We start from the raw sequence: 288,358 nt of genomic DNA on the forward strand, positions 1-288,358 counted from the left end.
CCGGGTACATTTAACAAGCTAATCCCCTTGTAGATTTTGTACTCACTCTCACTAGCCTTCCCTTTATATAGGAAAGCAACAGCATTCTTTCAGTCATCAGATGTAATCTTCACGCATACATTAAACAAGTCACATAGCTATTCCATAAGTAGACAACATCCATTTTTTAACATCTCCCCAGTTTCCCTATCTACACCTTCATCTGTACCATTTTTCAACATTCACGCAGCAGTTATGACTTCTTTTTCAACATTTTTCCCCCTGAACACTAGCATCTGTATCACTCTTCTCTATTGTTCCTGTATAAAGTTCTAAAGTTCTCCTTCCAGCCTTCCCTCACCTCAAAATTCCTCCCAAACCATTTTATTACTTTTATCTTTAATTCCATCCACAGTGCTGGAGGCTTCTTGCTTAGCCTTTGTCACCCACTTACAAAACAAATCTGATGTATATCAAAATTGCTCTGCAGTTTCTCTTCTTCCTTCTTCCTCTTTTTGATTAGATGCTCTGCAGCTGTTTAACTCTTTGTATATATTACACAATAACTTTGCAGAAATCATTCTCTCATACAGATTTTCTTTCTCATCTACAGCCCCTTTCACTTCATTATTCTGCTAAACACCCTTTTTCATACTTCTCAGTAGCATAAAACCACCCACTTTGGTGGCAGTCTCTAACATGATTCTTTTCATTATGTTCTAAGCAGCTTCAACATCCTCTTTCCAGGTCTTTTATCCAGGGCTCATATGTTGTCTAACTGCAATTATTCTACTTCCACTCATTCCTTTTATTTCTCCCCTTCCATGCCCACTTTTTCCCAAGTTTCACACTTGACACTATCAAAGACTGGTCTTCCCTACATTTAGGATCTCTCATCACCCCTATTCTTCACTGGTTCAAACTTCCATCATCATAATAAAATAATAATAATTTATTAAATTTATATGCCACCCAACTCCCAGTGACTGTGGGGAGTTACCAAATCAAGCTGTTGGGTTTATATCCATTCCTTTTCCATATTTATGTATAATTAGACTTCTACTTAAACCATGTACAGGTAGTCCCCAGTTAAGAATGAGTTCCATTCCCATGGTCTGTCCTTAAGTCGAATTTGTATGTAAGCTGGAACAGTATTATTGTATGATACTGTATAAGTAGTATTGTGTAATGAACTCAAACCATTGTGTATTTAACATGAATCATTGTGTATTTAACTCAAATTTTGCTACATTAGGCTCCATTCTTAACTATTCCCAACTTAAATTGGGTGTTCTTAACCCGGGGACTCCCTGTATTTTGAAGCAAATGCCCCCCTGTCACCATTCTGATTCATTTTGAGGTCTCCAAATGCCTTATTTGCTGACTTTTTTTAACCCCAATGTTAGAGCCAGACTTCTGTGTGATTTCTTCCAACAAGCTTTAAACAGGAGCAAAAGGGCCAAAGGAAGCTTATAGGATCCCACCATCATCTCAGATCTTTCTACTAGGAATTACTAGAATCATTGGGATGAACAGTTACTGAATCCATATAATGTACTGATGTATGATTCTGACACTTCATCAGAATTAAAGCACATCTACTTACTCTCTGTTGCCCAAGATGAAAAACTCATCTTGCCAGCAAAGGCCAAAAACCAAGTTCTAATATGCCTCTAAAACAGATTTTAACCCACTGTGTCTCAAATCTTCAGTATAATTGCTTCCTCTAAAATTTTTTTTCCAGTATTGGAGGTTGCTAGTTGCCAGATAGGAAGTCTACTTCTAAGTTTTATTGTTGTGATAAGAGATGAATAATTGGAGGCTTCCTTACAACCAAACATTCCTGGGTTAAGTGTTAAACCAGCCAGATGGTCCCCATTGGGATTCATTATTAATAATTAATTCATTAATTATTAATGAATGTGCACAGATTGAAAAGTTTTCTTCACACTGTTAAGATGATCTCTCCAGCAAGAAGAGATGATGAAACAAAATCATTTTCATGAAACAAAATCATGAAGAATTCTTCCTGGATCAGACCAGTGATTCCAATTAACTAGACTTATCTGTCCTTTGGATTCTCCATAATTCTGTGCTTGGAACATTGTGATTTCATGATACCTCACCTGGAAGATTCTTGGGGTCTCTTCAAGATTACATGAAAAACCCAAACAAGGAATGATGTCCATTGTCCAATACATTTAGAATTCCAGGCACCATTACGGGTATCACCCCAATGCTCACCTCTTCTCACTAAACCATTCAAAATATATCTGGACCCTTCACATGTAGTCTTAATCTGGAAAAAGAAGTTGGCAGCCCTAAATAGCTACAATACAATCCAATTTATATCCAAGAACAGCCACTGAATCCATACATTGCCCATCCAGTTACTAATCACTGGTGCCCATTTGCCAACCCTACCACTTTCATTCACAACAGGTCCCCACCTCTACTTTATTCCAGGAGAAGAAAGGGAAAGATCCTCCTGCTTTTTCTTTCTTCTTTCTTTTCTATAGCACCAGATATGCAAGGGAGAAGGAATGTACCAGTATAATGAGAAGATAAGAGTTATTTATTATGTATGTTAACTCTTAAGGAACAAGTTCGGCATTAAAAGGACAATGGGCAAAGGAGAAATGAAATCAGAGCCTTGTGTATACATGTACATACACATACATACACACCCCAGCAAGCTAAAATAGTAAGAAAACACTCAGCTCAATCCATAATATAAATTAACAAAAGAATCCTAATTATATCTAGTTCCACGCTTTTCACAGATGACTAATTTCTCCTGATTCACCAATCCTCGTTCCAGAATTGGGGCAGTTGCTTCCAGCCAGGAGAGGTTCCCTCCCCTCCCAATGGAAGAGAAAGAAAATCAGCTCCTTCCCCCCTTTTGAAAACTGGAAAGAGAAGGAAAAAATTGGGAGAAAGGAGAAATCAGGGTTCCAAAGGATTGGGGTTATTTATTTATTTAGGGGCTGTTCTTGACCAAGGCTGCTCTAACCAGCCTACAAAAGCAATAGCCACAGCCAACACAATAATAACCATCAAATGCCATCACATTCCAGAAAAGCATAATTTATAATTACATTACTCACAATATATAATCAATTCCTCACAGTCACTCATGCCTTAGTCACCTCCTGTCTGGATTACTGCAACCCGCTCTATATGGGGCTGCCCTTGAAGACCATCCAGAAGCTGTAACTGGTCCAGAATGCAGTGGCATGTGCGATTTTGGGTGCTCTGCAGTCCACCCAAGTTACATGACTGCTGCGCAAACTGCACTAGCTCCTAGGTGCTTTCTGGGTGCAATTCAAGGTGCTGGTGACCACCTTTAAAGCCCTACATGGCACAGAGCCAGGTTATTTGCAGGACCCCCTCTCCCTGAGGCTATCTGCCCATCCTACTAGGTTACATAGTGTAATGGTATGTAGGAATGACCTTGGGAGAGAGGAGAAAGAGCCACAGCCAGGAGAACAGTCAGATAAGAGGCAACTTAGCCAGCAGCAGGAATGGGGTGTGGCAAACATCTCAGAAGGGACCCTCCCTAGTTTCTTGGACTGTAAAGGCGAGGGGGGAGAGAGGTATTTTCAGACTTGCAAGCGTCTGTTAATGTAACCTTACAATAAAGTTAGAGCTAGTACTTCTGGGTGTGCTTCTTGTCTGGACTACCTCGCAAGGCTGACAGGGTGGGCACATCCAGGTTCCCTCCCCCCTTAAATGTTGTCACCTGATGGGACCTTGGAGGCACATCTCGGGGGCTACCCCAGTCCTTTGGAATAGTCTCCCACCTGAGATTCAAGGGATCCCTTCCCTTTTAGCCTTCTGGAGGGCTGTGAAGACCTGGCTTTTTCCCCAAGCATTGGACTAAGATGGGGATTGAGCGGCGAGGATGATTGGTCTGGTGCCTGGGGGGAAGGGTACTTTTGCTTTTATGGCTGTTTTTATGGATTGTTGTGAGCTGTCTACAATCATTATATGAGACAGGCAGCCATATAAGTTCTGTAAATAAATAAATAAATGTTCACTTAAAAAATTAACAATTCAAATTACATTCTTGGCACCAGGAGCTTTATGGTACTCCCTCACCAAATCGGCCTTCTGGATTAACCAAGTTTTTAGGAGCTTCCAGCAGCTATGAGGGTGGAAGCCACCCTTGCCTTGGGAGGCCATCTGATGCAGAGGAGGGAAGTCCCCCCAGAGATCCCCCACTTTCAAGCATCTTCCTGCAGCCTCTCTTGCTAAGTGGGGATTGCGAGCAGGCACGCTCTGTGTCCTCGAACTGGACAGGCAGAAGCTCTACAGGGGCTTGAAAGAAGGCAGCCCTGAGCCATATAGGACCTTACAAGTAAGAAGCAGCTTTGGGTGTCATTGCAAGAGGCAAGAGACATGGGGATTCGGGGATCAAGCCCTATGCTTTAATGGAAAAGCCACAGCTCTGAGGCCTTCATTAATCCACTCAAGACCATGCTGTGAGAATGGTTGTGCGATGGTGGGTTGTAGCGGAGAGATGCTTTTCTTCTCTCCAGTAATGCACTGTGTTCTCTTCAGCCCAGACGCCAAAGCAAGCTTGAGATCGTTTTCCCAAAACTATCACAAGCCTGTCACTGAGAGAAGATGCCGGATAGCAGAAGGCCTATATTCTTGGTTCCTCTGCTGGCACCTCCTCCTTAGAAATCACTGTCTGGTGGCTGTGGGATGCAACATGCTGCAACAGAACTGATCTTAGCTTGTCCTTCTCCTTTAGAGGAAATCTGTGCTTGACCCTTGTTTCTAGTGGCTTCCAGCTAAGGTGGAGCAGCCCTTGAAGGCAAGGGGCAGGTCCTACTCCACCTCTCTGCTTAGGGACAGCCTCTTGCTCCCACCCTCCCCACCCACCCCTTGATCTTTTCTCCACCCTTCCAGTCGAAGTAAGCAGCCCGCGCTTATCTTCCGTGGAAGTGCTAACAAGATGTTTCTGGCAGGGAGCCGCACTCTGAGCAGCAAGGCAAACACGCTCATGGAAAGCCAGGCTTAGTAACTGCTTAGGAGCTTGCACTACGCAGCTGCCTCCCTTCACCAACGCTGCTTTCACGGACGGGCTGGGATGGAGAACTTGAGCACCATCTTCAAACAAAAAGCAACCGAGCAGCATCACAGAGCTGAAGTCATGATCGCAGGGGAACAGGTCCGGTACGTTGTGTGGTCAAGGCTCTCTTTCTCTGTTTCTCCCCTCTTCCTCTTGAAAAGGGTCCCATGTCTGGCAGCGTTAAACAAAGGACTTCCCAGGCTTAAAACTCCTTTGTCTCTGTCTTTGAAGCTAAAGAATGAAAAAAATGCAAACTTGCCTAATTTACGTTTGGAAGATGAGTGGTTGTAGATGAAGGGGGAAACCATGTCTCTGGTTTGATGCCACCTTGAGTTGTTCATATTCTAGTAGTTTACAGGAAAAGTCAATTTGCAAGGAATTGGGGGAATGCCAAAGGCAATGTGAAATGGTGAAAATGGGAAGAGGGTCTGCTCTTTTTAAAAGGAACTTTCTTCAAATTGGTGCCCCCCCCCCCCAACTGCATTGGCCAACCTGTCTGGGAATGCTGGAGATTGTATTTCCAACATATTTGGGATCCAACAGACTGGGAAAGGCTTTTAAAGTTTGAAAAGTTCTAAAATACCCAGAGCAGGAGAAAGAAGCAATGTTAGTAGTGTACTTGACCTGGCATTCAGACCCCAAGGTAGATATGCCCTTGATTAAAAAAAAAAAAAAATCTTACCAAAAGCATCCTCTTCACTTATTATTTGACCTAGTAATTTTCTAAGAAAAGTGTGTTTCTATAAGCAATCCTTGGTCATCTGCCATATGACCCACTTGGCTCTTGGTTCAAGCCTCCTGCAGAATAGATAAATCTGGGGACAATGAGAATTGATTAAAGTTCACATGCTGATTGATTTGTTCACCTAAATCTACTTTTCCTAGCTAGGAAAAATGATGAAATTAACATGGGAGGCAAGAAGCACCAGAAGGAGAAACAGAAAGAACAGAGAATGAAGAAAAACTTGGATATTTACTTACCAAAAGATCACATAACAATATTCTGAATCCCTTGTCACTGTTAAACCTAAGTTCTAAGTTTGAGTACAATGCTGGTCTAACAAGAATTGGGCTTAGCCATTAGAATAGTTCCAATTTATTTACTGCCACAATTTTATCATGGAGAATGGTCACATCAAACTGTCACGAAGTTTTCCATGCCAAAAGAGAGAAACATAAAATAAGGGCAGTTCTGGCATGTTTTTTGTGAAGACGGACAAAAATAAAATGTTAGGAAGGATGGTGGAAATCTGCATTATAATATGAGAACCTGCCTGCTAAGTGTCTGCAAATAATGAATTAGTAGGACAATAGCAGGAATTTAGAAGATTATGGAGAACCTCACCCAGTCCTTTCTGCCTTCAAAAATCTTTGCTGTGCCTTGGATTCTTTTTACAGTAGCTGCCTTTTGCTGAAATTCCCATCTTTTATTCTACTACTTTTTATGGAGAATCCATATGACATAGCTGTCCTGTAGGTTTTTTCTGCATTGTCCTTCTGTGTTTTTCAGACTTCTTCTGTGTGTTAATAATAACATGAGAACTCAAGACATCATGAATGATGGAGGTTTTTAGGATTTTTGCCCTTTAATCAAGAGCTTTCTCCTTTTATATTTACCTTATTTTATTGCTGCCCTTCATCAATTCCTCTTCAAAGGAATTTTCCCTGCAAAGAAAAGCAACTTTAATTACAAATTACCGTCCTTCTCTTTGGTTTTATTTTGTTTTGTAGTAAAGTCACCGCTTTACTCTAAAAAACCCTGCCATCTTCTGTCCTGAACACCACTGATAGAAACTAAGGAACGGTTAAGAGGCAATTTGTCATTAATCCTCAAGTCATGCTAAAATGCTGGAACAATAGAAATGATTATTATTTAAAATTCATACACTGGTTGAATAGGACTTTGGAGTCAATATTAGAATAGCATCTTGACCCCAAGAAAGAGCTTTACTATGTATAGTACCTTATCTGTAAGACTTTACCGAGACTGATTTCAAACTAGCCAGAGATTCAAGATCGTAGTTCTGATAAAATACTACAAAAGCTTTTAATAACAAGCTACTACAAGCTCTAGGATTCAGGCCCAAGTTTCGATTCCTATGCCTCTTTTCCCATTGGGACATTATAATGCACTGGAGCTCCTTGCACCTCGGAGGAAGAGGTGGATGTCCACCTTATTTCTTGAGATTGTAATGGACCAGCCTGGTCTCAGATCCTCTGCTTGTAATGGACCTTGTCAGCTCTTGCCTTCACTCTATCATACACTATCTGGAATCTTTAGTTTCCTTCTACTCCTGTTTATTTACTTTCTCTTATTTATCAAATGTGCACGCCACCCAACTCCCAACTATTTAATTTGAGCAAGCAATGCCTCCATAGCAGTTTTGCGTGCACAGTCTCAAAATATATGCATTGAACTTGAGAGTCAAAGGTCTAGCAGCCTGTTTCATGTCTTTAATGAAAGCTCCATTTCAAATTCCAGGCTTCGTGGAATCTGAAACCTACATTTTCAGGATTAGCTGAGAAAGATTCTAGGTTCCAACTCTTCCAAATAAAAATCATGGCCAGAGGCTCAGAGCCTCTCTGCTATGAAACTGTAGAGGAGCACAGAAATGTCCTTGGAGAAAGTATGCGGAGACCATTATCAAAACATGAGCTTGAGACCAGGAGCAAAACATGAACTCAGTCTGGGAAAACAAGAAAGCCTTGAGAGAAAATGAAATTACTGTGCCTTGACTCTCTTTGGTATAAGAGGGAGGGAAGGACCAGCACTGTCAGGGTTTCGAGTTTCTGCTATTATATCCTATTTCAATACAGTTCTAATATTTCTTGTGGTATCTATTTCCTAACCTGGCCTACCTTGCAGGGCCAACCACAATATTATTATGAGCAGGATGGAGTTCTTAAGTGCATGCAAAATGATATTGTGGGCACCTAGGCTGTCAACAGTTATTGCTGTTGAATGGTGCAATAATGACTCATAATTTTGTGGGAAGTAAGAATGCGCCGGGCAGAGTCAATGGAAGCATGCTTAGCACTATTTTAATGATGGTTGGCTCACGCTTTTGACAATGAAAAATGCATTCCATTTGCCAAAGTACTATTCCATTCCTTTTCCTTGGGTAGCAAATATGGAAACATTTTTTCGTTTTGGAAAGAGCTGCTAATATTGATTTCTTCGAAAGCTTCCTCCCAAAGGATGCGAAGCATGGTAAACAATATATTAAGCAGAAACTTGGCTTTCAGATTTAGGATTTCAAACCTTTCAGTTGATTGATCATGTGCCATCAAGGTGGAGTTGACTCTTAGTGGCCGTGTAGATTTTCTCCGTGACAACCCTTTCAAACCAAGTTATTAAAAAGGACTGTCCGCTATCTCAAAATGTTAACCGCAAGGAAGAAAATGGAAGAATAATGTTTGAAAATTTAAAAAAGTTTTTTTTAAAAAAATGGAAAAGGTTGGAACCCTGAGGGGTAGACACGCTTTTAAATGTGGAGTCCTTGGGGTTCTCTGAGCTTGGTTGTTTTCTTGCAAACGTTTCATTACCCAGCTAGGTAACATCTTCAGTGCTAGAATGGAATGGGATCAGAGCAAACCCCACTCCTTTCTGGCACTGAAGATGTTACCTAGCCAGATAACGAAACGTTTGCAAGAAAACAACCAAGCTCAGAGAACCCCCAGGACTCCACAGTTCAACCCTGAGCTACACATATTCTCTTCTGTTGACACTTTTAAATGTTATCAGCAAGAGCTGCATAAGGAAAAAAAATGGCAATCTTGATGCCAACTGACTGGTTGAGGGAATCATTGGGTGCTTGCTCCTGGTCACGGTACAAGCAGAATGAAGCTGTTTCCAGGCATCAGTACTGTACATTTCTAGACATTTCCCGATATTTATTTTCATGTACACAATTCTGTTAATTATTTACAAGAAAATAAAAATCAGAAGTTTATGTCATATATGTCCTCAGGCCTGGGAGGTCCTTGGGAATCAGAGACATTCTTAGATGGCTCCAGTAGGATTGATAGCTCTCTCCCTCTGTGGGCTTTGTATATTTTAAAATTTAAAAAAAATTAAACTTTTTGATATGGTTCTATTTGAATAATCACGTTTTTATCTTTTATCACGGTTGTTTTTATCTATTTGCTATTTTATTTAATTGTTGTACACAACCCAGAGTCACTTGGTGTGAGATGGGCACCTTATCAATGTGATATATAATTAATTAATTAATTAATCAAAAGCAAAAGCAAAAGCAAAACCCAACAACCAAAGTGGGCAACTGGGATGTTCCAGCATTACCTTCATTTCCAGGAATGAGCCCTGTAGGAATTCTTAGAAGGTAAAAATTGAAAGTATCTGCAGTCCAGATTTTGTTCGAAAGTGTGCCTGTCTGCTCACCCCCTTAACAGGAAAAATTAAGCTGTGTCCTGGCAGATTGTAAATGAAGGCCTGGAGTAGTATTTCTCAACCTTACCAGTTTAAGATGTGTGGACTTCAACTCCCAGAATTCCCCAGCCAGCCATGCTGGCTGGGGAATTATGGGAGTTGAAGTCCACACACCTTAAAATGGCCAAGGTTGAGAAACACTGGTCTGGAGGGACAACATGCTAATTGTATCAACAAACGGTCACTATTTTGTGAGCTGCACTGGCTTCCTATCAGCTTCTGGGTGCATTGCAAGGTGTTAGTTATCATCTATAAAGGTCTCCGTGGTACAGGTCCAGGATATTTGTGGGGCAATCTCTGCTGAAGAACATCTGCCTATCTCACTTGTTCTAAGAGCAGGGGCATACTTCAGGTCCTTTCCCTGAAACAGTGCCACTTGATAAGGAGACACACTTTTTCTACAGTGGTACCTGGCCCTTGGAATGATCACCACCCCCACCCCCACTCCCAAAGTTCAGTTGGCCCTGACCCTTTTGGCTATTAGAATGGCTTAAAACCTTGGCTCTTCTCTCAGGTGTTGGGGATGGGATGAGTAAAGTCCCTGTTGGGAGAGGCTATGAATGTGAGCAAGGTCAACTTGATTATTGATTATTATTTCTGTCTTGCATTATTTTCTGGTGTAACTGCATTGTTTGGGTTGGGCGGCCATATACATTATATAAATCCATCCATCGATCTTGTAGTGCAGGGTTCCTCAACCTTGGCAACTTTAAGACGGGTGGATTTCAACTCCCAGAATTCCCCAGCCAGCATGGCTGGCTGGGGAATTCTGGGAGTTGAAGTCCACCCGTCTTAAAGTTGCCAAGGTTGAGGAACCCTGTTGTAGCGGACTATATCTGTTACAGCATGATGGACAAGAAGCTCTTTGTAGAGTTCATTGGTCCCCAAGGCAAAGGACTCCTGAAGTCCAACTTGGCACCACATTTTGAACTGCAGAAGGTGCTGCTATTTCAGATTGCCATGCCCTCTTCCCTGATAATCCATCCCCCTTCCCATCTGGCTTCCCATATTCAGCATTCCACAATCACCCAGTACCTCCCCAAGCCCTAACCTAGTTGAATGGTCTTTGTCCTTGTGGAAGCCTTGGGGTTCTTCCCACCCCTCCTGACATCTCCATTTTGTGGCTGTACAAATCAAAGCACTCGGAAATGGAGGCAATACAATTCTTCTGACCTTAGGAGTTAGTGCAATTTTCATGTCCCATAGTAAAGGTTTCCTGCATGCTTGTATGATTGCCTAGTTTGGAATCTTGTTCCTGTATTACTTTTGAGTTTTCCTAACTGGAAAATAGCCTTCTCATCCAGGTCTGTAGGACCACAGGTCCCTATGTGAACCACCAGCACAGCTAATAATGTTCTCATTGTACCTTCCTTGAACATCTTGTTAGCCATTCAGGCATTCTTTCCCCTGGGGAAAGTCCGGGGTTCAATGTCAGAGCATCTGTTGACCCCAGGTTCAATTTCCAACATAGCCCATGCAGAAATGGAAGAAACATGGAGAACCTAGTCCCTGCTGTTCTCAGTAGTTTGAGGTTCAATGGTTCAGAGGTTCACCTTGGTAGAAGACAGCTTCCTAATTTCCCTTTGAATCTGAAAGGAGCCCATGAACTTATGACAGACTGCCTTATAGAGGCCATATGTGTAATGCAAATATGGGGTACCCCATCCATATGGTTCATGGCCTATGAATTATGGGGTTCCCAAAAGCATCAGGGGACCCACTGTTGATCTTAAGTGCACTGTTCTTTCAGCTGAAGACAAAGCCATAAATAAGCAAGTGGATGGGGAATTAATTCAGATTCTGGTAAGGAGTTACCAGCTATAAAAAGTCACCTCTGGTCTGAGGACAGGTATCTTATCCAAGCTTATCTTCCTGATTGGGACAGGTTGTGAAAAGCGATCCAAGTATTGCTTGCATATGCAGCCAGGGAAAATGAATTTAGCTTACAAATCTTGAGGCTTACCTAGGCAGCAAATCCATATACATACATGGGCCATCTACTGTATATACAGGCTTCATTTCCCCTCCACTCCTTACAATGAAGAATTTTTGCCTGCAGCAAGAACATTACACGTTCGGAAATTCCCAGGGACCATGTAAGTGGGGCCTTCTCTTTGTTTTCCAAAGGGGAACCCTGAGGATAAATGACCTTCTATTTGACATTTCGATCAATATAGCTGAACTCTTTTGGTATACACACTTTTTCTTTTCCTGTTTTGCCTACCCTTTAGTTTGATCTCTGAAAATCTGGGTCTGGGGCTAATTGGGGTTCATTTTAAATTAACAGCCACTTTTGGTTTAAACGGGTTGTTTGAGAGGAAACCAGTTCCTGTCAAACCAGATTTCTTAGCTGGTTGTAGTCGTCCTTTGTAGTTGTACGAAGAACTTCTGTAGTTCCTGGCTGACATTCCATGGAAAGAACCAAGTTGTATCCTGAACCCCAGTGTCCCCACAGCTATTCATTTCCCCCTGCTGCTCTGCCCCCATTCCCAGCTGACTGTCTTTCATATCTCTTTGATGCATCTAGTTGGACTGAAGGCCAGCTTTTGATCATGTGGTATGGGACAGCACAAAGGGGTCAAAAGGACTGCTTCAAATTGGGCAAACCTTTTGACCAGGCACATTTAGTTAACAGCTAGAGGCCTAGAAGACCAAGCTGAAAGCAGTTCATTCTGGAGAAAACCTATCCTAGCGGTTGCTAAGAGTGGACACCAACTTGGTGACATTTGCTCAAACAACTAGTGACCTATTGTCTTAGCAGTGAAATGGTTAGACCCCTGCTTTTCAATAAAAAAAAATGCTTTTAGCATGTTCTGCATAGAAAAATTGGGCAGAAAGTGAACGGAATTGCCCTTCCCCCATTTAAGGATGAATAAAAAAGAGACTACAGTGCAGTTGAGATAGGAACGAAGAGGACCAAGATCTGAAAGCATCTTAGAGTCCTGTCTCTGTATCTCTGGAGATAGAATAACAAGCTGCAGATTTCCTTTGTTAAAATGTTTTCAACTGAGCATTTCCACCTATGCTCAGCTAAGGGCATTTAGAAATGCAAAATTTACAGAAATACCAATAAGCTTCCAACATACTCCTCTAAAGGAAGCAACATCTGAGAAAGCATTCATGGAACTCAGAGAAATGAGAGGAGGATAAAGTGGGGTCACTTGGCAGGGAGACTGAAAAATAAAAAGTGTCTTTCAAAATGGCAAGACCTCGGGTGCATCTGCTAATGGCGACCGGCTTGCAACCTCACCAGTGAATACAACATCAGAACTGAATGCCATAGCAGCTCTAAAGTAGACTAGATCAGATAAAGGCTTGTATACAAATCATAATACTCATTGCTTACTATAGACACCCATCTTTTTTTCTCTTCTCTTCTTTACTTTTCCTTTTCTTCTTTGAAGGACTGTAAAGAAAGAGTGAAATGCTGCCTTACTCCTTCCAGTGGTCAAGAAGTCCAAAGGCAATGGGTACAGAATCTTATTTCTCCTATGGAGAGAATCCTGGAGAATTCAGGCGGTCTTGAAATACCAGTATCCTATAATCTAGATTACTGTTTCTCAACCTTGGCAACTTTAAGTTGCATGGACTTCAACTCCCAGAATTCTCCCAGGCTGGCTAGGGAATTCTGGGAGTTGAAGTCCACACATATTAAAGCTGCCAAGGTTGAGAAACACAGATCTAGAGAGCAAATTTACACAGAGGGCTTATTTTTAGAACACCATTACCAAACCCTAAAAGTAAACAGGAGGCAAAAGATCCATCTCCTTTCACCTATTTCCAGCTGTTCCCATCCAAGCAAAGGAGGATAAATATTTCAGTGAATAAAGAGTGAGTGTGTGGTCTGGAGATGGAGTAGAAGATTAGAATCTGGTCAGAAATATCAAAATCAGACTTTAGCCCACTAGCATAAGAGATGCTTAGGTCTCTGGAGAGTCTTTGTTTAAGCCAAAACAGCATTTGAAATGGCCCTGGAGAGTCTTGTTGGCATCAGATATCGCTTGATTTATTTTTGTTTAATGTTCTGACACAAGGTCAGAGCTGTTCTGTCCTCAGAGAGACCTTGACAAAGCAACACCATCACTTGGGCGTTCTGGGCTTCAGGCCAGCTTTTGGAGAAGGGCCTGTTCCATTGCTTCCAGCTTCCACCCATGATTATGGAGTCATAAAGCTGGAGAATTCCATAGTACGCAGCCTAGTTCAATCTTCTCACAACTTCAGTTGAACTTTCCTTCATCGTGGAATTCCAGAATGCATCAATCCACCAGTAATTGGGCTGATGCATGACCATACGTTCTGGAGCGATACTGTGATGCTATTCTTGGAAAAATTAAAAACCATTTGTGATGTTCCTTCCTTTTTTCCTGGGAACTATAGTTACCTGCTGATTATGTTATTGGCTGGTTGCCTGCTTACAGCAAACACCTCTGGTTCATTTGCTTTGAATTTTCTATTATTATCCTAGAACATCCTCTGGGTGAAAATCCAGAGATGGCATTTCTAAATTGTAGATGGTGTATTGATTGTGCCTTTCATGCCCCCTCTGGCACAGTAAAACATTGACATATTATATGAATGTGCTTTAGGGGCTACAAACTACATTTTAATTATATATGGTATCCAATTGATAGAAGAATATAAAGATAGATACTCTGAGTGGTTGTAATGGTATGTGGGAATGACTTGGGAGATGGGGGAAGAGATACTGCCTAGGGAATAATCAGATAAGAGAGGGCATAGCCCGCAGCTGCATAATGGGACAGAAAGAAACTCAGAAAGGACCCTCCCTAGCTTCTCGGACTGTAAAGGAAACAAAGACTTGCAAGACTGATGTCAGCCTTCCCAGGTAGACCAGACAGAAAATACAACCAGATGAGCTAATTCTACTTTATTGTAAATCTACATTAACAAAATCTTGCAAGTCTGAAAGTACAAATCTCCTGTCATCACCTTTACAGCCTGAAAAGCTAGGGAGGGTCCCTTCTGAACTTCTTTCTCCCTCCATTATGCAGCTGTGGGCTATGCCCTCTCTTATCTGACCATATTCTAGGCAGCATCTGTTCACCCCATAACCCAGGGTCATTCCCACATACCATTACAGTGGTACACATTCATTTCTTATTTGTTTACACTCTCAGACTAGAGAGTTTAGATGTTAATTTCTCTGGGCCTCACACTGCAAGCCTCCAGACCTCCCCCTGCCCTAGGGGTGTATGTATAACTTTGAATTACAGTGGTTGCATTCGCTACTGACCAGCAGGAGCCCTATATATAGAATCATAGGGCTGGGAGGGACCTTGAAAGTCTTCTAGTCCACCAGTGCAGCATAGAATGGTACTAACTTTTTTTATGATCTTGACACTCTACCTCTATTGATGCAGCCCAAAACTGCATTGGCTTTTTTGGCAGCTGCAGCACATTGATGCACAACCAGTTTCATTCTTGTTGGAACCTGTCAGGTGTTAGGTTGCACCCATATGTTAAATCTTATAGATTGTATGTTCAACTCTGTAAACATGATATGGAACATATAGTCTGTAAGTTCTACAGGCAGGCTCAGTAGTGAACATAACCACTATAATACGATACAATACGATGCAATACAAGAATTACTAATTTCTCTAACACAGATGTGGCACAATGCTGGTACCCCATGGGGATTTAGGGCACCTTAAAAAATGTATCATGCCATTTAATTATTTGTTATTCTAGAACATTTCTATGCTGCCCACCCTTTCAACAACTTGGGGTAGTTGACATTTAAACCTAACTGATACATAACCCAAACACTAAAACAGTAGCATTAAAAGGCTTGAAACCCCCCTCCCCACCAGCTGGTTTGCCAGGAGCATGGGGAGTACAATAGATAAGTAACAAAATAAAAATGTCAACTTGTTCCATAATGGAGAAAAACAGAATTGATTCTCCTTAACTTGTCAAACTAGACTTACCCATCCAGATGAAACCATTCCTGGAGATTTCCCCTAGCTTAAAACAATGTGTGCATGTTACACATGTCTGTGCATAGTTCTGTATGTGTGTGCATTTTCAACAGAAACTATACTTTAAAAAAAGAAGAACTGGGCCAGGATTAAAAAAGAGACAACTGAATGAATAATTGTTGGTTATAATTAATTGCCTGTACATTGCCAACCATTCTGTCTCATGGAGAGAAATGCAAAAGTAAACAACTCAGAACACACACCCACAGGAGAAGGAGGAGGTGAAGAAGGAACAGAGAGTTTGCAAAGGTTTGACTGGCGTTCTCCTGTTTTTAAACATAAAGAATTAGAATAGGTATGACCTGCTGAGGTATACTTTTCTACATTCACTTGAGGATATTTGCAGAGAAAGCCATATATACAAGAGTTTCAAATAAAATCAGTAAAGAGAAGTTCTGGATGGGGGTCACCCTAACAGCCTGAATCAGAAAGAGCATGGGCAGGAAGAAAAAAAAAAATTAGCAGTGCAGTGTAGTAAAAGGGAAACGCTCCTTAAGAAAACTGTTCATAATATTCATTTGTTCGGAGCGCTTGATCTTTCTAGGAAGCATCACTCAGCACCCAGATGATTAGTAAAATAAGTGAACCTCAGAAAAACTGTAATAGCAAAGAGCGGTCAGACGTGTTTCCACTCGACTTATACGCGTGATAGTCCAAAGACCCTGCTGCTCAGATTTCAAGGGCATAGGTACTATATGTTACTTGTGTATCTGCCACTGGTTCTCCTGCATTTTATTTTCCATCCTAGGCTTCGTCTTCATGATGGCAAGCTTATAAAGGACCGCCGCTACCATCTTCGCACATACCCAAATTGCTTTGTGGCCAAGGAGCTCATCGACTGGTTGATTGACCACAAAGAAGCCCCAGACCGTGAGACAGGCATCCGGCTGATGCAGAAGCTCATGGACCATGACATTATTCATCACGGTTGGTGAGCTTCTCAATTCTAGTAACCTTTGAGGACTTTTCCCAATGGCATGAAGGTGCTCTATCCAACTGTTCAGGCTGTTCCCTTAAACAGTGGCCCAGAGATCTCACAAAAGGATCTGAGATTCTGTGGATCATGTTCATTCCTTAAACCAAGCTCAGGGACATGCTGCAGCTCTCTGAATGTTGAACTCCAACTTCCATCTTTTTCATCATTGACCAGGCCGGCTAGGACTCCTGGAAGTTTAGCTGTATCTGGAAACTCACAAGTTCAGGCATCTCTGCTTTAAAGCAAGTTCTTGAAGTTGAGTAAAACCCTTCTATTTGAAAAATATGGCTGAAAAGATAATCTAGTTGGGGATCAGTTCCCTATGACGCCAAGGCTGGTCTGGTGCCTTCTCAATGGGTTGCAGACATAAATAATGGAAAAGGAGAGCTTTTAACAAAAAAGGAGGAGTAATCTCAAAGGCCAGTAAAAATATAAAGGGAGGAATATAAAGGTAGGGAATGAGTAATAATATTTACATTACTTAAGTGCCATTGAATCAGGCTCAACTCCTGGAGTTTGAATGGTGTAAACAAAAGAGAGGGAAGAATCCCAAGTTTTTAAAAAAAGTTCTTATTTAGGCCCAAAATGTCCTTTTCCAAGGACACTTCTGAAACATCCATGAACCAACTGATATTCACCAGTCTTTGTACTGTAATTACTTCCTTATAGATGAAATGCAATAGATTATTACAAAAAATTTTGGAGTTTGCATTTCTGATTGCAATAAGCATTCTGTGTAAAGTGTTGATTCAAAGGTTGCTTTATATTTATAATTAACTTGGAACCTCTTTGTGCTCAACAGCTTTGCATGGTACGGCAGTCTTTCTGTTATTTGTTTTCTAAAAAGCATGGCATAAGCAAACGATCTGCATTGGTATCTCATAGGAAGTTGGTGAACTAGTGTAATTAAGGATATGAGTTATGAACCAAGAATAAGCCTGTAAGATAAGAAGGACGACGTTGAAAAATCTTGCTGTTTTGTAAAGGGAGAGTTTTCTTCACAGATAGCTAGAAATTCTTGATGGGGTGTGTGTTTGTTTTTTAAAAGAGAAGGTGATGCTTCAGTTTTTCAACAAACACACCATGAAGGAGCCAATCATTAAGGTGGGAATGGTCACTGGAAGATTTCTTAGGTGTTTCCTGCTTGATGAATATTCCCTTTTCAAGATTATCTGGCAGAGGCCCCACAGTCATCCTCCCCTAGGAGGTGCACAAGGTCTGGGTCTATCTCCATCTCCAAATAGCTTGCAGAATGAGGTGGCTAAAAATCAAAATATACAGGTTGTGGGATATTTCCCCATGACTTTTTGAGGCAGAGCATGAACAGTCAACAAAAGCTTGGAACAGCAGCTCTGTGTATATCTGAGAACTTCATGTGTAAGCCACAGAACAGGGTAAGGAATTTCTACTCCGATGTGGCACGTAGATGTACTGGTGAAAATCCAAGCATGGGGAACTGAAGTCTTCTTTGATGGCTTCTCCTTCAGGGATATAAATCAAACATTCCACAAACACCTATGCATACTTTCATTGCTGTATGCATTTGGCAAACATGACAGTTGGCCTGCTCTGCGGGTGCTTTTTCAGAAATGGTATCTAGGTGAAGACGGAGTCCAACTCTTTGAGTCTGCCTGTCCTGAACAGAGCCTGGTGTTTGGGGTGGAAACCATTGGTCATGCTTTCCCCACCATATTAGGGCTTGGCTACAGCTTTGATCATCTTTTGACAGAGGGCAATTCCGCACTGCAGCTTAAGCTGCTTGCCTCCCATGCTGTTCCCAGCTGTTTCTTAAACCAACTTCAGAAAATTTGAAGTGCCATGGGTTGCAACAGGGCTGGACTGGTGTCCAGGATTATGATTATTACTGCGTGGCTCCTGTGTGGACCAGTCTAACAATGAAGTCCTTGGTGCTCTCTGAGCTTGGTGGTTTGCTTGTAGACGTTTCATTACCTGACTAAGCACTGGTGATGTTACCTAGTTGGGTAATGAAACGTCTGCAAGGAAACAACCAAGCTCAGAGAGCACCAAGGAATCCACAGTTCAACCCTGACCTGCAGATATTCTCTTCTATTGGCAGCCTAACAGTACTTGCCTTTTCCTTTTAGAGATTAATCCCTCCTCACTAGCCTTTCCTATGCTTTCCTAGAGGTTTGCACAAAGGGATACTTTCACTCCTCCCCCTGCCCCCTTTGATGCTAAAGCAGACCCTTTATCTTTTTTCCTTCCTTACTGCAGCATCTTTGATCTGATACTACAATAATCAAAGCAAGAGGGGGACAGGCTTCCTACCTTTCTCTGTAGGTCCATGGAGACTATGTACAGAGGAAGAGCTTCCTAGAAAGAAAGTAGGAAGTTTCCTAGTTACAACTTGAAGACATTTTTAAAAATAAAGGCAAGGGAAGCTTTGCATTATTGCAAGCAAAGGGAATATGGTTCATCAGCCTGCATGGAAACTGAAGGAGTCTCCCCTGGGAGATGTAAGGGTTGAATGGAGGATGAACTTCTGTGGTTCAGGATGGTTCATTGAGAACCGCATGGTTATAAAAAAAATCAATTACTGTCTCCTGGTAGCCCAGGACAAAATGGTTGCCCAGATTGTGTCTTTGTGTGTGTGTGTGTGTGTGCCAGGCACTGCAGCCAATCAGAGCTGGGGATGTGTAATGGTACGTGGGAAAGACCTTGGGAGACGGGACAAAGAGATGCTGCCAAGGGGATGGTCAGATAAGAGACAGAATAGCCCGCAGCTGGATAGTGGGTGGGGCAAGAGGCTCAGAAGTGACCCTCCCTAGTTTCTCAGGCTATAAAAAAGACAGGAGGGAGAATTGTACTTTCAGACTTGCAAGACTGATGTTGGTCTTACAGGAATCACAACCAGATGAGCTAATTCTACTTTATTGTAAAGCTACATTGACAGAATTTTGCAAGTCTGAAAGGAGAATCCTATTTCCCCCCCCCACACACACACACACACACCCCTTTACAGCCTGTCTCTTATCTATCTTGGCAGCGTCTCTTCACCCAGTCTCTCAAGATCTTTCCCACATACTATTACAGGATGCTACCGGAATGGGACAAAGTATTGAAGCCCATCTGCTCTGAAGAGCTTAAGATGTTATACAAGTTGTCCTCACTTACCAACTGCCTTGTACAGTGACCATTTGAAGTTATGACAGTGCTAAAAAATAACTTTGTGATTATATTATATAGCCTCACATTTATGGTATATATCCTCACATTTATTATATTATATAACTTTGTGATTATATTATTATATCCTCACATTTATGACCGTTGCAGTGTCTCACAGTCACGTGATCGCCATTTGCATGCTTTGCAACTGGTGTACATTTTTGCTTGCAACAAGCAGAGTTAATACTCTACAATATGGAAGGCAGAAGTAAATTCATAAGTGGTGGTCACATGATTTTTCACTTAGTGACTGTGTTGCTTCACTTAGCAACCAAAGGGGAACTAAGGTTGTAAGCCCAGTCATGGTCATGTGATTTTCTGTTTAGCAACCTCATTGCTTAGCAACCAAGTTGCTGGTCCCAATTGTGGTTGCTAAGTGAGGACTACCTGTAGGTCAGAAAACAGCAGTTTTCCATCACATCTGGAAAATATGGGCACAGGATGCATTTGTTATGGACTAGAAGTTGGGAGATTGACATCATCCATCTCTGCCCTCAGGAAGTGCAATGGGGCAAGCAGAAAGTGAGGGTCTCCCCAGATATGTTGGGTGTGGGGGTTCAGTGCAATCTAACATGAAGGTGCTAGTCTGGGGATGCTGAATAAGAACAGTCCTGATGGATCAAAGTTTACACTGATAATAGATTTGGTGCTGGAAGAATGGAGCTGAAGAATAATTCAAGTGTCATGAATCAGAGTTTCCCACTCTGATAAACATCTATCCTTGGTCCATTCCTATATAGCTTTTCAACATTTAACCCAGAAGACTTTTCATTTTGGTCTGAATTGGCCAGTTCCCTATTATGGTGGCCACAGGCAGATCCATCAGGATCTCCTATGAAAACCATCCCGTGTATGTTCTGATACAGCACTCGGGTCTGGATCTCATGTAATGTTAGAATGCCTGCTATATACTAAATGGAGGTCAGAACTTATAACACCAATTGTTAGAAACCTTTATTGGTCTTCTGAACAAGAGATCACTGTTTTCCTCCAACTCCAAAGCTCTGAATTTTAAAATTTTTGATAATGTTATTTTAATCATCCCTTTTTATCTTTTTATCATGCTTGTTTTTATCCACTTATTATTTATTTGATTGTTGTATGCCACCCAGAGTCGCTTTGTGTGAGATGGGCAGCTATATAAATGTGACACATAAACAAACAGACAAACAAACAAGATCAAACTTCAGCTATTTCCAGACAGGTTTCTGGATTTCTAACAGTAACCGTAAAAAGTTCTAACAGTAACCGTAGCTTGTAAAAGTGACTGGTGCCTTCCCCACACTGTTAATTGTTTCAGCCTTCCTTGTACACATTAATTGTGTACAATTAATTGCTTCAGCCTTCCTTGTACACATTAATTTTTATTTTTTGTTTGATATACTGTTGCATTATTATGTTTTAAAAAATTGGTCTCAGACAAGAAAGAAAGAAAGAAAGAAAGAAAGAAAGAAAGAAAGAAAGAAAGAAAGAAAGAAAGAAAGAAAGAAAGAAAGAAAGAAAGAAAGGAGGGAGGGAGGGAGGGAGGGAGGGAGGGAGGGAAGGAAGGAAGGAAGGAAGGAAGGAAGGAAGGAAGGAAGGAAGGAAGGAAGGAAGGAAGGAAGGAAGGAAGGAAGGAAGGAAGACAGGTAAAGAATTAGATCAGTTGCTTTGAACTTTGCAGGATCAATTTAAGTAGGATTCCCAATCATGATCATCTCTCCTGATTTGCTGATGTCCTTTTCAGTGTAAATGTCTTTGATGCAGTTTTTTTTTTTTAAAAAAAACAAATTGGTGTATTTTCAAAGTTGTATCTGGCAGAGCAACATCTGAATCACTTTTGCCTGTTATAAAGCCTCTAGCTGCCTTTATCACAATTATTCTTTCATCAGATTCTGGTATGAATATTCTACAGTCTATTGGAACCCCTAATGATAAGGAAAAATAATCTTGTACATGTCCAAGGAGTGAAAAATCACAGGTGTTCAAGATATTTCTGCTAAGCGCTGACGTGAATGTATTGCACACTCTTCCATTTAATAGTGAGGTGGTAGGTAAGAAGAGCAGTGGGGGTGATTCAATATGGGCCACCTGTTCTCCAAAAGAAGAATGTTTGGAGATCTTTGGATTCTGCCTGAATTACCCAGCTTGGTAAACACCAAGTTTCCTACCGTCTGCTGCAGCTGTACCTCGAATTGAATGAAATGCTGTTATGGTGCTCTAATGGAACTGCAATTAGTTTGCGGTTAAAGATTAACACTTAGATCTGACTCCCAACCCCACCTCCCCAAGCTGGTACATATTTTCCACCAGCAAGAGGAAAAGAATCGTAAGACTTTTCCTTAATGAGCACAGCCCTATCAAGGAGGAGGACTTTGGGGGCTGATTTTCCAAGCTGTCTTTCAGCCTGGATAATCCTCGGTAAAACAGACAATCCTGGGTATCGTTTTGGGCTGTGCTTGTCTTTCTTCAGCATCCCTGCAGTCCTGTTCTTTTCATTGCCCAAAGGAAGAAACCGCCTTTTGAACTGATCGGTGAGAAGAAAGTAATCTTCCTATAGGCTTCATTTGACTCTGGACAGTCATTCACACCCTAATCGCCTCATGGCTTGATTGCTGCCATACGCTCTACCTGGGGCTGCCCTTGAAGACCACTCAGAAGCTTCAACTGGTCCAGAAGGCAACAGTGCGGGCAGTGATGGGCAGGCCTCAGGATATGCTGACATGACACTTCTGCTTCGTGAACTTTGTGAGCTACACTGGTTGCCAGGATGCTTCCAGGTGTGATTCAAGATGATGGTCATCACCTTGACCACCACCCTATATAAGGTGTCTGTGTGTGTGTGTGTGTGCACGCGTGAGCATGTGCTTCTGAGTCAGTTTTTGACTCCTGGCAACTGCCTGGATTAGCCCCAGAAGTTTTTTTTTTTGCCAAGGTTTTTCAGAAGTGGTTTGCTATGGCCTCCTCCTTCCGAGGGCTGAGAGAGAGGGACTGGCCCAAGGTCATCCTGCTGGCTTCATGTCTAAAGGCAGGACTAGAACCCATGGACTCCCAGTTTCTAGCCTGGTGCCTTAACCACTATACTACACCACCATAGACTCTCTCCCTATACACCACTGGGCATGGTTATCTACCTCTTGTGGTTTCTGCCCAGCCAGCACAAGCCAACAGGGTTGGCATGCTCCAGGTCCCTTCAATCAAACAGTGTCATCTTTCAGGACCCAGAAAGTGCACCTCTTGCATTTTTCCAGGTTTTTTTTTTTCCTGACTTCCCCTCTAGCCTGGAATCTCCTAATGGCCTCCCCTCCAAGTAGTAACTGGGTCCAATTAAGCTTTTGAAAGATTAAGCTTTCAGGATCAGCTATGGGCTATCACCAGCTGTAACATTTTAATAATATGCAGAATTAAATTATGGGACTAGGATCTGCATGCTAGGTAAAATTCATTTTTCCATGTGTAGATGTGTTGCACAGTAGTGCTGTTGCTGCAGGTTCTATTAAATTAGGCTTAACCCACTTCAATATCATCATCATCATCTTCATCTTCATAATCAACATCACACCTTTAAGTGAAAGCATTTAAACCCCAGGCATTTCTGTAGTTTTATGTTCCATTTGATTTTAAGCATCTCTTCTACACTGGGAAACAGCACATTTCTTATGTTGTTTGCTCTGGTTTTTTAAAATTGTTATACTGGTTCATTGCTTTTATCTGCTTTTTAAAAAACATTTTAAGGTAATACATTATTCAGGTGGAGAACCTTAATTATTGGGTGGATTAGAACTATCATTAATAAAAAGTGTGTTCTTTTTCTAACAAATGTCTTCCAAATGTTCTGGCCCCTGGCTTGCATCACCCCAATCTCTGGCCATAAGGGCAGGGGATTATGGGAGTTGTGATCTAAAAGGACTTCATTCTCTTTGGCAGTTTTGATTTTATGTAACTTCTGTCTGTCACTTGTTTCTGCTTGTCTCAAACTAAAAGCTGACCCAGGTTTTCAGCAAGCTTTTGATCATTAGTGGAGTCACACGTAGCAGTTTGTGATGTTTGATTATAAATGGTTGGAGCCCTTCCTGAATTGGAAATAAAACAAGGGGGGGGGATCAATGTAACCTTGCATTTTTATCTCTGTTGGATGCCAGCCTGCATTTGCGGAAGGCGAAAGTCTACCTTGTATATCAAAGTTTGGAAGGTGCTGAGATGTGTCTCAAACGTCTTTCAGTGTGCGATGAACATTTGGACTACAAGGACGCTAAGCTGCTCTATCGCTTCCGCAAGGATGATGGGACCTTCCCTCTCAACAAGGAAGTCAAGGTGTTCCTGAGAGGGCAAAGCCTCTACGAGACGTACGTAAGCCCTCGCTGTTCGTAGTCTTCAGAGCTCCCACTGGGAACCCACATAGCTATACTTTCTCTGGGCTTTAATTTGGGGGAGATTTGGAAAAAGGAGAGAAATTAGAATTCCTCAAGCCTGCCTGCCTGCCTGCCTGCCTGCCTGCCTGCCTGCCTGCCTGCCTGCCTGCCTGCCTCCCTCCCTCCCTCCCTCCCTCCCTCCCTCCCTCCTTCCTTCCTTCCTTCCTTCCTTCCTTCCTTCCTTCCTTCCTTCCTTCCTTCCTTCCTTCCTTCCTTCCTTCCTTCCTTCCTTCCTTCCTTCCTCTCTCTGTAAAGCATATCTGTCCAATATTGGTGGCAAATGCTCATGCCCTGTCCATGTTTCAGATTTTTGTGTTGGAAACTTCTCACTTTAGGATCCTCACTCACGATCTCCTTGCAATACTGACTTGCAAGGGGAGGGGGGTCAAAAAGGTCAAGATGGCAATTATGGCTGCTATCAAAGCCCCACACTTTTTATCTGCATCACTGATCTTAGTGAGTGAAATCTTACCCTCAGGAAGCTTTTCCTTATACTTCAACGAAATCTAGCTAACTTCAGCTTATACCAGTTATTTCTGGTCCATGTTTCTATGGCTGTGAAAAATAATTCTTGACTATCTTCTCTGTAGCTCCCCTTTAGGTGCCTGAAGAGGGCTGTCATCTCTCCTCTATGCCTTCTTTTCATCAGACTGAACATCCCACTTTCTTCAGACTGAACATCCCATGTTTCTTTACCAAAAGCTGAAGAATCTAGCCGTACTTTCCCCCATAAGTTAATTTATTATTAGGTAATGGGTTGCAGACACCCACCAACCCCAAAGTCTGCTTGCTCATCAATATGCTATTGATGCTCAGTAGACTAATGGCTGTATAATTTGTAATGTTTATTTCCTTTTTCCTTTTTCATATATATAGACCTCAGTTGCCTGTCCCCAGTCAATGGGGATCTCAACTGTTTGATCACTGGGGGGTGGGGGTGGGGAATCAATGTGCCAAAATCAGGTTTCACCATCTAACATTGAATGGAATGACCTCAAAGGGATGTTCCTACATCTCATGTGGAATGCAGAAGTGCAATCTCAGATCCCTATCTGCCAGGCCAAGATTTATTAGTCTCCAAAAATGGGAGGATTCCTTTAATTATAAGGTCACAATCAGCCTTTGTCATCTCCTTACCTGACATTCCTGTTTTTAAGTGCAGGAGGGCCTTTATTGCTTCATCTGGATGCAGAGAGCGAGCTCTGGAAATATTTTAATTAGCAGTTAGGGTCCTTTTTGCTAAAACCCATTTTGGCCAAAGCAACATTTAGACTACCGAGGATATTTCATAGGATTTTAAATCTAGATGGTTCTGCAAAAAGAGAGAGAGAGAGAGAGAGAGAGAGCTAGTGAGTTTTGGCAGATCTGATCCAGTTGTTCCTCCTTATTGATATACAAAGTTGGAGAAAGCTCTCCATATCTAAGAAATTTAACCCTCTTAAACACTACCTATTGGAAGTTTGACCCGGTAATTGGGACGATACAGTGAAAAATAAATTAGTTTTCTTTGTATCCTTGAATCTTAAGGTCTCAGTTAGTAGTTTAGCCCCTTGCATGGTTAGGTAGGAGTTCCCTTGGGAATAATAGGGCTGTTGGTTAGACTGGGAAATCAGAAAACATCCCACAAGGAGGAACTGGTGCCCCAGTTCTATATCATGGCAAAGAAAGCTGGATGGATGGAGTCATTAGGAGCTAAGCTGGATCTGAGAGTATCTTTAACTTTATATTAAACAAGATTTAGTTGACACTGATATAAGATAAATGGGGAAGCAGTATAATTCAGTAATGCTATATTTAGCCCTATTAGCAAGTAGATTAAATTTGCTCGTCCTTAACATGTCTGGCGGTGGAGATCGGGAATTTAATTTTTGGAGAGGGAACAGGACATCAACAGTTTTTTTAAAATTGCTTTATTCAATAAATGGATTCCCAGTTGGCGTCTGTCAGACAGTGATCATCTACCACTAAGCTTATTCATAAAGGAGAGACAGAGGCTGGGGCACAGAAATCTGTATTGTCCCAAATCTATGGGACAATACAGATTTTGTATTTGTATAAGAAGGTTTCCATTTATTTTTGGAAGAGTAGTTTCAGTTCAATTCAAGTTTCCTAATCCAATCTTTTTTTTTTAATGGTGCAAGTTCAGAAGAGAGCAATTAAAATTATGAAAGGGAAATGTAGAGGAGGGTTTTTAAAACTAAACATTAAAGGATTGGGGGCATTTAGTTTAGAAAAATAACAGTGCAAAAGAAGGCTATTAAAAATGATGCAAGCTGTAGAGGAAATCAACAGAGGCCATTTTTTCCTCTTTCATATTACTAAAAGAGCCATCTAAGATGAAATGCAGGAAAATTAGGACAGATAAAAGTAAGTACCTATTTGCACAATGCATTGTTAATTCTTACAGTTTTAGGTTTACATTTCTTTGGGGAGCAAACAAGTTTGAAAAGGTAGGAAGGGAGAGAGAATGATAGGAGTCCCGTAATGCTCTCAATCTATAATGGCTGGAAAAGGAAGACAAAATGGCAAATGTTGCTTCTCAGGTTCCAGAGCTGGCAGTCATTACCAATCCCCAGCGCGTTGCCATTTTTGATGACGCTGGGGATCCACTCAGCCATGCTTCCTTCTGCAAAGAGTTTTGCTTGATTAAGCATGCTGATTGAGACATGGCAGAACCCTTGGTGCAAACTGGTAGGATATTCCTGTGCTTTGTCATAACTTGGCAAACCACTTCTGAAAAACCTTGCCAAGAAAACTGCAGGGACTCATCCCGGCACTTGCCAAGAGTCAACAACTGACCTGAAGGTACAAATAATAACACCAAACAACAATATCTGCCTATTCCAGGTTCTTGGGAAGGACTCGATAAAAATGCCAAATCCAGTCACAGTTGACTGTGCGATCAACCATGATGATAATAAAAAATAGAGAACTAAAGTAGGCTTGGACCGCCCTCCAGTGGTGGTAGATGGATTAGAACCGATCTAAAACTCCTCAAGGAGGACACATTTCTGCTCCCTCATTTTTCATCTGACATGGCTTTGAATTACTGTGGAATGTAAAGGAAGGAGCACCCAAATTGGACTTCAGTTAGAAAATCTTGTTTTGAATGTCCTAAAAACTGAGGTCTGCAATGGGTGTCAATAGGCCCCTGTACAGTTCCCAACTAGGCATTTAGTACCTTCCATATGGTGCCAAATACACTTCCATGTATTATTTTTTTAAATGAGAAGTGGCATGCTGCCAAGGAACTTTCCAGTCACCAGACCCATTTTCATTTTCCAGAATGCTCCAAAATCTCCAAAAAAGACCAATACTCTTTTTAGAATAAAAAGCAGCTCAGAAGGACAAAATAGCAGAAACTGTCTGCTAAACAGGGTACAGATCAGATTCTGGTCAACCAATGTTTTGTAGATATTTTGTGAATGGATAAGCCCACCCAGGCACGATTTTGTGACAGTTCCCACGTGCACTGATTGTTCCAAATGTGCCCACCAGCCCCAAAAGTTTGGGAATGCCTTCTATGGGTGGCATGGTTTCCTCTCATCTGGAAGCTGGGATGAGGGCTCATTTATCCTAAGATCCAGCTTCTGTTTCCAGACTGGTCTGAGCACCAACATTCTGACCATTTTGACTCCCCTTTTCAGGAGGCAAAAACTGGAGGGGGAATTCCATGATTGGAGGTACTGTACAATACTTGAACACCTGTTCTACGCTTTCTCTCTTTTAATTTTGCTGATCCATTTTGGAACAAATGATTACCTCTGGACATGTTTTCACCATGAATGATTGCCATCACTGTAGGAAGTTCTCTACATCATCAGTCATGCACTGATGACAGTATCAGCTGGAGTTAAAAATAAAATAAATACAGGGAAAAATTCAAAGTTGTATCCTTCCTTACCTGTATTCTAAAGTAGCGCTGCCTCATTGAGACAGTATCTTGTTGCATGTCTAGATCAGCTGATGTCCTTGTTTCTTTGTCTTCTCGTTGGTTGACTGTAGGCTGATCAGCATGGACAACTCCATTCTGAAAGTCAGAGAAGAGAACCTGGTAAAATACCAGAGGGCTTTTCTGGGCTGTGAGATGGTTGACTGGCTGGTTGAGGAAGGGGAGGTTGCAAACCGGAAGGAGGCTACAGAACTCTGCCAAACTCTCCTTGAACATGGGATCATCCAACATGGTATGCCAAAGGAAATAACATTGAGAAGTTGGCACACAGAAATTATTAGCTGCCCTGGCAGGGAGAGGTCAAAGGCTTGGGTTTGGATACTTCCTAAGACTGAAGAGCTGTGTGGTATAATGATTTGAATATGTGTACTCTAAGCTGATACTCTGCAACTTGAGCCCAACACATGAGTTGTGGGAAGGAATCAAGGCAAGATTTCAAACCCCTCCTTCTAAATATGGAATGAAAGGCAGGCAGTTGTGGTCAAATTATGCTTTCTCCAGCCAGTGAAATCCCCAAAAATTGCTGAAAGCCAAGGAAGGAGGAATGAAGGAACTAGCCACCAAGGAGAAAGAAGCTATGGAGGAGAACTGGCTAAGTAATCTTAATGAAATAATTGGAGATACAAGACATGAAAGAGAGGCAGATGGAGCTGGTCTAACCTAGTTGGGTTGGGTGAGAACTATCTGAAGGATGACAAAATAATATTTATAGCATCTTTCTCCAAACCTGGGACAAATATGTTGGGTGCCCATAATTTTTAGCCAGCTTTAGCTAGCAAATATGGTGACTCAGACTGAGTTGGTCTGACACAATTAAAGGGTGACAGGATGAAGAAGGCTGATTCATAACTTACTTGAGATAGGGTGAGCTCAAAAGTAAATAGAGAAATTTGGCAATGAGCAATTCTGCATATTTTTTTTAAAATCAATTTCATTCTTCTGCTCAAAGCTTTTTTAAGGGAATGGTTTACAAGCTTATTAAAAGCCAGATGCATTGCAATGAAAATCAAGAATAGTAATATCAGCAAATAAAAGCAACATCAGACTTAGCCACACAATAGCTTGCAATTCTTATAAGATCAGGAACAAGCAAGATTCCCTTGGCATCCAGCCAGTAAGACATTAGACCCCAGAGAAACTTCCCTGGAGAAAGCTTTTCATAACCTGACCAGCATTGTCTCCAAGGAGGTCCTCTTGTTGCCAGTGGTCTCACTTTAGGTGACTGGAGGGAAGACTTCGAAGATAGATAGAGAGATGATAGATAGATTGTATGTATGTATGTATGTATGTATGTATGTATGTATGTATGTAAGATAGATAGATAGATAGATAGATAGATAGATAGATAGATAGATAGATAGATAGATAGATTGATTCAGTGGTACCTCGGTTCACAAACTTAATTCGTTCCGTGACTCTGGTCACGACCTGAACTGGTCGCGACCCGAATCAAATTTTCCCATAAGGTTCAATGTAATTACGGTTAATCCGTTCTGACCCCTCCGAATTTGGTCGCCAACCGATTTTGGTTGCGACCCGAATCAAATTTTCCCATAAGGTTCAATGTAATTATGGTTAATCCGTTCTGAACCACATGTTTTTTTTTTTTAAAACCACAAAAATATGACACAAAGTACAGTTCGAAGAGAGAGAACGCTAACCTTGCTCGACGCGACTTCTGGCGCGGAGGACAGAAACGCGGGTGGGGAGGTGGATATTGCTTGGAGGGAGAGTCCCCCTCCCTACAGGAAGCCTCGACCATGTGTCAGGGCAGGGAAAATAGCCGCGGATCCTGTTCGTCATCCGATCCGGCGCTCGCGAACAGAAGCAAAATTTTGCGAATGGTGCTGTTCGTGACCCGAATTGGTCGTGAACAGAAGCGTTCGTGACCCGAGGTACCACCGATGGTACCTCGGTTCACGAACTTAATTCGTTCCACGATTCTGGTTGTGAACCAAATTGGTTGTGAACTGAATCAAATTTCCCCATAAGGTTCAGTGTAAATAAGGTTAATCCATTCTGAACCATATATATATATATATATATATATATATATATATATTTTAACCACAAAAATATGAAACAAAGTATAAGCAATCTCACCTAGAGGAAGCCACAACCATGTGTCAGAGCAGGGAAGATGGCCGCAGGTTGTGTTCGTCACCTGATGCGGAGTTCGCAAATGGAAGCAAACTTTTGCGAACGCTGCTGTTCATGAACTGAATTGTTTGTGAACAGAAGTGTTCGTGAACCGAGGTATTACTGTACATCAATTTTTGTTGATGGTGGTGGTTTTAATCCTGATATGCTGCCCTGAGTCATTGCTATGAGTTGGGTAGCTACTGTATATGCTACCCAACTCATAGCAATGACTCAGGGCAGCATATCAGGATTAAAACCACCACCATCATCAACAAAAATTAACAGTGTAAATAATAATAAATGTCCAAGATCATAGCAATTATCCCAATTACAGAAGAAAAGAACAGTGAAAATCAATGAACCAGCAGAGCTCGCTCAACCTCCTAGCCCAAATGCCTGGGGGAAGAGCCAGGTCTTTAAAGCCTTATGAAAGGCCAACAGAGCCAGGGCCATTGGGATCTCTGGAGGGATGCTGTTCAACAGGGCAGGGGCTGTAACACAACAGACATGACTCCTGGGCCCTGCAAGATGGCACTGTCTAATACAGTGTTTCTCAACCTTGGAAGCTTGAAGATGTGGGGGCTTCAACTCCCAGAATTCCCCAGCCAGCCATGCTGGCTGGGGAATTTGGAAGTTGAAGTCCACACACCTTCAAGTTGCCAAGGTTGAGTAACATTGTATTAGACAGTGCCATCTTCAAGTTGCCAAGGTTGAGAAACATCTTCAAGTTGCCAAGGTTGAGAAACACTGGTCTAATAGATGGGACCTGGGACAGAGCAACTCTGCCAGTTCTGGTGGGGCAAGCAGAAACAGAGACAGGCAATCCTTCAAATAACCTGGCCTTGTGCCATGGAGGGCTTTATTGGTAAGCACCAGCACTTTGAATCACACCCAGAAACCCAGTGGAAGCCAGTGCAGCTTGTAGAGCATAGCGATTGTTTGAGCATGATGTGGACTGCCAAGAACTGCTCACGCCACTGCATCCCGAATGCTCTTCTAGGGCAGCCCCATGTGGAACGTGTGGGGCAGGATTACATAATAATCTGGTGGGGCAGGATGACACAGAGATAGGCCATCACTAGCTAACTGGGTCCAGTGGACTCAAGGTATACAGTACATTTCACATTAACATCAACACTGAACCACACCAAGGAAAGGGCTAGTTCAGTAAGAGAAGACAAGGTTAAATCATTGCTATTTCCCAGGTTTATATTTCAAGACAAATGTGACCTGTTTCTGTTTCCCTGCAGCCCTCTGGAACAGCATCCCCTCAGAGATATGGATGGTGCCCTCTCTCCTGGGGTTCTGGAACCCCCTTAAGGCCTGGTTCTGGTCCCAGGCCTAGGGTTAATAAGCTGGAATTCTGGGAGTAGAAGTCCACACATCTTCAAGTTGCCACGGTTGGGAAGCACTGGTCTAACAGATGAGACCTGAGGCAGGGCAACTCTGCCAGTTCTGGTGGGGCAAGCAGAAACAGAGACAGGCAGTCCTTCAAATAAACTGGCCTTGTGCCATGGAGGGCTTTATCGGTGAGCACCAGCACTTTGAATCACACCCAGAAGGGGTGGCTGTTGTCTTTTTTGTTACAGTCATGGTTGTTTTAGTCCAGGTTGTCTCTGATGTTGTATGTTGTATGCTTTTAATTGTTTTTATTTGCTCTTTTGGATTTTGTAAGCCCTCTGCTGGAGTGGGTGGCCATAAAAAATGTGGCCATAATAAATGAATAACAATAACAGAGAGACACAGCTGGCTCAAGATGGGGAAAAACACTGCTGTGACTTTTCTCTTTCACTGCTCATTGTTCCCACAGTCTCCGTTCAATACCACTTTTATGACCGGGACCTCCTCTACCAGTTTCGAATCAATTTCCGCCGGAGGAGGCGACTCACAGAACTCCTTAGTGAAAATTTGCTCAGGTCACTTTCGGACAGTCCTGACAGCCCATTCTGTCTCCGCAAGCTTAACCCTGAGCAAAATGCTTCCAGTTTCTTGTCAGGTAACTGCACCTGAAGATACAGTTTGGGGGAGGAGGAAGAAGGAGGTGGAAGGAGAAGGAGGAAGGAAGAAGAGGAGGAGAATGAGGAAGAGGAAGGAGAAACAAGGAGGGAGAAGGAGAAGGAGGAGGAAGAGGAGGAGAAAGGAAAAGGAGGAGGAGGAAGGAAATGGAGGAGGAAGAGGAAGGAAGAAAAAGAAAGAGGAGGAGCATGAGGAAGGAGGAAGGAGAAATGAGGAAAGAGAAGGAGGGAGAAGGAGGAGGAGGAAGGAAGAGGAGGAGGAAGAAGAGGAGAAGAATGAGGGAGGAGGGAGGAGGAGGAGACTGCACAGTTCACCTTTAAAGCCTGGTTGCCTTTCCTCTTTGTAAAGAAGCCCCCTGGAGAATCCATCTGGTAGAACAAAAAGGAGAGAACTTAACTCCTTTTCTCCCCACCAGTTTCTCTCTGCATCATCGTCTTTCCTCCCCATTCAGGGTGGGGAAAAAAAGGCACAAACATGGGTCTACAATGGGGCTTAAGGAGTAGGAAATAGCTAATCATTGGGAATTGCTAAAGAATAAAGGGAAGAGGGAAAGTGAACGCCCTCCGTCTCAGGATGCACATACTGTAAATACCACCATGAAGTCTTCTGGAACCAGACTTGGGGTTTGGTCCCCAGAGCAATCTATGGGAGGATGGATGTTGCCCTCAAGCCAGGTCTGGCTAACATTCATCCTTCCTTCCAAAACAAAAATCTACAGAAACTAGAGGTGGTTGCACTGTTAATTCCACCACCTCCTCCTCCTCCTTAGGATAAGATACCAGCCTGTTCCCTTACCTAGCGCTACGTGTTCATTTCTCCAGCACTCCCTGGAATGACAGGTAGCCATGATTATTGTATGTCCCCCTGAAAAACCAATCTGCTGTAGCGGGCAAACAATAACGCAGATTTTTGAAAAACTGCACATTCCTAATATTCACTCACATTTTCTGCCTTTCAAATCATATTCTCCAGGTTACAGAAAGGCCATCTGCCAAGCCTCGACTTGCATAGTTTCTCCATCTGCAAACCGTAGAAACTATGCATGCTTGTTTCGGCGTGTTTCATCCAAAGTATTCAATTTTGCCCCTACTTTGTAATAATAGACACATGTGGGCCAAACAAATCTCCCTAATATCATATATTTTGTGCAGCTATTCTTCAAGGCATGCATTCCAGTATGCATTTTCATTGAATACATTCATTTTTGTGTCTATTAGAAAAGAACTGTGAACTTCACCAATGCATTCTAAGAAGGACGGCTCTCAGTACAGTGGTACCTCGGTTCACGAACTTAATTCGTTCCACGACTCTGGTCGCGACCCGAATTGGTCGCGAACCGAATCAAATTTTCCCATAAGGTTCAATGTAATTATGGTTAATCCGTTCTGACCCCTACGAATTTGGTCACCAACCAAATTTTGGTCGCGACCCGAATCAAATTTTCCCATAAGGTTCAATGTAATTATGGTTAATCCGTTCTGAACCATGTGTATTTTTTTTTTTAAACCGCAAAAATATGACACAAAGTACAGCACGGAGAGAGAGAACGCTAACCTTGCTCGAGGCGACTTCTGGCGTGGAGGACAGGAAGGCGGGTGGGGAGGCGGTTACTGCTTGGAGGGAGAGTCCCCCCCCTACAGGAAGCCACGACCACGTGTCACGGCAGGGAAAATAGCCACGGATCCTGTTCGTCACCCGATCCGGCGTTCGCGAACGGAGGCAAAATTTTGCGAACGGAGCTGTTCGTGAACCGAATTGGTCGTGAACAGAAGCGTTCGCGACCTGAGGTACCACTGTATCCAGAAGCCTGGTAGTTAAGGAACCACGTTGGGGAGATGTCAATTGAATATATATGTATGAAAATTTGGACTAGGGAAAAATTCTCCTATGACTACAACTTGCCCAAATTTAGAACAGCATGCTATTTATTAATTCGGAACGGCTAACCAAACAAAATTCACTTCACAACATGCTGGAATTTGGGTCAAACTCCACTGTAATACATGGGGTTGATTGGCACAGTTCAGCAGAACGCTGTTTATTTTTCAGTCCAACCGAATAAGGAAATCAAAATTGTCTCGGCTGTCCGAAGAAGTAGTGTCACCTCGCTTGCTGGAGGATCCAGTCCCTATTACAACCTCTCCCCAAACCTGGGACTTGTGCCTGCTGTTGAGTGCAACCCTAAATCTGGTGAGGAATTCTTTTTTATGTTTACCTTTTCTCTTAAATACAGTTGAACATGAAACAAGGGGTGGCATCATGAGTAGTCATGGTTCAACTCTGGTAACGGGGGCCTTGCATTTGCCTCAGGGAGACCCATTTGGCCTTTGTCACTGCAAAGAGGTGACTTCCCTTATTTATTTATCAAACTTGTATAGCTCTTTACTCACAAACTGTTCCTGGCAGTTAACAAGATAAAAACAGAATCAACCAAGTTTATTGAATACAGGTAGTCCTTGACTTACAACCATTCATTTAACAACTGTTCGAAGTTATGACAGTGATGAAAAAAGTGACTTATGATTGGTCCTCACACTTATGACTGTCACAGTGTCTCCACGGTCACATGAACAAAATTCGGGTGCCTGGCAGCTGGCATGTACTTATGATGGTTGCAGTGTCCCAGAGTCCTGTGATCGCCATTTGGGACCTTCCTGGGGGGCTTCTGACAAGCAAAGTCAAAGGGGGAAGCCAGATCTGCTTAACAACCATGATGTTTCACTTAATGACCATGGCAAAAAGGTCATAAAATCAGGTGTGATTCACTTAATGACCGCATCACTTAGTGATGGAAGTTCCAGTCCCAATTGTGGTCGTAAGTCGAGGATTACTTGTAGCAGTAACCATGTCAACAAATAAATTCAAAGAAGCCCTCCGCATTGTCTTGAAAGTTCAACCTGAGGTTCTGATGACTGAAAGAAGCTGCTTCATGTGCAGAAACCTGTTCCAACTATTGAAACAGCTGAAGGACGCCTCCCAAACTTCCTAACTGTATGAGTTGTCAGTCAGTGGAACTGCCTGCTGCCAAAGTGATGAGTTCTTTGTTGGAAGTTTTCAACATAAGTTGGATGGACAGCTATCTGAGGTGGTCTTGGGGATCCTTCAATGAGCAAGGATTGGACTAAGAGACCTCTAGGGTGACTTCCAACATGATGCTTCTGTGAGGCTTCAACATGTGTGTTGGGGGGGTAGTTTTGCTCAGCTCTGTCATGACGACACTCAGGGGCTAGAATAACTGTGTCATTAAAGAACAAAAGAGAAGCTGAGGAAGTATGCTTCAGGTTTTTCTCTTCTTATTCATTTATTCATTGGTCATGGAAAAAGATGCAGAGAAGAAATAGAATTCATCCACAAAATAAAGTGAGCTGGGGTTTAAATTTCATAAAACAATAAAGCCTTCCCCATAGGTGTTTCTGACTTCCCAGTCTGGCCTTCAGCCCTGGGGTTCTTTGGAAGAATTTCATCCAAGTCCAAACCAGTCTGAAGCCTGCTGAACATCTCAGCCCAGCCAAGATCAACCATGGCTTTCTGGTTGAAATACTAGCTTGGGGAAAGTAATTCTGAGCTGAAGAAAACCAGGAAGGAGAAAGGATGAAGTTATTTTTTGTCATGCAGCCTTTCGGCTATATGCACTCTGAAGATTTAGAACAGTGTTTCTCAACCTCAGCAACTTTAAGCTGTGTGGACTTCAACTCCCAGAATTCCCCAGCCAGCCTTGCTGGCTGGGGAATTCTGGGCATTGAAGTCCACACAGCTTAAAGTTGCCAAGTTTGGAAAAAACTGATTTAGTAGTTACCTTTATGTGGTAAGACTGGAAGAGAAAATTGGCAATTTAGACCAGACAGCATGGTAACCAGAACAGCTCTAATGAAGTCCTATGGCTGAGATGACCAGGTGAGTCCTTCATTCCATGAAGGCCTTTTTTTGTTGTGCCTGCTATAATTCCTGGAGCTCTTAAGCTCTCAAAGAACTTCACTTCCTTGCAAGGGATCCATTGCTATTCCTCCAGATCCCTCGCCCATCCTCCTGGCTATTGTGGCCTCTTCCCTACCTCAAGAGAGCAGGCATGATCAAGATGAAGGATCATCAACTTCTCTTTGTTCTGTCCTTCCACACTGTGCTTAGAAGAAAACACCAGGCAAATGAGCAAATAGTGAAATGGGGACCAAAGATTGTCACAACCATAATTTCTACAGCTCTTAAGAACAATCCTTGTCACAATGACCAGGATTCAGATTCCATATTACATATACAGGGCTGCAAGAAAACCATTTGCTAGACTTCCCTGGTGGCCATAAATCCTGATTTTAAGCCCATCCAATTCTCTGTTTGTCCCTTCAGAACTGGGCTGCAATCTTCTGTGTTATCAAAAATGAAATCTGCTTCATTCCAAAGTAATTAAATTAAAATTCAAGAAGTTCAACAGATATGCCGACATGTGCGTACATACCAGACAGATAAATGCCTTCCTTCCAGGATGTCATGCTCTGTCCTTTGCTTTACAAGTTACCTTCATTTCCATGGTGTGTAACACCAAGGGGAGACCACCTTGATTTTCCTTGAATTTTCCTTCCAAAGAATCAGTGGGGTAAAACAAGAAAGTGGTCAAAGTTGTTGCTGAAAGAGGTGGACATCTTTCTAAGTTGTTTTTAATGCTGACTCAGGTATGTTTTGTGTGTGTGCATCAAAGTGCATATTCCTGCCCCCCACCAACCTTTCCATTCACAGGAAATCATCTGGTTAATATTCCTATTTAGGACTATCTGCAGGGTGTAGTTAAAAATGTCAAGAAGGCAGCTGCAATGGTGCGATTGAAGTTCCCCTGGGTTTTTTTTGTCTGTCACTTGTACCATACACAGAAAAAAACAGGTGGAACGTCCATCACACTGTCGCAGCTGCCATTTTGACCTTTTTGACCATACCCTGCAGACATGCCTGCGCCTGTTAATTTCCCCATTCCTTCTGCTCTGCTGCTGTTTGGAGGACTTGCTGGTTGGGAATTCTAGGAACTGCAGGCGCCAGTGTAACTCGACCATCTGCCTGTCATTTTTTTCTCCTTTCCATGCAAGTCTTGAAGAGGCCCGTCACCAATGAAGAGCTTTTGACTCCAGGGGCACCGTATATCAAGAAAACGCTGACCGTGAGTGTATGGGTCATCCAGTTAGCATTGTTGCTGAAATAAATATTTCTGACTGCTTGCTGTAACTCAGAACGTCACAGACAGCCAGTATGTATAGATAAAAGCTTCACATCGGGGTCATTTCCTAGTGAAGTGATGGACACATCCATGACATGTCCTTGAGAATGGAGCGGAAAGTCATCTGCCATTGCCTTTTTCCAGCATACCCTTTTGATTTCTCAGTCTATCCTATGGCTGGTAGTCTCCCATCCAAGTACTAACAATATCTGGGGATACTTTTTTCCTAGCATCAGTCAAGATTGACCTATCAAGTTTCCCATCCTTAACTCTTGCTGAGTTCATGGAAACATCCATGTACTTTTTTTGGCAACAGTGTTGGAGTCATTTGCCATTGCCTTTTTCCAAGATACTTTTTGACTTCCCAATCTACTCTGTGGCTTGGGGTTTCCTGGGGTCTCCTGTCTGAGTCCATCCAGGCCCAACCCTGTTGAGTTTCCAAGCACAGACAAGATCAGTCAGGGGCTGCCACAAGTCTGTAGAAGAATAGGCCAAAAGAAGAATCAAGCAGTAACACCTTTTCTGGATAATATAGGTAAAGCCTGGATCAATCAAACCAAGCTTACTCCTTTCCACATTAGGAAGCCAAATATATCTAGGAAGCCCAACCACCCAACAGATACACTGCTCTGTAACATGGAGTTTCTACAAATGAAATGCAGCAGCATTCATAACAGATAGATCAATTGATGAAAACTGTCACATTGTTGTGCTATAAGCCCCACTCCTTTTATATGTATGTTGTGACATTGCACCCACATCCAGAAAGGGGCAGAGATTTCAGTGCAACGGCACCATGCTGCTTTGATCATTTTGAGACACACATGATAATGGGGTTTCTTTAGTTTTAGCTTAGCATCTTGGACAAACCTGGATAACTGTGGTTTATTTTTTTAAAAAATTAAGCAAACCATGGATTAGTGAAATGCATGAACCTAGTCACTGTTTGCTTGAAATTTGATCTCTTGGATCCTGATTTGGAGACCACAGTCCACTTGCCTATTTTGGGTCACTTAATTGGCTCTTTATCTCATGGATTTGAGAAGGGGAGCCTTCCTCCTCCTCCTCCTCCTCCTCCTCCTCCTCCTCCTCCATTTCTCAACAAAATTAAAATCGTAAGCTACCCGGAATTTTTTGGGGTCAGGTGACTTCATAGATGATGGATGGATGGATGGATGGATGGATGGATGGATGGATGGATGGATGGATGGAAGGAAGGAATATTGGTCAGCTTTCTGCTCTGTGCCAAGGACTGAGGTGTGGGTCCTTTAACTCACAGAGAACTTTTGCAAGCTTGTTGGCAAGCAAATGATAGTCACGGTTTCCCTTTTCATTTGCAGATTGTAGGGGATGCAGTTGGTTGGGGTTTTGTGGTCCGTGGAGGTCAGCCATGCCATATCCAGGCTGTAGATCCAGGAGGACCAGCTGCTGCTGCTGGCATGAAGGTACTAGATTTGAGCCTCATGAATTAAATATGTAGGATCTTCCCATCTGATTACTTTCCCTGCCAAAGGACCCTCCATCCATCAACTGCTCATGCATTGTCAGAGTTGGGAGGTGGGAAAACTTCTTAGCATGGACAGGAAGCTGATATTGTCCTTCCTCTTGGGAGCCATGGCCAGCCAAGTGATTGAGCTGATCAAATGAGTTCAGCACCTGGGAAATTTTTACTACCTAAAGCGGGTGCCCCCAGATGTCTCCAACTCTCCCAGAATCCTCAGCCAAAGGATTGTGTTTACTGGGAATGCTGGGTATTCTGCTAGCTGGGGGAAAACTATCCAAACAGACGAATATCTGTCCAGGGGGTAGTAGCCTATGGCCCCTCCAGATGTTCCTGAGTGACAACTTCCAGCAGTCTCAACCATTACAGCCAATTTTGAGGAATGCTGGGGACCCTTTTGGCAACATCTGGAAGACCACTAGTTGCTCACCTCTGCTTTGAAATCTGCTCCTCCACAGCAGACAGTAGCTTCTCCATCTGCCTTGTTGGATTCTGACCCTCCAAAGCTGTTCAGTCAAGGATGCAGTGAGCAGGAGCATCTGCAGATGGGGGTCAGAAAAGTCAAGATAGTGGTTGTGACTCTGTGATTGAACCTCGCTGCTTTTTATTGTGCTTTGCACATAAAAAAAAGGTGATCCTTCAATTGCAGGGTTGTGACTGTCTTTTTGACTTTTTTGACACAGCCCCCCCCCCCCCATTGGCCATTCTTGATGGTGATTGTCAAAGCTATTCAGGGAGGAGGCCTTCTAGCCCTTGGAAATAGATGGGTGCATTAGTGCTGATGGTGCAAAGAGTGTATCCCTTAATTCAACAAGCTAACCCTCTCAGTCTATTCAAGCATAACAGGAAAAGATGCCACCTGGGATCCGCTGAACCACAGATAAGTGGGTTTTGCACTCGGCTGAGAACAGTTCCTTAAGAATGAAGTTGGGGAAGGGCAGGGAGTTGGGAAAAGGTTTTGCCCCTTGAAGGCTTTAGATGAGGAGGCAGAGAAATTAACTCCAGGGTTAATTTCTTTCTGATTCCATTGACAAATCTTAAAATAGCGAGACTCGCAAGACTGCTTCTTAAAGGATGGGTGGAGGTAAGCCTGTTTCTCTGGCTTACGAAAGCTTCGTTCTCTTTTGAAGGAGGTGGTGATGAGAAATTAAAGGAACTGGATCTGTTTAGCCCTGAGAGGAGAAGATCTAGAGCAGGGTTTCTCAACCTTGCCAACTTTCAGATGGGTGGGCTTCAACTCCCAGAATTCCCCAGCCAGCAAGGGTTAGGGTTAGGGTTAGGGTTAGGATTAGAGTTCGTGGAGTAAAAGGATCTTCTGTCTTTTAAGGGCTTGAAAGCAGAACAAAATGTATTTCTGGAATAAACACCACCCCATCCAAAGCAGGAAAGGAAAACTGGATGTTTATATGAAGCTTAATTTATAGAGTCAAAAGGAGGTATTTAAGCCATTTGCTCCAACCTCCCACTCTTTGCAGCAACCCTGACAGATGGCTGCTGAGTCTTTGTGTGATTCTCCAATGAAGAAAAGCTCACCAACTTCCTGCCTCCTTAGTCCCACTGTCAAGCTATTCTTACTTTTAGGGCCTTTTTACTAACATTCATCCTTATCTTCCTTCCTGGAAGCTGGATCCCTTATTTGTGTCCTTCCCTTTGGGAACAGTGGTGAACAGGTCCTGACCGACATCTGGGCAAGAACCCTTCCAGTTCTTGAAAAATGCAATCGAGTCTTACTCTAGATCAGTATTTCTCAACCATGGCAACTTGAAGATGTGTGGACTTCAACTCCCAGAATTCCCCAGCCAGCAAAGTTGGCTGGGGAATTCTGGGAGTTGAAGTCCACACATCTTCAAGTTGCCATGGTTGAGAAACATTGCTCTAAGCATCTGGAACGGATTCTGTGTGCATTCAGCTGAAATTCCAGCCAAAGGCTCTGCTTCTGTTTGTGTGAATTTTTAAAATTACATTTATGTAAAATGTTTTTTCCCCCCTGAATGGCACCTATTCTCTGTATATTTATAAGAATATAGAGGTTTAAAAAAAAACAAAAAAACTAAGAAGTCCATTGAGAAATTCAGAGACCTGGGCAATGCAGAAGATCACTGTGTTCAAATCTGTAGAGATGGAGAAAACTTGGAAGTGTTTGGGTTTTCCTATCATTTTTTTGTTTTTAATTTTGGGCTGTAGGAAACAACAACACAGAAACTCTGTGAGCTGTCCCCCAGTTTTCCTCATTTGTTTATTACAATCCTCTTTGCACTGTACTGGGAATGAATACAATTTGCATAAAGAGGTAGATGGGGAAAAAAATCGCAGTCAACTTTATCCAACTCTGAAAATGTCAATGAAATGTCAACACGCTATACAGTATCTTCATTCTTTAATTTCTTTAACTCCCCTCTTCAATGTTTTTTTTTTTTTTAACAAGTCTTTCCAGATTTGCGTTGAAATGCACATCAGATAGATTTGGATGGCTTCTTCTGAAAAGTGAGAAAACCCCTCAAGGAATTTTCCCTGTCCATTTTGATTTTTCACCAACCAACCAAAGAGGGTGTCCTCTTGTGGGCTGCCCATAAATTTAACAATAGGTCCCATTTAGTTCTGGGGTGTTTTATTTTTCTCTGTTCCTTCCTTTTCCAGGTCTGCCAGTTTGTGTACTCTGTGAATGGAATGTATGTTTTACATTTGGACTATCAGACTGTGAGCAACCTCATTGTGACAGGACCTCGGACGCTTGTGATGGAAGTCATGGAAGGAGATGAACAAGGGTCATCCCTTCATATCTCCACAACATTTTGAGATCTGCACCCAGTTTGCTAGTTGGAATGATGCAATGTATGTCCCTGAACCCTAAAAAGCATTAGTGTTCCCCCCCCCGCCCCATCCCTACTATCTGATGGAAATGCAACTTGGCAATTCAGAAATGAAGATGTGCTTCTGAAAAGGGGTGGACTTGAGGCAGGCTATTTTTTTAAAGAGGTCTCATAAAAGTCACAGGGGATGACAAGTTCATCCCACCTGTTTCTCACATTCTTTCCACCCACCACAGGGAAATGAGAGAAGAGTAACAATTCTGCAAGATTATTGCACGAGGTTGTAGACCTATTTGGGGTAAAAGATCTGGCAGATGTCATGCAGCTGACAGAAGAGTAAATGGAGGTGAATATGTGTAGCTCAGGGTTGAACTGTGGAGTCCTTGGGGTTCTCTGAGCTTGGTTCTTTTCTTGCAAACGTTTCATTACCTGGCTAGGTAACATCTTCAGTGCTCCTTCAGTGCTCCTGTGCACTGATGTTATCTAGCCGGGTAATGAAACGTTTGCAAGAAAAGAACCAAGCTCAGAGAACCCCAAGGACTCCACAGAAGAGTAAATCTTGTGCTTTGAACAAGATTCTTAAAAAGGGGACAAGTAACAAAATGAGACAACATGAAGAATTCTTGGTCAGTGTGAAAACTTCTGCCTCCTGGAGTTTTCCATTATTTTCTGCAGCAAACACTGAGCATGCCCAATTTTCAATGGGGTGGATATTTTTGTGGGGAGGGACAGGAGGGACAGGCATAGGGAGAGAAGGATATTCTTTTTCCAAAGATTTTTTTTAAAGCTATGCTTGTCACTCCTTGGGTTACCATGTTAAAACTTCTTGTTTTTCAACAACTGTTTTTTGGCTACTGGTCCTACTTCCACCCCTCCGATAAATCAAAGCACTCTTTTTTTTTTCTTGCAGGTGGGGAAATCTAGCAGTGCAGTTTCAAAGCTGTTCCCAGTTTATAAGAGTACATTTCAGCATCGTTTAACTCTCTCTCTCCTAGACCAAACCCGAGTAGGGCTAAACATCACAATACTATTTTTGCATTGCTCAGCTCTTGGGGGAAAACTAGGGCAAAATGGGTGCTTTCGCCCTTGCAGAAGCTTGAGGCACCCATTCCCCCCTTCACATTGTTGAACCTCCTCCCCAAATGTGTCCTGCTTCCACCTTCTTTTGCAACGTGGCTCTCAACTTGCCCTACCAACCTGTTGTACGACTCAAGGCCCCTGCGCAAAGCCTAATTGTCTTAGGCTTGTCCTACAGTTTCACTGCTGTATGAATTTAGTTCTAGTGGCTTGTCAACAGTGGGTGGTTTCTTCACATGTATGAGAGACTTCATGAATGTCACTTCAATTGTTATTTTTGTAAAGATACTGAGAATCTAAGTGCTTCTCCTGTACCATTCTGACTCCAGAAAAGTCATTGCCCCAAATTGTTACTAATTCCCCTATTTATCACTCTATTTATGAAATCATTTTGCCCCCAGTCTTGAGAAGTGGATAGGAATTTGGACCAACATACCATTCTGTACCACTTCAATCCATGGACCATTTTCACCCAGCACAGCATAGTTTCGAAACAGAAAATCACAGGAAACAAAATACAAAATATTGTCCTCCATGCCTTCAGGATCCAATTCTGTATTTCAAGTCTAAACGTTGGCTTGTCTTTCAACTGCCTTCCAAGAGCCAAGGAAAAATTTTGAAAGCACTTTGTAATGTGATATTTCTTTACAGCACTTCAAGATCACAGATCAATAAGCACGAGTGTTTATGACATGATTGTTATTTGAAGTCAAAACACCAGTTCGAGGGTCATCGTACATTTGGAAAGAGGCAATGTGGGGTAGGAAATGGTGACATACAGATTCAATATTGTAAAATAAACTGCTTCTCCCATTATAATTTTTCAGTTTATTCTCTAACCTACCAGTGGAAAATCTACAGCCCTTCCAGATGTTGCTGAAGTATAATTATTTGCAAGCCATCTTGACTGTCCATTTCAGGTTTCCTCAATTTATTATTTTTACAACTATGTTAAGTTTGGTTCTTTAAATGAAGATTTTTTCCCTAAGTTTGCACTAAAATCTGTATCTGTACTGTGCACCTTCAGCTCAATATACACATTTTGGTTTGCAATTTTGCTCTTCATATCAATATCTTTTGTACATTTCTATCATGACTAAATGAATTTGATATAGACTTTTTCCTAAGTTATTTTAAAAAGTGTTGGTGAACTGCATTGCAAAATTCAGAAAAATGTGCCTTAAATTCACTTTTACTTTTTGGGTACAAAAAGGCATCAATAAATAAGTCTGCCATTAAACACAAAAAAACCCCAGTTTCTCCCATTTTTCTAATCTTAGCCAGCTCGGCTATTGTGATGGATGCCAAGAGATGACCTCCAACAACTTCTACAATTTTCCCATCTATTCTCTACTAGCTGTATCCTCCTTCTTTCAGCTGAAACAAACACAGCTTTTAAGAATCAATCAGGGCATTTCACTGTATGCCATTTGCTGTGATTTCATATAACTGCTATTTTTAGAGGGTCAAAAGAATGACACTTTTTTTAGGCTTTTCAGGAGAAACTGGTGGATAGAAGATTAGGGAAGGGGGGTGGTTATTCCAACACACCCACACATGCTTGCACGCGCACCATTCTCAATACTTTCTTTGACCGAATCCTCTACTGTCTTTAGCTGGATCTGTGTGCTTGAATGCCCAGGAATAGAAACTTCCATCCAGCGTTAACAGAGCAACGTTGGTGACCACTTCCTGTCCCCGCGGGTCCTGCTGAATTTTTCATGAAGGGCTTTTCAGAAACTTGAAAGTGGGGTTTAAAAAGAAAAATTCCCTGGATTTCTTCAGCTGGCAAATGGACTAGTTAGCCTCATCACTTCCTGCTTTGAGAAGATCTCCTGATAACTCTCCTACGTGACATTCCTACACAGTGGCAGGAAAACAGAATGCAACAGAGCAAATGCTTGAGGTTGTCCTTTGCCAGGCCCTCTGGCTTCCTCGAGATGCCGTTTACCAACTTTTATCTTGGTTTTAACTTTCTTTTTCTTGAGAGAGGACAGGCAAACTTCCCAACAATGCTGTGAGCTGTTAGCCACCGTTTTTACTTTCTATGATTGCTTACAGAGCAAATTCAGAAGCGAAATTGTGATGACTGATGCCTCTTACGTTAGTTTTAATTCTATTGTTGAAGGGCAATTTTATTGAGTTTTAGTTTTGAATTACATTGCCACGTGGAATTGTTTAGTGTGATTGATTTTAAATGGGCCCCGCTATGAGTTTTGGTGGAGTTTGGCCCTGTACAGATATCGTAGATAAACAAATAACTACCCCAAATCCAGAGGTATTCTGCTAACCAACCATAAGGTGGTTTGCTTATGATCCATTTTTACTTCATTTGGGTTCTGAGAATCCAAAAAGGAGATTAACGTTGTATCTCGTGCTTTCATAGCTAATTTTGTGTCAAGAGACAACATCAGTGTTTCTCAATTTCAGCAACTTTAAGATGAGTACACTTCAACTCCCAGAACTCCCCAGCCAGCACTGGCTGGGGAATTCTGGGAGTTGAAGTTTGCACATCTTGAAGCTGCTGAAATTGAGAAACACTGGATTACATTGTAAAAGCCTTTGCTAAACAGGAAATCAAACGAACAAACTTATCAAGCACCAGAGCAGCAAGACAAAGTGACTTCTGCTGAAAGAAGGCCATTCCAACTCCTTCTCCACGGAAAACAGGCTTATCTACTTGGAATGAAAGCCAGAACTTTGATTCTAAACCTGATATGGTCAGAAGCTTAAAAGCCCCATACAACTCAAGTTGGAGAGACAGTGGTTGGAAAGATGGTGCTGGCTCTTAAAAATTTAGTACAAGTAGTTGCTGACTTATGACCATTCATTTAACAACCATTCAAAGTTATGACGGTGCTGAAAAAAGTGACTTACGACTGGTCCTCACACTTATGACCATAGCAGCATTCCCACGGTCACATGATCAAAATTTGGGGCTTGGCAACTGGCATGTATTTACGACAGTTGCAGTGTCACGTGATCACCACTTGTGACCTTCCCAGGGGACTTCTGACAAACAAAGTCAATGGGGGAAACCAGATTCAGTTAACAACCATGTGACTCACTTAACGACCATGGCAAAAAAGGTGGTAAAATCGGGCATGACTTACTTAACAACCACATCGCTCAGAGACAGAAGTTCCAGTCCCAAATGTGGTTGTAAGTCGAGGACTACCTGTTTCCATATTTATCAAGGAAGTAGGTCTATAATTAGAACGCAACATAAAATCCTTGCCCACTTTAGGAATAACCATGCTATTTTGCACTTTAAAATCTAAAATGTTAGTATTGTTTTAATACCTTGTACAGTGGTACCTCGGTCCACGAACTTAATTCGTTCCGCGACTCTGGTCGCGAACCAAATTGGTCGTGAACCGAATCAAATTTTCCCATAAGGTTCAATGTAAATACGGTTAATCCGTTCTGACCCCTCCGAAGTTGGTCGCGACCTGATTTTTGATCGCGTCCTGAATCAAATTTCCCCATAAGGTTCAATGTAAATGCGGTTAATCCGTTCTGAACCATATCTTTTTTTTTTTTTTAACCGCAAAAATATGACACAAAGTACAGCACGGAGAGAGAGAACGCTAACCTTGCTCAAGGCGACTTCTGGCGTGGAGGACAGGAAGGCGGGTGGGGAGGCGGTTACTGCTTGGAGGGAGAGTCCCCCTCCCTACAGGAAGCCTCGACCATGTGTCAGGGCAGGGAAAATAGCCGCGGATCCTGTTCGTCATCCGATCCGGCGCTCGCGAACGGAAGCAAAATTTTGCGAATGGTGCTGTTCGTGACCCGAATTGGTCGTGAACAGAAGCGTTCGTGACCCGAGGTACCACCGATGGTACCTCGGTTCACGAACTTAATTCGTTCCACGATTCTGGTTGTGAACCAAATTGGTCGTGAACCGAATCAAATTTTCCCATAAGGTTCAATGTAAATACGGTTAATCCGTTCTGACCCCTCCGAAGTTGGTCGCGACCTGATTTTTGATCGCGTCCTGAATCAAATTTCCCCATAAGGTTCAATGTAAATGCGGTTAATCCGTTCTGAACCATATCTTTTTTTTTTTTTTAACCGCAAAAATATGACACAAAGTACAGCACGGAGAGAGAGAACGCTAACCTTGCTCAAGGCGACTTCTGGCGTGGAGGACAGGAAGGCGGGTGGGGAGGCGGTTACTGCTTGGAGGGAGAGTCCCCCTCCCTACAGGAAGCCTCGACCATGTGTCAGGGCAGGGAAAATAGCCGCGGATCCTGTTCGTCATCCGATCCGGCGCTCGCGAACGGAAGCAAAATTTTGCGAATGGTGCTGTTCGTGACCCGAATTGGTCGTGAACAGAAGCGTTCGTGACCCGAGGTACCACCGATGGTACCTCGGTTCACGAACTTAATTCGTTCCACGATTCTGGTTGTGAACCAAATTGGTCGTGAACCGAATCAAATTTTCCCATAAGGTTCAATGTAAATACGGTTAATCCGTTCTGACCCCTCCGAAGTTGGTCGCGACCTGATTTTTGATCGCGTCCTGAATCAAATTTCCCCATAAGGTTCAATGTAAATGCGGTTAATCCGTTCTGAACCATATCTTTTTTTTTTTTTTAACCGCAAAAATATGACACAAAGTACAGCACGGAGAGAGAGAACGCTAACCTTGCTCGACGCGACTTCTGGCGCGGAGGACAGGAAGGCGGGTGGGGAGGCGGTTACTGCTTGGAGGGAGAGTCCCCCTCCCTACAGGGAGCCACGACCACGTGTCACGGCAGGGAAAATGGCCGCGGATCCTGTTCGTCACCCGATGCGGAGTTCGCGAACGGAGGCAAAATTTTGCGACCGGAGCTGTTCGTGAACCGAATTGTTCGTGAACAGAAGTGTCCGTGACCCGAGGTACCACTGTATCCTAAATCGTTGTTCACCACTCAAAGTCCATACAGATGAATACTGTTAAATGAATGAATGAATGGCATTTTTTTTTTTTTTTTAAAAAAAAGCTAATTGAAATTAATTGAAATGGACCTAGCCATCCTGCTCTGTTATTTTTCCCAGCTTGAGACCATCCTATTTTCTTCAAATCGCTTTTCTCCCCACAATTTTTTTTTTTTTTTAAAAATATTAGTTTGGGCCAGGGACATCGGCGGGGGAGAAGTAAAAAAATTAAGATGGTGGTTGTGACTGCATAGTCAGAGCCCTTCCGCCCCAGTCTTTTTAAAATATGTGATGCAACTGTCATCTTTATTTTTTGACACCCCCCTCCCATGGACACTTCTGGTTTGGGCACTGGTTAAAACAGTGTTGCTCAACCTTAACACCTTGAAGATGTGTGGACTTCAATTCCCAGAATTCCCCAGCCAGCCATGCTGGCTGGGGAATTCTGGGAGTTGAAGTCCACACATCTTCAAGTTGCCAAGGTTGAGAAATACCGGGTTAAAAGAAACATTGCCTGATCTATATATCTGTAAATTGGACAGCTGGCAAAGTCTAGGGAGGTCTCTGAAATAAAATTGGCAGACATTAATGTTTGTCTGCCAATTTTCTGAACTGATTTAATCCTGAACTGGGTTGCTAAAGCTGTCCCATGAGAGACTGGGGACCTTTGATCCAATCAGTGTCTAACAGATTCCTATAAATCAATTCAGTTGATTTAGGATCAGTGCTATTTCTCAAGTTTCTTATTACTTTCTTATTTGAAACCTCAGCATTAATACTCATTTTTGACAAGCTCAACGCCTTGTATCTGGTGCTCAGAAAATTTCCTCTTTGCTGTTTTACTCTGCAATCTGCAAGTGTGCACTTTCGCAACGACAACAAGGCTTTGTAGCAGACAGCATCTCTAGGTGCTTTTCAACAGATGTACTTAACTTTGGAATAAATATTCAGGGAGACGCCTATCAAATGTTAATTGTTTAATTCAGAACTTGTAATAACAATAAATACATTTTAATGATGCCTGCTCCAATTTCAGTAACCAACTGCATTTTCTGGTATCATACAAATCTTAATTGACTAATAGCTATATTTTAACCAACATTGTGTCTGATTCTTTTCTCTCTTGTTTTCCTTTGGGAAGAAATCTTGGGAACATAATGTAAAAATGTTCTCTTAGGGCTCACTTTTTAGTCACCTTGAAATATTGACTGGATAAGCCTGCAATGGTTTAGTGGAATGGGAATGTAGCTTTTTGTACTTCTTTTTAAAACTGGAGCAAAACTTATATTTCAGCAGTAGCTGAACATGCTCTCAAGCACACTGGACACAAAATCCTATTTGAAAACACAGAGATACTGGACAACACCAACAGCCACTATACCAGGCTATACCGGGAAGCCATTGAGATTCACAAACACCAGCATAGCTTCAATAAAAAAGAGGAGAGTCTAAAAATCAACAAAACCTGGCTACCAATCCTGAAAAATACAGCCTGCAAAAGGTCAACGAACTCAACTCAACTACCAGGACGTGTGAACAGTTCACACAATGAACTTGCTAATCACCCCCAGCAGCCCCTCTTTAACAATTCAATAGAGGAAAAAAACCCTGCCTAATCCCCAGGAAGATACACACAGATGATGACACCAAAACAAGCAGCCACTCAGTAACCCAACCCCCCCCACACACCCCCAATCCCCCCCTTCCCCCCCCCTCAGATCTCTATAAATACCCACAAAAGGGTCACATCACCCTGGGCACAGAGAGAACTGCTCCTGTCTGTGCTCCTGCCCTCTGAAGATGCCGGTCACAGGTGCTGGCGAAACGTTAGGAAACAAAACTTCAAGACCACGGCCACACAGCCCGGAAGACCCACACCAGCCATCGTATGCCGGCCGTGAAAGCCTTCGACAATACATAAAACTTATATTTGTTCAGATGAGTGCCAGGGTGAATGATGGACTTTTCTAGCTGTAGCAATAAACTGAAATTGAAGTGATAATAACAGCTTTCAAGTTGTACTAATGTTGATGACAATGTTGTTGATGATCCTAGAGGAAATGAAAGAATAAGAAAAAGAAGCTATTTCTCGCTCGCTCTTTGTTGGAGATCCTAGATTATGGTAGCGGTTTCAATTCCAATGACTGTAATGACCAACCTCTGCACATTTCTGGTTGAAGCGTCTTAAGGGGAGAGGAGAGGAAAGTGTGGTGGGAAGGTTGGCAGAAAGCCACCACATCATTGTGGTTCAAGATGTTACAGTAAGAGAAATTTATCAAGAAGAAATCATGCCAAACAAACCTGATTTCCTTTTTTGATGGAGTGACCAGTTTGGTCATGAAATGTAGGAGATATTGTATATTTTGACTTTAGCAAAGCATCTTCTACTAGCGTGAGATTCTAGTAGAGAAGTTGGCAACATTGGGGGGGGGGGAGTGTGCTATGCTTCCACAAGATGGATGCAGAGGTAGCTGGATCATTGTACACAATGTGTGTATGTCAATGGCACCATGTCAAGCTGGAAGGAAGTCTCAGATGTCAAGATGCAGGGCTCCATTATGGCCCAGTGCTGTTCAATGTACTTATAAATGACCTGGATGAGGAGTTACCAATTTTTTTTTTTATCATTATTATTAAATTTATAGGCCACCCATCTCCCCCCGAGGGTGACTCTGGGTGGCTCACAACCCAAAACCAAAACTAAGACAATAAAACAATAACCGATTAAATACCCCCCGATTAAAACACCAATAACACAAACAAATATTCAAAATATGAATATCAGATTTGCAGATGACACACAGATGAGGGAATAGCAAACACCTTCGAGGACAGGATCAAGATTCAGGAGGATCTTGAGAAGTTGGAACAACAGCCCAAACCCAACAGGGTGAATTTCAGCAGGGTTAGATGCAATGTCCTTCATAGAGGAGGGTGGAAGATGATGATGATGATGATGATGATGATGATGATGATGATGATGATGATGATGACGATGATGATGATTTATTGATTTATTACATTTATATGCTTTCTGACTCCCAGTGGCTCTGGGCAGTAACCATACTGGGTTAAGCAATAGCACATGTACAAGAGTCTGAGTGTCTTGGTGCATCAGAAACTAAGCATGACTCCAACACATGCTGTACCTGCAAAAAGAAAAAAAAAATGCAATCCTAGTTTCCATCAACAGGATCAAGAGAATCCTTTGGTCCTCTCTATTTTGAATTCATTCGACCACACCCAGCATACTGGATCCAGTTTTGGGTACTGCATTTTAGGAAAGATACTGACACATTGGAGCATGTTCAGTTAATAAGAAACCTGAAAGGAAACTTTATGAAGAATGGCTGGAGGCGGTGGATATATTTAGCCTGAAGAAGGGAAGGTGGCAGGGGGACACGATAGCTGTCTTCAGGCGTCTGAGGGCTGTCAGGTGGAAGACGGGGCAGAATTATTTGGAGTTCCTCCAGAAGCTAGAAGAAGAAATGCTGGCTTTCAATTATTAGGAAGTACAGCTGAACATCGGGAAAACTTTCCTAATGGCAAGAGCTGTTCAAATGTGGAATGCACCTTCTGAAAAAGGAGTGGATTCTTCTTCACTTGAGGAGTTTAAACAGAGTTTAAGCCTTAAACAGAGGTTGGATGGCCATCTGTTGGGAATGCTGTAGTAGTCGATTCCTCCACCGAGTAGAAGGTTAGATGAGACACCTCTAGGATCCTTTCTAACCCTTCCCTTTAAGGATTCCAAGGTCTCAGCCATGCATATTATTTTGTTTGAAGATCTTTTCTAGAGGTTATTTCTCAAAGTGTTTTGCACTGTGCAGGAGTACCTTTTCCTGGGATCTCATGGCAGCTTTCAAGACCAAATCTGCCTAATATTTTCTCAATGTTCAGAGTGTTTTTACCACTTGAACCTCTGCAGTCAGGAATAATAATGATATTAAATGCATTTTAAAAAAATCCTCCAGGGTAACTACCGCACTCAAGCTCTGTAAATATCAAGGCTATACTTGCTTAAAGCAGCGCCTGCCCGCAGCTCTTCGAAGCAGCTATGTCTTTCCCAAAAATCATGGGAAACGACATAGCCGCTTTAAAGCACTGGAGATATGTGTGACATGAGCCCCTGTGAGCTCCCAAATGCCTTTCTGCCTTTGAATCCAAGCACTGCATAGCTCTAGTAAACGTCATTTTGAAAAGTGCGGTCTGTTTTATTAACCAGACTTTGACGGGAGGGTGAGGTCCTTTGGGCATCGTGGCTAAAAAGCAGTCAACGGATATACATCAAGGGCACAAAAAGTCCCAACAAGTCAGATTCAGAATTTAATTTTGCTTGGAAACCATTTATGGACTGCCATGCTACATACAGACTTGCACCGCATCCAAGTCTCTCTTAATATAAGGCTTTAATATATTTGCTTTTGTTTGATTCATTCAATTCAGGACAGAATGTTCAGCTTAGATTAAAAACCTTCGTTAATTCCTTATTCTCAGCTGTGATTTCTGTTATACAGGCCAATGTTTTTAATTACTGAATATCGACTTGATTTTAATAATGTTCTGAAGACTTAAAATGATCCCTGATACATTAACATGCAACACTAATGTCATTTCACAATTTCACATTGCACTTGTATTGCTTGTAAATCTCTCCCCCCCCCCCTTTTTTTTGTTTGTCTTCTTGATTTTGTCCTTTTTAACATCTCTACTAAAATAAATGAACACTTTGCTTTGGGGGAAGGCCTCCTGTTCCTGTCCCCACCCTCAACTTCTCCAGTCCAAAAAACTGGGCTGAAAATTTTGAACCATACCTGGTGACAGCCCATCCAGAGGATTGGATCGCAATGCTATGCCAGCCATCTTGCAGTTTTTGACCTTGGCCCCAACATCCCTACACAGCCTTCTTTGGCCCTCCAAAACTTTAGGGAATATGTTGTAGCCCCCAGCCGTTCCAACTTACCCCCTACCACCCCCACATTATGACATTTCAGCTCTTCTAGACATTTTCTTTCAGCAAGTGAGATGAAGATCAACAGAGAACAATAACCCTGAAACAAATTTGATCATGGTCCCACGTATTCGACTTTAATGTTTGCGTTTCACGATTCCCAGCTAGGGAAATTTCTGTGCCAAAAATGTGGATTATGATAACTCAGAAGCGTGTTTTCATATAATCTGTTCAAAGCAGCCCCTCTGAGACATGTTGTTGCCTGAACGTGCGTGTCTCTCTGTCTGCTGCAATCTGAAATCGAAATGGAGATTTTGCCGGCCGTTCACCTCTTTTGAAGCCCTAAGCGGTTCCACCAACTAAGGAGAGCAATTGAAGTTAATTAAGTGAATATTTCATTTAAAAAGAGGTATAGGCCTTTGTAGATCAGATTGGGTTGCCATTCACGTTAAGGAATGAACAAGGTTTCAGGGCTGAAGAGAAAAGATATAGGCACCCTTAAGTATGAAACCAAGCCAATTTGGTGTAGTGGTTGTAAAGGTGCTGGTGTCAGAGTCTGCACACTCAATCCCAAAGTTCAGTAAATCCTCTGGAGACAAAAAGTTCCATCAGAGATTTCTTTATTTAGGAGAAGCACACAGCATCATAGTTTGTTGAGTCTGATTCAACATAGCAAAGCCTTGTCTTTTTAAGCCCAACTTCCCCCCCTTCTAGGTTTCTATTCCCGCTTGCAGCTCTTCGTGCCTTGCTCCGGTTCTCACACCTCCTGGCCTTGGATGTCTGGTACAAGATAAAGATAACGGCACCTGGCCTCCTCTTTCCCCCCCTTTTATGGCAGGTCAAGCAAACGGTTAGAATAACATTCCCAACATTTCACTATTGATCTATGGTTAGCAATAAATGCAAAAGTATGGTTAGTAATAATAGCACATTGAAATAATTGAAGATTCTGGTTTGCGTAGATCCTGACAGCTGGACTAGAAGCTGGGAGACCATGAGTTCAAATCCGGCCAGCAGGAAAGCCAGCTGGATAGCTTTGGGCCAGTCCCTCTCTCTCAGCCCTAGGAAGAAGGCAATGGCAAACCATTTCTGAAAATCTGGCCAGGAAAACTGCATTGTCTTGCCCATGTAGTTTCCAGGAGTCAAGACTAACTCCGGGGCACACATTCACACCCAGAGATGCCTAAAACCTGTGTCTTGCTGTGGGGAAGGATCTATGGATTCTTCAATTTCCCATGCTTGAAATCAATCTCAAGGGAAGACCTCATAGGGAAACCCCTTCTAGGAGTTTTTCCAGATTAGGAGTGCTGGCAATCATGGAATAATCTGAGGGACAGGAAGATATGTCACGGAAAACAGCTGCACCCACAGAAACACTCTCTACTACTTCTACCAATAATGTACGTTCAGAAACATCACCGAGAGGAATCAGAAAGAAATTCTCAAGCACCCTGAGAATAAGGCAGCAAAACAGAAGCCTGTTTGAAGCGCAAGGGAAAACCATGAGAAATGGCAAAGCAGAAATTGAGAGAACATGGAATCTCACCTCTGTACAGAGAGCTTCTGTAAATGAAGTGCTCCTAAAAGCACCATCCTGGGTACGCATCAGCCTAGTTTCTTAAACAGTGAAAGAGTTTATAACAAAGTACAAGAAGCAGGAGAAATTGTCTTTTACATTCCCTGCTGTTATAAATTGGGAGGGATGATATTTTAATTGGGAAAGATGAGAATCTCACTGGGAGCCACCCTTTTCCAAGTTCATTATAAGGGGTAACTGTGAAACCATGCAGTCTGTTAATGACAACGACAATCTCTTATTAAACTAGCGAAGAAAAGGAAAGTACAGTTTTGTCTACAGAATTCTAAATCAAACCAATGAAATCAAATTAGCCTGGCTGGTTATTGCTTGCTTGAATTAGAGTCAGATGAAGTTGGCAGCGTCCACTTGAATTAATTAATTAATTAATTAAATGAACTAGCTGGCTAGCTTTTTGGTTTCAGCATATATTCCAAATTCATTGCAGAGAGGGTGGTTGGAAATATATCCTCTAGGTTTCCTATTAGGGTGTTGTTTGGCAGGTCCTTCTTTCCTTATTCCTCATTCTGTTTTATAGAATGTGAAATATCACTGAAAGACTGCATCGTCAGGAAAAGTAATTCTCGCTTTGCCCATTCAAACAAAATGCTGCCTCTCTGATGCCCTGTGTCTAGCCAGCAAATCAGAAATTATCTGGTGGGTTTTGTTCTGGTTGTTGTTGAAAGAAGAAAAGACTGAACTGATGATTTATGGATTTAGGGATTAAAAAGGGTTAAAAGAGGAAGGGGAAAAATTAAGATGGCAATTACTTGATGGAAAGAAGGGCGGAAGTCATCATTCTATGTTTTCTTACTTTTCTTACTTTTCTCATTTTTTTCTTATTTTCCATCTTTTTTTCTTTCATATTCTTTCTCTAATTTTCTATACTTTTATTGTATTGAAACATTTTATACACACACACACAGAGTATGTATGTATGTATGTATGTATGTATGTATGTATGTATGTATGTATGAATGAATAACATTATCTGGAGGCTAACCTCTCCTTGCTAAATATTCTTGGTGTAAAGGGGAAATCTGATTGTCATTGTGTCGCTATATTAATACACTTAAGAGGGACAAGTTTTTGAGACAACTGACAACATAGATTCTGTTTATTTTGGTCTCTTGGTATGAGGTCAATTTACCAGATATTTCAGGGGACATTATTGTGCCATACCAAAGACTACAGGTTAGTCACACCTGGCATCAAACCCATTCAGTCTCTATAACCAAATCTCAAATCTTACGCAGACCTCAAATCCTGCAAGGCAACCCGCATATCTCTGCTGAGCAAGCTTCATTGGGATGTGGGGTGCCACGCTTGCAAAGAAACTGAATCAGTACATCAGTACTGATCTCCTGAAGGCTGGAGAACCCCACTAGTAATTTTGTACAGCAAACCTGGCCAACTCTATTCAAAGGGATCCATACATACAAGAAACCAATGTTGTTCTAAGAGTGGGGTCCAGAGCCAATGAAGCAGAGGCTTTGGCCATAACCTGGCACTCAAACTGTCATGTTCTAGGCAGTCTTCAAGGGTGGCCCCTTGAGAGCATACTGTAGTAATCATCACAAGAACAGACTTTGCCATATCCTGATGCTTCCTGCATTTGTCTGGCATTTCTTCTCCTCTTCGTTCTGAAATAAAGGCATTCTGCCCCCAAAATTACTTTACAAACCATGACACTCTCTCAGCCTCATGATTGCTCTGCAAAATTGACATCTCACTTAGAAGTCTCCCACCCCCACCGCCACCCAAAAAAAAATAAATAAATAACCAGAAAGAAAAAAATCCTCAAAGACAGCAGACGAGTTGCTGGCTTCCGTCCTCAGATTCTCAAGAATGCGCTCAGCTTCTTCACAGCATCCCAGTCAACTGAAAGAACCATGCAGGAATTCAAGGTTTGCGACCGACTCTTGTTCACAAGTTGCAAGGGCTTCAAAATGTGCTTTGCGACGCGGTTCTGTGTTCTGTGTCGACGTGGGTGGGTTTTCTCAGGACGCCTTGTCGATTTTGCTCTGATAGGGTTGAGTCGTGAGCTGTTCTTGGGGTCTCGCTTTATCGCTGTGGGGGTAAAATGATGGAGGTGTAAACTAGGAAATCCCTGATTTGAATGAAACATCTTCTTTGCTTTAAATGTGGCTGATACCTCATGCAAAGGTTTTGGGTTGTTACTTTTTTAGCAAGATGATAAACCTGCCTAGAATGCTTGAAGAATGTGCAAATCTTGGTTTTACTGATCATACTGGAGCAGCAAAAAGACTTCAGAATCTTTAAAGCGTTGTGGTTCTTGACTCGTTCAGGCATTTCTAACTCTTCATGATCCAATGGATGTTTGTTTGCTAGCTCTGTCTGTCAGTAACTGCTGCTTTGAGTTCTTGTAAGCCCTGGCTTGTGTTATTAAAATATCCTCTAAGTCATTTTGGATAAATCTCAATTTCGAAGTGGAACTGTGAGGATAGAAAGATTACCGTTTCTATTTCGATTACCTCTAGGGCGGATGATGGCATGTCGACTTATTCATGGCCATCTTTCTTAAAAGTTGCTGCTACCCTTGAATGTGATTTAAGTGAGTTAAGAAGGGGACTGGTTCTTTGAGAGCCCATTCCCCAGCTTGGCACCTTCCAAGGATGTGAGCAATTCTGGGAGTTGCATTCCCCGCCCCCCCAGAACAACATAGGGGTGTCTGCAGGGGCTGTGTGGGTCAAAGTCTGCAAGAGGGCAGGTCCAGGAGCCTGGTTGGTGCCATGGCTCGCTTGGACATGAGTGCAACCAGGCACATATAAAAGATGCAGAGCTTCAGTTGAGACACTGTGTCTGTCATCTTGCAGATAATGACCCCCACTCCACCCCTGGGGCAACACGTTGGCGAAGCTTGGTGTGATGGATCTAATTTTAACCACGTTTGTTCTATGGAGAATAAAGCATTTCATCTCCTGACTTTTATTCTAGGAAAAAATCCCTACCGTTTCTAATCTCTTCTTTGGAGTTAAAGAGAATCAAAGTCAGTCAGGGTTGGTAAACGAGCATGTTCACCCATTTTCTCTTTTGTGACAGGCCAGTCTTCTCATCTGAGTCCCTAAATAAGTAAAGCTTGCTATGGAGAATCTCTAAAGTCTTTAACACTTAATAATATCCTTAAGATTAGAAACAGACAATCTTTTTTTTGCAGTCAGAAGACAGACGTTGCTGTTAGTTTTGGTTATGCTTTGCTCACGGGGGGGGGGTGTTTGTGCAGTGGGTGGGGTTACAGGGGTACAGAGATATGTGGACTTCAACTCCCAGAATTCCCCAGCCACATGGCTGGGGGATTCTGGGAGTTGATGTCCACACATCTTAAAGGTGCCAAGTTTGAAAAGCACTGTGTAAACTGTGTGGGCAGACTGTGCACATTTTACCCCAATTGAACCCCTCCTCACGATGCCGAGAGACATGATGCATATCTCAGCGGTTCACCAGGAGGAGGTCACAGATAAGCATGGACAAAAAAGGAAAGAAAAATAGGCTGACGTGCTTACATGGTTTCCCCAGCAGGTGGCAGCATCTAGGCCACTTTGGCTGATCTTTGCAAAAGCTTGATAGGACTGGAGCTGCTTAGTGCTTGGATGGGAGACCACTAGTCGATCCCAGGGCTGTAGCTAGACTGGGAAATCGGGGGGGGGGGACCAGAAGATAGACATGAGAAACCCCTTCTATATTGCTGCTAAATCTTCATAGCTCTGTCCATGTAGTCATCAGGAGCTCAGTTTGAGGGGGTTTATATCGTTTTACTTATATAGTTGGCTGGTTAAGTGAATAGATGCATTTGTGTTGTTCTTGTGACTATGACTTCCATTTCTGCGGCCAGCCAGCTTCATTTAAACCAGTATTTTTCAAACCTGGCAACTTTAAGATGTGTGGATTTCAATTCCCAGAATTCCCCAGTCAGCATGGCTGGGGGAATTCTGGGAGACAAAGTCCACACATCTTAAAATTGCCAAGTTTGAAAAACAACGAATTAGACTGTAGATGGCATTGCCCCTTTATATCAAGTGGACTATTGATGCCTGCTATGGGCTAGAATCTGCATTATTTCCGCCAAGAACTTCCTTATCCTTCCATAATGTACCAAAGGCAGGTTGCCATTGCAGTGTGAAAAAGTGAAGCTTCCAGATATAAGACTCCATTCCAGAGAAGCTCCGTCTGTAACCCTGAGCTGTCTATCCATTGGTGCCGACTTACAGTACTGTAGCTGTCCAGCGATAACAAATGGGAAGCTGCTATTAATAATCAGATGTTCTCCAGATGTTGGGGCTACAGCTTCCAGAATTCTGGCTCAGAAGTCCCAACATCTAAGTTGGGGGAGATTGGTTTAAAGATATGCAGTGCTTCATTGCACAAGTGGTTAATCTTGTAACTGTTCAATGCTAAAATTCAAAGAGGTGAATTTAAGACACTTAGTTTTCATCAGAGTGGAGAAGCCACTAGTAAGCAGTGCTGGCTGGGAAGGGAGCGTGTAAGAAAGGTGCAGGATGGAGATTGGGCCAGCGTAGGGGCAGGGCCTTGTACACATACAAAGGGACACATGTGTACACATTCACACATGTTTGTGTATAATGTATGCATACAAATGTACATATACAAAGGGGCATGTGTGTAAACATATAAACATGTACACACACAAAGGGGCAGGGCCTTGCACACATATAAAGGGGCATGTATGTGCACATGTACACATGTACACGTACACATGTACACATACAAATGCACACATGCAAATGGGGCATGTATGTGCACATGTACACATGCACACACACATGCAAAGGGGGCATGTATGTGCACATGTACACATACCAATACACACATGCAAAGGGGGCATTACACACACAAAGGGGCAGGGCCTTGCACACATACAAAAGGGTATGTATGTACACATGTACATGTACACATACAAATGCGCCCAAACAAAGGGGCATGTTCACATGCACACATACAAATGTACACATACAAAGGGGCGGGGCCTTGATCCTGCTGATCCAGCCACCATCTTGCCTCTTTTGACCTCTGGGCCCTCTACAGATCCCAGGGGGCGAAATGAGGGAAGTTGCTCAAACCGGCTCTTCTTTCTCTTCCTCCAGGTTGTCCGGCTGGCCCAGAATTATTTCTGGATTTCTTGCCTTGTGCTTGCGGGCTTCCTCGCCTTACAGGTGTGTGGTCAAGGTAAGCCGCCATCCTGCCTTCCCACATGGGGGTTGGCCGTTGGGTCAAAAGACTGCTATTGCAGCACCGGAAAGATAAATGTAAGGCCCCATTCATTCCATGGATCGAGGACCTGATTGCGCTGGCCACTTATGAGCGAATTGCCTATAGCTGTAGACTTTGTATGGACAGGTATAATGAAATATGGGACTCATTTATACAAAATGCACTGGGTTAAAAGAAAAAAAAACATGATAGTCATATAAATCTATTAGAAATTTATATGTCATTGAATAATATTTATTAGATAAGGTCTAATATCTTTTGGCCATAGTAAGGGCACAGAGAATCCATTTATGTTGCCCTGATGTCAAATTCCATATACTAGGTATATAGTTCAAAAGAATAATAATGTACTGTATTAGATAAGCATATATAGAATTGTAATTGTTTATTGTTACAATGATATACAGTATTAACACTTTTTTTTCCTCTTTGCTTTTTTCACTTTTTTGTTAAAGCACATTTATGTATTTTTCTTCTTCTTTTTGTAATCAAAAATTTAAAAATAAATACATAAATAAAACGTCTAACCCTTTGCTCAGTGGAGGAATGTAAATTACAGCATTCCTGACCAATGGCTTTCTACTGTCTGAGCATATATAATAAAAGTGAGCCCATCACCTTTCTGGGTCATTGATTCTCCTGACCAATTGTTCTTCCCGTTAGGACATTTTCTAACAATCAGAATCTGCTTCCCTATAACTACAGCTTATTATTCCATATCTTGCACCTAGAACCAGAGATCTTCCATATGGCATTTTCCATGTGATCGGTAGAAGGTAGCTCCCTTGTCCCACCTCTAGCACACTGCTGTTGGGAACAAGAATTCCATGAAATGCACTCCATTGAAAACCTAGAACATTAACAAATTCCAGAGAGGGTTAGGCTAGAAACCTCCTTCCTCACCTACAGTATAGACCTGAATGTGCAGGTCACCTCTCTAGCTAGGAGGAGCATTCAACCCAGTAAGCCCCACCTAAAATCTGATGGAGCACAGTGCAGACGAGGCCTACGCCTTTGAAAGGAAAAAGAAGAAGGTAGAAAATAAACTCCACTGTTTGTTTTCTGTGCATGCTCTTTTTATCCATAACATACTTCTTTCTTATGGTTTCCTGCTCTTTGGGGTCTTCTCTTATCGTCTCAGATCAGTCACAGAACAAGGAAATGATCCTACAGTATGATGAAAACACTTCTCAGGAATGGGCTTTTCAGTGGAATGCAGCCCATTTACATTCCAGCTATCAGATTAACCAGTCTCTCAAACTTTGCATTCAGCTGCCAGCATTCTTGTCACTCCATGTTGTGGCTCCTAGAGTGACCACCAAGATCAGGGACGAACAAGTGGACTTGGAAACAACTTCTGGCTTTATGAGCAACATAATCCCCTCTTTGTTCTGCTTGTTCTCCCTGCCTTTGCTCCAGCAATGGGACCCATGAAGCATTCTGCATGAGCATGTTGCGCTTCAAAAGGGAATGGAAGACCCTCCCATTCTGATTTGGTCAGAGCTGCCTCTGAATCTCAGCTTTGTTTTCCCATGCAACATAATTTCCTCCAGGAAGCTAGAAGAATATCTCCCAAAGGTTAAAGGTCACAGATGTGGAACTGAGTCAGTTACTGTGGTCCTTTGGTACCATTGTTTGACTCCAATGGTTGGGTCATCTGATTGCATTTCAGTGGATAACGTTTCTGAGATTTGGAGGCTGTGTTGTGGAGTTGTGGCCAGTCATTTATGTCTGTTGTAAACTAGGAAAGCAATTAGCGCAGCAAATCCTTCAACCAGAATAAAACAAAATAGAGTCATTTCTGTTCCACTTATCTCCCCACATCTTGCTTTCCCTTTGCTGAACTTTGGATTGTAAGCTCCTCCAGATAGGACCTATCTCTTTCTGCTCAATAAAACAAGAAGTTCACCAGTCTTATGCAATCAGCACTTTATGTGTTGAACTTCAGCTTCTGTAACCCTACAATTGGCATGATCTAAAGGACTTGAGAGAGTTGATGCCCAGTGCATCTGGAGAACTTTGGAATGTCAGTAGCTGATACGTATCATGGTACTATGCAAATAAAACCATAGGACTTTAATTCTTTTTTGTCTGGATGGGCTTCCTTTTCTTTCCTCAGCAAACTGGGATTTCTGGATTATTGTTCATAAAGCTAAAAGAAGCTTCCACGGACTTCGGGGGGCATATCTTTCCAATTAGTATGTTGCAATCAGAATCTTTGAACTTTCTGCAGATACTTCAGGAACTTTATTTATATACTAAGGGTATATAAATAAATCTCCTTGCTCACTGAAATCAAGAAGACAGGCTGAACTCAGTGGTTGGATTTGCACAACCAGCTTCAGTGGCTGTATTCATACAACATTTTAAGCTTGGTTAATATTAACCTAGATTAGCCTGGTTGGAACTGAGCTTACTGAGACATTCTTTTGAAACTCAAATCCTGTCCTTCAAAATGTCTGTGTCTGACCTAATTAGCTGAAGATCTTCTTCTGTTTTAAGTAATCTATGTTCTAAGGAAGGATGCAGTCATAATTTATACACAGTTTTGTACTCTTCATCCATGTCAGAGTACACCCCCCCAACATTCCCCCCCCCCCCCAATTTTGAATGGTAAAGATAATGCTGGTTCTCCTGCAGGATCAAACCGTCTGAAGCTGACTGTCCTTTCAGAAGACAGGTTACAAATGAAATGGAAGGAAACAGAAGGAAACACCAACGGGTACAAAGTTCGTGTAAAGCCAATGGCAGGTATATACTAAAGAAATCCAACTGGGCTTCTTCTTGGAAAGACACCAGTTTGAAGGAAGTGATGTCGCTGGTTTGTAATAATTACAAATATGAACTGAACAGGACTCCAGGCCTGGATCCAGCTTTGGATCATCACTTTATTCTTTATTTATTTAAAGGACTCAGTTGGCCTTGGTGACACTCCTGCCTCAGTCTAGTTGCTGCTGGATGGTACCACAGACAGAAGGCAAATCTATTCTCACCCCAGTTCTGGCACTGGCTTCAGATTTATTTCCCATGTGGTCCAGCACTGAAGGTGGGACCCAGGTTCTGGTCCCCCCTCAGCCAGAGAAGCTCCTTGGGGGGACTTTGAGCCCATTCTTCCCCCTCAGCCTAAGAACCAGGGTGACACCCATACAAAAGACGCAATGCTTGTGTAGCACTCACACCAAAGCCCCACTCCTTACTTTGCTGCATGAACAAAAGGGGCGGGGCTTCCATTGCAATGCCACGACTGCCATCGGCTGTCCAAAGAACACGCGAAATACCCAAGAGGGAATGAGAGAAATAGATGTGAAGGTTGAAAAGTGGCACGATTATCCAGCAATGAAATCTGATTTTAATGGGTGAACCCCCAAATGAAGTGAGCGTGCGTAACAAAACCCCTTTCTAGCACACACCTTTATTTCAACAAACGGTTGGACTTCCATTTGGAATGATATCTGCATTCATAGTTTAACTCTTATTTCAGACCTCGGGTTCCACGTTTGACCTTGGATAGCACCTAAACACGTTGCTATCTCTTTTATTTTTAATTCAGATAAATTCAGAAAATATGCAGGGATATCATTCTAGGCCCTTAAGGTAATTACGGGTGTGCAAAATCAGATCTAAACCTACTCTGGTTGTGTCCCTGTGGGTGCCATAGCATTCCTCATGGGTGAAGTAGATTCAATGTGATGTTTAATTCTAGTTGGTTAAACAAACCAATAAAACACCAGAATCTCACAAAGCAGTGAAAGGCATTCATACTTTATACACAAAGCTGAACTGTACAAGGAGAATGAAGATAGTGTACATCCGTTTAATTTAATTCTAAGTCAAATGGTCACTGGGTTCAACTTTTGATTAACTCAGTGTTTCTCAACCTTGGCAACTTTAAGATGGGTGGACTTCAACTTCCAGAATTCTGGGAGTTGAAGTCCACCCATCTTAAAGTTGCCAAGGTTGAGAAACCCTGGACTAACCACAGAGTTTGTGGAACAAGCAATTTCCACTTGACACATACTACCACTTTTGTTAGTTTTCAAATTTGCAGTTGTTTGCAAAATTTGTTCCTCTCCCTGAATCAGGAAACTAGGAAAACAGTAGGTTTTCTCAGTGGCAAAGGAGGTCAAGGAGAGGGAGACCTTGAGGGAGGTCAAGGAGATTGTGGAGATACCAGATGGATTCATGGTGGGAAGAGAGACATGTTAGTCTTCAATAGTCAAAAATCACAAGGAACCTAGTAGTCTCTTTTCCAACTGACAACTTTTATTAAAAGGCATAAGTTTTCATGAACTCATGAAAGGTTATGCCTTTTAATACAATTTGTATTAGTATCAGAAAATATGATACTAGATCCTGATTTTGGGGTGGATTCATAGTATCTACCTATTTTCCAAAAGGTGTGGAGCAGACCCCCGTGCCCAGATTTAGGTTTCCAGAAAGGAAGTTTGACAAACGATGGATTTTGTTGACAAATTAAAAATCACCAGTCGGGGTAGCAAGCATTTCAGAAGCTGAAAATAACTCAAAAGTTAAACTACTGGTTTTCTAACAAGCGATATTTAATAAATTCCAAAGATTATTGTATCTAGCAGTGCACCAGAAATTAGCCAGTTTCATTCATTATTTTAAAAGAGTATAAGATGAGTTATTTACTTTTAATGTCTATTCTAGGAAGGAATGTCTGCAGGGAGGGGGTCAAAAAAGTCAAGATGCTGGCCACAAACACGTGATTGAAGCCCCACTCTTTTTATGTGTGTTTCAATGCACATAATACAGGGGCGGGGCTTTGATCACATGGTTGTGGCCGCCATCTTGACTTCTTTGACCCCTCCCTGCGGACACCCCTGATTCCAAGTAAACGTTGATAAATCCCCAGTTTACTGTCTTTGCCACTTGCAGGTTTTATAACAGTAACTAAGAATTGTACATGTCATTTTCTGTACTTTGTTTGTCTCAAGTAACTGGTCAAGTAAACTTATCTTTCATGGAATATTTTGGATTGTCTGTCAATGAGATGATGGAAGGAAAGATTGGTCTTTAAAATTAGATGGTAGTGTTTAGGGGCATGGATACGATGCACTTTCCTTGGAAAAAATAAAGGACTAACCTGAAAAAGGAGCAAATCTGAAAGAGGTTCATAAGGATAAAAAAGTGAGATGAAAATTCAAGAGCAGAACCAAGAAAGTAATTAAATTAAATAAATCTAAAGGACAGCTTTCTGAAATAAAGGACTGTCCTTTATAATAATCATATCCATATGATGGTCACTGTAGGCATGGACAAGTACTAGGGTAGAATAGGTTGGAGGCCCTCATACATGAAGTACTGTTTTGCAAAATCCTGATGTATGTTTAAGCTACTACTAGGACCATGGTGAGCTCATTTTCCTCTTCCTGTCTTCCACCTATTGTAGGTGACTCTGAACAGGAAGTGATGTTGAAAACCAAGATGGCAAAGGCAACTGTGGGTGGGCTGAGTCCTACCAAAGAATACACTTTGCAGATCTATATCCTTAATGGCTCCCAGGAGGCCCTCTTTGTCAAGAGGAAATTTGTGAGTAAGTGTGGTTTCTGCTTCCTTACTGTCCAAGTATTTCACTTTTGGTCAGACTGGCTTTGTAGTTGCTCAGGGTTTGCTTCGTTGCACCTCTCAGACCAAGGAGAAAGCAAGGATGGAGCGTAGCTGTGTGAGAAGAGAAGGAAAGCTTTGGCTAAATCTGGGTTCCCCAACGTGGTCAATATTGATCCCTAAGGGTTGATGGGACTATCCAAGGGATTATTATGATGATGATTGGTTGCACAGTCAGCCAGATGTTTAGACTGGATTTGGCATTTTTGTCCACCTATTGAGTCCTTCCCAAGGACCTGGGCTAGGCAGATGTTGTTATTTGATGGTGTTAAAGGTCGCAGGATAAAAGCAGTTCCAAGTAAAGCTGCCTTTTGCAATGGACTGGTGGTGATTTTGTCAATGCCGATGGTCTTCAAGTGATGCTCCAGATGTTTTGGGATTGCACCTAGGCACCTATAACTTATTGGTACTTATCTTTGCTTTCTTTGGCCACGGTCATTCTACTTCTATTTGCAGATCCTTGTACTTTGTGATTTTCTCCAGTTCTTTCTCTTCTCTTCTGCTGTCTCCAGGTATTGCAATGCCTGCTATCCAGACTTTTTTGTCTTTCTTATCGACAATGATTCAGTCTGGGGTGTTGTGTGGCAGGTGCTGGTCTGTTTGAATCCTAAAGTCCCAGAGCACTTTCGCTTCTTCGTTTTCTATTACTTTGTCTGTTTCGTGGTCCCACCAGTTCTTCCTTGCAGGCAAATGGTATTTCTTCTTCTTCTTCTTCTTCTTCTTCTTCTTCTTCTTCTTCTTCTTCTTCTTCTTCTTCTTCTTCTTCTTCTTCTTCTTCTTCTTCTTCTTCTTCTTCTTCTTCTTCTTCTTCTTCTTCTTCTTCTTCTCCTCCTCCTCCTCCTCCTCCTCCTCCTCCTCCTCCTCCTCCTCCTCCTCCTCCTCTTTCTTCTGAAATCACAGCTGCCAGTTCTTTAGCTGGTGTTGGCTTCATTTGCATCGAGTTCTTCTCAAGAACCTAGGATGTCATAATGTATCAGCGTAGTCTATGTGGAGATCCAAGCAGGGTGGCTATTTGTAATTGATTGATGGAAATTTTGTCAATGTGCAGATTTTCTAAGTGCTGTCCAAGGATTTTTGGTATGGCACCCAGTGTGCTGATAACTAGTGGGACCACCACGGCTGGTTTATGCCATCTTCTTTCAACTTCAATTTTCAGATGTTGGTACTTTGTGATCTTCTCCAATTCTTTGTTTTCTATTCTACTATCCCCTGGTATTGCCACATCAGTTATCCACTCTTTCTTCTTTTCAGCCACAGTTAAATCTGGTGTGTTATGGGCCAAGACATGACCAGTTTGTATTCGGAAATCCCACAATATTTTAACCTGCTCATTTTTTACTATTTTTTCAACTATATGTTTCCACCAATTTTTCATTACTGGCAAATGATAATTTTTACAGATGTTCCAGTGAATCATTTTGGTGACTGTGTTACGTCATTGTTTATAGTCAGTTTGTGTGATCTTCTTGCATGAGATGAGTACATGATCTACTGTTTCTTCTGCTTTTTTGCACAACTTGCACTTTGAATCATTTGATGATTTTTCAATGCTGGCCTTGACTGCATTAGTTCGAATAGCTTGTTCTTGAGCAGCCAAAATCAAGCCTTCAGTTTCCTTTTTTAATGTTCCAGTTATAAGCCAGTGCCAGCTTTTAGCTTTATTCACTTTATCCTTGATCTTTTGTAGAAACTGACCATGTAATGCTTTTCCTTGCCAACATTCTGCTCTTGTTTTTATTACATTGTTTTCGTTTCCTGTACATTCAGTAAGTTCCAATTTTTAACTTGCATCAGTGCTTGTTCTTGACCGTCTTTTACATAATCAGCCAATGCTTTTCTTCTTTGACAGTTTGTTTGACTTAAAGTAAACCTCTGCCTCCCTTTCTGTGGGGCAGGTATAATCTGTCAATACCACTACAGGGATGTAATGCATAGTGAATAGTCGTGAGTTTTCTTGTTCTTTGATCCAAACTGTCCAGTTCAGCTTGTGTCCAGTTAATAATTCCAGCTGTGTATCGTATCACAGGCATGGCCCAGGTATTGATGGCTTTGATGATGTTGCCACCATTCAATTTTGTCTTTAATAATTTTCTCATTCTTTGGATGTATTCTTATCATCCAAAGAATATCACATTTTTAACTTGTCCGTGCTTGATGTTATCCAACTGTAAAATTCCCAGATATTTGTAGGCTTCATCCTGATGGCTTCTGATGGTTTGGCCATTCGGCATTTCAATTCCATTACTGTTCATTATTTTATTCTGATGTATTGCTAAGATACCACATTTCTGTAGGCCAAATTCCACTGCTATATCTGTGCTAAAATTTTTTACAGTATTTCTCAATGCCTGGATTTCAATTTCTGATTTTCCATAAAGCTTCAGATCATCCATATAAAGTAAATGAGAGATTTTATCAGCATTTTTTTGCTGTTTGGTAGCCAAGATGATGATGATGATGATGATGATGATATGATTTGTAGTACTATTAAAGTAGTATTTATTATTTTTATAGAATAAACGTTTGGAGGTTGATGAACAATCTGAAACTTCACGAAGGGCTTGATGAGCTGAAGAGTTTGCAGAGCCCTGGGCTAAATGAATGAGGTTGCCCTCAAAGAATTCACCACTAGGGAGAGCAGAAAGAATGGAAAGCTGAACTTAAGAATTTAACTTCCTGCAATAAAGGAAGAAATCAAATCCAAGCATTTTTCAGATCACTGGTTGCTCAGAGCACTCCTGAAAATGATTAGGAGAATACTCAGAGCTCATTCATGATGATTCAGGTGGTTTGGGGTTGGGAGGGTGAGGAGCACATCTACCTTGGTTTGGCAGATGTTTGTACTTCAGGATTTATTTATTCATTTTGAGGGACCGTCTAGGCTCTTGTTCCTTTATTGCCTGCCACTAGTGATAAAATGTCACGTCCAAGAAGTTTTTGCCCACCACAGAAATTGAGTACATTCAGCCAAAAATAAATGGACATAATTGATTGGTGCACAAAACTCACTGGTGGACAAAGAAGGAACAACTTTGTATCAGGATCTCCTCATCAAGGTGGGGAATACAGAAACAATGCCCCACTTGCTCGGATGATTTTCAAAGGTGATTGGGTTATCAATTAAGGAAGAATACTCAGTGCAGCATCAGGAATGAATCATGACCCTTACAGCAGGCAAAAATTTTTTCAGGCTTACCTAGCAGACAGGTACTGTGTGCACATAAGGTCCAAAACACTTCTATTGAATCATTTTTGAAGTATGCATAGCCGTAGTAAACACTTGTGGCATGTGGAATTAGCAGCAGGACCATGAAGTAGCTAATTCCAAGTGGATCTGTGGTTTCTTGACCCAGCAAAAATTAGCCTGCGTTTGGGGAAATTCTGGGCTGTAATTTTAAGAGATGTTAGAAGCCCAGTCACCCATGTGCAAACTTCCTTCTTGGCCTTGGGGATCCCAGCCTGTGGAAGAACATGACATGGTTAGGGGTTAGCAATGAAATGTGCTTCCATTTGACTTGCATGATTTCTGGACTGCCTTCAGTTTCATAGCATTTTGGCTGTTACAGTTGAAGAACTGAAAAACCTCTCCCAGGCTAGAAGCCACAAGAAGCAACCGACCAGTATTCCGGAGAAGGGAGGGATCCTAGCAGTTGAAGTCACTTCGCCAGCTCTGGGTGGAACCTCGACTCTGATAGGTATGAACGGGAATCAAGGGGAAATATGAGAAAGTGGGTTGAGGTCATAAGGGTAAAGACCCTCTCAAGTTGAGCTCCTGGTGACTATATCTGTATAGTTTTCAAGAAGTAGTTGGCTTTGGCCTTATTATTTGCTTATTGCCCTAGTATTGTATGTCCTTGGTGGTCTCCCATTCAAGAACTAACGAGATGTGATTCTGCTTAGCTTCCGAAATCATTCCAAGATCAGTTAAGAGCTGCCACCTGCTGAGCGGGTGCAAAAGAGAAGGGGAAATGTTTCTGTTTCTGGCTTTGTTTTAAGAAGACAGATTAATGATTTTTGTAGACAAGGGACAAACCTCACCAGTTCTTTATGCATTTCTTCTTTTAGCCAAAAGGTCAACATTTCCCCTAATGTGACTTCTGGATTCTTCTAATTATGAGGATTGAAGTCCAACACACCTAGAGGACACCTAGTCAGGGAATGTTTGGTGTCTGAAATGAACCCTTTTATGGGGGATGCTTTGGGAAAAACAGAATGATGGGTTTCTAATGAGGAACAGAAAAAGTAGATTCCTGTCAGGTTTTGTGCTAAGGAACATTGGTTGCCCTGGTAGATATTTGTGCTGGAAACTAATGGGAAGTAGGTTCCTGACAGTTCTGCTCAATGTAAGTATGCAAAATCCTTTATGGTCAGAACAGCCCTACCTTGAAATGGCCTCCAATACATCCCATTTGGAGTGTATTGAGTGTGATCAGACCCTAAAATAAGCTCTTTCTTCCAAACTCCATTCTGAGGTCAGAATGAGTGACTCCAAGGTCAGACAACTTCTGATAGAACAGTCCTGTTCTGGGGTCAGCCCCCTTCTGATATGCTTGAAACAGCCCTCTTCTGAGTATGGATCACTTCTGATACATATGGAGTGCCCTGGGTCAAGGCTAAAACAGGATGTTGTTAAGAGGACTAGAAACAGCTTGAGACCACAACAGACCCACTGCAATAACAACGCAAGATGTCGTCTGCACTACCCCTTTGGAAATGAGTGGTTCTCAGTCTTATTGGGGTGCATACGTGAGAAACAGAGATGTAGGGTTTGAACCTGTTGAGATAGAGGTAGAGATATGGTTTGAAGTTTACTGTTAACAGCTGCTGGTTTTGTGCTCTAATTAGGGCTTTTCTAGTCTCTATAATAAAATGATCTTATCAAACACTGTGTCCTTGAATCACTGCTGGCCAGCTTTTAAGCCTGAATAATGGACTGTGTAAAATTCCAGAGGTTGGGATGTTTTGACCGCAGAGTGTTTTCCATGCCTCTACTGCTGGATCGGTCAGTAGCATGCTGTGGGGAAAATGCCCACTTAAACCAGGAACCAAAGTGATTGAAGAGAGGTGAATGGAAGTATCTTTATTGCCAGGCACAAGGACAGTAATCATTGGGTTCCTCACCAAAACAACACAGAAGAGCCCTGAACAAAGCAAGATGGTCATATTTGCTACGTAGAAAAGATTAAGAAAATATTGTAATCTTATGACCTCTATGACTGGAATGCCTCTAATAATGCTATGGGGGTGACCTTTCCATGGTGCCTCTGTATTCTTCTAAACCAGATATGATCCTTGTTTGTAGACACCATCATTATGTACTATGAACAATGGTATTTATTCTGTCCATATACTGCCTCCTTCCACGCTACAGACAGTCCCCTACTTACAAACAGGTTACGTTCCAAGAGGCTGTTCGTAAGTCCGTTTTGTTCGTAAGTCCAACCAAGTAAAAAGTTAAAAAAAAGAGGAGGGGGTTTATTATGTGAACTTTTATTAGATATTAGAGTAAGAGGCGAATATATTTGACATCTATACCTGTACCCAGGAAAGTCAGAAGCTACTCTTTCTTTTTCATGCTCCCCCCCTTTTTTTCTTTTTTCTTTTTCCTTGATTTCTCTGTATTTTAACTTTTTTGAAAACATAATAAAATTTATATTAAAAACAGAAAAGAAAAGAGGAGGAGGCAGGAGGCAGGAGGCAGGAGGCAGGGCAGTGGCCTGGGGAGAGGAGCCCTGTCTTCTGCTGGCAATGCATTGCCAGGTGAGGCAGGAGAGGGGGTGGTAGCGGAGGAGAGGGGAGCAAAGGGCGAGGCGGTGGGGTGCAGCGTGTTCCATTGCCAGGCAAGTCAGGAGGCCTTCACCCCTGTCCCCTGTCCTCTGCCACCACCACCCCCTCTTGCCTCCCCCAGCAACCGAGCACACCACATAAACTAACTCTTTCTGGGAACTCCAACTCCACAGCAAACCTGCAATGCAAACAGAAGGTGGGAGAAGGTGGGAAAGGGTTAGTCTGCAGTGTGCTGGAAACTAACCCTTTCCCACCTTTTCCCGACTTCTGGTTCTGACTTCTGGGTCCATCTTGTTCGTATCAGTGAAAGTTCGCAACGTGGAAGTTTGCAAGTAGGGGACTGTCTGTATTAAGAAAGACGACAGGCTGGTTTTTGTTATCTGTCTCCTTCCCAGAGACACAGTTCTAGTGGGTTGCTTTCACTCCTGATGTGATTCCTCCTCATTTTTATACAGGTTATTAAATCTCCACAAATATGATTTTTATTTTCCAGACCATTTGCAGGAAGGGACTTGAAATGTACAATTTGACCATAGTTTCAAGTTTTTTGGGCAGGGGTGTGGGATTTGGGGGCCGCTGAGAAAGGAATAGAAGGGAGAGCCGGCATAAACAATCAAGAGATGGTGGGTGAATCCGTTGACAACGTATAAACAGCAATTCGGCCCCAGTGGAGAGAGATCTGGGAAGAAGTGTTGCAAAACATTCAAAGATCCACCTGAATTAACTCCCTGTAGATGAGTTTTAGTGCCCACACAACTGGGCAAAATCAAGAATACTGGACCTACACTGATTCCAATAAGAAATCTTGAATGCTACCTGGGGGTAAATACCAAATCATGGATACTCTAAAAGGAATTTCCCAACTTCATTTATAGTGACTTAATTAAGGTGGAATCTCTTTGAATGAGTTTACAGGCTCCGGACTAATGTTTCTTCTCTTGATGATTTGAAATATAGGAAGAGCTGAGCCTGACAAGAAAAGGCAAAGCACTCCCCTTTTGAAACCCGATGAATATATGCTGAACGCTGAGCCAACGTTGATGCTGCCAACTTTACCAAGCTTAATAGAGTTCGAAGGGGATTACCTGGCCCGAAGGAAAACAAGCAGAGATAACTTAAGAAAAGGTGAGATATCTTTCCCAGGGGCACCATGGTGAATCTCTTTCTGCAAAATTTCATAGCCTGTATTTCAGTGTTTCTCAACCTTGACAACTTTAAGATGAGTGGACTTCAACTCCCAGAATTCCCCAGCCAGCATGGGAGTTGGAGTCCACTCATCTTAAAGTTGCCAAGGTTGAGAAACACTGCTCTATATACTGTTTGGTTATCCTCAAAAGAACCTCTGATTCTTCTAATTATCTTATCACTTAATCATATTATATCATAGGTCATTACAATTACCGAATCAGTTGTACAATTTTCATGGCAAAGATTAGGGTTAGAGTAGGAGTAAAAAGCTAATAGTGAGTTTCCCGTGCTGAGTAAGCCTTAAGCACAGATTGGATGGGAAATGATCTACTCGAAGATCATGATGACAGGGAAGTCCTATTTACGTTCTACCGAGGGAAGGAAAGACCATTTTGGCTGAATTAACTAAAGCCCTTGATTCTGTAACTTTTTTTTGGGGGGGGGAGTGCAGTTCACGCAACAGGGGTGTAATATGGGCAAATCTGGGGGTGCCCAACATTGCATGCACCACCGCATGAATTTCCTGTAAATAAATCTCCTTTCTGTGACACAGAACCTGCGTTGCTAATCCTTGCTCAGATTAGTCTATAGAAGAAGCAGTTTATTTATTTAAAACATTTATATAGCCACCCATCTTATATCGAACTCTGGGTGGTTCCCAACCAACACTTAAAACAACATCAATAATAAAACAATGTAATAAATACATATATCTATATTAAAATATATCTATTACATATCTATTATAATAGATATATCACAGATATATATCTAGTATATATAAATGAATAATTATAAATAATATGAATAAATAATATATAAATAAGTAATTATATATTTTATGTATATTATATATAAAAATATATCTATTACAAATATGTCTATTTTTTAAAAAAACCCTCTCTCTTTATTTGCCAAATGTAGGATTCCGTTATAGGGAAGCTATAAAGCATGATTTTCTGTGCAGGAAGAACTACACAGCCAGACTTCCCTTAACACAAATGAGAAAACTCGGACATTATTGGTGGACTAAGTTTTCTCTAAGCATTCTTGGCAGCAAATGTAGAAAACCTGGAATGTGATATATGCTGAGCTTGTTCTGACCTGGGAGATGATCACTTTTTAACCGTCTGTTGGGCACATAAAACTGAGCAAGATCCAAAACAAACTTTTGGGAAGAGGCTGTCACATGGTGGATAATAGATCATATTTTCAGAGATGGATCATATCGTTCTAGTGGCAGGGCTAGACAAGGTGACATTTTCTCTGAGCTCTTCCAGTAAATGCATCTTAATTCTTAGGTATAGGTCCTTATTTTAACCTCATTACATATGACAACTGAAAAAAAAAGACGAATGCCCCAAATTAGAAACAGAGAAATGCACATATTTGAAATGCACGTTTTGTAATGGGATCTGACCTAGAGACTTTACTGAGATATTTTAGCCTGAAGAGGCAGCCAATACATGTTACTTTTGCATGATGCAATGACATATGCTTGTAGAGATAAAGTGGGGTGGAAATGGATTGGAGCAGTGATGGAATCCTGGCAGACAGGCAGGATCATGTTCCGTAACAGGCAACTTGAAACAACAGACATGGCTGCTTTAATGGGTCAAGTTAAAAGGGCAGCTGCTTTAATGAGTCATTTCATTCAAGCAATTGTGTCCTTCTCAGGCTTATCTGAAAGCTTAAAATATTTGTAATTACCCTTCAGAAAAGAAAAATAAATGTTCTTGAGGTCCTCATTTTTCTAGCTACTTTTAGCCAGGGGTTTATACAGAAGGGGAGTCAAAATGGTGGGTGCAACTGGGCAATCAAAGCCCCGCCCCTTTATAATGTCACCCACATTAAAAGGGGTGGGGTTTTGATCACCTGTCACACTCACTATTTTGATGTTGTTGCCCCCCACCCCCGATGCTTCTTCCTTCTTGAAGAGAAGACAGCAGAAATACATAAATGGATCATGTATCAAAGTCAGCAAATTTTTCAGTATTCTGGGCCTGCCATTTGAATGCCCACTAATAATTTCAAAGTTAATAAGTTCTCTCCTTTTAACTCTGTAAAAATTTCAGCTGCATTTTTAAACAGTTAAGTTAGACGTGCAAATACATCTCTTCTTTGGAGTCCTTGGGGTTCTCTGAGCTTGGTTGTTTCCTTGCAGATGTTTCATTACCCGACTAGGTAACGTCTTCAGTGCTAGAAGGGAGAAACTTCCCTCTCCCTTCTAGCACTGAAGACGTTACCTATTCGGGTAATGAAACGTCTGCAAGGAAACATCCAAGCTCAGAGAACCCCAAGGACTCCACAGTTCAACCCTGAGCCACATATATTCTCTTCTATTGGGACATTTCTTCTTCCTGACTCAACCTCTTTTCATAGTTTCTCATTTCCAGTGCGATACATCTGCAATGACTGACATTATCCTGCTGGTGGATGGATCTTGGAGTATCGGGCGCAACAATTTTGGACTGATCAGAGAATTCTTGGTGTCTTTGCTTGTACCTTTCAATATTGCTGAGGATAAGATCAGAATAGGTGAGCGGCTTCTTTTCTCCAGGCTCCAAATTCAAGGACCATGTTTTGGAAAAGGTGATATTTTCTACCAGTCAAAGGATGCAGTAATATGTGTGGTTATGGCAGAAATTCTGTGATATCTTACAATAATTTCTTGTATTGTTTATATTATAGTAGTGACTTCATTGGTAATCCAGTGATTATTGATAAGTATAAAATATAAGGTTTTTTCCTCCTTCTTAGTTTGTATTTTTAGCTTGTATTTTAATTTTTTAAAGTTTTTTTTAAGATTAATTATTGTTTGGTTAGAAAAAATAAAGATATTAAATAAAAAATTAAAACAAATAAAATAAAATGTCTAAAAAAATATTCAGGGATGATACAAACTTAGATAGGGTTTTTCTACAGGGGTTTATTTTCACCAGTCTATAATCTACCAACTTTCTATTCTTTAAACTTTGCAATTCACTATCTGGATAATGCAATACATATTGCAAACTGTCAGAATTAAATAAAAAATATTAGTAACATTTATCTGGGCTATGTAAAGTCCCATAGACGACTATGAATATTTAGCAGTGCAATCTTGATACATGTAGGAAAAAGCAAAACTCATTCAATTCAATGGGATTTATTCCAAAGGTGATCTTATCTGAGATTTCAGTCTTCAATAAAATTAAACATGAAATAGAAACCTTGAAATATAAAAAAAGGATATCAAACTCTAAGTCTCAGGCACTAGAAAATAAGCTCTTAGGAGAAATGAGAGATTCTCAATGGATTGTGTCATCAACTAGCAAAATTAATCTCCTAAATTAGAAGCAGCGATCCCCGATGGCCCAATCTAATATTTACATAAATAAATAAATTACATTTGTGGAGTTCCAAAATATATCATTTATTATGCATCCTGTGAATTGCTCAGATTTCTTCATTGAGAGAGCAGCCTGGAGCACTGGGGGGGGGGGGGGGGAAGGGTGACTCAAAAAGTCAAGATGATGTAACTGAAGCCTCACCCCTTTCTCACACGTGTCACAACACCTGTAAAAAGGGGGCAGGGCCTTGATCATGCCAATGCGACCCCATCCAAGCCCTTGGCTTTTCTTAAACTTTCTTTCAGATGGATATGTGGGGGATGGTGGGGTCAAAAAAGTCAAGATGGTAGCTGCAACTGCAGGATTGAAGCCCCACCATTTTTTTTTTTTTTTACATGCAATTGCCATCTTGACATTTGTTGGATTTAATTGGGTTTGGAGGCAGCTCGCGTCTCAAGAAAAGGATGCAACAATGGAGAAGGTGTAGGGCTGGGAGAAAAGTTTTCAAAGACTTCCAGAACAAATGGAGGGTGGGTGCCATATGCATCTCAGGTGGGATCCTGTTCCAGAGAAGGCTGCTGGTTCTTTTTTTACATTCTCCATGGATGCCCCAACTTCCTTCCTGACTACTTCTCATGGGTGTTTCTTCCAGGCTTGTCCCAGTACAGCAGCGACCCACGGACAGAATGGGACCTCAATACCTATTCCACCTGGGACCAGGTGTCTGAAGCCATTAGGAATTTGCGCTACAAGGGAGGGAACACCTTCACAGGTAAAATGGATTTCCTGAGCTCTCTGAAGGAGTACGTGGACTTTTCCCATGGAAGACTAGTGTGGGGTCGTGTTGAAGGTGCTGGAGTAGGAAGAGGGAGACCTGAGTTTCAGCATGATCTTAGCAACTGAAGCTCCTGGGGGACTTTGGCCAAGTCATTCTCTCCCAACCCAAGAGACAGGATGGTCTAATGGTGACAGTCCTGGTCTAAGAGTGGGAGACCCAGGTTTTTGCCCTCCTTCAGTAACAGAAACTACTTGAGAACTTTGGGCCGGTCCCTCCCTCTCTGTCCAAGAGGCAGCCTGGTCTAGTGGTGAAGGTGCTGGACTAGGAGTGGGGAGACTCAAGTTCTGGTCCTTCCTCCCAGCCACAGAGACTCATGAGGGGCTTTGGGCCATCATTCTCTCCCACCCCAACCTACCTAACAGAGTTGTTGTTCGATTTGGACTAGGGAGACCCAGATTCTAGTCCCCTCTCAGCCACAAATGCTCCCTGGGGGATTTTAGACCAATCAGCCCAACCTACTTTTGCTGTTAGAAAAAAAAAATGGAGGGAAGAATACTATACATGCTTCTGTGAGTACCTGGAGGTATAAATCTAACCAAAGAACCAAAGGTATTAATTTGGACACTGATTTGAAAGCTAGCCCAGCCAATGAGTGGGAACCATCACCCAGGGTACAAGTTTTTGTGTGGCTGTTTTGCAGAAAATCAACCCCTGCTCTCCATAAGATGTGTTGAAATGAAGTCTCCAGGGTTAGGCAAACTTTAATGCAAATTAAAATGTGATGTGGCCAAACCTGGGTAGTAGTTTTGGGAAGTAGGTCTAGAGGCCATATGCAAATGTTGGTAGGGTTGGAGTGGCCCATTATGCATCTCTGCCCTCCCAGATTCCAGGGTGGAGATACATCAGGAGATACTTCAGGAGCTTGAGTTTCTCAGGGCAGAAATGTCAGTTATGTCAACAACCAACCATTATTTAGCTCCAAGGCAGAAACATAATGCAAAATATCTGTTTCACCGTGAAAGAAGCAGGAGAAAGAGTAAAATTTGTATTGCTGCTGGTATAAGAAGCATCCCCACCACATGTGGACAAATGGCCATCGTCAGCATAAAGTGGCATACCTTGCAACATACAATACACTAGATACTAACATACAGTAAAAATCCTTAGCTGTGTCATGTTGAGAACTTTTGCAGAACATGAGCAGGAAAACTGGCTTGTGAGAGTGGAATTAAAAAGGGGATGAGCTGCGAAACAAATACATTTCTAGGCAGGGATCTTGAAATTTCTACCATTACAAACATGAAATGGTCCTTTATCATTGATTGATTGATTGATTGATTGATTGATTGATTGATTAGGTGCCATCAAGTCATTGTCGACTCTTAGCGACCACGTAGATATATTTTCTCCATGATGACCTGTTCCCAGCCGGGTCCTTCAGGTCTTCCAAAGGTGCCATTGCCACCGTAACTGAGTCCATCCGCCTTGTTGATGGTTGTCCTCTTCTCTTTCCTTCCACCTTTCCAAGCATTAGAGCCTTCTCCAGAGAGCGAGGTCTTTGATAATTGGTCCAAATACTATTAGTAGTATATTATATTATATTATTGTTTTTACTTATTAGTATTGTTATTTATTAGTATTCCCCACATTTTAATTGCTTTTCTAAAAATCTCCACTTAAGATTTCCCTTGACTTTTGCCATTCATCAGCCACTGAAATCCCTATAAATTAAGTCTTTTGTGTATACAGACAGTTCTCTACTTATGAACAGGTTACGTTCCAAGAGGCTGTTCATAAGTCCATTTTGTTCATAAGTCCAACCATGGTGCACTGCATATGTGTTGTAAACTTCCAGGACCTTCATTACTGGAGTTGTTGGAGGTTTGTCGTATCAGCGAGAGTTTATAACTCAACAGTTTATAAGTAGAGGACTGTCTGTAATGGATTTTGCTATGATTATAGACAGCCTCCCTTTACAGAAAAGCGGCAGAAGGTGAAAGCCACTTTTGCCCATATTTAGGCAAAGGGAGAAATCGGGGCCTCATTGCATCTCATTCCTCTTCTCTGAACCTTTCTAGCTGTAATTCTTTCTTCCCTTCTTTTCCATCCAAGGATTAGCGCTTACTCATGTCCTCGAGCACAACCTGAAGGCAGAAGCTGGTGCTAGGCCTGAAGCTTCTAAACTGCTCATCCTTTTGACTGATGGCAAGTCTCAGGATGATGCCAACCCACCTGCCCAGACTTTGAAGAATATGGGAATCCAGATATTTGCTGTTGGTGAGTCCTCCAGACCCAAGTCAGCATAGCAACACTTGACATTCTAAACCAGTGTTTTTCAACCTTGGCAGCTTGAAGATGTGTGGACTTCAACTTCCAGAATTCCCCAACCAGCCATGCTGGCTGGGGAATTCTGGGAGTTGAAGTCCACACATCTTCAAGTGGCCAAGGTTGAGAAACACTGTTCTAAACTCTCTCTCATGTCAATACCATGATCTGACCACCAGATGGAGCTGCCTCTCTACTAAAGCTGAAATCTTTTGCATGCTAAGCAATTATTCCATCCCAGCCTTTCCCCAGTGTGCTGCCAAGAATATTTTGGACTACAGGTTCCATTATCCCTGGCTGTGTTGGCCATGATGATTGCTGACTGGACTGATGTGAACTGTAGTCCCTTGTATCTGAAAGGCACCTGGATATGTATAAACATTGAGGGACTTCATATACATCAAATACACTAAATGCCATTGAAGTAGGCTTCGTGCTAGATTATGCTGGACCGAGCTGAAATGGGGCAGGGTGGCTTATGGATATGGGAATCCATCATAGCAGGTTGTTTGACTCAGGCTATCCCATAATGCCATAGAACAGTTTGTTTGTCAGGATGCTATGTGAAGGCAGGAATTGTGCTTTGTTAATCTGGGTTTAATGTGCTGTATGAGAACTGACAGTAAGTCACCAAGATAGTACCACCCTTAACCAAGAGGGACACATCTACACGCTGGGAGAATTCTGTAACACAAAATATCTCCAAGGAAAAGAGCTATAAAGGAGGAAGGGAAAGGAGAAGGAGAAGGAAGGGAGACGGAGACAGAGACGGAGACGGAGAAGGAGAAGGAGAAGGAGAAGGAGAAGGAGAAGGAGAAGGAGAAGGAGAAGGAGAAGGAGAAGGAGAAGGAGAAGGAGAAGGAAGGAAGATGGAGACAGAGAGGGAGAAGGAGAAGGAGAAGAAGGGGAAGGGAGGAAGGAGAAGGAGAAGAAGGGGAAGGGAGGAAGGAGAAGGAGAAGGGGAAGGAGAAGGAGAAGGAGAAGGAAAAGGGCAAGGGAGGAAGGAGAAGGGGAAGGAGAAGGAGAAGGGAGGAGGAGGAGGAGGAGGAGGAATTGAACAAACTAGAATAACAGTTAAACAGATGAGAATGGTATTTTTTGCAAGAAAAAGAAATCTCCAGACTGAGAGAAAATGGGGATAAGATGGAGGAGTATTCTAGTAAGAGCATGGCTGGTGAGTCGGTTGATTGGAACCCCAAATCAGGACATTCCTTACAATAACCATTTGGGGTATTCCTGGTGGATATTATTCTCACCATAGACAGAAAGGTGGTAAGCATGGGGAGGGGGAGGCAAAAAAGGCAAGATGGCAGTTGCAACCACCCTCTTGCCTTTTTGACCTCCCCCACCCCCCACCCTCCCCACAACAGATGCAGCTGGCGGCAAGACTCAATCGTTATTCCAGGAGCTTTTAAATCCATTTGCCTGCTCTCTTAGCCATAGAACTGCACCCCATCAGAATTATCCAACTGGATGGTTTTCTGCAGGCATCACACTTTACTTCCATGTTACCTCCAGATCCTCATGTTCATTTTCTAGGGGTGAAAAATGCAGATGAAGCAGAGCTGCGCCAAGTGGCCTCAGAACCCCTAGAGATGACCGTCTACAATGTGCTGGATTTTCCTCTGCTCCATTCTCTGGTCAGCCGACTCACATGGATCTTATGCGCCTGGATCAAGGAGAAGAACCAGGACAAAAATATAGGTGAGGCTGACACCATTTCTTTAACATCATGTCCTGCCTGAGTTTGGAATTTCCCCCTGTAGACTCACTCATCTGCTCCCAGGGGGCAGGAAAAAAGTCAATATGGTGGTTGTGGCTATGATGTACACAAAAAGGAGTGGGGGGTTCATTATGCAGTTTAACTCCCACCACCACCACCACCCCGGGAATGCCCTGCAGGCATGTTAGTGCACAGAAATTCAATCCATGTATTTTAATGTTGATGGTTTGGGAATGGAAGTGGCTTTTCATAGCATGATCATTTTTCAATAATAACATTCACTTGTCTCAGAAAACTTCATTTCTTGCACCAATATGGAAATCACGTTGCAGTATATGCACAACTCTGTTGCAGTAGATGTGAATCAAATTCTACCATAAGAAAGAAAGAAAGAAAGAAAGAAAGAAAGAAAGAAAGAAAGAAAGAAAGAAAGAAAGAAAGCCAGCCAGCCAGCCAGCCAGCCAGCCAGCCAGCCAGCCAGCCAGCCAGCCAGCCAGCCAGCCAGCCAGCCAGCCAGCCAGCCATAATCTACATTAAGTTGTTTTTCATTTGGAAAAATGATGCCATTCTTAACAAATATTTTAGCCTAACTTCAAGTTGTGAGTAGATATTATTCATAGTCATATCAATAAACAGATATAAATACCTTGCTTTACTCCTTCAATTTTTAAAGTATGTTATATTTTTCCTCCTTCCCATTTTAATCTCTGAATAAGTCCTTAGCTTTGAATAGCCTAATTTGTCATCTAATCAGCTTTATATTAGACATCTCCAAAACATTTTGAATTTGAACCACTTTGAATTAAAAATGCCTTGCACTAAGTGTGAAACCTTTTTTTTTTTTTAATGGATCATTTCAGTCATTTGGGAACTCTATCAAGCTTGAAACAGTTTAAACATTCCCAAAATGGCCCCAGGAATCCACTGCAAATGGAAAATAACAATTTAGAACACAAGATAATTGTTTCAGACTTGAAAAGGTACATTTCAAATTCAAAGAAATATCTTTTGTATTGCTTTTACACTTCCATGGAGTAGAGGAAGATCGGGGCAGTAGATAAGTTGGACAAATTGCACACATAAATGAATGAATCCAGTTTTCCCCAACCCTAAATAAAATGGTGCCTATTGTTTGAATGTTGCAGGTGACACAATGAAAACCATTACAGTGAAATCCGGGGTCCACCTGAGTCCAACCAATCTTCTTTTAAAAGAAGTTACTTCCAGAAGTATGCATCTCATCTGGAACTCACCAGTGATAATACCCCAAAGATATAGAGTGGTCTATTACCCCTCTCGAGGTGGAATTCCCAAAGAGGTATCTCATCTTATTGTTGACATCTTAAGCAGAACCGTCCAAATGGACATTGATTGATTGATTATGTGTGACATAGCTAGATTTCCTCCAGAACTATCTGTCCCCAACCTGGCCCTTCCAGCATTTCTGTAATGGACTTAATCTATCTTGCTGCTGGCCATCCTCTTCTTCTCTTTCCTTCCATTTCCCCCACCATTAGGACTTCTCAAGGGAACCAGGGTTTTGCATAATGTGTCCAAACTATGATAATTGGAGCCTGGTCATTTGTGCCTTGAGTGAGAACTCTGGGTGGATTTGTTCTAGGATCCATTTGTTTGCTTTCTTGACATGGTATTCTTGGGCATCTTCTCCAGCATCAAAGCTATCCAAGCCAGATGATAATTTGTCCCGACCACTATTTTTTGAAACAAGGAGATTTGAGCACTGGGATTTCACTAACAGAGAATAGCCTCCATGGACGGACTGTAATCTTCCTATATATTTTCAGGTTGTTCTGGATGGCACCACCTCTAGTGTACAGCTCCTCAATTTGACACCCCAGACAGAATATCTGGTTTCAGTCTTCCCTATTTACGAGAATGCTGTGGGAGATGGTCTCAGAGGCATCAGTTCAACACGTGAGTCATGAGGTCCCTTCTCCAACGTCTTTACAATATCAAGCACCAGAATGTATTATCTCAGGCTCAAAAGATCTGCTTGCTCCTCAGTGTTGGTATATATTTTTCGTTGTGTGGCATATAGGTTTCAGTGGCCTGGCCTGGCTGCTGTTCTGCTGGCATGAACCAGCCAAGGGACTGAATAAAAGGGGAGAACCTGTTCAGTTCTGGTCTTGAAGGGCAGTGTGCTGTCACAAGGGCTGATGAGCTGACCTGGCTGCTAGCCAGGGCTGGTATGGTGAGACATTGAGACGTAGGTATATAGATATTAGGGACTAGAGCCCTGGGAGGACACTCCTCTCCTCAATTGCTGGGTGACATGCTGGAGAGAGAGGGAAGGAGAGGAGAATGTGAAGGAGAAAGAGAGAAGGAGAGGAGAGAGAAAAAATCTGTGCATGGAGTGAACAGAGTGGCTGGAGAGAAAAGTTGGAGTGAGAAGTTAAGTGTGCAGAGCAGATGTTGGTTCTTGGTCAGGAAGGGAGAAGAAAGGTCCAGGGGTGATTCCCTGGAAGAAGGGAAGGGAAGTCCCAGGGGGACAAGAACTCCACCCAAGACCCAAGAATGGGAAGGAGGGACCTGGCTGGCTGCAGGTGGCAGCTTCATCCAAGACCCCAAAGGGGAGGAGTAGATCGGCTGTTGGTGGAGAAGCCCTGGTCTCTGGAGAAGGACTGGGGAGAAGACCCTGGGAGTTTTTCCCCCAATGGAAAAGCAATAGGTGTTCGGCTGAGCAGATCCAGGAGAAAGTCAAGCTGTCCTGAGCACACTACAGTAAATCCACCCATTCCTTTCTTTTCACTCTCTCTTGATAAGCCCAGAAAGTGGGGAGGAAGCAGGAGAGCAAGAGGGGGACAGTCTCTGGGAGAGAGACTTAGGAGGAAACTAGCAGCTGGGTGAACACTGGGACTGTCTTGTATATACCTGCTGTAAATAACATCTCTGTATATAATAAAAAGCATAAAAGTCTCCATTGTCTTGTTTTTGGGTGTCAGTTGACACCCTTGCAAAACAGAACACACTTCCAGTTCGGAAAGAACCTTTTTATACTGTCACACTTCAGATCACAAAGGTTGGGGATGTCTGCAGGGTACGGTCACACAAATCAATGGCCACGATGGTGTGATTGAAATCCGGCCTGTTTATTATGTGCATTGTGGATCTCTGATCACATCAGCACAGCTGCCATCTTGATTGTTTTGAGAACACCCTGCAGACACCCTGACAAAGGGACAAATTATTCGTCTTTGCTCGTTTTTTCCAAGTAGGATTTCCTTCACAAAGGCCCATTTAAACATACTTCCCTCATCCATCCTGGAGGAGAAATTTCCAAAGCAGCAACCCTTTAGGGCAGTGTTTCTCAGCCTCAGCAACTTTAAGATGTGTGGACTTCAACTCCCAGAATTCTCCAGCCAACATGGCTGGCTGGGGAATTCTGGGAGTTGAAGTCCACACATCTTAAAGTTGCCGAGTTTGGTTAAACAGAAGTATCCATCCCTGTGACTCTGGTGTCTTCAAAACTGTGATAAGTGTTCCTCATAATGGAATCATTTATTGTGATATAAGGCTGGAACTTAGAGATCTACTCCTTTTGAAGTTCTCAGGAAGAAATGAATTGTGTTATGTAACTTACTGTCTTGCCAATATGAACCCAGATACAACCAAAACCATTATTATTAATAATAATGGTGCCTTTACAACAACCATTGATGGTGTAAGTACACTCACTTGGTTAAGCTATTTTTATTTATTTTTAAAATGGTAGTCTGATTGTGGGGTTTATTGTATTACTGATTGGCTAATGGCCATCATAAAAATTCATTACTTCAAGAATTGGTTATTGATTTCTGGTGTGATCATCTTCCAGCTCTACTGGAATATGGAGCCAGCATTCGTTTACTGCATTGGCTTAAAAATACTCTTCATTTTGAGATTTTGCACATGGTGGGTCACACTTTGCTGAATCTGCTGGCCAATTTTTCAAAATACTTCTTGCCCTGTGAAAGAGAATCCTCTTCTCCTCATTGAGTCTTGGGGTGCTTTAGAATTTCTCCATAATTTATTTGAGAGCCTTTTATTTTGGGAGCTTAACTTATTCCTCCAAAGTGGCAGAGAAGGTGTTTCTCTCTTGGCATCCCTTCCCATCCCTCCACAGCCTCTCTGGCTGGCCAAACGTCTTGGGACTGTCCTGGGAAGACCAGGACTCTGCAGTCCAAGGGAGGTTATTCAGAGGTGATGCAGTCCACCCATACCCTGAACTGAAGTGTTGCAGATCTCAAGTGAGAGACAACCCACCCGAGTTGGCGCATTACTTCAAAGGACGCAGTGTCTCCCCTGGCACAGAAGAGCATTGAGAGAAGGTTGTGGCTGCTTTTGTCTGGTAAATAAAAGCACCGCATTCAGATGCACCCCGAAGATCTGGTGCTTTTGTCAAAATGACAAAAGCATCATCGTACGGTCACAACATAAGCTCCACCTCTTTTGTATGGGCACGCAATGTTACAAAGCACACACAAAAGAGATGGAGCTGATGGCACAAGGCTGCTTTGGCGCTCAGCATCCCTTTGAGGTCCCCCCAGGAAACTTTGGCTAGCAGTTTACTTTGCAAATCTGCTTCAATGGGGCGATGCAATTGAATCCTCTTTGCATTCTCTTACCTGCATGGAACCTTGCCCAGCCATAATGGCTTCTGTGGAAAAATGGGAGCATCACATTAGGGTGTGCATATTTTGAAAATGATTCAGAAGAGCGGCTTTGGACCTGCTACAAGCACAGCATCTCTCTTCTTTAAAACAGCCCATTTTTTAAAGACTTCTGCATAACTATAATGGTATGTGTGAATGACCTTGAGAGACAGGAGGCAGAGTTGCAGACGGAACAACCGGCATGTAAAAGACGTCTCAGCGCACAGAAGGAGGGAGGGCGTGGGAGACCTTTCAGAAGGGACCCTCCCTAATCTTCTGGAGAGTAAAAGGAAAGGAGGGGGGAAAGACTTTCAGTCTTGCAAGATTCTGTTAACGTAACCTTACAACAAAGATGGAGCTAGTACTCCTGGTTGTGTGTCTTGTCTGGACTACCTCGCAGGGCTAACAGTGACCCTGTAAAAAGATGCAGCTGCTTTAAGGAGCCGATTAACTACAGTTAATGAGATTCTTAAAGTGGCAATAAAAAGTGAATGCCTTAATGATGACCAGAGAGTGGTGTGGCACTCAGGCAAGTGCGCTTCTTCTAACTCATTTCAAAATGTTCATAGACCTTGTCCACCTCATAAATAAGATTAAATGTAAGAACTCTACATCAAAAAGTCACCCAAATTATTTTCTTTGGGGGGAAAAAACCAAACAAATCCACCCCACCCCCTAAAGAACACTTAGAAGCCATTTCTTTTTCATTAAACTGAATAGGAATGGTGGGAAAAAAGGGTGAAGAATTGAATGAGTTTGAATGAAAAATGCAGAGCAAGCTGGGAATAGCGTATGTCTTTGGGCCATCTGTTCAAAAACATGCTATTCTAACCTATATGTGTATTGTTTTCATGTTGTGTCCTAGTGCCTTTGTCTGCGCCCAGATCCCTCAGAACATCTGAGATCAGCCACAACAGTATCAAACTCGCATGGGAACCAGTTGAAGGAGCCACTCAATATCTTATCCTTTCCTCCTCAACACCCAACGGTGCTGAAGATGATACAAAAGAGGTAAAGAACGAGTGTTTCAGCCATGTTCACACTGTCCCTTGTGGAGTCTTTTCCAGAGACATAAGGTAGAAGGTGTACAAGCACAGTGGGACTTTGATACAGGGCTGGCTTTCAACCCACAGTTTCTATGACGCCATTAGACAGGGCGCAGTCTTATGAAAAGACTGTGCTGGGTGAAGACCAGCAGATGTCTCCCTTTGTCTCACAAGAAGGCATTCTTTAAAAAGGGCAGGTCCATCAAAGTCACAAGGCAAGGCTGAAAAATTGCTCTGCACAGTATTCTCTGAGATGGTGTAGCACTACTATATCCAGGCTGCAAAGATTCATATGACCACAAGATGGCATCAAAGAGATGCAGAAAACTCTGACTTTGCTGCCATCTAGCAGTCATCCAAATGTTTGCAGCCCAGATATGGTTATTCTAAGATTCCAATAGAAGGGAATATAAGTAACTCAGGGTTGAACTCCACGTTACTTTAAGATTGTAAAAGAACCTTGTTTGTACAAACAGCAAATGGAACAATTCTCTAGTCAAATGAGTGAGTTAAACATGGATAAAATACTTTGAGATGGGAATAAAATAGAAATGTCAACGTGCTTCTCTAACCTTCCAGATGTGCTGCCACAAAGACAGTTAAGGCAGTCTGTACAGAACAGTTTGCCGCTGGGGTGCTACTGGGGTAAATTGTAAAATATGCTCAAGGAAGCTAGATTCCCATGGACTTTCTTTAATGAATCTGGAGAGCTAAGCTAAGAACCTTCCAGCCTTCCTTTCTTCATGAATTCATTAAGATGGGGTCTCTCTGAAGCCACAACATCCCTTTTTTTCTCAAAAGTTTGCAGGATGAACTAAGAATCCTTTTATGTGGGGCCTGTAGTGGGATCATTCTTCTGCTCGTGGTTGTGCTAATAAATACTTATTTTTCTTTTTTGACTTCTGGACAATCTCTTACAAGGGCAGGCCCACTTATGACCAGATCCAGCACCCCCAGAAGGGGGGACCTTCCCTCCCTCCCTGACACTTTTCCTCTTTCTTCCTCTTTTTTTCTGTCCAGAGGGCTGTCAAGAAAATGACAAGCAGATCTTATTGTGTCAGAGGACTTTCCTTCTATCTTCCATCATTCCAGCCCTTTCAGCTCCCTCTTTCCCTGTTTCTTATCCCTTATTTCCAATAATTTGTAATTGTCACTATTCCATTCCCTCCTTCCATTGTTTTATGTATTGTGCCCCCCCCTTTCTTCTTCCTACTCTTTCTCTATTTGCCAAGATTTCAGAAGTGGTTTGCCATTGCCTCCTTCCTAAGGCTGAGAGAAGGTGACTGGCCCAAGGTCACCCAGTTGGCTTCATGCCCAATGCAGGACTATAACTCATGGTCTCCCACTTTCTAGCCCAAAGCCTTTAACCACTACACCAAACTGGCTCTCACAGATTTCTCTTGCAGTTTGCATGTTCCCAACTCTAGACTTGAGGTTTTTCTTCCTCAACTTCCTTGCACAATAGCTTAACTTCCATGCCAGGAAAATGGTTCATTAACTTTAAAGTTGTAACGAAGTCAGGTTTCATTTGATTATCTTGGCAACAGTCACCATACATTTTTCTCTGTCTTTTCAGCTGAAAGTAGAACAGCCTGAAGTTTGGATCAGGGGCTTGACTCCCAACACAGAATACTCATTAGCAGTTTATGCAATGTATGGAGAAGATGCTAGCAATCCAGCAAGTATTCAGGAAACTACTTGTAAGTCAAGCATTGTGCTTTTCTAGTTCATAGCTTCTCACGTAAGAATCTAGGGAAATCTGGACTTTGATTGGGTGCTTTCTGGTTAGAAAGAAATTCTAGTAGATGTGTGCAACACTTATGAGTAGTCAGATTCCAACCATCTGTACCTGGATTCATAAAGAGAAAGAACCAACCTAGCCTTATTCAAGAAGTTACCCCTAAATTGGTCTGAAACATGCTTAACAACACACTTAACAAGGCAGGTCATGACACAGCAGATGCGTCTGTAAAAAAATCTGTTAAAAAGTTTAGTATTAACCTTGGTTAGTGTTCTTGTGGTTTTAAGCATTATGCAAACGCAGCCTCGTTGAGTTCTTGATCGTTCATAGAATTGTACAAACCCAGGACCCAGAGTTAATTCAGTAACCAGATTCGGTGGGTTTTGTAAACCCAGCTTAAGGGTAACAACTTGAAAAATGGTAAGAATTTGTATGTATGTGTGAGTGGGTGGCTGCTTCTGGAAAGAGACACGTAGCCCCTCTTCTGAATGATTCCTTATTCACTGATCTTCTTGCATAAGAATCCACTTTAGTTAGATTGGCTTCAGACTCTAGTGTAGATGTGCTAAAAATCATATGCACAATTTCTTCCAGTGGCCCTGCACCCTCCAAGATATTTGCATTTCTCCAACATCAGCCATATGTCTGTCAGTGTCAATTGGGAGCCAGCTTCACAAGCTGTGAAAAGCCATCGAGTTGTGTATTCCTCCAGTAGAGGAAGCAACGGAGGGGAGGTGAGTGACCATCAGAATTAAGGATTGCTCTTACCAACTTGGAGCAAGACCCATGGTCCAACGTGTTGTTTCCAATCCCAGAGGCGTGTTCATAACTTACTTACTTACTTATTAAATGTATATGTCACCCGACTCCCACTGACTGTGGGCAGTTTACAAAATGTTAAAAAAAAATTAAAACAAGAAAACAACATGAAACAAAAAATGGCAAGGTAACTAACCCAGATGAGAACAAAGAAAAAGAAGAGAAGGGTAGCCCATGGTGAGGGCAAGACCACCAAGAAGAGGCCCCTTCACCATGAAACAGGGAACCCATGGAGCATTTCCCTTGGGTGATTTGATTTTGACCCACCATACGTGACTTTTTGTGACTTATAGGAAGGCTGGACCAAGTTATTTTGCTGCCTGAGGCATAAAGCAAGATGGTGCCCACTCCCTTTCCATGTGCAAAGAGTTGCATCGTTCTTCAAAATTGGCAGTGGATATTATTCTAAACGGCACCTAAAGGTGCAAGGCAAGGCTAAGTCAGAGGAAGCACAGATTAGACCAGTGTTTTTCAACCTTGGGTGGACTTCAGCTCCCAAAATTCCCCAGCCAGCATGGGGAGTTCTGTAAGTTGAAGTCCACCTGTCTTAAAGTTGCCAAGGTTGAGAAACACTGGATTAGACAGTGTGACATTCAGATCTCTGTATCAACACTCTGTTATTGGTCAATATTAACCTCCCAATATTAACCCCTGTCTAATGGTAGGGCTGGTGGATGAATCATTTGCTGTTTTGCTCTATCAGACAATGAGAAGACCCATCATTCCCCCAGCTCTCTGGATTTCTGATCATGTACAAAAGTGGGATAAAATTCCCCCCAGGATAATCAGGTAGCCAGTTTAACACATGGTCAGGTGCACTGCTGAAAGTAACCATTTGCATTTCATCATAAACTCAAGTTCAGTGCATCTTTCCTTCTCATTCCTTGGGTGCTTGCTCTGCTGTTTGGGTCCAGCTTCCTACATCCTTAACCACCTGTTCCATTTCAGGTGGAAGTCCCTGGAAATGGCTCATTTGCTGTGCTGAAGCCCCTCGCCTCACTGACTCAATACTTTGTCCGTGTGGTCTCTGTTTATGATGAAGGTGACTCCTTTCCAGTAATGGGCAATTTTACGACATGTAAGTACAGAATGCTAAGATGGTTGCACCATCAATGGTCAAGAGAAGTTTCATACAATTGCTTCAGGATGGTAGCTGAATTGTTGTATAATGCAGAAATATAGAAATATCCTGATGGTCTTTGGAACTTAGAAAATTTGAACATCATAGGTGTTCTTACATCCTTCCAGACCCCTGGTGGGATGAAAGCTGTTGTCTCTGCCTGTATGACCTGAAGAAACTCTCTGTTCTTGTCCTTCCAGTTTTAAGCTTTAGGCTGCACGGAGCTCTGATGGGCCACTGATGTGATGAAGCTTGATCAAAATACCTCTTTGAAACAAAGCACTACATTCATGTATCCCAGCTCTTTGAATGCCAGATAGGAGAAGCTGCCTGTTACAATCCAAATGCTAATAAAAGGATTTTGTGTAGGAACCATATTTACATGAAACACCTTCCCCCAGATGGAAGTAGATAGCCAAATTGAGCTGCTCCATTTCATGGCTCTGATTCAAGTTGTTGGGGTGGTAGTGATGGCTATTATTATTATTATTATTATTATTATTATTATTATTATTATTCTGCCAGATCCACTCAGCTCACAACAACATAACATAGCAATAACTGCAGGATCTCACTGCTTTCATCAGAATGACAAAAGTAGAATTGTGGTATTGGAACACAAACTTCCTCCTTTTGTACGTGCAATAGAGGCTCCCTACAAAAAAGGGGGAGCTTGCATTGATGAAACAGAAACACAATTTAGATGAATCTGATATCCCTTGCCCCCCAGATATCACTGATTAATACAATAAAATAGCTACAATAAATAAAATAACTCCTACCCCCAGTAATAACACAATACAGTCATCTACAACTTACAGTGTAAGGAGTGCAAGAGCCACTATGTAGGACAGACAGGCAGAGGACTAGCAGAGCACATCCATGAACACCAACTAGCAGTCAGAAGACGCCATGAAAACTCCTTAATCTCACAACACATGGACAGACTCAACCACAGTTTCAACTGGGAAACTGTGAGCATCCTAGATCAAGCTAAATTCAAAAACACGAGGGAATTCCTGGAAGCTTGGCACTCAGACACATCAGCCATCAATAGACACATAAACCTAAGCATTCAAAAGAGACAATAAGAAAGCTAAGACGGAAACAAAAAGACCAGAACACATCCTCTCTAGCAGTCTACACCCAGATAAGCAGGGATTAACACCAGACAAACAATTAAGCAGAAAACAATACCCTAATCAATGAACTACCAAGGAAAAAACCACATCCCCACCAAAACTGGCAGGGCAAACTACTTGATATAAATATAAGCAGGGAGCAAATCCCACACTCACTAGCACTAATGATATTACCTAGTTGGGTAATGAAACATCTGCAAGCAAACCGCCAAGCTCAGAGAGCACCAAGGATTCCATAATAAAAACCAAAATAGTAGTTACAGCCTACAACCACAGCTGACTAAGAATGAAATCCACTTCCAGGTGGGGCCCAGTCATCCCGCAGAGTTCTTCCAAGGTCCATTGTCTTTTTGAAGGCCATCCCTGAAGGGATGAGTCAGGCTTTAGAGGATGGCTGTTCCAGAATATTGGTGCCGTAATTGAAAAACAGTATTTTCTGGCTACTGTTTTCCTCACCTTACGAAATAAGAGTACAGGTAGCAGCTTCTTCTTCTTCTTCTTTTCCCTCAAGTTTGGAATGATTCCATTTTCTGAGCTGAGGTGACAGATTATGTTGGTTTGGTGCAGAAAGCCCAACAGTGTCATTTTGCACAGGCTTATTAACCCTCCCCCTTTTTTTAAGGAGGGGCTGCTCTTGAGTAAGCCTTGACTCCGAGTGATGGCCTGGACAAGGCCCTGCAGGGTTTTTTTGGCAAAAATGTTGGAAGTGGTTTGCCATTGTCTTCGTCCTAGGCTGAGAGAGAGGGACTGGCTCAAATTTACCCAACTAGCTTTCCTGATCTCCGTGTTTCTAGCCTAGTGCCTTTAACAACTACAGCAACCGGCTCTCTTATTAACTATAGTCTAACATAGTTAACAGCCTGCATATGAAAATGTCCATCCTGCTGCAATTCTTCTTAAGACTTTGGGGGTCTTTCTTGGAAAGTGCACTCCAAAAAGGGAGCAGGTCAAGACAAAAATGAATTTGATTCCATTTAAATGTAATTAAAACGGCATTGGATTAATTGAAATGGTTATTTGGATCATCCCCCATGTTCTTAATCATTTCCCTCTCTGTCACTTTAATCCATTACAATTTGGTGGCAATTTTTAGAAGAGCAGAAATCTTAATGGCTTTGGATGGCAGGCTGTAGGTTGTGTATCTCCACAGTTAAGGGGCCAGATTTGAGATTTAGACAGCTTTCAAGAGCTAGGAACTTAGAAGTAATCAAGTCACAAGTATGCACAGACCAAGAGGTAAGAGAGAGTAAGTTGAGCAGATAGAAGTGCCTGACACCTAGTTAGCCAAGGAGGGGTTAAGCCACTTCCACATCTGTCTACTAACCTATAGGAAGCCACATCATTCATCAACTGAAGGGGAGAAAACAAGTAACGGGATGTTTCCGATGCTTAACAGACTTGCCATGTATTTTGTTCTTGTTAAACTCTCTTGGGACAGTAGTGTGTGTAGTAAGAAGCAGTCTCCCCTAAAGGTGGAAGATAGAAAGATCCAGGTTGAAATCTGTGCTCAGCTATGGAAGCTCACTGGATGAATTTGGCAAACCATTATCTCTTAGCCCAACCTATTGCACAGAGTTATTGTTATGGGGAAAAGATGGAGGAGGAGGTGCTAGGTGGCCTCCTTGAACGCCTACAAGAAAGGAAAGAATGAATGAATGAATGAATGAATGAATGAATGAATGAATGAATGAATGAATGAGTAAATAAACATTAATAGGATATAAAATGCCCTGGAAAGGTACACATTTTTCAAATAAATAAATAAAGATGAAAAAACAAAACAGGAAAAACCACAACAGTTGCTCTCATGGGACATTGTCAAAATGGATATATTTATAATTCTTCCAACAGTTAGCATGAAAGGATTCAGGCTGGGAATCCCTGCTTATTTCACTAGATGTTGCATTTATACCTCTTTGGAAATGTCACGTGGAGAAAATTTGCCGTAAGCCGGAACTTAGAGATGTACCCTTGACAGTAAATATGTCCATGTTGTAATCAGGGGTGTCCACAAGGCGGAGGTCGAAGAAGTCAAGATGGTGTCCCCAACCATGCAACAGAAGCTGTACCACTTTCTTATGTAGCCTTGGTTGCTATCATTTTTAAGCCCCTTCCTACCACCCTCTCTGGTTGCTCCAGTTGTCATTTCCTAATACTGTAGTGGAAGTATCAACGGTCTTTTGTGGATTTTTAGAGTTGGAGGCAGAGATCAAAGTTCAGTTCTCTCCATTAATCAGAAGGACTGAAACGATGCCAAGAACCAGTATGAACACAAGTTGAGATCATTGTTAGCTTACATCCAGGCCATATTGTGACTTTCATAAAATCATCTCCCAAGAAAGCAAGAGCATTTTAAGAAATGCTCTTTCCTTTGGAAAATTAAAAAAAAAAAATGTTTTCACCACCTTCCTGGACATTTTTGTATGGTTTAGATGGTAATTCTGGAATCTTTAATATATTCAGAGAAGCACGTTTTCCCCCTACTTACTTCTTCCTTGAATGCTTCTCCTGGATGTTCACTTTCTTTGGAAGTGCTAGGTTGAATAGGCCTTGCTGAAAGGAAACAATTAGGCTTTAATTTATGGTTGCACAATATGACATTCCGGGCCTTCCATTCCAGACAAAATAAGCTTTAGTCATTTGGTGTCTGGAGAAGTGAAAGACGGGCTGGTTAAGGACAGCTGCTCAGTTGCCACTGAGACTCCCTCACCATCTGCTCTGCTGCACGGGTGCAAGATGGCGCAGCGTTCTGGTAGCAGAGACACTAGGAGCTAATTCTGAGCAGGTCTTTGCTTGTTCCTCCCTTTCACCCCCCAGTAAAAGTGCCACCACCAAGCCAGCTGAAGGTCTCCGAGCTCTCCAGAAGTGAGGTCCAACTGGAGTGGGAAGGATCTGCAGCTTCCGACGTGGTCCTTTATCAGATCAGATGGAACGTGCTTGGAGAAGACACTGAGCAGGAGGTACGAGGCCACTGGGAGAAAGCTGGAGGAGCGCTTAAGTGTCTTGAGGATTTCGCAGGGCCCATTTTCATTTCTACATGGGGGGGGTTTCATTTGAGCCACCCCCACTGTTTCCTTTTTAAAATGACCCACTAACAGAGCAACTTGAAAAAATCGACAGTGACTTACACCCCCCCCCCATCTTCTGCTTCATGCTTTAGTGCCCTGTCCTTGTCATGATAACAAAATTCAGTAGTACCTTTCTCTTTCTAAGGTCTGATGCATGATTTTAAGATGGCAAACTGCCTGTTTAAAATGGGAGATGCTTTGGAAGGAATGAACTTCCAAATCATTTGCAGACAGAAGCATCTGGTGGGGGCCCCCCAAAAGATCTTTTTATACGATTTTATACATTTTTTTTTTCTCATATTGTTCCATCTGCTTCTTTGTTGTGGTCTCTGGAAAGCCACCAAAGATTGAATGCAGTCTTTAGCAAAACAATCATAGGAAATTATTGGTGAAAGTGGAAGACTCCAATTATTATTGGAGAATTACCTGTTAGAAAAGGTTTGCTTTTCTTTCAGATTTTCCCAATCTAAATTTATACTGCCCCAGGAGGCACAATTAAGACATGATATAGATGTTTTTTAAAATACTTACTAGTACTACTACTACGACTAATAATAATAATAATAATAATGTCGGATTAATAGAATCAGGTGGCAATTCATTTCTAGAAAATTGCAAGGGAGAAAGGAAAAGCAAACTCAGTCTTGCCTAAGTCCTGTTTAAAGTTTGTGAAATTATGAAATGGGCTTTCTGAGTGTTTTGGTCTTCAGACATTCCTATGGGAATTTTGCTTTTACATTCCTCTCGTCCTACAAATCACCTGGTGATGTAGATAACCCGCAATGCAGTTTCTTAAAGAATAATCGTTTTAATTTATTTTTTTAATTTTTAATTTAATTTTTATGATAGCTAGAAATGCAGTGGATACTATTTCTTTCTTCCACAGATATCTGTTGCTGGAAACTTGGCATCTTCTGTTTTGCCCGGTTTGAAAGAAAATACCGAGTACAAGATATCCATTTGGGCATATTACAAAGATGGGGCTCGAAGTGATACCGTATCTGTTTGGCACAGAATCTGTAAGTGGGCAGAGATATACAGTGACTGTAATCTAAAGCAGGGTTCCTCAACCTTGATGACTTGAAGATGTGTGGACTTCAACTCCCAGAATTCCCCAGCCAACCATGCTGGCTGGGGAATTCTGGGAGTTGAAGTCCACGCATCTTCAAGTCACCAAGGTTGAGAAACCCTGATCTAAAGGTCTGGGGCAGGGGGAGGGGGGTGTAAAGTTGTTAGATGCCATAAAACCATGCCATGAAAATACTATTGAAATGAAAGACAGTGCCTATAGTTTGCTGTTATCTTTTCAAGACAAAGCCTTTGGAAAGACTTTGTTTTCCCTCTCTGACAGCTGCTTCCTATGACCCTATAAACCTCCATTTGAGAAATACCTTTGGGGGGTTTGGTTGATTATGTGCCAGTGTAAACTCTTAGCAGCCATGGTGTGTATAGACGAACATTCCCGAGAGCAGGAATCTGCTCTGAGCAAGGACGTGTGAAGCAGATTTTATTTTTTATCATTGAAAGGAGTTTTATTTACAGGAAATACATTACAGAGGTAATTATTTTGGACACATTATGTGAACACCTACCTCTCTTGAAAAATCTGTGATGCTGAGAAAGGTAGAAGGAAACATAAGAAGAGGATGACCAGCAGAAAAGTGAACCAATTCCATTACAGCAGTGATGGGTGCACTGTTGGAAGATCTGAAGGACCAGGTTGGGGAGAGATCATTATGGAGAAAATCTGTGTGGTCGTTAAGAGTTGACACTGACCTGATGGATGTAGAGGAAAGAGGGAATGGCCTTGAGGGACAGGAGGAAGGGTCTGTTTTATGGTCAGATAAAAGGGACCTGAGTCTGGGGCAAGAATGTATATGAACATCTCAGACAAGCCCCTCCCTAATTCACATGAAGATAAAGGGAGGGAGGGGGAAGCACATTCAGACTTGCAAGATTCTGTTACTATAGCTTTACAATAAAAGTAGGACTGACCTACATGGCATTGGTTTCCTAGTCTGATCTACCATGAAGGGCTGACAATGGCACCTAATCAATCAATCAATAATAACAGAATCTTGAAAGCCTGCAGAGTTTCTCTCTGCCTTGTCTTATATCAAACAGAATCAAGATGGAGTTCTTTTTAGTTTCTTTCTCATGCTTTTCCCTTTCCCCAAACTGAGCTGCCATTTCAGCTCCTTTAATGGTTCCTCCATTCCAAGGTCACCTCTACATTCTTTACAACTGGGCAGGAAATTGGACTAGATGATCTCCCAGGTCTCTTCGAACCCTTACACTCTATGGTTCATCCTTTGAGTCTATGAGGATTACCTTCTGTTCACATATGCTTTTGATACAACTTCAGTTTAAAAGCTGCTTTAATTTACTCTACCATCAATCTCTGGAAAAGTAATTGCTCTGAATTATCTTCCATGCTGTGGCAAGATCAAAGTATAGTTCCCCCAGAGAACCTTGAACCTTGGCAGCTTGAAGATGTGTGGACTTCAACTCCCAGGATGTTGGCTGGGGAATTCTGAGAGTTGACATCCACCCGTCTTAAAGTTGCCAAGGTTGAGGAAATGTGGATTAGATGACCTGGAAGATCCCTTCCACTACAGCAGAACCGATGGGAAGCCAAAAAGGTGAAATGTTTCTGTTCAAATGTTCAGGGTTGTAAGGGAAAAAAGTACAAGGGACTTTCCCAAAAGTACAAGGGATTTTTGGAAGAAATCAATTTGTATATCGCCCAGAGTCATGTGATTGGTGTGGTATAAAAATCCTGCAGATATGTAGATAGATGATAGATAAATAGACAGACAGACAGACAGACAGACAGAGATAAAGATAAGATAGATATAAGATAGAGATAGAGGTAGACAGATAGAAAGACAGACAGGCAGGCAGACAGACAGACATCCACCCAAATCCACCTGAAGTTTAAATGATAACAATCCCAAGAAATCTTGCTGAAAGAAAAAGTAAATCAGATTCCTCTTCCTTGGGATGTTTTCAAATGGGAGAAGGATGTTCCCCTGTTGGGAGTGGTTTAGCACAGGGTAGGTGGTTGAACCAGATGACTGATAAAATCCCTTCCAATCCATACCTTCTATGATGTTATGATTCTAGGAAGAGACACCAATGAAATATTTATAAAAGTCAACTTTATATCAACAGTTATCATGATCAAAGCCTTAACTTCAATCACATCCCCATCAAGGACCTCCTTGAAGGTTTTTTTCTTTTTAATCTCTACTATTAAAAGGTGGAACATTTTAATTAAGAGGGAAACCCAGAGCCCAGGGCACTTCTAAAAACAATTTCAATTACTGGTGAAGTCAAATCTTGTTGCTAATGATGTGGAGTACTGTACTGACCACCTTTTGATAGCTGACCTTCAAACATGAGAGAAGAACAATTCCTCAAACACCCAATGTGTAGATCCTAGAGGAATCTAAGGCCACAAAAAAAAAAAAAAAAAATCAAGTTAAGCAAACATATAATAATTTGTATTATTGGGTGGAAAACCTTTGAGGATGCTTCAGAATCTTTGAACTTGGCAGAACATGGCTAGTGTAAACATACTAACCATGTTCTGCCATGTCCAGAGATTCTGAAATGTCCTTAGAAGTTTCCCACCCATGTGCACAATATTCCAGTTGCTAAGTTGCCTATAATTATTAGAATAATAAGCATGGATAGGCAACCTGATTCCCTCTCATAATTCATTACATGAGCTGTGCTGATTGAGGATGATGGGAGCTGAAGTCTACACATCTTAAAGTTGCCAAGGTTGAGAAACACTGGCTTCCATGTTCAGGAATACCCTTGTGGCCTCATGAATTACTAATGTCTATGTTGTAGGAATAATGCCCAAGTCTCTGAACACAAACATTAAGTCTGCAACTCTTAGATGTCAGAAACAACTGAAGCCTTGCCTGTCCTTCCTGAACCTTAGTACCTTGGTTGTTAGGAATTTCCTGGCTTAACTATCTAGACTATGATGGTTATCATATGCAAGACATTTTGGTTTGAAGATCAGGTATGAATGCTTTCTAGTCATGAGCCTTTTCACATAGCTTCTTCTCTTATTGCCTGTTAGGCCCTAAACTGATTTAGTGTTTCATTTCACTGCAGATGCTGGGAGCAAAGGGCTATGTATGGGTAGTAAAGGTTATTTTACTCTGCTAAAGGGTGTAGCTTGCTTCGGTTGAAAGAGAACATTCAACCAACGATAAATTACATCTCTAAATTATTATTTTTTTTCTCCTTTGAAGGGACATCCCAGCAATTCAAACCATACCGCAGAAATCCTATTTCTTCCTTTGTACCCACCATCCAACTAATCTTTTCTTGAGCTGAATGAAATCTTGATTTGCAGCTCTATAATTGCCAGCTCTCATTAAGAGAGTTGGTCATAAGTGATAACATTATCAACTTCAGTTGGGGAAGCATTTGAAAAACGGCAGAGAATCTGTCCAGAACTGGGTGAAAGGTTTTTAAGAGAAATGTTCCAGAAACCTGACACTCAGTAGGAGGCAATGCTCTGATGTTCTGATGTTCTGATTCTCCTACTTTTGTTATCCTTTTTTGGGCAAACTTCTAGTATTTAAAGCTTTAAAGCAAGGATGCCATAGCAACTAGGCATTCTCCAGAACGGATATTCTAATGCCAGTTGTGCAGACAATTATCTCATTTTTGACTACTTCCTATTTATTTTTCATCATGAAATGGTGGTGGCTTGGATTTGCCTACTCTGGAGAAGCCAGCAGAGTTTTGGGGAGGGAAAACCCACATCTAACATGCATCCCTCTGAAATCTAAGGAGGGCATCTATGTTGGAATGAGGATCGTATTTATGTCTGCTCTGACCTGAGCAATACCAGTTTTAGTGTAGCAGGTTGTTTGAAATCTGAGTAGAATCCAAACAGGCAAGAGAGGAGCAAGAGGTTAGCATGAGATCAATCTAGACTGCACTGTATACTCAAACCAGTTTCAAACTATGTCGGCACAAGGATCCGCCTTTGTAAATGCAAGTTGTATACAAAATATAGGAAAAAACACGTCTTCTCATAAATTCAGCATCCAAGACTTATCTACAAACATAATGTTTCCCTTGATGAAGCCCATGGGATAGTATTCTTCTGGCTTTTAGAGAGCCACAGGACTGGCCCAACTATTAGCTCACACACCATAGTAAACTCTAACCCCAGATAACCAAACACAGTTCTCTGTTCACATTGAATGAGGTGGCCAAACAAATATATCACATAGTGGCTTCAGGTGATGGCTTGGTCACTCAGTGTGCTAAGACAAGATCTGGATTCCCACAAGGGGCTAAACCAAATACTATCCAATTCCAGGGCTATCAAATGAGGACAATCAAACTTCAGGTGATTTAGAAGAGTTAGCCCTTGGCTATTTTTTAGTGCTCACCTTTTTAGTGAACTTTTGCAGCCCAGATCTGATAGATCCAACCAACCCCATTTTCACCTATTCTAGTAAATGGATTAAACCCAGTGCTACAATGAAATAGTTGATTCGGGCCCAGGTTAATGTAGGAAGATTTAGAGATTGACGTACTGTGCGGACTGACTTGGAGTCACTGAGATCGCCAGCTGCCTTAAAGCACAGTAGAGGACAAAAATGGTCTTTTATCCATAGGGTGAAGGATAGTGCCATCATGTCCATTACAAAATGGTTGGATCCTGGGAAGCCTTCTGAATATTATCCCATCAAGACAGAGGCATCTCTTTTTTTCTGCCTTCACTGCTGTTTTTCTGCTTGTTGTTGAGCTTTAACATAGTTTTATGAGTATATTTTGCAACCAATTCTTATTAGTAGTTTTGGACTGGATTGCTTTGAAAGCTGTTATGATTGCTAGTAAATATTTCCACCACCTGGGTGGAAATATATGTGATATAAATAAATTAAACCAACCAGAAAACTCCCTGTGGTGGGAGGAGCAGGGGTGGGGGGAGCATTTTGGATTTCTTGAATTAACAAGCAAAACAGACCAGCTCATGAAGGACTCTGCATGTGTGTTTGTGAGAGCTTATTACAGTGGCTAACGAAACCGAAGTACTGACATTTAGAATTATCTTGGGTTCAGATGCGTTCTTCTGAAAAAAAAAAAATGTTTCAGCCACTTTGAGGTGACTGATGGGATGTATGTAATGGGACTTTCAAAGCTTGGGGAAGGGAATGAATGGTTGCAAAACACTGCAGGATAAGAACAGATGAACATTCTATTTTTTTTAATAAAAACTTTATTAAGTTATAAAAAGCATAAAGACAAAAGCAAACAAGAACTAGTAATCAAAGGGAGAAACAGAGAACAAGAGAATTAGAAATAAAGAAAGAATACAAAAGTGATGAAAAGGAAAGAAAAGGAAAGAAAGGAAAAATTGCAAAGAGAGTGACTTCCAACTTCTTATACAGCAGATATAGATAAATCATATAATCACCTCTAACTCGAAAACTACATCTGAACATACATATTTTGTGTAACCTATTTCTTTAACTAATCATCAAATCTGTATATCATAATTTCATTTTTTTCTGTCTCCTGCAAAAAGTCCAAAAGGGGCTTCCAACTGGCATTAAAGTTAGTGTTTTTTCTCTAAGCAAAGTGGTCAATTTTGCCATCTCAGCTATCTCCATCATCTTCACCATCCACTCTTCCATTGTGGGTAATGTCAAGTCTTTCCACCTTTGAGCATATAAAAGTCTAGCTGCAGTTATCATATATACAAACAAAGGTCTATGAGCTTTTTCCAGTTGTTTCTCCATCAGTCCCAAAAGGAAAGTCTCTGGTTTTAACTGGATATTAACCTTCATTCCATTGGGTCTTCTAAATGGGTATACAGTTCCCCTTTAAATCAAAAGAGAGTTAGAAAGAGGATCAAAGTCATCAAGAAGGACTCGCCTTAATGCACTTATTGAGAAAAAGGAAGCTAAATTATATACATAATCCATTTCCAAGACTGAGTAACCCTTTTTCCTTCCAATGAACCTGGCTAACAAGACTTTGTGACAATCTAGCTTCCTTGCTTATTGATAAGGGGATTGACAATATGGAATATTTCTAAGCTTCATATCTGCTGTAGATGCAGGATGAGGCTATGCAGTGTTAAGGAATCAAGTTTGTATATCCCTCTATTTTTTTTTTCACATTTGTTATGGATCAGAGGTTGTCTAGAACAAATAGTTCTTTGCATGGATTAAAGTGCAAAAGGCAATGGACCCACACTGCAAACGCTCCTGCTTCCAAGACACTTTCTTCTTTTAATAGTAACTGTATTAAAGATTACAGTTACAGCAATAAAATCTAATGCAAACTAAAAAAAAAAATAAAAGAATAAAAAGAAAAAAGAAAAGGTGCAGAAGAGAAAGAAAGAAGAAAAAAGAGAAATAGAAATAGAAAAGAAAGAAAAAAGAAGAATATAGTAAAGAAAAAGAAAGGAAATATATAAAGAAGTGACTTCCCCCTTCATCACAACAAATATAAACAATTTTAGCAACTTATCACCTTCTCTTAAAATACAGCAAAGGATCTCTTCTTCCCATATCCCATCACTTATCTATAAACAAATCCTTAAAGCTTTGTCATTTCAGTCCTGATGCCAGCAAAAGTCCATTAAGGGTTACCAGAGATAACATTTTTTAAACCTTGATCAAATAAACCAACCTTATATTCCTTCCTTTTACTTCTAACAATCTTAATCTTTAGTCCCTTCAAATAATGTTGTAGAATTTGATTTCTTTTCATTTTTTCTTTGTCCCTTCTCACAAAGTTCTTCCAGGCTTTAACAAGCCTCTTTTGTAAATGCAGTAAGGGAAAATTATCCAGGTCACTCTCTTGGTTTGTTGTTTGTATATCCCTTTTCATTATTAAGACATCAGCCAATTTCTTTTGTATGTCCAATGTAAGATCTTTTTCCATGTCATTCTTGTAGCCTGTCATTTATAAACCCACTTTCAACTCAGTCTCGATCTTGTCAGGCAGCACTTGTTTAAAATATATTTTAAACACAGTCTATCTATAATGGAAGACACTATTAAAAATTAACTTCTGGGTCCATTGTTCAAAAATATCCTTCAATATGTCCAACGTTAAAATATTTTGCTCTATTCTGTAATTGTAAAGTTTGAGTGTTCTTCTCCTTTAATTATAATCTTTAGTTCCCTCAAGTTCCCTCTAGGGTCTAATTTTTAAAGTCTAATCTTATTTTTTTTTTTAGAAATTAAAAACAAAAGCATTTTTCCATGGGGAGGATTCTTTATTATTAATTCCAAAATCCTATTTCAAATTTATCTGGACCCTTAGTCCATTTGTAAGTTTCTCAAATCAAAGTTTTAATCACCCTTTTGCTGCTGCTGCTATTGTTATTATTATTATTAAGTTCTTAAACTTGTAGTTGAAACTTGTTTCATTAAGGATTGAAGGAAACCCACCCAGTGCTGTCAAACCTGTTGATCCAAAGGTTCCTAATAGCTGAAAAGCAGTTAACAAGCTATTTTCAAATGTGATTAGAAAAGGAAGTATGCGAATTTAGTGTCCTTTCAAAGACACTGACCATGGTTTGAGCAAGATGGCTTTCCCTCATCTCCCAGGGCTCTAAACTCTAAGAGGAATTACAAAGAGCTGGTCTACTCGCTCTATTCCACTGTGGTTCTCAACTCTGCTTTTCACAGAGCTGTCTTCAGTCCACCATTTCTTCCCCGGAAGTCCCCAAGTCACTTTCCTTCTAAGCAAGACACATATACCAGAAGACTGAACAACAGATTCCATATTTATAGAGGAAGGAAGGTTTTTTTCAAAAAGAAAAAGAAAAAGAAACCCTTCCAGGAAACCTGTCAGGATGGAAATAAACATGGCATTAATCTATCCAGAGTCCAAGGAGAAGAAACATTCTCTCTTACCTTCAGCTGTATCCCAGGCTGTCAAGGCAGACTGTGACACAATCTTTGGTTCCTAAAGATAAACTCTTCAGAGAGATAGTCGAATACTGGTTATCACACGTGTTTAGTTATATATTGTTAGAGATCTTTAGGTCAGGGCACTGTGGCTATCTCCAGATATCACTGAACTTCAGTGCTCATCAGGCCCAAGGAACAGAATGATTGGGCAGATCTTATGGGAATTGTAGTTCAACACCAGGAGATCCCCAGGTTTCTTTACCTTAATATCAGCACCTCAGTAAGAGGTCATCTTACTAAGACACAGAAGTCATCCTCTTTCTAACTATTTCTCCTTAATAATGGAAAGTACTTGTTTGTTTCTGATATTCTGGAGACTGGAAATGATCAATGCAGGGATCCAGAATCCTGTGGCAAGGCACCATTGCTCCAAGCAGAGAGACCAGATAGCATGGTTCTTTGGTACATAATATTTACATCTTCTCAGCAACCCTAGTGCAGCACTTAAAGATCATTTTTGCTCCTAGCCACTCTATGTACACGAGAACATGAATATGAGAATAGCCCTGCTGGATCAGACTAGGTCCAGCTGACCAGCAATGGTGGCCCACCAGATGCATCTAGGAAGCCCTCAATAGGAGATCAAAGCAGTCTTCCTCTCCCACTGATGTTTCCATGTATTTGGTATGTAGAAGCGGACTGCCCGGTGTCTGAGGGCTAGTGACCATTAAGAGATCTCTTCTCTGAGAATTGATCTAGTCCCCTTTTGAAGCCACTTACATTAGAAGCCCACACCACATCTTGTGGCAGCATATTCCACAAATTGATTCCATGTTGCATGAAAAATATATTTCCTCCTACCCATTTAAAAACTTTTACTAGTTAGTTGTATTGGTGGCCTCTAGTTCTAGTATTATGGGAAATGAGAAAAATGCTCCCTGTTCACAGTAACTTTGCCATGCATAATGTTATAAACATCAATCATATCTCCTTTAAACAACTTTTCTCTAAGCTAAATAGCCCCAACTGTTACATCCTCTCCTCCTACAGAAGGTGTCCAAGATGTACAAGGATCTGAGTCACTGTCTCCACCTCCACATTTCCCATCTGGGGAAAAAACATATCCATTTTTTGTTTATGTTCCTGAATTTAACAGAAAGAGGGAAGGAACTCAGTTTTTTATTAGCCAGCATGGCATCTAAAATATTCTACCTAATGAGAATGGATATAAAATTCTGGGAAATTCTTTTGCAGAAGGTTACGATTCATACAGAACTTTACAGAGGTTCATGTTTTAGAGATGAAATAAATTCTTGTAAAGAAAAATCTACCCAGAGAATCTGCAAAAAAAGCGGTAGAAATGTTGTGAATGCAGGCACTTGAGCCAAACTCTACTGCTGATATAATTTTTTTGGCCTTCTCTGTGTTAGTAGCAACAACTAGATCAGTTGTACTCCTTGGCCTCTCCTTGCTGGCTTGGAAAACATCCATCACCTAGAGGATCGTAGGATCAATAACCCTTTGGCCTGGCTGCAGTGAAACAGAGACCTTGCAAACAAAAGGGGAGGAATCTGTGAGATTCAACACAACAGTCTAGGGTTACTCCTGGCTCTGCTGAAAACCAAAAAAAGAAACAACAATGTTTCTATTATGGGCAAAAGTTATCTGAGAGAAGTATCTCCCCTTGGGAAGAATGATGGCCTTGTCTGAACTCCAGGTTTATGGCCATCTTTTTCAAAATTAGGCCTCCAAAACATGTTGGTTAATTGTCAGACTGGATGCAGTTCACCACCCAAGTATGGAATTGTACAAATAGACTTGCAATGTAGTTTAATGGTCTTCTGGGGGCAGGAACTTGTTCCTTAAGGAATAATACTCAATTGTTTTTGCTTACTTCCAAATGTGGACTTGGTGTATTGAGCAGGAAGGCCCCATCTTTTCTTTTCTTTTCTTTTCTTTTCTTTTCTTTTCTTTTCTTTTCTTTTCTTTTCTTTTCTTTTCTTTTCTTTTCTTTTCTTTTTCTTTTTCTTTTCTTTTCTTTTCTTTTTCTTTTTCTTTTCTTTTCTTTTTTGAGGATGGTCTTAGATATTTGCCTCAGAGTTGTTCCTGGGCAGCATCCCTGTTGGGTGATTGAGTCAATCATTTTGTTGATAGTTATTTATGAGGTTCAGCTGCTATATATTTTTTTTTAATTTAACATTATGTTTTTTGTTGTTTTTATCTATTTTATTGTAAGCTGCCCAGAGTCACCTATGTGAGATGGGCAGCTACATAAATCAAACAAATGCATACAAACAAACTTTCCATTTTCACCTTAAAAACTGAACTGGTATTCAAGCTACAATATCTGACTTGGGAAATCATCCCCATAGTCCACGTAGAGCTGTACTAATGGCCATTTGGGAAACCAACTGAAGAAACTTGTGAGTGAGAATTCACAGCAACTTCAGGATCCTTTTTTGCGCCCATGTCTGGGTTTGTCCATGCTTGTTTTGCGCCCATGTTTGGGTTTGTCCATGTTTTTCCTTCAGTAGCAGCAAATCCATTAGGTTTATCTCCAAGTTATAAGTTCAGTTCAAGTCCATACAAAGTTAAGCAGATTCACCAGCAGACTATATCTGTACAGTGTGAGAGAGAGACTCTGCAGACAACTGCTCAGGTTTCCAGAACAAGGGTCTCTCTCACTAGCAGTTCCAGGGCAGGAATTAACAACACCTCTACTGATCAGTGTTGCTTCAATAACCTTACTTACTCCAAGTTTCTCCCTAACTACCAGCAGCCTCTGACTCCACCTGAGTACAGCTGGCCCAGATCAAGTCTGGCTTCCTCCAATGGGTAAATCTTAAATTGCTATGTTTGCAGAATAGCCAAACACTTCTATGCCTCTCTTTCCAACTGTAATGGGGCAATTCCAGCTGTAGTGGGACAGTGGGAAGGGTAAAGGGACAACCTCAGGAGGCTTAGGAGAAATGCAGGGCTTGGTTCTCACTTCCAGAAGCTCACTCTCCTGGATTTTATTTCCTTTCAGCTGCCAAGAACCCACCCACAAATCTTTTTGTGGATTCAGAAACCCCCAGCAGCCTTCAGGTCCACTGGACTCCCCCTGATGGAACAGTTCTGCACTATAGAATCAGCTATACTCCAGAACGGGGTCACAACAAACACCAGGAAATGGTACGCAGAACAGACTTCACATCACATGTACTTCAGTGTTTGGAATTTAATGAAATTATCCATTTAGATTTAACATATCTTCAAGCAAAATCATGGAGGACAAGTCTAACAATGAGAGCTAAGCATGGTGGCTTGTTTGATTGATTGATTGATTGATTGACTGATTGATTGATTGATTGATTGATTGATTCATTCATTCATTTGATTTGTGTAGAGTCACATGTGTGACTCTGGGCGGCTCACAACAATTAACACATCAACAAGAACAGCAAAATACAAGTAAAAGGAGCCAAAATATTTAAAAGCATATTAAAACTTTAACATATTCAGTAGCTGAGTTACCAAAAGCATTCACAGCATTCAACATAACCACTGAACGGGCTCTACACCACAACTGGATCTTCAAGCCAGGTGACAAAGCCAGGTCTTCAGAGCTTTCTGGAAGATCAGTAGGATCAGGGCCAATCTAATCTCTATTAAATTTCTGGTACCAGATGCATCCTCAACCTTGAAACTGGACATTTGGATAGCAACTGTTTTCTTGTCAACTGCTTGTAGGTTTTCCTTAGGTATCTGATGGTAAATAGATGCCTGGCTGATCCAGCACAGGTCTATTTATGTTCTCATGAACTTGATTTCTGTTAGATAGAGCTTTGTTGATGTGGATATGGCTCCCTTGTGTATTCATGGCCTTAAGAACACTGTTTCCTCTCCATCTCAATATTCCTTCTGTAAAATGAGAGATAAATTACAATGAAGTTCTGGGTATTTCCAACTACAGTAAATGGATGCCTCACCAAATTTACAATGGTAGCTTTATGATAAAACTCATAAACAGATGTCTGACTTGCAGACCCCAAACCCTGAAAGGAACTGAACACAACTGAAGGCCAATGTGCAAGAAACATTTTGCAAGGTTCTTCTTTTTTTTAGATGGTATCTTCATAGAACTTTTCTTGCTAGGAAGTTCTGTGGTTAACCAATGAGGAATAGCAGATGTTATTTATTTCTCTTCCTTCCTAAGGATGAAGGAGAAACTCTTTTGATGCTAGCTTATCCAATTTGGACTTCCCCAACTGAAATGCAGGTGTGCATCAACATCTTCATTTTTCTGAATTTTGAAGAACAATTCCTAATTCAAAAAAGTGAACAAAGATGTATATATTAATGCATATTATGTGTTAAAATGAAAATACTGCCTCAGTTTTGGACCCCTTTCAGTCAGGATTCAGGCCAGGATATGGGACTGAGATGGCATTGATAGTGGTCTTGGATGACCTCTGGCAGGAGCAGGATGGGGGTAGTGCATCCATCCTGGCTCTTCTTGATCTCTCAACAGCCTTTGATATCATTGATCATGGTATCCTTCTGGACTGGCTTCAGGAGTTGTGGGTGGGTGGCACGGTGTTGTGCTGGTTCTCCTCCTTCCTCCAGGGTTGGTTCCAGTTGGTGTTGATAGGAGGGGAGAGGTCCAGCCCACGGCTCCTACTTCGTGGGGTGCTGCAGGACTTGGTTCTCTCCCCCCTCTTATTTAACATCTACATGAGGCCTCTGGGTGAGGTGATCCAATGGTTTGGGGTGAGGTATCATCAGAATGCCAGTGATACCTAGCTTTATACCCAGGATGCCTGAGTGATGCTATGGATGTCCTGTCTCAGTGCCTGGAGGCTGTAAGAGCCTAGATGGGGTGCAATGGGCTTCAGCTCAACCCAAGCAAGACTGAGTGGCTTTGGGTGCTTGGGCCTCCCAGTACCAAGGTTTTTCCACCTTTAGTCCTGGATGGGGTGACACTACCTCAGATGGACCCGGTGCATAATCTGGGGGTCCTCTTGGATTCACAGCTCCTGCTGGAAGAGCAGGTGGTAGCTGTGGCTAAGAGGGCCTTTGTACACCTTCAGGTTGTGTGCCTGTTGTGTCCATTCCTGGACTGGGAGGCTCTGCTCACTGTCACTCATACTCTCGTGACCTCCCATCTGAATTATTGCAGTGTGCTCTACATGGAGCTGCCCTTGAAGAGCATGCAGCGGCACGGGTAGTAAATGGTGTTGGCTATTCAGCTCATGGAACACCACTACTTCAGGGGCTGCATTGGTTGCCAGTATGTTTCCGGATGCAATTCCAGGTGCTGGTTGTCACCTTTAAAGCCCTTCATGGCTTGGGACCAGGTTTCTTGAGGGACTGTCTTCTGCCAGTTGTTTCTACTCATCCAATCTGGTCCGGCAGGATGGGCATGCTCCAGATCCCATCAGCCAAGGAATGTCAGCTAGCAGAGACCAGGAGGCACACCTTCTCTGCCATAGCCCCTGCCCTCTGGAACATTCTCATTCCAGAGTTTAGGATGGCTCTGACCCTGTTGGCCTTTTGTAAGGCCTCGAAGACCTAGTTGTGTACCCAGGCCTGAAGTCCCAAGGGTGTTAAGGGCCCCATTTCCTGGTGGACACCAATGGATTATGATACTTCTTGGCTGCTATTTGTTGTATTGTGTTTTAACTGTTTAATTGTTTTTATGATTGATCACTGCCCAGAGTCACTGGTTTGAGATGGGCGGCTATACAAATTGAATAAATACATTTTAAAAAATTCTATACTTGTAAGACACATTCATTAAAAAATGTGTCTCTTCTGAGGGATGGACCTCCATTTTCTCTCCACCACATATAAGAAAGGGTAAACTGAGAAATATTGATTCAAGGTCAACCCCTAGATTTTATAACTGAAGAAGAATTTTAAAACAGTTCTCTCCAGTCTCATCTCTTACTGAGCTGACTTACCCTTGATAGCATAATAAATTTCAATGAAGGAGAATTGGATTCCAATTCCTGAGTAACCGTGACTCTTGCTGGATGATTATGGATCAGACACAATGTCTCAACAGGACTATTACACAGATTGTCTTATCCCAGGAACAGGAATATGGATACCACCCTGATAAAATTTGATAGTGAGGAATCTTAGGTCTATTGGAACTTAGTTTTTGTTAAGTTTTCAAACTGGTTGAAATTGGAGTTTTATAATATGTTTGGGAAAATGGTGGGTGGACGGGTGGGACATTTTCTAGCATCAGAAGTTATGAATTGTCCTACTGAGTCTTAAAAGCCACACGACCTTGCTGGGTTATAAAAGTGATACGTTTTTCCTTCTACAGATAACGGTTTCTGGCAGGATCCAGTCCATTGTTCTTCATTCTCTTCTTCCTGCCAGAGTTTATACAGTGACCGTAATTGCAGTCTATGCTTCTGGAGAAAGTGACCCCGTATCTGTCATTGGCCGGACAGGTGGGCCAATCCATCATTTTGTTCTTTTCCTTTGCACCACCTCTTAGTTCTTGTTTTCTCCTGAAGCTTTATACTTTTGCTATAGATTCTCAGATAACTGCGAGTGGCAAGAAATGATGGGGATTAGATTGGAGCAAAGTCATTTTTGTTGGGGGAGATATAATTGGCAGTTCTCCCTAGCTGGATATTTTCCAGAAATTTTGGGGCTGCAGCTCCAAGAATTTCTGAAAGCCACACCAGCTGGACACTATTGGTGTTTCCAACACTTTTGATAACCTTTTATAAAAGAGATGCTATAATTCATGTTGGGAAAGATTTGTGTCCTTTTATAGACTTTTAAAAGGCTTGGAAGAAGAATGTAATTTGAACTCCCTCCCCTTTTCTTCTCACTGCATAGTACAGGTAGTCCTTGCTTAATGACTGTTCATTTAATGATGGTTTGAAGTTACGACAGGCTTGGAAAAAGTGCCTTGCAACCTGTACTTGCATTTACAACTATTGCAAACCATTGCACCACCCCCTGCGGTTATGTGATAGTGATTTGTGACCTTTTTTATGATGTTCGTTAAGCAAATCACTGCAGTCATTAAGTGAATCACATGGTTGTTAAGTGAATTCCTGCAAAAAAGTCCATTGGGGAAGCTGGATTCGCTTAACGACCATTGTAAAAATGGTTGTAAAATTGGGTCTGGTCACATGGTGATCTGCTTAATGACCACCCTGCTTAATGACCAATTTTCCAGTCCCTATTGTGGTTGTTAAGTGAGGACTACCTGTAGGGCTATTTCCATTTGATTCCAAAGAGGTGCTGTGGAGCACAGAGGAAAGACATATAGCGCCTGTCTACAACTCTTTAAAGCAGCTATGTCTTTTGCAGCTTAATAACCCTGGGGCAAGATGCAGGTGCCTTAAAGAGTTTCAGACAGGTTCCACACCATGCGTGTGCTCTGCAGCATCCTTCTGGAGTGGCATTTGATATTTGTACAGCCCAATTGCACAATATACGGATATAACTTTTTCTCCACTGTTTTTTCTTCATTGGAGTTGGGCCCAGGAAGCAGGAGTCTGCACCCTGAGTAAAAGATGCTAAGCTATCTGAGCAAACCATCCTTTGGATAAGCCCTTCCATGTGTCGAGCAATTCATCTTCTTGTCATCTCTCCTTAAAAGGGGCCTCAGATGATTGTTTTCTGCATAACCTTGCCTCTACTGATATAGTCCTATGCAAAATGGCACCATCAGCATTGCTCTGGCCATTTCTACACGTGTGACTTAAAACATCTTTATAGTATCACCCAGCCATTACTGAAGTGATATGAAGCCTGTCCTAACTGCTGTTATTCTGGCACAATAATACCTGGATGACCTAAAAGATGTTAGTGGTCCTCTGGCTGATGACAGAGAGGGAGCTAGCAAGGAGGCAGATTATGTAGTTCTTGAATTGTGGCACCACTGTTCCCAGTAGCTTAAACTCATCCATATCAAGATGTATTTCAGCCTGCTGAGAGGCAGCCAATGGCTACTGGGAGTGGGCTTTTTCAGTGGTAGCTGGTTTCTGAATTTCCATCCTTTGCGAGGTATGCCTGGCACCCACGCTATTTAAATAGAAATTTAAATCAAGTAATGCACATGCCCAGATCAAAATGTTAAAAGCATGCAAAAATGAGAGTTGATTGAGTAGCTATAGAAAATGGACCAATGCATTTTCCCATCAGTGAAAAAAGAAACAGCGTCATCAGGTTAAATGTCAAACTCACCCTTTTGGATCTGTCTTGGAGGAGCTCACCCACTTAGAAGAAATTGCAAATTCCCTAGTATGTCTTCTCTCTTCACCATCCACTTCTTCTTTCTGAATATGAAATTCAGATGGATTTTAGGTTGGAATTCTGAACGTACAGCATATTATTTATATTATGTATTATACATTTACTGGAACTAGGAATAAGAGTTTTCTAGATAGGTTATAAACTGTATTTAGATGTCTTCTCTCCTAAAATTATAGAAAGATAACAGAAGATGATACAATAATAAAACTTCCAACTGTTATGATATTGATTTGCAGATTTGATTGCAGGTCGATCTTTGAGAAGGTGGATTTCAGCACAATCTTTTATTTTGCTTCTTATAGCTACCGTCTTGGCCAGATTGCCCACAATCAAAGAATCTCCATTTTTCAAAACAGAGGGTAAGATTCCACCATGAGAATTGTCAATAGTTCCTAGCTTTTTGGCTGAATTATTGTTGGGCACACACTCCTGGGAGTTACGTCATTGAATGAAGTTGTTCCTTTAAAATCCAGTATCAACGTTTCAGTGCCCAGAATCTGAAATTCTTTTCTCTCTGCCTCCCTTTCTTTCTTTTGCCTGGTGTCAGCACAATTTTCTGGAGCTCTTAAGTCCCAATTATTTCTTTTCCCCAACTCACCTCTAAGGTAAAACAGATGCAAATTCACATGGTGTGGAGTTATTAGTTACAAATGCCCAGTGTTATTCAGTGATGCATATTTATTCCTGTGCCCTTGGCAGAAGAGAAAACTATGAATGTATTTCAAAACCTCTTTCAATTAAATCCATCCACCTCCTGGAAATTGTGCTATTAATGTAAATGAATTTGTTAGCCAGGTTCCCATAAAGACTGGGAATGAAATATGGTAGAGAACTCATTTGAAGCCAATATTATATAAACTGGGCTCTATCTATCTATCTATCTATCTATCTATCTATCTATCTATCTATCTATCTATCTATCTATCTATGTAAATTGTAAAATACAAATGTGGTAGAAAGAGGTTTTGCAATTCTGTGACAGATTCCAATGCTCCCAGTGTTAGGTGTTAATGGAAGGACAACAAAGGAGCAAAACTAGATTTGGTAACAAATGAAGAGTTAACTTGGTCAAGCAATATCAACAAGATGCCATGTCTCATAATTGGCTTTCTCAAGAATAGGGATGAGTCAGCTTGTATTTATCTATTCCATTTATCTGTCTCCTTTGCTGTGGTTGGTAGATTCCAGCTAAGCATAAAATGTGTGTCATTCATTCATTCATTCATTCATTCATTCATTCATTCATTCATGAACTGAGTGGGTAAAGGTGGGTTGTGTTTACTTTTTTAAAGCTGACCAGGGATCCCTACCCAGTTCTTTCTTAACCTTTAAAAACCCTGGCAGGATGACAGTGGCAACCTATTTGCCAGATTTCTTAACTTCTCCAGCACTTCCTAGAATTACTATGTTACATGGCTAGTCCAGGAAGTGCTAGGGAAGAGGTCTCTAGTTTGCTAAAAGTTCAGTATTCACACAAGTGAACCAAAGTAATTGCAAAGGCTTGGGAACTAATTTCAATACTTTTAGAACAGTATAGATAGATAATACATTTTATCTATCTATTATCTATCTATCTATTGAAGGGATGAAAGCCATAAAGCCTTGGAACATTTTTTTTTATTTATTTATATGTCAAATTTGTCACTGCCCATCTTGTTGAAAAGTGACTCCACAACATGAAACCCTTAGACCCAGCATGATCCCATCAGTATTCTTTGCCCTATATGGTGCAAAACCCTGAATCATATCTCAAGCTAAGTTACACTCAATAAACTTCTGGGACATTTTCATAGATTGTAAAAGTCTACTGAAGCATCAATGATACTGGAGGTGGGTGGAATCCTGCTGTGTGTCTGATGCAAGAAGCATTGTGAAACCATCTAGCACTTAGTGAGACAATCCAGTATAAAACATTAATGGGGGGAGGGGGTGCCTTTCAGTCAGTCTGCGACTGCCTGGATGAGTCCCTGCAGTTTTCTTAGCAACGTTTTTGGAAGTTGTTCGCCCTGGCCTTCTTCTTCCGAGGGCTGAGAGAGAGGGACTGGCCCAAGGTCACCCAGCTGGCTTCATGCCTAAGGCAGTGCCAGAACTCACAATCTTCTGGCTTCCGACCTAGCACCATTAACCACTACATCAAACTGGGTCTCTAGAAGTGTTAATTCTTTAGGCAGAAGAACAAGGTCAAAAGCCAAAGGCTTCTAATATTTGCAGCAAAGTCCAGTGAATTTGGCAGTACAATGTAATCAAAGGTTTGACAAGGTTAAATTGCCTCTGTGGCCACCCCCAAATTACCTTTTTAGCACATAACCATGTAAACCAACTGTCACAGATGCTATTTCAGAACCTGACTTATCTCCTACAGAGGCTTTTATATTGGAAGTTCTTGCCTTTACCCAGATGCAGTAGGCATGCATCAAATTTGATTACAACTACTGTGCTATTCGAGAGCTGGGAGACTGAGTTCTAGTCCCACCAGTCACTTTCTCTCAGCCCTAGGAAGGAGGCAATGGCAAACCACTTCTGAAAAACCTTGCCAAGAAAACTGCAGGGACTTGTCCAGGCAGTCTCCAAGAATCAGACATGATCAAATGGATTAAAAAACAAAACAAAACTGTGCTATTCAGGAGTCAATGCAGGGGGTTCCCAGTAAGAACAAGTTCCATTCCAAGGTCTGTCCTTAAGTCGAATTTGTATGTAAGCTGGAACAGTATTATTGTATAATACTGTATAAGTAGTATTGTGTAATGAACTCGAACCATTGTGTACTTAACTCAAATTTTGCTACATTAAGCTCCGTTCTTAACCATGGAACATCTGTAAACTGGGCATTCTTAACCCAGGGGCTACCTGTAGTCTTCTCCTGAGTAGATCATAACTCTCAAGGTACTCTTCTGAGAGTTTGGACACTTCATTTTTTCTGCAGAAACAAGGGGAGTCTAATGCTCTCAGCCCTTTTTACCCAGATTTTTATTTTCCTCCCTCTCTTTGAATAATATCCTCTTTGAATCATAGAATCTTACAGTTGGAAAGGCCCTAAGAGGTTAGTAAGTCCAACCCCCTGTACACTTCAGGATACCACGCTCTTTCAAAACATTCTAAAACTTTATCGACAGATAATAAATTATGCCTGTCTATAGTGAAGAGAGGAAAGCTACGAAGCCTTGGAACGAGAGCCCCTTAGAGATATTGTGGGATCCAGCATATCCCATCAGTTTTCTCTTCTCTATATGGTGCAAAACCTTGAATCATATCTCAAGCTAAGTTACAAATCTTGTTAAAATTTGTTTTAAAACCTACCATCCTGCGATTTAAGCCAATTACATCAAGTCCTGCCCTCTCTTGCCTTGGTCAGGATGTAAATGATGATGTTTTGGAGAGAGAACCATAGAATGGTGACATTGCAATGGACTACAAGGATCATCATTGCACGCTCCCTGTAGAAACTGTCAGCCAGTGGAACAGACTGCCTCAGGAAGCTATTCCGTCTCATTCATGGGAAGTCTTCATTGCATTCTCCTTCCCTGGTGGAGACCTCAAACTAGAAGTTAGGGAAGGTGACCTGTCAGAGATGCTCTAATGGGCCATGCATTGAACAAGGAGTTGGACTAAATGACCTCTGAGATACCTCCCAATTCTATGATTCTATGTTCACTGATAGATTGAAAGAAATTAAATACTCTTGTAAAACAACAGCAATGATAATAGGCTTGAAGCAGATGCTCAAAGTGGATTTTACAAGCTAAGACAACCTCTTGAGCATCTTTGCTTTTTGCCAGGGGTGTCTCTGACTTTCAAATAAAATACCACATTTTCTCGCCTTTGGGCATAGCTCTGTTGTTGTGTTATTATTATTTATTTATTTACTTATTTATTTATTGAATTTCTCACCCACCCATCTCCCCCCAATGGGGGAACTCTGGGCGACTCACACCGAACATTAAAAACATAAATATATATAAACATAAACACATAAAACATCAATTTTATGTTAGGCTGGGGCTGATAGAGCAGCAATTAAACACAAGGCTTTGGTTTCTGAAGGCAACTTTTTGGGTTCAGCCTATTCAAATGAGAGCTATTCACCAAAGCGCCTTTAATTCTTCCTTTCTAATGTCTGGTTGGTACCAATGACTTTTCCCAGGTATTCGGTCCCTCAAAGAATGTGTAAAACAATGAAAGGGGGAGGGTCCCATCAGAGGGAGGGGTTGAAATGGTTGTGTTTTTACGCTAAACCACTCACTTTACTTTCCACAATGGATTTGACAGAACAGGCATTAAAAAGGACAAAGGGGAAGTGCTTTTTCCTCTTCGCCACTATAATTAATAGAATATGCCAGAACAATTACTCATGGAGTCTTTGTGGTGGCTGGAATTTCTTTGTGGGTAAACAATGACTTGGCTTCATGGTGAAAGCTGTATTCTGCAGTGGGGAATCTAATAAACGCAGAGGCAATTAGAAATGAGAAATGAACAGCCAAGAAACTAAGCAAACATATAACATTTGCCGTGGCAGCTGTAATTTGGTCCCCCCCCCCCCCAAAATCAGAATATGTGGACAAACAAAGAAGGTGGTATGAGGAACGTGTATGATGAAGGAAGTAATAGAAACAAAATAGCAAAGGTTAGACCTCTCCTTTTCTTTTCCTCAACATGCTGGGTGGGGCATTCTGGGAGTTGAAGTCCACACATCTTAAAGTTGCTGAGGTTGAGAAACACCACTTTGGAGGCAAATAAAGTTTGAGGAAGAGGTAAGTAGGGATAGATATATATGTGTAAAAAATGATCTAAACATGTGAATGGACCACCACAATTATTTGATACTGAATACAACAGGACTTCTACAATGTTTAGTTAAACCAGCCAACAAGGAGCACTTAACTCCATGTACAGACACCACAATAGTCTACTTTTTAAAACTCTGGCATTCTTGCACATAGATTATCTTCTGTACTTGAAGTAAGTCCTGCTGGTCTTCTTGAAGTTCAAACTGGAAATTTCCAGGGCCTTGAGAGGCCCCCAGGGTTGCTGAAATGAAGAATTTCATTCATTCATTCATTCATTCATTCATTCATTCATTCATTCATTCATTCATTCATTCAATTTGTATGCCACCCATCTCCCCCAGTGGGTGACTCTGGGTGGCTCACAATTAGAGTAAAACCCACAAACAGTTAAAAAATAAATACGCACATTAATTAATTAAGAAGTCAGGCTATATAAAACAAACTCAACATTTTGGCAGGTTAAAACAGTTATCCTTCAGTGGTCATATAAGTACAGTGACTATATATCCTTTATTATAAAGGACAGACCTTTATTTCAGAAAGCTGTCCTTTAAATGTATTTATTTTTCAAAAATGCACTTTTAGCCATTTAACTTTTACCGTACAAATGGTACCAGTTTATCCACAGTCTTCCAGATTCATGTGAAAAATATGGAAATTGAATTGTCTTTTTAAAATAAATTTACACGTACTGTTTGAATTTAGATATTTCTATTAGACAATGCTTTTTTGTAACGATTTTCTTGCTTTTGCTCTTGAATTTGCCTTTGTAAAGCAAAGTTATAAATATAAACAATTAATTTTTTTTATCCTTATGAACCTCTTTCAGATTTGCCCCTTTTTCAGTTTTGTCCTTTATTTTTTTCCAGGAAAGTAGGGTCACTGTACATATAAGGAAGACCTATTTTCTGGAGACTCCTGATCAGCACTGAAGATTGCATTTTTCTCCTATACATATATAAGGGGGTAGTCTCTACTTGAGAAAAGCTACATCAGTTTGGCCATAAACAGTGAGGTTTATACTAGGTTATAGGGAACCACTCTAATTCTAAAGCCAGGCTGGCCCTTTGTTCCTTGTGAAATATTCTTTTACTGCAGATCGCTCTTCTCTGCAAATTTCCAACATTCGTTGATTGTTTTCCTCTCTCTTTCCCCTTCACTATTCCCTATCTTTCTGCAGGCTGCCCTTCACTTCACTCTATGGATGGCTCCGTACAAGGTAGGTCTTACAACATCTTCTTGGATTATGAAGAAGAATAACATCTTCCTGTTTGCTCCCTCAAAGATCTAGATGCTATAGACATTAAACATCAAAGAGAGCATTCATAGTTAATGGAGTGTCTGAATAAGTAGACTAGTTGGGAATTTGGCAAGCTTTATATGTTTTAGAACTGGAGGAAGCTCAATACATCCAAAGCAATTTTTGTATCTCACCCCAAAGTCCTGCTATGCTGCCTCATCATGGTGTGTGTGTGTGTGTGTGTGTGTGTGTTCCTCGGAGGGGTGAGCAATAACAATAGGGTCTATGCCAAGAGTACTATATATAATTCTAGCAGAGTCACCTGAGGCATGAAGGTCATCCCAGATGCCCAGCTAAAGCAAGCAGGCACGTATATAGAGAAACAGCAATATAGGAAGATGCTGGAGATGGAAGATCACTTTAGTGACATTGGCAAAAGCATCATTTCATACTGCGCAGAAGAAGACAATGGTAAGCCACTCCTGTGCTTTATCAAGAAAACCACATGGATAGACAAGACCAAGTGATTGACAATATAGTGCTGAATAATGGGCCCCTCAGGCCAGATGGTACTCAAACATGCGAGTGAGGTACAGCTGAGGATGTTTTGGAATATTAATGGTATTTATGATACAATTAGATTAAAGCCTTCCACACATCTGGTTGCCATGTAGGAAAAGAAAAACAGAAGCTGCCAAGCAGAATTTCAGTGGGAACATGGAACATAGAAGCATGAACCTGGGAAAGCTCAGCATAGCGAAAGATCAGATGAAGAAGCATGCATCAACATCTTAGGTATCAACTAACTGAAATGGACTGGAATTGGAGCCTGTCAGTCAGAATATCATACTGCTCCGAACACAAAAAAAGGAGACATATTGCTTTTCTAGTCAGGATGGATATAGCAAAGGCAGTACTTGGCTACAATGCAATCAATGACTCAATAATATCAATTAAAATTAATGGACAACCCTTTAATATGATGGTTATCCAAATTTATGCTCCAATCACTGATGCAGGAGAAGAGAGGTTGATAAAGTTTATGGTCAAGTTCAATCTGAAATCGATAGACCATACCAGCAAGATGTGCCACTTGTGGTTGGAGACTGGAATGCCAAAGATGGAAACAATAAGGAGGAAAATATAGTTGAATTACATGGCCTAGCTAACAGAAATGAAGCAGAAGAATGTGTTATCAGTTTCTAACAATTCAGTGATGTCCTCATTGCTAACTCATTCTTCAAACAACCAGAATGACACCAGTACAGATGGTCAACACTAGTTGGAGCACACAGAAATCAAACTGACTATATAGTTAGTGCAAGGAGATAGAAGAACTCAGTTATAACAGCAAGATATGGCTGGGGTCTAACAGTGGACAGATCATGAACTACTCATGTGCAAGTTCCAAGTTAAACTAAAAAGGAAGAAAGCCAACCCCCATTTTCAAGGAGAACATCAGGAACCAGAGGAAATACATTATTAAATCAAAGAAGTTGCAAGGATGAATGTGAAAAGAGGTTGCCAAAGATCAAAAAAGACAAGAAAGCAAACTGGATGTCAGAACAAATGGTAGAAATTGCCAAGAAGAGAAGAGAAGCAAAAGCCAGAAAAAACAAAGATCTCTAGAAGGAACTTAACAGAGAATTTCAGAGAGCTGTTAGAAGAGACAAGGAGCAGTACCACCACAATATCTGTATAGATATTGATCATGGAATTGGATATGGAAAAACAAGGATCTTCCAAAAGAACTCCAAATTCTGCCAAAAACCTGTTCAGTTTCATATATTTGACATGGACTAGCAATTATAGGCTGACCATTCTTCCTCTTATATGTATGTGCCCACCTGTTTATGTTTCAAATATTTTGAAAAGCAACGAGGGGAGATTTTGGGGGATCCCCATACCCCCAAATAAATAGGAGAGGGCTATGATTTTATTTTTTCCATTCCTGCAGACTTTGGGCTTCCTCTGAACATGAATGTATGTTCTTTTCGTTTCTGCGTTGCTCAGTTTTGATGCTCACCACCTGAATTTCCCATAAACAGGAATTATCTGAGAAATATGCCTGAGAATCCTTTCTATTTCCTGGCACAGCCACAAGATAGCATTGTCAATCAAACTGTGCAACATGACAATGTAGATGAGGACCACAAAGCTGCTTCAGAGTCAGAGTAAAGCCTATTCCAGAACTGCTATCCTCGCTCTCAATTAGCTTTGTCCACTTGCAGTTGATTCTATGTCATAAACTTCTTCACAAGGAGAAGTGGTTATATTTTTTTACAAAAATGTCACAGATAATTGGAGCTTCCAGCAGGACTCTGAAGATGCTTCGAGGAATTGTTTTCACTCCTTAAAACTCTTTGATTGCACCAAAATATCTGGTTAAAAAAAACTTGGAGCAGTCACTGCCCTGACCTCTGATTGAGCATGTCAACCTGCCAGGAAATCCAAAGAAACATTATACTGGTGAATATGCCTTTATCTTTTTTTTCCTTTTCCCTTTGAGTGGAAAGGAAAAAAACACACACACAAAGTCTTCCAGAAGCAGAATTGCCTGTTGCAACAATTGCACCCCTTTTAAACCCTTCTTGACACCAGCCAAATTTTTCATGTACGGAGCCTCACTTATTTTTGCATACTATTATTATAATTTGGCTCAAATTAAATTGAGATGAGGAGATTTCATGGCTGGTGACTTCTACTAAATTGAATCCAGCCAGCATTTAAATTCTTCAGAAATAGGATATTCCTCTTTTGATATATTTAGTCTTCAGGATAATCATCAGAAACAAAGCTATAGAGATGATGCAGAGATAAATCTGGCAGATGAAGAATATTGATTGAAACATTTTTAAACATGCCTACTTTGCTATTGTTCCTTCCTTCTTCCCCAGCCCCAGCTTCAGCTTTTCCATAAATTCAGATAGGCAAACAAAGGAGAAGATGAAATGGGAGGAGGATTTGTTGATTGTAAAGTCTGTTTGTATTGAAGGCTTTAGAAAGTGAGTCATGTGTTAGAGAAGATGTTCCACTGGCTTAGAGATGCATTTTCCTTTTTTTCTTGGAAGAATATGCATTCACCAAAGTGTTCAAGTCAATCTGGCTTAGCAATTTAAAAAGAGAAGGAGGCAGATGGTGTATAAAAATGGGGCAGAAGGGCAACCAACCTTTACATTTTCTTCTTCATTACAGTATGTGATCTGATGCAATTTAATTGTAAGAAACTTTATGGCTGACTCACACAATCTCCTGATACATTTTGCTAAGGTGTAGGATGTTCTGTGGACCCACAGTTAAACTCTGAGTTCAATCTTATTCTTTCTTCTCTTGAGAAATGCTACTTCTATTGCAGATGAGACATTTTGCTTGTCATCTATAGAGTCAGAGAAATCCAGTTGAATGATCAAGTGCATTCTTTGTCAATGGCCCTTTAAGTGGTTATCAGATGAATCATTAGATTTCTGCTTCATCCTATGAAAATGGGTACAACCCCCTAAAATCTCACTCCCCCAGTTGCACTTACAATGTTTGCATCATTGGTATGGTCTACTTTTCACAGGTTTTGACATGATGGAGGCATTTGGGTTGATGGAAAAGGAGTATGCCTCCATCAAGGGGGTTGCTATGGAACCGTACATCTTCTTGGGAACTCACACCTATACCGTCTACAGAGATATTCAACTAACCCGGAAAACAAGGTAACATGAGAAAATAGATAAGGAAGCATGACTATAAATTGCTGACCTTTCCATAAGCATTATACTATGTGGTTGCATTACCACATGTTTAATGTGCTTATCAAATTAGCCCATTGGGGGTGAGGAGTTTACAGAATTCACAGAACCATTCATTAACCCAACAGGCTGTGTTGGCCCAACATACCCACAATGAAAGTGAGGACAGCAGAAGGTCAAGCAAAGCACAGTAAGGGACAAGACCTTGGATAGCTCCAAATGAGTCCTGTTGCCTAACAGTCTCTCTGTTGTATTAGGACGATAGAAGGATGTGGAGTTCTTCTACTGGGGTATATAGAAGGGGTATATAGAGGATGTCTTCTCACCAACACTCCAGAACCATTCAAAGTTTCGTTAAGCAGCTACAATCCATATAGTGACCATCTCCATCTGCTTTGAAGGAGCCAGAGCCCTTGCCTGATTTTATAGTCTCAGGCTTCTTTAAGGGTGGGGAGATAGAGGTTATTCCAAGGGTTTCTCCAAGTTGGATGATGATGATAAAGCTACGACTTTAGGCTACAAGGATATCAAATAGGACCTGAGCAATCCTCATTTCAAGTCTTCTGCAACATGAAGCAAAGTTCATGGGTGGGCAATATGGACACTTAACAACCCTCAGATGGATTACAGATAGTCCCCAGGTTATGAATGCCTGGGTTACAGAAGATACATAGTTAAGAACAGAGTCCATTGCAGCAAATTCAAATTAAATACACAATGGTTCAAGTTCATTACACAATACTACTTATACAGCATTATACAATCATATTGTTCCAGCTTACATTCAAATTCAACTTAAGGAACAGAACTCGTTCTTAAACTGGGGACTACCTGTATTCTAAAGTTCAACCAACGTTCATCAGAAGACATTTTTGTTTCTTAACTCTCCTTGGGGAAAATTCCTCCACTTGCTTACAGAATTCTCTGGAATGATAAGAAATCTAGAGGCCTGAGGCATGCCAATATGCTTTCTTACTTCTCATGCATTTTGCCATTTTCCATTTCCATCACATTAAACATCCAGCAAACATTTTTAGAGATGGTCAGGTTAGGGGGACTGCAGGCATTTAGTAGGTGTATTCATGACCTCTGTTCCCTGCACCATCGAGACCAGCAGCACCTGCCAGAGGAGCAAACATAATCCAATGGACAAAAACAGCCTTGCACCCCCACCCCTTTTCTCTATGTGGGTGGGTCATGATGTTGCAGGCATGAACCAAAGTGATGGAGCTTGGAGCCCAATGCCACTTTTGCCATTCTGATGGAAGCAGTGAGATCCTGCAAATGCCACTGTTAAGCATCCAAAGAGAGGCAATGCCAGCAATGATCTGCTGGGTATAATTTTCTAATGAGACACTTAAATTTTAACAAGACCTTGCTTTTTGGAAGTTACAGTTGGAGATCCATTGCTTTGCCATGGACAGAGGTGACCAACCCATAGCCAATGGACTACAGGTGGCCCACAGAACATTGTTGGTTGCCTTCAGAGCATCCCTGGCATGGGTGGGATTACAATTGCTAGCCCTTTTTTGTTTTGGGGAGGATCCTGGGGTGTTTCAAAAGGGCACCATGGCTACCTTGAGTCTTCCAGAGGCTTAAGGCACCAATTTGATCCCTTAAAATCTCCCAAAGTCCCCCAATTTAGTCAGATTCTTCCCTTTGAGAGCGAAAAGGAGAAACAGATGCCTAAGAATTTGCAAGATTAAGGTCCCATTTCATCCACCATGCTGCCAGAACAACAACAACAAAAAAATGCCATTGAAAAAAATAAACCATTTTTTTTTTTAAAGGCAGCCCATGGGTACAAGCAAGTTGCAGATCCAGCTCTAAAGCATACTAACACAATGCACAAAACCCATGCCAGTAAAAAGAGGGTGTGGCTTCAGTCACAAAGTTGCAGCTGTCATCCATTCACGCATCCCTGCATGCATGCATGCATCCATCTTCATTCCTGTCTTTTTAATGGATATGCTTTCCTCCAAGTTGCATCGCAGATGGATAGATTTCCGCTAATTGGGAATACGACTTTGTGTGCTGAATAGGTCCTCAGTCCTCTTTGTAATACGAGTTTCATAATAATTCAGCATGTATGCCATTTGATTCTATTATAGCTAACAACTTAGCAAATTGAGACAGGCTGGCTTATTGTGAAGCAGTTGTAACTTCCTTTTTAAGTTTAATTGCTGAAACATAGGGATAATTGTAATCTTGTTGAAAGAAGCCAAGCTTCTTCATATCGAATAGTGAGATTCCCCAGAGTGCCCCTTTGTTAAAATGTTCAGAGATACAGATTATTTTCTTCTAACAGTCAGAACGTGTGGAAATGTAAAACAAACAAATAGGAAAACATTCCCTGGCCAAGTTTTAAGGGCATTTGAATATCATTCCAAAGAGGAAAAAAATCATGAATATCACCTCTTTAGCTTGTGATGATATGGGCATTAAAAAGGAGCAATCAGTACGATGGTGAGGCCAAGGCAGTAATATGTGGGTTTGTTTGATCAAAAAATAACTGGCCTTTCCCAAACTGACCCTAACCCTTCAGAAAAAATGTTGGTTAGGAATTATGGATGTTGTAGTCCAATGGCTCAGGGGAAAGTTGGATTAATCAAACAAGAGACTTGTCGTGCTTCAGCCCAACAACTGTAAATCTAGTGGTTCTTTTTTTCCCCCAGACTCTCAACTCTTGATTCTTGATTCTGGAATTGACTTACTCAGCACTAAACGTTTGGACACAATTCAGCTAGAGTAGACATTTTACTCCAGACAAGAATGAAGCCAGTTTTGATGGAGGACTGGTCTCCTGGAGATGGCAATAAAAGCCTTTATATAGGTCTATGCTCCATGGTTCAGCTCCTCAGTTTTTTCCTCCTACATTTATGAGTCAACAGATCTTTGGCCAATCTCTTCCTGGTTGAAGATGTCAGCTGGATCTGTTTATATAGCAGTTCTCTCAGGTTCCTCTCTCACCAGCTTCATTTCTATCAGGATCCATCACTCCTTCAGATCAATGCCTCTGGATAAGATAAACATGTCATTGAAAGCAATAATAATGCATAAAAGTACCAAAGTACTCAATGCCAAAGTTGTAGAGAACTAATGCCTTAATTTCACCCATGTCTTAGATGTACAGGTTAGTTCAGTTCTACTGAAGTTTTTCAAAACTGAATCCTCAAGCATCCGTAATATTCATGGTTGTTTAACGCCTAAGGATGGGCAAGAGCTCTGAGGATTAAATCCTCATTCAAGCTCTCTGTCTCCTCCAATTGACAGGGCTTACAAAGGATGTGGTAGACTAGATAAGCTTCAGATCCTGGAGTCCAACAATGTATCTGCATTAGGTGGTCACCATGAATGGAGTATGGTGTAAGCCAGCTCAATGGGATTGGGACTACTGCTCCTAATGTTCAAAGGTCAATGTGGCTTGGAATTCTGAGAGGTTTAGTCAGCACCACCCAACTGGATGATGCCAGGTTGAGGAGTGAACCTAAAAGCTACATAAGCCATTTCTTCAATGCTAGTGCATTGTGACCCATATCCAAACAGAAAGGTCACTGCAATTAAGATAAGCCACTTTTATGTTATCATACCAATTTTCAATGTGGTATTTCAGACATGGAATTTGCCTTTGACATTTTCATTTGAGTGTTGTTTTGGCATTTCATGATTTTTTTTCAACCTGCCAGAAGCTCACTTCTTTAACCCTTTACATTTGCATCAGCTCACTTCACATGTTCTCTTTTAGAACCCTTGCAACATAGGCCACTATCATTATCCTTACATACCTAAATTCATCAGAATGACTTGACTAAAATTGCTATGTGGATGGAAAGGGTGAAATTCTATCAAGGGATTGTTTGATAGCTCTGTTTCTTAACCACAAGACTGCACCAGCTATCAAATGCACCAGCTGTCGTATACTTTCAAATATATTATTTTCCATGCCAGCTAGCATACAGGAGCAAAATTTAAATTAGTATGCATTACTATACATTCAGATCAATTATTAAAAACATCAAAGAAGATATTTATTGCATTTCTTCCTATTCAAGTAGCATTTGAGGTGAACTTCTGATTATATGCTAGTTTTCATTCTTACTGACACCAGTAAATTTATATTAAGTAAAAACTAGCAACAACTGTATTATGAAAGTTCTAGATAGCAGGCTCCCTTTTCCTTAGCCACCTTATTTGGATATCCAGCCCAGTTTTGTAATTTCCAACTAGCAAGAAAGCTAAGGTTGCAGACCCCAAAGTGTATATGTGGAAGTGAGAAACCAGAAAGGAAATATCAGTTGCCACTGTGCTAAAAACTGAAGTTCCTAACCATAAGCTCAATTTGACAATGGAACCAATGACCCAGAGAGGTGGTAGGCTCCATCACAGATGTGTTCAAGCAAATGGTGGACAGCCACCTGCCTTGGATCATTTAATTTGCATTTCTGCATTGAACAGGGGGTTGTACCTAATGACCTCAAGAGGAAGTCATATTATGATTCCTTTTAAAAAGATAAAGATGCCATCAAATTGAGCTTGACTCCTGATGACCACATCTATGTTGTTTCTTGGCAGCATTATGGAAGTGAAGTGCCGTGGCCTTCTTCCAGCATGTTTTTTTCCCCCCAATTTCTGGGACTAGCCAACAACCAAGGAGTTCTTGATACTCTCCCATCCATTGCCCATAGAGGCGGTGGGGCTCCCCTGCCTGGGATGCTTCAATTTGAATTTATGCACTGAGCAAGGAGTTGGACTCAAAGGCCTCTTGCAACTCGTTCAAACTGTGATTTCAATCTAAAAAGTAAATATGCCCTCAGGTTGACCTCAACTCCTGATGATTGCATTCCTCCCATTTCCCTGACATTATGGATGTGAGGGACCATAATGGTTTTATTTGACCTTTCCATAAGAACCAACAACCATGTAGAAGACCATTGGATAGAAGACCATTATACAGAATTGGATTGAAGCAACCTAATGGCCTTCTATCTAAATACTAACAATTGCCTATAGAGGTAATAGGAGACAATGGTAAGTTCCTCTTCATTGGAGGACTTCAAATGGAGGCTTGATGGTCCTCTGTCAGAGATGTTCTACTGCATCTTGCACCGAGCAGGAGGTTGGACTAAATTACCTCTGGAGTCATTTCCACCTCTATGATTTTATATATAAAATTGATGGTCCTGTACTTTTTATAACCCTGTGATGACCTTACTATCTTCACCTTAACATATTTCATATAGGGATCTCTGTGTTGTTTTCCCAGTGAGGTATTTCCTTTTGGAGTTCCAGCTGAATACACCATCACCTTCCTGATCCGCCTTCTGCCAGAAAGTCCCCGGGAGGCCTTTGCCATCTTGCAGATAACAGATGAGGATTTCCAACCTCTTCTCAGCATCATTCTTGATCGTAAGTAGGGATATAAACTTCCAGGAGGGGATTCAGTTGCTCCTACAAATGAAGCCCTTAAGACCTCACAGTAGTGGAATGTCCTCTTCAAAATTATCAATCTGATCCTGATTTGATGAAGGCAGTTGGTTTGGTTTTCCTTAATTCTTTTTAGCACTGCTGTTTGAAGAACCTGATTCTGTGTTGTACTTTAATTGGGTTTTATTCTTAGTTTTAATCCATCAGCAGTTCTCTGGTGTCTCATTTTGAGACGTTCTTCAGAGCTGTAGCTGGAGAAGGTTTTTCTATCAATTCCTTTTTAAGCTGAAGGCTGGAGTTGGGACCATCTGTATCCAAAGCACTCTGCCACTAAGGCTGATGATACACTTTTTTCCTTACTTGAAGCATTGATTCTGCCTTCACTTGGGACTAACGCCCTAGTGAAATCTGACACACCAAAGTCCCATCAAAAGCCGTAAGATGCAAATACACATTGATCTGGGATGGCTTGTGTGCATAGCTTTTTCATGCATAGCTGCCTACCATGTATCCACTCAGCATACCATGGGTCCTATCAAAATGAATGCCAACTGCACACCACATAAAGTGGAACTTAGTTCATCTCCATTTGGCAGTGGTATTCCTGCCTGGGACTGCCAAACCAGAAAGTGTACAGAATGGATGGTGTACATATTTGTGACATGTTCACACATGCAGATATGATTCCTATGGACCATTATGTGAGATGTCACACTCGCTGGGATTTTTCATTTCTCACAATTATGTTTTGCTATATTTTGTTTCTTTGTTTCTTCTGCCAAGACTCAGCAACAGATTGGATTTCAGCTGTTGTCATCCATCCAGCATGGCCAGTGGCAAAAGATGGTTGCACTGTAAAAGTTCTGTAAAGCAGTCTTGTGCCCTTGTTTTACACTCTGTACGTGTTCTTAATGATGGTGAGATCAACCTAACAAATTAGGCTGAGGAAGGACACTATACAGAATTCTTTAAAACCCTCCAGTTTATTTGTCTTTTTTTCCACTGTAGCTATTAAGAAAACCTTGATGTATTTCCATCGTGACTATGAAGCTGATATAGAAGAAGTCACCTTTGATCATCAGGAAGTGAAGAAGATATTCTATGGAAGCTTTCACAAGGTCCTTATCCAAAAAGAGATATTCACAAACACAGTATATTCACACAAAATTGTGCTGCCTCCTCCTCACTTTGATTTTTCAAAACGATGATTCTAAAAATCTGCTTAGGACATTTGCTGGCATGTTTATATGCGCATATCTGATAAATTTGGGGATGTGTGCCAGCATCATAATGAAGGACTAAATTCCTTCCTGTATCTATGTGCTAATCTACATAAATTTATGCATCCGTGTATCCAAGAATATGTGTGGAAGGATAAAGAAAATTAGCAAAGAAAAAGAATCCTACAGTTGGAAATACTAAAAGAGATTTACAAGTTAAACCGATGTCACTAATGGGACTTCTGAAACTGAGTTCGATCTTCCTACTCTAGTCATCTTGGTTCCAAGTGGCAGAATTTTTGAAAGGTCCCAGGGTTATTTTTACACCCCTGCTACTGAAGCTTTTTGCAGCTCTGATACTAAAGACCCTTCAGTCCATCATTTAGGTACAATTGTCTCCATGTCATGTATATAATGTTAAGCACGCATTGTACAACTCAGTTTGCATGATGCGGCTTCACTTGCAGAACTTCAGGCTCTTTGTTTGGCCTGGTCTCTTTTCAGTAGCCTGCACTGTGCAGGTAGCATAACAAAGACACAAAAGTTGACAATGGTTTGGTTTCATATATTTGAAACTGGCCTAGTCTAATAACATTGGTTCCAATTGCCAGAACTGAGTCCCATCTGTACATCTAGAGGGGGCCTGTTGATAGCCCCCATCATGAGAAGTACATGGGATGTGGACCAGAAAAAAGGCTTTGTCAGTGGTAGCCCTAATCCATGGAACTTATATTCCAGAGCTGCAAGATCCAGAGCCCTCCTGACATTCTGCGGCTAGGTTGAATCAGTGCTGTGCCAACATACCTCTGGTTCTAGAAAGTAGCATAGAAAGTTTCATTATTTTGCTATTTTAATTGTATTTTTATTTTATTTTATTTTATTTTTGTGGCTTGTTGTTCTCCACCTAGAGACTGTCAGAACTGGGGCAGGCTTTATTCTATTCTATTCTATTCTATTCTATTCTATTCTATTCTATTCTATTCTATTCTATTCTATTCTATTCTATTCTATTCTATTCTATTCTATTCTATTCTACTCTACTCTACTCTACTCTACTCTACTCTTCTGTTCTGTTCTGTTCTGTTCTACTCTACTCTACTCTACTCTACTCTACTCTCTTCTATTCTGTTTCATTTCTGTTGTATTCTTTTTTCACATCTCAAGTATCACTCAGCTCACACCTTCTTTGATAGTTGAAAACATTTTATTCTCCTGAGTATTTGGTGGATGATCTATTTCATTCCTACTGTTTCTCTGTTTTCATTGGAAATCCAGCCATTACTTTTTTTTCCATTCATCTAAGCATTTACAAAAAGCCTTTCTGAATCAGGTTCACCCCAGGGAATGAGCAAATTCCAAGTGTAAACATACAATAATCCAGTCTAAATTTCTTTGTTAATCATATTTATATGGCCTCCCACCTACCAAAGACATGGTGGTATGTATTTATTTGTATTTAATAAATAGATATTAAAATGTACATCAGATAAGACATTCCAAGGCTCATGGCAAAAAATGTCATAGAACAGTCGAATGCATACTTTAAAACATTTTCTATGCTTAATTGTGTCAGAGTAGCTGCTCGATCCAGACTTCTAAAGATTTTTTTCTTTTTTTTTAGAGATGAAGTGTATTGCCTTGAAAGCTTCTCATGAATGAATGAATGAATGAATGAATGAATGAATGAATGAATGAATGAATGAATGAATGATGTTGCCACAACAATGCTATTCAATGGGAAGTTGAAACGACATTCTGGTAGAAGGCAATAGCAAAACCCTACCATGATGTCCAAGAAAACTACATGGATATCCTGATGGAATCCTGAGGTGTTAAACTTAACTCAACAGAAACTCAATCTTTTACCTGTAATCTAAGATCAGGATGCTACAACTCTTTTGTGGCTGCTATTCTTTCCAGAATGCAGGGTGTGTAATTCTGCAGGGCTCAGAAGTCTTCAGGTTGTATTGCATGCTCTGCAATCAGGGGCAAGACTCAGCATAACTATTTTTGTCTGTTGGGCAGGTACATGTATCGGTGAGCCATGGCTGGGTCAGGCTCTATATCGACTGCAAGAAAATAGGAGAAAAGTTTCTCGGGAAATCAGAGATCCTTTCAACAGCAGGCTTTATCATGCTGGGGAAACTGACAAGAACACGAGGACCACGGAGTGGATCAGCGACGGTAAACTTCTTTCCTCTCCAGCTTGCGCCATCGCCTTTCTCTGATACCTGAAAGTAGGTAACCTTAACGAAACATAGTGAAGATGTAGGAGGTGTTGTAAAAGAGAGAGATGCCGGTCCAGGCAAAGACAAATCCTATTTATCATGTTCCCTTCTTGATCCATTCAGCCATATTCTCTTTGGATACCTTCACAGAACATGTTCTGTAAACCACCAAGTGATTGCATTTGTACAATATGCTAAATTTGGCCTGTTTCAGGTGTCAACCCCTCACCAAGTTTAGCTGACCCCCAAATAAGCTCAGCAAAATCAAATCTCTTTGGTCCTTGGATGGGAGACCATCAGGAAATTCCAGGGCTGGGGAAGAGATTGTAAAGTTGAAAAAACATCCTGGAACAAGGTAATGGCTTATCACTTCTGTATTATTACATGTAATTACCAGGAACTGAACTTGACTCAAAAAACCCCTCTACCTTTATCTGATTGGGTTTTAACCAAGGTTAGGTTTTTGGTTGTTTTGGTGGCTGAATGTACTGTTCAAATCCAGTTCATTATATTAGCTAATAATTCAGGGCATTGTGGGAACTCAGAAAATGATTAATGATAATGGCCATAAAATAGTCTTTCAAATATGGAAGAACTAATTTCTTGGCAGTGATAAGGGCATGGAGAATCCATTTCTATTGTCCAGCTGACAATTTCCAGATAGTAAGTGTGTAGTTTGAAAGAATGTGCAAATCCAAAAATATTAACCTGTTAGGCTCCTGGTGACAACATGGACAAGTCTGTGCAACTTTCTTGGCAGCATTTTCAGAAGTGATTTGCCATTCTTCCTAGGGCTGAGAAGGAGAGACTGGCCCCAAGTCACCCAACTGGCTTCATGCCTAAGGCAGGACTAGAACTCAAATTTCCCCACTCCTAGCCCAGTGGCTTAATCACTAGACCAAACTGGGTCTCATCTAGAATATGACAAAAACACATGTTCCTCCACAAGGTGATCTAATGTGAAGATCTCAGCATTCATCCAAATCTTCCATAATTTTTTTAAAATTAATGTTGAGATCTGGATTACCTCATGGGATCAATTTAGCATGAGAAAAAGGATCAAAACACATTTTTCTAAAAATAATATACCACAGTTTTCAAATTGACATGATCGTGACAGGAGACGTAGCAAATCCGTTCTGTTTTGAACCATCCAATTAACTGAAGGTGTTATATACAAATATTCCAAAAGAGGCCAGGAAGGAGAATTTGCATTAGAGGAAGCCATCCAAAATTTGGTATTAGTTAAAAGGTATAATTCGTGTTTCAGAAAACCCACCCCCCATTTTTAACTGACAATTGCTTCTTTTTCAACAATATTGTTGGAATTGAAAACCTCCATAGAAATTTGCAAAACAAGGTAATGGGTTTTTAAAAAATATTTTCTGGATATGCATCTATTTCTGTACTTTAAAGAATGCCTCTGAGCTACACATAGACTGCTAGGCATTCTTACAAAAGAGAAATGGTGAATGACTACAGCCCAGTTCTTTAAGGAGAGTGCATTTCTGGCCAGAAAGCAGGACAATAGATATGCTGGGACAGTAGAGTGGTCTGAAGTCCACTCTTGATAGTCAAGATAGTCCATCTTGACTATCAAAAGAACTTGACCTAGAGACCATCCTGAGTATCTAAAGAAGGTGATCTAGGCTTCAGTTCACAAGCTGAAGACTCATGGCCATGCACAGCCCTCTGTGGTGTGGTCCCCACTGACCTCCCATAGGGGTACGCAAAGTATTTTGAATTTGAGGCAATTGCCAGGTGCAAAACAGCTGTTTTCATTCCAAATGGGTTGTTTTAACAGGTTCTCTCAATCATTTCAGAAGCAGTTCAAGATCAAAATACTTCCAAAATGATGACAATGGCCTGTTTCAAATGCAGAAGAGCTGAATTTCACACACTAGACCACAGTTTCAGACACCAAACAGGGCATTTCTACTTCAAGATGATTCAAGCTGAAAACATTTTGCACACCACTCTTTAAATGTTAATCTGACATAAAATGAGAGCCAATTTTGTTTTTGTCCAAGCATCCTTCACTCCTTTTGGAAGAATCATCCTAGACATGTCATTCATCCACTCTGATTCTATTTCAATGAATCCTTAAGACTTGGTTGTATCTCCAGGCCTTGGGTTAGACTGGGTGATAGATTCTTTGTATGGTACCCTTTTTTTTTAAAAAAAAAATTGTTGTTGTTTCCCTGACCTTGGCTGGATAAATGGATAGACATAAGGCAACCTAACCAGATGGATTTCAGATAAAAGGATGATTTTGGTGGCTATAGCCCCCCAGAGCAACCATTTTTGACATTCTTCACTATAACTAGCATTACCCACCCAGTGAATATAGCCATTAAAATGCAGTATGTAATAGAGGATCTATAACATCTCAAGGAAGACAAGAGATAGCATCCTTTCTTTTAAAACAACAGGCTTGGGTGAGTGTGGGTCTCCTTGAATGGTGAAGCTCAAATAATAGAAGTGAACACTAAGGAGGCTTTGCTAACCTCCACCTTTGTCATGTGCTCTCTGATAGTCCTGTAAATGCAATCCTGTGTCCATGCTCGACAGCCATTTTATTTATTAATTGTAAGATGAAACTGGTTTCATAGAAAATAAAAGCTGTGATCCCTTTTCAAACGTAATTTGTTCCATCAAAAAATAAAACCATATTGCCACCCCCACCGCCACCCCACTCCAAATTCCCATTTAATCCAGATGGAAAACTATCTTGTTGGATTTGGGAGCATCCTCTTCCTCACTTTTGCAGTGCTGATCCCATCATTAATGCATTATTCAAACTGAAAGTAATAATTAATGAACAGTCCAGGCCTCCATTGCCACCCACTGCTTTTCCTGCACTCTGTCTTTCTCAACAGTGCAGTCTTTGGGTAGACAGAATGTCTCATTATTGGCCATCATTTTTCTTTAGCTAACTACATGTATCTTTTTCAAATGTCATTTTGAGCTGTGAAGCTCTAGGTACTCCCACTGATCTACACATGAAAAAGAAAAATATTTTCCTCTAGCATCCTCTCCTTTCTGATTGGAGGGCTGCCCTTGGCTTGATTCAGAATCAAGACACTGAAGGACTCACAAGTTCTTATAATTTGATGCCAAAATGTCTACAATAATAAGGGAGGAATCTTTGGAAAATTAACCCTCCATTTTTCTCTGGAAGGAAAAGAATGTGCCAGGGAGCACAAGGCTATTCCATTCCCAGAACAGTGAGTTTTGCACATCGATAATTGCGAGGGCCTGTCAAGGCAGGCAGAGTGACACTCAACATCTTGTTGAGACAAATCATGTCCCTGCCTTGCCTCGGCCAAGAATGGCACAGCTTCTGTGCTCTTCATCAAGATGAATCCAAACTGTCTCGTGCATGCCGAATGGAAGTGCCACTTCCTCATAATAAATGATGGCACTAATAATGTTGTCTTCAGGGAGAAGAAACCTAAAAGAGCAGTGGGCCATCCCAAAAAGATTCCATGGGCCACATGAGGAAGAAAAAAAAAAGCAAAGGCTTCTTAAAAAGTGGATTAAAAAAGAAAAAGCAATGTGGCAGGTAGCCAAGCAATCCTCCCCAAATTTCAGACAACTGAAGGAATAGAAAGGGACAGGATTGTTATCCAGGACATTAGGAAGACGTCTGTTATTATTTTGAAGATTACTGTCATTGTTGAAAACAAAAGTGACCCAAGTCAAAATGAATAGGGGAGGAGCAGGAACAGGAGCAGGAGGAGATGGGAAGGAGGAAAAGGAAAAGGAAAAGGAAAAGGAGAGAGATCTGTCAGCCTTACTAGGTAGACCAGACAAGAAACATGGTCAGATAAGTTAATTCTACTTCATTGTGAGGCTGCATTAACAGAATCTTGCAAGTCTGAAAGTATAGTTCTCCCGCTGTCTCCTTTACAGCCCAAGAAACTAGGGAGGGTCCCTCTGAGCCTCTTGCCCCACCCGCTAGCAGCTGTGGGCTAAGCTGCCTCTTATCTGGCCGTTCCCTTGGCAGCACCTCTTTGCCCAGTTTCCCAAGATCATTCCCACATACCATTACATCATCAGACTGAACATGATGCTCCAGAGTTGGTCCAATGCAGGAATCCCTAGCCTTTGGGATTGGTGGGCAGATTTGGAATTTTGAAAGCATAAGTATTTTTATAAAATGGATGCTGTGGTAGATGTAGTCAGTCACAAAATATGTTTGGCAGGTGAAATATGGTGTTCCTGCTTGCTTGCATGGACCTCATCTGGCCTCGGATGATGCTCAATATTACTGTAGCTGACCTGTTGAAGGGTTGTTGTTTTTTAAAATAATTTTATTAAAAGTCTTTAAAAAGAAGATAAAAACTAATACAAGCTAATACAAAGTAAGAAAGGGGAGAAAAAAAAAGAAATCAAAGAGAAAGCTAAAAGTGCAAGAAAGGGAAAAAAAAGTAAAAGAGAAAAGAGAGAAAAGAGAGAAAAGAGAGAGAGAAAAAATAAAGTTGCTTCCAATCTTCTTTACAACGGTGTACAATTATAAATGTGCCCTTTTCTCTAAAGTTATGTCTCTCTTCTTTTTATAATCTATCCTGTTTAATCAACAAATCTATAAATCTTAATTTTGTTTTCCGCAAAAAGTTCATAAAGGGTTCCCAGTCAGCAATAAACGTAGATATTGTCTTTACTCTAATCAAAGAAATCAATTTGGCCATCTCAGCGAGAGAGTGTTTTTTTTTAAAGGGTCACTAGGCCTGTTTAAATCAGATATGATTCAATTCATTTAGAAAATGAGGCCAAATGAGGCCAGATTGATTTGAATATCTAAAATATTTCAATTGGGAAGCATTAACTTGAATATCTAAAATATTCAATTGGGAAGCATTAACTTGACTATACAAATTGAATCAAGGTGAAGTCCAGTTTGATCTGGACAGAACAGTCTTTTTGTGCATGGATCCTGTCATGTTATTTAATCCAATTTGATGCATCAAATTCATTTGTCTATTCAATCTGACATGCTGATTCAATGCACTGGATGGTCAAAGCTTTGTCCAATCAATGCACCAAGATTTGCAGACAGAGATCTGGGCTGCAGCTATCTAGTGTTTTAATTTTAAGAAAGCTTTTGGGCCCCAAAGACATGATTGGAGATACACAATATGTTTGAGGCTGAGGCTTTGCTTTCCAGCATGCTAGCTAAACCTTTTCTTAGAGACTCTGGCGCATGCGAAAGAGTGGTAGAAAGCACGCTTAGGTGCCAAGTTGAGTACCTGGATTCTAATGAATGGACATTTGGCATGGACTTAATTTATTTAATGGGATGTGGGAATACGCACACCTGCACACAATCCCTTTCTAAGACTGGCAGCAAAGTGCCTTCATTTTTCTGAGCAAATTTACCAGCTACTAAGACCCGAGAAATGTAGTGTGCAGGGGAGCAAACAAATCTGAAAACAGATTTTCTATTGATGTTGTTGGCTGGCTTACCGCATTACAAAGAAGACTTGTACCAATAGAAGAGAAGACTTGTCTCATATTCCTCCCACACCACAAAGACTTTTGTTATGGGAAGTATGTATAATGCATGAAACACCTTTTCTGATGCACATCAAGAGAGAAATGCATTGCTATTCTCAGAGGTCTGTACAGAATCTTTAAATAACACGTTTAAGAGTTTATGCTTCTCTATCCATAATTAGAAAGGGTTCAAATGTTGTTTCAGGGAACTGAAATAATAATACCTGTAATATCCTTGGGATGGTGATGATGATTACGAATTTATTTTCTATATTTCTATATTCTTGGGTAGTTTGACAAAGCAAATACAAATCTTAAATATTACATGACTAAAACTATAATCCAAAATATAAATATGTATCACCCATATTGATATATATTATTACAATGATTGATTATGCGCCATCAAGTCACATAGATAGATTTTCTCCATGACAATCTGTCCCCAACCAGGTCTCCCAACAGTGCCCCCATTGCTGCTGTAACTGAGTCCATCCATCTTGCTGTAGGTCATCCTCTTCTTCTCTTTCCCCCCATTTTTCCCAGCATTAGAACCTTCTCCAGAGAGCTAGCTCTTTGCATAATGTATAGTTGGATAATTTGAACCTGCTCATTTGTGCCTTAAGTGAGAACTCAGACATGGAAAAACAAGGAAAGTCTTCCAAAAGTTCTCTGAACTCAGAAGGTGGTTCCCACCTCAAATTGGTATGCTAATGGACGCCAATGGACAGATAGTATCTGATTTAGAGGAGATCAAACAAAAATGGAAGGAGTATACTGAAATACTGTACAGTAGAGATGTCAACATCAAAAAAGATATTCCCTACTTACAGGCACCTCTAGTACTAGAAGATGAAGTTAGATCAGCACTCTGGTCATTACCAAGTTGGAAACTGATGGAATACCTACTGAAATATGGCAAGCAACAGAAGAAGAATCAGTCAAGGTTCTAACCAAGTTATGCCAGCAAATCTGGAGAATGACCCAGTGGCCAACCAATTGGAAGAGGTCAATCTACATTCCAATACCAAAAAAAGGAGACTTAACAGAGTATGCAAACTATTGTACAATATCCTTAATTTCACATGCTAGCAAAATAATGCTTAGGATCATCCAACGCAGATTAGAGCCCTACATGGATAAAGAGATGCCAGATGTTCAAGCTGGCTTTAGAAAAGGCCGAGGAATACAAGACATTATTGCTGATGCAGACTGGATAATTGAGAAAGCCAAAGAAAACCCAAAAGAAGTCAGTATGCGCTTCTTTGATTATGGGAAGGCCTTTGATTGTATTGATCATGTCAAGCTGTGGAATGTGCTTAGAGAAATGGGAATCCCAGAACATCTCATTGTCCTCATGTGAAACCTATATACAGGTCAGGAAGCCACAGTATGGACAGACCATGGCAAAACAGATTGGTTCCAGCTTCACAAAGAAGTGAGACAAGGCTGTATTGCCTCCCCTTATTTATTCAACTTATGCTGAATATATATTAAGGTGGACTGGAAGATGAGATTATTTTTAAAATTGGAGGAAGAAACAATAACTTGTGGTGTGCTGATGACACCACTTTGATAGCTGAAAATACAAATGACTTGCAAGCTCTAGCAATGAAAGTTAAGGAGCACAGGGAAAAATGGGACTAAGATTAAATATAAAGAAGACCTAATAAATGACAACAGGTACAGCAATCAGCCTTAGAATTGACAATACAATATTGAATGTCTGTCTTTTAGGATCAACCATCAACATTAAATAAACAAGCAATGAAGAAATACACCACAGACTAGCACTTGGTAGAGGGGCCATGAAGGCCTTGGAAAAGATATTCAGGTGCTGTGATGTGTCTATACCTACAAAGATCAGAATCATGTAAGCCACAGTATTCCGTATGACACTCTATGGAAGCAAACGTTGGACTTTGAAGAAGCAGAATAGGAAGAGTATTGATGCTTTTGAACTTTGGTGTTGGAGAAGGCTCCTGAGAACATCATGGACAGCTAAGAGAACAAACCGATCGATCATTGAACAAATCACCCAAATTTCTCACTTAAGGCACAAATGACCAGGCTCAAATTATCATATTTTTGATACATTATGTGAAGATCTTAGCCTCTAGAGAAGTCTGTAATGCTAGGAAAGGAGGAAAGAAAGACAAGATAATCACAGCAAGGTGGATGGACTCAATTATACCCAGTTGATGTGTGCATCGTTGGAAGACCTGAAGGGCCATCCAGGAGAAGGTCTACCCTATGTGATTGCTAAGAGTCAACACCAACTTGATGGGACATAATCAATCAAAATACAATTATATATCAATGTTCTCTATTTCTGTGCCTTTTCTGAGTTGCTCGCAGAAGTAAATAACCCTAACCTTTAAAATACACGATGAAATAGTAAAAATAGTTAAACTAGAATACTATTAGAATACAGATTTTAACATTAGGAGGCCCAGTTCACAAGACGTGATTTATTTGACAAGCTTGCAGACAGGAGTATTTGTGGGAAGGAGTCAAAATCTGCAAGATGGGAGGTGCAGCACATGATTGAAGGCCCACCCCTTTTGTACTTGTACCAACAGACCATGGCTTCCATCACAATACCACCCCAGCCATCTTGTAGATTTCGACACCCCCTGCTCCATGGATGTCCCAGCTTAAAGGAATTATAAGATCTGGTAGGAAAAGCCTCTGAATAGCATCAGGTTCTTCCAGAACCAGAAGGCGAGGCCTAGAACGTCTTTATGCCAGTGTTCCTGCGTATTTTTATTTGATAACTCCAGTTCAGCAGATCTTCAATTTCTGTTGTTGAAGTGAAACATTGGTTAAGAGAATGGCCCATTTGTGCATACATGCATCAAACTCTCAGATTGGTTCAGACACACTTGATTCATTCAAGGATTTGATTCTAAGAGGCGACGCAGCTGAATCATCTTTGACTCAAATCTTTACACTGTCCTATTTGATTATCACTATGAACTTCCTGTTCTTCCTGGTTTGACTTCTAAACTTCATATTTGAGAAAACATGACGTGCATGGGGTTTGCCGCAATTTTTTCCTGCCTTCTGTTTATTTCCCTGTCATTTTTATATTGTCAATCGCTGCTATTCATGAGTAATTGTGAGCACTGATAAACACCACACAAAAAGGGATGTTGCTCTTCTCTTCTATTCATCCAATAATATGCTGGTGCATTCTATATTTTAGCAACCAGAACAGATGTTCGTAAATATGGCTAATGTGGAAGCAGACTAGGACAAATAATCCCACAATTCTTAAAATAAATGTTAGACATGCTCCTAGTTTAATCAGTAGAAAGACAGAACAGAATGCTGCATTAAGCAAACCCATGAAATTTTTGGATAAAGTAGCTGGGTTTTTCATCTCCCTCAGCTTGACACACGGTCCCTCCAGATAACTTCAGACAGATGGAGTGAGGAATTTAGAATATAGAAGACTCTGCAATATCCTTGGAGGCAGTCCATATTCAGATGTACTGTTGCAGGGTTTTCCTATTTGATCCTGCTAGCCAGGCATCCTCAATGCAATGGGAACCAGGTTTTTGTGCGGTCAATATGAAAAAGAGCAGTAGGAATATATTTATTTATTCTATCACTGTATATAGCTGCCCGTCTTGCAAACTGTGACTCTGGGCAGCGAACATAGGATGAAACAAAACAACCAACAACATGAGAAGAAAACACAATGAATAAAACAACAGTAATAATGCCATAATAACACACTGGTGAGAAAATCTAGGGGAGAAAGGAACCCAGCCACACGTCACCCTTCTACCCCACCCATCCAGCCCTTGGAGGACCATCTTTTTCATCACCATCCTCTCTTCCTCTTTCATTTCTAGCTTCAGCTGCAGTCACTGCAGCTTGTGTGCGGCACCTCATGGCCAGAAGAGGACCGATGTTGTGAGATACCAGCATTGGTAAGAAGGGAGAGGAAGAAGCAAATTCTTTCAGTTCAATGGGTGAAGTTCCTAAACAGTACAATTACTATTAGATTTTCAAAGGCCCTTTGAGAGCTGAGGTTCCCTATATGGGTTGCTGTTCTCTGATGTTAAAGTGATGGTTAGATCATTTTTTTCTTGTTTACAGTTTTCCTGTAGGGTTTTTACCGATACTGTTTTATGCTTTAATTGTTATAAGCCATCAGGACTCCTTCGCAATACCTAAATATGAGAAATAAATGTTGTGATTGCTAAGAGTAGTATTATTACTAGGTGTAGTGCTACTACTATTATTATAAGGTAAGATACTGTATTGGAAAAAATACTCAGGGATAGCAAAGGTCTGTATTCCTCAGCACTAAATTTATACCAGTTGTAATATCTTTACACATGGCAGTGATCAATTATTTTAGTGGCTAGATGTCACAGGATAGATGCCATGTATCTAACTATCCATTCCCACCATAGCATCTTCCATAACACATCTGAGATTCATGATACAATCACCTTGTGATCATTTCCACCCCTTCTCTTCATCACAGACATCATTTCTGAGGGATGTGTGCGAACTCACCAATGTTTTCTACCTTTCCAGAAGTGTGGGTGGTTGGGATGTAAATATAATTGTTTATGTAAGGAATATGATGCTACTCAAGACAACATGAAGATGTCAACAGGCTTGGAGGAACCTCAGGGTTTTCAAAAGTAGGAGGAATTTTTTTTTAAAAAAAAAGAAATATCCCCTCAAAGGGTCAGTGTGGACTGTTCATTTGATAACTGAAGGTAGACAGAGGTAACAGAGGTGAGGGAGTGGACTGAACTGTTGTGTTCCACAGTGGGACATTTGTCTTTGCACACCAAGGGTTCCTTTTTTCGCTTTTTCTTATTTCAGAGGGATGAAGAAGCTTGTCCCAGTCTGCTTCCTTCCTGCAGCTGTGCATCTGGCATTCCAGGGCTTCCAGGGTCCCCAGGCCCTCCGGTAAATTAAGCATTCAATGATATTTTGCAGGGCAAAAAAAATAAGGTGGTTGATGTCATCATCCTAATTCATGCCAAAAGAATTGCACCAGCCCTGCCCAGTTGAAAAAAAAAAAATTAGAGATGGGTTACATCACCTCTGGAATTGCCATTACATGTCATCAAAAAGAGGAACAACCCCCCGATAACCTGAACAAGAGGACACAGATATGTAGTTGCTGGGCTAATGCATGTGCACAGATGCACATAGAGGAGATGATGTGATGGAACGTATCTACAAGGAGGAGAGTGATGTGGGAGATCAAAGCTATCAGGAAGGAGGGGGTACATTCCAGGAGGGAAAGGAGACAAGAGACAACACAGTCCACAGGGGGAGTGTGGGAAGCAAAAGATGTTCAAGATAGCCACTCCCTAGAATCTCCCAGGGTATATCCACTAGTTGCTGTAGTATAGATTTAGTTTGGCAAGATTCTGTCTATAGCAGGGTTCCTCAACCTTGGCAACTTGAAGATGTGTGGACTTCAACTCCCAGAATTCCTCAGCCAGCCATGCTGGCTGGTGAATTCTGGCAGTTGAAGTCCACACATCTTCAGGTTGCCAAGGTTGAGGAACCCTGGTCTACAAGGTGTAAGCAAATAAAGGAACTGAACTCAACCGGATGTTTCACCATTGATCTTGGGCTGGGCCTGACAGATAATGCCTATAGTTTAAAAAGAATACATTTATCATGTTCTAGGGTAGGGGACAATCGAGGGCAGATGGTCTTCTGGGTGGAGGTGCAGCAGCAACATTAAATCAAATCGATCTGTTGATATTGGCACTGAGTGCTTACTGTTGCACTACAACCTGGCGTGTCCCTGCTGCAGCTGTGCGATTTTGGCAGGCACAGAAGTCCCATTTCCAAGCAGCTGGTCAGTGTTGTGTTGCATGTGGCAAACAGCACGGCCAGGAGAAGGGATGCCAATAGAAGAGATGCCTGACTTGACTTGCTTCCAACTCCTGTTGTCTCCATGTGGCACACAGCTGGCATGCCCGCCTAAAGGGGTTCAGTTCTCAATAATCATGCCAAGGAGTATCCTGCCCTGGCAAGCAGATCTGGATGCGGGAGGTTGGGGGTGGGAGTTGTATGACTGTGCAGAATTGAAGGGGAAGAGCAAGACATTTCTTACTGATTGACAGATGAACACTCATTTAGGAAACAATGTTGTACTTGTCTGTTGGACAGAAAGGGGAAACGGATGAGTTGTGGGTGATCTGCAAACATCGCAGACTCACAGAGAAGCAAATATACCTCATCCAACTTGGAAGATAACACTTCCAGAAAGACATAGATGACACAACAAGCTGTTAGATGCAATTTGATCTTGTACAGTACATAGTTGGCTATCCTATTGATTTTATGGGGCTTTGGTGTGTTCACTTCAGGTATTGATAATAGTGGTGGGACATAATGAAACCATCTGGAGACCAGGTGGAAAAAGGAACATTATTGAAATGAGTTATCCATAGCTTCCTTGTTCAGATAAATTTATATTTGTTCTTAAGCCAGTAGGATATCACCATGGCTTTAATTAAACAACGTTGGTTATTTTTGGCTTTGTATGTTCATTATGATTTGGAATCTACCTTCTGTGGCTTAGCATATAGTGAGAACTCAGTTGTGGCTTATTTAATAGACTGGTTAGTGCAATATCTGAACTTGTCAGCTGCCCAGAATCACACAATCACACAAGGGTGGCTATATAAATTGAAATAAATAAATAAATGTTCTGATAAATGTAGTTTCCTAGCAAATTTAAATAGTCAGAATGATTATTTAAATCTGTTTCATTTAAAGTTAAGAGGCCAGAAGATTTAGGTGATAGAAAAGCAGGTTGTCTGGAAGTGGCCTTAATCTTCTGAGGTCAGTGGACAATTTTCAAACGCCTTCTCTTTGACTTTAAAACGCATTTGGATAGCCCTTCAAATAGAGGATATCTTTAAACACAGGATTGTCCTCTGTATGCTGGGGTATTAACCACTAGAACCCAAAATCAAGTTTTGATGAGAATCGGATGGCTATTCAGGTGAATTTCGATGAAAAGCCACGGGCATTTTGGTTTGGACTTGCAAGATTTCTTAGGTGTGAAAGAAGAAGGTGTTCCTTAGCTCCCAACAAATTTCAGAAGAATTGAAATGTCAGGATTGATTCCCTCATGGTATATTTGAGATAGTTCAAAGGAAACAGAAGGAGTTTCATGTAGAAACTCTAGTTCAAGATCCTGTGGTAATGGATGTTAGAGAGAACAAATTCCCTGGATAGTGATATGATCCTTTGTGTCCAGCAACCAGAGGCTGGAGATAAGGCTTTTTTTCAAGGGCCATCTCTGTTCCCTGAAGGTTAATGGATCTTCTTCAAACAATGACACTGGGACACACACACACACACACATACACACACCAACTTAAATGAATGAAGACAGAAGGCCTCTATCCCCAAATCAACTCTTTGTAAACAAAGCTTATGTCCTGCCAGGAGCTTTCCAGTTGCGTGTCTGTGCTGGGAATGCAAAGCACCCTCTGTTCAGCTTTGTCTAATCTGAGTCAATATTTCAAAGGATTAAAAAAGAATGAAAAAGCAAGGGCCAGGTTGAACATGTCTACTGAACACGCTCCATGGCAGCATGTTGGCAGGGTGGCTTCTGCAGGAAAGGAAGCGGGAGAGATTTCTGCTCTTCCCCCCCCCGCCCCCGATACATAGAAAGCCTGGGGCTGCTCCCCTTTATCCTGGCCATTTGGGTTGCAAGTGATTGGAATGCAGATGAGGCTGGTGAAGTCAGGAGCACTTTGTGAAATGAGAAAGGAGGACACTCATACACCTATTACCGTAATAAGCCATTTTCCTTTGTCTATCCATGTTTGCATTTAAGAAAGTTCCCTGCATCTGGCACGACAAAATAAGGCACACAGAGCTAGAGTGCTATTTCCTATTATTAAGAAATGCATGTTGGATGGTTGCCAGGGAAAAGCTTTCAGCTCTTCTCCTATGCCAGCAACGTCAGGACAGATTCACCCAGGGCACAGCATTGGACAAGGGCAGGGGCTGCCTTTACGCTGTTTTCTCCTTCTTAAGATCATCAGGATACTTGAATGATTGATTGATTGACTGATTATGTGCCATCAAGTTAATGTCAACCCTTAGCCACCACGTAGACAGAACTTCTCCAAGATGATCTGTCCGCAACCTGGTCCTTCAGGTTTTCCAACAATGCACCCATTGGTACTGTAATCAAGTCCACCCACTTTGCTGCTGGTTGTCCTCTTCTCTTTCCTTCCACCTTTCTCACCATTATTTTATTTATTTATTTATATTTCAAATTTAGATACTGCCCATCTCACGAAAAATTGACTCTGGGCGGTATTAAATTAAATTAAATTAAATTAAATTAAATTAAATTAAATTAAATTAAATTAAATTAAATTAAATTAAATTAAATTAATTATATTATATTATATTATATTATATTATATTATATTATATTATATTATATTATATTATATTATATTATATTATATTATATTATATTATAATAGACTACTCAGGAGAAAGAATTCATACTGTTATCAAAATCTGACTTCTGATATCTCCGAGGTATTCTTTTCTTGTAACAGAGACTTCTGTTTTTCTACTCTATTCTTGGGATGCTTGAGGATCACTTTCAAATTTCTCATGAGCTGGAGAAATTGGAAGTGGAGGAGAATGTTGTGATGGTGCTTTTGTTATGCAGCTGTCCATAAACAGCTGTATCGTAACCCAGCCCTTCTCTTCTTTAAATTAAGAACTTGTTTTATGGATTTGTCTTCCTTCTGCAGGGCAATCCTGGGCGCAGGGGCCTCCAGGGAGAACAGGGGGAGCCTGGCCCCAAGGTAAGTTGTGTGACATCAGGATTGATCAATTATTTATTGGGGGAGGGGGGAACCTGCTGGGCAACCTGAAACCTTTTCAACCAACATCCACTTCTATTAATTCCTCTAGTGGGGTCTGGATATCCTTTGACTTTTAGATGACATGTTTTCCGCCATGAGAAATCATTATAATCTGTATCAGGAAGCACTTGTTATGGCCCCATCGGTTTGCTTGGTAGGCTCAACTGATTAAATCAGTATTTCTCAACCTTGGCAGCTTGAAGATGTGTGGACTTCAGCTCCCAGAATTCCCCAGCCAGCCTTGCTGGCTGGGGAATTCTGGGAGCTGAAGTCCACACATCTTCAAGCTGCCAAGGTTGAGAAACATTGGATTAAAAGCTTAGGTTCTATGGTGGAAGAGGACTCATTACATGGGATGGTACTCCCCCATCCATGACTAAGAAAAGATATTGGAGATCCAGGATGAAGTCCATCCTCAACCATGGAAGCACATTGGGTAACATCCCACCAGTTGTTCTCTCCCAGCCCAGCTTATGATCCTTATGTAAGTTCCTGATGGAAAAATAGGCATAAATCTAGGAAATAAATTCCTTGTTTACACAAAACTAGAATGTCTCGAAGAAAGATTCAGCCAATCCTTTCCAGCACAGGCTTGTTTTCTGTGCACAGAGTGGAGAGAATTTAAATACACAATACCTTTCCCCAGTTGGCTGCAGTAATATTCTTTGGGAAGGAACAACTGATTCTGCTACATTCAAAAGGAGCCCTTATTCTCTTCCTGATATCATCCATGAACTGAAGCTGGTGAAGATATAAAAATCACTGGGATTTCTAAAAATTCGGCTCCTCAGCCTGAGAGTCTGAAATCCTGCATGCCATCTTTCTCACCATCTAGGTCAGTGTTTCTCAACCTTGGCAACTTTATGCTGTGTGGACTTCAACTCCTAGAATTCTAGCATGCTGGCTGGGGAAATTTGGGAGTTGGGAGTTGGGAATTCTGGGAGCTCCCAACATTCTCGATGGGGAGTTCTGGGAGTTGAAGTCCACACAGCTTAAAGTAGCCAAGGTTGAGAAACACTGCTCTAGGTCTTGCCTTGGAGAACCTCAAAGAGAGACTAGAATCCTGAAGCTGTAATTTAGGTTTCTTGGATGTGAATTAGACATTCAGATGCCTCATAGCATTCTATGGCCTGATTCCTTATTTTTATTGTCTCCATTGAGCAAAACAAATAAAGGAAAACTGATTTACCTAAGAGATTCATTAAATAAGGTAATATATGCAGCTCTTTACAAAGCTCCTGCAGGAGGATTTTCTCTACTCTATTGGACAAGACAATAGAAGGAGGCTGGGATGTACTTACGGGAACAATTCCCAATTAATCTATTATACTGGAACACTCTTTCTGTTCTTTTTATTATTGCTGTTTTACTCAGAAAGTGGTTGCCTTAATACTTAGCCTGGGTATTGAGTTAATCCATTTTCTGGGTTCACAAAATACATTGACCCATAAACCTCCAAACAGACTGCATTTGCTTATGTGCCTATGCAAGGACACAAAAACCTAACCCAAATTAACACAATCAAGGTTAGTACGTTGTACCAATACATCCCTGAAGGGCCTCCTTAACTTTGTCACTCTGAAAAGTGTTTGTTTCCTAGAAAGTATTTTTTATTATTCACATGCATTTATTTGCAAACAACTGTGTACTGGCCAGATCCTATGACACCAGGCAGTTTACAGAATTAAAAACTAAATACATGCCATGCAGCTTCAGAGGAAGGAACTAAAGGATGGCCAATATCAGTAGCCACTCCCAGAAGTCCTGCTGAGAAAAGAGCCATTTTGACAGTTCTGCATAAAGCTAGGAAGGAGAGTGCCTAGCACTGCTCTGGAGGGGCAAGATATTTGAAAAGGGGAAGGGAATGTGCTACACAAAAGGATTGCTTTGGGTTCATGCCCCATTGATCTCTTGGGGGGTAGAACCCCAAGCACTCCTTCCTTCCCAGAATGCAAGGACTGGATAAAGTCTACCCAGAAGAGACAGTTCTTAAGGTAAGAAAAGTAGCCAGCCTAAGGCTTCTCTATGACTTTACATTAACTTTTGCTTTGCTATTTTGTTATGCCCATGGTATATTTTTCATCTTCTGCCTCCCAAATCAGTGTGAAAACCCCAGAAATGAGCCAGAGTTTGCGCAATAAATCAGTGGATGAAAATAACAAGCAACCTTGATATACAATGTTGAAAGCTTTTAAAAAGTCAAGAATCCATCACCATGACTTCAACATATACCAAAGAGTGAGTGAAGGAGGCAAGGGAAGAAATGACAAAATGTAGATTCGGGTTTCTTGTCCCAGAACTCAATAATCTTTTAATAGAGGCAGGAAAAAGAAAGCAACTAGAATGTGTGCAGAATGTTATAAATAGTCATCTAGCAGAGATTTTATTTGCCCAATGTTAAACTGAGGATGGTACAAAATGTCTTCAATTTAGTGGACCAGGTGAGGGCAGGTGTCAATTAAACCCATGCATCCATTAAATTCAAATTTATGTCATTTGCATTAATTTGCATTGTTCACATCAATTTCTGACATTTGCATAACTATGTATGTAATGCAGAAACTTTCAATTTAATGGACATTAGTCCATTAAATGAGGGTGAAATTCAAATGAAAAATATGTCAGTTGTCTCTGAAGTCCATTAAATTGAGGACTGTTAAATGGAGGTTCCACTATAATATCAACTTGGCCCTCAATCATTAAAAAGTATATCTGTCAAGAAACTAAACCTTACTTCAAATCCTTATTTCAAAGCTCAGCTGTGATTTCATTAAATTGTCTCAGACAAGTTCTATCCTTTACCCTTTCCATAACCACATAGGCATGATTATGCTGACCTACAAGATTTTTGTAAGGATTGGAAATGAAATAGATGTTCCTTGAACACACTTTCAGATTTTGGGAAAGGGACAGAGAGAACGGAGCTTGAAAGACCTTGACATTTAAAGAAAACTCTTCTATATATTCAGATTTTTTTTTAATTTAAAAAAACTAGGCACTTAAAAAAATCTGTTGCAATTTCAGCAAAATCTGTTCAGTAAGCCATTGTTCAGTCAACACCTGACCTCTTCCAGATGTGTTGGGACAGCAACTGCTAGAATGCAATCACAAAACATCTGAAGCCGTAGCCTCTGCAAGGGAGATCAAAAGGCATCTTGATCTTTTTGATCCCCTCTGCAAACACCTGTGTTCTGAAGGTCACTCTGTTGAGAAGGCTAATCTAGTTGCTGAAGATATTTAAACTATCCCCTGTTGAACTATCTCCTGATCTCAGGAAATCTGTGGTTCAAAAACTTATGGTGTTCTAACAACACAAGAAGGTTTGGGGATCACATACTTACTATAAATGATACATGCATTGAATTTGTGAGATCTGACCAGCTGAGGGGGAAAATGACTTCCATCCTTCTTTGCCTCTGCCTTCCAGTTTTCTGAGTTTGGTTAGCAAATCAAGACTGTATTAGAGTTTGGCATGCCTAGAAGATAATGTTGTTTTGCTGTGTTCCTTTGTTTTATCTGATTCCTTAGGGGGAGCCAGGTCCTCCTGGCCAAGCTGGGCCAGAAGGTCCAGGAGGACAGCAAGGGACCCCTGGTTCCCAAGGATTAACAGTGCAAGGCCCCATTGTAAGTTATTTCCTTTTCCTTCAAGATTGGGTTAAAACACTGTGATTCAGACACTGGCATAGCAGTGGCTTTTGAGAAATAAAAATCAGGATATTTTAGATCTCAGCAAGGTTAGTCATGGAGAAAAGGTCCCCTGTTGGAATTCATACAAGGGGAATGGAACAGACTATGATCAACTTGCTTCCTTGTTCTTCTGCTAGCTCTTGGGTTCTGAATTTTGCAGGCTGAGTTTATAGACCATCCAATGAACTTTCTGGCTGAAGGAAAAATTAAATGAGATTCTTCCCCATCCTGGACTCACATTTAGCAGTCCACTTCTGCACTGGTGACTTATAGCACCTGCATAGCATCACCCAGTCATTGTTGAGGTAATATAAAGCCTGTCTGCATTACTATTATTTTGGCACAGCAGTGTTTGGAGTACTGTAGAAGATGCTATAAATTGCTAGTGTGGAAATAGATTGGCTCATAATAGACTTCAGCCAAAGCAAACTGCATTCAAATTCAAATTCCTGTGGAGCTGCCTTTAGGTCACATTTTCTGCTTGTGTTTCCAAAACACACTTAACCTGATTGCTGAATTTTCTGGATTTGCAGCATATAACAGAAGGCTAATCAAACAGGCTGGGTTTGCCCTGCATGCTAAGCCACCAAAACCCAAACCAAAAAAATAAACGAGGTTAAAGCTAAAGTATAGCATGTTGTCCATATGCAGCCACTGGGCCTTTCCTAACTTGGTTAAGTGTATTGTGTGAATGGAATTACTTTGTGGTAAAAGCAGGTCTGCTCTTTTAATCCCAGTCTGGATCAAAAGCTCTGTTCCTGCTGGGAACTGGGTTCAGAATCAACAGTAGGAAACTCAAAGATTGGTGCAACATTCCCATCAATGAGAAAGATTCAAAATGTTTGATAGTAAGGAAAAAGAATAGAGATCTTCATGTTGGAAAATGCGAGTGGTCTCTTGAAGCTGTCCTGTAGTTCTGTAGGTCAGGGGATTGAATCATGGCCCTTGGACCCTAAAAATGATCTCCCCCTGTAGAAGGCAAAGGGGAGTTAGAGATAAGATATTCCTGGTAAGAGCCTGGATTGTGACAAAGTTGGAAATGCATTGTGAGGTTCTTCTGTAAATGGCTACAGCTTAAGATATTGGACTTGGAAACCCTGGTTGAAGTCCCCATTCAGCTACTGGATGACTTTGGGCCATCCAGCTTCACCAGGTGGTGGTGGTAAAAACTGGAGGAGAGATTGCTATGAATACTGTCTGATGTTCCTGGAAAAAAGGCAGGAAATTAGATGTGATGGATTAAATGAATGAAAAAGTGCTGGCTCAGAGATTGTAACAGAATATATGTCTCATAAATTGATTGTTTCATTTTTATTCAAGGGACCACCCGGTCTTAAGGGTGATAAAGGGGACAGCGGGAGCCCAGGAATACAGGTAATCATGACTGACCTTGTTCATTAGTGTTTAAGTTCTAGGCATCTACAGTCTCAGTTAAAGTCACCTTTCCCATCTTGGTGCCCTCCAACTGTTTGGACTTGAGCACCCGTAACTTCCAGCCAGATCCCATAATTCCCATCTGATGGAGGTTGAATGTATCTAAAAAGCATCCAGTTGAGGAAACTAGTCAAACAGTTGTCTGTTGCAAAATGTGGATCTTCAGTTGCTTTCTAACTCAGCTCTGAAATGTCCTTTTAACTTACCTGGGAGTTTCTTAAGAGTGCGTTTCATAAATTATATATTGTGGAATCCTTGGTGTGAGCAACCAACCAAGCTCAGAGAGCACCAAGGAGTCCACAGTTCAACCCTTTTCTCTCTCTCTTTTTTTCTCTTTTCTTTTTCTCTCCCACATTTTTTTAGTAATTAAGAAAAACCAACAACAAAAAAAGAAGAAAAAACAAAGAGAAAGAGAAACAATACATGTACATACATAAAATGAACTTTGCACAAGAGGAAAGATTGAAATGAAAATATCATGATTATAAAAAGTTTTTTTAAAAAATGCAAAACAGACAAATAAAGATTTTAAAAAGCATTCTAGTAACTCCCTTCCTTTCTCCCCCCCCCCTTTTTTTTTCCTGGCTGCTACTGCTACTTAAATATTTTTATACTATACTTTGGACATCTGTGATGATTTCTTATTTCTATTTGGATCAGTGTGATTCTTTGTTTTTAAACAGTTTCTCTTTTTCTTCAAAAACCATATTCGATGTGTGTTCGCTTGCCTTGCTCTATAATAAGTTGTATGTTACTAGGCAGTTCTTTGAAAGTCTAATCACGGCAAAATAATTATGGAGATTTTTCAGATGAATGAAGCTTAACAAGAAAGCTAGCATAATTTTGTCCCAGAGGAACTAGATCTGGCAATCCCGCTTTCCTTCTTTCTACTCCTGAGATTTCTCCTGAATTAAAAAAGATCAGAAGTATAATATATTATAATGCCTTTATTTGGAGAAAGGGAAAAAAAGATCAGCATTATGTTGTTTTTGGAAGATGTGGCAGTTCTCGAAATTAAGCTGCATTATGACTTCTGGAAATGAGGGAGATTTCATTTTTATTTTGCATTTCCATGTTCGATTTTCCCAGTTCATATTTCCCAAATTTACACATGAATCCAAATGTGGGTATATGACAAAAACGACTTTTCCAAAATTTGAAATGCCCCCTCTACAAAATTCATTCAGATGTGTGCTCAACCATGTATTGTGTTAAACTTAATTGCAGGCAAAAATGGTATTAAGATATGCATAATTTAAGTTAATATAAATGTGCATATGAATTTCTATGTAAACCTGAAAATATATATATACCACAAACTAATGGATTTGCCCTTCTGTGTTCATGTTTTAAGCAGAAATGTCATCACACTGTGCAAATAACTATAATTTAGTGGTATATTTACAATTTCACCTGTTGCAGAACAGTGTCATGGTATATTGGAGAATTTAACAGAATCTGGAGTATTTTACTATATGCCGTATAGATTCATGGATAAGCCCATCTGCAGATAAGCCAAACCCAAACTTTGAGGTGTATTTTGGCACCTAAAGCCCTCCACTTATTTGTGAGTATATATGGCAGACATAGGGATTAGAGAATGTTGTAGACTTTGAGTTCTTCTGTGCAGACATATCCTTACCTATTATTGCATTGTCTCAGTTATATACCACGTCACATCTCTGGTTAAACCTGCAAAGTCATATTCTGTCTACATGGTTGCCAAACAGGCAAAATGCCAGCATTCTTATACAAGTAGTTCTTGTTTAGTGACTACAATTGGGACCGGGCACTTGGTCATTAAATGAAGTGGTCACGAAGTGAAACCACGACTGTGCTTACGATCTGACTTCAGCTTTCCTTTGCTTTACAGACCTGTGAAGGTCATCAATGCAAGCATTGGTCATAAAGTTACTTTTTCTTCACTGTTGTTAATTGCAAATTGTCGCTAAATGAAGCAGTCGCTAAACGAGGACTAGTTGTAATTTGTAATGCCAGAGAGAGGACTTCAGATCTGGTGCTAAGGGGAAGGGCAACTGTAGTGCAAATCTATTAAAACAATGTGAAGCTTCATTTGCATTCTCAGGTTACCCAAAGATCTGGAAGGTAGATTCTGACTGAATGTTGGAAGCTACTTCCCAATGAAGCAATTCAATGGTGGAACTGATGACTCGGGGTGGTGATAGGCTGCCCTTCACTGGATGCTTTAGAGTAGAGGCTAGTACTCAAGCAATTAACCATCTGTCTGTGATGCTTTAATTAGGATTCCTACTCTGAATAGGGTGCTGGGCTTCATGACCTATGTTTCCCCTTCCAGCATCCAATTCTGTTATTCTATCTCTATCAGCCTTACCAGGTAGACCAGGCAGGAAACATGACCAGATGTGCTAATTCTACTTTATTGTAAAGCTACATTAACAGAATCTTGTGAGTCTGAAAGTACAATTCTCCGCTATCTCCTTAACAGCCCGAGAAACTAGGGAGGGTCTCTTCTGAGCCTCTTGCCTTACCCACTCTCCAGCTATGGGCTGTGCTGTCTCTTATCTGACCATTCCCTAGGCAGCATCTCTTCGCCCCGTCTCCCAAAGTCTTTCCCATATGCCATTACAATCTCATACCCACCCACATATTCAAACAGACTTGGCTGCAGGCTAGAAAACATACTTATTAAACTTGCCACTTTCAAGAAGGCTCCCTTCTACTTTGTAGCTAACCCTGTTGGGATATGTAGATGGGTATAAGCTAGAATCCCTGAAGTGTGTGTGTGTGTGTGTGTGTGTGTTGTGTTGTGCTTATTCCTCCTGAAGTGAGGAAGAGAGGAAAATAACGATAAACTATTTACTTTGAAAAATAAAACCCCACTTATAAGATGTTGGTCAAATAGCCAAGAACTCATCATTGCTTTGACTCGGAATGCGCGTCCTAAGTAAGACCTCTGCTTGTCTGTAGGGTATGATGGGTCCCCAGGGAACAGCAGGTAAAGATGGCCTTCAAGGAGCAAAGGTAAAGTTGTTTTCTTCAAGTCATGCTCTCCCCCTGTATCTTCACGGATATATCTGTGCAGTTTTGTGGCATCATTCTAAAACTGATCTGTTGCTGCCTTTTTTATGGGATATTTTTTCAACTCCCTGGTCAACTTTACAGTCTGGTGATCCCCCATCCATGTTCTTACAGCCCTGATCCTACTTAACTTGTAAAGTCAGCTAGACGATGCTACGGGCTTGAGATGAGCTATGTTAAAATCCCTCTAATTGTGCAGTCCAGTGTTGGGTGGGGCAAGGGAGACAACCATTTTGATTCTGCATCAGAAAGAATATCAGTGATGGTTTTATGTCATATCCAGAAAGTACCTAATATTAAATTAGCTCCACTGCTCCTGCTGTTAATTCAAGCTCCCAGAATCTGGTGCCCTGAAGATATGATGGGACTACAGCTCCCAGAATTCCGTGCTTCTGTGCGGCCAACATGCATGTTAACCAGCATTCCTGTTGCAATTACAAGCATGCTGAGGAATACTGCTCCAATGTTATAGAATCAAATGCATGATCTGAATATCTAAGCATTTAATATTTGGCAATAGCATTGCCAGAGCTTCTCTTCCAAGTTGTGACCATTCCCATTAAATGCCTTGTGCACCATAAATTTACCTAAGGGCATGACTACATCGGCAGTTTTATTTTCAGTTCTCTTGCCAACCTGCAGAGAAATTGGTTACATGATGGCAAGAATCCTTTTTTTGCAGATATTGTCTAACTGTGGGGTGGGGGTGGGGCAAAGAATTGGAAGAGCATATCCTTAAGTTTGATCATTAGGATTGGGCAATGTTGAGATTCAATTCCCCAAAGTTGGTTCGGATCCCAGGGGAGGGCAAACCTATCTGCAGCTCTTTAAAGCAGCCCCATCTTTCCCCAGAATCACACAACAACTGCAAGGGCAGCTGGGCAAAGATGGGGCTGCTTTGAAGATGCTACATTTCCCTTTCTGCACAATATGAAGCCCCTTTTAGGAATCAAATACAAAGCCTCCAGAGCCCAACTGATTATTTGACTATCCCCTTAAAACCACTGACAACACATTTTTAAAAATTTATTTATTTTTCAAATTTATATATGCCGCCCATCTCACTATACAAGTGACTCTAGGCAGCATTACAGATAAAAAACTATTATATACATACATACATACATACATACATACATACATACATACATACATACATATGTTAAAAACTACAAAAGGTTAGAATTAAGCTAAAAAGTTAAAACTACAATACAAACTAAAAAGGTGGAGAGAGCATCCTCAGGCTACCAGCCACCCCCAGTGCTGGGTACCCCCATTGGGTCCCCATGCAAGTTGGCAGAGCCAGGTCTTAACGTCCTTTCAGAAGGCCAGCAGAGTGGGGGCCAGTCTTACCTCAGGTGGCAAGATATTCCAGAGGGCAGGAGCCATGGCAGAAAAGGATCTCCTCCTGGACCCTGCCAGTCGAAACTCCCTAGGTGACAGAGCCCATCACGTACCCTTCCTGCTCATTCTTTATGAATGCTCATCAAGACCCCTGAGCTTTTGTGAGCCCTCAAAGAAAAAGTTCAGCTAAATTGGGAATGGGTAACAGAAATGCTTGGATGTCCCTAAACGCAGGATGCACACCTGCCTGAATTCTCACATTTGTGGTTTGTTCATCAGACTATTCCTCCTGCAACTGGAACAGCCGTGTACACTGAATGAACACATGACTAAATAAGTAAATTTGCTTCACAGGGTGTTCGAGGACTCGAAGGTGCAGCTGGACCACCCGGACCACCCGGACCGCGGGTGAGCAATTTCAGTCCAGAGGAAATTAATGTCCATTCCAGGATGGGCATCTCCATTCCAAACACCTGCTACCAGTAACAGGTTGAACAGGGTTCTCTTGGGTTAGTAAGAACAGGCAAGCAAGCACCACATTCTCTATGCTTTCCTTGCCATTCAGCAACTGGGATGTTTACTTCTGGCAGCTGTTCGGCAAGAAGGGGATATAACTAGCTGGTTCCCAAATTTGAGGCATCTCTCAAAAGCTTGGTTTGGTACCTAAAAGGTACCAGGACACCCTCTTGGATTCTTAGGGCATTCACTTCCTCCTTACATCAACCAAGTAGGCAGTCAGAAATCTCCATCTTTTGCCCTTCAGCCAGAGGGAAAGAAATTTTTAAAAAGATGTGAAGTAGAAGAGAAAGCAAAGCAGAAAAAGAGGAGGGAATCATCCATATGATAGGTATCATCCATGAGAACCAGTTTGGTGTAGTGGTGAAGGCGTCAGGCTAGAAATCAGGAGACCATGAGTTCTAGTTCATGAAGCTAACTGGGTGACTTTGGGCCAGTCCCTCCCTCTCAGCCCCAGGAAGCAGGCAAGGGGAGACCAATTCCAAAACACCTTGCCCAGAAGACTGCAGGGACTTGTCCCAGCAGTCACCAGGAGTCAACACTGACTTGAAGGCACCAAAAAAGATCATCTGTATGGGAGAGAAAACTGGCTTAAACATCCTTACAGGATGAAGCCATTAGAAAGAGAATAGGGAAATTTTTCCATAGCACCATGTGTAGAAATACTGTTACAGTCTACTGTTCCACCCCCTAAATTACGACATTAATAGGAAATGAGGGGAGCATAAGTCATGTGCAATGTACTCTCTTAATATTCTTTCACAGCTATGTGGCGCAATGAAATAAATCTGAATGCCTAATTCTCTTCCTCCTGCTTTTACAAGCTAATTCTGCTGGATTCCCTTAAACTTCAAGGGGTTGATCATTTCTGTCCTGTGGCATTTCCAGCCATTGCTCCTCTCCTTTCTGCTCACAGGGATTCCAAGGCATAGCAGGTGCCCGGGGTAGCCCTGGAGAAAGAGGTCCCCCAGGAGAAGTCGGACCAACCGTAAGACTCCCCCCTCTCACTGTCACTTGCTCGCTGCAATCAAGGATATTGCAAAACCTGTTCGTTTAATTTCACAGTTAACAGATTGTTACCTCTTCCAAGATTCTAGAGTTGGGTGCATTGTAAGTCCAAGCCACCTCATAAATGCAAATAACCCTGGTCTGCCAAGTCATTTTTTGAAATGGTAAGATTTCCCTAATTGTACTTTCACATCTTTATTACTCTGAGTGCTTACAAGTGGCTTCATTCTGCAACGTACCCCACTTACAAGCACAGAGGTACAGCTGCCTGCGTGGGGGCACAGAGGTTTCTGTACTTGCATGCTCCTAAGGCTTGGAAAGGGGTGCTATGGTGAAAGTCTTCTGTGCCACACGTCCAGTGGCCATAAAATGAATGTAAAACCAGAAAACTGAAAGCAGAGAGAAGTAAAAAGGAATTGAAGTGTATTAATGCTATCCATTTCAACAGGAGACTATTAGTGATCAGTGACTATTAGCAAGTCCATAAAGTTTCTTTAGGACTCAGTGTTACTTGCACATTGCATGCACAAATGCAGAACTGCAGAGGGATGTCTGAAAAGCAATTGTTTTAGGGGAGAAGGGTCCAGCTGTTTATTATCTTGATATCAGAAAATACTGTTTATTATCTTGATTCCCCACTTTTCCTCCATACAGAATTCAGTGTGGCACTCTCAGAGGGTTCTCCTTGGAGATGCACTTAGCAACCCATATTTTGTTCCTTTTTTTCTCCAAGGCAGCTATGAGCGTGCATAATGCTATATAAGGAAATGAATTATATTTTTGACCCAGCATTGTTATATCTGGAAGTGTTTGCCTGTTCACTGTGGGACAGCATTTTTCCTCTAGAGAAAAAGCAAACCTAAAAACCTACAGGATCATCTCCTTTCAAGGGGTAGATATATTTAATTGTTCTTTTATTTATACCTTGAAGATAATAATGTTTTTTTTCTTCTCCAGGGGCTGCCTGGTCCAAAAGGAGAAAGGGGGGAGAAAGTGAGTCTCTGTTTCTTCTTTTATGTTTTTTGATAACTATTTAAGGATTTTAGTATTTTTCATTAAATTTTAAATGAGGGCCTATGCAATTGATACCTGTCCACTTTTTAAACTCAAGAATAGTGGAATCAAAGTATATAATGATCTGCCTCGGTACATGCACATTTCTTTCATTTATAAAGCATAAGAATGTGCAATACCATTTCCTATCTTGCCCTATTCCTTCCCTCTCTGACATCATGAATCTATTCAAGATATCAGAGAGAAACATAATGAACATAGCTGACCAATATGATCCATATTTTTTTAACTTGGATGGGTAGGTGTGGGTCATATATCCTAACTGGGCATATGCAGTGAGGGGAAATCTTTGTCTTGTTTCCATGTTCCAGATCCAATGGATTTATAGTTAGGACAGAAGATACTGCTTCCTGCTTCACTCTGAATTGGCTTTCCAGTGGTGAACTGACTACGCACCATTGTACAGCCACAGGAGAATGAGGCTGCAGTTGAATTGGGTGGAGGGGATGGGTTGTAAATTTCCTAACCAATTTTGGCCCCTCCATTCCATACCAGGTTCTCCAGCCTTGTTCTTGCTCACATGGGCATACAGTTGCTTGTTTTCTTCGCGTGTTGGGGATGGCCAAGTTTTGAAGACAAATCTGGAAGAAGATACTGAATTTTATAAAAATAATGCTGGTTGATGGGATTTGATAAGAAAACAAATGCCACTCAGTGTCAAGGCTATGCCTTTCCAAAATAATTAATTTGCAAATATCTGGGATAGTTAATTAGGTGTCCCTTCATTTGGTCTGATCTCTGGTGACTGGATGAACAAATGCCTCTGTCTTAATCTGTTTCTAATGATAATCCATAGTTCTTTCAAGGACATTCTCATGAGCTCTTGATCCTATCTATCCATCTTGTCTTCCCTGTCTTTTCCTTAACCTTGTCAAGCATCATCCTCTTGTAGCATATGCCAAAGTATTTGAGCTTCCACTTGCTAGTCATTGTCTCAAAGGAGCAGTTAGCCTTTGTTTGGTCTGGGACTGATGGACTGTTTTTTCTTGCAGTCAATGGTCTCTTAGCAATTGTCTTTGCACCTATAATTTGAATGTGTCCACCTTCTTTCTCTTGCTTTTTCTCCATCTCCAGCTTCCACAACCATTCATCACTGTTAACTATTCTAACATTTGTTTTTATTGTAATATCTTTAGCCTTTGTAATCCCTTGCCTTTATCCTAATGAGAACTAAGGAAGGTCAAGTCTGAGATGCTTCTCAATTCCACTCCTGCTTTGGGCTGAGTTTTCTCTTATCTGACTGTTGCCTTAGTTGTGGCTCTTCCTCCTCTTCTTCAGGGTTATTCTCACAGTCCATTACAATTGGCCTTCTCCCTAGGATTTACCTTTTCTTTATTTCTCCATCACACTTCAACTCTCTTCATCTCTTTTTAAGCCCAAGGAAACAAAACCATCTTCACATCTTTGCTATCGACTGTGATTCTATTACTCTGTTTCTCTAAACTCAGTTCTTAGGAGTTTCTTGTTTGTTATATAGAGTCCTCAAAACAAGATCAGATGTTCTGAAATGCCCATTAGCAAGGAGTCCACAGGAGACGTCAGAAAGGGCAGATCTTTGATCACATGGTTGTGGCCACCACATTGACCCCCCAACCCCATCCCTGCAGATGCTGTTTTCATTTATTTGACATTCTGGTACGGTCTGTGCAATCAAAGACATTGTTAGGAAGGTATAATACCTTAAAACAGTGTTTCTCAACCTAAGCAACTGGAAGATGGGTAGACTTCAACTCTACCCATCTTTCAGTTGCCTAGGTTGAGAAACACTGCCTTAAAAGGAAACTGTTGAGATAGTTCTCAATAGTTCTCCTAAAACAATCCCCATCATTAAATATTTGGAGGAAGATGTGCAATTATTTATTTATTAGATTTCAGTATATAGCCCTATCTAGCAACTCTTGGCAATTCACAACACTTATAAAACCCAAATAAACCATCCATGGTAACACCAGCTTCTACAAGGGAGGATCAGTGCAGAGAAGATGGTGGGCATGGTGTTGTGATATCAGCCCCGCCCCTTTTGTACCTGCATGTACAAAAGGGGTGGTGCTTGGATCACAATGGCACGCTCTCCGTTTTGAAGACACCCCTGTAACAAGCAACACAAATTCCACAAAGGATAATTTCAAACCCTTCCTGTTCCTTTGTCTCTCTTTTGGCAACTTCTGGCACCCAGAACATATTAATTTTAAACCTCATCTCCTCCTTCTCTTCACCCCTCCCCAAATTGCTCTGCAGATGTTATATTTATTATTTGTTTCTCAGAATAACAGGCAATCTAGATGCAATTGCAGCTACGTGATCCTGAAGAGACATTTAGTCAAACAGGTCTGATGTTTAAAATGATGAAAAAGGAATTTTGCTATCAGATATGGATTAATTTCTGAGTATTTCAAGAAGCCACTTTCCATGGCTGTTCTTTGGGGACTGAATAATTAGACTGTCCTTGAAACTGCATTTCTTAATGTACTACACTTCCTTTTGGGTATACGTATTCCTTAGAGGAGGTGAGAGAATAATCCAACTGCTGAAAACAGTAAACATTGCTATAATCCATAAAAGCTCATAACAGAATGAAAATGGGGTTCAGGTTTATTTTATTATGAGTTTTTATGGATTATAGCAGTGCCTAGTTTCAAACTGCTTTCAGTGATTTGATTATTCTCTTACCTCTTGTAAGGAACACACATACACAAACTGGGGTGTGTAATACATGGAGAGAGATGCAGTTGCAAGGCAACCTTGTGTCAAACAATGCCTTTTTTGATGATACCTCCTGGATCAATCAATACGCAGTTTTTACACAAAATTAAACACAACCTGAGCAAGGAAATGAAAATGTGTTTGCATCACAAATATATCAACGAGGATATATCATGTGGGAGTTCAGGAGAATGGCTTTTAAAAAAACCAAAGACTCAGCCATTGATAAAAATAAAATATCTAGTTCTGACTGTAGTTGGAAAGGGGATTGACAAACATAGTCCTGTCCTCCCCCAAACTCATGAAATGATTCATCCAGAAACAGTTAGGAGAGATGAAATTTCATAAGGTGGCCTTTCCTAATGCCAGATGGACTACAACTCACATCATCCTCAGTCATTTTGGCTGGCTATAATGGGTAGCATAGTCTAATACATCTTGAGGGATGCTGGCTTGTGACAAGCTGCCATAAGAGTTCAGCTGGTTTCCTAGAAATCATGTTTCTAGGAAATAAAAAGAGGACAAGGCCAGAATGTGTGATGTTTCCGTTATGTCTCCCTGTCTGTTAGCCCTTCGAGGTAGTCCGGACAAGAAGCACACCCAGAAGTACTAGCTGTATCTTTATTGTAAGGTTACATTAACAGAATCTTGCAAGTCTGAAAGGGTTTCTCCCCTCCTTCTCTTTTACCCTCCAGAAACCTGAGGAAGGGCCCCTTCTGAGATGTTTGCCATGCCCCATTCTTTCTGCAGGCTCAGCTGCTTCTTATCTGACCATGGTCTAGTCTGTGGCTCTTCCTCCTGTCTCCCAAGATCACTCTCACATACCATTCCACCATCCCACCCATGAAATGGCCTTTCTCAGAAGCAAGATTATCTTCATTATGAATAGCCTTCCAAAAGACCAAGCTATTCCAGAAGGCTTTGCGGTGAATAGTGATGCTGCCAAGATCATGAGCATAATTTAAATTTTAATTTAATCTAGTTTTAAATTATATTCATCAGAATCTTGCCTGGCTTGATTTTCATAATGAGTATGACTCTAACCATTGATAGAAAACGTTGTACAAATGAGTATTGGAATCCTACCTTTCGGGAATGAAAAAGAGAGTGGGGGCAGATTGAGTTGTCTACACAAAGTGTTCAAATTCACGTGTCCAATAGTGGTGAATGCATTTAGGAGAATATGTGGAAATGAATGTCACAACCCCTCTTCAAAAATCACAGTGTCAGGACATGGAAGAAGGCAATTGGAATGAATGCCGCCTTCAAATATACACGCATTCGTGCCTAATGAGCCATTCTTATTATGTTAATGGCTCAGAAAAAGGCTTTTGCAAATGAATTGGTTGCCTCAACACATTCAGAAAAGTTTTTTTTTCTTCTCTCTCTGCAAGGAGCAAAAGCTAGCATCCTTACTATGTGTTGTGCTAGTCAGACTAAAGGAGGAAAAAGTGCCATAAACATGAGTTTGAGCTCCTGGAGAACGATGGGATATAAATCTGACAAAGAAATAAACATAAAAGGACATATATTCATTATTTTTATTTTTTATTAGTATTTATAAATACTAATATTTATCTTCCACTTTTCTTCATATTTAATATTCTTTTTATTTCTTAAAACATAAAAATGGTTACCATATTAGAAATGCCCACACCTTAAAACATGTCTTCTAGATTTCAAACACAAAATTAATTCCAAGTTGAACCTCAGACAGTCTTGAAATATGCCCAGAGTTGCATGTTTAAGAAAATGAACTCTATCATTACCTGAAATCTGGGAAGAAAGTGGATCTAGATGTTCAGAGAGCAAGGTACAGCAGTCTTTTCTGGAATATGCCACATCAAAATTCATTGAGGTGGGAGTACCGAATGTGGTCCTCCTCTCCAATTTAAGAATAAAAAATAGCAGTTCCCAAATGTACTTTTAGTTATAAATCACACACACGTGCCTATTTGATCTTTCTTCTTCCAAAATTTAGAGGATGACTAACTTTTTTTTAAAATAATATTTTATTGAAATTTTAAAATTACAAAGTTAAAAGTTAGAAATGAAAAAGAAAATTGAAAATACAAATTATAAAGAAAAGGAAAAGAAAGCATGAGATAAAGTAAAAGAAAAAGAAGAAAGGCATGAAAAATAGATCGCTTCCAATCTATCTCTGGTCTTAAGAATAATAAGAGTGTCATACAGTAGGTGCTAGTTTTTAATGCATTAAGTAGGAATAATTCTTTGTCAAAACATATCCCATTGCATTTATAATCTAATCTTCAAATTCCCATGTAAGCTTCGCCCCGCCTGCATTTTGCAAGTAGTCCATCAATGGTTTCCATTCCTTAAGGTAATAATTATTTGATTTTTCTTTTAATAAACAAGTCAGTTTATCATTTTCTGCCATTTCCATCAGTTTTAGCAACCATTCTTGTATTGTTGGTAGTGTCTGGGTTTTCCAAAATGGTGCATACAAAAGCCTTGCTGCGGTAATCATGTATTGAGTAATTCTGATAAGATGCTTTCCGATTTGAAAGTCCATCATCCCCAACAGGAATAATTCTGGTGAGGATGACTAACTTTTGTCTGGCTTTGTTGCATGGTGCCTGCAAAATAGCAAGGGTTGGGCCACCTTTGTGATCCACAACAGAGGAGTTCAATTAGCAGCGGCCTCTCAGCTCCTCCCCCTTCATCTCTTTTATGTAAAGCACAACTCCTTCCTCTCTTTCCACCTAGGGTGAAGCACAGTCTTTGTCTACCATTTATCATCTGGTAAACCAAGCTTGTGAGCGTCTGATCCAGTGTAAGTATATCCCAGCGCAAAGTCTTCCTTGTGACTTTCACCTCTGCAACTGTCTTGGCTGTATGGTTTTCTGCAGATGAGGTGTGGGGTGGACAGCAAGGCACGTGTAGCAGGACTGGGTGATGTGTTCAGATGCCCTGCAAGGCTTCTGTTCCAAGCCAGCTGATCAATTTACATATCAGCATGTTATTGTCCATTCTCTAGGTCAATTAATTTCATTTGCTTTCCAGTAGAGCTTCTTCTTCTCTCATAAGTAATTTGAGGCAAGATTCAGACTTCTGCTCAAAAATGTAAAATAAATAGAGGAGACTTTAGCGGCCAAATGAAAGCCAGGGTGGTGCAGGGGTGAAGGCAAGGAGTGGGGAGACCCAGGTTCTAGTCCCCCTCAGCCATGGAAGCTCCCTGGAGGACTGGGAGCCACTTCCCTTCTCTCATCCTAACCCATCTCATGGATTGTTGCTGTAAGAAAAAAGAAATGGGAAAGAATTGATATATAAATCTATGTAACTATAGATATGTACACTAAGGAAAGCTAATTATCTTTGAAAGTTGGTGTGATATAGCAGTAAAGATCTTCAACTACAAGAAGATCCAAGTTCTAGCCTGTGCTCAGCCACTGAAACCCCCTAGGTTTCTTTGCAGCAACCAACCTGTTATTATGGGGAGAAATTGGAGGATGGAATACTATGTATGCCATCTTGAGCTCCTAGAGGAAAATTGGGGTTTTTTTTTATTATGTGCCATCAAGTCACTGTCAATTCTTAGTGACCACATGATAGATTTTCTCCATCTGTCCCTAACCTGGTCCTTGAGGTCTTCCAATGGTGTACCAATCACCACTGTAACTGAATCTATCCATCTTGCTGTTGGTCCTCCTGCTCCTGCTGCTGCTGCTGCTGCTGCTGCTGCTGCTGCTGCTTCTTCTTCTTCTTCTTCTTCTTCTTCTTCTTCTTCTTCTTCTTCTTCTTCTTCTTCTTCTTCTTCTTCTTCTTCTCCTTCTCCTTCTCCTTCTCCTTCTTCTTCTTCTTCTTCTTCTTCTCCTTCTCCTTCTCCTCCTCCTCCTCCCTTCTTCTTCTTCTTCTTCTTCTTCTTCTTCTCCTTCTCCTTCTCCTTCTCCTTCTCCTTCTCCTTCTCCTCCTCCTCCTCCTCCTCCTCCTCCTCCTCCTCCTCCTCCTCCTCTTCTTTCCTTCCACCTACAGCAGTGTTTTTCAAACTTGGCAACATTAAGATGTTTGCTCATCAACTCCCAGAATTCCCCAGCCAGCATGGAATTGAAGTCCACACATCTAAAAGTTGCTAAGGTTGAGAAACGCTGGTCTAGAGACATCTCATGTTTATAAGACCTCTAGGATTTTGTCTGAGTCATCGCCATTGGACGGGACGTTTTCACAATGTACAGGAATTATATGATTGGCAGGAAATTAGCTTAGTTCCAAACAAATCCAGATCTGTTTGAGGGTAAAACTAACTTGGAGTTAATGGGCTGCATCAATTAGCTGTGGTTTGGCTATGAACAATCAGTTCAGTATGTCAAGAGAACAATGCCAATGTGCATATGGAGACATCTGAAAGTAATCAGCTGTGGCTATCTATCTGTTGTACTGATGCCTTATTTGCTTCAGGATTTCCCCTGCTTATTTTATTGCTGAAAAGAAGGGACAGAATTAACTACCTGCTGCAGAAAACCTTATTACACTTCATCCCATGAATAAGCAAATGTTATGTAGTCAAAGGAAGTCTCCCTTTTGTGTTTCTCAATGCTCAACTGAAGTGAAGATGGTTGTAAAAACCTGCTGCCACCTGGTTCTGAATGCAAATTTGCCTCACTGATAATCCCTCAAGAACACAATTGATTTTGTTATGTGCCATCAAGTTGGTGTTGATGCTTAGTGACCATATAGATAGACATTCTCCAGGATGAACTATGCCCAATCTGGTCTTTCAGGTCTTCCAATGATGCACCCATCACCACTAATTGAGAAGAACATAGTGAAAGCTGAATGTCAACTGATACAACTCAGTTGAGATTGTACATTAAAAATATGTTAACTTTGAAATAGATTTGGATCCAAAATTCTCAACAGAGAACTTTTGGCTAAATTAGGGAAAAGGGGTTGGTAGCAAAAAGAGAAAAATACCCCTGTCAAGTTTTGAAAAAATAAGCAAAATATGGAGAGGGGCTGGGGAGAAGACCTGTGTAGTCTATGCAAAAAGGAGATATTAATTCTGGTAGCACCTTCAAGACCAACCAACTTAGGGTGTTTCCAGACATTATGTCTATGTTGAGGACGGAAGTGATTATGCTTTCCAGGTAATCATCAGATGGTAACTGCTATGCTTCCCCAAGGCCTGCAAGAATTAGATTATATAATAGTCCCCCACCCCCAAGTGATGGCAAGTGAAAGGACTACAGGCTGGATGAATGAATTTTAGCCCCTCCCCCCATGAAGATTCCTTATGCAACCATGTATAGATTCATTGTCTATAAATAGGCTGAAAACCTGAAACAATGCAAGTATGTTTTCAGACTGTCTCATCATTTAGATATTGGTATTCAGGACTGAAAAAGAAAGAAGGAAAGGGAAAGGGAAAGGGAAAGGGAAAGGGAAAGGGAAAGGGAAAGGGAAAGGGAAAGGGAAAGGGAAGGAAAGGAAAGGAAAGGAAAGGAAAGGAAAGGAAAGGAAAGGAAAGGAAAGGAAAGGAAAGGAAAGGAAAGGAAAGGAAAGGAAAGGAAAGGAAAGGAAAGGAAAGGAAAGGAAAGGAAGAGAGGAGAGGGAAGGGAAGGGAAGGGAAGGGAAGGGAAGGGAAGGGAAGGGAAGGAAGAGAGGGAAGGGAAGGGAAGGGAAGGGAAGGGAAGGGAAGGGAAGGGAAAGGAAAGGAAAGGAAAGGAAAGGAAAGGAAAGGAAAGGAAAGGAAAGGAAAGGAAAGGAAAGGAAAGGAAAGGAAAGGAAAGGAAAGGAAAGGAAGAAAGATAAAGGGAGGGAAGGAGGGAGGGAGGGAGGGAAATCCATCCATTGGTGTCAGTTTGATAAATCAATTTAGAACTCTTCCAAGGTTGAAGGAGAGAAAACAGATCTTTTTTTCTCCCTTTCTCCCTGAGGTGTTCTGTAGAAATGCTTGTGAACACGCCTTCCATTTCCAAATCAGATGGATGACTTTACTATTGTTGGCTAGACAGATGAATTGAAAAGAAACAAGTCCAGAGCAGCGACACACAGAAATATTAGTATGTAGGCAGGCACATAAACACACCAAAAGTAGGTTATTTTTCTGATTTGTATTTGCAATAGGAACAGGGGTGCACAACTCTTTTCAGGTTAAGGGCAGGACTTTGCTTTGGGATTAGAGCAAATAGCAGGGTATGGAAAGCAGAATAGCTAAACAATATAAATGCAGCTAATAATATGTAAGATATATTGCATTTAAAAGTAAATCAAATACGGCAAATAAACTTTAATGAGCTTCTAAGAACATGGGCAAGAGGATAGTGGTTTACAGAATATTACAAGTGCAGAACATCTTTCTTAATCAGGGCATCAGTGAATGGTTAGCAAGAGGAACAAGCTTGGTTAATATCCTTGGAAATCCCAGGGCTTTAGGCTAGACTGGGATAAAAAAATTATCCTGTAAGAAATAAAAGGGAAACCATTTCAATATTATTGCAGACGAGAGGAGAGGAGAGGAGAGGAGAGGAGAGGAGAGGAGAGGAGAGGAGAGGAGAGGAGAGGAGAGGAGAGGAAGGAAAGGAAAGGAAAGGAAAGGAAAGGAAAGGAAAGGAAAGGAAAGGAAAGGAAAGGAAAGGAAAGGAAAGGAAAGGAGAGGAGAGGAGAGGAGAGGAGAGGAGAGGAGAGGAGAGGAGAGGAGAGGAAAGGAAAGGAAAGGAAAGGAAAGGAAAGGAAAGGAAAGGAAAGGAAAGGAGAGGAAAGGAGAGGAAAGGAAAGGAAAGGAAAGGAAAGGAAAGGAAAGGAAAGGAAAGGAAAGGAAAGGAAAGGAAAGGAAAGGAAAGGAAAGGAAAGGAAAGGAAAGGAAAGGAAAGGCAGTTCCAAGGAGCTGGATGAAATCCAAGCTGCAGGTAGGAATCCAAAAATAGCTGCCTCGACTTTACTGAAGGATTGGAGGCTGTGTTTCAATAGGCTGTGGAGTCCTATTGAAACACAGGGGCATCCTCCATCTTCATCTTTTACCCCTGCAGATACCACTAGCTTTTTCTTTCTTCATTTGAAATTTCAACAATGTACCTATATTTTGCAAAAATGGGTATCGACCAGGTCTAGCCATGGATTATTAAACTACAACTGGCCCATCTCTCTAGATATTTATGACGCATGCTACATTTTGGATGGGTTGGCAGAACATGTTAATTAGACTGGAATTGGGTTGGGTGATTTGTGATTCAACATGCTGTGGGAACCCAGCCATTGTCTTGGCATGTTGTCTGAAGCAGGCCATCGCATTAAACCGTCATATGCAGGAACATTCAAAGGGGGAGATTTAAAAAGCCATGGGTTTCATTACACAGCCATGCATATATTCTTGACTTTTTTAACCTCCCCCTTGGATGTCCCTGAACATACAGCTTATTAATTTGGGAGAAGTCTACTGTGCAAGCACTTTGATTGTCTTTTGTCAATATGGTTTAATATGTTGGGTGAACCCAGTCTCTAAGTAACCAAAAGTGTACACAGGTAAGTTTACATAGCGTTTGCTAAATGAAGGATTTATTTATTTATTTATAACAGATGGGTTTATGCCATATCAATGAGGCAGCTTACAAAAGATGTGTGTATTACCATATAAAATACAAAAGATGTGTATTACCATATAAAATATGGTCCATCATCATCAATAACAACAGTTATAGTAACAATGATAACCAGTGCTTGCACACATGCCCAGCACATTCTCCATTGACTCCTCAATCCCTGAATACTGCCTGAATGACCAGGTCCTGGCAAGCTTTTAAAATGGGATTAGTGAGGATGCAGTCTTACTTCTGCAGATAACTGATCCCACAGAAGGAGAGCTCCAACAGAGAATCCTTGTTTCTGAGTCCCCTCCTGCCATTCTTCATGAGGAGTAAGGAGTTTCAGTATGCCTCTCAATTAGCATCTCTTGAGAGACAGGCAGATTTCACTTAGAGCAAGTAGACTTACCCAGGTTCCAAACCCCTTTATAGGTTATTACCAGCATCTTAAATTATATCTGGAAACAATGTGACAATCAGCGCAGCTCCCACAGTACATGTCTCTGATGAAACAACTGGGACATTCCCACACATTCAGCTATATTTTGTCCCAGTTAAAATGTCCAGGTGATCTTCAAAGGCAGCTCCAGGTAGAACAAATTACAGTAGTCCAGTCAAGAGATGACATGGCCAGTTCCTTCTTTCCATATTCTATCTTCCTTGTCCATGTCCTCCACTTGATTTCATGCTGTCAAATTTTGGAATGGCCCACTAAAAATTATTCACTTATCATAGATCAGTGTTGTTCAAACTTGGCCACTTTAAGATGAGTGGACCTCAACTCCCAGAATTCCCCAGCCAGCATGGCTGGCTGGGGAATTCTGGGAATTGAAGTCCACTCATCTTAAAGTGGCCAAGTTTGGACAACACTGTCATAGATGATCCTTGTTACTTCCAAATAATTTTCAGATTTTGTAAAACTGCCAAGAGTACACTTGTTAGACAGTCTTCTATTTAATTGGTTGTTGTTGTTGTTTTAAATTGCTACTTATTTTTCCCTCCCTACCACTTCTTTATATCCCTATCCCCCAAACTGGTGCATCTTCTTCATTTAAGTCTGGATTTTGATTGCCATAGTTCTGACTATTCAACGATCTTTCCCCAGTGTGAAATATCTCATACTTTGTCCAAGGGGTAAGGAAAATGAGTTGAATGCACTTAGCCATGATGGGGGAATTAGCTAGTAGCTGCCACCTCCACCCTTCTTCTCTGGTAGAAAATAAATCCATTAACTCCGGAAGTGCCTGCTGGGGGTATCAAAAAACCAAGATGGTGACTTCAAGCTTCATGACATACCTAAAAGGGGGCAGGGCTTCTATCACACAGTCATTCCCATCATCTTGATTTTTTTAACCCTCGTCTGATTAACTGTTGGAGCTCCTTTTCCTGAGAACTTCAGAGATGATGGTAGGGGAGATTTTGCAGCTGATGGTGACTTCATGATAGCTGGATCCATGTATACAAAGTGATTTTAAGAGAGGACATGTCAACTCTTCAGTAGCTTGTGTAGATGCTTATAACTGAATGTCCTACAAAGCTGACCTTGGATGGTCTCAAAGGTCATTAAGCTGACCTTGGATGGTCTCAAAATGCTAATCAAAGTCAACCCTGGTTAGTACTTGGATATGGATGAGACATGACCAGGGAATACTGGGGTTGGAGGCCAGACTGGCTTGTCAAAATCATCATCATCATCATCATCATCATCATCATCATCATCATCATCATCTTCATCTTCATCCTAGAAGAAGAAATGGAAAACCATTTCCATGTGGATGCCAAGAAAAGTACATGGATAAGTCCATGATATTGAAAAGAATCATGCTCAATTTGAAGGTGATTTTATATATTTGGAAAAAAAATATTGTTCATTTAAAAAAATATGTTGCTAAAGGACAGGAAGCAGAACAGATGCAGGGCAAGAAGGAAAATCTCATTTCTTTCCATTCTTCTACTCCAGCTCATGTGTTAAAGTTTGACTCTTTCATCCATGAACATTCACGGAAACCTGTTCCCATCTGGGAGGATAAACCGAAGGCTGGAGAACCTGGGCCACCTGGTCTCCCTGGCCTCCCTGGCATGAAAGGTGAAAGAGGAGAAGTTGGGATGCCTGGACTTCCAGGAAGAGATGGATATCCAGGAGAAAGAGGTAAGCAAGGAAAGGTATAGGGCACACCACTGGATATTTTATTTATTTTATTCATTGATTGATTTATCATATTTATATAGCTACCCATCTCACATAAAGTGACTCTGGGTGGCATTAACAGAATTTGTTAACAGAAAACGATGCAAAACTAGATGGGTTTGTCTTAGAGTTAGATAATGTCAGTCCCATTAGATAGACCCGACCAGGAAATCAATTCCACATGAAGGCTAACATTACTTTTATTGAGATTGGCTACAATAGCAAAATCTTGCACGTCTGATTGTGCTGGACCTCCTCCTCCTCCTTATGCTTCAGTGAATCAGGGAGGTGTCTGCCTGAGCTGCTTCTGAATGTTATCTCATTGTTCTGGACTTCAAAAATGTTTCAGCCTCTTTTGCCTAGGTAATGATTCCTGCACATTTCTCTCAAGGTCATCTTCCTTCCTCTCCAAGGTAGCTTCCTATGAAAATAAATAATTTTCTTAGAATTCTTCAGATGAAAGGCAGATCCAGGTGGAATCCTAGGCCAGGACTTGATAAATAAATGTCCAGATGAGCGTCTTCCCTTGGATTCTGCTAAACCTCCTATTCTACCTGAATTTTTGAAGACCTTGTTTTAATTCAAACACATAAATTGGACTCAGGCATGCTATGAAACTTCAGCAAAAGCATTCTCTTCACTTACCAGAATGTTTTGGGGTACAGGGGGCCCAGAGGCATTTTTTGAAAATAAGCAGGGTCCCAGACCACAGTGCACTACTTTGCTTGGAACTGACCCATCCAACTAGAAAAATGGTGAGGATAATCTGGGATGGTAGAGATCACCCAGGAGAACTGGGGGGGAAGGAGTGAGAAACAGTCCCACCCGTTTGACTTCTTCATATAAGTTTTATATTTGGCAGTGCCCAGAATGGCCTGTGGCTGTTACTGTGCATGCAGGCCGTCCTCTTCAGGGCAGGCATTTTGAAAGAAAGCCCATGACATGCTCCCCCAAATCCATTCAACCTAAACCTTGCTTGTATCCGCCTAGACAAAAGCTTCCATGACTTTTTAGGGCTGAGAAGAAGATGTAGTGGGGAAAGAGAGGAGGAGATTTCAGCCAATCCATCATGTAAACCCCTTTGTATACTGCTCCAAATCTCACCATCTTCTAAACCATAAGGAATCAAATTCAATGACTCTTCAAGGTCTAGGTAAAGGCAGGGGGCATTTCAGCCAATATGGGGAGGCTTTTCACACAATTTTGCAGTAGGCAGAAGCATCCATGGGGGCAGGGGGTCAAATTGGCAAGATGGTAGACAAGAGTGTCACACTGTAAACCCTGCCCTTTTTGTACACACATCCCACACAAGTATAAAAGAGACAGTGCTTGCACGGTGACTTTCCACCTACCATCTTGACTCCTGTCTGCAGATGCTGCCGAGAGCAGGGAAATGCATACCCGTTGGTTTTATTTTTGGATTAGCTCATTCCTGAGCCTTCAAAAGAGAGGAACAAAGCACCACAGTCTGTTTCAGTTTGTTTCTCTCCCCTCTTGATTTAGAGCTAAAAACAACCCACTTTGAGGAGGACACAGCTCTCCATTTCGTTGCAAATGCCAGGTCATCGTAGCAGCCTCTCTGAATTAATTAAAAGATTAAGCCTCCATTTAAGAATCAACCTATGCCCCCCTCTTTTGGACACTACTGGGTTATCCTCAGAACCCAAGAAGGTGGTTTCAGCAAGAAAAATTCTCCAACAGCAAGAACAGACATTTAAAGCTCCCTTGGTGATGTTTTTACTTCTACACGCAAGCAAGAGTCAAAGTTGCTGATTTAATTGGCAGACTACAGAAGGTAGATCACACACCAACCTAAATCTGTCACTCAGCCTTTTTTCTCCGTGATCTACACTTACATCTTAGAAGCATCTCTACTTGCTTGCAGATGCAGCTGATTATATAGATGTTCTCCTAGCTGAGCTTCCAGAGTGGGTCAAATGAAGTTTTTTCACTGCTGTTGGTGGTTCCCAAGAGAAGGTAGTGAAATATAGGACCATCCACAGAAAGGTGTCCAAAAAGTCAGGATGCAATCAAACATCAAGAACAACACACACTGTTGGGGCACACCAACAGGTACGTTACTGTACCTCCTAGGACGAGCTCATCTAACATCCTGGTCCCAGACCATGTATTTCTACCTCTTTGGTATGATCTTCTCCCACTACTCTTCCAAAGTGTACACGCAGGAGTTTGGGGAAGTGAGGTCAAAACTAGAACATGAACAGGATTTTTTAAAATCGCTCCTCTCCTCTATCAGGTATCCCTGGGCCCAAGGGGGAAAAAGGCTCTTCTGGATCAAGTGTGGAAGGCTCTGAAGGACCAAGAGGTCAAGCAGGTATGATCATTCATCACTGACATGAAGAGAAAAAATCAGGATAAATGATGTCTACTCTCTCAAACAATATATTTTTCAAGGATGATGTTGCATCTACCTGCCATGCAGACGTCATATCAAGCAAAAGTTAAAATAGAAGGATGTTCTTTTTTTCCCCCAGAGTACAGGACACAAAATAATGGATTTAAGTTACTAGGACACAGAGTCCCATTGAAAGTTAGGCAAAATATCCTAATTCTAAGCTCAGTGCAACTGCAGAACCAATCACCCACAGGGATGGTAGAGTCCTCCTCCCAGGGTGTATTCAAGTACAGGCTAGAAGCTATCAGTGAAGAGAGCTCTAATGGCTAATGTCTAGACTTTGAAAGTAAGCAGAGCAGGCCGGCTAACGCTTGGATGGGAGACCCTCAGGGATTCCTAGGGTTAGGAATTGGAGTTGGAACTCAAAAAACCTTCCCAGAAGGCAATCATAGCCATTTGGGTATCTTGCCAAAAAATCTGCATGGATACTGATTTCCTGGTGATCTTGCATCCAAGTACTGAGTATGTCCAATCTGCTCACTGTATTTTGGAGAATGGCCATGGTTAGCTACTGTAGATGTTGCCACCTGAACTGAGCTCTGTATGATTAGGACTCAGCCATTCATATCCAGTTCTTTCTCCTATTTCTGCGGTTTTAAGCCAAAGTGTATCAATAGCCTGGACTGATAGAATATTATTTCTGATTTTTTTCTCACCTAGGATCTGCAGGAGAAACAGTGCTTGGCAAACAAGGTTCAAAAGGACCCCCAGGCAATACTGGTCCCCTTGGATTTCCTGGGGCTCGCGGTCAGCCTGGAGATCCTGGCCATGCAGGTAGATGTCTTCCTACAGGATGCTACAAAGATAGTACAAGAGGTAAATCTTGATTGTATGTGAGCAAAGGTAATGGGAGGATTCCAGAAGGCCATGAATTATGGCATCAAGTCATTCTTTCTTTCCACCCCTTTCATGCTAGAGTCTTTTGGCTTTCCTACCAGACAGTCTGGGCCAAGGTTCTCTCTAAGGCCCTAGGATTGCTTAGAGGGCTGCAATTAAACTAGAAATAGCATCTGATTGGAAGTATCTTCTATTTCATAAGAGGTTCTCATTGATTAATGGTAGAACTCAAGCATATCAGCTATATAAGAAAAGGGTAAAAGATTACTCAAGAATTCTCTAGCTCAGAAATTGGTATTTCACAGAACTACAGGCAGCCAGGGCAATTTACCCCCCAGCAATTTTTCTGTGCATGCTAGAACAGGCCAGGTTACATCTTCCCTCCTGTACCAATTCTCCTAGGACACGCTAGAGCTGAAAAGTAGATAGTAAAATGGGAATAACTTAGAGGATTTGCTCCAGATAAGGAATCTTACAATATCTGCCTCAGATTCTCTGGGGTAATTGCTGCTGGATTGCAGAGCTAAGCTTTGAACTTGTTTCAAAAGCTGGATTTGCACTCTGATTCTCTTCTGTGACTCCAGATGGACTAATCAGAGGGGTGTTAAGAAGCGGGCCCATAAGGACTGCTCCCATAAGCACACACGTTGCCACCACAATTCATTTCTGGAAGCGTTTTCATTGGAGCTCCTCACTCCATCACATGCAGAACTTGGGGAAGGGATGATTTCTCTCTCTGCTTTTTCAGTTTGTTCTGTCGTTTAAATATCATTACCACATTTTATTTCCAGATGCAGGGCTGATCCCCTGATCAGAGAGACGCTGCTGTGGATCAAATCTGTTTTTCCAATACTTTTTATTACAGTGAAGTTCCATTTTCTCTTTTGTAAATTGCCCTATTTTGTTTCTCTACTTGTCAGACTGCCTATAGCTTATGCCCAGGACTGCTTGGATATGCATCTCTATGCCTTGTGATTTATTCCAAATGTACTAACTTTAGTCATTCATCAGTCATACACTGGTAGTTAAAACAATACCTTTAGGATATCAGTTTTGTGACATTGCAGGGGGCTATATGGTGCAATCCATAAGAAATTTGGAGAGCCTAAGGCTAGATCAGATCAAGGGTCCATCCATTTTAGCATTTTTTGTCTTGGGGGCCAACCAGAATCAAGAAGCTTACAAAAAGCATCCAGAACGCAATTACTCCCTTCTATGTTTGTTCCTTAGCAGCTAGTAATCAAGACACACTGCTTGTGGTTCTTCAGGTAGCAAACAGCCATGGTAACCACTGATAACCCAATCCTCTATGAATGCATCCAGTCCCCTCTTTACATCAGCCAGGTTGCATTCACCCCATTATGTGTTGTTGAAAGGACAGCCCTGAATCTCCCTGCCTTTAGTTTTAACAGGTGGCTGCATTACAATCCAGATTTATGAAATAAACAGGAGTTTGGCTGCAGTTCAATATGCAAAGTACCATTAGATTAGGTATGGGGTGTCATCCAGTCTTGAGCTAATTTCATGCAGTCCTTGGCCTCATTTCTAACTTGTATGCAAGAGATTGTCATGCAAAATTGTCTGTCCCTTCCTTGCAATCCGCCACTTGGAAGAATGAAAAGAGGGTCTCAAGAGGAGGGGGAGAAAAGGCTACCCCACCTCCCAAAAAAGCATTCCCATCTACTTTTGACTTAGCATTTTGTCACTGCTCCCTGCAACCCTGATTATCCCTGGTGAAATACTGCCCAGTATATTAAAAAAAAAAAAAAAGTCCATTCCTGCTTAAATTCACAAGGGTTTGTCAACCCAAATTAGCTTTGTTTCTTTCATGATTGCTCAGGAAGTGGCCAAGATGATCATGAAAATCCTGGTTCCTTTTGTACCTCAGTGTTCCTGCAAAGTGGTATCACTTTAACTTGCTCAATCCATCCTGGTCCAAAATGATATTCATCTTGTGTAGGACCTCAAAGATCTGGAACCAGCCTTCCACATAATAACCTGGATGTCTCCATGGGAAAGGGTGCTGAAACAAGTTCTCCCTGCGTTGTCTGCCAGTTTTGGAGACCCCCAGAGATACTCTATTAAGAGAATATGATCTTTTATAAGTTGATTATGCAAAAGCAAGTAGTAAAAGTAGAAACCCAGGCTCCAACAGTGCAAGGGGGCTGAGCCGAAAGTATCATGATTACATAGAATGTTGCTCCACTGTCTTTACTAATGGTGCAGCAGTCTGGAGCTGGTCCAGGTGGTAGATGTTGCCAATGCAGCTAACTGGTCCAGTGATAATGCAGGACATTTGAGACCATGATCTTATTAATCTTGGAAGCAAGCTGGCAAATTCATGATATGTCCAAAAAAGATACATTCTTGGAAGATATCCAGACATGCAAATTTTAATTGAGTATTTTGACTCCTTTAGATCCCTATAATTCAAAACCTGGAGATTCATTTATTCCCAAAATACATTTTGTTTGTTCCATAGGAAGTCAGACTAGGGACTGAAATCCTGCAAGCTGATTGTGAACCCTAATTTACTTGGTATTATTTTTAGAATTTGAGTCAAATGCTTGGAGAACCTGGATTTTCCAGGCTTACACTTCACATTTACAGTCACTGCTTAGCCTGCAGGAATTTTAAAATGTCGTTGGAGGATTTTCTTGTTTTCTTTCTCCCCTGTAGTTTGTAAATCTTGTCTGATGAAATGTTCTGGTGAGCTCAGAAGCTTGCATACCTGTTTGTGTTATCTTGGTGGAGCCTAATAAAGATTAATCTTGCTATGAATTTTGGAATTTTTTTTTTAATGTTCTGAGGATTGGCACAGTTTTGATGGATTTTTATGTCCCTTGGAAGATGCATTTAACTGCCGGGTGACCCCTATACAGTATGATTTGACTTTATACTCAGCAAGTTGACCAAATTATTGTCTGGTCTGGTTAATGTAGTGACTAATGTTTCTTTGCCCCTACTTTGTGACAAGCAAAGATGCTTGTGTGCATCAACCATGGCAGCCAACAGCCTATGATCTTTGTGTTTCCCAATACCAGGAACATAACCATTTCTCTGTCCCTGAAAATATGATGGTATCTAAAACACCCAATGTTGGCTTTGCTTTAAGTCCACAACCCCTATCTTGGAACTGACATTGCCTTGAAGATCTCATGGCTTGCAACATTGACCTAATCTTATTGGATTATCTTTCTTATCCTCTGATTCTTGCTTCTGGAGAACTCACAAGCTTTAATGACCATTTATGTTCATTTTGTTGGTCCTCATCAATGCAACTCTAGCTATGGCTATTTTTCTATTATCTACCTTGCTCAAAAGAAGATTGCCCTCTTTGTTTTCCCTGATCATTTCTCCAAGTTACATCTTGTATAACTAAGTCCCTTAATAAAGGAGGCTAGAAGAATGGTTGTACTGTAATATATTGAACTGAATTACTTCATTACAGGTCACAAACCCAACATACATATCTGAACAATTGGATTAAATACAATAAAATAAGACAGAGGAAAGCATAAATAAAAGTCAAAACAGAGGGGAGGAAATTATATAATAAAATAGGGTAAAAACAATATAATGCTCTAGTGCTTTGTGAGTACTCTGCTCTACACAATACAGCCAAAAACATCAGCCCAAAATTAAGTTACCATTAATAACGCACAGGTTCTACTGGCTACAGGTGCAAACTTTACAAGAGCTTGAGGTCTTTGAGGGTCCTTATCTGCCAAGAGAAATGTTATATCCAGGGCTTGGCCTAATGAGAGGTATTAAAAGCTCCATGTAGATATCACTAGAGATGTGACAGTAGAATAATACTTGGGCCAGTGATTCAATTTTCTCCAGCTAGCAAGACCAAACCCTTTCCACATAGGAATTTTCTGAAGATTGGAATAGAGTTTTTCATTCCTGAGTGCAATCCTGAAGGTCATGATGACTTAGAAGCATGAGGTACATCACTCATTGACCCTTCAGCCTGTCCCATCATGGAAGAATCACCATACAATTCTCCATTTTGTCCATGAACCCAAGAAGAAATATACATTTGCTATTTACACATTTCTCCTCCCATCCCCACAAAAGTGATAAGGAAATGGCCTTCCATTGCTGTCTGCTGGGATGGTCTTCCAAGTTTCCAACCTAACTTATAAGTGTAGGATTTCCTGGTGCTCTCCCATCTAAGAACTCAGCAGATCAAACCATGGAAGAAAGCAGTATATAAATCAGATGACTAACAGAATAAAGATTTGCCAATAAAAGATAAAGTCCCTTATTTTTGGGGTGTCTCAGGGCTCAAAATTCTCACCCCTTCTATTTAACATCTACATAAAACCACTGGGTAAGATTATCCATTAGCTTGGACATCATTAGTATGCTAATGACACCAAACTGTACCTCTTGGCCCCAGATTGAGCAAGTGATACTATCAAGTCCTGTCCTGGAGTCTGGATGAGTCTGGATGGGAAGGAAGAGACTCAGCTTCAATCCTGCCAAGACTGGGAGGCTATGAATATTTGGTCCCCCAAGCCTGAGGATCTTCCTTCATATGATCTTGGATAGGGTTGCTCTTCCCCACTCAAGGCTGATGAACAGTCTGGGTGTTGTCTTGAACTCACAGCTCCTGCTCAAAGAGCAGGTGGCAGCTGTGGCCAAGAGGGCCTTCATAGAGAACCAGACCCTCCAACAACCCAGATGGCTACTTTGCTCCCACTTCTACAACAACAGCACCATCACAGGTCCCAACAACTTCACACACAGGATTAGAGGCACTCCCACACGTTCTTCCTCTAATAGAATATATGCCAACATCTGCCAGCAATGTTCTTCTCGATTCTATTAGGACAAATGGGACAAACGTCACACAAAAGAATGAATGGAAACAAGTTTCTGACATCAAGACTCAAAACAAAGACTAAGTAACATCAGAGCAATTCAGTCTTCCAGGACACTCCATGGCAGACCTCAAAGTGATTGTTTTGGAAAAGCAAGACTAGCCCTGTTGAGAAATTGCTGAACTCATGTACATCAAAAGGCTTCAGGCAATTTCAGAAGGTGTCAACAAATACAAGGGTTTTTTAACACATTACAGTTTTGATAAGATAATTGTAATCTAACCTGCATCTGCATAACCAACCTGTCTCCTTCTCCCTTCCCCACAACCCCAATTTAAATGCTTTACCAGTCTAGCCACTCCAACCATCTGATGAAGGGGACCGCAGCTCACAAATGCTTCTGCCTTTTAATGAAATCTATTAGTTGGAAACGGTGCTTCAATGAAAAACACTGCCTTACACAGAGGGAAATGTAACAAGAGTGGATCCATAAACTCCAGGGGGGTTAGTTTGTTAAGTGGGCCTGGGAAGGCATTTGGCGAAAAGTTTATAAGTGACAATGAGCAAAATTTGGGAAATTCATTGGGGCTTTATGCTAACCTAGGGGTTTGGGACCAAGATTTTTGCTTTTCAGCAGTCACTGAGAAATGTATGAATGTGAGGGGAAAAAAGTTGATTATACATTTGTTGGTTGCTTTGTTGAAAGAATACATGAAAAAGCTTCTGCTCTATGATTTGATTACTGGTTTTGTGGTGTTATTTAAAGGATTTTGTTGTGAAAATGCTGCTAATGGTGTTATTTTCTGTCACACGACTTCCCATACCACTGAAAGAAACAGACATTGTAGGAGCTGAGCTGTCTTTGCAACCCCATCATGCTGCTGGCTCATATCTGGTCTGCAGTCCACAACTATTCCAAGATCTTTCACACAAATCCTACTCCAAGCCAAGAATCCCCCATTTTATACCTGGCATTTGGCTGTTGTGTATTAAATGAAGAGCTTCGCCTTGATCTCTCTTAAATTAACACTGTGACTTTCAGCCCATTTCTCCAACTGTAAAGATCCTTTTGGGTTCTCCTTCGGTCTCCTAGGGCAACATTTCTGAAAGGGTGCCTTACGGCTCCCAAGAGGTCCCACGACAACAGATGGAGGGTGACCAGAAAATGCCATCTTTACAAGTCCTTTCCAAACTGGCTTATCTATTTGCAAATTATACTTATTGCAAAACAATCTGGCAGTTCCTGAACGTCTATGAAGCCCAACTGTTATTTTTGCTCTTTTTAAGGCACTCTGCTTGGCCTCTCACAGGAGGGGTCATCGTGCCTGGATTCTCTTCAAATTAACCACTCAAACATTACGAAGTCACCCCCTTCTTTCTTGACTCACACAATATACCGAACCATGAACAAATACAAAGGACCAATACAAATATTGGACACATACAACAGGTTAAGCCCCAGAAAGTTAACCAAGATTAAAACTAAAGAATAGTGCTTTGTTCAAATGCTGCCACTGAGATCCTATGGCATTACTGAAGTGGTACAGTCCAGCCACAGCTTTTTCACCTTAGTGAAAACCACGCTGGTGCCACTGTACTGGTTTCCAGCTTGTCCTATGGAAACAGTTGCACTCAGCCTGGAGAGATCCACAGATCGTCCCTTATACTGTGGGGCAGTGTTCTCTACCTCACCACTTTAAGATGTATGGACTTCAACTCCCAGAATTCCCCAGCCAGCATGGCTGGCTGGGGAATTCTGGGAGTTCAAGTCCATACATCTTAAAGTGGCTGAGGTTGAGAAACTCTGCTGTAGAGAGATGTTTTGATTTCCCAAACCTTTTCTTTAGATGTTATTAACTGAACTCATCCATATTCATGGGTGTCCTTTGCGGGGAGGAACTGCTGCCTCAGCAATGGCACACTTTGTTGAATTTGCCCGCTGCACAATGCTGAGCTAATATTTGTCATTTTCACAAGTCGCTCTGGGCCCGCTTGTTGTTTGGTTTTGCTGAGATTTTTCAAACGTAAAAGCAAAACAGAAGCGTTGCAGGGTTGAAGAGCCCCATTTCACGCATCTCTTTTCTTTTCATTTCTAAATGGCTGCGATTGCCCCACGGAGAGACAACTTTTACTGCAATGCCATAAAAGCACTTCTGAGGCTGCATCCCCTGCTCTGGGTTGGTTTTATTTTCATTTAATGCACTGAGTTAAATCATTTATATGCCCCCCATCTCACAGCCGTGACTGGCTGTTCGTACCAAGGAGAAACTAAACTGAGAAAAAGTGGGGTGCCCTAGTGGCAAGATACTCAAAATCTCTGTCGTGAACTCACACAACCGCTTAACTCAACAAGCGAGGAATAGGAGATTCATTTTTGACTGTGAAAAGCAGGTCAGCTCGTTAAAAAGTAAATCAGCACTTCTTACTGGTTAGCAGGTAGCTTTGCTCAGCAGAAAGAACGCACGGGGAGATAAACACCAGAGCAAGGCGTACAACTTTTGTAAGAAAGTATTTCTGAAGCGGCTCCTTGCCTGAAAGAAAATACAGGTTTATTTAGGAAATAACCCAGTGATAAGAAAGCCGGTTACGTAAGTCTCAGTTACTGAAGTCTAGCTATAGCTGAGAACCTGTATTGTGCTTTTCACAGTTATGGAGAAAAAGTGACAGAAAAACATAGGGACATAGAGTGCTGGGGGGAAAAAATCATCCAGGGAATTCATAGCATGCCCTGGGGAATTCACCAGATACTTAATGCCTTTTGAAATGAAGGCAAGATCAAGGCCAACCAAATCTCAGAAGGGTGCTGTTCCAAAGAGTGAGGTCAGCAGCAAAGGCGGCGCATCTTCTGGGTCCCACCAGACAACATTGCCTAAGTGATGGGGCCTGGAGCATGCTGGACCTGTCAGATGTTACTGGATAGGTAGAAATAATTGGAAATAGACAGTCCCACAAATAACCCACCCTGTGCCAGGCAGGGTCTAGAGGCGAGAACCAGCATCTTGAATTACACAACAAATTGTGGATAGCCCTTAAAAATATGGATATAATGACCACCTCATCTACTGATGAAAGAATTTGTATGATGCAAGTCAGAATGTAATATGGAGCGACTAACTGTGAAGGGTTTCTACTGTAACTATTTATTTAACATATACAGACTAGAATATGAGAAATACTGGACTAGAAGAAAAAGAACTTGGAATTAAAATCGCACTGACAGCAAATGTACATATTTTCAAAGCCATGGTTCTCTTGATATAAGACATCACTGTGAATGCTGGACCATCAGAAAAACTGAAGAAAAATGGATGCACTCTTACTGTGGAGATGGATGAAATTGCTGAGAATACTTTGGATGGCAAGAACAACTGATCATTCAATACCAAATGAAATTGCGCCATTTTTGTCTAGTGCAAGTCTGCTTTGAAGTAAGCCCTGATGAGTTTTGAGAAGCTTACTCTCAAGTCAATGGCTTTAGGGTGCCTACATATGCATAACATTTGGGTCAAATGTGCTGAAACTCTAGGAATATAGTTATGAGCACTTTGATTAGGTATCTCTTTTTTCAAAACGATCAGGTGAAGAGTTCAGTTGTAAAATCAGAGTTAATGAAAAATTAATAAAATCTGACCTAGATATACTCTGATTGGAGTACAAGTTGTTCTTATTGTCCTTAGGCCAATAGTGCAATATTCTATGGGGAATGATTTTACTGCATAAAAGTAACCATACATCACATAACGAAATGCAATTAAGTTATATCGGGGAAGTGATTATGCTAACAATTCCTTAAATAAGATACAGCATCACTGAAGGACTGAACATCTGAAGGACACCAAGATGGGGAATTTTAATTTCTATCAGTACCATTAAAGGATTTCAGACAGGGGTGGTGGTGGAGGAGGACTGCTTGCATAATCAGGCACCTTTGCTCAATTCCTTATGAGTAGCAACTGTGACTCACTATCCCTTTCTCATTGTTGGAGATGCAAATCCAGTGGCAGTGGTTGTTCAGCATCTCATGACCTTTTGGCTACAAGAGGGCAGAAGGGTGTAGATAAGAGAGTGCATAGAATCATAGAATCATAGAATCATAGGGTTGGAAAGGACCTTGGAGGTCTTCTAGTCCAACCCCCTGCCCAAGCCAGGAATCCTCATACCATCTCAGACAAATGGTTGTCCAATCTTTGCATGAATACCTCCAGCAATGCAGCACCCACAACTCTGGGAGGTAAGTTATGGCTTTACCCTGTGTCCTCTCCTTCTCTATTTCTCTGCCTGCCCTTTGCCTAAGCCAGTGTTTCTCAACCTCAGCAACTTTAAGCTGTGTGGACTTAGAAGGGGGTGGACTTAGCTGGCTGGGGAATTCTGGGAGTTGAGATCCACACAGCTTAAAGTTGCTGAGGTAGAGAAACTCTGGTCTAGGCAATTGCTAATTCTGGGTGGCTTCCTTCTGCTTTTCTTCCCAAATTCATACACACACAGGTCACATGTTCTTGGATTCTACTGGTAGGACCCAGTTAACTTGGTGCTAGGCTTAGAACAGAGCAATCAGCAACATTCTGAGCCTTTACTGGTGGGGCTCTGAGTAGAGAAAAGTAACTCCCTTTCCACGTTTCTTTTTAGAGTGTCTTCAAATCAGTCTTGGCAGCTCCTGGCCACCCCACAGACATGATTGGATTAAGTGCATAACTTAAACACAGCAATGAGTAATTTTGTGGGGAGAAGAGGGTGTTAAAATGGTCATGATGGCAGAAGTGGCACTGTGATACCCCACCCTTTTCATTGATGTGCATATATGAAAGGGACTGGCATCGTGACCCCACATCAACCATTTTGCCTTTTTTGAACCCCCTTCTATGGACGCCACACAAATACACAGGATGGATAAATGAATATATAACACTGAAACCTTGATTCACTTGCAAAGGACCTCATTACACAAACTACATCATTTGCAAATTGTTGCCATCGTACAGTTGATGCAATGATGTATATTCCATTATAATGGGCAATCAGGAATAATGAAAACCCCTCCCTACATTGGTCATTAAAGGAAGGTGTCATGTGTACATTAGCTGTTGGGGGGGGGGGGAGGTGAATTCTGATATAACCTAATTCTGATCTTTACCCTGTACAAGACTGACCTGAGTCTCCCCAATAGTGTCTCCTAAGGAATGCAGACTTTGACTTGAGAAAGTTTCTCCCTACTTCTTAGTTCAATTGAACAACCAAACTATTCTTCCACTATCAGGATTGGAAGTTGAATCAGACTTCCTTTCTTTGATGATGATTTATGCTGTCTTTGTTTTTTTTTAACTCTCAGAAAAAGGATTCATTTTATTTCTGGAAAAGAATGCAGCAAGTGGGTGCTTCTCTTAGATGCACATCTTTCAGTTCAATGAGATGCTGAGATTAAAGGGTCTGTTTTAATTCATTGCTAATCATCCCACCCTATCAATGAACGAAAGAGGGATTGAGATGTGAAACGTGAAAAGGAAATCTGTCAAAGGAAAAAGCACGGGATAAAATAAAAGTTGTGGATGATGGCACATGGGCAGAAGGGAAGGAAGAATGTAAAAGCACCAATGGAACTTGATGGTCTGGTCAAGATCAGATTTTGATATACTTGTCATGTTGAAAGTGTTTCATTTGTTGTAAGCAGGCAAGGGCACCTGTCTGGTTTTTTTCAGTTGCAGGAAAACATGAACATGTAAGGAAGAAGTAAAGGCATCCATGGGGGTACAGGAGGGAGTGGGAGGGGGTCAGTAAAGGAACAGACCTTCCATCACACACTGCAGCCACCATTTTGATATGTTTTATCTGCCCTACAGGAATTGCCCTACCTGGAGAAATGAGAAGTATCTTTGGTATCATCAACAACCCCACCAACCTCAGTCTATAAGATACCATGCCCATTTATATTGGGTTCACCAGCAAACCCTGATGGTGCCCACTAGATGATCAGGTTCTACACTTGATCTCAGCCAAAAGGCTGGGAACATAGGCAAGCAGCAAAATTTTATCCAGCAGTGTCCCAGATCTAATGATGTTATAAGGTAAAATGTCAGCTTCAGCAAGATAAGCATCACTGGACTTTGCTTAGACTCTAAGAAATGTTAAATATCCAACTCTGACCTGAGATTGTAAGAAAGGGACCCATCAACTAACAAACAGGATGATATTTAAAGTAGGTTAATATTTTAATACTTTATTAAATTAATATTTGAGTATCTTAGCTCAGCATTTTCATAACCTAGCATCTTACTCCTTTAGTGGCTTAGCAACTTAGTAGTTCAGCATCTTAGTATCCTAGTATGTATTCACAGTAGTTCAGCAGTTTAGTAATTCAGCTTTTAAGTATCTTAGATTGCCCTTAGTGTTTTAGTATATCCATTTAAATTGTATTTTTTTGTTGGAGGTTACATTATACAATTTGCTCAGAAATTCTCCTTTGGTTTTTTCCTGAGCTCTTAAACTTCTGTTATGAAATTGTCTGTCATTTTGGTCAAAGACCATAATAAAGGTGATTGACTTATCAGACTACCTGCTTTTCTTGACTTTATTTTTTCATGGATTAATTGAACTACCCCACACTGGCAGGGAGTCCTGGGAAATTATAGTCTAATATATCTAGAACAATCTAGTTTGGGTAGCAACACTGTCCCACAGAATACGAAGGTTTCACCAGTAGACTGACACATGCATTATGACATCATGAAGCGAGCTCCGCCCCTTACAGATGTTCATGAGATGCTGCGAAAAGGGACAGAACTTGCTTTAGGATGTTGCAAACCATGTTTCACCATTTGCCTTCCATTGACCCCCATCTGCAGAAGCCCATGCTGGGTGTTCTGCTGTGAATGCCTGGTAGAGATCTTCCACTGGATCAAACCTAGTTTGGGAACTAGCACACCTTCGCCAGGATGAGCAATAGACTGTGGCAAAGTTGAGGGGATGATCATCCAGTTCTGGTCCTAGCAAATCAAGGATTGGAAAGGTTCTAGTCCATAGAAGGTTGAAACCAGGCTGGTGGTCATGTTGATGAGGACAGAGACAAGGAGTAAGGGTTAATGAAGTAACTGAGTTTGTGCTCCACATTTCAAAGGAAGCAAGACGAGGCAAGTGAATTTGCAAAGAATACACAGGAGGTGTGCTTACCATATTGTGCAAGTAGGAAAGCCAGGTCAGATTAACCAATCAATTAACCCTGAGTGGGTTAGATATAGCCCCAAATAAATCAAACTTGTTTGGGGTTAATAAACTCTCATCAGCCATGGTAACAGCTGACCAGAGAGTTAAGTACCTTTTTCCTCCAACATGATCATACCACAGTCCTAGAAAGGCCCTGTGAAAATTGGGCCTCTCTAGGCCCACCAGCTCTATCATCTTGTCGTCCCAATCACCCCTGATCATGCCACACAAGATTATTTCATTTTTTGTTCTAGTGATGCCAGGAAGTGAGAAGTTCCAGCCGGCTAGGCGTTCTTCAAAATGGCTGTTAGATGACTGATGCAGTTATCCTGGATTATGCACAGCCTCTGCACAAGTGGTCCATGATCCACGGTCATCTATATTGTGTAAATGTGAAATGAGTTGTCCAGGTTGTCAGTGGATATGCCCAACTGTCTCTATTAGCTTCTCTTGAGGCTAGAGGTCCACCTTGAAAACCCTTTTGCCCTACAGTCTTCCTGCGTACCCACCGAGCTCCATCCCCACTTGATCTTCAGCTGAAACAGGGGGAAGGAATGAGCAAGTTGCAAAGTACTTTTGGAAACACCAAGTGTATTCCTTTCCAAAAGCATCTCTGAGTCCTAACGCAGATTCCAAAAGCATTCTTCGAAAATGAAAATGGGTGTGTGTGTGACTGCAGTTCATTACTCTTCCTGCCCAGAAAAAAAAAAAAACATTGTGAAGTGCCAGATGACGTCTCAGGAAGAGCTTAGATGGGCAGACTCAATGTACCACGGCTATCATTTTGTACACTCATCATCGTCATCATATCATCATATCCATACAGTGGAAGATGCCAAATGCAAGTTCCACTGATCTTGGCACAGGCTATGCAATGATTATGGCCTGGATTCACCAGCATGTAACAGAAGAGAGATGCCACATTTTCCTTTGCTCAGATCAGGGGACGATTCAAATATAATTCTGGAAAGGCATTAAACAAAAGATAAATGTGTCCATTTTATAATTTGCTCTCCACCGTCCAAGTTCTGCATTAGTTTATTGCACTGAGAAAAGGGAGTTAGTATTTTCCGTTTATGTATTTTTTTCCATTTCCATTTATTTATTTATGCATTTATAAACCAGACAGAGAGGCTCTAAGGGGCTCTTCCGATATCTGCATGGGGAGGGGGGCAAGGTGGAACCAATGTACATTCTTTTGAATTGTGCTTTTCCCTAATTTGCACATTTCTGTACATATATTTTGTTTCTAAAACTGCATTTCAAAGAACTGCATATACTAAAATCTCTTTGTTTGCAAACTGATTCATTCAGGTTCTTACTAAAATTCTCCCCCCCCCCAAACCCCTTTTTGAAATGTATAATCTCTTGGAATCCTTAAGCATGTTTTTAAAAAATTAGATTTACAGAGATTTAATTTTACTTTTGTCTGAAAAAGATTCTGGAAAAGTTTCACAAATCTTTCCAAAGCAGGGGAGATTATCTAAAGATAAGATATACGTTGAACTCTACCTCTGTTCTCTAGCTATCATCTATCTTCTCTTATTTTCCTTAATTGTTTTTGTGAAAACACCCAACACTATGAAGCAAATGGAGGGCATCATCTTCAAGAAAGACAATAAAGAATGACAGGACATTAAGATTTCTCAGAAACCCTTTATTTCAATACTGTTTACGGAGCTTCTCTTAACTGAGAAAGGGTTGGCCCAGAGTCATGGGGAATAAAAGTCTGTGGAAGTCATCCTCTATTCTGTCTCCATCTGAAGAATCTACTTTCCATCTAGCTAATGAAATTTGAAAAATGTAAAAGTTCACCTGAGTCTTATGAAACAAGGCTGAGCTGGCAAAACCAAGGTTGAGTATGGGAGCCACACAGAGCCCTGTCGATCCATGAATGATAGCATTCACTTTCCTCTTTTCCACCAGTGAAACTGCTTTTACGTACCAAAAGCTGTGATGTATTGTCTTCAAGACCTACTTATCAAATGCAGCTTGATCAAAAAGCTGAAGCTGCAGCTTTGGAGCTATAGGGATTTTGATAATAGATAAAATTAACCACCAGTACGGGGCAACATTATGCGGCTTTGCAAAAGAAAATCCACAGGGTACAGTTAGAAAAAGCGAAATCTACAACTGTAAGGTATTATGCAAATTATGCCAGATACTGTGAAAATATGGAACAGGATGTAACAGATTCTATGCCAAATTCTGGACTTGATACCTTTGATTATGTCCACTAGGTTGATTCATTATCAGTATTTCTTGCCATGTAAGGTTCTTGATTAGTCATTCAGGTGACAGTCTTATCTTCTTTCTTATTCAGGGCAACGGTGGCCAACCAAATACCGATGGGAAGCCCACAGACTGGACCCTAACACAATAATACACTTCAACTCATGTTCCTCGGTATTCTGACAGGCACTGGAGCTTGCTACTCCTTGAAACTTCCTAAGTTTGATCTTATCCTGCATTGCTAGTCCAAGGAAAGGCATTGTCTGGATCACTTTTGATCTGTCTGCTTGCTGTTGAACCAACCTGACAAATATATTTAGCCAACTCTGTACAAGGAAGCAGGACTCTCTTCTTCTTGGTAGAATAAAGTTTTGTTTTGGTGTCTTCAGGTGAGTCTTGACTCCTGGATAAGTCTATGCAGTTTCTGTGGCAACATTTTTGGAAATGCTTTGCCACTGCTTTCTTTTTCCTAGAGCTGAGAGAGAAGGACTGGCCCAAAGTCACCCAGCTGGCTTTGTGTCTAAGGCAGGACTAGAATTTATGGTCTTCTGGTTTCTAGTCCAGTGCCTTTAACCACTACATCAAACTGACTCTCACAATAAAGATGCCTTGCAAATTTTCAGAACTCCATCTGATGCTACCATATATTCATGAACTGCTAGCCTGCAGCTGTCTTTTCAGCTGGATTTCTCTTGCCTTTGTTTCAGAGAGCATCACAGCACGTTTGCTGGACTCTCCTTTTCAAACTGCAAATAAAGGTTCTTCTGTCGGAAGATTCCTGCAACTTAAAAGCTTCCTGTAAATCCAGAATTAGTAGGTCTGCTAGAAGCATTCTAGCCTATCCTTCTTCCTGATGTACTAGTTTTCTATGTACAACATCCCACTCATGCCCACCTATAGTCTCATGAGGTATGGATCAGCAAAACTGAGCCATGCGACCATTCTACTCAATGCTCCAGTTGACAGACGAGCTATTCCATGGGTACAGTCCAGCGGGGAATAGACTTACAAAATTTCTTTCCTATAGTTTGTTCCATTACTAAAGGGTTGGGACAAATTTCTCCTGAATCTTTGACTTTTCATTTCCACCCCAAATTGCAATAATCCAAATCCATTACCTTAGTTGTCAACTAAGAGTCTTACTCTTTGTGCACGTATGCATGCCAAAGGCCTTTAGTTTAGACCAAGTAGAGTTCTGGAGAGCTTCAACTCAATACCAGTATTTCTCCACAGACTTACCAGACTCTTGAGTGCTTTTATGTTTGTAGTTCCTTAAGGGAACATCACTGGATTCTCAGGATTATATAGGACAACTAATGCCATCATGCAATTGATGATAATTCACCAGCCCCTTCCCTCCCACCCCTACCCCCTCAAAGAGATATAGATGATGATGATGGTTTAGGCAAATGACGCAACCTTGGAAGGCATTCCCAGAGCTTCTAGGAACAAGTCATGCGCAGATGGGATGGTAAATTATGAATAGCAGCCATCCCCAGACTAAAGCTTTGTCTTTCCAGGGTAGACTTAGGTCTGTGGAATGCAACTGATTCCTTTTCCAAGCTGGACTGTTCCTAGATCATCCCTGCCAGCCAAGGGGGCAGGAAAAGCCCCACCGTTCCCAGCAAGCAGACTAAGATAAACATCCAGAGGAATATTCTGTCAATCACCATTGCTACGTATTTCCAGTCTTCTTTCACCTGTAGAGAGAGAGACAAAAGGAGAATCAGAAGCGAGACATCCGTAACACAGGAGAAACTACAGGTCAGCTTCCTCAAATACTACTTTCAAGATGGGTTGGAACTGCAAATCCCAGAATATGAATATGAGCCAGCACTGTGATGTGACTGCAAAAAAGCAAATGCAGTTTTGCAATTCTGTATCAACAGAAGTGTAATTTAGAAATCGTGTAATTGTTCTGTTTTATTCTACTTTGGTCAGATCTCATTTTGAGAAGGCATATGCTGTGTTAGTCTTTAGAGATAGATCAGGGGAGGAAATAGACATTACAAGAACAACTGGAACCTTACCTTACTATTATAGGGTATAGTAGCATCCCCTATAATACTAATACTATAATACCCCTCTGTGAGCTACCCAGAGTTGTATTTTAAGATGGGCAGCTGGACATATCTTTTAAAAATAAAATAATAAATAAAATAACAGAATTGTGAAAGTCTAACAGAGATTCCCTCTCTCATACTAAAGAAAATCAAGGTGGAGCAATCTTGAGTATTTTCCTTGTCTCCTTTTGTCTATCAGGGCTAAACTGATGCTGATACTGTACAACAGTTGCTGAATATCTTTTTCAGGGCCATCTTTGTACTCTTCTACAGTAAGACAGACTTGGGAAAACCTGAACAAGCGCAAAGATAGACCAGGCCTTTCAGTTTTATCTCACATGCCCAGGGACAAAGGAATATTCCAGTATCCCTCAGATATTGAGATGGCTCCTCCTCTGCTGACCTTCAGAAAGTCACTGATGATTTGGCTATTTCATCAAACAGATGAACATTCTGTCTCCCTAGATGAGTAATTCCTTTTCACTGGGTTTTTGAAATGTTTCATTCCTGGATTATGACCATCATCATCATCATCATCATCATCATCATCATCATGGTTGGTCGCATAGTCAGCCAGTTGTTTAGACTGGATGTGGCATTTTTATCCAGTTGAGTCCTTCCCATTGTTGTTGATCGCACAGTCATCCAGATGTTTAGACTGGATTTGGCATGTTTATCCACCTATCAAGTCCTTCCCAAGGACCTGGGATAGGCAGATGTTGTTTGATGGTGTTAAAGGCATCATTGCAAGATGGAAGCTCTTCCAATTCCTTCTGCAATTGGCTGATGGTGATTTTGACAATTATCATCGTCATTATTATTGTTGTTATTAAATTCAGAAATTAAAACCAAGATCACTAATTATTAGTAGTATTAGTATTATTAATGATCTTGGTTTCAATTTCCGAACTTTATATCTGTTTTAACCCAATCAGAGTCAATGGATTGAAATGGCCTATAAGCCCTGTAAGCAAGCAAGCAAACAAATAAATAAATAAATAGATAAATAATCTGAAATAATATAGGAAGGTTGGCCATATTCAGTCAGACGTCCTTGCTGTGGGAAACACTCAAAAATAGGCATGACTGTAAGAAAAGTGGATCTGGCACAGGAAAACAGGATAGAACTAAATATTTAATAAATTCAGTGTACGAAGTACTAAGATAAACATTCTTCATCTTGTAATGGCTAGCCATTTATTTCCCAGAAGACCAACAAAGTATGGTGAAAAACAGACATAAAACACACACTCCCACGTGTCTATCTGCCATCATTCTCTGAAATATATATTTAAAATGAATTCTACATCTACACCACCATAATCAAACAGCTCAAAACATTTTGTCATTAGACAGGGTATTTGAAGAAATCAATATCCAAAGTAAACAGATCAGTTCCAAAAGTACATGTAAAGTCGTGCCAAAGTCCTACATCTTACACCATTTTGAAATTCAGTCACACATATGATACTAAATGAAGAAGGGATCAAAAACCTTCAAGGCCCATTATGGAACAAAATAAAAATAAAATGAGAGAGATGCTAAATAACTTGGATGCTTGGACATATTCAAGCAGGTAGACATTAACATGTGTGGCCTTGCGGAGATCTTAGCTAATGTCTGAGTTGCTTCAATATACAGTATACTCAAATATGACCTTAGGATCAATGTAGACAGGAGCTTCCCAGGTGGGGTGGGGGGAATTAAAACAAAAAAAAGCCAGATGGCAGCTTCAACTTCATCATCAAGGCCCCACCTCTTTGTGAAGACGCAGCTGCCATTTTGATTTTCTTGACAGCCTTCCCCCATGGATACCCTGGAAAGAATGTTAGATATACTCACTGCTGAGTGATATAACATAAGTAAAAGTATACAGTTTAAGATATATTATATTCTGCCCAATATTTTTTGAATTAAAGCTTTCCTTTGAAAATGAACATGGCACATACATGGGAATAGCATGTCTACTCTATGGTTCCCAGATGTTGGTAATAGCATCTGTATAGCGATCAGCAAGTTACTAACTAAAATGTGCTATTTTAATCTACTTTTTAAAGGTTTTTTTAACACAGTCATAAAGATAATGGAATGTCATACCCAGCAAAGTTTGGAGCTTTGAACGGCTGTTGCATTATTGCTCCAGTAAAATAATAACATCACACATTAAAAATAGATGTGGTGTTGGTTGTTCTTTAACATCCCAAGCAACGATTGGGGAATGTTTCAATATGTTCTCTGCAATCTCATTTAATATGTTGCTACCTACCAAAATGTTGCTGATAAAAGGTTATATTCTTTCATTTTTATGTATCTTGGAGTCTAGCCTGCTGATCCAGAATTAGACCTGGGATTATTCCAAATGTTGTAAAATCTTGTCTCAGAACAAGAAGTGAATTTATCCTGAAAAATTACATAGGCACTGAAGTCAATATGAAGCTCTTGTTTCTTTCTTTCTTTTATTTCATTGCTGATTTTCCCCTTTTATTGTAATGTTATAAATCTTAATACATTGTATTATTTCAATGCAGTAATATTTATGTAATAGAATTCAAATTATGAACATTCGATTATCTAGAAAGCTTAAGGTATTGAAAAGAAAAAAGTAAAAATTCTATCAGTATTTATTACAATCTTGGATGTCAATATTACAAACATATGATAATTCGATTTTTCATCCAAAGTTAAGTATAACATAAAAAAAGAACCACTGCAATTCATATCAATGTATTAGTCACATAATAATAGTTTCAGTCTTAAACTAATTGCTTAATATGAACATCTCCATTGTATTGTTACTTTGTGAATCTGTGTGTGTATGTGTGTGTTTATACATTGATAAATGGAAATATGGGATAGGTGAAGCAAATTTAGCAAAAATTAAAATACCTAAAAAGTAGGGAAAAAAAGAAAAAAAGGAAGTAATAATACCAATAAAAGAGAATATATGTAGCTCAAGGTTGAACTGTGGAGTCCTTGGTGTTCTCTGAGCTTGGTTCTTTGATTGCAGATGTTTCTTACAGATGTTTTCTTGCAATCGGGTAACAAAATGTCTGCAAGAAAGCAACCCAGCTCAGAGAACACCAAGGACTCCAAAGTAGTAGTATTAGTAATAATAATAATAAACTTTGAAGCCCTTGTTTCTATGTTCCTTTAGCCTGAAAACTGCAGTGGATGGACAGCAAAAACAGGACTTTTTTGTGTTCCAAAAGAAGTCTGCCTGGTTCCAAAGTCCATGTATCTATCACAGGGTTTTGTGGACCTGTCTGTCAATGTTTTAAACAATTCATTTACGAAAGATTTTCGCCAACATGTTGGTTAGTTGTTTCCAGGAACAGAAGCAGCATCACTCTCAATATCATTTGCCCGGGGATATTTCTCCCGTCTTATTTTCTCAGAGGTATTTGATTAATGAGTCAGAATGGAGCAAGTAAGCACTGCCTACTATCCTGTCATTTGATCACCAAGATACACAAGCTGTACCTGTACATGATAAGCTTATCTAGAAATAGCTGGGAGTGACACAGAAAAAGTTTTCACGCCTACCCATCCACCCACAAACACACACACAGAGTTAGGGGGAGGGGGAGGAAGTTGAAATGGGTTAAGGAGCCACCAGGAAGGGAGCTGTTGTTGAATTGGAAAGGTAGAAAAGAAAATGATGGCTGGCAAATTAATTTGGATTTAGATAGCTTGGGCTGCTAAAGAATCACTAGACTGTGGCTAAAAACCACTGAAGACCTGCAGATTTCTGGGTGAAAGGAAGTTCCCTCAAGATGGGAAGAGGAGGAAAATCATACGTCAAGTGAAATGTCCACCCTGCGCAGAATTCCCAACAGAGAAGAGAACAAGAAGCTCAACATTTTGAGCTAAGTTGAAGCCCTTGATTAACTCTAAGGGGAATTTAATAACAGTGATATACTCTTAGATATAGCTTATGATAGGCATATGCTGTCCTAATAGTAGAAACTTGATAATAACATGATTTATTGCTTTTATTGCATTTTAACCTCTTTTTACAACAGTTAGCTGGAGGGGAAGGGGGATCGGAAGATAAGTTTGTTAACCTGCTTTAGCTGTGTGCTGAAGGTTTTTTATTTCTAAATGTTACAATTAAAGTAAAAAATTAAATGTTTCACAAGATGCTTCTTGCATGTTATGGTTTGGCTTGTTCAGTCTTAAGAACCCAATGTTTCTTGGCAACAATATGGAACTAGTTTGCCATTGCCTTCTAGGGTTTTGTATCAGACCATAACAATCAGGGTAGAAAGCTGCATTGTGGACTATTTAGGGCAGGATGTGAGCAACATCCGATCTTCCAGAATCTGCTGAAGTACAATTCTCAGCATTCCTCACCATTGACAATGGTAGTCAGGGCTATTAAAAAGTAGGGTTCAGTAACATCTGGAGAGCACCCAACTTTCAGCTTGATCTAATCAAGCAGACATTATCTAATTTTCTTAAGTGAGTTCTACACTTACGGATTGCTCTATTTTTCTCAGTCACTTTAAATATTTCTTCTGTGGAACAATAGGTTGCTAGACAATAGCTGTCTAGTCTGTTCTCTTTTAAGTAGAGTTTTCTCCTCTTTTAAGTGGAAATAAACTTGTTATCACATATCCAATCTCCTGATCTGTCATCTTTGGTACTTTGGAGAAAGTCTACTGCATAGACTCAACCATCTAGCGTGCTTGCTTTTTAACTAATTATGATCAAGCTGCAGTTTTTCCTCTTTTAAAACATAATCATACGTTCCAAGAAAAACAGATGACATCAAGATGGTGCTAACCTCCAAGTGATGCAAGTTATAATTCTCCTAAAATACGTGCAGGTTGCTTTTATTTATTTTTATTCTATTTATTTATTAAATGTACATGCCGCCCACCTCCCCCAGAGGGTGACTCTGGGCAGCTCATAATTAAAATCCAAAACAGTAAAAACAATAAAAATATAAATATCCATATTAAAATAACTAATAACAATTCTATATAAAAAGACTATATACACTTCAAGATGGGGGGGGAGCAGTATCGATCATCCCACCAGCCAATTCCAACAACGCGGACCCCCATCAGGCCCCCAGGCCATCTGGCATAGCCAAGATTTCACACTCTTCCTGAAGGCCAGGAGAGTGGGGGCAGACCACACCTCAGGTGGTAAGCTGTTTCACAGGACAGGGACCATGGCAGAAAAGACCCTCTTCCTAGACCCCACCAGCTGGAATTCCTTGTCTGGTGGGGTCCGCAACATGCCCCTTCTGCTGGACTGAGTGGGGCGGGTGGATATAATGGGAGTGAGACAGCTCCTCAGATAACCTGCTGCTGAATTACAGGAGCTGGAAGGAGAATTGAAGACAATGAATTTCACAAGCTTAAGGTTTTAACAGCTGGAGGCCACTTTTTAAAAATAGTTTCTCAGCCTCCAAAAGATGCAAAGGGCATGGCAGAGCCATGGTAACATCAGTGGAGGAGGCGAGGGAAAAAATTAGCTCTTTTTAATTGGCTTGTGGGAGTGTAGGAAAGTTAAGTAACATAGGTGGATTAAACCAAGCAAAGGCTCGCTACACGTGTTTTGCTATCTATTGTTGTTTTTTAGTATATTATACCATTAAATCTTACTGTTTTGCTACCTGCTACCAAATTTCACCAGTATGATCAGGAACGAGGACAGAGTTGGGAAAAATATTGCTCATTCCAAATATGGTTCCTTCGATTCATCACCTCTGGTATTCAGATATCTTCCTTGACTTCCAATTCATCTAGAGTTCCTCTTCAAGGTAAAGGTTTGGAGCTGTTACGGCTCCATAGAGGCCCAGAACCATTTTTCTGTTGAGGACTATAATGTCTTGAGTCTCTTCACCATAATCAAACCACATGCATTTCAGCAAAGACGCTGCTAGGAACAGGAAGAGCAGATGTCTTTATCTTCCAATTCAGTGTTTCTCAACCTTGGCAACTTTAGGATGTGTGGACTTCAATGCCCAGAATTCGCCAGCCTGGCTGTGGAATTCTGGGTGTTGAAGTCCACACATCCTAAAGTTGCCAAGGTTGAGAAACACTGTTCTAATTCATGCTTCCTCCTCTTTCTCTCCCCTTCCCTCCCTGAAATGCAACAGATTGTAAGAGATTGCTCTTACAATCAGTACCCAAAACTGGGTGAAGGGACTGCAAGAGGACCCTACCCAACCCTAGGGCCAGCAGTTGTCCACTCCTTTTCAAAATGGTCTCAGCTTTTTCAGTGACTGTCCCCTTCGTCTTCACTGTTTGACATCATCTTCAAGACACCATCAGTAGAACTCTCATGTCTCAACTGCAAGGATTCAAATGCCCACTAGAGGGCAGCAAACACATTGAATTCTCTATATCTCTTTGCTGCCATCTAGTGGTTAAATGGATTGTTGAAATTCATACATGGTAGCTCTGATCATCAGGCATCGTCATAGGCCTGTTGATTACCACCTCCTGACTATGAAACACCTTCCCAATGAAGGCCAACTTAGCATCATCTTGTCTCACAAAACTTGAACTTTCTCCCAGCAATGCTACATGGTGGCTGCCATATATTTTTCCTTGAAGTCCTGAGAAGTGTTCCATCCAATGGCATAGCATGATGCTACATCATGCGATTATAATTTATGAATGATAGGTGGGGCTTTCATTAATGTTCACAGGTTTTCAGACAGATCCATCAGTCTGTGACTACTGGGAGGCACTCCAGCAATACATTCCACAGGTTTACACATCCTCTTGTATGTACCCCAGAATCCCCCCTGTGTTTCACCACCTAAAAACGGAGTGGTAAAAATCCATGATCATCTCATCCCATGGACATTCCATGAAGTGCTGCTGAATTGTATGCAAACCCAACCAAACATAATCCCTTCATTAACAACCTCTGGCTATCTTATAAAGCTGTAACGTGACTACATATAACTCACACAACTCTGTCTGGAAACTTCCCCCCTTTTAATCGTCAAATGACTGAACAATTCTACAATGCCTATTCACAGGAAGTGAGTGCTTTTTTCACAAGCAAATACAGTATTTGCTTGAGGCCACAGAGGTCCTGTTTCAGCCAGCCATCTAAAATCCAAAGAAGCCTACCTAATTCGGGAGCAGAACTTCCATGTTTCTCTCCAATTTATTTAGCTTTATCAATGTCTATATTTTTTCCCAAGAACCATATTAAATTAATATCAAATGATCTCTGGAGGGCAATTAAAATCCCACAGTATTTGAAGGGATGGGAGAAATAAGATGAGAGGAGAAGAAAGAAAGAAAGAAAGAAAGAAAGAAAGAAAGAAAGAAAGAAAGAAAGAAAGAAAGAAAGAAAGGAAGGAAGGAAGGAAGGAAGGAAGGAAGGAAGGAAGGAAGGAAGGAAGGAAGGAAGGAAGGAAGGAAGGAAGGAAGGAAGGAAGGAAGGAAGGAAGGAAGGAAGGGTGAGCTACTTAGAGTTCACAAGAACAGCTTAAAATTACATTGGGAACCTGGAACCTGGTCCTTCTTTATGTGCTGATTTCTGCATACTTTAAGCCCTTTATGTGAAATGGGGCCTCAGAGATTTCCCATAAAGTCCTACAAAATGACAGATGAACCCTTCTCTTGCTTGGTATACATTGTTCCCTGCATGTCTCTGCAGGGAGCAACCCTCTGGCTGACCTGTCTGGACTGGGAAGATAACCAGGGTCTGACAAGTTTAGTACTTGAATGGGAAACCTTCAGGTCAAGAAACAGACACCACATGGATTCCAGGAAGGCTACTTTATTGTTGCAGGGTATAATACCAGAATCAAGTTGTTCTCTGACCCTTCTTACACTAAACAGAATCAATGAATTCATTTTTCATGCTTGCTTCAGTCTCCGCACATGTAAGCTCTTCTCCATACTGATTTGTTCTTTCCTTTCCCCCATGACCGCTCCTTCAGATCTTCCTCAAAGTCAGTTCTAAATTCCTTTATAGAGAGTGAGCAATGTAGCTACAATGCTAACTCTCCACAGTGTTTTCCCCCAGGCAAATCAATGAAGTGTAGCCCTAAACACGTTTACTTAGAAGTCAATCTCTTTGGTTTCAACATATACCAAAGCAGCCTCTCCTTTGATCAGATTCAATTAGGTGATGTCAAGTCAGTATCAAGTCTATACAACCACACAGATAGATTTTCTCCATGGCAATCTGTCCCTAACCTGGTCCTTCAGGTCTTCCAATGGTGCACCTATCGCTACTATAACTGAGTCCATCCACTTTGCTGCTGGTTGTCTTCTTCTTCTCTTCCACCTTCACCCTCATTAGAGCTTCCCTAGAGAATGAGGTGTTCGCATGTGTCTGAAGTAGGATAATTTGAGCCTAGTGCCTTGAGTGAGAACTCTGGGTTGATTTATTCAATGATCCATCCGCTTGTTTTCTTGTCTGTCCACCGTATTCTCAGGAGTCTTCTCCAACACCAACTTTCAGAAGTGTAAATACTTTTTCTATCCTGCTTCTTCAAAGACCAACTTTCCTTTCTGTAGAGTGTCACAGGGAAAGCCACTGTCTGCATGATTCTGATCTTTGTAGGTATACATATATCACAACATCTGAATATCTTTTCCAAGCCCTTCATGATCCATGCAGATGGTCCCCATCCAAATGCTAACCAAGGCTGATCCTGCTTATCTTTGAAAATCAGCATTGCTTGCCTTAAGGCAATGTAAATCTTCAAAGGAGTGTTTTGTGTGGATGAAGCTATAAGTGAAGCCACAAAGCAATAGGCCCTCCTTCACTTCTAAGAATAGAACAAAGTGGTGATCTTGCTTCATTTCCTCTGATATGTCCAACTCTTATTCAAGTTCCTCTGGAATTTCCAATGGTGTTCTATGGCTTCAGATCACAGCCTACTTCTGACCTCCAGAAAAGGGTTTTGTGCAGGTAATCTAGCTATGCAGAAGCTTAGATTACCTGGATTTTGCAAATGACAGAGGTAGATGCGGAGAGGGGATTATTAGAAGGCTATTAAAAGCCTAGGAAGGATTGAAGAGAATTATCCCAACAAAGAGAATGGTGGTGCCTCTGTATTGCAAAGCTCTTTGTCATGGTGAAAGTAAGCCATATACATAGGCCTATTAAAAGTACAGCCATAATATACAGTATTCTTCTTTTATTATATAGTCTCCAGTTTCTATAAAACCAACTAAAATTAAAAATTTTAAAAATCAAGATTTAAATATATAAATACAGCTCTACCTTGAGCACATATGACCCAGGAAATAATCAACATCTGAAACTAAAAGACAAGGGAATCAAGCATACCACAATGCTTTTGCAAGTCTTTGCAGGAGATAGAAAAAAAGCCAATAAATAATAAATATACTTTGCCTTTTTATGGCACCATATCTCTGGTACCTGAAGCAAGCAGTATCCCACCTATAGTGACTGCTATAAGCTTGTTAAAGTTCAAGAAAAGTCACTGGAAAAGCTTTGAAGATTTCCTTTCACAAATTACCTTTCATCTTTCCTCCCAAGCTCTTCAGCTAAAGTCTTTCTCCACTCAGCTGTACCATAACGCTGGGAGACTTTTGGCAAAGAACCATCAAGGCCATCCAGTCTGACCTCCTGATCAGTGAAGGCTCCTTCACAGTAACATTTTTCAAACTGGGTTCCATGAAAATTGAATGGGGCTCTGTGAGAGACTATGGGAAAAGTGTTCTCTTGAACACAGCAATTTTTTTTAATCCCTAAAGCTTTGTTTCTTGACTGGGGTTCCAAGAATTTTTTTTAATTAACAAGCTCCATAGCCTGAAAAAGTTTGAAACCCCCCTGCACTAGAGCATCTCTTACAGATGATCATCCAGCCTCTGTCTGAAGACCTATAATGAAGGAGAACTCATCGTTTCATGTGGAAGTCTGTTCCATGGCTGACAGATTGTACAGGTAGTCCTTGCTTAACAACCATAATTGGGATAGGCAACTCCATCACTAAGTGATGTGGTCATTAAGCGAGACATCACATGACCATGATTTGCAATTTCACTGCTAGCTTCTAATGACTCTGCTTGTCAGAAGCCAGCTGTGAAGCTCGCAAATGGCAATCATATGACTGTGGGACACTGTGACGGTCGTAAATGCCCGCTGGTTGCAAAACACCAACATTTTGATCATGGGTCTGCGGGGACACTGTGACGGTTGTAAGTGTGAGGATTAGTTGTAACATTACTTTTTCAGTGCCATCATAACTTTGAACAGCCACTAAACAGAGCAGTTAAGCGAGGACTACCTGTACAGCCAAGAGGTTCATCCAGATGTTTAGCCTGCACCACCTTCTTTGTAGTTTTAACTGGTTCTGGTCCTGCCTTCCGGGGCAATAAAGAATATTTCTGGGTGACAGCTCTTCAGATATTTGATGACTGCTACCATCTCTCCCTCTGTCATCCTTTCTGAAACCTAAACCTACCTAGATCCTTTAACTATTCTTCATAGGACTGGATTTCCAAACCCTTCACCATCTTGGTAGCCTGCACTGAGATTGACCCACATTTTTCTTTAACCTGAGGAAGAGAGACGGCTTAGACAAGCTACTCTCACAAGATGTGAGATGACAAACTTCAAGCTCTAACTCCAGTTAGATGATTATTTCCCACTTGTGTCCCAATACCTGCCAGACACTTAACCATGTAGTTAATCCTCACTAATATGCCACCTTCCCTTGCTGATGCAACTCCACGGGTGGTGGGGGAGGGAGAGGTGGAAGAGCTATAAAACGTGCTCAGTGAAAGCAACCTCTTTGTGAGTCATTTCCATGGAAGGAATGATGCTCACCATAGTTGTCTGGGGATAGAGTTCTCCAGCACCATAAGTATTTGGACTTTTTAAATAAATATTTGTTAATTGTAAGCATCCTGGCATCTTCCTTGGTGTTCACCTTTCTTGGTATCTAACCCACAAATGCACTAGCCAGCAACAAAGCCCTCCTCTGAACTTGCTCCAATTTGTCCTTTCTGAACTGTGATCTGGATTCTGTCTCCTCTTAATATTTACTCCAAGGTAGTATTTGCCGTGTTAGCTGCTGCAACACACTGTGGGTTCACGTTTAAACCTGTGATCTACTAGAACACCCAGATCTACTGAGAAGATTTAAAAAAAAAAAAATTAGAATATCCAGAAGAAAAGTTAATCTACTATAGAGACCTACCACCAGGTTCTTCAGGAGTAAATGGGCACCATTCACCCCTAAAGAGAAAACACATTATTGTTGTGAAGCCATAGCAACTTCCGACTCCAATGCTCTCGATTAGCAATCCTAAGTGGCCTGAGAAATACACGAGGGCACAGTGGGCTATTTTTGCCATATCAATTCCTCCTTCAGTAACTGCCTGCCAGTCTTAATAATGAATATTTTGCTAGTTATCAATAAATTAAAGCAACAACAGCACCAATGCAATAACTCATATTCTTAGGGACAGAAGGAAAGATGAGTGCCATTCACGTATTAATGTTGCCTTTATCCAATTCATATTTCCAGAAAAAGAAATAGGTGAACCAGAATGCACGCCTATGCTTGAATAGCCAATCTCGTGAAATGTATGATGAAACTGGAGCTCAGAAAAATGAGGACCAAAATGCGCAGATTAGCAAAAGATGTTTGCTAATATGTGCATTTTGCTCTGAGTGTTAGAAACAGAGCAACAAAGCAATTTGTTGTTATGTTAGTACGTACAAAGACAATGCCAACCCACATCTATATTCTAATTTGCAAAATGTTTCTGACGTAAAGGGGGTCACATGCAACTTAAAGAAGACTTATAACCTATGTATCAAAAAGGACGAACTGACAGACTTGCCCCAAAATGTGCACGAAAGTGCAAAGCAAACTAATATGGAAATAAAATTAATGATGTCCCCCCCACCACCCACACACACACACACACACACACACACACACACACACACACACAGAAGAGCAGTGGTGAATTTGGACTTGACCAGCTCATTCATTCTGGAGTGTGATATGATTCCTACAGTAGAGTAGCGTCAAATGTGTTGTTAAGCTAACCACAGTTTAGTTATCAACGTGGGTCTTCAAAATCTTCTCTGTTCCACTGCCACTTTGGAAGGGCAGTTTAGGGTCTGGCACTTCTCTGTTAAGAACTGAAGAAAGATTCATCAGGCCAGCAGAAAGTGGATAATAGATTCTGTCTGGCTTTTTCCCCTAAGAGCAGTGTTTCTCAACCTCAACAACTTTAAGATGTGTGGACTTCAACTCCCAGAATTCCCCAGCCAGCCATGCTGGCTGGGGAATTCTGAGAGTTGAAGTCCACACATCTTAAAGTTGCTGAGGTTGAGAAGCACTGCCTTGGAGCCACAGTAAATTCTTTGCAGAATGGTTTTCCCCCTCTCCAGCACTTCATGCCATGACCATGTGAACATGCAATGTCACAGAGGTACCAGGAGAGGGAGGGGGGAATTTCTAAATCTTCCAAGAGCTTGGGGTGGCTAATAAGACTATAAGGCAGTGTTGTCCAAACTTGGCCACTTTAAGATGAGTGGACTTCAACTCCCAGAATTCTATAAGGCTTTGTAATAGTTAAAAAAAAAAGCTGGAACAGATTCTATTGACCCTGCATATATTTAAAAACCATAAAGGCAATCTTCCCCCATCTTTCTATGGTCTTTTTGGAGGGCAGAAGATGCATGAACACTAGGACAGCCAGTTTGAAATCATGGCTACCAGGCTAGAAACCAGGAGACCATGAATTCTAGTCCCCCTTTTGGGATGAAGCCAACTGGGGGACTTTGAGCCAATCCTTCTCTCTCCGCCTGAGGAAGAAGTCAACCCAACCATTTCTGAAAATGTTGCCAAAAAATCTTCAGGGACTTGTTCAGGCAATCACCAGGAGTCAAGACTGATCTGAACGCAGCAAAATGAAAAACTGGACAGACTTGACTTGCAGTTCATAGAGAGTAAGGGCTGGAAAGTATCTTGGAAACCACCGAATCTAATTCTCTCTCTCTCTTTTAAATAACTTTATTAGATTTAAGATAAAGACAGTAAAAACTAACAGAAACTAATATTAAAGAAGGAAAAAAGAAGGAAAGAATAAGGAAAAAGGGAAAGAAGGAAGTCAAAAGTGCAGGAAAAAAGGAAAAGAGAAAAAATACAAAAAGGAATGACTTCCAGCTTTCCTCACAACAGATATAAGCAACAATTTACACTAAACCCTTAAAGTTTACAACATAACTTTCATTTTTTCTATTGTCCAGTATTGATTCTAATCATCAAATCCATACAACTTAATTTCATTTTTTTCTGTTTCATGCAAAAAGTCCAAAAAAGGCTTCCAATTAGCATTAAAATTGTGTAATGCTAATCTAATCTAATTCTCCACCTGGTGCAAGAATCAACTCCTACAATATCCCTGACAGATGGTCCATCCAGCTTCCATTTAAACACCTCCAATGAAGAAGTCTATTTCAGTGTTGAGCTGAAATAGTTGGGCTATTTCTCCTGATGTTCATCTACAAGTTACTTCCTCATAATATCAACCCCTTGTTTCTTGTCCTGCTTCAGCAACACCTGTGATAAACTCCATCTCTTCTGAATGATAGTTCCCCAGATGCATGAAGCCACCTATCATGATGCCTCACAGTCTTCTCCAGTCTTAACATACTCAGAGTCTCCAACTGTCCCTCAAAAATTCTTCCTTCGAGGTTCCTTTCTATCTTGGCAGCTCACACCTGCATCAGCTCTGGTTTGTCAGGGTCCTTCCTAAAATGCAGTCCCAAAATTGGGTACAATATCCTAGGTGTGGTGTCACCAATGTAGAACAGAGAGGGGTGATAACTTCTGCACTGCTACAAGTCTCTAAGGCAGTGTTTCTCAACCTTGTCAACTTGAGGATGGGTGGACTTCAACTCCCAGAATTCCCCAGCCAGCATGGCTGGCTGGGGAATTCTGGGAGTTGAAGTCCACCCATCTTCAAGCTGACAAGGTTGAGAAACACTGCTCTAAGGTAAAACTCCAAATCCTTTCCTAACAAAATTTGTGGGTTAATTCTTTTATACCCTTAACTTTCATAGATTGTAAACAAAGCATAGTTCAATAAAAACTGTCTTGAACAGACCCAGTGTTGTACAGGGAATTCCTTCCTTTTCTGACTTCTCCACATATAATGAGAGCAAGAAAAAAAACGTACAGTGAATAACCACGATGCTCTCCTAGAATAAATCAAACCCCCTATTTTTAGTTCATGCTAGAACATTTCATTTCCTGTCCCAAGGACCAACTATTTCACTTTACAATGGTGACCAAGACTAAATCTTTAACTTTTTGAAAACTGCAGGGTATAAGATTGCACAGTGCCTGCTCAGGAAAATTTGTATTTGTACTTAATTGTTTAATTTATTGAGAGCCAGTTTGGTGTAGTGGTGAAGGCATCAGGCTAGAAACCGGGAGACTGTGAGTTCTAGTCCTGCCTTAGGCACAAAGCCAGCGGGGTGATCTTGGGCTGGGTGACCTTGAGCCAGTCCCTGCCTCTCAGCCCTAGGTAGGAGGCAATGGCAAACCACTTCTGAAAAACCTTGCCAAGAAAACTGCAGGGACTCATCCAGGCAGTTTCCAAGAATCGGACACAATTAAATGGATTAAAAAAAAAATTATCCTGGGCCTTTCCATGCAAACTAAATAATCGAGTAAAAGTAAAGTAAAATAGATAACAACACATACCCAATTTACAATCACCATAAAAAGTATGAATCAAATCCCTTTCTGAAAAGGGGAGGGGGAGCAGAGCCATGACGTAGCAAAGCAGAAGAAGCACCAGCCCAAGAAGAAGAAAAAAGACATATCAGAAGTTATGTTTTTCATTGCAACCTCTTATGCTGCAAATTAAAGAAAGGGGAAAAGAGGGGGGTTTGCTGGTGCGCAGAGGTTATTTCAATAGCCTTAAAGGGAAGAGATGTGTATGGGAAATGTATAGTAGCATTACTTCAAGTGAAAGAAAAAATATGCTTTAGTTATAAACAATTATTCAGTTGCCCGACTTCAAGTGAAAGGAATGAGTTTTATTATTAAGGGGACAAGACATCAATGAGTTTTTTATTGGCAGATCAAATATAATTCAGACCAAAAGGTCTGAAATGGGGAATGAGAGCCCGCTGATCAAATCCAGCTGCCCAGATCACTTCGTCTGCTCTGCACGGCCTCAGGGGACTTCCCTTCTTCTCACCATGGGCTGGCAGGCTCTCCTTCAAGACACCAATAATGAAAAGGTGCTTCTTCTGTCCCTTGATAAGGGAAAAGGTGGGGAGGACAAATCTTGGAGAATCAGAATCACTCTGTGACTGACCCAACATGCAAGTTGCCAAATAAATAGATACATTTCTTGACGTTATTTTGACGTTATTAGCAATTATCCAGTTGCTAATGAGTAAACTCCATCTGGCTTCTGGCTGGATCTGAGAACAGAAATTGTCTTGGTCAACTCTGGGTAACGTGTGCAATTCTATTTATTTCCATGGATCAATTGTTTATAGGGCTAGTTTAGGTGCCCAGCCAGATGATGGCACCTAGCCCACCTTGGTGAGTCCGGGTTGGATCTGGTCAAACGTTTGGATGGGAAACCATCAGGAAACAACAGAGGGTTCAGCAACATTGGAAAGTGGGGAAAAAAGATCCCAGGTGGCCGTGGTGAATCATTTTCTCATTCATGCCAAGATGCCTACATGAAGTCCCCTGAAATCAAACTCAACATGGAGACTTTGCCTTTAGAGCATCTGCAAAGATCTGGAAGCTCAATTCTGAATCTCCCAGGAAAAACAGGACCTGCTGCAATTTTGGGGGGGTTTAGTGGAATGGGACTAAATTTACAGGCAAACTAGAACTTAATGAAAGAATGAAGGACTTCAAATCTCAAAGAAATCCGTACAGGGATTTTCAAATTACTATCCTTTAACACTTTTTTGTTTAAAGTCTGTAATTTTGCCATTTGAAGTGATAATAGGTCTTATAATGAGGAATATCAATGCCAAGTTTCAGAAAGATGTTGAGGAGTTTTGGGGGAGAGGGAAGCTAAAGCTAAGATGATGTCCTGTCCGGTATATGGTGGAATGGTCAGGAGGTAATGCCAATATATAAAGGATGAACTTATCGGTCTTTTCCAAAGGAAGAAGAAGGGGAAACAGTGACTAATCCAGATCAGCCAGCTAACGTCACCCATAAAAATAATCACACAATCGTTCAAGTTGAAAGACTAGGAAACCATGTAGTAGAATGAATGGGTTTGCTGTGATTTCTCCATTCCAAGGTGTTGTGATTGGGGCAACCAACAGTGGCCTGATGAGTAGGGTCATTCCTATTTGAAGGCAGACCTGTCAATCTCTGAATCCAACACTCCACCTTGCTTCCCTGACATTTTATCTAAGCTTTGAGGACAATTTATACAAACGTTTTGCTTTTTTGCTTTTTGGCATGACTTCCCAGCATGGTAGCGCGCCACAAAAACAGAGTTTGGTTGAAGCTCAAAATGGAAGGCAAGATCAGATTTAGAGGCATCTGTTCCACTTCAGTTAAATGAAAGTGTTCTGGACTATCTCACCCCAGCTCACCAATCAGGGCTCCCTCTGAATCCCCTGCACACCACTGGCTTAGCTGAATTGGGTAACTGTCATGGCTTTTTATAATCTCCTTCTCTCCACCTGGCAGAAAACCTGAAAGGCTGCTTTCCCCATGGCATTTTCCATTGCTGTGTCGCTCTTTTCAAATTCTAGAGTCATTTTTGTAAATTGTGGGCACTGGGGATAATGCTGCCTTGTCTTGTCAGTGGCTTATCTAGAAAGACAAATCCAATTAAACTCTTTAGAAAATGAATAGTGAAGCCTGCCTTTTTGGCTTTTTATCTGCCTCTTGCAAGGGGCAGACTTCCTGTTTCGAGTTAACAGCTGTATGGACAGGTTATTAGATCCAGCAATATTTGATGCTCACTCCTTAGAGCAGTTTCACAACCATGGCAACTCGAAGACGTGTGGACTTCAACTCCCAGAATTCCCCAGCCAGCCATGCTGGCTGGGGAATTCTGGGAGTTGAAGTCCACACGTCTTCGAGTTGCCAAGGTTGAGAAACACTGCTTTAGAAAGAACACAGCAGCAACAGGAGCCATTAAAATAACTCTTGCTTGATGCACACCTTCGCCAGCAAGTTGATGCTCAATTCTCCTGCAGATCCCAGGTGAGTCCCTAGGTATTAGCCATGTACTTGGCTTTCAAAATGTTCTAATGATCTTCTCTAGCCTCCCTCTATCTTTTCCTCCTGCTGAAAACATCATGGCAAAATGCAGTGTGCTTCCTTTTCGATCCAGAGAAATCTAAACCCAGAGGTATTGCCAGGGTCCAGTTTCAACAGCTGGAAAGACTAGGAGGCAACACCAATGAAATGGAGAAGAATGCAAAGCTAAGAAAAAAGCAGGAAAAGGGGCAAAAGAGGCCGCTGGGCCAAGAGGCAAACATGAGCAAGAAAGCTGGTTGAGAAGGATGGGGTAGCTGGTTGTTTTATTTCCAGCAGAAAGGACAGGGGTGTCTGACAGGGCAGGCAAACACAACCACAGAATTGTAGCCTCACCTCTTACCCACATTGCAGGTTAGAAAAGGGGCAGGAGGCTGACTGCAGCCACCTTCTTGACTTTTTTATGACCCCCACCCCCTATGACACCCAAGAGATGGGCAATCTTTTTTCTCCTAAAGAACATCCTCTACTTATTTGGTGCTGAGGACCACCAAACTTACTAGGGATGATGTTGCTGGAGAAGAAAGAGCCAACATCTGGGGCTATTCTTGCACTTTCTCTTGATCTCTTTTCACTTTTTCCCCCATGCTGCACCGTCATGAATGCATGCATTTCAGCATCCAGGAGCTCCGTTGTGGAATTCTGTTCCTCCCATCTGCTCCATGCATCTGGGATGCATTGAAGAAGGATTTGTGTGAGCGGTAGGAGTGGTGGTGAGCCAAGGCTGAGACTGGTTTTTATCATCAATCTTGTGGGTAAAATTAGATGGTAGCTAGGTTCAGGTTTTTATAATTGTATAGCATTACTTCCACTGTGACTGCAAATTTCAGTTATGTTGATTTTATTCCTTTTGTGTCATTTTAACTGCTGTTTAGTTCTTATTTGCTCATTTTTTGTATTGTGGCTGAACCATGCCCCAGTCCAAGAAATGTTATAAATAACTTCGTTTGTTTCATTCATTCATTCATTCATTCATTCATTCATTCATTCATTCATTCATTCATCCATCCATCCATCCATCCATCCATCCATCCATCCATTCATTCATTCATTCATTCATTCATTCATTCATTTATTCATTGTTTGGGGGTTCGTGCACACATCCCAAACTGACTTGACTAATTTTGAGGCCAAATTTGAGCATGGAAAACCCTCATCTGACAGGATCGTGCAAAACACTTCTGTTACAAAAATTCATCTCCTGAAATGCGTCGTTCCTAAATGCTGCAATTAATCACTCCAGAGTTAGGAAGGCTCATTTGGGCCCTCCAGATTTAACATAATTTTATGTTTTGTATTTCGCCTAGTGGATGAACTCTAGAAGTGCTACTAAATGGTATAAAAAGGTCAATCCATTCCATTTTTGACTTGCAATGAACAGGTGATAAGGAAAAGGGGGTAATTTCTACTTACTGAGAAATCTGCATCTTCTGCTCTCAGGTGGTCTGCAATATAATGGACGCCTTCCACAGCTAACTTCAAGGCAGGTGACATCAGCAAAAACTGTTGCTCTTTAAGAGTTTTGCTCCCTTGTCCTGATGTGCTGGCTGATTCCTTTTTTTTACATTTACATTTACAATGGGGGGGTTTGACTTTAGGTTGGTCCACATTGAGATGGCACTGTGGGGATGCTGGTGACCCACTAGATTGGCCATTGGTCTGGGAAGCCTCTTCTTGCAAGTAGCAATATTGGATGCTCCTGGATCGGCAGCGAATGGTTCCTTCTTCTGTCGTTCCTGGACTGCTGTACATCTGCTGGACACTTAATGATCTGCCTTTACAAATTGAGCTAGACTGAATGTCTCCAAGGGGGTGACTGGGAGGTTGGAGTGATGTGCAACTGGCCCGAATTGGTTCTGGGTGCAGCATTGAATACTGGCCAGATGGTGACTTACACACTGGCTGTGGATTTTTTTGGTCATCAAGATGGGTTCCAAAGGATGATGTAGGGGACTGTTCATTGCTTTGAGGGCTGTTGGATGATGAGGTAATAAAGTTGGGTTCCACTTCTGTCTCTGACCAAAACCGTTGCGAGTTGGCTATTTTGTGCATGGATTCAATGAGCTTCTTGCAGTTGTCCTTGACTGTTGAAGGGCGTTTCATGAAGAGAAGACGTGGGACAATGTCAAGAAAAACCCGTCTCACCCAGGCTGGCATGGTGTGGGTACGAGGGGAACGATGGTGGACGTTCAGCACAAATACAGTGATGATGATGGATAAAGTGACAAAGATCATGGTGAAGAGAAGGTACTCTCCAATCAAGGGAATGACCAAAGATGTTGAGGGGATGATCTCCGTAATGAGGAGGAGGAAGACAGTCAAGGACAGCAGGACAGAGATGCACAGGGTGATCTTCTCCCCACATTCAGAAGGCAAATAGAAGACCAAGACAGTCAAACATGAGATTAGAAGACAAGGAATAATCAAATTGATGGTGTAGAACAGAGGGAGACGCCTGATGATGAAGGAGTAAGTGATGTCTGGATAGATCTCTGAACAGCACTCATACTTCTTGATGTTGTAATTGCCAACAGCATTGATGATCACCCATTCTCCACTCTCCCAATAGTCCAGCTGGTCCACGTGGCGGTGCATGCTCTCTAAGTCTATCTTGGCCTTGTCGTAAGTCCACGAACCAAACTTCATGGTGCAGTTTTGTTGGTCAAAAGGGAAGAAGGTGACATCGATGCTGCAAGAACTTTTGTAGATGGCAGGGGGCATCCATTTAATCCGACCGTCGTAGAAGAGGTGGGCTTTCGTAAGGTGGGTGACTGCAAAATCCCCATCTGCACTGTGGGAGGTAAGGAGAATAAAACACAGAGTTGATAATCAGAAATAAGGCTTCTTATGCTCTTATTAACTTATGACTTACCCAGCAAATAAACAGGCAGAAATGCTGAAAAAATGGGCTACGGATGGGTGGCTCATTGTTTACATCTCTCTTGCTGCCTTCAAGCTGCAAGTCTGAAGTCTAGTCTATGTTCTTTTACTGAGATATCCACCAAAGCAATAGCTATACTGATTTATCCCCACCACTACCATCACTTTCAGTTTTTTTGTTTCCAGTGAGTTAAAGCCCTTGCCATATCTTCCCTTGATATGAGATATATTGGCCAGCTGGAAACAAAAGAGATCAAAATGCTGACTAAAGTTATAGCTAATGATGTTGCAAATTGGTGGTGTCCTAAAGTAGATAAGGACAACACTATTCTCCCTTGCATTTCCTATGAAATACAGCCATACAAGTTGAAACTTCATAGGTCCAAAGACCACTGAGGGTAGATATGCACTGAATGGCACTTGATGATTTGTGGGTCAGTCACAACAGGTGGCAGTAGCATCTAGTTGACCTTGGTGGATCATGAAAAAGCTAAGTAGAGGTGGACCAGGTTGCTGCTTGGATGGGAATCCACCAGAGAAATCCCAAGGTTCTACACTAGACTGAGAAGTTGAAAAATCATCCTGGAATAAGGTAGTTGGCAAACATTTCTGTAGAACTGCCAAGAAAACAATGGGGAAGCAACAGGAACAAGGTTTAACTCAAGGGAGATGTCTATAACATATGCATAGATTGTGTCCTGAGATCACCATGCACCCCAACTGGAATGTTTGCCTTGCAAATCCAACTTATCAAATTCAGTGGATGTACTGTTTGCTTAGAAATAAGAAAAGAGGTTCATTTCTTTGAAAAGCTTCTCTTGGGCAGAATTAATAGAAAAGCAAGTCTTCTCTTACACATTAATGTAAGTTAATTGAAAATTTGCTCTTGTGGCAATATCACTGATTGCTGTTATATATTTGCAAGACACATCCTACCTACTGACATTTAACTTTATGGATATTTTGTTGAGTTTTTCATTCAGATGAGGATTGTTTTAATGTGTAAATCTACTGGGTGTGACAAATGGATGAGTTGAATGAAAAAATTGATGTAGTATCCATAAACGATTTTGAAAAAAGGTCCATTTTGATGGGCAACTTTTAGAAAACTGTTCAAAGTGCAAATATGCCGGGGAAAAAATTAAAACATAGAAATCACACTAATCTTATTAAAAGTGTCCAGGAGACCCATTAAAAAGACATAGTATCTGTTGTTTGTTGAATACATTCCCTGTAAATGGTTTAGTGATGTAGGAATAACATTGGAGAAAGGAATACTGTGCATGGAATATATAATACATTATATGTCTGTGTGGATAGATAGACAGACAGACAGACAAAGATACACACACACGCACACAGGCACACACACACACTTACTTAATTAGGCTTATAGGCTCTTCAAGACTACAGTATATTGTTTCAATGAGCTTTCAGCTCCTACTTGTCCCAAATGGGGAATCTTCACCATTTATATTTTATTTCTGGATTTTATGATGATGTATTTTTATTTAGAGTATTACTCTACACTGCTCAAAGTTCTCCAGAAATGGAGTGGATTATAAGTATTGTTAATCTTCTTCTTAGCATTTGTCTCACTTGGTTGCAGGGGTCAGCTTGTCATAGAGCCTGACACTGTTTTGGGTTGAGAGAGAATGCCTGGCCCCAAAGTCCCCAGAGTGTTTCCATGGTTAAGGGGAAACTCAAACCTGGGCCTCCCCAGTCCAAATCCAACAACTTTGCATGGTAGGTTGGGTTGAGAAGGAGAGACTGGCCTAGGGAGCTTCCATAGCTAAGGGTGGACTAGAACCTGGGTCTCCTCACTCCTGGTCCAGCACCTTCACTACTTCACACTGCCTATTGGGCTGAGAGGAAGGAACTGGTCCTATGAGATGTTTCTGAGGCTAAGGGGAGACTCAAACCTGGGATTCCCCCTTCCACTAGACCACCTTAGCTCTTGCTCTGAGAGGAAGGGTCTGGTCCAAAATCCCACAGGGATCTTCCATGGCTGTGGGGGATTAGAACCCAGATTTCCCCCTCCTACTCCAGGACCTTCGCCACTACCCCATAGTGGCTCTCACCAAAAGCATTGCGAAGAAATAAAATGCATGTTCCTCCCAACCACTCACTGAAAAGGTCAAGAGGATGAGCTTTGTCCCTCTCCAGCAAGTGTAATGGCTAGCCCATTCCCCCCGCTGTTTGGATTGACCAGACTGCTAGTGGGAGGGAGGAGCGCTGAATCAGAAAGGGGGATGAAGCAACGTGGCTGCTTCACTCATAGAAACAAAGGGACCATGGTGCGTTGCAAAGCAAAGATGAGGGGCATGCGCGCGCGCACACACACACACATACACACCCTCTTGAAGCTTCATACAGCCCTAGTTAACAGTTATTTTTCTGGCCGCTTTCGCTTGTGCTTTGTGTGATGCTGGGGCAACATTTCATAATTTATTCCCCTCAACAGCGGGAAATCTCCACCGGCTGACCCATAAACCCCACGGAAGCATGAGCACCTGTCTAATCACCAACCCGCTGCAGCAGCGGGCAGGTTTCCACTCCAAACAACAGGCACATCATGCTTCTGGACGCGGGGTTTTCTTTACTCATTTCTTCGCCAAGGGCCAGTGCTCACATCCCTTTCAGATGAAGAAAGGGAAACTCTTCCAAGGGAGGGGGGGCATCTCGCAAACCGCACCTCCATAAAGCACAACAGAGCATTTCAGCGTAATTATGGTGCATAAAAGCAATCAAGCGGGCTCAAAACATTTCACATAACGTTGCTATCCTTCTTCCCCAACTGACCTTCTAGGAATGGCTAATCCACATATTTTTTTACCTTTGGGGATTCAGCAGCACCAGCTACCCTAAAACCAACTTGGAGATTGCTGGAAAGGGTAAAATGTATATTAAGCTCTTCCTGATAATTAGACTTCCCTACCACTGTGGTACGTTTTCAGAAAACTCTAGATCAGGGAGCATATCAGTTTATGTCAAACCAAATTTATTGATTGATAAATGGTGTTCATTTTCATCTCTTCAAAATGCCACATGTTATGCCTGTAACCTGGGCAAGTTAATTATTCAGTCTGTTTACAAGTAAATGAAATGTCTGTCTAGTCATTTGCTTAGAAGAACATTAAACCCTATTCATCATTATAAGAGAACCTATTTTCAGACCAGTCACTGAAACATAACCACGGCAGTCTTTTTTGAAGTGATGGTAGAATGACTGCAAAATAGATGTGTCACAAAATGCAAGTAATCTGAACATTTGTGGTGAGATTGCTACCTTGTCTTCCTGTGCTTTTCTCTAAGGAATATCTCCAATGCCATTTCCACGAAATCATTGGAATAATCAGATGGGATACAGGAATGTTGATAGCAACAATTGATTTATTTGCATGCAAATCAGTGATGCAAATAGGGGGGAATCTTGTTCTCCTACTATAGCATCTTATGTATCGGGATAAGCTTCGGGATCCCTATAGGATTAAATACAGATGCTTCCATTTCTACTGAGTCACAGAATGACTTCTACTGAGACAATTTTTTTGCAGTCAGTTATTCAAACACACTGTCGTTTTAATGTTGCAGTAAGACTAAGGCTTCCCAAGCAGGCAAAATTATTTGTGTAAGTACAGGACTAAAAGTTCACAGATTTGTACGGAAGAGGAAGAAAAGATTGAACCGTTTTGTTATCAGCTATTTAAACTGCCAAATCCAGTAACTGGGCGACTTCACCACTTTCTAATTTTGGGAGATTTGTGGTATTTATCCCAAACAGCAATGCTTTAGGCAAACCTGTTTTCAGCATGATTAGGGGAAAAAGTATACAGTGCAGCTGGATTTAGAAGCTTCTTAAAGAGGTTGGCAGAAAGATGTTCTGCAGCTGAGTATGTACAGACGGGTCACTTCTGAGCCTGTTAACTCTGTTTGGATATCTTTCTTGGTTTGGCCTTAGGAAGAATTTCTCCCATGGTGGCCAACACTGCTTCATAGGTGGGGTAGTGGCAAAGCAAACATAAGCAATAAAACTTGTGCCCAGTTCACTGGGAGAAATGACTTCTCCAGCGTGTCCTTGTTTTAGAACATTCAAACATGGCAATGGTTGATCAGGCTGTGTGAACCTAGGCAGCTGATAGAGAGGGGAGTTAGGCCCACACGGTGGAAAAGGAGAAGGCAGGGAGATGAGTTTGGTGGGTGCTAGGAAGTGTTTTTGTTCAGGACATCTCCAACAGTTTGGAATCAAAGCAGAAAAAGTGCTTTGGTGTACATATGGGGATATTCAGACTTCCTTCAGCCCCTCCTTGAAAAGGCTGTGACTTTTCCAGAGGTTGTGCAGTGGCCACCCAGACCCAGGAGAACATGCATTTGAGTTACGGAGGCACCATCAGGCTGTACAGAGTGGATGCATCCTGTCACCCATCCCTCAATGTCTCCCTAATCCAAACACAGATTTTCCTAGGACTGCATGGATCCAAATGGCCGCCCACCATTATGTTTCAACATGGGTGCATGCTGCAACATTCTCCCCAGATCAGCACTCCAAGGGGGATCCACATTGACCAAACTGCTCCACAGTCCTAGTTAAAATATTCTGTGAATCCAGAAAAAGGGTTGGTTCAGTTGGTTCAGGCTAAGTAAGTTGGGAGAACAGTCACTGATTGTACCTAGTGCCTAATTGGGCCCTATCTGCCCTTGTTCCCAAGCTTCATGTCTCCTGTAGACACCGGTAACTATGTAAGAAGACTCTGGTTGTATTCCCAAAGCATGCTGAACCATCACATCACATCCACATTGCCATGTTATGCAAACTTAGCTCAGGTGATTCCATCTTGGTGAAATGCATTGCACAAACCCAGAACTTTGGGTTAATTGAGTAAAACTGGTTCAATGAACCCTAGTTTAGTGTGTCATCAAATCCAGCCTCTTTGGATCTAGGTAGAATCAGGAAGGTGGAGGTCGACCTGGTTCAATCTCATTCCATCGAGTCCTCCACTCATAGTTCACCCTATCAACCTTTCCCTCCTGGTTGCATCTTTGTCCTCGTTTCTATTCTTATTTCTTCTTTAAGAATCTCCAGCCAAGAGATTTCTGCCAAACAACTGCAGCACCAGCAGATAAAAAAAGTCACGTTTTGGTTTACTAAGGTAATTCCATTTGTCAAAAGGGATAAGAAACTTGGCTGGCCTGTTCTCCGAAGTATTTACTGCAGATTAATGCTACTTTGCCAAGAAGTCTCACTGAAGCAGGATGCAGATGGAGCAATTAAAAGTAAGTACTCTACCATGGAGGTCAATCACTTGGAGAGAGAGCACAAAGCTACTTCAGCCAGGTATGGCTGGGAAGCATTTATCTCTAAAGGCCTGGAAAGCAAGTATTTGGGCCCAAAGGAACTTGTGACCTTTAGACCTTGCAGACCAATTGCTCTTGGCAATCCTAGTCTGCATGGCCAATAGTAAAGGATGCTGGGAGATGTAGTTCAGCAACATCTGGAAGGCAACCAATAGATATAGACAATTGTGTGCAAGTCAGACCAGTTCTCTGGCTAGGTATAAAGCAGTGTTTCCCAAACTTGGCAACTTTAAGACATGTGGACTTCAGCTCCCAGAATTCCCTAGCCAGCAGGCTGGCTAGGGAATTCTGGGAGCTGAAGTCCACATGTCTTAAAGTTGCCAAGTTTGAGAAACACTGATATAAAGCAACTTCTGGTGTTCACTAGTGTTTCCTCTTCACTGTTGTGTTATGTGTGTTCCTAGGCAAAGCTGCTTTCTCCATTAATTTCACAATGGTGAGCAGCTTTGCAGAAGCCCATGCAGAATTCTGGGGATGTGAATGAAATGCAAAGGTGTTTTCTTTCAAACTCAGAACAAAGCAGGCCCAGTCACAAATGTTCCACAAATACGGGTTGTGTTTCATCACAGCAAAACTCAAAAGGGCTGCAGTGTTTTGGCATCCATGAATTTTGTTTTGAGCTTATCTCATTGCAAGGTTATTTCTGTATCTAAAACACTCAAAATATTGGCACTTCTAGTGATTCAGTCTTGTAAAAACAATACAATACATTCAGTTACTCATAATCAACCAATGATACATTGGAAAATCTCCATGCTGTTTTAAAATTCCTTGATTATTCACTTATATTTCATATCTCTTTCGTGTTCCTTTCTTATGGTTGATTATACATCTTTAAAAATGCTTAACAAAAAAAAAAAAAACCCACCCCAAATTATTACCACTTAATTTGGTCAGATTTTGTTCTAAGGTCAGAAAAAAAACGCACCTTGGAACACTTTTTTTTAAAAAAAAATCAAGTTCAAAATGTCAAACTGGCTAATTCGAGCTCAGAATATTTGACACCCTGTGATGGACTGGAATGGAGGAAGGGGGATGAAAATGGTGCTCTCATCTCCAGAGCAACGCTCTGGGGATAAGCGGAGAAAGCTGGCGCATCCCTAAACATTCCAGAAGATAGTGAATAGCTGTCCCTGGGAACTGGTCGTCAGTCTGAGAAGACTGATGTCGGGCCTAGCCCAAAGAACTCCTGGAGACCATGCAGGTTTAATCAGCAAGGTTTATTAGCCAGCGCCTGTTTACAGGAATCTTCTCAGACTGACCACCAGTTCCCAGGGACAGCTATTCACTATCTTCTGGAATGTTTAGGGATGCGCCAGCTTTCTCCGCTTATCCCCAGAGCGTTGCTCTGGAGACGAGAGCACCGTTTTCACCCCCCTTCCTCCATTCCAGTCCATCACACACCCCAATCCTTTTTGCACATTCCTATAATGTGAAAAACAAACTTGATATCACTTTTTCCTTTCTGACATATTTCTCAAGCACAAAGACGTCTAGATGTGAGAGACAACACCATTTTCTCCTTTGCGTTCAGAAGCAAAACGTATTTTCCCCTAGTTTAAATTGAGCCCAATAGCCTTCTTAACCCAGCCCTGTCTCCTGTGACTGGTGGAAGAGATCCATGGTCTCTAGCAACCCCCCTTTTCTGCATTCATACCGAATTCCAAGTCTTCTTCCAAAGCAGACACTATCTGAACACATATGCTTTACAGAAGAGCCTCACTTCCTATCCTGAATCTCAGTTTCTATTCTACTCTTTCATTTCTCTCCACCGGAGAAAAGAGAAAAAGGGTTTTAGTACAAATTTCAACAGGAATGACTTCTCTTGCTTTGTTTCATTTCTGCCTACAGCCAAGCTCAATGGGACTTCAGGGGAAAAAAAGAAGGAACCTCTTAGTGCAGTGGTGTTTAGTGAAATGCAAGCACATTTCATATTTTATCAAGTGCTAGGTGGAAGGAGTTCATGGGAACGATTTTTCAATCAGTTTTGCTCTGCTTTTTTTTCCCTTGCATGCAAAAGAATTGGGAGCGGGGAGAGATGATTTTAATCAGAAGAAATTGGGAGCCCCGAAGCTCAGCAACATGGACCGGAGGGTGATCACCAGCTATTGTTCCCCATTGAAAGAAAGACAGCATCTCACTGTAGTCAGGTTCAGCGTGTTCATTCATTAAAGCAACTGCTTTAGCAGAAACTTGTAAAAAAGCCAGACTGCTTTAAAGAACAGCAGAGAAGATTTGCCCTCGTGTCAAGTCTGAAGCACTTCTGAATCATTTTCAAAGCACATACAGCCCTAATATCCAGCTTATTTATTACAAGTATTTATATGCTGCTTTCCCACAGAATCTCTTCACAAGGTGACTCGTGACAGAAAACAAAAATGCAAAGCAAGAGATGAAACAAATGGTAAAACATTTTAAAACACTTTTACGCACTGTGAAAGAGGCAGGGTCTCGCTGGGAAAGCAGACAGAAATCCAAGAGTTTGTACTGCCTTCAGAAAAGACAAGGCTGGAAGTATTAAGAGCCCGGTTGATCTCCCAGCAGGGTCTGGCTTGAAGACGATACTCAGAGTTCATCAAAGGTTTCTCCTCAAATTGCCATGAGGTGTCAGACAATGCCACCATTTCATCCTGCTACTCTGCGACATTTTCATGAAAGAAACGTGGATGAAAATGCTTGGGAAATTTGGGGAAGTTAGCTAATCTAGAAGTCAGAAATAAATTAAAAGGCATTCTTAAGTTTGAAGTAGATGTGTTAATAGATGTTAGCTAATGATATTAGCTGAACGTTCTGGGTGGTAGAATCTCAACACATCTGGAAAGCCCCAGATTGGAAAAAGCTCGTGAAGAACAAAGGCAAGGATTGGTAATCTTTTTGGACTATGATCACATTTGAAAATTTCAAAAGTGGTTAATCACACTCACAAAATGTCTACCGTGGTCTGTGTCTGCCATTTATCTAGAATCAGAACATTATGATGGAGCTCTTGACTACGCCAATGGAAACTCTGTGGGGTCCACCAGCATTTCCAGAAATAAAGATGGTGCCAGAGGCCTCAGATATTCCACCTTCATCCTGGGAAACCAATGAGATTTCCCCAGAGGAAACAGGACTGGAATTTTTCAGTCTTTTGCATTCTAGTTAGGAGGGCTTTTAGGGGCCAAATGGGTGCCTTAAGCATTACAGCAGCTTATGGTACCATTGTATCCCTTTAAAAAGTTAACTGCTCCAAAATCAAGCTTAATTTTTTCTAATCAGGCTTCTGGGGAAGAAATGGTGGACCGAAGATGGCTCCAGGAAAACCGGAGCTGACAACCGCAACAGAATGAAGAGTTGACCAGCTCTTCAATAATTCCTCTCCAGAGAAGGAGAGGACTTGAGATTGCCCACATGTGCTCCAGATAGCTGCTCTTCATGACTGCAGTCTCCAGCAGGTTAGAGCTCTGGGAGATGACGGAATAGCCATCTTGCTCAAACCATAGTTGGCACCTTTGAAAGGACACTAAGTTTGCATACTTCCTTTTCTAATCACTTTTAGAAATAGCTTGTTAACTGCCTTTCAGCTATTAGGAACCTTTGGATCAACAAGTTTTATAGCACTGGGTCCTTCAATCCTTAGCAAACATACTAAACTTTTAAAAAAAGTTTTAACTACAAGTTTAAGAACTTAAATATATATATTGGAATAAACAGCAAAAGAGTGGTTAAAACTGATTTTAGAAAGTTACAAATGGGCTAAGAACCAAGATGAATTTGAAATCAGATTTTGGAATTAATTATAAAGAATCCTTCCCATGGGAAAATGCTTTTGGTTGATTTTTTTTTTAATTGTAAGATAATACTTTAAGAATTGGGCAGTAGAGAGAACTAAAGATTGTAATTAAAGGAGAAGAACATTCAAACTTGACTGACAATTATAGAATGAAACAAAATATTTTAACATTGGACATACTGAAGGATATTTTTGAACAATGGACCCAGAAGTTAATTTTAAGAGTGTTTGCCTGTATAAATAGGCTGTGTTTAAAAGATATTATGGAAGAGGAACAAGTTTTACCTGACAAGATTGAGACTCATCTGAAAGTGAATTTAAAAATGACAGGCTACAAAAATGACATGGGAAAAGATGCTACACTGTACATACAAAAGAAACTGGCTGATGTCTTAACAATTAAAAGGGATATACAAATAACAAACCAAGAAACCAAGAAACCTGGATAATTTTCCTATATTGGATTTACAAAAGAGGCTTGTTAAAGCTTTGAAGAAATCTGTGAGATGGGACAAAATGAAAAGAAATCAAGTTCTAGGACATTATTTGGACTAAAGATCAAGCTTGTTAGAAGAAGGAATATAAAGTTGGTTTATTTGATCAAGGTGAAAATAGATATGTTGTTATCTCTAGTAACCCTTAATAGACTTTTGCTGACATCAGGACTGAAATGACAAGGCTTTAAGGATTTGTTTATAGATAAGAGATGTGGTATGGAAAGAAGGGATCATTTGTTGTATTTTAAGAGGTGATAAGTTACTAAAAATTGTTTATACTTATGATGAAGGGACAAGTCACTTGCTTATGTATTTATTTTCTTTTCCTTTACTATATTCTTATTTTTTCCTTCTTTTCTATTTCTCTCTCTATTTTCTCTCTCTTTTTTTCTTCTTTCTTTTCTGTACCCATTATTTTTTTCTGTTTATCCTTTTTTAGTTTGTATTAGTTTTTATTGTTGGAACTGTAATCTTTAATAAAATTACGATAAAAAATCAAGCTCGTTTTTTTTCCCGTGGAGGGATTTTCAAGGGGCAAAATGGGCGCCTTACGTTTCCACCAAGTTCCAGCTGTACGTACCACCAAATATTGCAAAAGATAAGAGTCCAAAAATTCCAGCACCATCTCCTCAAAGTGATGGCCAAACATCAAGAGCCATGCCCAAGCCCTGATAATTCCCAGGCACAGCCAAAAGATACTGTGTATCCCCCAGACCAAAAAGACTTTCTAGCCCATATGTTAGAGCAGTGTTTCTCAACCTTGGCAACTTTAAGATGTGTGGACTTCAACTCCCAGAATTCCCCAGCCAGCCATGCTGGCTAGGGAATTCTGGGAGTTGAAGTCCACACATCTTAAAGTTGCCAAGGTTGAGAAACACTATGCTAGAGATTGGGATGTGGCCTCACAGCATAGTAGTTTCCTATTTCATTTTAAAAACTAAATTTAACAAATCTTTTAAGAAAATTAAAATGTCACGGAGCCTGCAGCTGCAACATGGTAGAGCATATGTTCAGAAACACACACACACACAGACTAAAGTTGTTTTGTTATATTTACACTCAACTTGCCAATATCTTTCACGATGAGTTTTGCATCCAAATACAAATGGTCAAAATCCTCATCTGAGTTACTATATACTGAAATGCTTCCAAGACTCCCAACGGACCAGAATGAAAATGTTAAAAATGAAAACAAGCAAACAGAGAAAAACCTGCCTAACCAGTTTCTTGGAAATTTTCATTGAAAACAACCCCAATTGGAACCAATTGAGTTTTATTAACTCGCCATCTCTGTTAAAGATTTATTTCTTAAATTATCTGCACGGTTTAATCAGTGATTACATGAGGCTATTTAACTCTAAAGGAAACATGAGTAGTTGAATATTACGCAACTTGCACCTTGATCTGTAGCATAAGAAACAGAAAGATGCGTTTGTATAATCTTGGGATGTTACTAAACTGTTTTCAATCTCATTGAGCTTTAATTTAAATAAGTTGGGTTGGACAAAAGGCAATATATCAATAATAGATCAAATTTTAAGATGCTTCTAAGCATGGGTGGAAGGAAAGAGAAGGAGAGGACGACCAGCAGCAAGGTGAATGGATCAGGTGAGGGATAGATTGTCCTGAAGAAAATCTATGTGGTCACTAACAGTCAACACCAACTTGATGGCGCATAATCAATCAATCAATCAATCAATCAATCAAAGTATAGCAAGAGAGAGGGTTCCATTTATTGTTCCGACAAAACTTGGCAGCATTTCCTGCTGGGGAACAATTTCATTGTTGATGTTTCCAACATTAGAATACTTTTCCTACAATGGTTGTAGGTTCTGCATTTCTGAAGGTTTTGAAGAAGAGGTTAGACAGCTATTTGTCACACAGAGTCACTCTGTGGTGAGATGGGCGGTGACAAATTTGAAATATAACTAACTAACTAAATAAATAAATATTTGCCGTGAATGACTTAATTAGTTTTCCTGCACACTATATAGGCTTGGATTAAATGACCCTCCTGATCTTTTGCAACTCTGCAACTGCAAGGACTTTTAAATAAATTATGCTTTTTTTTTTGGTCTCTCTTTCCTTTCTGGTTTTGCCAAAGAGAAGGGACTTTTTCATGATAACAAGAAAATCCAGAAAAAAAATGAGGGCAGCTCTACAGAAGTAACCTCCAAACAGAACAATCAAGGAAGGAAGGATGGGAGAAAGTTCTCTTAATAATTGGAATCCAATTGCTTTAAATCAAACAAGGGACCTTGAAACCTGCAGTTATGCTGGACTACAGCTCCCATCACCTTGCTGGGTTGGGGGAGGCTGCATCCCTGGCAGTCTTGGAAAGAATTTTTGGTGGCTTCTTGTAAAGTTTGAACAAGTTTAAAGAAAGGGAAGAGGGAGACATTTCACAGTATATAGAACAAGCATTTTTTGCGCTCACATTAAAGAGCAGTTTAAAGTCTCTTTCTCTCTCTTTGTTTTCCAAAGAACTGGACTGAATCTTATGAATACTACACAAGGTTTCAGAAATATTCTTGTAAATAAAGATGAAGCTGGAGGTGAGATTTTGCTTTGCAAAATTTTCCCTTTTTGTTGTTGTTATTTTTAAATTAAAGTCAGCCCAGTCAGGGAGATGGACAAACATGGACATCTGAGGCCATGAGCATCACACTGTCCGGCCTTGATGTAATCTGAAAGCAAGACTAAACAACACTCTGCAGCTTCTTGTAGAGGGTCACATGGATTCCTGTTGGAGAGCTACCATCTTTGAAGGGAAGTTGGCTGGTTCTTCCAGGATGTCTCACTGGGAAGATGCAAAAATCCTCTGTGTTTCCAGGAAGACAAGTTAAAACCACAGCCCTAAAGGAATGATGCTCAGAATATGCTCTTACTTGTTGTAGAGAACTATGTCTGGTCTCCAAATAAGCTCAGAGGGAATTCGTATTGAAGTAACATTCTCATATTCTTCAGGATCCCAGCGTAACTTATAATCATGCCACTCCTAGAAGGGAAGAAATACCAAACAGCTAATTAGACCAAGAAGAGAAAATATATTAATCAACAAATTTCAAAAATGTATTTAAAGTCAGAAATATTGGAGCAAACAGAATGATCTACACCAGCGTTTCTCAAACTTGGCAACTTTAAGACATGCGGACTTCAACTCCCAGAATTCCCCAGCCAGTATGAGAAACACTGATCTGTACTAATGCCTAGAACAATATCCCAATTCCTCAACCTGAGGCTCACTTAACTCTTCACGTGCCCTCCCCCTGGGAGTTCTCCCCCAACCAACTTCCCTCTAGGCTCACATTCCGTTGCAAATAATTATTTGAAAACATATTTTGTGAGACAAAAGGAGCAACTTTGGAATTTCTCTAGGGAGACTTCCAGCTGATATGATGCCACATTTTCTTCGGAATAAAGTAAATACTGTTTCACCCATCGAGTTGCACGAGTAACTTCCAAATTTTTTATTTTAAAAACTGGAGAACAGCACACATTCAAAATACAGCAAGATGCTTCGAAAACAGGCAGTACTTTAAAGCAGGGTTAAGCAAGCCTCAGCCTTCAAGCTAAATTTAAATTCCACTGCAACATATCAGATCAGGTCCCTGATAAAAGATATCTATCCTTTTCCTACCATCTGTTGCTTGGATGAAAAATGGGAAGAAGAAGACAGCAATCTCCCCGCTCACTTAGACTGTAGTCCCACTCACTCTTTGTTTTAACTCCACTCACCAAATACCCCTTAACAGACTAGTTTTGAAAGACTGAAAACCTGGGGGGGTGGGTTGCTTACCCTGCTATATAGTAAATAAGTGTAATTGTAAAAAAAAAAAAAAAAGTATTATTACCAATTAGGGTGTGAACAATTTTTTGAATTCTGACCAACACCTCTGGAAGGCTGGAAGAAAGCTGGGTTCTTTCCAGCACAGTCAAACAACTTGATTCAGACTCCAAACAGCTGTTAGGAGCCTAAAATGTTTCAACCTGGAAAGGTTTGGTGCCCCTCAGTTATACAACATTATCACCAAACCTGAAACCAAAGGTAGCCCTGCTGGATTAGTCCAACAGTCTATATCATGAAGAACCCAACAGTCAACTAGTTGGCATTTCAGGAGCTTCCCAGGCCAAGCAGCAATAGTCTTCTCCCACATCTGGCACTGAGAGGATTCTGCCTCTAATACTTAAGAGCCTGGGTGGTACAGTGGTTAAGCTATCGGACTAGGATCTGAGGAACCCAGGTTCAAGTCCACCCTCAGCCACAGAAGCTTAGTAGGTGGCTCTGAGCCAGTCATTCCCTCAGCCCAGCATATATCATAGGATTCCTGCTATGAGAAAAAACTGAGAAGAGCCCCCCTCTGCCCCCTCTGCCCCCAAGTACATTGTCTTGAAAGCCCAGAGGAAGGGAGGGATACAGTCAATAAGTGTGCCCCCATGTGTGGGAAGCATGTGATAGAAAAGGCAGGCAATGTGAGAATACAATCACCTCCCACTCCCTGCAATCTTGGACAGAGCCAAGAGGAATTTGCATGAAGGGGACACTGAGATTCCCTCAAGGTTGTTTGACCGGAGATCCATTTTACTGCTTAGGTCAGGAATGAACACTGTGGAAAGTGTTAAGAGCAAAGACAAGGAGCACAAAAGAGAAATGGCTGCCTTGAAAGTGGAAAGTGGGCACATCCAGAGCAAAACATGGGCACATCCAGATCCATCTTTTTTCTCCCTTGACCTCCACCCTCATTATTTTACATAACTTGATTTCCTCTCCTGTCCAATTTATTCATCCTTAAAATCATTCAATTCAATTTTAATTTATTTGAAATCAGCAGCAGCTACTGGAGTTCCTTCTCTGATGGGTTTCTGTGTGGATGGTTTTAAAGAAGGATTGGAGGAAAAAGACTATCAAGAGTTATTGGGTTTGAAGACTCCATGTTACCTCTGGCATCAGGGCAGCACACCTCCCAATGCCAGTTGTGGGGAAATAATGACTGGAGAGGGTATGACTTTATCTCCTGCTTGTGACCATTCTAGAGTAATCTCCAGAAGAAACAATGTGCTGGATCAAGATGGACCTTGGCTAAATCCAGCACAACTCAACCCAGATCTGATTTCACATTGGAATCCTCATTAAAAATTAACCAGCAGAATTTATTATCACAAAATGTGGTGATGGCCACTAGCTTGACAAGAGGACTGGACAAATTCATGTGGAATAAGTCCATCAAAGATAATTAGTTGTGAAAACTCAATGCTACTTCCAGATTAAGAGGAACAATGATGGGAGAGAGATAGATCTCCATCTTCTGCTCAAGAGCGCTCGTTGGCCACCAAGAGAAGCAAAATGCTGGTCTAAGATGGGCCTTGGCTTGATTCAGCAGCACTATTCTGATATTTCCTTTCTGAAGATTAGCTAACAGTAGTGTTTTCTGAGTGTAAAAGTTGGGGAGTAGGAGTAAGAAAATTGCCCCCAGCCCCTGAGCTGTGTGTCAATATCCTAAGTGGAAATGATACGGGGGACATTCATTGACAGTCATATGCAATAAATAAGTATCTGCCAGTCTTTGGACTAGTGGATTTATTTGGAATTTTAAGAACTTTCTAAGACAGCTTTCAAAAACAATAGCCACACTGGGTGGTCCAAGCCCCTTTAACACCCATTTACCTGAAGGAAAATGAATGAGAAACCTTTCACGTTACATGCATTCCTCACCATCAACATGATATTTGCACAGGAAAACTACTCACTGTCCTTCCCTTCTCGCCCCCCGCCCAGGTTTATGCCTCCTCCTTTCTGAGCTATGCACAATTAGATCTCAGGAACATGGAAAAGAAAAAAATAAGGAAAACCATCTTGGTTGACTCACTTGTTTCACCCAAACATTTGTGGTCATCATTTGGTTCTTTTCATCCTGAAAAATGAGAAAAACAGAAACCAGAGTTGTAAGAAAACCATTATTATTCCCAAATGCTATATCAGCTTTTGCTGCTGCTGTAGTCTCACCAATATCTGCAGTATTGTATTAAATGTATTAAATAAATCTATTTAAGCATCAGCAAAAAAAAAAAAAAAGCAGATGTTAGCGTAATCTATTTGCTGCCATTCAGTGGCCTGATCCAACCTCTTGATCCTATACAGCTTCTTTACCTGCTTGTGCAACTGCCGCCAGCTTTCTGGGTACCAGTGCCATTCCTGCAGCCAGCTTTCCCCAACCAGATGGCCTTCCAGTTATACTGGACTATAAGCCCCATTGCTCCCAGACAACATTCTAACTAGCTGGGAATAATGGGAGTTGCAGTCTAATGCATGCGAAGGGCACCAAGTGGAGAACGGCTCACTGACCCATGGGGAGGTGGTGGTCCAATGAAAGACCGGGCATTTGCTCACACGTAAGCCCCTTGGCCACCCTGTTGCTAAGCCAATTAAAAACAAACACACACCCTCCAAAATTCACACAAATCCTCTTCTCCTTTGAAAGAAATGTCTAAAGCAAATTCTCCTTTGTCAGACTGAGTGAGAACTTGAGGGAAAAAATTACTTCTGATCTGTGTTTATACAGGTCACTTCACACATGCATATCTTATGCCATTCTGTGTCCCCTTTTGTCTTCTCTTTTGGTGATGCATAAATGGATGCTCTCTTCTTTTCCCCACCCATCCTTCCCTCTCACTTGGAGGTAGTATACATTTCTTCTGGGCTAGCTCTCCAATGCTTTTTATGGGCTAACAATGCAGAAATGTAATCTGCGAGCTATTAATATTCAAAGAGCATTCCGGCTCACAATAAGAAATTACTCTGGATGAGCTAATCCAATTGTTTTAGTAAATTGCTTTGAACATACAGCTCAGGCTGGGTATATAAAAAAATAATAAATCGATAAGCCACAGGCGGGGTAATGGCCTTGATTCAGCTGAAGTGAGTTGGAATGACAGTCCTTCGAAAGCAAATTAGTAGCTTTGGTTTCAGCAGGACTGAATCACAGCTCATTTTATCTGGATCAGGCCTTTTCCCAGTTTACAAGCTCCTAATACTTGCCGGTCTCATTACCTTGAATCTAGTTGTCCGTTCCCACCAACATTCCCACCCATAGTTGGGCTACTGTAGTCCTCCAAAGGTGGGTGCAACCTGAAGGATCTCGGTTCTCAGAAAGAGTTGGGAATTAGCTGGGAGGAAAGGAAGAACATCTTTGCCTATTTATCTCTTATTCTTCACTAACAAATCCTTAGAAAACCTATAATATTTGTTTCCTTTTTAATACAAAGTCAATGTGTTGAAGAAATCTTAGCCACCATGAATAGGAAGGAAATACCTGAGGGACCATCTCACCCCATCACATCAACCCGTCCCACCCATCTGGCACGTTGCCGACCCCATCAGCAAGAGAATGTCGGATGGTGGGGCCCAGGAGGAGAGCCTTCTCTGCCATTGCCCCCGCCCTTTGGAATACTCTCCCCCCAGAGATGCGGTGGGCCCCTGCCCTCCCATTTTCCAGAAAGGTCTTAAGACCTGGCTCTGTCAGCTTGCATGGGGTGACAAGAATTGTAATCAATCCTGGGGGTGGCTGGCACCCTGATGACATTCCCCAAGCCGTTTGCCAATTTTATCATTCCTTGGAATTTATTTATTACTTAAGATTGTTCTATATTGTATTTTAATTGATTTTATCTCTTCTGTAAACTGCCCAGAGTCGCTTTTTAATGAAATGGGTGGTGACAAATTTGATTGATAGATAGATAGATAGATAGATAGATAGATAGATAGATAGATAGATAGATAGATAGATAGATAGATATAGATTTATTAAATTTGTATGCCACCCATCTCCCCCAATGGGTGACTCTGGGCAGCTCACAATTAAAACAAAACCCACAAACAATTAAAAAAATAAATGCACATTAATTAATTAAAATTGATTAATCCATTAAAGGGACAAGCTATAAAGCAAACCCTATACCTAAAAAACTAAAAATATTCAAGATGACGGGGGGGGGGCAGATTCAACTTCATAAATACAACTATATTAGTGCATTTTTCATAATCACTAATTCAGTCTTATTAAGTTCATGTCAAAATATTGGCTGCTTTACAAGGGCCCAAACTGGGAAGGTTCAAAAAACTTCCTTTTCCTAAATTCCCTAAATTCAGCTGCCGCTCAGCAGCCTGGGTTTTTGTCCCCCCTACCTACCGCCCCACCCCCAAATCGCTGAGAGCATCACATAAAGCAAGAACGTTTTCTGTTGAGGGCTATACTGTCTCGTGAGTAATCATGCGGTGGAAACTTGGCCATTCAGGACCACGGTTGAGTTTACATGATTTCTGGAACAATTTATCTTCACTTGGAAAGCAAGAAATATGTCGTAGATATTGCTGCATCCTTCCTATTAGATTAAGCTGGGAAAGCGCTCATAGCAGAAGAATCGATCCACAGCGCATCTTCATAATGTAAGGAAGTCTATCTTGGGGAATGTACCACAGCCCTACGTCCGCATTAATTATTAAGGGCAAGTCAACTCTGACAACTGCAGATTGGTCTGGATTTCTCCTTTGACTTCATTTCCCACACAGGAGGAAATGAGAGATGGCCATTTCGCACCAACTCAGATTTAATGGTAAGCGATGACCTGTTTATCTCTGTGGTGGCCTTCCCGCTCCAACCGATATTCATCACAAGCTCCTTATTCTTGCTTTGTTCAAGAGCTCGGTGGTTTTATTTCCTCTCCTCTCCCTTCCTTTCTCAGCACGAGCTTCCTTGAAACTTTCTGGTGTTATACCGAAACTAACCGCAAATCTCCTGCTCTTTTAACCTAGCAAGCCTATTTGCAAAGCATATCCCAGGAGGTATGCCTTCATTGCAAAGAAAAGTCTCTTTTCTTCTGCCAAATGATACTAGAACACTGATGGGGGAGCGGATGAAGATTCACAGGTTTCACTCTACTTACAAGCAGTAAATGCTTTCCCTGTAAAGGTTTCCCAAACCGAAGCACAGATATGTTCTTCAGCAAATACTCACTGACCATCATTGGGGCAGACTGAGGAACGTGTAGAAAGCCTCCACCTGTTGGTCCTATTCTTGCTCAACATGGCAAAGCAACAAAGAATAATTCTGTTCTACCTTTGATATCACAGCTCTTTAGATTAGTGTTTCTCAACCTTGGCAACTTGAAAATGTGTGGACTTCAACTCCCAGAATTCCCCAGCCTGCTGGGGACACACATACATACACACATATACAAAAGCAAAATATCTCCGTATCTCTTTCTGCTTTCCAGCACACAGTAACCAGCAAAGGGCAGACTAGACTAGGTCTCTTCATGTTCTCAACTAACTCAGTTAGTACATTCCTACAGAGGTTTGGGGGGAGGGGGACACTCTCATTCACACATTCAGAGGAAACCAGAGTGTACCCTAACTGTCTCTTTTCACAACCACAGGGTTAGCCACATGATCTGAGAGATCATTTAGAACAAATCCTGTCCCCAAATGAAATGCTTTTGTTATATTTAAAATAATGAGGTATCTCAAATAGTAGGATCAGAAAGTCTTAAGCGAAGGATGGAGCAACTGTTAAGCCAGAGTGCTCTGATGGCGAAACTCTCCAATAAATCCAGTATCCTACTGGAGACCAACCAGTAGCAATGGAAACGAGAAGGTGCCTACCGGCTTTTTAAACAGTGTCCTTCTATGTTAAATGCATGGATGAACGAGAGTGGTTCAGCTGCATGTATCAATGCCTTTCCTTTGTTCTCACCATTTACCCAAGGGTGGTCATTACTCTACTTGGATAGATGCTGGGGAAGGAGAAAATTAGAGGAAAATCTGATGTCCGTTGTCCTTTCTGAGACTTCATCTCTGTCTCTAGCTTCAGAGAGCCAATTCTCCTACAGTTTATAGACCTTTTTGACATCATCCCAGGAAACGTAAGACTGGAGCAATTGAGTCCATTTTATCCAAGGTTCTACACCAAGCTGAGATACCTCATCTTCTCCAACTTGTGCTATGTCCAAGAAACGGTCCACATAAAAGGATATCACCTATGATTATCCCGTTTCACAGCTATCTACAACTACAAAGCAGAGAACACTTTTTACAGCAGCCATGGTTCTTCGTACAGTGAGCTAATTTTAAAAGGTTGCTATTATCTGGGGGGGGGGAGGAAATCTACACTACTTATCAAGCCGTGAATCACTCTCTATACATCATAAAAGGTCATTATAATGTTATGACAAATGGACAGGAAGTTACGTAGAGTTGCATTAATCATCACCACCTCTGCCTGCTTCATCTGTATCCTGACCCTCAATCCACCCTCCCCAGGAATATCTGGGATGAGTTAAGTAGAACCATCTTTATAGTTGTGTTTTGTATTTTAAATGTTTTAAATGTCAATCGTCTTTATACTATTAAGAGTCACGGTCAGGAGTATTTTAAAACCCTATTGGAGTACTTCAATTTTAGAGCACCGCTTCCTATGTTTTGCTGGCTATGGATTGGGGTTAGGGTAGAGATATCTGTTTGCAATGAGGTTAATCCAAATATTTAGGCCAGCCTTTGAACAAGTATAATGTTTTTGCTCAGGTTGAGGGCATGGCAAGAAATCAGGAGTGTGCGATCACTGGATTCCACAGAGGCAAAGCTTCACCATCATCTACTTCAGTGTTTTTCAATCTCAGTAATCTTAAAATGTCTGGACTTCAACTCTCAGAATTCCCCAGCCAGCCATGCTGGCTGGGGAATTCTGGGAGTTGAAGTCCAGACATCTTAAAGTTGCTGAGATTGAGAAACACTGATCTACTTATTCTACTCTGTCTTCTTCAAGAGCTTTCAAGAGAGTCCACCGTTGGGTGAGATTAAGGAAGCCAGAACTATGCAGATTTTAGAAAGGGATCTTTAATGCTACTCTGGGGGAAATACAGAGTATTACTACAAGAAGAATCTCCAATCCTCATTTATTTGTGAATTCATAAGGCAGAGATTCTTTGAGTGATTTGAAATGCTTCTTCCCAAATTTCTCCCCACTTGGGCTAACTTGCTGTTCATGAGATAACTTGTCAGTCAGCTTTTCATCTTCTATCTCTTGACTGTTTGTGTCTTTTGCTGCTTCCTCACAATCTCTCACATAACGTCAGCTTTGCCCCTCACAGATCCAGTCTGACTCAGAGACCGTAACATTTAATTCCCAGCACATTTGTGTGTGTTTCATGTTTTGTACAGATGCAAGGATGTACAACCTTCACTGTGCCAACCATTCTTGACCCTCCCACCTTCTGAGTAGCATTTCTGAGTCTGAATTGCAAAAGAGGGTGAGGCCACATGAAAAGATTTCAAAAGTGGGGAGAACATTCAAGTAAACATTACTTTTAATCAATGCAATTAATGTAATTACATTACAAATTACAATGGAATACACCTTCAAATGCATTTTGCATGTTCCTCAGCCCTTCACATCTCAGGTTTAAAATAAATTAAGAAGTGTATAAAGAAAAAAATCTGCTGGGGAACAATAAAACAGATTTTACTATTTGATGTCCTGCTGCCAAATTCCACTAGTATCATCAGAGATGGTGAATTCTAGGAGTGGAGAAAATGTTGCTGAGTCTGAATATGGTCCATTCCATTCATCCAAAAGAACCAAAGATATGGAAACAGCTACATCTCCTAGAAAAACTCATTCAGCTGTCCCCTTCTGCGCCCCCCCTCCCCCCAATGTGCTTCACCGGCAGTCCCAGAGGAAGCATGGTCTAAGCAAGTGGGCCTACAGAGAACCAGAGACAGACCTTGAAGTAACTGCTGGATCATTCCAAAGGATGTGGCTCCTTTAATGCTCTGCAAAGCTCCCATTTCAACAGCCACATATGGTGTTAGGGAAATTCAGCACTTGCAGTCAAGGTGAAAGGCAATGATACCTTATTTTAAATTCCAGGATCAAGAGATGTCATAGATATCAAAGATCATAGCTTTGGAAGGGACCTTGAAAGTCTTCTAGTCCAATCCCCTGCCCAGTCCAGCAATCCTCACACCATTCTGCACAAAGGGCAGTCCAGTCTTTTCTTGAAAACCTCCAGTGATGGAGCACCCATGACTTCAGGAGGCAGGCTGCCCCATGGCCTGATAGTTCTCAGTCAGGAAATTCCTCATTTCGGGTTTTCTGTCTCTGAATCTTCTGCTCATTGGTTCTTGCCTTATCCTCTGCAAGGGCTGCAGAAACTAAATCCATACCTTCTGCCCTCAGACATCCCTTCATGTTTCGGGAGACGGCTACCGTGTCCCCCCTTGGCCTTCTCTTCTTTAAGCTAAGCATACCAAGTTCCTTTAACTGCTCTTCGTAGGATTTAGCCCCCAAGCGCCTTACTATCTTTGTTGTTCTCCTCTGCACTTTTTCCAATTCCTCAGCAACCTTTCTGTATAGTGGTGACCAGAACTGGACACAGTATTCCAGATGTGGTCTGACCAGTGCAGCATAGAATGGTACTAACTTTTTTTATGATCTTGACACTCTACCTCTATTGATGCAGCCCAAAACTGCATTGGCTTTTTTGGCAGCTGCATCATATGGCTGGCTCATCCTTAATCTGCGGTCTACCAAGACCCATAAATCTTTCTCGTAAGTACTACTGCTAAGCCAAGTACCACCTATCTTGTATCTGTGCATCTATTTTTTTCTGCCTAAATGCCATCTCTCACTCTTTACTTTACTACGCCCTCTTCCCTATAGCATACTGTGCATTTCTTGGACTTGGGGAAGTTTTAAATCAATAGGAGATTGCAAACAAAGCAAATTATAGAAACTCGAGCAAAGAGAACATTCAGTGGTCATCAAGAGGCTGAGCTATTCACACAAGGCAGATCCAGGGCTAGATAAAATATTTATTGAGATCTGGGCATTTAACAAAACTCTTGAGGGAAAATTTTAAACAATGCATGTTTGTGATTAGATAAAGGCCAATCTTGATTGAGATCCATCTGAGAGATTCAATCTCTTCATTAGGGAGCGGAAGATCCAGTAATACTGGGGGTGCTTTGGAATAATAACAGAAAATCAGGGATGGAAATTCAAGGTTAGAGGAACAAGAAGGATAAAAATATGGAAGCAGGTTCATCCTTTCCTAAAACTCAAGATGGCCATGCCAGGGTAAATGATAACAGGCTTTTCTTCTTAGCCAAAAATGCAATGAAATATAGCAGAGTAAAACACAGAAATATGCAATTTCCATAACAAGTGTTCAAGTGGATAGTTTCTGCTGGATTATTAAATAAGAAGTGAGGGGAATCACCAGATATATGTAACTCTTTTTACAGAAAACTGGATTAAGTCCTACGACAATCCTCTCCTTGGCATGCTAGGTTTCTTTATACAGGGACCCAGGAAAGTATTTATAAAGCAAAAAGACTTGGTGCACCTCTTTCAGCAGACCAACTGAGCAGATTTTGAAGCATCCTTGATAGGAGATGCTCTCTGTCTGTACAAACTAGAGCAGTGTTGTCCAAACTTGGCCACTTTAAGATGAGTGGACTTCAACTCCCAGAATTCCCCAGCCAGCCATGCTGGCTGGGGAATTCTGGGAGTTGAAGTCCACTCATCTTAAAGTGGCCAAGTTTGGACAACACTGAACTAGAGGTTACTGCCCCAGTTACACCTTATCTCTCTTGTTGCATTTTCCAGGTTAGTCAAAGCAACTTTATGTTTCTCTGCTGCCATTAGACAAAAACTACTTTGCTCTGTTCCATGTTGCACAGAGTCCAGCATGCAATAAGAAATAGTCCATGCATTGGACTGTTAGTTGATCGTAATTTAATTTTGATCTTGTCTGTTTGGAGCAGTTTTAGATTGGGGTGTGTGTGTGTGTGCGTGTGTGTGTGTTACTCATCCTGGTGTATTTTCTGAAAAGTGATCTGTGGTTTTCCATAATTGCTCAGCATCATTAAACATTTTATCTGGCTGGCCTTTGACTGTAATAATAACATTTGACTCAATTTGATTTAGGCAGAGAAGGACTTCCACAGGAGGAGAATCAATCACTTGGACCCCTCATTTGCATGGAAAACAAATGGGGACACTTCAGATACAAGGGCAGAAGAAGGGTAGAAGAAGGGCAGAGTACCAGCCCCCATTATACCCTGTGGTTGTGCTCAAATCCCATCATCCCCAGTCACTACAGTACTTATGGGCAGGAGATTAGCAAGTACTACTTTATGTAAAGGTGTATCCCAGTGAAGGCATGTTTTCAGAATTTATCTTAGATATGTATATAATGGGATGATGATGATGATGATGGTGATGGTGATGATGATGATGATGATGATTCAGGGAATATTGGACAAACATAGCCTGGGGAAAAAATAAAGAAAACATTTCCACTCTGTCAATTTAGTTAGGAGGCATGATGTTCCACAACCTTTAAGTGGAAATTATTTTTACTTCGTAAACAGCAAAGTTGTTTAACGACCTTCTGGAGACTGAATTAGAGACAAAGACTCAGCCGACCACAATATTGGCACCACGCTACACAAAATGTTTCAGGTCAGGACAAAAACAAGTAAAGTGATCCATATTCTCCAGTGTTAAGAAGTTTGTTTTTCCGGGTTTCCCGAAGAGAAATAACATTGTCTATTTGTCATTCTGAAAAGAAGGGGAAAAAAATCCAAATCTCCATGGCAACCACAAAAAAGGTGCTGCTTCTTGCCCCCACCTATATGATGTCTCCAAGGTTGGGCCTATGAATCATAAACACCTCCACTGAGTTTGAAAGATGGGTGAAAATCTAACTTCAGCCCATATTAACTGCTGCCAACTTTACCGCACAGTTAGAATGTTCATGAACATTCCATAACACCATCAATGTTTAATCAGGGTTGCATTAAACCAGGGTTTATTTATTCAGTTTATTTATATTTCCAATTTAGACACTGCCCATCTCACGAGGAAGTTTCCCAAACTGTGAGGTTTACCTCCCTTGGGGAGGTGCAAACAGAGTTGCAGAGGTGAAGAACCTTTTAGTTGTAGATTGTACCATAAATCTACCTTTCCCAAAGTTTCACTGTATTGTTTTCATTGTTCATTTGTGTTCATTTGGGTCTGTGGATTTTTAGGGGAGGTGTGTACATTAAGATTCCACTAAAGGGAGGTGTGATGGCAAAAAGTTTAGGAACCCCTGCATTAAACAAAGGTTGAAAAGCGTAAAAACAAGAGCCAATTTTCAACTTATTCACTCTCTACCTCAATGTTTCTCCACCTTGGCAACTTTAAGATGTGTGGACTTCAACTCCCCGAATTCCCCCAGCCAGCATGCTGGCTGGGGGAATTCTGGGAGTTGAAGTCCACACATCTTAAAGTTTCTGAGGCTGAGAAACACTGCTCTATATTATAGAAAATATTAGAAATATCTGTACCAGAAATCTTGTTTAGGGCAGCCTTCGCAAATGCTGGCAGTTCCAGATGAGTACATTTCAATTCCCAGAATTTCCAACAATAGCCAGACTGGCAGGGGAATTCTGGGAGTTGAAATCCACATATCTAAGTGGTTGTTCAGGCTAAAAAAGATTGATTTCGGGCATTTATAGATGCCTAAATTCATTATTCCTTTTTATTTTAAAAAAGAAGAGATGAAAATGAGGATTATTTTCCCCAAGCCATCAGAATTTCTCAGAGGAAAAGAATTCTAAACCGCTTGAATTTCCTGACAATGCCCATTTGTTACAGTCCAGCAGAGGCCATGGTATGGATGACCACATTTAAATTGATATTCTTGAATGTGCTTCACTTTACATGCAGTTACAGCTATTCTGTACAGACACCCTTTCTGTCTGTTTTTTCAACACAGAGAAGAACGCTGCACATGCGTTTATGTGAAAATTCTGAAACCATTCCCAGTTCACTTCCCAGTTACTCAACTTCTTATACATAATAAATGACAAAGCAACTTTGTGCAAAGATCAATGGAGCAGTCCTTCGGAATGAGTTCTTGGCTATCTCAAGGTTTTCTTCCCTTGTGCACCATTAAAACACACACACACACACACAGTGTCAATAAACCTCAGCCTGTGGAGTACCAAAAGCACCCCAGATTATCTCCTCCTCCTCCTCCTCCTCCTCCTCCTCCTCCTCCTCCTCCTCCTCTTTCCCTTCCCTTCCCTTCCCTTCCCTTTCTTCTTTCCTTCCCCCTCTTCTTTTCCTCCTTATCTCCCCTTCCCTCCTCTTCCCTCCCCATGCCTCGCCTTCTCTTCCCTTCCCTTCCCTCGCCTTCCCTTCCCTCCCCTCCCGTTCTCTCCCCTTCTTGTTTATACCAAATATACACAGGGAAGCCAAATTTCCTATGATCCATTGAGAAATAATTTAATCACAGCAACTGCACCACTGTTATTACATCTGAGCGATTGGTCATCCCAGCTGATACCACAATCTAAGCTTGGAAAATTTCATTGGAGATTTCTTTATTCTTTTTTTTTTTTTTTAATTTCAGGTAGCCAGACGTGTTTTCAAATGAAAATGCTGGCTTCCCGCTTTCTAGCACCATGCATTACGCATGACATGTCATTTCGGTTGCATAATTAATCTGCAGCCTTTACTTGAAAGCCGATCAGCAGTCAATTCCATCAATTTTCAATTATTAAAACTATGACTTTCTGCAAAAGCTCCAAAACTTTTGGGGGGCCGTTGGACACATTTGGAACTGAGACTATGTCACAGGCGCTCTCACAAAACGGCTGCCCTGGAGAACATGGAAACAGACACTGACGAGAAAGCAAACCAGTGACGTTGTCCCCCACACACATCCGTCCAGTTCGCTCCCCCAAATGCTCTTGACCACTTCAGTTTTCCTTTGTCTTCTTCCTGGATGGACGGACATCTTTCTAAATCAAGCACCCAGCCAGTTTCTTTTATTACAGTACCTCAGAAGGCCTCTGAATACAAGGCGAACCACATCTGTGCCTCTTGTCAATGACAGACAGTTGCCTCCAACTGTATTTTACATGTAAAAATGTTAATATAAGAATTGATTCCCTAGATCAGGCTGCTTTTCCTGGCAGTAGCCAGCTACAAACCTTGGGGAAATTCCCAACAAGAAAACTCATCCTCTTAAATTTCAACTGTCTAGCCATCTATCAGCCATAGTTCTACCTATGGGTTCCCTTTTTAAAAACACACTAACTTACAAGAATTCTGTTTATTGTTAGGTATAAAGGTACTTCTATTCGTTTTCTTTCCCCAAAGAAATTCAGGCCCAGAAAAGATACCTGGGATTAGAGGACCAAGCTGAACTTCACTGATCTTGGAAGTTAAGTAGGATCAGATCATTGTACTTGGATGGAGAACCACCCAGGAGTTCCAGGGATGACGACTACACTGGGAAGCTGGAGAACATCTCAGAAGGAGACAGTAGCAAGCCATTTCCACAACACTGTCAAGAAAACTGCATGGATCCTACCAAGAATCCAACTCAACTGGAGCCCATCTTTATTTTTTAATAATACTTTTTGGGAAAATATGCTGTGGATGCTGTGTTCATCAAGATGTTGAATTGTACCAATTCTAGACTGATTTTCTAACCGATGTTCTGACCCTCATTTGGCACTTCCACGTTTGGATTTCTGGTTCTTGTGAGAATGTCCATATAGAAATTCAGACCTAGAAGAAGAAAGATGATCTCCTCCCCTTCCCAGATAACCAAACAGACTCATAGAATTTATTCCAGCCATACTTACAACATCTATAAGCTGTGCAATGGATAATCCAAAACGCACAATGACAACGTCAGAAATATTAGCAACTGGCCTGGACCATTTGTTGTATCCAGAGAAAAGTTTCTTCAGGAGACGTTCTTCGGCATGTGCTCGTGTTTCTACATGGCCAAATGCTGCAGAGAAAGCAGATTAGAAATCCATATGATCTATACATATCATACATCTTACACAGCTAGGCAGCTATTGCTGCAGCTGGAGACACCACTGTGGCAGACAATGATTTAATTTAATAAAATTAAAGTTTCTTCTTTCTATATTAAGTATTTTTTTACCTATTGAAGCTACTCTACATCCCAGTTATTCAAAATAAAGCACCAACTTTGGGCTGAAAAACAGGCTGGATTCAGATACTGTACCAAGCCAAGACTCCCCAGCTTTTGGGCAAGTGGACCCATTTTGAAATCATTGGGGGAACTGTTCATTATGGTGAACATGGCTAGTCGTATTTCTTTTAAAGGGAGAAGTGGGATCTTGATGGACTCCCTATTAGGGAACCCACTACTAAGCCCTAAAAGTGGTTTATTTTGTTTTGGCTTAGTGCGATGTCTGATCCTCGCCACCTTGTCTTATTCAACAAACCATGGTTTAAACAATCTTGGCTTAGTGCAACTATCTTAGTTTCAGGTAAGCTCCAAAGCTTACAGAGTTGTATGAACTGGTCATTTATTGGAAGGGTGCAGCTACGGGAAAGGCATATGTCTCAGAAAGTGGAGAAATTATTTGAGGGATGGGATATGTAATCCCAAACATCCAAAAAGCTGCGAAGATGGGCTACTGATTCATTAATTCTGCTCCTTTTAAATATCATAGTAAATTAATCAAAAATCCAAGTTGCACATGGAGCAGTTCTTCTGGGGCTGTACCTTGATCTGCAAAGTAGTTCTGTTGCAAGTCTGAAATAAGGTGGGTGAATGTGACAATTCTGCCAAATAACAAATCCCACCCGCCTTGGATAAAAGCCCTCCTCCCAGGCCCACTTGTTGCTTTACAGACAAGAAAGCATTAAGGTGAGATTTCCCCACTGAGAGCCAGCAATCCGAAGTGCTGTTATCTGAACCATCCCCCCAAATAACACAATTTCAGTTGCTTGAGGAGCACCTGAAAATCAACACAGGGTCCAGAGAAGATCCTTGCCATGCTCTGGAAAGATCCAGTCGATATTTGTCACTCTCTTTAGCCTAAAACGGTTGTGGCTACTGACGCTGGCAGCCAATTCCGAGTGTGAAGGCGTAATGAGACAGCAACGCAAAGACAACGTACAACAGCTTCCTTGGTGCTACAGAGTCGCCTAGCTTTAGGACCATAATCCATCCTCACCCACCCCGCAAAAGTAAGTTGTGACATGTGTCGTTTTGGTAAGGTTTTCCAGCTGTAGCATCAAGGTGGGAGCCAAATTCATCCGTTCCTTACAAAAATCCATTCTCAAGACTCATCCAGCATGCTGAAAAGCTCACACAAAATAAGGAGAAGGTAACTACTAGGTCTTTGTTGGCCAAAAGTGAACAGGTCTTTGCAAGTGGGAAGTGTGAGAGAAGTGACAAGATCAGAGCAAATCTGGAACAGCAAAGAAGGATTTCCCACGCAGGCTCCCTCACACTCTTCACAATGCGTTTTCACACTCAGTCTTCACACTCAGCCCAGCTTCCTTCTTCCTTCCTTCCTACCGACCTCAACTGCATTTTCAGCTCTTGGGCCAAGCCACCTTCTTCGTCATGACTTGAAAAGTTTCTGGCAGCTGCTGTTCTCATAAAAAAGGTCTCCGATGTGCCTTTTGGGAGGGAGGACAATGTAAATAAATATTCAAAGCCCTGCCTTGCCTGCTCAGAAACTGCCGAGGCGACACGTTTCCTTTTTTTGCAGCCCGGAGGCAAAAATGAAAGGCACCGGAAGAAACAAAAAACAGCCCTTAAAAGTGCAAGCCCAGATTATCCGTACAAGCCCTGAATACAAAGGGGGAAATCAGGAGGAGTCTGGTACGGTAGCGCCTTTTTCCGACTCACATCCGTCTAGTGAACTAAAGCCTTCTAATAAAATGTGTTAGTTTTTCCTGTTACAGGAGCTCACTCCTCCAAGGCAGTGTTTCTCAACCTTGGCGACTTTAAGATATGTGGACTTCAACTCCCAGAATTCCCCAGCCAGCCATGGCTGGCTGGGGAATTCTGGGAGTTGAAGTCCACATATCTTAAAGTCGCCAAGGTTGAGAAACACTACTCCAAGGGCTGGGCTTGCATTGGAAAAGCCATCTCATTAAAGCTAATGAGATTACTCCAGAACAAACAGACCGCAGGCCCCAGGGACCCCCTTTTTACCCCAGCTGTTACTGCTGCATCAGCAAAGGATTTCGTGGACAGGTTACATTCAAAGATTAATGGAGGGAGGAAGAAGAAATAAATGTCTGGAAAACCAGGAAGGCTGGTGATATTCCCCGGCTACTATAGACTTCAGAACCCGCCTCGACACTCGAGATGTTAACCTGATGGCAACTGGCTCAGAGGAGAAAGCAAAGGGTTGGAACAAGAACAGATTGTTCCATGTTATGGGTATCTCTATTCTGCAGTTGCTTTTGAAGATAAAGACCCAGCCAAATGGGCTCCTGGTCCTTTATTTTCTGAATATTCCAAATCTACGGGTATTCTGTGATGGTGCAAGCCATGCTTGCAATAGCAACAAACCGGGTTAAGGGAGGCTGGAGCAAAGAAAGGAAAAGATGTGTGGGTCCTTAAGTCTTCCCTTCTCATAAATTTGCAGCCGGAGGGAAGCAACTCAGTCTGCATTCATGGGACATGTTGGCTGGGGAAGATGGGAACCGTGGGTGCCATTTAGGGTGCCCCAGGTTTGGGGAAATTCCTGTCCCAGGTTAGGGTTACATCCTGCGCTCTTAATATGCTCTTTGCCTGTGGAAGGTGCTAATGCCTTAGGTCTGAAAGAGATGAGGCTTTCTTTTCAATGCCAAATGAATTCTGCACAGGCTCTGGGGTGGGAGGCTTTTCCCAGCTGCTCTGCAATTATCCAGTGGCAACCTAAGTGTCAGCCCCACAAGATAGACCAGACTAAGAAACCAGTACTATGAAGGTCAAGACTACTTTTATTGTAAAGCGACAGAAACAGAATCTTGCAAGTCTGAATGTGCTTCCTCCTCCCTCCCTTTATCCCCGTGTGAACTAGGGAGGGGTTTGTCTGAGATGTTTTCTCAAGTTATTTCTTTGGCTCGGGCTCAAGCCCCTCTTATCTGACCATTGCCTGGGTAGCAGTTTTTCCTCCGGTCCTTCAAGGCCATTCCCTCTGCCCTCCACAGTAAGGGAACTCTGTGCATGCTCTGATGCAGGAGACTTTTGCCAGCCATTGTGCTGGATACAAAGAACAATGCCACCTGAACCACAGAATGAGTCCAAAAATTTCTAAGCCTCCCCAGGCCATGACCCATAAGCCTGGTAAACACCCCTGTTGTCTGAATGACCCCATAAAGTGATAGTCATGCAAACTAATAAGCATATTTGAAAAATCTCCTGACGAAGGAAGGCAGCGCGAGTCCTCCAGCCAAACTGTGCTCACCTCTTCCTCAGAGTTTACCTGAAATTCGAATGAATCAGAGCTCCTGATGGGAATTCATTCTACTTCCATGGCATTGCCTCAAATGCCAAAGGATGCTGCTAAATGCCCTGTGGGCCAGAACATCTGGAGCCCCTGTCCCCCAATCTCTGACTGATTCCAGGCTGGTCTACGAGGAACCATGGATAGACAGTCTCTCTGGCTTAAAGTGAACATTTTGCATTCAGAAGCCATGTTCACACAACGTGCTGAAACTTCACCCGTTTTCTGAGTGTGCACACTACACTGAATCCAGCTTGTGCTTGCTAAACAGGTGCGTTACGAGCTAAGCTACAGGGGGAGAAACAACGGACCAAGGTTAATGTTAATCAAAGTGCCACCCACCGAGTGTTTAATGAGCTGGTTAAGAGTGTTGTATGGATACAGGCAAACAGTCCCCAGTTTATCATTATTCCATAGAGGAGCATTTTTTGGCCTGAAGTGCATGGGAATCTCCTTCTGGTGAACCTCAAGGAAGCTGGGCTGAAAGGTGTGCATGGTGGAGCATCTTCCCACCCAAATTCCTTGCTCAGATACAGGATGCCCTTGGCTCAGCCACGGATCTCCCTCCTGCCTCTCTTAAGGGCTCCCTGAGGATAAAAACGGGAGATTCCCCCACCCCACCCCTTGCAGGCAGCCCTGTTTTCCTTCAGGAAAAGCCCCACATGCGTAGGGTGAGACACATCTTCTTGTGTTGGAGAGAACCTAGTTCCGGTCTCTTGATGAGCAGTTGGGGTGACCTTGGGCCACTCTGTTACCTCTCAAGCCAATCCACCTCACAGGGCTGTTGTTATTATTGTGCTGTGAGGAGCAACAGGGGATGGGGGTGGCTGGGTTGGGAGGAGGAGAGATATAAGCACCAAAGCACGGGTTCTAGTGCCCAGGGACCTTGATCAGGCCAGACACCATATTTAACATGTTTATCATTCCGACAATGGGTTGCGTTCACACAACACGCTTGCTCCAGGTCTCTTCCTTACCTAGCGACTGCAGTCACACAACGTGCGAAGCTTGGTAATTTTAACCTTGGCGAGCTTTTGGAAGCTTACCGCGCCGGGCACATCCACCCCGCGGGATTCAATTCTGTTACCATCACGTGCGAACGCGGCCAAGGGGCTGCATCGGCCAGTCCGCTGCGCGGGTTGTGTGAACGCATCCAACACGAACGTGCCGGGGATGGGTGGGGAAGAATCAGGGGAGGCACACGGAGCGCCTTTCGGAAGAGGGCTCCTCCGGCAGCGAACGCACCTCCGCCCCCGCGCCGCCCTCCTTACCGGGGAAGAAGTTTGCGCAGAGCAGTAAAAGGAGAGGCTCTTGACACGCGAGGAATCCCATCGGGGAGCGCCCCCGACGCCAAGCCATGCCTCCGCGTCCGCGTCAACGCAGCAGGTCCCGGAGCGCCGGCGTGGCTCGCCGCGCCCTCCTCTTCCCGCGATCCCGGTGCATCGTCCCTCGCCCGACCGCCCCGCGCTCTCCGGGCTCGCCCGCTCGCGCCGCCGCCGGAAAGCCCCGCTGCGGCCAGCCGCCGCCGCCGCCTCTACCTCCGGAGGGCGGGCGCGCCTGGCGGAGACTTCGGAGGGCCGCGCTCCGGCCGCCCAGCCGAAGAGGAGTGGCGGGGCTTCGGCGGCGGAGCGGCTTCGGCGGGGCTGCGCAGAGCGGTGGGGAGCCGCCGGGCGCTGCGGGGGGCTGCGGCTCTTCCTGCCCGCCGGAGCCTCGGAAAGGCGCCCGGGCGAAGCGAAAAGCCGGGCCGGAGCTGCGCGCGAGGAGCGGGGCAGGGGGTCTGGCTGCGCATCTCGCCTGCCGGGACCGACCCTCTCCCGGGCGGGGGCGGAGGGAGCGCCCGGGGGCGGGAGCGGGAAGGAGGGAAGGAGAAGGAGAAGGAAGGGAGAAGGAGCGGGCGATCCCGCTCGCGGCAGGCTTTGTCGAAGCAACTTTGGCCCCGCGAGGATCAGCGACTGCAACTCCCGCCTTCCCCACCCGGGTGGGTCAGGGGGATGGGATTTGGAGTCCCACGCTCCCGGGGTTGAGATAGGATGCTTGGGAGGGTGTGGAAGGGGGACACTCCCCTCCCCCGCGACTCACAACACTACGGAAGCTGGCAAGACTGTATTATTCGACCTTGGCTAAACTAGAAAGCTAAACAGAGTTACTGCTGGTTAGCATCTGGAAGAGAGACCACGAGGAAATCCCAGGGCAATGATAAATCACTTTCATATTGTTGACAATAAGGCTGTGACCAGGAGTCAAGCTCAACCTGAATAAAATATTTATGTGCATCTTTCTTTCTTTCTCTGGAAGCTTTGTCCCCACGCCAGTGGCTGCCTTCACATAACACTTTACCTGGTTACGATGTTCTGGTTTACACAATTACCCTGAACTGTACACTAATCAAGAAGCTGAATTGGCACTAAGCCCCCCCTCCAGTAATCTAAGGCAACATAGAGCTTAGCCTGTTGTTCAGATACAGTCACTAGATTTTTACTTGATGTGTTTAAACAAGTCACACATGGAACTTTAACGGACTTTGTTTTAAGCAGATGTAGTGCACCTCTGCGCAAGGGCCTTCCTTCACTTTTTTAACCATCCTCATAGGCTTAAAGATGGCACCATTCTTATGCAGTTATCATCTGGATCATTGTTTCTCAACCTTGGCAACTTGAAGATGTATGGACTTCAACTCCCAGAATTCCCCAGCCAGCCTTGCTGGCTGGGGAATTCTGGGAGTTGAAGTCCATACATCTTCAAGTCGCTAAGGTTGAGAAACACTGATCCATATTGACTTGAAGCTATTTGACCCCCCTGCCCCCATGAAGTCCCCATCCACGGGTTTCTGAAGGGGAAAGCAAGGGCAACATGTCACATTATGGGGGTCATGAATATTCACGCACTCTGGGGGGTTTCTGCAGGATATGATCCAAAATGTCAAGATGGCGGCCATGGTGACATGATCAAAGCTCTGCCTGTGTTACACACAAAAAACGGGTGGAGCTTGGAGTGCTCCTTTGTGGCTGCCATACTGACTTTTTGGACCATACCTTGCCATCACCCCTTTCAAACACTTTGAATTATGCCACGGACCCTCCCTAGTTTCTCAGACTGTAAAGGCAAGGGGGGACAGAGGTACATTCAGATTTGCAAGATTGATGTTGAGCTTGTGAGGTAGTCCAGACAAGAAGCACAACCAGAAATACTAGCTCTAACTTTTATAGTAAGATGACATTAACAGAATGTTGCAAGTCTGAACGTGCATCTCTCCCCCCTCACCTTTACAGTCCGAAAAACTAGGGAGGGTCCCTTCTGAGACGTTTTCCACACTCCCATTCCTGCTGTGGGCTCAGCTGCCTCTTATCTGACCATTGCCTAGTCTGCAGCTCTTCCTCCTGCCTCCCAAGGTCATTCCCACACACCATTACAGCGGGGCACTTGTCTCAGGAGAAAATTTGATGGCAGATCCAACAATATCCTTTTATTTATCTATTGTATTTATCCAATTTTTATAGCTGCCAGTTTGATCGTCTCCAGCAAGAACCCTCCTATATTTTCCATTTCCTTCATCACCACGTTCCTTCCCATTAAAAAAAGTATATCCAGTCAAGAGGAAATGAATAGTTGTCTTTGGCCTTTCAATCAACAGCACCAGGGCTGTCCTCTGCAAGCAAATCTGAATATAGCACCAGTTTTAAGAATAGTTTAATAATGGTTATTATTAACGCTATTAACCCTAACCTCCGGGTTAATTGAGAACCTCTTTCTTTCGTTCTAATGGATTGCGCTACACCATTAATGGGATAAATGTTCCAAGACCATCTGCAACAGTGGTACAAATGATAGTGTGCTCTACAAGGGGAAAGAATCAAAAGATGTCTCCTGAAGGGTTTATATTGTCGGTTTCGGTGTGAATGGTGAAGGCACCCAGAGGAAGGTTTTTTTTCTTAGTATGTCCACCCCACGCAAGTGCTTTTTGATCTAGGCCTCAAAAGTTGCCACTTGAATGACACAACAGGTTTGCCTTCAGTTGCTCAGATTATGTGAAAAGGAGCCTCAGCTTCATTTGATCATCTCCGACCCTTGAAGACCACTCAGAAGCTTCAGCGGGTCCAGAATGCCGGAGCTCACACGGTGCTGGGCGCACCGAGGTTCACTCCTGTGACATCTCTGCTGTGCAAGCTGTACTGGCTCCCAGGGAGCTTCTGGGTGCAATTCAAGGTGCTGGTGATCACCTTGAAAGCCCTACATGGCACAGGACCAAGTGACTTGTGGGACCGCCTGTCTCCAGGGGTTTCTCCTCATTCCACCAAATCTGGCAGATTAGCCATGCGCCAGGCCTCATCAGTGAAACAGTCTCTGCAGATGCCTTCTCTGTCCCTACACTCTGTGGAACAGCCTCCCCCGGAGCTCTGGATGCCCCAAACCTGTGGACCTTCTGAAAGGCAGTAAAAACCTGGTTTTTCCCACAGGCCAGACTGTTAATGGAGCCAGATTTTGAAGACGATGCTCAAGGTGCCCCAGCTTTGGTATTTTTGCATTTTCTATTTATTATATTATTTGTTCTTATGTTGTTTTTATTCTCTTGCATTGTGAGCTGCACAGAGTTATTTGTTTAAGATGGAGGACCTTATACATTTCTGGAAAAAGAGAAATAAATTTGAACTAAGACAATGTTTCTGAAATGCAAATTAATTAATGATCAGTCTTCCTGGATAGAGACTTTTAAAGTGGCTGGATGGTCAACTTTTAAGTATGACTGGCATCCACAGGGAATGGGTTAGATCAATGTTTCTCAACCTCAGCAACTTTAAGAAGTGTGGACTTCAAATACAATGTCAGAATTGCTGGCTGGAGAATTCTGGGAGTTGAAGTCCCTACTTCTTAAAGTTGCTGAGATTGAGTAACACTGGGTCAGATTACCTTTGATACCCTATCCAATTTAGTGATTTTATAACAGTGGGTAGAAAAAAAAAAAAGATGCATTTATGCTTTCACACCACTTTGGACTCTTCCAAGAACAGCTGTCTGTGCCAACATAGAGGAGTGTTATTGATTGATTTGATGGACTGACTACGTGCCATCAAGTCAGCATCAACTCTTAGCAACCACATAGATAGATTTTCTCCATGATGATTTGTCCCTAACCTAGTCCTTCAGGTCTTCCAATGGTCCCCCCCCCGTTGCCCCTGTAACTTGAGTCCATCCCCCTTGCTGCTGGTCATCCTCTTCTTCTCTTTCCTTCCACCTTTCCCAGCATTAGATTCTTCTCCAAAGAGCTAAGCCTTCACATGTGTCCGAAGTAGGATAATTTGAGGCTGGTCATTTGGGCTCCAAGTGATATCTCTGGGTGGATTTGTTTGATGACCTATCTGTTTGTTTTCTTGGCTGTCCATGATATTCTCAGGAATCTTCTCCAACACCAAAGTTCAAAAGTGTCAATACTTTTCCTATCCTGCTTTTTGAAAGTCCAGATGAGTGTTATTACCTGTCATAAAAAATAGCCTGCCACACTATATATCCTATACATGGCAAATAAGATGTAATGCTTGATAGAATCATGATAAGTAATAAAAGTAATCACAAACCATGGTCTTAAAAATATACCACTTATTTGCTATTCGATGTTACATTTTTCCAAGCATGGGTTTTTAACAACTTAGTACCATACATGTCAACCCAAAGTACAACTTTTGGGGTTCTGTTGGAACTCTCTCCCAGATGATGCATATATGAATTGACAAGGATCCCCTACAGATGGGGGGCAAGAGAGAACCCCCTGAAAACATCCTATATGTAGGACTTAAGTATTGTTTCACTCCATGGCAGCCAAATAATTTCCCAAAAGTTCAACTTGGTCCTTTACACCAGTGTTTTTCAAACCTGGCAACTTTGAGATGCATGGATTTCAACTCCCAGGATGCTGGCTGGGGAATTCTGGGAGTTGAAGTCCACACATCTTAAAATTGCCAAGTTTGAAAAACTCTGCTTTAACCTTCACCAAAAGTCACCACCACCACCACACCATGCTTCATGTTCCTGCCCAGTAGCAGTTGCCAAGATTGTGTGATGCAATCATATCCACTCAAATGTCAACTGAAGAGCAATGATTGCTCCAGGCTGAAATGCCAATATCCATACATTAAGCAGAACAGCCAAAGACTCATCTGTTTAAAGACTGAACATTCAGATGAGGGCATTCCAAAGCTATAGTCGTCTCATAAGGCGAAAGATGTCCTCCTTCGGTATCCAAATAACTAAACTGATTACAAGCATCTCGGTCATAAATGCATTGCTTGGAAGCCAACCTTTCTGAAACCAATGGAATTCATTGCAACGTAGTGCTGCCTTTCCAAGATAATACAGGATACAGGCAGTCCTCGCTTAATGACCCTAAGTGAGATGGGAATTTGTTGTACACCGCTCAGAGTCACTTTGGGTGAGATGGGCAGCTATATAAATATGACAAATAAATAAATAAATAAACAAACAAACAAACAAATAAATAAATAAATAAATTTCCATTGCTAAGTGAAGCGGTTGTTAGGTGAAGCATCATGTGACCGCACTGCTTAGTGACGGCAGTTTTGGTAATCCAGGTTGCAGTTGCTAGGCCAAGACCTCATGCTTCTCCTGCCCTGCTGCACTCGCCTCTGCTTCAACTCCCCCCCCCACCTATCTGCCCCCCATCTCTGCCCTTTTGGCCACCCTGCACTCCACCACCACCCCCTACCCCTGCTGCCCCCCGCTGGCCCCAGATGACTTTCACCATCTTCTTCTTCCCACTGCTGATGAGGTGCACCCAGCCGAGGCAGCCGCTGGCCTTTCAGGAGGCCTTCACAAGGCCACACAAGACCTCCATGATGCTGTGTGAGCCCTCCGTTATGCCATGCAAGGCCACCCGAGGCCTCCGGAAGGCCTCGCGCAGCATTGCAGAGGTTTCATGGGGCCTCACAAAGGGCCAGCAGCTGCCTAGCCAGGTGCACCTCATCAGTAGCCGGAGGAAGAAGACAGCAATAATCAGTGGGGCCAGTGGGGGGCAGCAGGGCTAGCTGGTGGTGGTGGAGTGCAGGGCAGCCAAAAGGGCAGAGATGGGGGGAGATAGGCAGGTGGGGGAAGTTGAAGCGCACATAGCAGTCATAAATGTGAGCAGGCTTCCAAGCATCCACAGTTTGATCCCATGACCATGGGGGCGCTGCAACGGCCATAACCTGGAAGACTGGCCATAACTACCATTCATTCAGCACCATCATAACTTTGAACAGTCCCTGAACAAATGATTGTTAAGCGAGGACTACCTGTATATGAAAAAAGGACATAGCAAATAAGGAAGGAGGGAACATAGGATGCTGTGCAAAAATCCAGTTCATGCTCGGGATTGGATATAATTTATACATCACAGGATGGAGGCTTTCTCTGATGCTAGCTAGCAAATTTTCACACACGTGCAGAATACAAGGCATTTTTCTGTAGGCGCAGCTGATGGCATATGTAGAAAACTGTTTTCCATTGTTCGATTCATGGGCAGCTGTGACTACAAGCAATCACACAACCTGGTGGTTTCTTACATTGCCAGGATTGGTTGAAAGATTCCAGCATGTTCATTTGCACGTGATTTAAGATCTTAGCAGGAGAAGCAAAGAGATGCCAAGGCTGTAGAACAAGGAATGTATGATATTTATTGAGATATATATAACTCAATAGGATAACAATCTATTCCAGGACTAAACCTTGAGTTTAAACTTATTGAGATATATATATATCAATAAATAACATACATTCCTTGTTTTATATATATATATATATTGTTGGATATTTGCAAGATCTACAGCTTTAATAGAATTAACTATAGAGTTAACAAGAGATTGCTTTTTGGCTGTGAACATAATTGGATCAGGTGGCGAACTCTGTATAAGAGAAGTATTCTTCTTCTTATTTTGCTTTTCTGATTTTTCCCTTTAGGTTCACTGCTTACTTCCCTGCTGTCTTGGTATATTTGTATTATATTATTTATTTGTTTGTTGTTACTTTTAGTACTGTTGAAGATATATTTTATGCTTAATTTTTCTCTTTTGTATATTTTGAAATACGTATAAAGGTTGATATTTATATTTCTTGTCTTCTCTTAATCTTATATATATGGTATATATGTTCCATTGGTGCAATATATATATATTCCAATATATATATATATTCCAGTGGCTCAACCAAGTACCATTTAAAATTACAAGACTGCATCTGCTAACATTGTCAAAAACCCATCTTCAAATGCCACACCACTTACTGTTTCCTGCAACAGAGTCTTTCTCAAAAATTAAAAACTTATTCTTAAGGTGCTTTAGAATTTCTATAGATTTTTAGGGTGGGGGAGATGTTCTGAATGCATTTTCTTTTTGCAAGGTGGCAGAAACAGTTATGTAACTATATATTTTTTCCTGCTCTATGTCCTTCCATCACTTGGCAGCCTGGCTACTTCTGATTCCTAATATCCTAGGAGAACAATCTATTCCAGGACTAAACCATCTTCTATTTTTTTATGTATAATTTTTATTGAAACTTTTAAACGAGAAGATAAAAACTAACACAAACTAATATAAAGTAGGAGAAAAAGAAAAAAGAAAGAAAGCAAAAAGAAAGCAAAAAGTGCTTTTTGAAGAAAAGAAGTTGAAGAAAAAATAGAAAAGAAAGAAAAAAGATATAAAGAAATGCTTTCCAATATTCTTCACAGCAGTTATAAGTACAAATATATTTTAACCTCTCTCTCTCAATTTACATCATATTACTCTTCTTTCTATAATCTATCCTATCTAATCATCAAAGCCATAAATCACAAGCTCATTCTTTTCACTATTACGCAAAAAGTCCATAAGAGGTGTCCAGTCATCAATAAATGTAGATAATGCCTTTTCTCTCATCAATGAAGTCAATTTATCCATTTCAGCAAAATCTGTCAACTTCACCAGCTATTCCTACCTAGTGGGTAATGTCAAATCTTTCCATCTCTGTGCCTATGGTAATCTCACTGCCGTAATCCTGTATTGAAATAATCTTCCATGGTTTTTTGATGTCCATCCATCCATCCTAAAAGACTAAACTGTCTTCGAGATTCTCTTTTATTTTGCTTTTTGTCTTGTTATTTTGCTGTTGTTTTGATATGAACTCTTGTTGCTTGACAGTTTTATTTTAGATGGCTTATGCTGTTTTCTTATCAACTGCTTTGGGCTTTGCTAGGCAAAGGACCAGGAGAGGAAGCCACGACGTCATCATTTACCTAGAAGGTGTTCCATGCCAAGACCTTCCCCTTGGGATTTAATGGTAGCATAAGAAGTCACAGAGGCTGCAAATAGCAGCAACATCTGCCACAATGGGGTACAAAATCAACAAGATGGCATGGAGTGTCGGGGTATCACTGCAAAGCCCCGGATGACTGTACAGGTCTCCAAGAGAAGGTTTGGCTTGACCTCCTCCCCAAAGCCACTTTGCAAAGCTCTCTCTCATTTCTAGGAGCAAACTGACATTGTGCATTTCTTGTTGTTGTTGTTGTTGTTGTTGTTTTGCTTCCCCCCTTACAACCTTCTCAGGCCAGTACAATACTTGGCAGAGGCTCCCTCGCTTTACAGAAGCCTCTCCCGGCTTTTGCAAATGCAGGTGAAAACTGCAGAATGATGGGACATCACCTCTTCACCTTGATCATGCGCATCCAGGCCTTGGCAGACAAAGTGCCATTGATCATCAAGGTCAATGAAAGCTGACCCACGCAGGTCCAGTGATGGTGTAGTGGAAGACAGGACTGGGTCACGCAGAGACACTCAGCTCACTTATCACATAACTAAATAACCTTTTGGGAAATGCTAAAGACTGTTCCTCTGAGCCTTTGGAAGTCAAGGTATTGGATCCATGGCTGCTATATTTTTAATCCAGCTTTGGTGGTGATAGATAGATAGATAGATAGATAGATAGATAGATAGATAGATAGACAGACAGACAGACAGACAGACAGACAGACAGACAGACAGACAGACAGACAGTGGTTTCAGTCCAGTTTCATATGTTTTTATGATTTTAGACTTCACGCGTCAGGATCATGAGCCATGCGAAGTCTACAACTGTGGCAAGGTAAACATTTGTGAAAATTAGTCAACTGACCAACCAATACAATAACTGCATCTCATCTCTTTGAATATGTCAACCTTGCGAGGTAGTCCAGACAAGAAGCACACCCAGAAGTACTAGCTGTAACTTTATCATAAGGTTAGATTAACAGACTCTTGCAAGACTGAAAGCACATCTCTCCCCCGTCGCCTTTACAGTCAAAGAAGCTAGGAAGGGTCCCTTCTGAGATGTTTGCCACCTCCACAGTTGTTCTCTGGGCTCAGCTGCCTCTTATCTGACCATTGTCTAGCCTGTGGCTCTTCCTCCTGTCTCCAAGCTCATTCCCACATACCATTACAGAATTTCATTGACATTTTCTTCTTCTTTGAAAAGAAACATGGAAATAATTTTCCCCTACCCCCAGAACATAGGACACAATGTAAAGATCTCTGGCAACTTGCAGGAAAACTGGGGAGATAGAGATGAAATGCCTACTAACAGGTCAACTTGGAATGAATATTATCGGAATATTATGGTTCCCAGGTTTACAACAACTCTAAACTAGAATAACATTCTTCATTCTTCAGAACTGCTGTAGTCAGGGAAGCGTCTTACAGACTTTATTTAGTCAATAAGGCTAATTGTAGAATTATTTTTAGGGGGCAGATTTGACGTTTTCTAACTGGAAAAAGGAGAACAAAGTACCTTTGGCAGTTCAAGAAGAAATGGAAGCGGCTATTGTTGTCGTTACTGGATCTCTCATTGCTCGAAAAGCAGACAAACATCTCTCGTTACATTCCCTCTGGAAAGATTGACAAACCACACACTATTTGAGTTCTGGTTTTCTGGTCTCTGGAACGCCACTTAGATCTCAGAAGACCCCCTTCACGCTCCAAGCACAGCTCACATTTCTACGTGGCCTTTGTCATGCTACAGTTCAGGAGAAAGATAACCCATTTAAAATGTTATTTTGGGGAGTTGGTGCTCAAAAGCCCGTAGAGCAGTGTTGTCCAAACTTGGCCACTTTAAGATGAGTGGACTTCAACTCCCAGAATTCCCCAGCCAGCCATGCTGGCTGGGGAATTCTGGGAGTTGAAGTCCACTCATCTTAAAGTGGCCAAGTTTGGACAACACTGCCATAGAGTAATATACATGAGAGGCACAAGTGTCTGCCCTAGAGGAGTGGAGTGGAGTGGAGTGGAGTGGAGTGGAGTGGGATGTGACACTCCACTTATTTCTTTTTCTCTCCCAAGGAAGTGCAATAAAAGTTCCCTAACGGGAGCTGAGGCATTACGGAGTTTGATGTGCAGGGAGGGGGGTGCAGCAGTGAAGACTTTATCAGAATGCGCACGCACAGCTGGATTGTAAACTGAACCACTGCAGTCGTCTCCCCCACCCCACTTTCTCCTCTCCCCCATCACACCTCATTCCCCCCCCTCAAAAAAAGCTTGACTTCTGCATTAGGAACAAACCTCTCCTTTCTCAATGAATTGACAACAGCTGTTTTCACACCACCCTCTTCGCCTGATTTCTGCATTAACCCATTTTCTGACTTGGTACAATAGGTTGAATTACATGCTACTCCAACAGGCTGAGTTTATGCAAAACGCTACAAGAAGCCAACGTTCACACCCATCAAGCTTAGCATGTTGGTCAAATACTGCCAGTAACTTACTTCACTGGCCATCAGTGATTAGTTGCACACATTTTCTATCGATAGCCAAAGTTGCAGCCTGCAGTTTCAAACAATTTGCTTCATTAATGTTACTAATGGTGAACTCTGCTTTGGAAAGCTGGAAATATCTCCCCAAACAGCCCAACAGCTCTTCATCTTAAATTTCCTGGACTCTAATCCCACTCAACTAACTCCAAAGAGATTAGATTTAGCCCCAGGGAGACCCTCTCTTAATGCTATTGTGGAAACACCAAAACCTGTTCAATTGATCAACTGAGTCTAGATTAAGCCTACCATAACTGGACTGTAAAAATCTGGATGACCCCAAGATGGCACCCATGAGTTTAGAAAAACCTAATCCTTTGCAATCATCTAGTAACTGTCCAGATTTTTGCAGCCCAAATAAAGTAGGCTTAAATGGTCCTCCAAGAAAAAGAATTGGAGAGGAAGAGAGGCTAAAAAAAGAAGCCTTTCTATCCACAGAACATACTTCCAAGGCTTGTCAGCATAGAACATCCCTCCTGACTGGCTGGGGCAGCCAAGCAGCACCTATTACTGCTGGCTGGCCAATGGGGAAAGAGTTAGTGAGCTCATGATGCCTACACAATACCCTTTTGGAACAAGGGCTCATGGGACACCAGGTATTTCCTGGAGAAAGTGAAGGGGGGTGAGATTTCCTATATCCAAATTAGTGACTTTGACCTGGTTAGCGTGCTTCCAGAATTATTGGGAAGAAGATTTGACAAGGATATTGACTAACCAAGTGAACTGTGTTGTAGCAACTAAAGCTCCCTGTAACTCTGTCTGGGAAAATAATTGACATTGTTGCAACAGGGCATGGCTATGAGGGTTGTGATGATGATGGATTCCTGAACATCAGAATTCGCCACTACACCACACGGTATGGGAGCCTCTAAAATGTTCCTAGCTCTCAGTTGTTTAAAACAGGAACAGCTTTTCAGAGGCAATCACAGGGGACAGATGACAACAGCAACGTTGTACCGTTATGCTGCAAGATTCACCACTTTTGAATATGCATTGTGATGTCACACCACACATACCACAGAGTTTATGACACAACAGTACAACATTGCAGAGCTTGCTGTGCTGTGGCATTGTGTTGCCTTTGTAGTTTGAATGAAAGTGTCAGGCCCTGAAGGCACCTCTGTAACAATTTGTACCTTATAAATTAGCTAGTGAAAATTGGACAGCATGGGCCAGCATGAATCCTGTAGTTGTAGCTGAATATATCTCCCTTTTCTGCTTGTTTTCACCCAATTTGAGCAAATATTCTCAACCTGGAATCCTGTTGGGACATCAGGATTCTAGCATCAAAATGGGTCTTGCAAACTTAAAAGATGACCCATCGTGATCTAGAGCAGTGTTTCTCAACCTTGGCAACTTTAAGTGGTGTGGACTTCAACTCCCAGAATTCCCCAGCCAGCATGCTGATCTAGGCTATAGTAACCGAAACTTGAAAGCCTAACAGCATTTCCCCTTCCCTCTCTCTTCTACAACAGAGAGTTAAGTTGACATCATTTTAAAGTTTCTTTTCAATGTTCTGTTCTTTTCCTGGAATTAAATCATGTTTAGCTAGTGGTTTCCGCATATCTTTTCCAAGGTCATCTCTGCAGTTCTCTACATGTGTCTATTTCTGGTGCGTCTTCTTAATTCCTATTTACATATGCTGATGTTACATTTACAGATTCCATTAGAACTGACTACACTAGCAAGTGATTGTACCTAACCAGGTTTATTGATTTGCAAGGTAAATCAAGCTAAGCAAGGTTGGATGGTACTTGGATGGGAGACCACCACACAATCCCATGACTGAATGCTAGAGTAGACTAGCATAGGAGTAGGCTTTTTGTGGAACCGCCTGTCCACCATTGTTTCTGTCTACCCCACCAGGTCTAGCAGGGAGAGGTCCCCTCCATCAAACAATGCCATCTTGTTAGACCCTGGAATTATGCCTTCTCTGTGGCTACACCTGTCCTGTGGAATAGCACCCCTCCAAAGATCTGGATGGCCCAGACCCTGTTAGCCTTTCACAAGTCATTGACAGCCTGGTGGTTCCCCTAGGCATTTGGGCCTGGAAGTTAGGTGATGTAATGGTATACGGGAATGATCTTGGGAGACGAGGGCAAGAGCCACAGCCAGGGGAACAGTCCGATAAGAGGCAACTGAGCCCACAGCAGGAAGGTGGGTGGGGCAAGAGGCTCAGAAGAGACCCTCCCTAGTTTCTTGGGCTGTAAAGGAGATAGAGGGAGAATTGTACTTTCAGACTTGCAAGATTCTGTTCATGTGACCTTGCAATAAAGCAGAATCAGTTCATCTGGAAATGCTTCCTGTCTGGACTACCTCGCAAGGCTGACAGCAGGTGAGTGGTTTTCGTTTTGAGGGCTATTGTTTTAACTGCAATGTCCTGGGTTATAAATTGTTATGATGGTTTTAATCTTTGTTTACGGCCCAGATACACTGCCATAAAGCAGGCAAGTCTATAAATTGTATAAATAAATATATAAGTAAATAGGCAAAAGAAAAAAAAAGAATAACCTCAGAAGACATTAATAACAAGCACTTCCATACTGCTGTGAAGAAAACTACATGGGTACAGTAATCTGAAACTTAACTTACAAAAGACTGTACAATTTTATAATTCCATCATACATAGCTGCTACTTGGCTTTTTAAAAAATCAACCAAGTTTGGCAAGATTTGTTTGCTTTTTAACATTTTATTTCTTTGTGGGATTCCCCCCCATTTATTTATTTATTTATTTATTTATTTTACATCAAGAGTCGCACACAAGTCCTGTTACGACTCCAGTCACCCAAAAGCTTTTGTGACAATTTTGACAAATAAGCTTTTGTGGATGGCGTATATTGCATTTTAATTGTATTTGGATTCATATTTATTCTTGTTTTACTGTAAACCGCCCAGAGTCGCTCTTGGGCGAGGTGGGCGGTGACTAAATTTGAAAAATAATCAAACAAACAAACAAATATAAGTACAGTGGCCGTACGTCCTTGGTTACAAAGGATAGTCCTTTATTTCAGAATGCTTTAGATTTATTTAATTTAATCATTTCTTTTCTTGGTTTTGCTCTTGAATTTTCCTGGGTAAAGCCAAGTTATGGACATAAACAATTAATCTTTTTATCCTTACGAACGTCTTTCAGATCGGCCCCTTTTTTCAGGTTTCTCCTTTATTTCTTCTAAGAAAATAAGGTCTGTGTACGTATAACACAAGAGTCTTTGCTCGACTGATAGGGATTCTATTCTCTTGCTCAGCCTCGGTTCCCTGTTCATCTAAAAGGAGATGCAACACAATAATTTCTCCAAGGAGGTGAAGAGACGGATTCCTTTGCAAAGCGTGCCTAAGGAATCCGTTGAAGTTATAGCACGGCAAAGGTGAAAATTTGAAACTCCAGCTCAGACGGAGTGATCCCCTATGCCATCATCTTTCTTCTAAAGCCCCGGAAATGCTGTTGTGCTCCACCTATTTCTTACACACACACAAACACAACTCATGCTCAATAAATCTGGATTTCACAGGTTGGACCTGGGGTTAATCTTATAAATAATTCTGATTAAAAAATGGAAGCCCCTGTGGAAATCTCCATCATGGGCTTGTCATTTGTGGAAGAGAAGAATTTAATCTCTCCCTGCTGTTCCCTCTCGCCCCACACAACTTGCATTAGAGGATAGCAGGGTGGGTACCTGTGGGTTGAAAGAATGTATTTTACAACCATTGTTTTTACCTTGAAATGACCTTTCAAAATCTCTTTGCCTTTTCTTTCCCACATCACTGCTCCCCAAAGGATTTCCCATGTATAGACCGAACACTAATTTCAGTGCAACATCTCAGTGGTCAGAAATCACGGTGGTTTTTTTCTTTCTGATACATACTTTTGAAAACATTTAAGTTTCTCCAAAGATCTATTGGTCTATTTAAAAGTTTCTCCAAAGTCCTGGGCTGAGCATTAGATATTGGTGGGAGAATGTATTTGCAACGTGTCGACATATTCATTATTTATTTATTATGTATCTATTACATCTCTACCCCATCACAGTCCTCGAGGACTTATTAGAAACATCCCAATCTGCATTTGTGCTTAAATTTCAAATATAAATTTGCTTTCATTAGATTCTCCCAGAGCACTGAAACTTAAAACTGTTTGTTGCAAAGTTTAGAATTTAGCAATCTTGGCTATGTTTATACAACATGTGTAATCAGGTCAGTTAAAGCCTAAACAGTGCTTGGTTAATGTTGGGTTAGGTATGTTTGACTTGGGTTTTGTGGCTTAGATGTTGTTCAAACTGGGGCTGTTTGGTTTATTCATGGTTCGGTGTATCATGTGAACTGAGAATATAGGTTCATTTGGTGACTGGGTTAAGCATTTCGCAGGAATGCAGCCAAGGACATAACTCTGTCTCTTTTGCAAAATGAATTTTAAAAATTAACTCTTTGAATTTCTGAAGTGAATTAATGTTTTTTAAATTTTTTAAAAAATTAAAAATCTTCTAATTTTTGAGAGCCACATAAAAGCATTACATTAAGACAGGTTTATACTGTCTCTAATTTTCTTTTTTTATGTCTTTGCTGTGTTGTATGCTGCCCAGAATCTACAGATTGGAGTGGGCTGGAAAAACTATAAAAGAATAATCTTCAACACTCCCTGGTTGTTTCAGTGACCACCAAAAGTGTTTATAATCCACATTTTGAAAGTGAGAGATTCAGGCCAGTGGAACACCCATACTTCAAAAAGTTTTGAAAGCATTATAAAGTTGGAGAAATTGGAGAAGTCATGGAAAATCAGATAAATATGTACCAAATTATATCTCTTTAAGCTAAATTATAATTAGAAATGGGTATTAAGGAGATAGCATAAAGCAGTGTTTCTCAACCTTGGGGACTTTAAGATAAGTGGACTTCAACTCCCAGAATTCCCCAGCCAGCCAGACATCAGCTCCCAGATTTCCCCATGCTGGCTGGGGAATTCTGGGGGCTGAAGTCCACACATCTTAAAGTTCCCAAGGTTGAGAAACACTTCCATAAAGCATAATGGAAAGATGCAGACTGGGATGAAGATGTTGGCCACAGAGGTATCAGAACCAGACCTTCATTATTAATAATCTTTATTTCTTTATGCATAATACGTGCTGCACGAATATTCTGGTAACTGGTTGAGGAGGGAGGCCAAGACTGAGCCTCATTATATCTGATGTATGATACACACAGCACAGACTCGGGGGTCTTGTAAGCCAGGTTGTCTACAGAGAAAATGTCACTGAAACATTTGGAGTGAAAAATGACAGTTTCTCTAATGATCACCGTGTATCCTCCGCAATCAATAAAACAGACCAGTAAATCAGCTGTATTAGCTCCCATGTAATGATTATCCTGCATTTTAATCCTTCATATTGCCAAGGACGAAGGTCATGGCTTGACTGAGTCAAGGTCTGGGGCTTATCGAAAATAAGAAAAATGCAATATTTCATGCCACCTTAGGTCCTTATGGGTGCTGTGGCTGATCAAAATGCCAAAACAAAGATAGCTTGTTGGATGCTTTGGGGTTTTTTCAGGCTGATCAAAACATGATTAACCTAAAACTCATTTCACCATCCAGCCCTAAACGCTATTGATTTATCTGGGGAAGCTGAGATATTTAACAAGGAACTTTTTTGAAAAGTTAAGGAACGCTGTGATATCTAATACAGCTTTCTGATTTTATATGGGGGGCGGGGGGAGGAGAATGGGACCTACAGCTAATGCTGCAAGTAGCCCGAGAGCCATTGGAATTTGGCGTTCCTGAAATCCAGTAGCCAATCACTGATCTGAGTGATACAATATCTCCCCCCTCCTTTTTTTTTTTTTTAATTCTTCTTTCAACAGAGCTGAAAACTGTAGTCTAGAGTCATCCTAATTTACCTATCTGGAGTACCACATGCCCAAACGACTACAAGATGCTCATCAAAATCTTGGAAAGAAATGAGACAAGTTGCTCAGACTCTGTTGTCCATCCATCAGCAGGATAACTCTCTGAAAACTGAACAGAATGGGACCAAATCTGGCGTGGGCAGAGAAACCAGGGAATGATAGATCTAATTTGAAAATGAGCCAGATCCACGAAGAAGGTTCCCCAGTGTGACCCTATGGGAGCAATGACCCAACTGGGCAATGGCTTGAGGCGCTACTGATTGCTCCATCCTAAGCCTCCTTCTCTCCTCCCCCCAGGTCACATGACCCAGAGCTGTGCATGGGCAGCCCACCCTGTGTTTCCCATTGCACGTGGACACACACAGATGCAACACATCTGTTCCAACACAGAACCACAAAGGGATGCATAAAGCATTACTTCATTACAAGGAAAGAACCACAGAGGTCTCCTAGGGCCACCGCTGGTAAAGGGGTTGGAAAGAATTCCAGAAACAGCCTTTTCCCTATCTTGTTTGCAAAAGAGTTCGGGGCCTCGTTGAGCAGAGGGCGACATGCATTTTGAAATGCTTTGGGGAAAGCAAATGGAAAGGTGGCATTCGGAAAGCACGAAAACGTCCTTCTCAAAGGAGCCGGTCAGTTCATTCCTTATCAGAATTTAGCAAAACTTCATTCCCTTTGTGTCATTTGCAGAAGCAGCCTTCCAGATGGCCACTAATTTATGAATAATGGCAAAAACTGCAGGGTGGGAATTCCTTGTGAGGTTTGCTTGATAAAGGAGTCACTCAGGCTTGTAGGAAACCATCAAGGATGTAACCACATTCCTGTATTATATTTACCCAGGATTTCACTGGGTAAATTCTATTTACCTCTTTTTAGATTAGCCAAGTTTGAAAAACATTCTGCTAGACCCGTTCCTGTTTCCTTCAAATATTCATTTTGCGAGTTAATCCTACATAAACAAAATACCTCAATGAACTTTCTTTGTAGTGATCACTCATTGTATTCACCCCACATTTATCCACACCCATTCATTCTTGATCCTATCCTTTCTTGTTTTACATACACGCTCCTTAAGTAACCCATTCCCACTGCATTCAGCTTACGTTTAAGTTTTTCCTGACATACACAACTCTCATTTCCATATGACAAAATCGTCATTTGCATATTTTTACTTTGCTCACCAACCTCTCCCATATCACCACGAGCACTCCTTACACATGATGCATAAATACATCTATCAATCAGAGCAACATCACATATCTTTACTCAGCGATGAACCATTAACTGAGCACTCCATTTATTCTCATCCCTTACTTTACTATCTTGCTTTTTTTGCATTCAGGAGCCAACCTTCAGCCCCGTACAAAACATTTTATAAAGCAAGTCTTTTCACTATCATCCATTTTATTGTACAAAAGTACAATGAACCCTCTTTCTCACATTCATACATTTCTCAATGACCCGCTGACGAGCAAAAATCAAATCTATGCATCTCCTGCCCAGCTTACAGCTGCTATGCACTTCTCAAATTTTACTCAGGGGCTCCTCTTGTATCTTTTCAATCAGAATTCTGCCAAACACCTTCCTACACAAACTTAACGAAAGATCCTGGTTTGTTCTTCTTCTTCTTTTTCTTTTTGCACAAAACGGCTACAGGGAGAAGGCTTCTTACCAGAATGATAACACAAAATCAGATATCTAATCTTGCCTCGTAGACTCACACAATTTTCCCAACATTTTTCCCCCAATGGTGCTCTCTCCATATATAAAAACTAAGCAAACCCTTGAAGAAAACAGTAAATCAGAAATAGGGCTGTCGTATCATTCTGTCATTCTCTGAATTATTATTACTATTGGTTGATTAAATAAACCTGTGATTCTGTATGATTGCTCAGTTATCTTGGGCTGCGTGCATATGTTACAATGCTTGCAGATTCCCTGGAGTTAGTTCTTCTAGAAGTATCAGTAAAGCACGCAACAGAAATATCCTGCGTCTAGTGTACTTTAGTTAATCCATAGAAAGAACAGTGGACTCAGATCTGCCCTCTGCATTTTACCAAGACATAAAGAGATTGCAAACTTAGTTCTTCAGTAGCTTGATTGCAAGTTCAAAAGAGATCTGTGCTGGCTGTGGAATTCTAGGACAGTGTTTTTCAACCTTGGCAACTTTAAGATGTGCGGACTTCAACTCCCAGAATTCCCTAGCCAGCCTGGCTGGCTGGGGAATTCTAGGAATTGAAGTCCGCACATCTTAAAGTTGCCAAGGTTGAAAAACACTATTCTAGAAGATGCAATCTGAACATATTTGCAGGATTAGAAATGGCTTTTTGTGCAAATAAAACTTGGACCATTTTTAGAAGCAGACAAATCAAATATAGCAAAGATGTTCCACCTTTCGGCTGTCGGGACCGGTTCTGAGCCTTCGGCAGAAGTATCCACAAGGTCCAAGAAATCAACATGGCTGCCATGATCAAAGTGTGTAAAAAAGCAGGTGGGGTTTTGATCGCATGGTTGCGGTTACCATCTTGGTCATATACACCACAGATGCTCTTGGGTTTGAGAGGTTATCAGGGCAGCACCCTCAATGGCCACAGTTGTACTTGCAGAAACACACACACAACACACCAAAATAAGAGGAACAAGAGGCCAGCGACCCACCCATGCATAAAAATAGAATAAATTCCCCATGTAGTGGCGTTTACAGGGCGAAGAGGAGTCAAAATGGGCATACTGGTAGTCATGGCATCACAATGTTCCTGTTCATTTTGAACCCCTTCAATATCCCATCCCTAATCAGGCACGCAACCAAAACAGGAAAGATGCACCAACATGTGCCAAACAAGACTCGCACATGCTCCCCTCCTCCTCCCCCAAAATCATAAAAATAAACCAATGCTAGATAGTGTGAATGGAAGTCTTCATCCCTAGGCTGTGTGTAGCTTTTCTTCAGTTTTCCGTGTGACCCTCACCCACAAATCTTTTCAGTTATGGAAAATTAAAGTTCAGTTACTTTAAGTAAAATTAAAATTAATGTTTTTTTGTTTTTTTTTAAGGCTGGGCAAATCTACTTGGAAAAAAATATGGATGCTGCTTAAAAGGGTCTTAAGAAAAAAATCTCGCTCTTCCCCTTGCCCCGTCCTAGTTTTCCCCAAGCATTCTGCAAGTCCCTTTGTGCAACTTTCAACCCCCCCAAATATTCAGGTGGGTACCTAGTCTCACCTGGACATTAAAAATGTGCTGCAGGGGTGTCCACAAGGAAGTGGTCAAAAAAGTCAAGATGGCAGCAGCAACCATGCGATTGAAGCCCCACCCTTTTTGACGTGCATTGCAATGCAAGGCTTCAGTTGCATGATTGTCATTACCATCTCGACTTTCTGCCCCCCTATGAATAGTCCTGGTATACTGTATATTTTTCTTTCAATCTCTTGAATTCACCAACAGCAGCAACATGGCTTCCTTAGGATTAATTCTTATCTTTACAATGTACTAAAAACAAACATTTGAATGTTGCACCTGATAAGTTTTAGTTAAGGCAACCAGTACAGGCAACGTGGGCCAAAGTCTTCTTTAAAAAAATAGCTTGGGTGAAACTTAATTACATTTAGGCAGGAATCTTGGATTGCAGCTTCTTTGGTTCAAAAGAAATAAAAGGAAGCTCATTTGTTGCAAACCCAAGTTTTTTGGATCAGTGGGGATTGAAAATGTGTTCTTTTCTGACCAAAATGTATGCTATTTTATTATATGTCCTGCTTTTCTGAATAACCAGTTTTGAAGAGATTGGGATAGAGCAATTCATTTCAATTTCTTTTATGCCTCATCATTTATTGAAACATTTTAATTATGACAATCAAATTGTAAGAGCAGAAGAAAAAGTATTACCAGAAGTGTAAAGCATTCCATTAGAATATCTCAACTGAAAAATTAATTTTTCACTTGTGAATAATGACTAGATGTCCTGCAATGGGACAATTGGTATCAAATCTTTGGGCTATAATTTCTTGTGAATTAATAAATGAGCAATGGATCACTCTTCACCGTGTTCCATCATGCTTCTGTTGCACCTCATCGATCATCCTCTGATTGTTCCTTGTTAATAACTGTCCAAACTGTAATTCTCTTTTTTCTCATTTTCCCTTTGTAATTCCCTTCGGGCACACAGAAGTCACAAGAAAAACCCTTGCCTTCAGCTAGAGACCCCAATTTCTGATGCCCTGAAAACTTGGCTTTGCATGAAAGCTCAGGACCCCAGTGTCATTAGAATGACCCCTGACATTACTGGAATACAATTGCTATCATCTTTGGCCAGCATGGCTGAAGGTCAAGGAGAAGGGGTATTGTAGTCCAACACATCTGTGGAGCACTGCCCCAGGTACAGGATCATGTCGGCCAACAAGGTGAAGGGCAAAGAAAGTGCAGAGTTGAACAAGGCATGGAAATGTTGGTAAAAACGTAGCGGGTAGTATACGGAATCAATGCTTGTCAAAGAAAATCAGCAAGCCCCATTCCCCTTGCACTGCTGATATTATCTTGCTAGTAATAAACCATCTGCAAGAAGAGAAACCAGCTCAAAGAACAGCAAGAACCCAACAATTCATCTACTTGCTCTAATGATTTGTCATTTATATTTAATTCTCAATCATTTCATTCTCCCCATCAAAGCAAACTCCCAGGGTTGAAAATGAAAGCGAGGCCTATGTGAAGGAAATTGAGGACACCATAAAGAGGCTTTCTCATCAAGATGGATCCATTTCTTCCAGCCTGGCACCGATCAGATGTGTTGGGACTACAACTCTCAGAATGAGGTTCCTTGGAAGCGGGAGAAGCTGCAGTCCTAACCCAGTTGGGACAGGCTGCTTTAGATAATCCAGAATTAGTCATGCCTCTTGGGAGGAACACCAGCTGGAGTTCAAAATAGTCTTCTCCTTCTTCCCCCACTCTGCCTCTAGCATCTGCTTTTTGTTCCCCAACAATTTTCCCTTACTTGGGAGCAAGGACCACAAGCCAGACAGCACTGTTTGGCTTGTTTGCTGAAGCAGTCAGTTGGGCCAGCAAAGGGGACAACATGCAAGCAAGTAGAGGAGGGGGAGTCAGAACAGGTGAGAGGCCCAAGGAGTGCATTTTGGCCACAGCATTGTAGTCCTGGCAGCAACATCCAGGAGAGATGGCCAACTTAAAAGCATCAGCTGCAATTTACCTTGGAATCATTCACACTGAAAACAGCATTGCTCTTCCTCTGACTCCACGCTTATAAGCTGGTTGGTTCTGGATCAGAATGAAACCCCAGCCTTTCCCTGCTTCCGAGTTCACCCAAGCACTCAAACCACAGCCCAACAACATTAAGTAAGTGCTCACAACAAGAGTTGCTGCCAAACTGACTTCCATCAATATTTCTCCATTGACTTGGATAGTTCCCCATCTGGGAGAAGCAGCCAATGATTGCAGCTGCTTCAACCAGCAAAAGTTCTCCAGTGGGCCATTGCAGTTGTGGGTCTGCATAACTCTAATATCAACATGTGCATAAGCTGGTATTCTTCCAGCATTGGCTTGGAATTAAATTCAATTTATTCTGGGTTCTTCGCATTGGTCTTCTGGAAAGCCGGATGTTTGCAAAGCCCTAACATGTAAGACTTTTTCTTTAGTCTAGTAATTTTGCAGGTGGCTTACTGGATAACAACTTAACATCTTTGCTCCCTCACTGAAAGGCAACAAAGAAGAAAATAACCTTTTGGGGTTATTTCCTAATCATCCATTTTCTCTCTCCAATCTGGTCCTCGCATTCATACTTTTCAAAGGTAACCTATATGATATCATCACATCATAGAAAAAGGTGGTTAAGTTAAGCCACAAAGTGATTATATGACTTGGAGTCATGGGTGGACTCAGCTACTATGGTTTGCAAACCCTGTTATATAGAAAATAGCTAAACTGTGGTTCCTTCAAATAACTATGGTTAAACAGATGATGGATGAACATGTATGAACCAGCCACTGTCTTCTCTGTGTTGTCTTCTTGCATTTTTTTCAGAGTAGATTTGTGATAAATTATGTGTGAGCCACAAAATACTCTTGCAGTCTTCCCACATTTGGAAATTTTCTAGTATATTTGGGCTATAGCTCCCCACAGGGCCCAGCAATCCATCTTCCATAATGGCCAACCAAGTAATTATGGGAAGCATTCAAGCAGGACTTTAAATATCTGTATCCAGAAACATGCGAATAATGATATAACTACCATCCTGACTAGGAACCACAGGCAGTTTCAAGTTGCTTGGTATTCCCATTTATTGCGGTGAATTCCACTGTTTTACTGTTCATGATTGAAGAATATTTTCATCTGTGTGGAGGAGGAGCAAGAACTAGATGAGAATAAAGAGGGTGGCTGGACTCAGACTGAGAAACAAGGGCCCAGCTCTGAAGTCTTAGAAGAATTGTCTTCTATTGCACCCACGGCTGAGATCCAGAACTCAGACTCTGATGCACCCTTCAAGTCTGTCAGTGTGACACTATTGAGTACTGAAAGTACCTTGGGAGCAGTAGCCTTCCCAGAAGTAGAGTGTTACTCCTAGTAAGCTGTTGTTCTCCAATAGTCCAACATCTGAAATTCAATCTGAGTGATGCCAATTCCATTTTCAAGGAGAACATCAGGCATTGCTTTGAAGTCCTGAACCTTATTGACGAGGAACCAGAATGAAATCAAAAAAGTTGTTAAGGATGTTAAGAATCTCTAGAAAATAATGGATGGCCTTTATGTAATAAGCAGTGCTATATTTTGGACATGACTAGGATACTATATTACATCCTGTGTTGATTAATCCTTGTACCTCTCAAGAGCTGTAGCAAAATCTGTTCTGGGAAAGCAATGGTGAACTGAAGTGGAGCTGATGACTGCTGCAAAATGAGGAGCTGGCAAATGGACTGGCTACTTGGAATTCCTCTCCAGACAAGAAAAGGATTCAGGATTTCTCACAAGTTCTCCAGACAGTAGCTCCTCATGAGGAGACCATAAGACACCAGTCTCCAGTAGGTTTAGAGCTCTGGGAGATGAGGGAATGTCATTGTAGCCCAAACCATGGTTTGGTGCCTTTAAGGACACAGGGTTCATATACTTCCTCTTCTAATCACTTTCAGAAATTGCTTGTTAACTGCTTTTCAGATATTAGGAACCTTCAGAATGGCAAGTTTTATCACACCGGATGAGTTTCTTTCAATCCCTGGCAAAAGAAGTTTTATACAAGTTTAAGGATTTAAAAATTCCTATTTTGAAATAAAAAGCAAAAGGGTGATTAAAACGTTGATTTTGAAAAGTTACAAATGGACTAAGGGTCCAGATGGATTTGAAATAAGATTTTGAAATTAATTACAAGAAATCTTCCCATGGGAAAATGCTGTTGTTTAGAGAAAAACATGGTAAGATGGGACTTTGAAGGTTGGACACTAGAGGGAACCAGAAAGAACTAAAAATTTTAATTAAAGGAGAAGAACACTTAAATTCAACTCACTAATACAGAATGGAGCAAAATACCCTAACTTTGGATGAACTGAAGGATATTTGGGAACAATGCACTCAGAAGTTAATCTTAAGATTGTCTGCTATTATTAGAGATAAAGATTTAAAAGAGGTTATGGAAGAGGAACAAATTTTACTGTACAAGACTGAGGCTGATTTGAATATCGATTTAAAAATGATAAGCTATAAGAATGAGATGGAAAAAGATGTTACACTGGATTTACAAATGAAACCAGCTGATGTCTTAATAATTAAAAGAGGTATACAAATAACAAACCAGAAGAGTGACTTGGATAACTTTATTATCTTGGATTTACAAAAGGGACTTGTCAAAGTTTTGAAGTATTTTCTGAGAAGAGACAAAGAGAAAATGAAAAGAAATCAAGTTCTGAGACATTATTTAAAAGGATTAAAGATTAAAATCGTTAAAAGAAAAGGGAAGGAATATAAAGTTGATTTATTTGATCAAGGTTAAAATATATATGGTGTTGTTTCTGGTAACTCTTAATGGACTTTTGCTGACCAGGACTGAATGATGAGGCTTTAAAGATTTGTTTATAGGTAAGAGATGAGATATGGGAAGAAAAGAACTTTTGTTATATTTTCAGAGAAAGTGATAAGTTACTGTGTTAAAAGTAAAGGGAAGGAATATAAAGTTGATTTATTTGATTAAGGTTAAAATATATATGTTGTTACTTCTGGTAATCCTTAATGGGTTTTTGCTGACCAGGGCCAAAATGAGGCTTTAAGAACTCGTTTATAGATAAGAGATGAGATATGGGAAGAAGAGATCTTTTGTTGTATTCTCAGAGAAGGTGATAAATTACTGAAATTGTTTGTACTTGTTGTGATGAAGGGGGAAGTCATTTCTTTCTATATTTCTTTTCTTTTTCTTTACTATACTTTTGTTCTTTCCTTGTTTTCTCTTTCTTTCTTTATTTCCTTTTCTGCACTTTCTATCTTTTCATGTTTTCATATTTTTTAGTTTGTATCAGTTTTTTTATCTTTGTAACTGTAAACTTTAATAAAAGTTATGATTAAAAAAAGAGCTGCACAGCAAAGTCTGTTGCAAGCTAGCAACAGATTTTGATACAACTAGATTTTCATTGGCAGGATGGATAAAAATGAAGGCTTTATTGTCTTATTAAACCAAAAGCACAGTTTCAGATGATTAAATAGCAACAGGCAATGGCAGACTGTCTGTTTCTTAAGGAATGATAAAGCTTGGTGGCCCTTTGTAGGATACATCCATAAATTGTTTCGAGAAGTATGTTAGCCATGAAGCTGCCGCAGATATAACCATCTTGTGGCAGAAATCAGTCCAGTGGCAGTCGATCCCCTGCTGAACCAACAACAGAGAATATTTTTCTACTTTTTTCTTCTGAAAACTGTAAATGATGCATCTCTACCTCTAATGAAACATGGAAGCTGTGTTCATACAACATGCATAATCTGGTCCCTTCAAGCCCTAACAGTTGAAGGGACCTAATTATTCTTAACCTTTTTTCTGTGACTTGCTTATAGTTTGACATGTTGTGCAAATCCAGAAGATAGGTTAATTTGGCAACTAAGTGGACCATGTCATGTGAATTGTCGGAAAGTAATGCAAGAAAAAGAGAGCTTGTATTTTTCAGGAAGAGGAGATTTCACCTTCTACTAAAGCACATGTTATGTTTGGGCAAGGATAGGCAATATTTTGGGGTGAGGCACCTTTGGAATTTTATGAACTATTATGGGAACTCTTGCAGAATGATGGCTCCAGGAGACGTGTCATTCATAAAATTGCTGACATTTTATGTAAGTCGAATGTGTCTTGATTTTTTTTACCCCCCCCCCCCCCGAATCCCCTGCTTTCATGGACATTTTGTTCTATATCCCATGACACACTGACGTAGAATGATACAGGGATCGCAAGTGCTTCATAGCAGATCAGGGTTTCTCAACCTCAGCAACTTTAAGATGTATGGACTTCAACTCCCAGAATTCCCCAAGCTGGCTGGGGAATTCTGGGAGCTGGTCCACACGTCTTAAAGTTGCTGAGGTTGAGAAACCCTGTAGTAGATTGATCTGCCAGAATAATTAAGCTCCCTGCTTATGCTGGTCTATGACCACAGTAAAGATTTGATTTGATCTGATTGGCTGCCAGCCTTCCCCAATCAAACCCACTTGAGATATGCTGAATTAGGGCTCCTCTCAGTCATGACGTCTGGAGAATGCTGGGAGTTGTAGTTCCGAGAATCATGACATTGGAAAGAGCCACTGAGTTCAACCCCCTAGTCTACATAAGAATCCAGATTTAGGCTTCCTAGAGAGATGGTGGTATAGCCTCCCCTTGAACACATCCAAAGTGGGAGAATCCACTACCTTTCTAGATAATTGCTTCCACCAAAGGCATTGCTGCAAATTAGCGATCTAAGTGTCTAGTATTTTGCTTGAGGTCAGGCTTCTATTTCATTTTTCAAAGAATCTTTTTACAAAGCCGGTTGAAGCGAGGAACGTGGTAGGCATTGAAAGACATGCCTGTGGCAGATTACAGCCATGGGCACTTGACTGCCTGTTCCTGCTACTTACTCTCTGCAACCATTTTCCACAGCTTTATATTTGGTTGCCTGTGTCTTTATCAAACACTTTCCCACTGCAATTCCCATTATGGTACAGGTGTTTATTTAATGGGTCTGGGTGTCTGCAAAACTGTGACTCTCACATCCTCACAGCCAAAATACAAGACACGGCTTGCTGCTATTATCCTGCTGTCTCCGCTTGCTGATGCACCAAGCCAGACCTGCCTGGTGTAGCAAAACCACCCGAGGGGAGAGAGTTAATAATGAAATATTAGGCAGAACTATGGGACAGATAAATATTTATTCAGGCAGAAAGCACATTTGTTCACCAATCTCCTTGGGGTGAGGCAGGGGTCCCTTCCAAGCAAAATTGCTAGTAATGAATTTCCAAGCCTTTATCCACTGTGGAGTAGAGATCTTTTTTGCTTTTCTGACCCTCTGAAACCATTACAAAAAGGTAAACCTCAAACCCCAAACAGTTTACTTATGAGATGCTGAACAAAAATATTCCTAACAGTAAAATAAAAAGTGAAAGCCTTGCAGCATCTTCTTTTGATGGGACTGACTCAATGTCTTGACTTCATGCAACGACATCTTGGAGAAATGATTCCTCATGAAGTAATTATTCATCTGTATTATTAGTCATGCTAGTTCTATGGATCCTCCATGTTTTGAGACCAAACAATATTAAATTCCAACGGCTAAAATCCTTGCCATCAAATATAACTTCTGAGTCTACCTACATCAATGCCAGTGGAAATGGAAGCTGGTTCAATACTTGGTGTCAACATCTCCTGTCCCTGGACATCTCCTGGGGACATCACCACTGTTCATTTTCTATGGTGCTTCAGTGCAACACTCCATTATGTACTCCAGGGTATGAAAATAGCCAGCTGACAGCCCCATCTTGGCCTGATTGGGCAGAATTAAAGTTAGCACTTTTCTTGTGTTCATAAGTCTTCTCAGTCTGTATTATTGATTTCACCAGAAACCATATCCCAGATCCGATAGGAAATACTTTTAAAAATTTATCACTTCCAGAATTAAGAACCTCTGATGTAAATGAAATACACATCCAAACTTACATGGGTGTCCCACTGTATTATTTTCAATAAAATAAACATTCAGACACATATACCTGTTCAGACCTAGATAACCAAGCATTTAAAGGGTATTTAGAACTGGTTATATGGTAATATGACAGGGCAGAAAAAAGAGGGAGTGAATATTTGGGGGAAAATTAATTCTACAATATTAAGTGTTGGACAAATTATCATTCAGATGGACCTCAGTTAAACACTTGAATAAACGTACTACAATTAATGGAAACCAGCATGGGATTGTCATAAATAAATTATGCCAGACCAATCTTAAATCCTTCTTTGATAGAATTACTAGCTTAGTAGATATTGGGAATGCCACTCATAGTATAACTGGACCTCAGTAAAACCTTCAACAGAATGCCTCATGATATTCCCCTTCATAAAATGGCCAAATATGGCCTGGATGATCCAACCGTTAGAGGGACCTATAATTGGCTGAATGGTTGCACCCCAAAAGTCCTCATTAATGGCTCTGCTTCAGCTTGGAGGGAAGATCAGAGTGGAAAGCCCTGTGCTCTTCAACATTTTATCAGTGACTTGGATGAGGGAGTTAAGGGACACCTATTAAGTTTGCAGATGACAAAGTTGGGAGAGATGGCTAACTGTCAGCCTTCAGGGTATACCAGACTACGAAACCAGAGTTATGAATGTTAAAACTACTTTTATTATAAGGCTACAATAACAGAATATTGTAAGTCTGGATGTGCTTCTCCCCCTTCCCTCCCTCCCTTTATCTTCATGACAACTAGGAAGAGTCATGTCTGAGACACTTTCTCAAATTCCAGTTCTGCCCCAGATTCAGATTTCTTTTATTTGACTTGATTGCGATTCTTCCTCCTGTTCCTCAAGGTTGTTCCTACTTCCCATTACATCTATGTTCTAGATGAAAGAGATAAGGTTTAGGGAGATCTAAACAGGCTTGAGCAATGGGCAGAAATGAATAGGAGGCAATTTAACAGGAAGAAATGTAAAAATCTACATCTAGAAGGGCAAAATGTTAAGCACAAGGATAGGATGGAAAGTAGCACACATGAAAAGGAACTCGGTGTTCCTGTTGATCACAAGTTAAACATGAGCCAGCAGTGTGATGCACCTGCTAATAAGGCAAATGCTGTCTTAGGGTGCATTAACAGGAGCACAGAGCCCAATTTCACAGAAATTCATCATTCCATTCTATCGTCCCTTGTGTCCAGTTCTGGACACAAAAGGACAGAGACAAATAGGAGCAAGTTTGGAGAGGGCTACCAAGATGGTAAAGAACCTTATGGGAAACAGTTAAATGCTAGTAATAAAATCAATAAATAAAATAAATGCCTTTGTCTCTTCCTCATATGTTATGCTTAGTAATATCTCATTGCTTGCTGTGGCACTGGACACAAACCATGAAGGAATTTCAAAGGCAGATTTCCTTGTGAGACAGTGAAGTTATAACTCCTTAAGGAGTTGAGCCTGATTCAAGAAAAGACAAAGCAGGATTTTTTAAAAACATAATCATCAGCTAATTCATGCAAAAATTCTGTGGCCTGTCTAGCCGCCATTTTGTGAATAACCACTGTTCAATGAGTAATTCTTTCATTCGTTACTTACCTGGTCTTTGGTTTTGTCCTAATAATTCACAGAAATCAAGTGACAGGCGACAGCTTTATGCAAGACAGTGCTTCTAAAGATCATATTTGAAAAAGGAAAAGAAAGAAGACATTCGTATACCCCATTGACAAGAAAGACAGAGATGTCAGAAATCTAATGACAATTTCATTAATATTCCCCATTGCTCCAGGCAATGGACCTTAATATTACAAATGATCCAGAATTCTATTTTATAAATGCCAGCTATTAAAGGCTAGAAAAGAAACAAGAGGGATAGATATATTTAACTTCCTGTCCCAAGAGATCCAGGCTGATGGGTTTTGGAACTAGAGAAAAGAAACATGTCTCTTTAGACAAGTTTGCTCTCCAAGGGTGTCTTAGGTTTCTTTTCACAGCTTCGTAAAGAGCTAAATTCAGCCCATGTCCTTGCCTTACAAAAGGACAAATGTTTCCCAGTTTCTTCACAAAAGAAATCTGGAAGGGATCAGCTGACCAAGGTTTGACTTTTTTATTCAGAAGCAGGAATTCTGGATCAGCTGTCAAAGGTGAGGGCTTGGAGGACCATAGTCCCAAGGAGCAGGGCATGGCCTGCTGAGGAGCAGAGCTAGAGCAGAGACTCAAAACCAAGCTACATGTTACACTTACCACTATGAAAGCAGCCCTATCAACCAAAGCAGGGCCTTTTTAAGAGCAGAGATGTCCTCAGTGCATTGGATATCAATTGTTTTCCCTCAGCTAAAGATGCATTTAATCATCTAAAAAAAATCATACTGACATCAGAATTAACTGTACAGTATGTTAAAATTGTATCTGTTAAAATAAAAAAAGACATGTTATTGGACTGCCCTGCAGAGGACTCTTGCAAATGATTTAAACGTAAGAACAATGCATTATTTCCCATTTTTTTCCTCATGCCAGATAAAAACAGAAATTCTTTTACAGTGAACCTACATTTTGTCGTCTCCTCTCTCTCTTCCTATTGTCTAAAAAAGCATTTTCTGGCATAGAACTCATTGTTCTGAGGCTTTTTCGTAAGTTGCAACAAATGCACAGTATTATTCCAACGTTGCTTTATTCAGGGCGTTTAGAAAGCTCTTTTTCCTACTTTTCTTGGCCCCAAATCTGAATACAAAATCATCCAGCAACAAATCTTACAAAAGGATCCCATCCTGTAAGAAACTTCATAGAAGTAATTTACCTTTAATTAGGGATTAACAGCATTCCTGCTGGGTAACATCTATGAAATGAAACTCTAATCATTAGCTGCTGTTGCAAAACAATTACAAAAGGTTGCCTCCCTCCACCCCAGATAAAAAGGTGACCAGTGCCAATTTGCTGATCTGTTCTCAACTACTGAAAAATCCGTTCAGGGTCAGAATTTTCTCCTTCCCAACAGAGCAAATAGAAGCCTTTTCAGTTAAACAACTGAAAAGGGAACAACTAATTTCAATCTGAACAATTGAAAGGAGCACAGCTAATCTCTTTAACGTGCTTTCTAATTAGCATTTCTCCTGCATAAGTTTTTTTTTCAAGTTTTAATTTTTTAAAAATCATTTCTCTGGTCAATTTTTCTGTAGGCACTGACACCTCCATTAATTAGCAAGATCAAGCGATAGATTTGGCCTTTTTAACTATCTGTCTAACTTTGTTGTTCTTCACTGATGCTTTTGCTTGCGCAGAAGGACTGCTGCTGGTTCTTCTTAATTGCATGAATAAATTAACATCGCAGCAGCATTGTAAAAACATGCAAAGAATGCACGGAGACAGACCCAGACTCCTCAAAACTCAACAAACCAAAAGAGCAGAGAATCGTTGCATTTTGAATGCAAATGCACACTGATGCGACCAAATCAACATTGTACTAGTAGCCTTTACAGTTATCCGACCTCAGCAGCATTTAGAACACTTCTGTGAAGCTAACCAGAGCACACACACACATACATGGTTGTACTTCCTGCCTATAAAAAGAAGCACAACGTAATATTGATGGAATCCATCCCCATGAACTCTCAATTTCCTGACAGCAATGTTAAAGAAGAAAATAAACCAACAACAGTAACTTGGTTGGCACGCAGCTGGGAGCAAGTCGTCTTAACTGACTTAACTTACCTGACTTAACTTGCCCCATCCCATCTAAACCAAGAGCATCAGAGGACCTGCTGTAGCTGTTGTCCTGGCTTGGCTGGGAGAAGTTTAGAAAAAGCGAGCTAACCACAAACCACAGACAAGTAGCCTTGTCTCAGTGCTCAGAACCACCAGAAGCTGGAACAGAGCTGCTCAAAACAGACAAGAATGTTTCACACACACAAAAACATGATCAGAACACTGAAAATGGCTCCTTGGAGGTGAAGATGGTTCAAGGGGAATTGTTTTACGCATCCTCACATTCACCTGGTTTAGAAGGCAGTGGGTGCAAATGCAGATGCTAGATCTTTTCTGGACTTGGCTGAGGGTGTCGTGTGAACAGAGATAAAGAACTGCTGCATTCAACCTTCCTTCTCCAAATCTCCACCTGCATGTTTTAATGCTGAAGCTTCACTAGATAATACCCGATGGTTCTTAAAATTTAGGAATGTGCAAAACATGCCAACCTGAGAATGGATTTTTCTGGAGAATTCTAGAACATTCCGTTTGTCCTTCAGACCACACCGATGTTCTGGAGACGATTGAGTAGTTTTCTGAAAGTCTGTCTTCCAAACCCTGAGAACAATCAGGTCCATGAGATCTGGAGGTGAAACCGAATATTCCAGAGTTCTCCAGAATGTTCCATTCCTGGAAGGTAGATGGAAAACCATCGTTTTTGCAGATACCACTTCGAGTCGCATGACTGAAGCAGCCCAGAAACATTTATAATAAATAAATAGATAAGCACTTCAGCTCCATATTTGAAATTTAGGGTTTATATTATGAACGTTTGGCTTTCATAGTTAGCCTTTGGCAAACCTTGCCAGCTTTCATGCCCTACAAAATTTGAATATTTGATTACATTGAACAGCAAGCTGGCAATAGTTTTTGATACTTGCTAGTGTACAAGTTAGTGCAGTTCCTCCAAGATCAGTGAGAATTCCCTGCGCCTTTCAAAAACGATAAGATGCTCATATTAAAGAAGGAGAGAGGATTGACTTTGGCATGTGCTTGAGGGCTCCAAACACATCTGCAGCATGTTGCTTCATATTATCTGCTAGAAGAAAAGACAGTTGAAAAATTGAGACCTTTACGGAACAAATTAACAATCTCAATCCAACCGTGATAAATGTAAGTAACAATTCCAATAAAGAGGAACTGTAATGGCTGGTTCCCAGATAGTAGAGTAGTGTTTTTTCAAACTTGGCCACTTTAAGATGGGTGGACTTCAACTCCCAGAATTCAATTCTGGGAGTTGAAGTCCACCCAGCTTAAAGGTGCCAAGGTTGAGAAACACTGCTGTAGAGAAACGCAGAGATAATCTTGAAGAAGGTACACAGAAACAGTTAAGGTAAACTAAGAGGGATCCCTGGGAAAGGAGAAGGCATGACAAAGAAACTCAAGATAACCCCACCTTGATTCTATTTGGTATAAGAGACAGCCAAGGGAAACTCTGGCAGGCTTTCAAGATTCTGTTATTACACTCTGTATAACAATAAATATTCCTGCAATCTTTCTGCTGTTTCCTGACCTAGCTTACCTCAAAGGGCTGACATCGACTGATAGAGATTCAGGAGACACTTATGTAAAGGGCGGAGGGTCAGTGGAAAGGACCTTCTCCCCATCCATTTAAAGGAAGGCTGTTAGAACAAAACTAAAAAAGTATGTGTTGGTGGATAAATTGGTTCTAAATGGGAGATAGTTCGGTTGCTGAAATTCTCGTTAATGCCATCCCTTTCATCTCAATAAATCTTGCTAAAGAGAACTTTGGGCAAATGTTGCTTGGAAAGAATTATTTGTCCTTCGAGGCAGCTGTTGTGGCCCTGCAGGGAGGCTTTAAGGCAGTGTTGTCCAAACTTGTCCACTTTAAGATGAGTGGACTTCAACTCCCAGAATTCCCTAGCCAGCCATGCTGGCTGGGGAATTCTGGAAGTTGAAGTCCACTCATCTTAAAGTGGACAAGTTTGGACAACACTGCTTTAAGGGGATGAACAATAAAAGCAGTCACAACACAAGCTCTGCCCCTTTTGGACATGCATCGTCCTTCTGACAACAGCCTCTGATCTTCCAGATACCTTTGGGAAGCTGGTAAAGGACCTGAGCAGAATCAGTATAGCAAATGTGGTGGGAGGAACTCATCCTTTTCTTTGGGAGGGGGGCATTATACCGATCTTTTCCATCAGTACTGGCTCACAATACTCCATAAAAACAAAAGTACTCTTCCCCAACAGCCTCCCTGCTCAACCCCATCCTAGCCTGATGCTTGGGGGAAGAGCCAGGTCTTCACAGCCTTCCAGAAGGCTAACAGGGTAGGGGTCTTCAGTTCCTTCTAATGGCATCCGGCAAACTTGCATTTCAGGTACCACATCCAACCCTTGATCTATTTTCTTCGTGTCTCTTCACTAATTTCAGTAACCCTCTGAAAAGGAAGTGTTCAGATCTCCACCATGAAGGACCCTTCCCAGCTTCCTGTCTGCTGTGGAAACAAAAATGGGGTAGCAGAAAGAGAGAGGAATGAATTCTGGTCCAACCATCCCTAACACCCGTCCTGCAGAACTCTAGTGGGCAGATGGCCTCTAAGAGACTTGAAAGAGTTAAAATCATGTTGCCTATGAAAGTTTGACCACAGGCGTCAGTAGGCATCTCCCTTGTTGCCTTCTTGCTCATCAAAATTCATAAAATGAACTGGAAGCTGGCACTTTGCAAAGCAAAATATCAGCACCTAGCACAATATCATTTTGCAGCAATGAACTCGGGTTCATCAAAGTCTCACAGGGCAGGGTACAGAACATCTAAGAAGGCTTATCCACCTTCTGATAATTTGATGTTTAGCCCCATCCATGAGGACCACCATTTAGGAAATTCACAAGTCTCCCACAGTCATCATTTTGTGAATGTACCTGCTACATGTTCTCCATATTCCAGGTCCCCTATATATTATATACATACAAATCGATAGATAGATATTCCCTGTGCTCAAAAGGTTACCTATTCCTGACTGGATTCCATAATCAATGTAAGAGCCTTTAAAATGCTTCAGCAATCTGTGATATTTTTCCTGTTAAGCCTAACATGGGCTCCTCATCATTGCTTCGTTCCCAACATGATATAAAGAAATAGTATTAGAGAAAGGTGTCATTTGATGGTGTAGATTTTTTTCCCTTTTCTATACTATTTAAACCTTGGGGCTTCAGACATCTTCCCACTGGTTCATGGTTTGGCTCCTATTAAGTAATTAGTGCAAGGAAGCCACCATCTGTCTCGCCCGTGGCCTCTGATGGGATAATGAATTCTCTTCCTGGGCCAGCCCACCCGTTGGCCAAAAGGTATATAATGTTAGGCCTTTCAGGAGATTGATGGGGGTTTGTTACTCCTTTGGAGAGAAGACACAGAATCAAACTCCAAGTGCTGCTGCTTCACCTGCAAATAGCAATTTTGTCCTTTCTGGGGGAGAAAGAAACACTTTTTAGAGTAGTGTTTCTCAACCTTGGCAACTTGAAGATGGGTGGACTTCAACTCCCAGAATTCCCCAGCCAGCATGGCTGGCTGGGGAATTCTGGGAGTTGAAGTCCACCCATCTTCAAGTTGCCAAGGTTGAGAAACACTGTTTTAGAGTAACAACTCTGGAACTGGAATAAATGAGGAAAGCCAATTCTTAAGAATCAGATTTACTAATGATTTCTTAACTGTGAAAAATTGCAGTCCCTAAGCTGGGAAAATATTGCCTCTACTTTAAATATAGAAAGGCATTTCTTTTCTGTTCCTACTTTATTTTCCCTGTTTCTAAATGCCCTTGAGTATCAGTTACATTCTCAAGGGAAAGAGATGGATAGAGAAGGATCTAAATGTATTCAGTTTGGCGATAATATCTGTTTTGGGAGTTTGTTGCAGATTCATCACTAGGGGCTTAATTAGATCTATTATTTCTTTAGTTATCATTTCGGAAAATATTCTCCCAGGTCAAATGTCAAGTAATGCTCGAAATCCCTTAAATATAACCCTATTTCTAATATGTGCCGGGAAAGCTTGTCAAAATGTATCTCAGAAGGGAGACGCTGAATTTTCATTGAGGCCACAATGCTTAACTAAGGAGATGCTGATGATGACAATGAAATAGATTTTTATACCACTTCTGGTACAAAAGTGTCTCAAAGCAGGCTTTTTATGGGTTTAATAGTTGTTAATGTTTTTCATTTTTTTTAACAATTTTTGTGGGTTATGTTTTTGGTTATTGCTTGTATTGTTTGGGGGTTTTAACTTGGTAAGCCACCCAGAATCACATACGTGTATACAATCCCAATAAATTAAAAACTATACACATGAAGAGAAAGAAAGGGAATAAAACCCACTCTACCTTGGAAACGATCCTATTTATTTGTTTGTTTGTTTTACATCCTCGCTTTTCATTCAGGAGCTCTACATAGTATGACCTCTTTTCCCCCCACAATAACCCCATGAGGTAGGTTGGGCCAAGAGAAGAGGACTTCCCCAAAGTCATCCAGGGAGATTCAGTGGCTGGGTCTCTCTCTAGGCAGCTGAGAGATACTGCAGCACCAACAGGACACGTTCCTCCTGTCCTGCTCCCTCAATAGATGCTCCATCAGAGCAATCAAAGCCACCTCTGTGGCATGGAATTTTAAAAATGGTGTATCTTTGGCCGATGGCCTTGTTGGGGTTCACATGTTCTGTGTGAAAAAAAAAGGGAAAGGAAATATGGCACTGGAGTTGCTTCAGAGAACTGAGGCAAATAATGAGAGAGACAGAGAGACAGAGAGAGATGGAGGGACTAATACTTCTGGCTGAAAAACAGGAGTCCCATTTTTTTACTTATGTCCCTTTGAGTCATTCTTAACTCCTGGTGACTGCCTGGACAAGCCCCTGCAGTTTTCTTGGCAACATTTTTGGAAGTGGATTGCCCTTGCCTTCTTCTTCTTCTTCCTGGGGCTGAGAGAGAGAGAATGGTCCAAGATCACCCAGCTGGCTTCACGACCAAGGCAGGACTAGAATTCACAGTCTCCTGGCTTCCTAGCCTGGTGCTTTTAACCACTACGCCACACTGGCTGTCAGAAATACAATATATGGGTTGCCAAAATGTAGACCACCACCTGTTGGTGCTAAAGAGATGCACAACAGCTCTTTCCTACCAACTAGTGGTCCTCCAGATTTTGCAGCTGAGAACGGGTAGCACTACGAAAAGCACATCTTAATTTTAATTATTCCTCATGTAACCCCAGGGGAAGGACTTCAGTACAAAGTTTGAAGATGCATCTCAAGAAAGGTGAATTGGTGGTTCTTCTTACTTGCTTGGAAACTGATCTTGTGAAATCTTTGCATCAGTTTACTCAGCCAATAAACACTTAGTTTACGATTTGCTTATGATTTGCTTCTCCTTGTCGGCGCTCTGCAGAGGCACCTGCGGGAGAGGCGGGGGGATGTCAGGGTGAAAGCAGTGTTGCACCACCAGCTTCTCCCCTGTTGCAGTGTGTCATGACAACATGTCCCTGGATGAAAGGGGTGGACCTTGCTGTGCAATGGCATAACACAGTTTTCATCATGTTGGATCCCCTATGGATGCCTCTGGCATTCTGTATCATGGTTGCTTACTCCATAAAGGGAATAGTGACATGAGTATATATGTACGTATGCATAGTTTTGGTGAAAGGAAAGAGGATGACCAGCAGCAAGGTGGATGGACTCAGTTACAGCAGTAATGGGGGCACCATTGGAAGACCTGAAAGGCCAGGTTAGGAACAGATGGTCATGGAGAAAAATCTATATTTGTGGTCATTAAGGGTCAACACTGACTGATGGCACAAGATCAATAGTTCTTGTGTAAAGATAAATTTAATATCCAAAGTGGAACTCGGGTTTCAAACAAGCAACTAAAAAACAATTTCACTTCTGGCTTTGCTGATCTAGGACTGTACTGTCGCTTTATTTCCACTTTCTGTCAGGCCAGAAAACTGTGGGTTTGGTCCAAGGCAGAACAGATTGGAGACTCTTGGGGTTTTACCTTTTCAGAATTTTCTTCCCTTGAATTGTTGATGTAACCTGACACGGACAAAAATTATGACACTGGCTGATGCGTTGAGTCAACAATCTCCATCCTGAGACTGATTTTCTATTGCAGGCATCATGGTTGAACCATCTGGCCTAATTTTTTTGGACCTCGTCGTTTTTCCTTCTCCTGCTTTTTAGAATAACTTGGCTGATGTTCTGGGAAACTGAAAAGCTTGCATCATCTTGGCTAGTCCCACCTTCCCCCCACCCCTCTCTCTCTCTCTCACACACACACACACACACACACACACAAACATACACATGCACCTTATTACAGAGGCTAGCTTTTTCTTCTCCCAGATTTCTTCTCTTCCACAAGCCCCAGCCATTTCACCAGTGATGATGCTTCCAGATCCCTGGCTGAGAAAAAAGCAATGGGGAGTAGCAGGTTGCAAAGAGAAAAGGAACGGGGGAATGATTAAGCATGCAGTTGCTTGTCCTTTGCAAATTGTTTATTTTCCCTGCTGTTTTACAAGCTGTTCAGTCCAACTCTTTTCCATTTCTCCATTGCCTGTTAAGCATCTGGCTGGTCATAATGTACAATTTGTGAGTTGCATTCAGCTTCACGAATTCTAATAGGCTGTACTGTATTTTAATAGTATGCTAATAGCTTGGATGTATTCACACAATCCACTTAACCTGGGTACTGAATTTCCCATTTTCTGGGTTTCCACAATATGCTAAACCCCCTCCCCTGCCTAGAAAATGAACCAAGGTTAATATTCACCATTTCTGGATGGGGTACAAACCTAATGGCAGGGTTTTATTTGAGCTGGTCAAGTGTATTGTACAAACATAGCCACTTAATGATGCCTTTATGTTATTCCACTGATGAAATTTCTCCATTTCAAACAGTCAAGAAGTAGCTGGGATTACATGATCAAAAGTCTACCCTTACACAAGCAAAAGAGAGGAACTCATCTTGACTTCTTTGACCATCCCACACTCAGTTTGGGTGTTCACTGTCTAAACACCACCAGGTCACCATCCAATTTTACCTAAAGAAATTTTTCACAGAGAATGTGGAAATTTTGGTATCTTCCTGGGTGAAGCCAATACACACAAAAATCCAAGTTACTCTGAGGAAAACAGAGATTTCCAATGGGACTTCAGATAAGATAAGCAAAATTCCCAAGTTTAAGCAGGATGGTAGAATCTGCTCCTGCCTAAATTGCAATTTTTTAATTTATTTTAATGTATTTATTTATATTTCAAATTTGTCTCCACCCATCTCACGGCAGAGCGACTCTGGGCGATTTACAGTCAAAACAGAATAAATATTAATTAAAATAAAATAAACATTAATTAATTAATTAATTAATTTTTAAAAGCTACCCAAAGATTTGAATGTTAGGGAATCATAGTTCAGTCACACTGTATGATTTTCCACTTAACAAGTTATGCTGTATTTTCTCCATTTACATACAACATAGAGACCTTTACTGAAACTGGTTTTTGCTAAAAATTAACTGTCACTTGGAATGTTCCACCAATGCATATCTAGTCATTGGCTTGTTCAGGTGACATGCAAGAAGTGTTTTGAGAAGTAGAAAAAATTCAATATTTGAATCTGAATCAACTTCCATTGGATCCCTTGATGCACTGCAGGGCCAGAGTAGTGGCATATTAAAATTCCAATTGTGCTTAGTGCCAACCTTGCCAAATGATATCTTTTTAATATTCTGATCACTTTGACAAGGTATAAATTGCTCTGCACCTTGAAATAATGTCCCTTGTGAGAAGCCAGCTGTTACAAGGAAAGGACACAGGAGATCACTCTGTAGAGCAACAGATATTTGAGGTAGAAAGAAATCTACCCAGTGGGGCATTGATGTTAAGATCCCAAGTCAACGCTGGAGTCAAACATGACCATTGCTAGGAAAAAAGAACGAAGTGTCTGTCTTCACACCATAAAAACAAGCAAGAAGCATCTCCAACTTCATCATTCTAGACTGCTTGTTCAGCCTTGACCATCTGAATTCAAAAAGGATGTTGAAAAATGGGAAAGGATACAATGAACCAAGATAAAAACACAAAAAGATCTGAGCAGGTTCAGAAAAGAAAAAAGGACAGTATCCATCTAAATGTGTTTTGAAGGATGCAACAAACAAAAAGGACCATATTTTCTTGGCCTATAATTCTGATAGCAGGACATGGAGTAATGGAAGAGGTAAAAAAAATGACTGAGCAGTGTCTTCCCTTGGACACCTTCAAGCCCAGCTTCAAGATGGGCTATGTACATGTATCATGGGAACTGGTGATGATACATGATTCCTGTGTCAGTAGAAGGTGAAGGAATATCCTTACTGGGCTTCTTCTCTTCAGAGTCAGTCCTACCTTTGACAACCATTTCAGATTATATTGGCAGCCCCACCAGATTATTTCTCCTGAGTAATCTAGGTGTTCTTCCATAGAGAGCAAGATGGCATAAACTACAATATCCAGTGCATTGGATCTGGAGGAATTGTCACCCCATCAACTACCTGTCCAATCAAATTCTGTCCTTGGAATAAAGAGGTGGCTTCACTTTGCCATTTGCTTCAAATGTCAAATTTTCTGGGGCCATCACTCTTCCTTCTATACATTTTTGTGGTTTTCTTTCCCAAGAGAGAGCATATGGAGTGATGGTTATCTGTTAACTTGGATAATGTCACTGAATCTACCTGGGGTTTCCTTCAGTGTTGATGATGCCAGGATCAGCAGCTAAGCTTCAGCTGGTCACATCTTCCGGGGTCTGCTTCTTCAGGTTCTTCTTAAGGTTGGCTTTCTCCAGCGGAGGAGATCAACTAAGGGAATAACTCGGGATAAGAGGTGCCATAGGGCTCTTGTGATACAATTTGATTGAACATCTTCTCAGCTGCAAGAAAACCTATCCAAGAGGTGCATATGGCAGAACAGCATCTCTTTTGAGGTCCCTGCAATTGTTGGGGCCAAAATTAGTGTCTAAGAACTAAAATGGGTGCTAAAAGCTTTGCGAGCATTCATTTAACTCAACAAAATTCGTAGAATCCCCCAAATGGACCACAGCCCAACCCACTTTTGGAAAGTGTCATTGTGCCATACAAAGCCTCGTGCAAACTTCAAACCAACAGAAGTTATACAACACTGATATAAGGAAAGTGTGAGGATCAGTAGCATTTAAGGGAGGGGTGTGTGAATGTAGGTAAGATGGCAGACATGGCATCACAGTTCAAGCCCTGCCTTATCACATGTACAAACAAAGGATGGGGCTTGCAGCATGACACAACTAGGCAAGACTGCTGCCAAGATGCATAAGCATAATCAATTAATGAGAGTCACGTGAGCCATACCGGAGGGCTTAATTTACTTTTATAGAGGAAATTATAATAAAATTGTAACCAATGGGAAAAAATTGAAATGTTGAGGGTCCCCTTCAGACAGTGAGACTCTAAACTGCAGCTTGTTTAGCTCTGGCCCAAATCTGGCTCTGGGATCATGACAAATGATTACAATAAAAGTGTTGGATTTTATGGATGCCTCTGTGGGATCCCATCATGGGATAAGGCTGGATCCTGGCTCAACTGTCTCACTGGAAGGCCAATTGGGACCACTGATAATTTCAAACTCTGGGTCCAGACCTTCTTACAGGTAGCTTTTTTTTAGGCTATAATGGGTATGCAGTAAGCTAGTTTCGATAAATAACGGGGGTCCCCTTCTAAATGGGACGCTTAACCTTGCCTTGAAGAAAATCTATCATACTGGAGTTACAAAAATCCATGTAACAAGTAGATGTCAGCAGAGAGAAACAGAAAACTCTTAGCCCCCATCTGGTGACTGTCTGGACTTTCATAACCCAGAACAGCTTGCTCTGCTGAAGTCCTGAGCAGACCAAGAGAAACAGTTAGTTCTCCCCTCCCCAACATCTAGTGACTCCCCAAATATTATTATGTGGCATTTTTAAAATCTCCCTGCCACAGTCAACTTTGCCAGCTGATTCCTGCAGACTGAACTGCTGCTGGAGTACCGGAGCTGTCTGGCTGTCTGTAGTCATTCATTCATTCATTCATTCATTCATTCATTCATTCATTCATTCATTCATTCCAGTTTCAATGGTTAAAAGACTGATTTCCTTTCCACAGCTTCTCCCTTTCATTATGGCTTCCATATCTGGGTTTGCAAACTCTGGACAGCCACCAGATGGTGGACAACTCACTACCTGTCTATTGAATCATCCATCGAATCATCCTCCAAAGTTTGCCAGCCCAGATAGAATAGCTCTACCTTTCCTTTCACATTGTAATGGAATGTGGGAATGACCTTGGGAGACAGGAGGAAGAACCGCAGACGAGGCAATGGTCAGATAAGAGGTAGCTGATCCCGCAGCAGGAATGGGGGTGTGGCAAATGTCTCAGAAGGGACCCTCCCTAGTTTCCTGAACTGTAAAGGTGAATGGCGGGGGGAGGAGGAGAAATGTGCTTTCAGACTTGCAAGATTCTGTTAATGTAACCTTACAATGAAGTTAGAGCTAGTACTTCTGGGCGTGCTTCTTGTCTAGACTACCTCGCAAGGCTGACACACGTGATCTCTACATTTGCTTTGTAAGCGGCAAAACCTTGCAGCCTTACGCATCTTCAACAGTTCAGACAACTGCATTGGAAGGGATTTGAAAAGCAAGAAAGCAAGCTTGGGTGGGTGGGTGGGTGGGTGGGAAGGGTTGCCTTTCAGAGCTAGAGATGAAAGAAAGCTGAAGAAGAGATTATATGACCATCAACCACGCATGGCTTTCAACCCACGCCAAGCAACCTCAGGCTATGGTATCGTGCCATAAAGAGGAAAGAAGAAAAATCTGCCTTAGATGGGTCATGCATGGAACTTTGGGACAAATTTTCAATTAAACTGCAATTACAGACATCCCTTGCTCTTGTTTGTACAGTCAGCATTACTATAGCCTGGTCTGGCAATAAAAGTGCTGTCAGCCCAGAAGCAATTAGAGCTCATGTCCTAAGAGATGCTAAGAGCCCAGCATGAGATTTTTGTGGTTCTGGCTTGCAAACTGTGCCTTAGATCTCACAATAGAAAAATTAAACCATTTATGTACTAGCATTCATTACATTTATTCCTACTCTGCCTTTCAGGAGTCAAATCCAATTTGAGAAAAGGGATAAACCCATCTTTCAAAAAACAGCTTACAGATCCTGGAAGGAGCATGTCACGAAGAGCAATCATACCCCAATAGATAAAGAAACATCTGTCTCAATATTCTGCCCAGCTGGGGTGAGCTGAGAGGGGTGGCAGGAGAGATGGGATGACCTTTGCCACCCAGTGGCCCTGAAGACCATTTAGCAAAGCAGGAGAGACTCACCTGCATTATAGTACCTTTCAGCCTCCCCACTTCATGGATCGGTTGTAAGCCCAGCACCCAACCTGCAGAGTTGGGGAGAGCTGTTAGTAAAACAGGAGGACCTCTCCTGTTTTAGAAGCAACCTCTTCCCCATGACAGAACAGCTATTTTGGTAGCAGGTTTGCCAAGCCCCATTCAGCTGGCCAAGATCAAGGAAGTAAGAACTACACAAGGGCCTTTAATGTTAGTCCGGCGGCTTTAAGATGTGGGGACTTCAACTTCCAGAATTCCTCAGCCACACATCTTAAAGCAGGGTTCCTCAACCTCAGCAATTTTAAGATGGGTGGACATGGCTGGCTGGGCAATTCTGGGAGTTGAAGTCCACCCATCTTAAAGTTGCTAAGGTTGAGGAACCCTACCTTAAAGCAATGTTTCTCAACCTTGGCCACTTTAAGATGTGTGGACTTCAGCTCCCAGAATTCTCCAGCCAACCTTGGCCACTTTAAGATTGGTGGACTTCAACTCTGGGAGTTGAAGTCCACACATCTTAAAGTGGCCAAGGTTGAGATACTGGCTGGGGAATTCTGGGAGTTGAAGTCCACCCATCTTAAAGTGGCTAAGGTTGAGAAACACTCTTTTAAAGGCTTTGGGGGGTTGGGGGAAATTCAAAATCTTGGTCATTTCCTCTTAACTCAAAGTCTCATTGAGTTATTTAGAAGGTTTCTGGCCACCTGAGCTAAAGTTTATGAGATAAGCTATCCACAGACTCACTTTTCCATCTCTTAATTGTTTATGGGTGCTCTCCTTGCCTTTCCCAGCCCACCCCACTCCCCAATCTCTCACAGCAGATTGCTAAACCCATCAGTCTGGCCTTCCATCAAAACCATCTGCCAGTCCACAGTTGTTATGTGATTGGCAGTAATTATTTTGTCTGTTGATTGATGAAGTTGACCAAGGGGAGAGCAGCAAAGTCCTGCATCCTCTAAATCAGGGCAGACTCCACAACAGAAGCAAAATAGGGAGTACCAGTGAGAACAGCACATTTTTGGCCAGTATAATTTGCTAATGACCTTAGGAATGGGTGGAAGGTCCTTTACGACAACAGCGGGCAGAAGTTTAAGATGCAGCTCAGCCTGATCCAAGAGAGGGGGGAAGGTTCTTAATTGCACCTCTGACCAAATGGAAAAGCATAAGCACCTTGAGAAATGTCTAGGGGTTGGGACATCTAACCCGGATGAAGAAGAGGAGAAACAGCCAGGGATCTCGACTCTTCTTCAGCTCCAAAGCAGAGCTGCAGCCAGCTTGGAAAGACATTTATCTGTAATTAGCACTTAGCTGATTTCATTTTCTCCCCTCCCCCTGCCCCATCTCTCAAGCCACAAATAATGCAATCAATATGGCAACATGCCGCATTTCCCAGTAAGACTCATTGCTCGACAGATGCTGGTGGCAACGTGGCCACACAGTGCGATTGTGCACTTAAAACACTGTATTTTGGCTAATCAAACCTTTCTGCAGACTCAGCACTGAGAAAATTTTGGCAGGGTTAGAACCATGAACAAAAGCCTGGCCCTGCACAGTGGGGAGGGGTCCAAAAAGTCAAGATGGTGGCGCAACCATGCAATTGTAGTCATTATCGTAACGTTTTTTTAAAAAAAAAAAAGCCTCTCCCACCCCCTCGAAGCTCCCTTGCTCTGCATCAAGGTTACGATTTATATTTTGGCGATCAATATAAAATATTAAGAACAGTAAAGGAACAAGCAGTCAAGAAATATGCTGCAGACTAGCACTCAGTAGACCAGGCACGAAGGCCTTGGGAAAGATATTCAAATGTCATGATGCGTCTATACCTACAAAGATCAGAATCATACAAGCCACTGCATTCCCTGTGACACTCCATGGAAGCAAAAGTTGGACTTTGAAGAAGCAGGATAGGAAGAGCATTGACTCTTTTGAGCTTCGGTGTTGGAGAAGACTCCATGGACAGCCAAGAAAACAAGCTGATAGATCCCAGAACAAATCAACCCAGAGCTCTTACTCAAGGCTCAAATGATCCTACTTCAGACACATTATGTGAAGACCCAGCTTCCTGGAAAAGGTCTGATGCTGGGAAAGGTGGAAGGAAAGAGAAGAAGAGGATGACCAGCAGCAAGGTGGATGGACTCTGTTATAGCAGTGTTGTAACAGTGGGACCATTAGAAGATCTGAAAGACCAGGTTAGGAACAGATCGTCACAGAGAATATCTGTGTGATTGCTAAGAATCGATACCTACTTGATGGCATATAATCAATCAATCAATCAGTCAATATCACATTTAATCCTTCTTTTTCCAACAGTGTCCATCATCACAAAGACCACTTTATAATTACTCTCTGAATTCACACATTGCTGTAAATGAGTGTGTATGTGTGTATTGTGGTTTAGTGTGACATGTGAGCACAACCCTTGTGGCCTATAAATTACGGTTTATGACTTCATGCCTTTTGTGAATCCGGCCAATTTTAACCTATTCCACAAATCATGGTTAAGCATGCTGTGTGACCCCCAGTAATTCTGAAATCACAAAAGAGAAAAATGCTTGACACACACACACACACACACACACACACACACACCCTTGGCCATTAATAACACGACTTCAATAACATTGAGCCACCAAAGTACAATTCAATTAACAGTGAGTCCCTCAAGTGTGGTCTTTGGTGTCTGTCCCTTCCCACAATGATATCAAAATAATTAAACCTGTGTTGTGACATCATGCTGCAAGACAGAGTTTGCATTGTGATGTTACAACATTTGCACAGATGCCTATAGTGACTGCATTCACCACACCTAGAGTCAACAAAAACCAGGCTTAGAATACGGTGTGAATACATCTCTTAAGACTTTGCCTTAATCACTGATTAACCTTATTGTGTGAACATGGCCAGAGGCTAATCTATGCCTGGAATGGTCAGCTTAATGACTTCCACGTAAATTTATGGTTTCAGCTTTCTCTTACCAGAAACCAAGGACTAGGGAATGAGAAAGGAAACAGACTCAGTTTCCTTCTAGCACAATTTTTAATAAATTATTTCTTTCTATGGGAGGACTGGCCCTTCCTGTTCGGGACTTAAACTGTATTGAATTTATTTTCAGAGACAAAAAACAGAAAAGATTGGGGGTGGGAGGAAAGATCTGAATCAAGAGAAAATCAGTTTTTAAAAAGAAGCTTAACAAGGGCAATATTAGCCTATTGGTCAGTTATGTGCTTTGTATTTGCTGGAGCTTTTGTTCCTGTGCCACTCAGCTTTAGATTTTGCACGTGTGCATTAAATGCCTGAAAAAGCAAAACATACCAGCACGGGGGTCGTGGGGCGGGGGGTGGAATGCTTTAAAATGGATAACAGTTCAAGCCATTCTTTCAGAAATGACCTTCATAAAAGCAATATGGAGGCACTTTCGCACAGTTGCTGATTTGGAGCTGAGTCTTGGTGTATTGCTTCTGAATATTTCTAATTACCTCTAATTAGATTGACAAAGCCTCACCTGCTAATTCAAATTTTGCTCCTCATCTTTATATTAATAATAATAATAATAATTTCCTCTGTCCCTTCCCTGGACATCCCTTCCCTTCATAATCAAACAATTCAGCCTCTATGAGCTAGTGCAAACAATCTTACTAAAGAGACCGAAGATAAAATAAATAACTGAAGTCAAACAGGAAAAAGGGGGAATTTCTCCATTCTTTTTCAAGAGCTGACTCTGGAGCTGAGAAAGAAACAGAACTACAGGTAGTCCTCAGTTAGTGATCACAATAGGGACTGGAAAATTCATTGTTAAGTGGGGCAGTTGTTAAGCGAGGCATCACTTGACTGCACCCAATTTTACAGCATTTTTTGCAGCGGTCATTAAGCAAATCACCACAGTTGTTAAGCAAATCATGCGGTTCCCCATTGATTTTGCTTGCTGGAAGCCATCTGGGAAGGTCGCAAATGGCAATCACATGACCCCAGGACGCTGCAACCATTGTAAGTGCAAGCCGATCATAAGTCACTTTTTTCAGTGCTGTCGTAACTTTGAACAGTCACTAAACAAATGGTCATTAAGTGAGGACTACCTGTATCTCAAAACATTATTAACAATGAGCTAGTGGCTGTTTCATAGTCAGTCTTATCTGAAAAAAAGGAACATTGTCCCTTCAGTTGTGCATTCTAGGGAAAAGAGGCTTAAACAGCTCCCAGAGACCCACTTTAATCCTTTCTTTAATAAATGAAGGCTACAGTTTGGCTTATCCAGTTTCCAAGTTTCTTATATTATCCCGTTACCTTCTTAGCAATAAACCTAGTAAGACTCATTGTGAATCCTTTCTTTCAAGCTATACTCTACTGTTAGGGCTTGAAAATCTTCCTTGGTTTATGATCCATCTAAGTCCTTCCACCCAAATATTAGCTCCTCCAAGAGTTATTGGCCTCATACGCCCCCCCCCCCTTATTGTAAGTGGTTCATTATTTAGATCCATGTGTCATGTCACAGCCTAGGGACCCCTCCCTCACTATCGGGTTAAAATGCTGTCCAACCATTCTTTAGCAGGCACAAAACACAGTGCTGTAAAATGTACTCTCCCCATGGCTTCTATGACATCTTGCTAGAGCCACTTCCCCCTGTTCCAAAGAACACCTCTCCTGCCAACACCACCAGACCTTATCCAAAGGATGCCAGGCTTAGAAAGTTGGCAAGAAGTTGGCAAGAAATAGAGGCGGTAAGGGTTAGCTACCAGTTCTCCAATCCCAAAGAGCCGATCCATGGGATCAGAGAACTGTCAGCTGAAGAGCTACTTCAGAAGAGTGCCCTGCTGGATCTGACCTTGGCCCATCTAGTCCAGCAGTCTGTTCTCCCAATGGCCAACCAACAGCCCAAGGAAGACCACTAGTCTCCCAGAAGACAGCCTTCAGAGGCAGTCCCACTGCCATCAAGGCTAACAGCCATGGATCCACAGCACTTCCATGAATTGGTCCAACCCTTAGGACTACACCACATCTTGGAGTAGCAAATTCCAAAGTTTTCCCCCATCCTTTCTTCCCCCTCTATTTCCCTTACCTGGGAAATAGATGATCTTCAAGGACAACCTCATGTCGAACAGATGGATAGTAATCTAGACGAGAGATGGCTAGGGTGTAAGTTGCCCACCTACTTCCCAT

General features: G+C 41.4%; 3 protein-coding genes and 1 pseudogene across 7 annotated transcripts; 2 read left to right on the forward strand and 2 right to left on the reverse strand.

Annotated features, from left to right (window-relative positions):
- The first annotated feature begins 4,877 nt into the window (after positions 1-4,877).
- On the forward strand, positions 4,878-44,020 carry LOC103055510 (DEP domain-containing mTOR-interacting protein-like). 3 transcript variants are annotated; one of them, XM_088153759.1, is made up of 10 exons: positions 4,878-5,163; positions 16,260-16,442; positions 23,798-24,001; positions 28,073-28,251; positions 31,972-32,157; positions 34,227-34,367; positions 37,247-37,317; positions 38,715-38,819; positions 41,513-41,707; positions 42,596-44,020. In XM_088153759.1, exons 1-9 carry the CDS (start codon positions 5,078-5,080, stop codon positions 41,669-41,671), a joined length of 1,314 nt encoding a protein of 437 aa, XP_088009885.1. In that variant the 5' UTR covers positions 4,878-5,077; the 3' UTR covers positions 41,672-41,707; positions 42,596-44,020. The 3 variants fall into 3 exon arrangements, with proteins under 3 accessions (XP_088009885.1, XP_088009886.1, XP_007422887.1); XM_088153760.1 differs by having other exon boundaries at positions 4,878-5,158; positions 42,596-44,019; XM_007422825.3 differs by having other exon boundaries at positions 4,879-5,163; positions 16,260-16,438; positions 23,878-24,001; positions 42,596-44,017.
- Positions 44,021-56,022: 12,002 nt separating this feature from the next.
- On the forward strand, positions 56,023-175,107 carry COL20A1 (collagen type XX alpha 1 chain). Of its 3 annotated transcripts, none has more exons than XM_088153875.1 (40): positions 56,023-56,115; positions 59,332-59,413; positions 62,099-62,209; positions 64,872-65,015; positions 68,653-68,781; positions 71,831-71,998; positions 74,444-74,599; positions 76,046-76,165; positions 78,284-78,448; positions 80,036-80,200; positions 81,365-81,537; positions 82,025-82,154; positions 85,737-85,882; positions 87,494-87,617; positions 88,253-88,392; positions 89,426-89,555; positions 93,557-93,699; positions 94,694-94,826; positions 105,754-105,899; positions 109,045-109,174; positions 111,302-111,358; positions 116,964-117,002; positions 120,586-120,724; positions 126,024-126,166; positions 127,193-127,302; positions 129,430-129,588; positions 138,995-139,072; positions 139,986-140,072; positions 143,924-143,977; positions 147,566-147,661; positions 149,045-149,098; positions 152,108-152,161; positions 153,917-153,970; positions 154,995-155,066; positions 156,044-156,079; positions 161,591-161,657; positions 168,362-168,550; positions 170,847-170,924; positions 171,666-171,779; positions 172,634-175,107. In XM_088153875.1, exons 1-40 carry the CDS (start codon positions 56,101-56,103, stop codon positions 172,651-172,653), a joined length of 4,350 nt encoding a protein of 1,449 aa, XP_088010001.1. In that variant the 5' UTR covers positions 56,023-56,100; the 3' UTR covers positions 172,654-175,107. The 3 variants fall into 3 exon arrangements, with proteins under 3 accessions (XP_088010001.1, XP_025018878.2, XP_088010002.1); XM_025163110.2 differs by having other exon boundaries at positions 171,666-171,821; positions 172,634-175,106; XM_088153876.1 differs by lacking the exon at positions 154,995-155,066 and having other exon boundaries at positions 171,666-171,821.
- LOC148214282 (uncharacterized) lies at positions 66,060-67,182 on the reverse strand (annotated as a pseudogene).
- Positions 175,108-187,519: 12,412 nt separating the features above from the next.
- CHRNA4 (cholinergic receptor nicotinic alpha 4 subunit) lies at positions 187,520-240,630 on the reverse strand. Its single transcript, XM_007422819.3, has 6 exons — positions 240,515-240,630; positions 235,614-235,765; positions 223,780-223,824; positions 220,801-220,910; positions 206,822-208,199; positions 187,520-187,800 (listed from the first exon to the last, which is right to left on the reverse strand). Exons 1-6 carry the CDS (start codon positions 240,600-240,602, stop codon positions 187,675-187,677), a joined length of 1,899 nt encoding a protein of 632 aa, XP_007422881.1. The 5' UTR covers positions 240,603-240,630; the 3' UTR covers positions 187,520-187,674.
- Between the last annotated feature and the right edge of the window lie 47,728 nt (positions 240,631-288,358).

Source organism: Python bivittatus, unplaced genomic scaffold (genome assembly GCF_059951505.1).
Source record: "Python bivittatus isolate LINGU-HERP-01145 unplaced genomic scaffold, Pbiv_v1 ctg000700_np1212, whole genome shotgun sequence".
Classification (NCBI taxonomy): Eukaryota; Metazoa; Chordata; class Lepidosauria; order Squamata; family Pythonidae; genus Python; species Python bivittatus.

Bases quoted from the DNA above. Each gene is read 5' to 3' on its own strand.
- LOC103055510 (XM_088153759.1), top strand. From the start codon at position 5,078: ATGGAGAACTTGAGCACCATCTTCAAACAAAAAGCAACCGAGCAGCAT. The intron at 28,252-31,971 runs GTATGCCAAAGG...TTGTTCCCACAG, and splicing joins ACATGGGATCATCCAACATG to TCTCCGTTCAATACCACTTT. The intron at 32,158-34,226 runs GTAACTGCACCT...TTTATTTTTCAG, and splicing joins TGCTTCCAGTTTCTTGTCAG to TCCAACCGAATAAGGAAATC.
- CHRNA4 (XM_007422819.3), bottom strand. From the start codon at position 240,602: ATGGCTTGGCGTCGGGGGCGCTCCCCGATGGGATTCCTCGCGTGTCAA. The intron at 223,825-235,613 runs GTAAGTATGGCT...CTCATTTTTCAG, and splicing joins TTGCACAGCTTATAGATGTT to GATGAAAAGAACCAAATGAT. The intron at 187,801-206,821 runs GTAAGTAGAAAT...CTCTCTCTACAG, and splicing joins CAGAAGATGCAGATTTCTCA to GTGAAAGAAGACTGGAAATA.
- COL20A1 (XM_025163110.2), top strand. The intron at 126,167-127,192 runs GTAAGTAGGGAT...TTTCCACTGTAG, and splicing joins TCTCAGCATCATTCTTGATC to CTATTAAGAAAACCTTGATG. The intron at 139,073-139,985 runs GTAAGAAGGGAG...TTCTTATTTCAG, and splicing joins GTTGTGAGATACCAGCATTG to AGGGATGAAGAAGCTTGTCC.